At 52.0% G+C, this 281,794-nt stretch overlaps 6 protein-coding genes and 2 long non-coding RNA genes across 12 annotated transcripts; 4 read left to right on the forward strand and 4 right to left on the reverse strand.

Annotated features, from left to right (window-relative positions):
* The first annotated feature begins 2,072 nt into the window (after positions 1-2,072).
* On the forward strand, positions 2,073-9,411 carry LOC135305832 (prosaposin-like). The gene is made up of 15 exons (XM_064429467.1): positions 2,073-2,166; positions 5,090-5,214; positions 5,470-5,544; positions 5,631-5,756; positions 5,956-6,150; positions 6,609-6,752; positions 6,970-7,026; positions 7,260-7,268; positions 7,353-7,460; positions 7,660-7,746; positions 7,835-8,018; positions 8,088-8,257; positions 8,336-8,416; positions 8,562-8,669; positions 8,749-9,411. The coding sequence occupies exons 1-15, from the start codon at positions 2,106-2,108 to the stop codon at positions 8,782-8,784; spliced, it is 1,566 nt and encodes a 521-aa protein (XP_064285537.1). The 5' UTR covers positions 2,073-2,105; the 3' UTR covers positions 8,785-9,411.
* Positions 9,412-9,642: 231 nt separating this feature from the next.
* Positions 9,643-200,375, reverse strand: CDH23 (cadherin related 23). Of its 4 annotated transcripts, XM_064429790.1 has the most exons (69): positions 199,236-199,370; positions 189,960-190,028; positions 186,794-186,871; positions 155,677-155,819; positions 152,946-152,993; positions 152,665-152,757; positions 117,737-117,931; positions 114,313-114,441; positions 107,570-107,648; positions 98,005-98,117; positions 95,890-96,078; positions 87,446-87,595; positions 86,532-86,690; positions 70,991-71,055; positions 70,227-70,464; positions 69,576-69,681; positions 69,363-69,490; positions 66,341-66,413; positions 65,998-66,114; positions 65,536-65,648; positions 63,350-63,457; positions 61,572-61,761; positions 60,637-60,782; positions 60,111-60,330; positions 59,167-59,319; positions 58,059-58,172; positions 56,736-56,884; positions 49,653-49,713; positions 48,651-48,799; positions 47,540-47,675; positions 46,966-47,354; positions 46,772-46,873; positions 46,229-46,231; positions 45,280-45,429; positions 44,449-44,577; positions 44,201-44,329; positions 42,838-43,065; positions 27,088-27,309; positions 26,886-27,005; positions 24,858-25,038; positions 23,870-24,003; positions 23,445-23,654; positions 23,202-23,309; positions 22,742-22,844; positions 21,758-21,883; positions 21,470-21,673; positions 20,801-21,259; positions 19,864-19,980; positions 19,070-19,294; positions 18,825-18,994; positions 18,425-18,562; positions 18,150-18,269; positions 17,554-17,731; positions 16,726-16,937; positions 15,993-16,187; positions 15,579-15,689; positions 15,266-15,395; positions 14,844-15,107; positions 14,564-14,725; positions 14,191-14,447; positions 13,832-13,929; positions 13,634-13,754; positions 13,381-13,460; positions 13,036-13,076; positions 12,697-12,757; positions 12,175-12,304; positions 11,972-12,094; positions 11,692-11,805; positions 9,643-10,773 (listed from the first exon to the last, which is right to left on the reverse strand). In XM_064429790.1, the coding sequence occupies exons 2-69, from the start codon at positions 190,021-190,023 to the stop codon at positions 10,447-10,449; spliced, it is 10,077 nt and encodes a 3,358-aa protein (XP_064285860.1). In that variant the 5' UTR covers positions 190,024-190,028; positions 199,236-199,370; the 3' UTR covers positions 9,643-10,446. The 4 variants fall into 4 exon arrangements, with proteins under 4 accessions (XP_064285860.1, XP_064285857.1, XP_064285858.1 ...); XM_064429787.1 differs by lacking the exons at positions 11,692-11,805; positions 42,838-43,065; positions 44,201-44,329; ... (33 more) ...; positions 189,960-190,028; positions 199,236-199,370 and adding an exon at positions 29,585-29,683; XM_064429789.1 differs by lacking the exons at positions 9,643-10,773; positions 11,692-11,805; positions 11,972-12,094; ... (33 more) ...; positions 46,229-46,231; positions 199,236-199,370 and adding an exon at positions 200,357-200,375 and having other exon boundaries at positions 46,637-46,873.
* On the forward strand, positions 28,818-38,955 carry VSIR (V-set immunoregulatory receptor). The gene is made up of 7 exons (XM_064429791.1): positions 28,818-28,995; positions 33,487-33,945; positions 34,608-34,655; positions 35,927-36,034; positions 37,380-37,407; positions 37,827-38,008; positions 38,243-38,955. Exons 1-7 carry the CDS (start codon positions 28,932-28,934, stop codon positions 38,278-38,280), a joined length of 927 nt encoding a protein of 308 aa, XP_064285861.1. The 5' UTR covers positions 28,818-28,931; the 3' UTR covers positions 38,281-38,955.
* On the forward strand, positions 51,710-55,704 carry C8H10orf105 (chromosome 8 C10orf105 homolog). The gene is made up of 2 exons (XM_064429468.1): positions 51,710-51,970; positions 54,653-55,704. Exon 2 carries the CDS (start codon positions 54,658-54,660, stop codon positions 55,051-55,053), a length of 396 nt encoding a protein of 131 aa, XP_064285538.1. The 5' UTR covers positions 51,710-51,970; positions 54,653-54,657; the 3' UTR covers positions 55,054-55,704.
* A 1,273-nt stretch (positions 200,376-201,648) lies between the features above and the next one.
* Positions 201,649-203,775, reverse strand: LOC135305834 (uncharacterized). The gene is made up of 3 exons (XR_010366812.1): positions 203,723-203,775; positions 202,819-202,916; positions 201,649-202,548 (listed from the first exon to the last, which is right to left on the reverse strand). It is a non-coding gene; the product is annotated as an uncharacterized LOC135305834 (long non-coding RNA).
* A 3,829-nt stretch (positions 203,776-207,604) lies between these two features.
* SLC29A3 (solute carrier family 29 member 3) lies at positions 207,605-216,991 on the reverse strand. Its single transcript, XM_064429792.1, has 6 exons — positions 216,916-216,991; positions 215,822-216,074; positions 212,952-213,034; positions 211,689-211,915; positions 210,660-210,822; positions 207,605-210,129 (listed from the first exon to the last, which is right to left on the reverse strand). Exons 2-6 carry the CDS (start codon positions 216,068-216,070, stop codon positions 209,460-209,462), a joined length of 1,392 nt encoding a protein of 463 aa, XP_064285862.1. The 5' UTR covers positions 216,071-216,074; positions 216,916-216,991; the 3' UTR covers positions 207,605-209,459.
* Positions 216,992-222,562: 5,571 nt separating this feature from the next.
* On the reverse strand, positions 222,563-278,202 carry UNC5B (unc-5 netrin receptor B). 2 transcript variants are annotated; one of them, XM_064429794.1, is made up of 17 exons: positions 278,013-278,202; positions 239,868-240,089; positions 235,642-235,785; positions 234,021-234,124; positions 233,288-233,468; positions 232,585-232,752; positions 231,565-231,729; positions 230,844-230,876; positions 230,152-230,346; positions 229,485-229,877; positions 228,825-228,912; positions 228,574-228,742; positions 228,249-228,482; positions 227,310-227,459; positions 226,332-226,496; positions 226,065-226,252; positions 222,563-225,346 (listed from the first exon to the last, which is right to left on the reverse strand). In XM_064429794.1, the coding sequence occupies exons 1-17, from the start codon at positions 278,101-278,103 to the stop codon at positions 225,181-225,183; spliced, it is 2,856 nt and encodes a 951-aa protein (XP_064285864.1). In that variant the 5' UTR covers positions 278,104-278,202; the 3' UTR covers positions 222,563-225,180. The 2 variants fall into 2 exon arrangements, with proteins under 2 accessions (XP_064285864.1, XP_064285865.1); XM_064429795.1 differs by lacking the exon at positions 230,844-230,876.
* On the forward strand, positions 276,112-277,509 carry LOC135305835 (uncharacterized). The gene is made up of 2 exons (XR_010366813.1): positions 276,112-276,350; positions 276,921-277,509. It is a non-coding gene; the product is annotated as an uncharacterized LOC135305835 (long non-coding RNA).
* Positions 278,203-281,794: the final 3,592 nt, after the last annotated feature.

A 281,794-nucleotide genomic window follows, 5' to 3' on the forward strand; every position in this document is an offset into this window, starting at 1 on the left:
GCAGCCAGCTGGGTGCTGAGGAGGAAGCATGAGCTGTCACTGGAAGATGGAGGAGGATCAAGTCAGCAGGAGCTGGGAATATGTCAAAGGGAGTTCAGCACTGAGGGTGGAATTTGTGGGAAAACGGGTTTTATTGTAACCTGTTTGTTCCCTGATCTGCTTCTTCTCTCACAGCATATTTCAGTCATCTGAAACTTGAGAGGTGCTGTGAGGCCTGGGGGCACCTCCCACTGCTGCCCACCCACTCTCACTGACGCCCTTCTGAGTAACTGGAGGTAGGAATTGTTATCCTGAGTTCCCATTTCTCTTGGGAAATGCAGCAAGCAGAGATGGCAGGTGGTAGGAGCACTAAAGTGGCTGTTTAAAGCTCTGCTGGCACACTTGGCAGCTTGCCTTTCACACCTCTCTGAAATTCCACTTAAATGGCCTGAAATCCTCCCCAAAAAAAGCCTTCAAGGCAAGGTTGCTACCCTGGGAACATGGCAGGCCCTTGATGTGAAGGGTCCTTGGGGGTGAGAATCCCTTGCTTGGGACAGACCTTGCATTGGGTGTGCACTTCTGATCAAGTTAATCCCCAAAGCAGGGGCACTGGAGTAGCTCTGAGGAGACCTTTGGGAAGGAGCAGCTGGGCAGATGCAGAGCTTTGAAAATTCCAGTCCTGTTCAGAAGGATGCTGGTAACTCCTGCTGTTCTGTGGTGTGTGGGGCATGCAGGAGCTCCAGTAACAATGCTGTAGCAGCAAGTAGAGTATTTTTCATTGGAAAACCACTGGACTGCAGGTTTTTAGTTGATCTGTGTGCATACTAAAAGCCTGGCCAGTGCTGACAGATGGCAGCAGAGGTTGTTCTCCTCTGTTTGCTGAATACTGAAGCACTCATGACTTTATACAAGAGGAAAAGAAAGGAAAATTTCCCCATAAGACATAAAATACCTGCAGCTTTGTGTCCTGGCAGGCTTGTGCTGTGGCTTGGTGGTGTATCCCAGATGGAGCAGATGGGCTCTGTCCCTTGGGCAGTGCTGCCTGGAGGGACAGGCTGTGTGACACCACGGCACAGAGCATGGCATTTGGTGTTTTAAACTGGATGGGGTGGATCTTTCTTGGGGGCAGGTGGGGCTGCATTGACAGCTTGGCAGGTTTTATTTTCCTGGGGTTTTTAATAGGACTCATGCTGGGCAAGCTGAACCAGGGGAAGTCCTGTGCTGCTGCTGGGAGTCCCTTTAGTTTTCTCCCTTCCTGTGGACTGTGGCACCCAACCTGCTTGAGTCATGCTGGGGGGACACTGTGCAGTTGCTTTCTAAAGAACATTGTCTTGATTTTTTTTCTTTTTTTTTTTGTTTTTGTTTTTTTGCACAAAAGCTTCCTTAATGAACAATAAAAACTTCTGTAAACCCATAAATTCTCGTGTTCCATTTTCTCCATGGCAGAGGTTCTTGCTGAGGCTCCCCTTGGCTGCTTGGCCAGGAGAAGGCACATCCCAAAGTGTCCCTGGGAATGTGGGACTGAATGGATTCAGGTTCCCATTCCGCTGCGTGCCCCATCAAGCCTTTGTTCTGCTGAGCAGGGTTGCAGGTGGAAGAGGCTTGCCTGGGATTGCTGCCTCTGTCTTCCCTGGACAAACACGACGCCTGGTGTGAGGCAACAGCCCCGTGTTGCAATCGCTGCCTTGCGCAGGCCAGAGGGACTTCTTGATACCAGCCTTCCCTGCTGACTCGTACCTAACGCGGCTTCCCCTGTGTCCTCATTCCCTGCCTGATCCCAAATAAAGCATAAAAATGTCATTCAGAGGCAGAGAAAGCCCCTTTGAATGACACTTTTATGTTTTCTGTCACGTGGCTCCGGGACGGTTCTCCCTGTGCCCACCCTCTGCAGCCAGGTTAGCGCTGAGCAGCAGGTTCTGGGCTGCTTCTGACCTCCTGGGAATACCTGCCTGCCTCTGGTCCCTCCCTCCCTGGTGATGATTTTATAATCAAGGCATAAAGTGAGGGGTGTGGTAATTGCCCTGCGTAGGTGTGGATTCTCACTGCTTCTCCCAGCCCATCCAAGATTCCTCAGTCTGGGAGCAGCACAGGAGAGGAACCAGCCACTGAGGACTCTTAGGAACGGCATGGAGTGCAAATGGAGTGGCTTGGTGCTGATCATTTCTGTGTGCCTGGGCTCCTACCAAGGTAAGGCCAGGCCTGGAGGTAGGTAGGATGTGGACGGCCCAGAAAAACCTGCTCAATCCCAAAACTGTTCCCAGCTTTGGTGTCTAAGCTCCATAATGTGCTTCCTCTGGTGCTGGAGTTGGGCAGAGGAAAGCTGGGGAAGGTGGCACCGCTGTCTGTGCTACCCACCTGGAGCTGAGAGTTGGAACTTTTGCCTTTAAAGGTGATCTCAGGGCAAAAGGGGTTTGTTCCCTCCCTTCTCTGGGATTCAGGCACAGCTGGTGGTGTGCTGGGGTGTGGAAGGAGGGAAGCTGTGACAGAGTGGGGGAGAGGGGCTGCTCTCTCTGCTGCCCTTGGTTGTGGGGCCTGGCTGCTGCTGTGTGAGCTGGGGGAGGTGCTTGGTTGTCACAACAGAGTGACCATGAAGCTGCCCTTTTCTTCAGGGTCCTCCTAGGAGACACAGGAGGCAGGAAGTTGGCTTTGCTGGGGCGTGCTGAGCTCCTGGAAGGGTGATGGGGTGATGTTCTCTACTCACCTCAGGAGCCCTCTCAGCGCTGGCACTTGGGGATCTGCAGGTGAATCCTCCTGCAGGCAAACCTCTGCTGCTGTGCCTTAGTCATCCATCCCCTGCCCATCCCAGGAACCCAGCTGGGGAAGGCCTGCTTCCAACCCTGCTCCTGCTTGAGGGCAGATCGCTGCTTCCTGGGGAAATCTCCCCTGGAATAAGTTGAACTCTGCTGTTGCAAGCAACCCCCCTGTGTTTTAGAGTGAAGAGCCCCCCTTGCACCCCAGTTACCCCAGGCTTGGCCCACTGGGCATCTCCAGCGTGACGTGCCCATGTTTTGTGGGTGCACACGCGTGACCCAGGCTGGGGGGGACGTGTCCGGGTGTTCCAGCCAGCAACAGGCAGAGCAGGAAAGTTCACCTGTGCTCGGCACGTCCGAGCCCTGCGGTGCCACCTGCCCCGGGAGCCGGCGGGGACCCCGCGAGCCTTGCAGAGAAGGCTTTGCGAGCTGGGAAAAGTGTATTTATGGTTCTTGCTGTAACAGGGGCGTGCGCCAGGCCGGGAATTGGGGCGCTGGGGCCCACGCTGCCACCCCCGGGGTTTACATCACAACCGGCTCGCCAGGCTCTGCCGGCTCGGCCGGGGCGCTCTGGGGCTCCCTGGAACGCCAGCACAGCCCTGCCAGAGCCGGAGCTCGGTGCTGGATCCCCCCTGAGCGAAGCCCACCCCATCCCCCGGGCCTGGCAGACAGGAATAGGGTAGTTGTGGTTGGCCTGGAACCGCAGTGGCACGGGAGCATCCCTGCTTTGCTATTTGCCAGAAATGGCATCATTGAATAACGCTGCTGCCTGTGTGCCGGGCAGCATGAGGCGCTCCAGCGCGGCTTTGAGACGTGCAGGAGAGCTCACGGGACACCAGCTGCCCCAGTCGCTTACCCCGTGGTAGTGCTTTCCACTCGAGAAGCTTCCCCGGCTCTCAGCTGCTGGGTGTTATGATTAGTCCTAATTACTTTCTGGCCCAGAACTTGCTGCCTGACTTTCAGCTTGAGCAGGGTGAGGAGTAAGTGAGTAAGTGCTGGGCTGAGGATCTCTGTGAGCCGGGGAAGTGCAGGACCAAACCACCCGTGTCTTTTAGATCCTCCCGACCCCACCACGGGGTCCGGGCTCCAGCACAGCTCCGCGAGAGATGCTCAGAAAAAAACTGTGGGGTTGTTGTCTCCCGCCTCCTTGGTTTTGGTGCTGCCCCTTAATGCCTCCCCTGACTTGCCATTCCTGTTTGCCCTGATGCCGGGGCTGAAAAACATAAATATATCCCTCTCAGCTGATGCGGCGAGCGCGGCACGGCGCAGCTGGGAAGGTGTGTGGGAAGCCTGGGGGACTCGCCCTGCCCCGGGGCCCGCCTGCCCCGCGCTGCTGTCAGCCCGATGGGGAAATCGGGGCTGAACCATCACCCGGCACCCGCCGGCTGCGCCAGCTTCTGGGGCAGGCGGGGATGGTGTGGGGGGCCGGGAACCCCTCTCCCCACAACCCCCAGCCCCAGGGACCTTCCATCAGCTCCTCACGCTGCAGTTTCATGGATGAGCTGGAGCCGTTGCCAAAATCCAGCGCGCAGGGAAAGCGGCTTTGGGGAGAAACCCGATAAGGGCAGGGTCGGGTGGAAGGAGCAGTTCCTGCCTTTGACTTTATTCCTGCTCTGCAAAATCATAGACAGGGCTGGGGGATAAAAACTGGAGGGGGGAGGGTTGTGCTTGGCTTAGAAACGCCTCTTGCCTAAAGCTCTGCAGCGGGGTCTGTCTGTCCCTTTGCTCGGCTGCTGCCCCCAAATTTCCGGAGCAGCTCCCGGCCAAAGGCAGGCGGCCAAAGGCTTGGCTTGTGCCTTGTCGCCGGCTCCTCCCCAGCCGCATCCTGGGTGGGCACAGTTGCCGGTGCAAACAAACACTCCAGAATGAGTCCTGACACACCAAGGTGACAATTAAAGCGCTGCTCTTGCGCCACGCCGCCGCTGCCGCGCCGGGGGTTTACAGCCGGGAGAAAATGCTGTCGTGGGGAGGAAATAAAACCAAAAGAGCCCCACCAAAAGTGGCGTTGCTCAATCGTTGCCGGGAGCCGTGGCGTGATTATCTGGCTACCGTGCGGCCCCGGGTTTGTCCGTTTTGCAAGATTTATTGCTGCTTTTATAAGCAGCCGCCTCCGCAGCGTGTCAGAGGATGATGAGAGGCTGAGGATGAGCCCCAAATTCCCTTTGCTTCTGACCCTGTGACATCCCATTGGAAAAGCTGGCAGCCTGGCAAAACCGACCTTAAAAAATAATTTATTAACGAAACAGCCCCCTCCACGACTTTGGGACTGAGATGGAATCACAGCAGGAGGGTGAGGAGGATCACTCCTTCGGTGTCTCGGGGTGCCTTGAGGGCTGACAGTCTCCTCTCCCCTCCCACAGCCGGGGCCAGCCCCCTCCACGAGTGTGGCGAGCGGCCGGAGGACTGGTGCCGCGACGCGGCCACCGCGGCCAAGTGCGGGGCGCTGGAGCTCTGCCGGCTCACGGCGTGGGACCGGGCGCTGGGGGTAACCGAGCTGGGAATGCTGGGAGCAGGGAATGCGGGGGGCTGCGGGAGAGGTGCCCATCCGCCCCAGAGCACGGGGATGGCAGGAGAACTCCTGCCCACCCACCCCAGCATCCCGCAGCAGCGCGTCTGCAGAGCGAATGGCAGAAGCCAATGGGTGCCCCCATTGGGACGTTTTTGGGCTGGAGGTTTGGGATCTTCTGAGGGTCTGGGTGCCGTGACAGCACCCCGACGTGTCCCCCCACTCTCTCAGCAGAAGGGGATCCCCTGTCACCTGTGCCAGATGGCAGTCTCTGTGGTGGGCAAGATCCTGCAGGACAACCGCACTGAGGTGGGTCTCAGTGGGAAGGGGCAGTGGGGCTGGTGCTCCTCCCCGCCAGCCCCACTGAGGCCCTGAGCTCTCTCTCTGTCACCCAGGAGAAGCTGAGGCTCTTCTTGGATAAGAGATGCCAGTACCTGCCCTTCCAGGACTGGTCTGTCAAGTGCAAGAGGATGGTGGACACAGGCATCCTCGTCCTTGTCCAGCTGGGCAAGCAAGTGCTGGTAACGCAGGGGAAGCCCCGGGTTTGGGTTTTTCCACAGTTTGGGATGTCCTGGGTCTTGCGGAGCAAAGAATGGTCCTGGAGCCTGGGACAAATCTTCTGAAGGACAAGATGGAGAGGGAAATGACCCAGGGTGGGGGTCTGGGTGTGATGGGGGAGGTGCAGCCTCAAGCCCCCACCCCACCCCTCTGCTCCCCCAGTCGGAACCGAAGGTGGTGTGTGGGACCATCAGGTTGTGCCAGCCCCGGAACAGACCCACGGGGACCTTGAAGTATCAGCAGCCACCACCAGCTGCCACAGGCCCCACCCAGGACTTTGCTGACCTCATTGCCCCCTTCATGGCCAACGTGCCCCTCCTGCTCCACCCCCAGGATCTGCCTCACGGCGAGGCCCAGGTACCGTGGCACGGGCAAGGGTGGTGCTGGTCATGGAGCCGTGGAATGGTTTGGGTGGGAAGGGACCTTACAGATCATCTCGTTCCAAGCCCCATCCAAGCTGGCCTTGGACATTTCCAGGAATTGTGCAGCCACAGCTTCTCTGGACAATCTGTGCCAGCATCCTAATGCTGCTCAGGGGTGAGAATCCCCTAAAAAGTATCATCTATTTAACAACAATTAGAGAAAGCCCCTAAAATTTCTGCAGAGCTGAAATGACTTCTGGCTGTTGCCAGCATGACTTCAGTGTTGCCAGTTTGGGGGTATATTTCAGGATGCAGGAGGGAAATGAGAGATGCCAGTCAGAATGCTGCCCCAAACTGCAGCTAGTGTTTGGGAAATGCAAATGCAGGTTGGGAGTGGGGGGATTGGTTTTATTTTGTGGGTACCGACATGCCCCTGCCCTTGTTATCCTGCAGGAGATGGAGGAGGTGTGTGGGCACTGCCTGCAGCTGGTGACGGCCGTGCAGGAGGCGCTGGGGACCAACACTGCCTTCACCTGGGCGCTGGTGGGCCACGCCAAGAGGGTCTGCGAGACCCTGACACCCGACCTGGCACAGCTGGTGAGGGGCCAGCAGGGAACCACACAAGGGTTTGGGCTGAAAGGGGCTTAGGGACAATCTCACTCCACCATGGGCAGGGTCCCAGGCTGCTCCAAGCTCTTTCCAGCCTGGCCTTGGACACTTCCAGGGATGGGCTGCCCTCTCCTCCCCGATGGCAGCGCCTCTTGCAGGTGCCTGCCCGGGGAGGAGTGACCCTGACTCTGTTTCCCTCCCGCAGTGCAAGCGCTCCCTGGCCGAGTACACGGGCACGGCTGCCCAGCTGCTGCACTACCTGGTAAGAGGCTGAGGGCTCCCCAGGTAGCAGGGGTCACTGGGTGCCAGCTGGGGCCTGAGGGGCACAGCCAAGGGGCCTCATCAGCAAATGCTCCTCCTTTTTTTTTTAAATCTCACTGCCTAATATTCCTACAAAATATTAATTTGTTTTTTCCCTCCTCTCTGCCTTGCGTCTGCTGAAATTATGTTTTGTTTTCATTTTTTCTTGCCATTTTCTGGCCCCTCCACCGGTAGCAGGCTGAGGTAAGTGAGATCCATGCTCTGCTGTGCTGAAATTCCCCTCCCAGGGGTCAAAGCCTGCCTGATTTGGGATGTCTCTCTCCCCAGGACCCAACGGAGCTGTGTGGCCAGCTGGGACTCTGTGCCTCCAACTCGGCACTGCCCCTCCACACGCTGCTCACAGAGAGGGTGATGCAGCTCCTGAGCACGCTGGGGGTAAGTGGGGACCCCCTCAATTGCGCTGTGCTCCTTGAAATCCAAGCACTGTAAAGGGGGAGCTCCATTTTGTATTTTATTTCCACAAGCACCTCCATTTATGCAAGGTGGGGAATGCCTTACGTGGGGATGATGGTGGAATAGGATGAGGGTGGCTCTGGGGGGGCTCGGCATGCACCCCATCCCCTTGTCCTGACAGGACAGGGTGCGGAGCACTCCGCTGTGTGACATGTGCCAGTTCACCGTGAGGACAGTCGAGAGCCTCCTGGAGAACAACGTGACAGAGGTGAGCCCCACCGCTGCTGGGGGCTGGCACGGGGGGCCCAGGGGCAGCAGGGAGCCGGGGGTTTCCCTCTTCTGCCTTGTGCCCACAGGAGCAGCTGGTGAACGACATCGAGAAGGTGTGCTACATGCTGCCCCACGGCGTCATTGGGCAGTGCAAGGACTTCGTCAACTCCTACGGCAAGGCCGTGGTGATCATGCTGCTGGAGGCCACCGACCCCGCGGCCGTCTGCACCATGCTGCACTGCTGCCCCCGCAGCGGGGACGCCCGCCACGGTGAGCTGGCACCCCGACCCGGGCAGCGGGGCGTCCCCTCTGCTGGCTGCTGATGGCCGTGTCCTCCAGGGGCCGAATCCCTGGAGCAGCTGGCGGTGAGCTCCGGCGCCTTCTGCAATGTCTGCCAGATCGTCATCACCTACTTGGACAACGAGCTGCTGAAGAACGAGACGCTGGAGGAGCTGGGCGAGGTGCTGGAGAAGGGCTGCGCCATGCTGCCCATGCCGCTCACCAGCAAGGTGAGCTGAGGGGGCACGCCCAGGCCAGCAAAACCACCCCCAATGCCCCCGCCGGGCTCACCCCTCTCTCCCTCCCAGTGCCAGGCGCTGGTGTTGCAGTACGAGCCGGCGGCCGTGCGGCTCTTCGTGCAGATGATGGACCCCACCTTCGTCTGCACTGTGAGTGTCCTCATCCCTGGGGCGGCCCGGGCCAAGATGGGCCTCCTTTGTCCAAGCCTGCGGGCTGGGAATGGGTTGGGGTGATCAGACATCCCTCATGGAGGTTTTCTCTCTCTCCCTCCTACCCTTTCCCTTTGCAATGCAGAAAATCAAAGCCTGTGACTCAGGCAAGGAGGATCTCCTGGGCTCGGCCCCGTGTGTCTGGGGCCCTCAGTACTGGTGCAAGAACATGGCCACGGCGGTCGAGTGCAGCGTAAGTGCCGGCCGTGTCCCCTCCCCGGGTGCCGTGCCGGTGGTCCCTGCATCCCACGGCATCCCCGTCCCTCCCGCAGGCTGTCGCACACTGCCGGCGCCACGTGTGGAACTAGGAGCCGTCTCCCCAGCTCGCTGGACTTGCTCTGCCGTTTGGCTGGGGATCCTGGCTCCCTTCCCCGGGACGTGCCTGCACGCACAGACGGCAATGGCAGGAGCCGACCGGCCTCGGCGCGCCGGCGGGGCTGCGGGGAACCCCAGCGGCCTCGGCCGCTTCCTCTTCCACTCCTGGGGCTTGGATTTCCAAATCAGGTTAAGGGACTCGTTAATATTTTCAGGACTAGGGATTCGGCCTTGACATCTCTCAGGGCGACTGCAAAATCCCCAACCTCTATTCCCACCTCTGTCTCCATCCCCAATCCCTTCTCTACCTCTCCATCCCACCCTGAACCTCTCGTACGGCTCAGATCCTGCAACGTGGATCTGTCCCTGGGGGCTGGGCTGGGTTCTGCTGCCCAAACGCTGGCCCCCCACTGCTGGCTGGCGGCAGCCTCACCTGAACATGAAATGGATGAGTTTGGGTGCCAGGATTTCCTTTCGCACGCCCATCCCTGCCGGGGCTCCTGTGCTGACCCAGCCGTGGTGGTGAGGGCAGCAGGGTGGCTCGTCCCTCCCCGCCGTATCGGGGGATGCCTGCAGTGCCTGATCCTGGGCGTGCATGGGAGCATCCCACCACAAATAAACTCTTCCCATGAGCCTGGCTGGTTGTGTCCTTCCTCCTTGTGCTGGGCGCTGCAATGGGGGTGTGGGCCAACCTGGAGAACATTTAATGCTTCCCTCAAAATCCAAGGTGCAGCAACACCCAGGGTGGCATCTCGTGAAGATGACGGATTGAGGAGTGAGTTAAAAGAAGGTCTTCTCTTCCTAAGGGGGTTTGGGCCTGATGGATGTGGGCAGGAAGGACGACAGACAGGTTACCCAAAGCCATAGACAGTGTATTTCTGAGTCCCGTAACAGACCGTGCCCGAAACTCTCCACAAGGTTACGACTGGAAACAAACCCCCGAACAAACAAACCCAAATGCAAGAGAGAAGGGGAAAGAAAAGGGCAACAAAAGACACGCACGAGTACTCGACATCCAGAAGCCCCAGTTAGTCTCTCTCTTTTTCGACATCGCAACAAGTTTTGGTAAAGCCAGCAAAATGGAGGAATGTCTTTGGGTTGGGTTTTTTTTTCTTTTTAATTTTTTGGGTCTTTCCTTACTGGAAAGGTGACGTTAATGCCAAAAGGATTCGGTCTCTCCCCACACTTCCCTGGCCCTCCCCATGCTCGTGGTCGAGGTGTGACAGCTGCTTGTCCCCGGCCTGTGCCCGGGAATGCTGTGGCATCTGCATCCTCACTGCACCTTCCCCCCCTGTCCAGTCTGGACTCATCAGATTCATTTAGCTTTTCTTTTCCTTCTTCTTTTTTTTTTTTTTTAGAAAAAAAAGTTCTTTTTTTTTTTTTTTAATAAGAAAAATAAAAAAAATTTAATGGTTTCATGGATAAATGACAGGCGAGTAAAAGCATTCCGGTCCTGAGAGCCCTCTGCCGGGGCCAAGCTCTCCAAGGCTGCCGGAGCCATCTGCCCCGGCTAGCCTGGACTCCTGCAGAGGACGAGGGGGCCAAGCACCGGTCTGGGGCTGCCCCCGGCCCCCACCACGGCCCCCCTGCTCTGTGCTTCGTCCCCGCCGGCCCCGGCTCGCCTAGAGGAGCAGCAGCAGCGGCAGCACCGCTCGTCATAGCTCGGTGATCTCCAGAGGGCTCTCCATGATCACCTCCCGCATCTTGTGCAGGGGGGTGGACTTGGCCGACTCGGTGCGCGCGTTGTGGTCGCTGTAGCCCCCGCAGTCGGCGGTCAGAGTCTCCAGCGAGCGACCCAGCACCTTCTGGTCGTCCTCGGGCAGGCTGTTGAGGTCGGAGGCGAGCAGCGTGCCCGTGCTGCCGTGCACCACGTGGATGCCGTCGGGACCCTTCAGCTCCACGGGCTGCTTGTGGCGGAAGCGCAGGCTGCCCTGGCTGGGGCTGCGCTCCTCCTCGTCGTCCTCCAGCTCCTTCTGGATCAGCTGCAAGAGAGACACGGAGGAGGGACGGAGTCACCACCGTGGCTTCCCTGGAGTCCAGCCAGAGGGAAGGGCCCTCCTCTTCTGGAGCACCCTCAGAGCGTGGTGATGAGGATCACCAGGAGATGGCCTCCAGCTGGATCGCTCCATCCTTGGGCGGATGCCCCAGCTCAGCCACCACCTGCCAGATGGGTGGTGTGTCCTGCAGCTGTCCCCAGAGTGGCCTTCCCAAAGGAGGAGTTTGGACCCAGGTTGGAATTTGGGGTTGTATGAGGGTGGAGGGGCAGGAGGCAGGCAGGGAAAGAAGATGAAGGAAGACTGGATAGGGCTGAAGGGGAATAAGGGCATGGATAGATGGAGGGCAGAAGGGCTGAAAGGCATCTCCCATCTCACTGCTGTCCTCTGCCCTCGTTGCCCCTCATTTTGCACCTCTATGAAAGGTAGAAGGCCACAGGAGGAGTTTCTTCTCCCCAGACCAGCCCTTCTGCACCAACACTCTCCATCCCAGCATTTTTGCCTCAAAACCCTGTGTTTTTGAGGCAAAAATCAGAGAAGCAGAAGGAAGGGAAGATGATCCCCCACAGCTTTGGCTAGCCTTGGCAGAAATGGGAGCTGATGGACACAGCCCAGTTTGCAAAGAGGTGTCCTCTCCTGGGGTCAGAAAGACCAAGGGAGAAGGTGCTGTGTGCTGATCAGAGGAAGCACAGGAGTCACTGTGGGGAACCAGCAGCCTGGAAAACCAGTGACAAACAGCAGTGGGAAACTGATATCTGGCTTGTTTTGACCAGGCAGAGAGTGTGGGCACCACGGGGTGACAGGACCATGGCCACAGGGAGTGACCACAGCCTGTGGGGCCAGGAATACACACTGCACCCCAGAGGGCACGGCAAGCACCTCCCCAGAGCCATGCACACCCTCTACCTCCGAGACCGAGGAGCGGTCCCCCTGACTGGCGGTGGCCTTATGCACCATCCGCTGGGCAAAGAGCTTTTTCAGGCGCATGTAATCATCCAGGACCACCTTCAGGAGAGTGCCCTGGGTGGAGGGGGAGAGACTGGGTTATCCAGGGCACGTGGTTTGCTCAGAGGGAGGCTGGCCCCATCCCAGCGCTTTTTGGAGCGACATCACCCTCTGGCGCTGTGAACCTGGAAGGTGAGAGAAGAAGACTCCTGGGCGCAGGGCGCCTGCCCTCAGCGCTCACCTTGATGGGTCCCTCCCGCATGATCTGCCCTAGCTTGGCGATGTTGTCGTACTCCTGGATGGCTGCCCGCAGGTAGCGGTCATCCTCGGGCTTGGCGGCGGAGGGCTCTCTGCCGAAGGTGCCCTGCGGAGGGGACAGCGGCTCAGCGGCTGCCGGGGGTGGCAGCCGCGGGGACACGGCGGGGCGGCGGGGCCGTGTCTCACGTGGGTGCGGGCAGGGCTGTTCCAGAGGTCGGTGATCTCGCTCAGGTTCTCCGGCAGGTCGTCCTCGTGCTCCGCCTGCGCCGCCAGCTCCATGTTCCTGCAGAAGGGGTCCAGCCACACCGGGTTGGCCCTGCCCGGGGGGAGGAACAGCCGTCAGGGCAGGCAAAGAGCGGCGTTATCCCTAACCCCGTCCAGAGCCTGGATGCTGAGGCTGCACTGCCTCCTCCTGCCCTCTGCAGGTATGAATTTGGCTGCTCTGGATCCACATGGGTGTCACACCCTGCTCATTATCTCTGCTTAGCCCAAACCTGGCCAGGATTGTCAGAGATGGAGTCACAAAAGAAAGAATAATATTTTTTAGCTTAGAAAGCTCTCAGAGAGAGCATGTGTCCCAGGATCAGTAATGCTCCATGCAGAGCGGAGCAGAGCAGAGAGACATCATGTCTCCACCTCCTGGCTCTGAAACACAGGCAGCCCTCTCTTGGGAGCAGCCTCCAGCCCCAGGAGGAGGATGGCACTCACCCATCAAAGGAGTACTTGTTGGTGTTTGGCATGTCCATGATGTCCATGAAGCCTCTGTTCCCTGCAAAAGGCAGGGAGGAGAGTTACAGGGCAGCAAACCATGGGGTGACACTTCTTTATTAAGAAGAGGAACCAAAAAGGCAGTGAGAAACACGGTGGGGTGTGGCAGGTAACACAGAGCTTGAAGCTGAGAAAAGCCTCCCACCATCACACCTCGCTGGGCAGGATCACCTCTGATATACACCCCAGAATATCGCCCATGTCTCCCTGTGGCCCCCCTCCATGCTCTCCATGCACCCCACTCTCCCATGCAGCTGGGACACCCCAAACACTGCTCACCAGTGGAGCCAGCCACGATGGCTTTCAATTTCCTTTTGTGCCTGCAAAAGAAACACAGCCAACTGGGGTAGAAAATAAGGAACATGCTGGAAAGCAGAAGGACACACAGATTTGCAATGACTCTACATACAGAGGGTGCATTAAATGTCAAATATTAAATAAGGCCAGGGAGCTTTGAGGGGAGGTGTACTAATACCATGAGTATTAGAACCATGGAGGAAGAGACGTTGGGAAGCTGATGCCCTCCTTTGCTTGCTGGCATTTCCAGGGCCAGGAGAAGCCATGCTGGTCCCCCTGGTCTAAGGGGACATTGCAGGTGCAGGGCAGAGCCCAGGAGTTACTCACACTGTCCGGTAGTACCAGTTCATGAGGATGAAGAGCATGGCAGCCAGGAAGAGCAGGACGGCCAGCACGATGATTGCCATCTAGGAGAGACAGAGGCAGGGGGAACATCTGCCATGTGGCCAGCACCTGCTCTGGCCACATGCCCCAAGCTATAGGGGTGGAACATCTCTCCAGCACTGAGCAGTCCCCATGGGACGGGATACCACCCCCAGAGGGCTGTGAGCAGCTCCTCCAAGCCCAGCTGGACCCTCACCTGCAGAGCTGAGAGGTCGTCCGGCGCCCGGGCAGTAATGGCAGGCTGCACGTCCAGCACGTTGTAGTTCCTGAAGAGATTCCTCAGCTGCTCCTTGTTCTCGTCTATCATCTGAATGACCCTGGGAAGAGAAGGGTTGCTTGGGCACCTTGACACTGGTCAGGGTCCCCATGGCTGGTGGGGGGCCAGGGGACGTACCGCTCCACGTCCAGGATGCGGTTGGTCTCCCTGTTCACCACGTGGATCAGCAGCTCCGTCTGGGCAAAGTTCACCCGGCCTTTCTTGTCAACGTGGAACTGGGGAGAGACAGCAAGGTCTGCAGGGTGGGAGAGGAGTCTCCTCCTGAGCGTGCCTTGAGGTGTGCTTGTGTGGCAGGAGACCCTCAAGCATCAGTCTGGACCCCTTCAGTACACCCCAGCCTGGGGTGTTTCCATCACCTTCAGAGCCCAGGGGTGCCTATGGTTATCCAGGCAGGACTGCCTCGAAGGAGACCTCCCAAACAGCATGTGGAAGGCCATCTACCCCTCAAAGAAGCAAGCTCCAAGGCAGATGGTTACCTGCACATCATCTGTGTTGACGATGGCGCCCGTGATGTTGGAGAGCAGGCTGATGAACTCCTCCTCAAACTGCCTGACCTTGTCAGGGATCTCATTGATGATGATTTTGACCCTCTGGTCATCCCGCAGGATGTAAATGCCCACAATGGCCGTGTCATTGTGGCCCACCAGGTCAGAGGCCATAATGTCCACCACAAAGTAGCCGGGGTTGTAGGCCGTGAAGAGGTCAAAGGTTCGCAGGATGCCATCGAGGGTTCCTGTGGAATGGACGGTGACAAGCTCGGGATCAGTGACCCCAGCCAGGGGAACATCTTTGGCCACAGGGAGGTCTCTGCCCGAGGCCCCATGCTCCTGCAGGAGGCTGGGCACCCACCGATGCTGAAGATGTTGGCCACCTCCTCGGAGTCATTGGAGTGCTGCTTGATGTAGCGGATGCCCAGGATGTTGTACAGGACCAGGCTGTTGTTGCCCACGTCGGCATCCACCGCGAGCACTCTGATCAGCTCCGACCCCACCTTGGCATCGGTGGCAACCCCTTTGAGGGAGAGATGGGAAAGGGACCTGGGGCCAGGCTGGCTCTTGCTGCCCCTTTACCCTGCTGGATTTCCCTGGCAGTATCTCCAGGTGCCCCCCCAGCCCCTGGCACCTCTTACCCGCCGTGTACTCCGACTTGGTGAACTGGGGGGACTGGTCATTGATGTCGTCCAGGAAGATCCGCACCTCCTGCAGGGTCAGGTCCTCGCTGAGGTCCCAGAACTGGGCTCTTGCTGCCCGCTGGCCCCGGGGAGGAGTCCAGTTCCTCTGGCTGGATGCTTTGACGATGATGGAGTGGTACGGCTCCTTCTCCCGGTCCAGGTCTCGCAAGACCTTCAGCTTCCCTTCTCGGCTCAGCTGGAAGTTGCTCTCCTGGTTCCCAGCTGGGTGCAGAAAGGCATCCCCAGTCAGTCCTCTTTGGGCTTGGCACTTCCAAAATGCCACCTTGCCCGTTGAGCAGGGCAGAGAGGCAGCAAGGAGAGGAGGGGAATCCTGGGTGAGGGGTGTGTGGGGGACACAGAGCTGCCATCTCCAGGCCCACCTGCTATGAAGTAGTAGACGATGGCGTTGGAGCCCTCATCTGCATCCACCGCACCGGTGACGTTCCCCACCACGGTGCCTGGCCGTGAGTGCTCGGGGACAGAGAGTGCCTGGTACTGGGGATGATCCCTCTGCCAGAGACCCCAGGGAAAGGAACGTCATGAGCACTGCGGCTGCTTTAAACAAAAGCAGACAAATCCCACGGTGCTCCCCACCATGGTGACGCGCAGGCGTGCACACTCCATCGCACGTGCTCGCTGGCATCCCCACCCCTGCATGCCCTCCATCCCACCCCCTTCACCCCGGGGCCTTACAGGTGGCCTGAGGAAGACGGGTTCATTGTCATCGATGTCATCGAGCGCTACCTGGAGTGGCTGCATGGTCTCGTATGGGGGCTGGCCCTGGTCGCAGGCCACGATGATCAGCTGGGGAGAGAGGCAAAAGGGCTGTCCTGGGCAAAACCACACGCGCTGGGGGACATCACTGAGGCAGGGGCAGAGAGGACAGCTGGATGCTGGAGAATTTTGGGGGGATTTTACAGGGAATTGGGTGCTGGCCCAACAGGATGCAACCCCAACAAGACACTTGACAACCAGCCAGCTCCTGCTACAGTGTGATACTTCCACAACCGTGTCAGCTGATGCCATCCCCACCACATCACACGCATCCCACCAGCCCCATGCCGGCCCCACAGCCCCAAGGCCCACCCAGGCCCCTGGCTGGCTCACGTTGTACACGGCCTGCTTCTCCCGGTCCAGCCGCATGGCCGTCTGGATCAGCCCGCTGACCGAGTCGATGCTGAAATACTCCCAGTCCTTGTTCCCTGCCCCCGTTTTCAGCAGGTTGTAGAGCACCACTCCGTTGAGACCCTCGTCTTTGTCGGTGGCATAGACCTCGTAGACGTTGGATCTCAGGGGGATCTCCTGCTTGCACACACACAGCCCTTCAGCCTTGGCACCACACACAAACCCCCTGCTCCCCCTGCCCCTCCAGGCCCCCTTGGTCCAAAATCTCTTGGGTTTGGAGGTCAGCAAGGTCCCACCACCCGAAACCCAACAGGGAACCATGATCCCCTCTGGCCTGGTGGGTAGGGACTGGCTGGGACATGCACTAGGGACTGGCTGAGTCAAGCCCGGCTTCCCAGAAAGGAGAAGCATCTCAAGTGTCAGCATTTCCAGCCCATGTTTATAAACACGGTCTGCACGCACCCACTGTCTACTAATTCCCAGTGCTGCTGGGGTTTCTGTTCCCCAAATCTGCCCCAGCACCCTGCTCACACATATGGAGAGAGGCTGTTTTGGAACGTCCACCCCCATGACCCAAACCTTCTTGCCACATGCTAAATCAAGGTCTTGTTGCATCCCCAGCGGAGATGGATTTTGGATTTTGCTGTTATAAGCAGGAGTGCTCCTGAACACACTCCCAGCATGCCAGGACCCTGCTCCCTCCCAAGGGATTCACCTCCTTGATGTGCAGGATGGTGCCGTTGGGCGGGCGGACGAAGACGGGGCGGTTGTCATTGATGTCGATGACCTCGATGTGGAGCATGGTGGTGCCCCAGAGAGGGGGATGCCCCTTGTCTGTGGCCACCACAGTCAGGTTGAACCTCTCGTAGGACTGCAGGCGCCGCCGGGATGTGACAAGCCCAGAGTCCTTATTGATCTTGAAAGCCTCTGGGGACAGAGAAAAACCCCACATCTCTGGCTCAGGACACTTTGCACCAGATAAATAATGACTAGAAATTAGTATAACCAGCTGAAGTGCAGCCCCCACAGCAGGCTAGGGGTGTGGGTGGTCTCAGGGCTTTCAGAGCATGCCAGCCCATTGTCACATCCTTGTCTCTGGGACCTACTCCCTTGTCAGCCCTGTCTGTGCTTCACTCCTGCCCAGGCTGGAGCCTGATTTCTGCAATTTCTCAGTGTGCAGATATACTGGATTTCAGGCACTATCACTCTTCACCCACACCTCTTTGCCCTTCAAAGTCTTCATCTAAAGCAGGCAGTGAGTCTGCTCCAAGACACACTGGGTGTAACAGAGAGTCCTGCTGGGGTGGGGAAGACAAGAGCATAAGCCAAGGCTGGGCTGCAGGATGAGGGCAGGCAAAGCCCTAACATGCCCCACCACGAGGAACTGGAAACTGCAGAGAAATGGAGAAAGCTCCACGCTTTCAGCACCGCTCCCAGGAGTCCAAACCAGCCACAGCAGATGGGGTGTAGGCTTGGTGCCTACGCCTCCTTCCTCCTCCTAACTCTCCTCCCTGGGGAAGAGCCCCCTGTCCCCAGCACCTACCCGCTCCAGGACCCTCGATGCTGTAGGTCACCACGCCGTTGTCCCCTTCGTCCAGGTCGGTGGCACTCATGGTGATCACTGACGTCCCCGCCGGCTCATTCTCGTAGACACTGGTGCTGAACTGGCTCTTGCTGAACTGGGGCCTGACGTCGTTGATGTCCAGCACCGTGATCAGCACCTTTGACAAAGCACAGCCAGCGGGGTGATGTGAGGCTGGGGAAGGCTGGGCAGCCCCTGGGCCATACCCCTGCTGTGACCTGCAGCTCTGCTGCTGGAGAGAGGTGCCCTTCCTGCTATTTGTTTAACTCCACCAGCTGAATTCCTGCCTCCAACAATAGAGGCCACCGTGGCTGGGGCACCCATTCACGCCACAGCACTTGCAGACAATAGTGTCACCGTCCCCTGCCCCTCCTGCCGACGTGCTGTCCCCGCAGCACAAAGTGCCCTGCACCATCCACCCCACAGCTCCTGGCGTCACCCCCTCTTCCTTCTGCCCACCTTCCCCCAGTCCAGCCACTGGGGAGGAAAGGAGGGGCTTTAACACATTCTTGCAGGTGGCGAGCAGCCAAGGGGTGACGGGAGGAGGAGAGCCCTACCTGCACAGAGTTCTCCCGGCGGTTACTGGAGACATCCCCAGGGTTGTCCCTGGCCACGGCTGTCAGTGTGTAGTGATCCTTCTTTTCCCGGTCCAGGGCTGACAGGATGTAGATGTCACCCTGCAGCACACAGAGACCTTCAGGTGGACCTCGTCTGGCAGAGCTGGTACTCAAGAAGGGGCAGAAGGTGAGGTGTGGGGGCAAGGCACAAGCTGGGACCATTTCAGCCTCCCCTCCCTTTCCCTGCTCTGTTCCAGCCGTGGTTGGCTCCTTACCGTGTTGGGATTTATCCCAAACTTGCCCTCTCCGTCGCCCAGGCTGTACTGGATGAGAGCAAACTGCCCGGAATCTGCATCAGTGGCTGTGACACTCAGAATGACTGTCCCCAGTGGCACATCCTCAAAGACAGCTTTCTGCAACAGAGGGAGCAGCAGGACCGGCTCAGCCCGTGCTGGCTCAGCGGGCAGTGACCGAGGGCACAGCTGGCACCCACCACTGGGCACAGCCAGACAAGCTGCTGGCACAAAGCGTGTGCCAGGCTTGGCCATCTTCTCCAAATGGCTCAAGCACAGGCAGAGGGAAGAGAAGGTGTCCCTGGAGAGCCCCCAGCTCTGTGCCTGTCCTCACTGGGCAGGCAGGGCCCAGCCCCACACACAGTTTGACAGGGGTGCTCACCTGGTAGGATGGCTGGCTGAAAACAGGGTTGTTGTCATTGATGTCCACGATCTGGAGGTACACGGGGATCTCCGCGGATCTGCGGGGAGAGCCGTTGTCGGAGGCACGGACGGTGAAGTTCAGCCACTGCACCTCCTCATAGTCCACTGTCCTGTTGGCCACAACCTTCCCTAGAGGATGGCAGACCTTGAAATGAGAAACCTGACCCAGGTCACCCCGGAGTCCCAGCTCCCCAGACCACCAACCTGCCGAATGGTCTTCCAGACAGGCGTAACCTTCCGGAGAGAGGTTCAGCAGCTCATAGGTGATCTGCCCATTGGCACCTTTGTCTGGGTCCACTGCAGAGATGGAGATGAGCGTGGTGCCCTGCGTGGCTCCCTCCAGGATCCGCTCAGTGAAGTAGGTGACCCCGAAGGGGCGGAAGCGGGGTGTGTTGTCATTGACGTCCAAGACGTTGACTGTCAGCTTGGCTGTGGCCATGGTGAAGATCATAGGGGAAGAGAAGAACAAGTGAGAAAGAGAAGGGAAGGAAGGTGGGGAGGAAGAAGGGTTGTAAAGCCACAAGTCTGAAAGTCCAGGAGAGCCAGCAGGGGCTGGTTCATCAAGAAAAATTGCAATATGTTCCCAAGCCACTGTGCCCTGAACACGCTATGGGTGTTCTTATGCTGCAGGTGGACACCTGCTCCTGATCTTTGTGTGTCTTCTCACACATGAGCCTGAATTTACCCAAAGTGGGGTGGCAAGATATGATAGCAATGGTAATGAAGAGATGAGTGTCTCCCATGGTAAGGTTATGGGCACACAGTCCTTTCCACGCCCACTGCAGTCCTGGGATGTCCAGGACATTCTCTTAAGGAGTCCTCAGGGGAGAACCTGGACCTGATGGGAGCTTGTCCAGGACTGGTCCCGCTGGAAATTATTCTGGTCAGGATGGAGAGGAAGGTGGGAGAGCTGCTGGTTACCCAGAAGCTGCACTGGTGCCTGGGAAGGGCTGTGCCAGTCCCTGTCCCCACAGTGTCTGGGCAGAGCCCGCCCTTACCGTTGGGCACGCTGACCGAGCGGTCGATGACTTCGCTGGCGTTGTCATGGACAGAGATGGTGACCTCGTAGGTGGCCACTAGTTCACGGTTGAGGGGAGTTTTGATCTTCACAGCTCCTGGGAATCCCAAAAAGATGGATGTCACAGGCTGTGCCCATGCCCCTGTCTGGGCAGGGAGGTGTGTACCAGCCCACTGATGCATCCTGCACCACGCTTGTTCTCCTGCCTCTCCAAAGAGTGAATGAGGAAAACACTCCAGAGCTACAGGAAGAGACAACTGCTCTCCCCCTGCTCACCATGTCCTTCCTACCTGTTCCATACAGGTAGGAACCTGCCTGTTCCATACAGCCTCAGGTGCTTCTGGTTGTGCATCTAAAAGGGGTTTGGGAGCAGCTGTTGCTGATCCCCTGCATGACCCCATTCACCTGAGCTCAGCATCTTTAACAACCTTGTCCTGTATCTCTTCCAATGAGAGCTTTTTTCTGTCCTGGATGAGCTTTGTGCCTCCAAAAGAGATGTGAGGAGCTCCTGGCCCTTCTTCCCCACAGGAGCCCATCACCTGCCCTGGAGTGCCCCCTTGCTCCCCCAGGGAGGGAGCTGGGCTCCAGTCTGCCAAGGCTGAGCAGCCCCCGGCCCGCAACGGAGGCCATCTCTGCCAGTGGAGATGGGTGAGATGGAGGGAGGCCATGGGTGGCACAGAGACAGAAACGAGCACAGACACAGAGACAAACCTGGCAGGCTGAGAGCAAAAGAAAGCAAAGTTAAGTCAGTTAGACAGGAAAGAGAAGACAGGGCAGGTGGAGGACAGCGGGGAGGCAGGAGAGGAGCACCACCGCCCTGTACCTCGGACACCTACCTCCAGGCAGAGAAGAAGAAGTAGAAGCAGAAACGAGGAGAGGGGTCTACACTGCTCACTCCGCCCTTCCCGCTCTCCTACCTGTCCTAAAATCCACCGTGAACGCTCCCTGCTGTTCGGGCACCAGCGCGTCCGTGTCGTCGCGGGCCACGATGCCCAGCAGGTAGTACTCCAGGCGAGGGTGCAGGTCCCTGTCGATGGCGGTCACCTCGGCCACCACGGTGCCAGGGGGAGCTGACTCGGGGATGCTGACGGTCTGGATGGGGTTGATGAACTCGGGCCGGCAGTCGTTGATGTCGTCGATGACGATGCTGACAGTGGCGGTGCCCGACAGCGCCGGCGTGCCCTGGTCCACGGCCACCACCGTCAGCCGGTAGGCATCGCGCTCCTCCCGGTCAATGGTGATGTTGGCCACGCGGATCACCCCCGTGGTGGCATCGATCAGGAACCTGTCCTGGCCACCACCCTCAATACGGTAGTCCAGCTGTTGGTTGAGGCCACTGTCAGCGTCTGTGGCTGTCACCTGGAGGACGGAGAAGCCTGGAAAGGTGGGACACAGCCCTCTCAAGAGAGGGTTGGAGAGCAGCAGTAACAAGCCCTTGGTACCAAATAACATCAAGCAACATGGGCAGCCTCAGTTCCCAGATTTTCCCTTTGACCCTATCCTGGCCAACTGTGTCATTAGGAGCTGGATCTTCCCAAGGGGACACCCAGGTCACCCCACTTCCCACCCTCACATCCAGTCCTGACCTGGAGGGCTGTTCTCCAACAGCCGCGCCGTGATGGATGCCGGCTGGAAGACAGGGCGGTTGTCATTGTCATCCAGGATGGTCACTGCCAGGCTGGCTGTGCTGTTCAGCCCCCCCACATCACGAGCCACCAGCGTGAATTCCAGGTGAGGGTCCAGCAAAGCCTCTCGGTCTATCACACCACCGGGCTTCACCGAAACCACACCTGGAGAAGGGGAAAAGCCTGGTGGCAGACCACATGGGGACCTGGTGGCCCTGGGCGGGGGACAGACCAGCTGAGCCACCCCACCTGTCTTGTTGTTGATAACAAAGAGGTCCAGGGATGCCTTCAGGAGCTCGTAGGTCACCACAGCATTGCTGCCCTGGTCAGCATCCAGAGCTAGGATGGGTCCATTGAGCATTGTGACTGGAGTCCCTGGACGAGATGACAGAAGCATTAGGGAGGGTGGCAGTCCCCCACAGGGCCCCCTTGTCCCCCTCCCACCCTGGTGACACATGAGGGACAGCAATGAATGGATGGAGGAGGTGACAGAGCCAGGCCTCATGGGGTATGAGGCACTGGGGGGTGGCTGCTGCAGCCTTGCAGACCAACTCGCGAGGCCCAGGAGAGGTGGTGGGACATCCAGCTAAAAGCAAACAGACAGACACATCCATCAGAGGGGTGGCAGCAGCACCCTGCCACCGAGGGTGCCACCTGGAGGCACCCAAACCCTTTGCTTGAGATGTTGCTCAATGGTGGGACAGGATACCTGAGGTCTCGGAGCAGGGAGCAATTTAAATGGCAGGAAGGCAACACAAAATAATAAGAATAGTGTTTCTAGCTCTTTGTCTGGGAAACATCTATCTGGACAGGCTGGAGTCTTAAAAATCTCTAACCCCTGGAGCAAGGCAGTTCCAGGTGATGGAGAGATGGCAGCCCATCCTCTTCAGGGCGTTGGGCAGATGGGTGCCCTCCAGGCTGCCTCCATGGCTCCACTCAGCTCACGGGCACCTGCTGCAGCTGAGCAAATCCCGAATTTAGTGCCCATTTTTGACCTGTGCCAGGAAGGGTTTCCACAAGCAGCATGGACAAAAGCTATGGTCAAGGCCCATCAAGGCTCATCAAGGCTCATGAAGGCACAAGCTCCTCAAACTCAGTGTCCCTGTCCCAATGAACTCTAGCCCTCCCCTGCCCAACATCCTGTCTCCTGCACCACGGCCAGGAGACACCTCCCTTCATCCAGCCCTGAAGGGAGTCTCCAGGAGCCACATGAGGGAGTGAAGAGAGACCTACCAGGGGGCGAGTTCTCCATCACCTCAGCCTGGTAGGAGCTCTGGGTGAAGAGGGGGCGGTTGTCGTTCTCATCCGCTATGGAAATGACCAGCAGGTCAAAATCCTAAAGGAAAATTCAGACAAGAGAGCAATGACCATAATGTTCTTTCCTTGAGCTCACCTTCCCCCTCTGGGGCAGCCAAAGGATGTTCCACTATCATTGTGGTTGTCCAGCTCTCCAGCCCAACACTGTCCCACCTTCCATGACATCTACTGCTGCTGCATGGAGTCAACAAATGACTTTGGACTTGCCCTAGATCCTACTGGTCCTGTTCTCTGCTGGGAATGAGGCTGTAGCCCCCTCCCTGTGATCCCCAGGTGCTTTCTGGGGAGGGGGCTGCTATCAGAAACACCGTGGGCCATTTTCCCCACCTGCCCTCGTGTGTGCCCCGCTGGAGGCCCCGGCAGTGTCCGTAATTACCCGCCTGGCATTGCGGATGTTCTCGGGGTTGTCCTTCACCGTGACCGTCAGCCGGTACTCGGCCACCCGCTCCCTGTCCAGCGGGCGGTTCACGTACACAATGCCACTCTACCGGGAAAAACACGGGAGAAAACGCCACGTGGGATGTGAGGAATGCTTCCCCCAGGGGGTTTCCTGCCAGGACGGCACAGCCGGGTTCCCACCCCCCTTATCCCAGCATGCCAGCCCCCTCCCGGGCCGTACGGTGCTGTTGATGTAGAAGGCATTCTCCGTGTTCCCTGCTGTTATGTCGAAGGTCAGGAGGGCGTTGGGGCCCTGGTCGGCGTCCCGGGCGAGGACGCGGGTGACGAAGCTGGAGACGGCGGCGTTCTCGCTCAGGGTGAGGTTCATCGGGAGGTTCAGGAGCACGGGGTCGTTGTCGTTGATGTCCAGCACGCGGACACCCACCAGGATCTGCCAGGGAGAGAAGCAGGGCGGGCATGTGGCACACGTTTCCAGCCTCCCATCTTTTTCTTGCACTCCCCAGGTAAGAGGTGGGCTTCCCCAGCTCAACCCAGCCTAGGGACAAGGAGGAGGTGCAGGGGAGGAGAACGAAGCCAGAGGCCAAAAGGGAAGGAACTGAGCGTGGGGGACAGCTTGCAGCCCCCATGCCAGCCTGGGGGACTCACAGTGGAGCTGAGGGGAGGCACGCCCCGGTCCCGGGCGGCGATGGTGAGGTTATAGAAGGGGATGTTCTCGCGGTCCAGCTCGGCGTCCTTCCGCACCCGCAGCTCTCCTTCCACAGGGGAGATGACAAATTCCCCTGCCGGAGACAGAGAGCGGGGCCCTGGCTCTCACCGTGCTTTGGCTCCTCAAGGAAGTGCCTTGTCTGGGAGCTGGGCACTGAGGCAGGTTTGGGGACAAACCCATGCCCCGTTACTGCAGATACAGGAGGATTGACAGCTGGGGACTGTGCTGGATGCACTCCCAGCTAGCAGCAGGAGCAGGGGATGGGGTGAATGGCCAAACGAGAGGTGCCCGTCCCTGTTTTCTGGGCCTTTCTGAAGATGCCAACAGCCCCTCCATGACCTGGGATGGCCAGAGCAGGGTGAGCTACACAGCACAGGCTCCCCATGAGCCAAAGGGCCTCATCCTGCCTGTTTTGGAAAAGCTTTGCAGTGGGGTCAACTGGGAGATGGGACTGGGCTCCGCCTTCCAGATTCTCTGAACTGCAGACACCACTGCCTTCACCGAGGGACATCCAGATATCCCCATGGTTAGGAATGCCCCCAGCTCCTCTGCCATCTGCACCATGGTGCTGGTGGAGCTGTGAGTGCTGGAGAGCAACTCGGTCCCCTGACACCCTGCAAACCCTACAGGGACTCGGGGAAGAGGCTCAGTTTCTCTTTCTGTGCTTTGTTTTTTTTGCCTTTTCACCTTATTTTTGCCTTTATTCTTTAGCAGTTTCCCCCCCTTCCCTCCACAAGCCCCAGCCACCCCCTGTCCAGGCACGAACAGGTTAAGTTTCCTGTTGCTCAAAACAGGATTTCCTGGTGTCGACAGGCTGAGCAGGGAGGGAGGATGGCTTTTCTGAAGCACTTCCTCCCCGTGCTCCTGCAAGCCAGGCTCCTCCATGGGGCAGCCAGCAGGAGAGGGGATGCCCCTGTCCCCACTCACCGAGGGGGTCCCCGGCGATGATGCTGTATTCCACTTGTCCACTGGGTCCCGAGTCCCCGTCGTGGGCCAGGAAAGTCCAGACACGAGGGCCGGGCTGGCCCTCGGTGACATCGAAGGGACCCTCGTAGGGCCGCGGGAAGGTGGGACAGTTGTCGTTGATGTCATTGAGGTTCACCAGCACCTGCGGCCAGGGTGAGAAGCACGAGGGTTGTGAGAGGAGAGGGATGGAAGGGGAAGGGAAGACTGCCCCGCTGGCCATGACCATGGAAGCTGTGGATGGGTGAGATGGCAAAACACCTCCTGTATTTCTGGCTTTCCTGGGTTCACCAGACGTCCAGCTCACCGCTCAGAGCTATAAACTTGGTTATTCCTGATCATGCCTGTCCTACAAGCACACTACAGGATGCCAGCTGCACACTGCCAAACCTCTGGGGCACACACCACAGTGGGAATTCAACCCAAAAGCCCATTGTCCTCCACATCCGAGCAGGACAAAAGCACAGAAATGAGTTTGGAGATGTGCGATTTCTGCAGCCAGCTGCACACTGGCTCAGTCTTTTTCTTCCAACAAATACTTAATTCCTAATGCTGAGCAAACTTTAAAAAATTGACAGGTTTCATCCTTGTTCCAACAAAGCCACCATCACCACCACTAGTGGTACAGGTGGCTATGAGAAAGACACTGGAAATGAGGAGTTTTCTGACCTCCTGGGTTGAAGAAAGGTGGAACCCACCAGATGGGCATTTGTTGCTGGTTAAATCTTATCTTTACAGAGAGTACATCCAAGTTTCTGCTCTGTTTCCTAGCAGTGGAGAAAACAAACACTGGCATGCCTTATCAGGATGATGGACTTCCCATCACTGGGGATCTCAAATAATCCCTAAATGTCCTCCTAAAAGCTGTGTTTTTGTACACTGCTGGCACAACTCCTTGAGCAGTGGAGGGAGGGTGTTTCCATCTTTCCTGGCTTCGGTGCTTGTTGCTGAAGGGGTTTCCAAGTTCATGTCCCTGCTTGAGCCAAGTGCAGAGGAAGATCTGCCCTCGCCTGCAGTACATGGCAGCTGCTGCCTTCGCTGCCTGCAGTTAAACCCTGGCTCTGTCCGGGGCCAGGAATTCACCCCCAGCACTATCAGATGCCCAAATCTGAAGGCTTTCCCTTTGTCCAAGCATGGAGTCCCACTGCCAGGATTGTGTGGACAGATTTTATCCATAGAAATTTCCCACACTCCCTCCCCGTTAGGTTTTCTTTTTTCCCCCTTCCCACACAAGAACTTATCTGCTTTTGGGGATAAAACCTGTGGCTCCATATCAGGGTGAGGTACAATGATCCATGGCAATCGAGACAGAAGGTTTAACCCATCCCTGCCACCTGCAGACCACCAAGTCAATCTGGGCGTGCTGTACAATTTGTCAAATTTTGGTTTTGGTCACAAAAATAATTGGTGTACTCGATTCCTGCAAAATATTTGCTTTGGAGCTGCTCGCCTGCCCTCCCCAGTCTTTGAGCAGTGCATTATGTTCAGGTCACCACGGCCCAGGGAAAATAGAAAGAGTTACAGACAAAAGCAACATAAAAATGACTAGAAGCATTAAATAACCCCCTTACAAGAGAAAAGAGAATTTTAAAAGCATATAAATAGCAAGAAAAGATAAAGATGAAGGTGAAATTAACGCTATAGCAATGCTCCACTCCCTGCCATCCCTTCAAGTAGGAAGGACCAAGAGGAAGGACCATTGGAAGAACCAATCTTAAGAAAACATAATTCAACTTCAAAGGAGTTCCAGGAGTTTCTCTATGCCTCTTCAGGACCAAATAACTGGGCTAATTGACCCAGAAATGTCTCTTGTGCTTGACCCTGTTTTGAAACACCCTTGAGGGAGCAAGGCATCAGCAACTGGGCAAACCGGCCACATCTGGGAAAAGCAACTGGTGACCACTGGGAAGGAGATGTGAAACTGCTCACCAAGTGAGAACTCCATGACCCCAGAGAGGCCACAGTGTTGCAACCCCCCCGTCAGCTCCTCACCGTGGCGGTCGACGTCAGGCGGCGCGAGACGATGGGGCACTGGTCGGTGGCGGTGACGATCAAGGTGTAGCGCCCGTGGCTGATCTCGTAGTCCAGCTCCTTCACCGTGCGGATCTCCCCCTGCAAGGACAGCGGAGAGCAGCCGGGAGTGAAGGGAGCGAGACAGGGACACGTCTGGAGCGGGGCCGGCAGCCGTACTGACCGTGGCGCTGTCGATGTGGAAGGTGCCCAAGATGTTGCCTTCGGTGATGGCGTAGGCCACCGTGCCGTTGGGTCCCTCGTCCTGATCCAGGGCCTGCACGGTGACCAGGGTGGCGTTGAGTGTGGAGGGACCCTCATCGAGGGTCACCTCGTACAGCTGCTGCCGGAAGGCGGGAGCGTTGTCGTTCTCATCCAGGACGGTGACGTACACCGTGGTGGTGGCCTGTGGGACACGGGACACGGCGTTAAGTGCTGTGGAGGCATTTGCTGGGCAGGCTCTGGAGCTGGCTGGGAAAGGCTGGATCTGTCGAGGTCAGTGACCAGCAATGGCTCGACACTGCCAAGAGACACAAACAGCGTGCAGGGCTCCAAATGAAATGAGCCGTGGTTCAGACGCACTTCCAGGTGACAGCTGGGTACAGAGATAAATCAGATATTTAAGCAGAGATTAAATCACACCCTTGTTTCCAAGCAAATCATGTCTCTGTGGGATCCCTCCCCTTCTCACAGTTTACCATTGCTGGCAACACCACGGAGCAGCCCATGGCACAGGGAAAACCAGACACTGAACCCCACTGTTCCTGCCTCTGGAGGAGGCGTGTGTGAGTCCTTGCCTTGACTGTTACTACCAAATGTGGCAATATCGATGGAAAATACCCTGAGATGATGCTGCCATGGCTCAGGGGAGGAACAAAACCAAGCATCTGGGACAACTGGACCAACCTCCCGTGGTCCCACCGCCTCCCTGCTGACCACAACATCACTGCTGGTCAGGCTCAGCCGGATTGGAGCCTCTTCCAGTGGTCCCTGCCCTGCCCTGCTGTCCTGGCTGTCTCACCCACCTGGGGATGGGGAGGTGACAATGGCACACCTCTCTGCCTAAGGGCTCAGCACAGAGCTGGGCGCTTGGAACAATTTCCAAGCTTGGAACATTTTCCCATTTCCTTGGGGTGTCTGGGCTCCATGCCTACACCTTCCCCCAGTAACAAATTTCTCCCAGCCAGCCAAGGGTTACATTTTTTGGCAGGAGCATCACAGCCGTGTTTGCTGCAAAAACCACAATGCCACACCGTAATTAGGTACTTTTCTATTTCCCTGCACACTCCGGATTCAGAGCAGGCGGGCAGGAAAGTTTCCTGCAGTTTGCAAAACTCCACCTTCTCTGGGCTCCACTTTCCAGGAAAGGCTGACTGGAAATGAGGCAGCTCTCAGCTGCAGCCAGAGATGCCTTTGGAATTTGATGAGAAGCTCCAGGAGGAATTATGTGTCAGACCACGGGGCTGCTTTGCTATTTCAGGGCAAAGTGCAAATGGGCTGTAGGAGGGGGAAAATGGGGCTTTGCTCCCATTTTTTGGGGGAAAGCTCCGTTTCCTTTTCCAAGTCAGCCCAGCTCTGAGTAACTCTTCCCTCCCTGTACCTGCTGCCCGCTCATCCCAGGAGAGGTTCTGCCTCCTTAATCCTCACAAACAAGGGGAAAAACAGTAACTGCGAGCAAAGTTGCGAGCCGGCCCGAGAAACCAGCTCCTGCTGGGAAAAGGGATGGACACCAGCACCCGCGGGTCCCTTGGCACGGCGAGCACCCTCCTTAGCACCCCAAAAATGTACGCGGTGATGCTGTAAGGGAAGAAGCCCAGCCTGTGCTGGAGGAGGAGGGGTGGGGAGCGATCCCCACCCGCGGGCGCTCCCTGCAGCCTCTCACCTCCGGGGGGTGCTCGCCGTTCTCGGCAGCGCCGCGCCGATCGCAATGAAATTTCCTGTGTGCCCGAGTGCGGCTGCCGCTGCGGGGCTGCTCAGAGCAGCGCGGTGGCTCCGCAGAGGCCACCTCGCCCCGGCCACCCCGCCAGCATGGGGACAGCGTGCCCCCGCCCCGGGCTGCTCCTGGCTGCGCTCTGCCTGCTCGCTTCCCACGGTAAGCCCAGCTCGCCTCGCTCTCCTCCCTGCCCGGACAAACTCTCCTCTCCGGGGCACCGTGCTCGCCTGCCCGGGGCTGTGCTTCGGCACACGGGGTCCGGAGTGTTTGGGGCGTTATCCGCTCTCTTCCCCCGTGGTTTTGGGGTGTGTGGGGTCAAGGCAGCGTTTCGCACGGTGCTGGCTGCGCTGGGGTAAAGGGGCCACGGGGGAACTGCTGTTCCAAAACTCTGAGGCTGTTTGTTTCTTTCTTCCTCCGCTTTGATCTAACATGCGTGGAAGGGAAGCAGCCCCCGTCCCCGCCAGGCTCCCGCTGGAGACCCCGGGCTGGGAAAGCTGCTCCATCCTCGCACGGCACTTTTCCCTGGCACGGTGGGGCTCCCCGGCTGTGCCACGGTGAGAAGACCCCTCCAACAGCCCAGGGGGAGCGGAGAGGGGGGATTTGTGCCATGCCCTCTCTAAGGATGCTGCGCTCCGCCGGGACGCCCCGGGCATCTCCTCCGGGTGGGCAACCAGCCGTGGCCGGGGCCACCGAGCTGCCCTTCCCCGGAGTGAGCCTTCCCAGGGCTGGAAGAGCGCTGGCTGCTTACCAGCGGGATGCTTTGGGAGGGGGCTGCTCCCCGCCTGACTCGCTGCAGCCCCGGCAGGCAGCGTTTCCGTCCGGGGCTCCGGGGCCCGGCAGCGCAGCGGGGGCGGTGGCATTAAAACCGCGGTTCCACCCTGGACGGAGACTCAGAGGATGAAGCTGGGGAGGACCATGATCCCTCTCTGCCTGCGCGGGCGGAGGATGAGCATCGGGCTTGGCTTCGCCCTCTCTCCCGGGACAAAGTGACTGCCTCCACGATTTCTGCCAGCGGAGAAAAGATCCCCGAAGGTGCCCCACTGCAATGGGGCCAGAGGTGCTTCTCCTCTCCTCTGGGACAGCAAGGCTGGTGTGTGCATTGAACCACGTTTTGCTTCTCATCCGAGTCATCGGGGAGCAATTCCCAGCATCTCCACAGGGATTTGGATGATTTCATTGATGCATCTGGGGCGCTGGGACCGAACTTCAGACCTTCTGCAATGCAAGCAGCTTGGATGCTGGTGTTCAGTGTGAGGCTGGTGCCAGAGGAACTGAGCTTTGCGTAATCCCATGCCTGCCAAAACTTTCTGAGCCCCCGGCTAATTTTAGCAGGGATTGATGGAGAAGTAGCCCTTGGAGACATCCAGCTTGGGGATGCTGGCAGCAAGGTGGATGGGGAAGTGGCTCCTCTCCCCCTGAAGCATGGCAGCTGAGCTGGGCTTCCCAAATTCTCATCCCAAGTACTGTCCCCGAGCCAGGGCTGTGCTGGAAGAGGAGCAAGGCAGGACCCCCCGCGGCTGCTCCCTCCACTGCCTGGATGATGGGAACCCCACTGCTGGAAAGCCATTTGGCCCCTGGGGTGCAGGAGATGAGGGCTCTTAGCATGTCTCAGGCATCTGCAGCAAGTTTTCTCTCTCCTCTTTCCCTCGTGCTCGAGGTACTTGTGCAGAGCTAGGGATGGCCCTGCACGTCTCACCTGGCTGACAACTCTGAGGCAGAGTCACAGCACGGTGACGATGGGGCTCGGGGCACTTTGATGTCAGCCTGCTACAAGAACTCCCAGTAGAGGAAGCAAGCAGAGCTCCTTGCTCCACCTCTGTCTCCAGCAGCCCCTCCTCTGCAGCAGGTGAGCCCCTCCAAAGGCTCCATCCCCTGATCCCTGCAGATCTCCTTGGAGTGGAAGGAGTGGAAATCACTTCTGCCAAGCACAGGAGTGCAGATCAAACACCGGCTTGCCAGGGCCGGGGACCAAACATAGGAGAAGCAGCCAGGAGAGGCTTTTGATCACTGACCCAGAATTTGGTGTGAAATCCTGATTTATTTAAGCTGTTGGTCAGCCAAGCAGCACAGCTTTGTGCACTTTTTTGGGTTTCTTTGTCTGAAAGCAGCGTTCCCAGGTGTAGGAGAGTGATGCCAGCCAGCACTGGGAGGTACCAGCACTGCACCAGGCTCTGCACTGCACTCATACACCAGTGGTGGGAGACGAAGTTACTGAGGTGCCAAAGGGGAAAAGGGGCACTTCTGGCACCTGCTTGAGACCTCCTCGGCCTTTACCAGATGGTGACAAGACAACAGCTCTCAGCTCAGCCCTCAGCTGGTCCAACCAGCTGGAGAAGCGCAGAGATGGGCATCTGGCTTTATTCTGGCATTTGCCAGCAGCTCTGACTTCAAAGGGAATGGTTTGGCTGGGATGGGGAAGGAGCCAAGCCTGGGCTCTGGGCATGGAAGAAGCCCAGGAGATTAAAGATCCACGGGCTTTAGCATAAAGACACCACCAGAAGATGTCCCCTCTGGGCTCCATCTGGCATGCAGCGTGTGTTTGAAGCCTTGGTACACCTTGGGGAGGGAGCACCAGCTGCCCTGGCACTGCTCTGGGCTGTACCGTGCCTTGCCAGCTGCTTTCCCCTCCACGTCAAGGCATTTGAGAGCCTTCCCCCGCTGAGGAGAAGGAAGGGGAGCCTGTAATGCCGAAGGTTGCACACATGGTAACCTCTGCCCCTCCCTGAGAGCGTGGGCTGCGCTGACTTTCCATCCAGACGGTTCCCATCAAGCTCCGGAGGTGGAGGCTGGATGGTTTAGCAAGGCAGAGCTCCGCAAACTGCGCGGGGATGAGCCCTACTTCAGCTGAGGGGGCTGTGTGGGAAACAAAAGGCTCCTGCAGATACTTTTGGAAGGTGTTGGAAGTGTGGCTTCCTCCAATAGAGCCCCGGCTTCCCTTCCTCTGGCTCCCAGGAGAGCCCCGATGTGAATGGGGCACTTCCCCTTGCAGCAGGTATCAGAAGCACATCTGAAGTGCCTTTTGTGCTCAGTGCTTTGGCAAGGAGGTGGGGGACCCGCTCTGCTGCCTGCCAGAACCCCTCCAGCCTGGCCGTGCATCCTGGCCCCAGCAGCACCCCAGGAGGAGGAGTCAGGGCTTGGAAAGGAGACTGAACGAGGCAGTGCTGAGCTCAGGCCACAGAAACCTCTGCCCCAGAGCAGCTCCAGGACGTGCTCTGCACGTGCTGTGGGGAGCAGGAAGCAATTAGCCAGAGTGGTCAGGCAAAGGTCACGCCAGCCCTGCCCCAGGGGACTCCTTGGCACATTGGGCTCCAGAGCAGGGAGTGCAGTTGGGCTGATTCCTCCCCAAAGCCTCCCTCTGCCTGCAGAGCATCCTCGGCAGCAGCTCAGGGGCTGCTCTTGCACCGTCACCCAAGAGTCAGAGATAACCACCAGGGGTGGGAGGCACGTTTTTGGTTTCACTCTCTCCAGCAGAGCCCTGGGCCAGGCAGGTGACACAGTGGCTCTGCTCTCAGGAGGAGGATGCTGTCTGGGTGGCCCAGCAGTGGAGCCCCTGGCCTGGCTGGGTGTTTGCAGGCAGGCTCATCACGCCCTGCCTGGGACTGACGCCCTCTCGATATAGCAAGCGAGAAACCTCAAAGCAAAACGTGGCACAACAGGATGTTACCAAATTAAAAAAGAAACATCTTGTCCTCGTAACATCTTCTCTGCTGCAAACCAGCCCCAGAAATCTCATTTCCACAGTAATTTAAAGTAAATAAACCCAGAATCTGCTTTTTCTCCTGCTTTCAAAGTGACGTTGGCGCTTCTGCAAACATGAAGGAGTGGCAGGGCCAGAGCACCAAAACCTCTCCTGGCTTTGCACTTTTCCCTCCCCTCAAGCACAGCTCCCCTTACCCAGCAGTACCCCCCACCCTGTGCTGGGGAAAGACCAGCAGTGCCTCCTGCTCCCACTTCTGCCACGCCTCCTGCCTACATTCCAGAATTTCTTTCTGAAAATTGTTTTCATTTTCCAGCAGCTCCTCACTGTCAGCATCAGCCAGTTCCCCATTCTCCTCCCTGGGGGCTGAAAAACAAGGAGGGTGGGACCTGCTCCCCGCCTCATCTGGGGGAGAAGGCGGGGCACTGCTCCTCCTAGAACTTTTCTGTTTGTTTTCGCTCCTTTTATTTTTTTGCAGCTGGCCCAGCTGTTCTTGTGTTTCCTCCTTCACAAACCTTAACCCTGCCACCTTGTTTCCCCTCTCGTCCTCCTTTGCCTCCCTGCCCCACACCTCTGCTGGCCCCAGGGAGCTTCTGCCTCCCTGCTGCAGGTGCTTAACTGCATTGAAAGAGAGAAATCAGCTGCAGAGTTGATTTCTAGGGTGAAGCTGTGCTCCCAGCCCTGCTACAAAATCCTGGAAGATTTGGGCTAGAAGGGAGTTAAAGATCATGTGGTTTCAACATCTGCCACTATCCCAGGTTGCTCAGAGTACCATCCAGCCTGGCCTTGGAAACTTCCAAGGATGGGACAGCCACAGCTCCTCTGGGCAACCCGTGCCAGGGCCTGCCCACCCTTTGCCAGCATCGGTGGTGGGTTTGCAGTGCTTTCTTGGCCAGTTTTGCTACAAACTCAGGGTAGACCCAGGCTCTGAGTTGGTGCCCTGTCCCTGGCAGGAGGAGCAGCATCTTTCCTGATCACCACGCCGTACTCGCTGTGCGTGTGCCCCGAGGGCCAGAACGTCACCCTGAGCTGCCGCATCAGCGGCGCCCTGGCCGAGCGGCACGACCTGCTCTACAAGACCTGGTACTTCAGCAGCACGGGCGACCAGAGCTGCTCCGACAAGAGGCACATCCGCAACGTCACCGACAAGGAGCTGCACCACGACCTGGGCAGGCACCACCAGCTGCCGGCCAACGCCTCCCAAAAACCCGCCCCGGGGCGGCCGAGCAGCCACCACGGCGTGGAGTTTGTCCTTGACCACCACGGCGCCTTCCACATCGTGGTGATGAACCTGACGCTGCAGGACAGCGGGAATTACTGCTGCTACGCCGTGGAGGTGAGGAGGGAAGGTCACGGCAAGCCCCACACCATGCAGGTGGCTCACGGCTTCGTGGAGCTGCAGATCCAGAGAGGTGAGGCTGCCCTGCCAGCCCTGCAGCCCTGCCAGGGCACGGGGCCAGGGAAGGGGTGGTGGGGGATGCAGCTCTGGGGTGGGGAGGCAGCGTGTGCTGGTGTTGGAAGTGCAGGGCGCGTTCCAGAAGTCAGAGTTGAAGGTTTGAATTAGAGCTAGAGAGCAGTGAAACATTAAAAACAACAAAAAAGAAAAAATCTTAATAACTCGAGAGGCTGGAATGCAATAAAATCCATGGTACATAGTTTCACTGATCTTCTTCAACCTCCTTCTGGCAGGGAAGAAAACAAGCCCCAACTTAAAAGGAGCTGGCTGGTGGTGCAAGCCTGGGTGAGGGCTCACAGATAACCTTGGGACAGCAGCCCAGTGGGAGAGGCATGAGGGAGGGGAAGGCATCTCCTGGCCTTGATCTGCAGTGTTAGATAGCTTTTCTTTTAGACTAAAAAAAAAATAAAAAAATTGGCTGCATGGTCAGGGATGGGCCATGGACAAAGAGAGTCTTGCAGCAGGGATCTCACTGAACACTTGCCAGGATTAAACTCCTGCTTTGGGCTGCTCTGGGAGGATGTTCTCAACACCAGGGAGAAAAGGCAAGGACAGCCAGCAGGTCGGGAGTTCTGTGGGACCAGAGCAAATCCTGAGCTTTTCTGTTCTCTTCTGCAGGCAAAGGAGGGCTTCAGAACTGCACATTTCACACTGCCACCGGCAAAGGTAAAGGTGCTGCTCTTTCCAAAGTGCTGCTCGCCATCCTGGCCCATGCATTCCCTAGGGATCTCTGCCAACACACCAGTGCCCACACACAGCCTCACAGCCGGCTGCTGGGAGGTTTCCAGTGCTTTTCCAACAGGGTGTGCATGACAGGCACATCCCCAGGCTAAGGAGAGCCTTCTTCAGCCCATCACCTGGACATGGCTGTCCTGAAGCCCATGGGGACCATTCACCCTGCTGTTCTAAAGCACCTGAGCCCCCTCCCACAACAGGGATGTAGTGGCTGCTGCCACGAGCAAATGGGAAGGGACAGAAAGGTAAAGAGTTGCAGGATCCTCTTGCTACACCCCGAGCTTGGGCCACCTCTGCCTCGAGCAGGGGAAACCCAAATCTTGCTTGAGTGCTCAGACAAAGTGGGGCTCCCCCAGAGCTGTGTCTAGACATGGAGATGCCCACACTTCACTGTGCAGCTGGTTTCTCCCTGGGTCGCTCTGTCTGTCCTCCCCCTTTTCTGGCTCCTGAATGGGCAGACTTGGCTAAAATTATTTTGCACCATGCCCAGACAAGGCAAGCATCTCCTGGTCCCCATAAGCTGTGTTTACCTGTCCCTAACCTTCAGTCTCAAGTGCTGGGACACCTTGCCCTGTCTAGAAAAGAGAGAAAAATGTCCCCTCCTAAAACACGGACACACAGGGAAAGAAGCTGCTTCCTCAGCTGGATGGGCAGGAGAGGAGCTGAGCCTGCCCTTGATTTGAGCAGCCCTCAGCCTCACCACAAGCCATCCCACAAGGACCTTGATGGCCACAGATGTGCCTGCAGGCTGCCAGCCTTTCTGGGTGCCTCTGTGGGTGACATTCTCCAGGGGCACATTAATTAGCAGAGGCTGTGGCTAACAAGCCCTTAGATGCCCGAGCACTTTGAGCACGGTGGGTCAGAGTCAGCGCTCCAGAGCTGCTGGGAGCCTTTATCAGGGCTTTTCTCATACCTAGAAGACCAAAAACCTTGGGATGTCCTGCAGCAATGAAGGACTTTGGCTGGGGTTCTGACAGGACACCTCAGAGCTTATCTCCACAGCTGGCAACACATCCCGGTGTGAATCCTGTGTGTGTGGGAGCCACACTGCACCAGCTTTGAGGCAACACAGGCTTGCCATGTGCTGGACTTAGCGATCTTTAAGGTCTCTTCCATCCTAAACAATCCTGTGATTTTGGCTTGGGGAAGCCAAGGAGAGGGAAGGTGAATGGGGAGGGTTCATCTCTGCTCTTCTGTTGCAGACATCACGGCCGCCGCGCTCGCCACGGGCGCCTGCATCGTGGGCATCCTCTGCCTGCCCCTCATCCTGCTCCTCATTTACAAGCAGAGACAAGCTGCCAGCAGCAGACGTATGTACCAGGACCCCCATCCCACCTCCTGGGCTGCACCAGCCTGGCAAGGCTGGATGGGATGTGCTCCACTGGGAATCAGCTGCTCCGGCTGCCCCAGGTCCCATGGAGGTGGTGTGAGGTGGCCCAAAACCCTGCCAGGTGCCTCCCAAGCTGTCCTGGGAAGGACCAGGCATGCCTGCAGGCTGCTGGTGAGGAGTGTGGGAGAGGAGGGGACACTAGCAGCGTGCTGGAGGCTCTGAGACTGTGAGGATGCTCCCTGCTGAGCCCTTTTCTCCACATCCACTGTGAGAGCCATCTCACTGTCTCATCCCTCCACTGCACACCCAAAATAGAAGCTTTGCCTTCTAAGTGACTGGAAAGCATTACTTGCACTTTTTCTCACCCTCCTCTTTAAAAACACCCCTGGCACATCTGTGGCCACAGGACTGCAGCAAGCCAGGTCTCCTGCCCCAGCCCTGGCAGCCCAGGCTGTGCTGAGGCAGAGCTGGCTGCCAGCTCCTGCCCCTGCTTGGCTCCCCGAGATTTCGGTAATTAAGCGGAAAGGGGCACCACCTTAACTGGCAGAGCCATTTCATCAGCCCTTGGGCAAGCGGGGCCCTGTGGTTTTCCTCTCCCAGCTCGGTGAGGAGACCTTTGGAGAAGTGGTTTGTGCAGCAGCAGGAGGGCACAGTGCCAGCCACCAGAATGGGAACTGTGCTTTCCGCAGCCACGCCCTTCAGGCACCCCTTCAGCAGGGCCTGGCCTGCAGCTCCCACCTCCAGCAAAGCATCACCTGGATGCTACTTCACCTCAGATCCAGGGGGGTTTGCCTCTCGGCTATCATGGACCAGGTTATTTCCACCCAACACATTTCTTTGGCACAGTTTGGGCCAAAACTTGAGCAGCCAGCAGAGCCCAGTAACACAGGCTGTGAGATCTGGGGGTGAGGGAATGCCTAACCTGGTGCTGCCCAGCCAAACAGGGGCAGCCAGGTGCCAGGTGGGGTTTGCAGAGCCCCAGGGTGGTGGTGAGTGCATCTGGGCACGAGTGGGGCCGGGCTGCAGCTGCACCTTGCTTCACCCCACGCCTGCAGAAGTGTCTCTTCCCCTTCTTTGGAGCCTGTGGTCTCCATCTGGGAGGAAGCTGGGCTGGGGGGTGAACAAGTGGGAGAGGGCAGGGATGCAGAACAGGAGTTTGGGAGGAAAGCAGAGGGCTAAAAAAGCACTGAGGGAGGGAGGAATGCAAAGGGAGAGGAGGAATTGGAGGGGGGCAAGACAGCAGAACACAGCCCTGGCAGTGGGTCTGGGGCTGAAGCTGGGCCTTGTTCTGCCAGCACTCACCCCAAACATTTTGTCTTTGGCAGGTGCCCACGAGCTTGTCAGGATGGATAGGTAAGGAAGCCCATGAACTCCCAGCTCCTCACATGCCCTTGCAGCCTGCATCCCAGACCCTGCACAGGTCTTGTCCTTTCCTCCTTCCCCTTGAAGCTGGCAGATATCCCCAGCCCGGCAGAGTGAAAGGGGTGCTGAGTCCTTTCCCTTTCTGGGAAATCGCTGTTTCTCTTCCCTCTCTCCACATGGAAAGTGCCTCCTTCCCTTTTTCAAAGGCCTGCCTCTCCCTGCACCCCAGCAAGAGCCTGAAACCACTCTGCCTGAACTTTCCCCTCTGCACTGGGCTGCGATGCCTGAACCTGCTCCCTGCCCCGCCTGCCTGTTCCCAATGCTCAGCCAAAAAACCTGCTTTTTTGTTACCCCTGGGGATGAAAAGCCCGTCCTGAAACAGAGATGCAAACGCCTCTCCCGTCCCGCAGCAGCGCGCAGGGCATTGAGAACCCCGTGTTCGAGGCGGCGCCGTCGGCCAGCGCGGAGCCCCGGCCCCAGCTGTGCTACGTGGCCAGCAGGCTGCCCTCCGAGTCCGGCCGCCACCTGCTCTCGGAGCCCAGCACCCCCCTGTCCCCCCCCGGGCCCGGGGACTGCTTCTTCCCCACCCTGGGTGAGTGACCGGCAACACTGAGCCCCTCTGGGAGGTGGGAAGGAAAGGGGAAAAGTGCGGGGTTAAATATCAATGGGAAAATTGGTGTTGTGTGGGACGTTGAGTCCAGCGGCTTGAAAGATGGGAAGGACCTAAACCCTCTGTTTTCCATGCAGAAGCAGGGTTTGATCACTTCCTGGAATGGTATCCCTTCAGCTGTCAGCTGGACTAATATCCCTGGTATGCCTTTTCCAGATCCTGTTCCTGACTCACCAAATTCCTTGAAAGCCTGAAGACCCCAGAGGAAACCACATCCTGCAGAGCACGCCATGCTCACCAAGACAACAGCCCCGGGAGGGTGGCAGGGCCAGGGCAGCAGTGCCTTAAGAAACGAAGCTGTGTGCAGGATCCCTGCCCTCGTCTCCCATCCTGCCACTGCTCTGGGACTGGAAGTGAACCTCTCTTGCTGGGATTTCGATTTTTAACTACCTGTTTCCATGGAGAAGTGCGTGGCTCTGTATTGCTCACATTTTACAGACTGGCTGAAAATTGAGGATGTGGGGATGGAAGGATGTCACGCACCTGCAGACTTCCCTGAGGATTAACTTATTGCCAGGGTCTCAGCTCTGCACCATCAACACGTTTCTGGATCCCTGACTGAACATCCTCTCTGGGAGTGGATGGTAAAATACTTTATTCAGCATGGAACAAAACAGGATCACCAGCCAACCTTGTACTACCTTTTTCTTTGCAAAACAGGAAGGGGAGAGGCTCCCTGCTGCCACCAGAGCCCTCTTTCCTTACCAGCCTTTTGAAATGGCCGTGGACTTGTGATGCTGCTGCCTTTCAGCAGAACACATGTTGGGAGGAGCCTTATTTCTGCTGCAGTTTTATCCTTGGCTTGGGATCAGGGCAATTTATCTTTCTGTTTGTTTCATTATCAGTGCTGATTAAAAGGAAAAAAAGGATGTTTATGGTTTTCATTTGAGTTTTTTTCTTTTTTTTTTTTTAATGCCTGTCAGTTAGGAAGTTCATCTGGAGGGTGTTGCAGGATGTTCCTGTGAGGTGGCTGAGAGCCCCTGTGGAGAGGTGGAGGCATGGGGGGCACAGTGGGAAATGCTATGGAAGGCTTCCCTTGCCCTCCTGGGGCCAGCAGGGCCAGAGCAGCCAGAGCTGGGAGAGGACTCCGTGATGCCCTGGGGCACGTGGGTGCTCGTGCAGCATCTGAACAACAGCATCTGGCACTGCTTATCCAAAAGAAACTAGGGCTCCAGCGTGACTCAGCCCTGGTGATGATATCAAACCTTGTGGCAAACACTGTTACTCAGAGTGTGTTTGTTTTTGTTTGCTTTTTTTTTCCCTCTTGTTTCTCTTTTTGTTGTAAGGTGGGTAAAAAAATGGCCACGAGACAAACATAAACATTAGTCATAGCAAAACAGTCAGACCTGAGCAACCACCAGGCAGCGTGGCCAGGCAGAGCATCCCTGGCAGTGCACAAATTTCCACACTGCATGGCTGGAAGAAACAGTCTTTGCCTCTGGAATGGGCTGGGGAGCTGCAGGATTTGATTAATGCAGCTTTGGCTTCAGCAGGAGCACCCAGAGGGTGGTTCAGGGGTGAAGGAGAAGCCACAAGGTGGTTCAGGGATGAAGGAGAAGGCAGCACCCTCAAGGTAGTTCAGGGATGAAGGTGAAGCCACGAGGTTTTTCAAGGATGAAGGAGCACCCACAAGGTGGTTCAGGGATGAAGGAGCACCCACAAGGTGGTTCAGGGATGAAGGAGCACCCACAAGGTAGTTCAGGGGTGAAGGAGAAGCCACAAGGTAGTTCAGGGATGAAGGAGAAGGCAGCACCCACACCCCTGTGTACTAGAGATGGAACTTCCTGAGCATGGGACTTTATTGCCACTCACAGCCCAGCCCCTTCCCGGCTTTGCAGGGGAATCCAGCAGCTGCTGCCTCCAGCACTTCCTTCTCCCTGTCTCAGCAGCTCCAGCTGGAAAGGCACGCCGGGGTTTTGCCTGCCTGCAGGTCCCAACGGCTTTGAAAGCCTCTCCAAGTCGCTGTGTTCCCTAAAGAATGCACTGCCTGATGACAGAAGGAAGCTTTGTTGGAAACAGGTTTTGCTCTGGAACTCCATTTTTTGGGATAGCTGGTGCTGCAGGCAGAGCTAAGCTCTCTGCCAGAGGCTCTGCTGTGGCATGCTGGGGCACTGAGTGGCATCAGTTTCCCCTCCAGAAGGAAAACTAAAGACTTCTGGGAGGGAGAAGAAATGGCTTCCCAGGTTTCCACACGTTTTGGAGCAAGAGTCCTGGCACAGGGGGCTGGCCCTGCACCTTGGCCCCAAGTTCCACAGAGATGACACAGCTGTGTCATCAGCAAGACCAACATCTGGGCAGTGAGGATCCACCCTGCCTTGCTGCAGCCTCCAGTGCCTGGGGCTGTGGGTGCCAGCAGCATCCCTGTCCCAGTGCAAGTTCCTTGGCCAGAGACCTTCCTGCAGGAAGCTCCCAACCACTCTGGAGCAGCTCTTGGGGAGGTGCAGCTGCTGGCTTGCCCCAGGGTCAGACAGTGCCCAGGTGACTCCTGCAATTCCCACACACCTTCCAGCTGCAGCTCGCCAGCTTGTGAAAGTTTTTTATCCTACGATGCTTTTTAAAATGAAAATATTCTTATTTTATCAGCAGAATTTTATCCTTTTTCCCCCACATTTCCAGCTCCCAAGAGATTCCTCTTGGCCAGTCTTCCCTGCTCCCTTGCTATCCTGGGTATCCCAGATCACCACTCCAAGGGAGGACTTCCCAGTCCTCTCTCATCTCTGTCTCCTCTGTCTCTGTCTCCCACACAGAGAAGGCCAAACCTTGAAACCCACGGATGGGTGTACAAATTACAAACAATCACCCCCTTTTGTGCATTGTTGCATCAGCCTGCAGCTCCTTGTGAAAGCCCAGTTTCTGGCAGGCAGCAAGGCCCTGACAGACATCATTTCCCCAGGCAGGCATGAGGCCAGCGGGCACCCAGCAGCACGCCCCACAGCCTTTCCCAAGCCCTGAGTGTCTCCGAGCCCTGAGAAGGGCCAGAACTCCTCTCCCCACTCAGGAATCGGGTCACTGGGCACTTTGTGCCGCTGGGGCTCGGATTGTTGCTGCTGGCATAACGCGTGCTCGTGACACGGTGGGCACACAGCAGAGCCTGTGGGGACAGGCTGGGACACTGCCTGGGCAGCGTGGAGTGATGAGATGTGCCACTTGTCCCTGTTGGCACCAGGAAGGGAAGCGGGCATTGCCACGGCAACGGGATTTGCCAGCTCAGCACACGGCATTCCTCAGCACACCGGGATCAGTGTCCCACATCCACAGTGACAGGGACACGGAGGAGCTGGTGGCATCATGTGCTGCAGCCACAGCACAGCCTTCTCTCATTCTGGGGAAGTGATTTAGCTAGGTTTAAGCCTCGGTGACAGTGCAAATAATGGAAAAGACGGTGATGCAGAAGCTGGAGTGTGAACCAGCCGGGAGGGAGGAGCTGAGAGTGCAAAGCCTGAAGTGAGAATCACAGCCACAGTTTGCACTGCTGGCTGTGACCTGTTTCATCAAAATGCAGAGCAGGGCTTTGCAGGCAGAGCTCTGTGGGCAGGGCAGAGAGATGGTGAGAGATAGCAGGTGGAGGTGGGCGACAGGAAAGATGGCAGAGTGTCACACAAGGTGTCAGCTCATCTCACAATTTGTGCACGTGGGTGCTCGCTCACCTCTCTGCAGAGACATGGGGTTAGAAGGGACTCAGAGCTGGAAAATGGCCCATGTGGTATTGGCTCTTTTGACTTTTTGAGCCATCCTCAGAGGTACAAACAACATCCCAAGCAAAACAGTCACTTCCCCATGCCATGGGATGATGGGTGGGGTCTCATATCAACCCCCTCTCAGTTTGAAGCCATTCCCCCTTGTCCTGGCACTCCAGGCCCTCATCAAAATCACCAGAGCTCCTCTCACTCACAAGGCCCACAGCAGACATGCGTGACAGTGGTGAATGGAACTGTGGTTGAGCTGCTGCTCCCAGTGCTGAGATGGGTGGGCAATGCCTGGAGCCCTCCCAGACCCAGCACCCTGTGAGCAGGGCAGCAGCAGCCAGCACGCCTCCCCACAGGGATGTGTAGGAATGTGCCCCCTGTTGACGGAGTGACAAAATTATCCTTTGTCTCCTAAAAATGGAAAAAAAGACTAGAAAAGACATCTCATAGGACCTTGGGGACTTCACCTCAAAAAAAAAAAAAAAAAAAAAAAAAAAAAAAAAAAAAAAAAAAGAAAAGAAAAGAAAAAAAAAGGATAGCCAATTGGACAGAATTGGACAGGAGCCAAAAAGTCCGACCTGAGCAATTTACTAGAAAAAGAAGAGAACAAAGAAACTAATTGCTTTTGTGGTAACAGGAACCTGTTGCCCTGGCTCAATTTTTCTGCCTTTTATTAAAACTTTTCTGTTTCCAACACTGCCACAGAAGCCATCCTGCTGATTTTATGCCATCTGAGGTGGCTGAGCTATCTCAGGCGTGATATAAACCTCCAAGAGCTTATAAGACCTAGCTTGAGGAGACCCATATATCAGGGATGCTCATATTTTTTGCATTTGGAGGTGGGGGATGAGGCCTGCTGAACAGCTGTGAAGGAAGGTCCTGCATGATCACGCATCAAAGGAGACTGAACCAAATCTGTGCACAGCGGGTTTAGACCCCGAATCCCCAAAACACCACACCCTGTGCCTTTTCTCCCCTTTCACACCCCACACTCAATGCCAAGCTCACCCCCACAGCGCTGCCCAGCCCCGTCCTGCCCCCGAAAGGCCCATTTTGGTGGCTCACCGACAGCGAGGGGTTGCCCTCGTCCTCCACGGTGACCACGAGGCTGTAGAAGCTCTGGCGCTCGCGGTCAGGCGGGGAGGGCCGTGTGGCGATCTCGCCGGTGACGCGGTCCATGCGGAAGGTCAGGTCCTCGTTGCCACGGGTGATGTAGTAGGAGAGGACACTGTTGAGGCCGATGTCCCGGTCGGTGGCGCGCACCTGGGCCACCGCCGTGCCACCGCCGACGTTCTGCGGAGATACGTGACGTAAATCCCACCAGCCACGTATAGAATACCTAATTAATAACTCAATCCTAATATAGAGAGAGCACTGATGTGCTTGAGGCTCCAAACTCGCTGCCCCAACACCCGGCAGCTCAGCAGAAAGCTGCACATTAGGTCTCATCTAGTGTGGCACAGCCTGGAAGAGCATAAAACCCACAGTGTGTGCAAAGGTGAAGGCCGTGTAATGGACCCAGAGCTCGGCTAATTATTTTTGGATAGTCCCATTACGGGGAAAATCAAAACAGAAATTCTGTTCTTCAACCTGCTCTGAACATGTATTAAATAGATAAGAAAACCTTAACAGGGCAATATCCTTAATGCTAAGCTATAAATCACGAGCAGCAGTTCCTCACAGCTAAGTGGCACTGGCTATTACTCATATTTCATTTTTCATCACCAAATTGAGAATCCCCCCCTGCCTCAGTCCAGGAATTAAACTGTCAGGAAATAAGTTGTCTTTTCTCATGCCTGATTGTGTTTTATTGCTTAATTATCTAGCCCTTGCTAAGCTGCTTCCTGAAAGCCATTCTTATTCTGCACTGCACCGACTCTTGTGTCACTTTGGTGGCATTTCCATGGGTGTGTAGCCACTTCTCCTTCCGGCTGGTCCCTGCAGCCTCAGGGGCTTAAGTTGCTCATAGAGCTTTTTCCTAGCCCAAAATGAGGAGTACATCACCAGTGAGGGCTTTCAAGGGGTCACCAAGCCTCACACCAACCAAGGTGAGGATGGCAAGGAGGTCACCAATCCTTAAATGACCCAAGGTGAGGTTTGCAAGGGAATGCCAACCATCAAATGGCCAAAGATGAGGTTTGCATGGGGCCACTAATGCTTAAATGACCCAAGGTGAGGTTTGCAAGGGAATGCCAACCATCAAATGGCCAAAGATGAGGTTTGCATGGGGCCACTAATGCTTAAATGACCCAAGGTGAGGTTTGCAAGGGAATGCCAACCATCAAATGGCCAGAGATGAGGTTTGCATGGGGCCACTAATGCTTAAACGACCCAAGGTGATGTTTGCAAGGGACACTCTGCTGTCCCCACCTGCCTTGTGGTCAGACCTGACCCTGGGAGGATGGAAGGAGAGGAGCTGGGTGCTCACCTCGCTCACGCTCACGTTGTAGCCGAAGGGGCTGTCGATGACAGGGGGGTTGTCGTTGACATCCAGGATGTTCACTCGTAGAATGTGCTCCTTCCTCCGGGGTGGAACGCCGCCATCTGATGCTTGGATCTGCAGTCAGGGGTTGATTTCCAAGGAAAAAGGTGTTATTTTGAAGCTCACAGCTCCTAGCAAACAGCCTCGGTGCCCAAAGCAGAGGCCCAAGGGTGAGGGGGTGGTTTGGTGCTGACCCGTAAGGTGTAGTGATCCAGCAGCTCCCGGTCCAGCGGCCGTGCCACAAACACCTCGCCATAGGTGTTGTTGGTGGTACGGATCTCAAAAGCACGGCCGATATTCCCCGACGTCAGCGAGAAAGTCACCTGGAATCATCACAGGGAGAGAAAACCAGGGCAGGCAGGGTGATGCTGAGGAGGAAGAAGAGGAAGGAGATCCTACAAAAATTAATCCAGCATCCCCCCAACATGCCTCAGCTTTTGAAAAGGTCCAAAGTAGTGGGATCCACAGGTGTGCTGGCTTATTGCAGCCACCCCGAAGCAAACAGGGCCAACCCCCCTGGCAGCTCCCATGCTGCCAGCAATTTTTGTTATTAAGGGTGATGGGACCTCATTAATGCTGTCTGCAGGGTAATGAAAATAACAAATGTCAGAGAGCTTCCTGCTCAGCCTGCCAAGGACTTTGCTGCTGGCCCCCACGGCAGCAGAGGCCACAGCTGGTTTTCAGATTGCAGGGCTCCTTTTGACACTCGTCCCACAGAGCTCTTTGCCCCAGACAGCCCAAGGTCGATGCTTTACCTCTCCTGCTGCCTTGCTGAGGACTCTTGGTACTCACCACACAACACCCCCAAACCACCGGCATTAATGACCAGAGCTTGCTCTCACAGGGGTGCAGAGGGAAGGGGTTGGGAGGATGCTGGCAGGGGGATTTCTGTGTCAGTGAAACACCACACACAGCCTCACAGAAGCTGGAAAGGATCATTGAGTCCAACCCCTGGCCCTGCACAGGAAACCCCCAGGAATGACACCACATGCCTGAGAGCATCATCCAAATGCCTCCCTCCCTACCTGGCCGTTCCTGCCAGCATCTGGATCTCGGGCCAGCACCAGGGCCACCCTCTTGCCCACGGCGCTGTCCTCGGCCACGCTGACAGACGAGTCAGAGGTGATGTCAAACTGGGGGCTGTTGTCGTTCTCATCCAGGACTGTGATGGTCACCTGTGAGGGGGCACGGGGCTCAGGGCATGGACAGGAGCCAGACCCCTGCCCACCCTCTGGTGTTTATCCTCCAAATAGCTGGGCACAGAGCAACTCAGGCTGCTGCAGGGTGTCCCTTTTCTGCTAAACTTTTCACTAGCACTGATTTCATCCATGCCCACAGCAGCAGGGTCAGGCAGGATCTGCTCTAAAGCTCAACGGGCACAAAGAAGGCAGAGCTGAGTGTGTTTAACTCAACCAGGGCAAGCTGGGTGTGGAAGAGACCTGAGCTCCCTCCTGGAAAAGGCAAATGAGCATAAGATGCTCGAAGGGGACCTGGCTACCTTGGCCACAATTAGGCAGAGGAAATGCTGTCATCGAGTTTGTAATCAAAGTGCTGCAGGGCAACACAGAATTGAGAGAGGAAGAGCTTTTCTGTTCCCGGGGATTTATTTTGGGTGCCCCAAGCTCCCAGGTGCGGCCAGGCTGAATGTGACAACATCCCGGGAGGAAGCTGGGGAGCGAGCTGTGCGCCCTGGGGTGATTCAGTTATTGTTGCTGCTGGATTCAAAACAGAGAGCCAGGAGCAGGGAGAGCTCATTCAGCTACTGTGGCAGATCCGGCAGCTGCTGTCCCAAGCGCCGGATCAGGGAGCCGGGATTCTGCTCGCCAGCAGCAGGGGGGCTCACGGGGCAGCCCCACGTCCTGGGGGTGGCAGAGAGGCTGGTGCTGGTGCAACTGGGATGGAGACCTCCACCCCAGTCCCTCCTTGCAGCTCAGTGTGGACCCTGGGAGGAATTCTGGTCTCCAGCATGCTTACCTTCTGTTGGAGGAAAGCAGAGGGAGAAACAGAACACAAACAATGAGGAGTTAGCGAGGGATGAGGAAGTGTGGGTTAACCCTGCATCCTACCACAGCAGTGCCAGGGGTCATGGGCACCCCCCCTCTGCAGCGATTTGGAAGTGGCAATGTTGGGGCATCCCTTTGTTTTTTTCTAGTTGAGGTTGGCATATCTGCCCCTCACCCTGGGAGAGGTTCAGACAAGAGCACGGTGCTGTGTGGGGAGCAGAGCCATTGGCACCCATGGGCTGGCCCTGCACCCGGCAGAGAAATGCAAATCACCCCTGCCTGGCTGCCTGTGAAACTGCTAAATATAACTCTCTGAAACACAAACCACTGTGGAGTATTTCAAGGCCCCTAAATTTACCTCCTTCAAAACTATTTTAGCAGGTTTCCCGCCAAATCAGGGTTTCTGGACTCTGGAAGCTGAAGCAGAAAGCTCAGCTAGGACAGGCTGTCCTGGGAGAGGGAGGTGGTCTGAGGTTGACAGTGGATGGTGGGGAAGCTGGGAGAAGCTACTGACCACTGTGGAGTCAATCTTCGGTCCTCCATCATCAGCCACCACTGTCAGGGTGTAGAAATCCCCTTTCTCTCGGTCCACCTGGCCTTTCACCGTGATCACTCCCTGCCAAGCATGAGCAACAGCTGTGCTGGCCACCAAAACCACAGCTCACAGTGCCCAAACAGACCAGGAGGGACCACGCTGTGGCTCCTTACCGTGATCCCGTTGATTTTGAAGAGGGAGAGAGCTTGGGGGTTGGTGTTGGGGTCAAACTTGTAGGTGATCTGGTTGAGGTTGTCGATGGAGCGAGCCTGGACGCGGAGCACCTCGGAGCCCAGGGGGATGTTCTCCATGATCACGGCCTCGTAGCTGCTGTTGGAGAACTGCACAGCCTCGTCCAGCTCGTTCAGCAGGCTGACGTACACGCTGCAGAAGCCCTGGTTGTTGGGGGGCGCTTGGTCCGTGGCAGAGACATTCATCAGGTAGCTGGTTTTGGTCTCGTAGTCCAGGTACTCTATGGTCGTGATGAGGCCCGTGCTCTCGTCGATCTCAAACTTCCCTTCCGCGCCCGACACGATTTTGTAGCTCACCAGACCCCCGTTCCCTGAGGAAGGAGCAGGAACTGGAGGTGCTGGCTGGACCAAGCACCCCAAGGAGGCAGGCACCACTGACACCTCCCTCCAGCAGAGCCCATCCCACGGGATTTCAGCCCAACCAAGCCGGGATCCGTGCGGTGGCTGATCTCACCACCCTCCCCTACCCTGGGGGTTTCCCACCCGCCCTTCCCACCTGTGTCTCGGTCAGTGGCCCTGACCACTGCCACCGAGGTCCCAATTCCCGCCGTCTCGCGCAGCCCCAGCCGGTTGTACTGGCGCTGGGTGAACACCGGCACCTCGTCGTTGACGTCCTCCACGTACACGATCACCTGGGAAGCCCCGGAGAAACCACGCGTGAGCCAACTTGGGGAACCAACCCTTCATGGTGCTCATGGAGAAACATTTCAGTGATCAAACCAGGCTGGACAGGGCTCGGAGCAACCTGGGCTAGTGGAGGTGTCCCTGACAATGGCGGGGGGGTTGGAACTAGGGGAGATGTAAGATCCCTTCCAACTCAACCCATTCCATGATCCTGTGACAATCTCTTCTCCAAACACCACACAATGGAGAGTGAACACAAAGGGTTTAACATCACAGATTTAAACAAGCCCTGTGGGTCGGAGTGAGTCAGTCTTTCCCTGCTGGGGAGGAGGTACACTGGGTGTATCAATTCCTCCATCCTCTGGGATCCCCTGAACAAATCCCTGGAGACCTCACAACACAGAAACGCTGGAGACTCTCTGGGAAATTTTTGCTCCAAGTTCAGTGCTGTTTCCCCAGGGAACACGTTTCCTTCTCCTGGTTTTCTGCTTGCTGCTGGTGCTGGGGGCACTTCACACTCAGCCAGAGCCCACCCCACCACTGGGTCTAAGAATAGATGCAACTGGAGGTTTGTGGGAACCGTGGGAAGCAGCTGTGCCGCAGCTGAAGACTGTCACCACTGGGTCCTGGATTATTTAAATAGTGCCTGGCCAGGACACAGGGTTTTCAACAGGCTGAGGCTCAGCTTTTCTTCCCAGCAGCAGATCTGCCTCTCACCGAGCGAGCGAGCAGGACTCCCTCCGAGTGACTGCTGCACCACTCAGCAGCCTAACGGTACCAAAACACCACAGGGAAAAAGAAAAATCAAACAACCCCCCCCCACCAACAAGCTCTTCTCTACCCACGAGCAGCCCCCAGAGACTTTCCATGCCAGATCTTTCTAATTTCCTGTCTGACTGGAAGCGCTGGGAAGGACCAAGCGCGGTGAACGTTGGGCGCGCACGGCTCTGCGGTGCAGCCTGCGGGGGCTGCGAGGTCCTCACCCGCACGGAGCTCCTCATGGGCCCCTGCTCCGTGTTGTAGGCCTCCACCTCCAGCACGTGGGAGGAGTTCTGCTCCCTGTCCAGGTGCCGCACTCCTCGCATCACCAGCCCCGTGCTGGGATTGATGCGGAAGTGGTTGTGCTCGTTTCCTGGAAATGGGGAAAAAACGAGAGGGATGTTGCCCACTGCCTCCACACACATCCTGGTGGCACACTGAGCCTTCCCTGGGGGGCTCTTTTAGAGGGTGATTATAGAGCAAAACTTCAACCCCATCTCCTCTGGCTACATCAGATTCAGCTACATCAGCGTTTGGCCCTGGGTCAGGCCAGGAGGAGCTACAGAATTGGATCAAATAAGAAAAATGTGGATGTGTTGGAATGAGTCCATAGGAGGCCACAAAGATGCTCTGAGGGCTGGAGCAACTCTTCTCTGGATCCAGGCTGGGAGAGCTTTTCAGCCTGGAGAAGAGAGAAGGCTCTGGGGAGACCTTGGAATCTCTTCTAGTGCCTAAAGGGGCTCCAAGAGGCCTGGAGAGGGACCTGGGATGAGGGCTTGGAGTGACAGGACCAGTGGGAATGGCTTCAGACTGAAAGAGGGCAGGAAAAGATGGGATATTGGGATGATATCCTTCCCTGTGGGGGTGGTGAGGTCCTGGCACAGGCTGCCCAGAGGAACTGTGCCTGCTCCATCCCTGAAAGTGTTTAAGGCCATGGAGCATGCTGGGGTAGTGGAAGGTGTCCCTGCCCATGGCAGGGGGTTGGAATGAGGTGAACTTTAAGGTCCCTTCCCACCCAAACCATTCTGTGATTTTAGGATTCTCTCTAGCTGTCCATCCATGACAAATCATTCCCCAGCAATGAGCCCTAAAGCTGAATTTTGCTTAGAGCTGGGAGAAATGGTTCTGTGGGCTCCAAAATGCAAAAGGATGGCAAGTTCAACCTCCTGAGGCTGGGTAGAGCCTGGGACAAACTCCCTGATGTACAAAGGGGCACCTGGACTTACCCTTGACAATCCTGTACCACACTCTCCCGTTAATGCCTTCATCCGCATCCGTGGCTTTCACCTTCATGAGAAAAGCAGAGGAGTAGAGGTCAAGGGCAGAGAATTCCAGACCAGGATGAGTCCTCCTACCCTGCCAAAGCTGGACATCCTTCTCCTCCACCTGAGCTGGGGAGCTTACCAAATACAAAGCAAAATAAGTTACCCTGCCCTCATCATCAAACAGCAAGGACAATGGGCTCAGGAGCCCTTGGCTGCTGGAGTGAGGTGGGAGCTCAGCCTCAGGACCACACCACAAATCCCACGGAGGAGGTGCCTCCCTCAATCCCACCCTGCATTCCAGTGCTTGCCCCAGTGGCACTGCCGCCAGGGATGGAGCCTTGCCGGGATGATTTGAGCTGGGCAGGGGGAGCTGCTCCCGTGCCTGGTGGGCACGCAGCCCATGGCATCCTGGTGAGTCACCCAAGCAGCAGCACAGGGAAAAACTGCCAAAGGAAATGTGAATGCAACCAGCCCAGAGCGTCCTTGTGAGCCCTGAGCAGGGGTGGAAGCAGCCCTGGGCTCTGCTGCACTGCACAGTCCCGGCACGGAGCGAGTCTGCCATCCGCCCTGGGAAAACCAAGGCACGGGTCCCCTCTGGTGTCACTGAACAAGACTGCAGTGCTTTCCCTAAACCCCAGCCAGCAGTCAGCAGCTGGGAAGCGGGACCTGGCAGTGACCAGCAGGGCCAGGGCTTCCAGTCCAGCTGGCATCGAGCCCCTGCATCTTTTCTTGGCAAAACCCACTCCCCTCAAAGCACCCACAGCTCGACTGCAGTGTGGCCACTCACAAATCACCAGGGCGAGGATGCAGGGAATGCCTGAGCCTTTATTCTCTCCCTGCTTCCCTCTGCAAGGCATCTTCTGCCTCTTTCCACAGTACTACCCAGCAGTTTCTTTTCCCTGGGAAGGTTTGCACCCAGATTTATGCAGGGAAGAGGAAAGGTTGCTGCAAAGGGTGCATGTGCAGTGGGAACAGTGAGGGCTTTCACCCCCAGCCCCACACAACTTGCAGGAGTCAGAGATGCTCCTCTGAAATGTGGTTTTGAGGTACCTTGAACTGTTCTTGCTCCCTTCCCCCTGTGTCAGCAGAAAATTTGGAAAATACTGACCTCTGTCTGGATTTCTCACCCCTGTGCCCACACGCTCTTTCCCTCTGTCCCAGACCAATTTATACATTGCTCATGGATTATTCCACGTTCCACCAAGAACTTCCTTTCACAGGGGGGACTTCTCCCTCCCAAACCAGCTCTTTCACCTGCTGGGCTCCCTGAGGCAGAGCTGGGCTGTCTCCTCTCCCATGGGATGGGATGGGATTGATGGGCCCCACAACAGCAGGCAAGCGATGCCCAGGCAGACCAGCTGCCTTGGCATGGCACAGGGAAAAGCTATCATGTAGCCAGAGCAGGAAAAACAAAGGGATGGGAGGCAAAACTTCTCAGCTTTTTGTGCCGTTCCTTGCCCCACTGTGCCCAGGAGAGTGCATTTCAGGATGAGCCAACTGCACCTTGCAAACAGCCCCTCTTCCCAGCTCACCCTGAGCCTGAAGCTCTGCTACACAAACTAGGTGCTATGGGTCAGCCCAGGCACTTGTATTTTATTAAAAATCAGTAGTTTGCACTAAAGCAAGGTGTGCTCCTGCCAGCCTACAGCATGAGAAAAGCTTGGTTGCTGCTGGTTTGAGCTGCTGAGGTCCCAAAGGAATGGTGGTACTTGGACAAACTGTCCCAAACTTGGGAAAACAGTGGCACTGCAGGGCAAGCAGGGGGAGAAAAGCTCTTTGTGCTGCAGGTGGAAAGCACCTGAGCTCCAGCCACTTTTATCCCTCTGCCACAGGGTGGGCTGCAGGCACAGCCAGCCTGTCACAGCCCCCTCTGGGGGAAAGGTGTCAGAAAAGGATGAGGAGGCGCAATAAAAGAACGGGGAAAAAGTCGATTTTCTGGGAAAACTGGGAGCAGGCATGCGGAGGGCAGGTGCCAGCCCTCCCACTACGGGGGCTCAGCCCACGACTGTTCCATTCGTTCATCCTGCAGGGATAAATCCAGAGGAAACGCATCCCGGGGGCTCGACCCCAGCAGGGGACACGGCTCCGGCAGGACTCAGCACCGGGAAGGGGCTCAGGGCCCCTTGGCTTTGCTGGCTCAGGCTGTCCCCAGCCGGCTGCCACCTCTGTCCCACCCTCCCCAAAGGGAGGAGGGGGCTGGCAGCCGGCAGAGCGCGGTGGGAGAGGCGGCAAGGAGGGAGTGCGAGAGGCAGAGCCCGGGCTCGGCCAGCTGGCGAGAGGTAGGGAGCCCAAACCCCCGTGGCAAAGCCACTGCCAGCTCCTTAGGTCACCCCCAGGGCTGAGACAGACCCCCGGCTGCAGAGCTGCTGCCCTCAGCCTGGGGAAAGCGCTGAAAAATGGGTGGGGGTGCAAAGTTTGGGGTCAGGCATCCCCCCCTCCCTTCCCAGCCGAGCCTCTCCCGGTGATGGGAGAGGAAAAAGGTCCTGTGGGGCAGCTGTGCCGTGTAACAGCGAGGCTGCTGGGGAGCAGCATCACTCACAGCATCACTCACAGCCCTGGGGAGCCAGCAGGCGGGTCGGGCAGCCGCGGGCTTGGTCCTGCCCAGCATCACCTCCTCCTGCCAGCCCCTGGGAAGATTTAGTGCACTGGGAAATGTCGGGGAGCTCCGGGAAAAGTGTTGCTAAGCAAGCCGGGCAGGGGAATGAGAGCTGCTTTTCATGGGAGCTGTGGCACAGGCAGTGCCTGAAAACAGGCTTTTCTTTGCAGGAGTTTGAGGAAAGGGAGGGAGAGCAGATGGAAAAACTGCCGAACTAGGCAGCTGGGCCAGGCCAGGGAGCAGTGCCTGGTGCTGGGCAGGAGAACCCTCTCTGCTGCTCAGGCATGAGAATCATTCTTTTTTTCTACCTTTCCACCTTTCTCGGGGGCATTTTACCTTTTGCAATTTCTCTGTTTTCCCCTCTGATCCTCATCTGCCTCGTGGCCAGTGCTGGAGCCTGAGTGCTCACGGGGTTGTGTCAGATTTGGAGCTGATCAGGCAGGGATGAACCTCTGGGGAGGATTTCCAGGGCAGGAAAAGCTCTTTTAACCCAGCAGGGTGAAGAATATGGAGCCTGGGTGGGGCAGTGATGCTGGGAAGGGGCAATGCCATGAAAGCTCTGCCAGCTGAGCTGGGCGTGAGGAGAACCAGGGCATGGCTGAAAAAGCCTGGGAAAACATCAGTGTGATCCCTCCTGATGGGTTTCTATGCAACACTGTCAAGTGAATTTAAAAGACAAACTCATGAGCAAGGGAGCAAAACCAGCCTGAAGGAATTAAAGAGCCTGGAGGAATTGTCCACGCCTCCTGGCTGGCTCTTAAGGAACAATGTAAGGTCACCACATGCAGTCGGTAAATGCCAGCTTTAAGGTAGCCGTGGAAACCTTGATTTGCTGCCTGTGGTGTGGGACACACTGCAGCCCTGCCTGCTGGCTCTCCTGCCCTGGGCAGCACAGAGGAGCCTGTCCCTGGAACAGAGTCCTTGGGATTGCTGCTCTGCTCCCAAAGCTGAGGGGAAGGGATGGAGCTGCTTAAGGATAAAAAAATACAATTGGGGTGAAGAGAGGTGCAAACATCACTGTGGAGGAGGTGACAAGAGCTCCATCCCTGGGACTGCCTGCAACACACACAGGGATTCACCCTCTCAAACGCTGACCCATTGGTTTTTGCATTTTCCATTTTCCAGGCACAGACCTGGCTCTGACCCATGGAAACAGCACCATCTCCCCAAAGACCCCCAAGCTCTGAGCAGGCTGACACACCCTTAGTGAATAAAACCATGCCACTGATATCTTTGCACTTTTTGGAATGTTTTATGGTGAGTGTTTGGCTGCTGCCTTACACACACCTGTGTCACTTTGGGATGGTGGCTGCAAGAGCAGACCCAGAGACCCTGGCAACCCCTGCAGCCCTGCCTTTCCCCTCCTAAGATCTTGGCTTTAAATTGGCTCAATCCAAATCCCAGTTTACCAGGAGTCTGCCCAGCCCCAGACCAGTCAGACAGCTCTCTCACATCTCCACAGGGGAGTCAGCATAATAAAGCTTTACCTCTAGCACACAGGGCATTGCAGAGGCTTGGCACAAACAGGATTTCCCCAGCCCTCATCTCCTCGTCTCCATCTGGAGAGATGCCAGCCTCTGGCACAGCCTGTCTGGGGCTGGGGGTGTGCATGTGAGCAAAAAAGGGTGCAGAATGCTCTTGAGAGGATCTCACCTGCTGGGGAAAGGAGAGGACAGTCTCCACCAGGTGTTAGGCAAGAGCTAGAACTGCTAGCACTTTGGGAAGCTGGTTTGTACCACCTGTGACATGTCTGAGCCTGGAAGCAGGTCAGCAAAATGCCTGGCACGAGGATTTTTGGCATGAGTAAGGTGAGGGTGTTACTCTTCACCCTTGCAAAATAATAAAGACAGTGCTAGCACAATACCACAGCTTGATGGGGACTTATCAGGGCACAGGCCTAACCAACTGTCCAATTTCTTTGGGAGAATAATCACAAAACCCCCAAATGACAGCCAGTTCAACAAACCTGAATTCTGGGGAACAGAGGAGAACCAAACCTCAGCAGCTTGGAGGGAGGATTTTGAGCTCTCTGTAGTACATGGATATTTACCTCTTCCAGAAAATCTTCATGCAATGTGTGTGTGCTCCCTGAAAGTGTCCTCCCAGAGGCCACAAACAGAGGCAGATTTCTTGGCCAGGTGGTTTTGCACTTCAGCTCAGGGTGGTACTTTGCAAGTGTAAACCCTGCCTCTGTGCTTTGCCTCCTGGCAAAGCAGATGGACACCCCCTGTCCCCCTGTGCCACTGAAAACATGGCTGGGAGAATCCTGGGCATCAAGGCATGACAAGAACCCATCAGTTTAACCAAAGAGTGGCTGTCTGTCCACCTGTAATCACCTGTGCCACTTCTCTGTGTCACCTTGCAGGGAAGATGAGCTCTGGCAATGACACCTCTCCCACCACACCTCTCCTGGGGCTTCTGGAGCCGGTGCCACCCAGTGCCACATCCCCTGAGGTGACAGACTGGCTGCCCATCATCGCTGGGCTCATCTGCATCTTCCTGGTGCTGGCCACGCTCCTCACCTTTGTCACCCTCTGCAAGCCAGCAGCGCTGGGCCAGTCCCTCTGGGGCCCCCAGGAGTGCCTGCCCCACCACCCCGTGGATGCCAGCGAGCCCCAGCTGAGGCTCTGGAAGCGTCTGGGCTCCCTGAGGGGCTCCATCAGCAGCTTCAGGAGGAGCCAGCTGGTGTCCCAGAGACCGCTGGCCTGTCCCAGGAGCTTCTCCAGCAGCCAGGACTGGGACGTCATGGAGTCCACCAAAATGTGATCTTGCCCTGCTCCAAGCTTTTGGCTCCCTTCTCAAGCATCCCTTGGTATCCTGAGTAGAGACCCTTTGAGCAACTCATTTCCAGGCTCTGTGAGGTGGCAGGAGATTTTGCAATGTCAGGTTCCCAAATGCTTTCCAGGTTACTGCTTCCTGCCAGGGAAGGTGGAGGCATCCAAACTACACCCACACGCAGCTACCACCGGGCAGTCCAAAAAAAATTCCTGCTGCTTCATTTCTTTTGGAAAACATTGTGCAAGTTGTGCTCCACCTGAACAAACAGCCTGGAAGAGAGTGGGAGCAACCTGGCTACGTGAAGAGAGGCAGCCCAGGGCAGACCTGCTCCACAGAAAGCAATCCTCAGTGGAGGTTTCCCCCTGAGCTGTGCTCTGGGGCAGGTGGAGGGAGGCTCGTGCCCCCACGTGCTGCCTGGTCCCTGTCACCCCCCTCCATGCAGTGAGCTGTGGGTGGCTGTGGTCACTGCATTCCCATTCTGCTCTCTGGCCCTGGTCTGCCTGGTTTTGGGAGAAAGGGATGGGGAAACATTCAGACACTCTCCTGCTGCCCTGAGGTTGTGGGGATGCATTTGGGGGGAGAGACTTTCTGTACAAATGGTTCACACTGAAGGTGTAAATTAAACTAAAGCCGGGTGATGGCTCATCTCTGTTTCTCTTCCATGTTGTTCTGTGGAAAAACAACTTCCCCCAGTTACTTCCTCTCTTTTGCCATGGACTTCCAAGGGCATTCTTCTTGTCTGGGAAGTGGGTTCTAAGAAAAGGCACTTTGCTGCCAGTCAGACTCAAATTCCCTCCATTTCTCCAATTTGCCAAACTGGCTCAGTTTTAGGAGTCCTGTGCAGGGCACACCTCCATCCTGGGATTGCAGACTGATCCCAGAGACACCAGGTACACCGTGCCATGGCACTCCAGGTGATGAGGAACCCCAGGGTTCCCTGGGGATTGGCTGCCCAGGGCAGACACACGGCTCCCAGCAAACCTTTGTTGCAGGAGGCAAAAGGCTCCTTTCTTCTCTGCCGGTGACTCATCCTGCCTGCCACAGCCGGGGACAAAGCTGTCCCTTTCCCTGTGCCGGCAGAAGTATTGAAGGCAGGAGGAGCCTTCCCAGGGCCCTCTGCAAAGAGCCTTTGGTGCCTGCTCCAGAAGAGGCCTGGGTTTGAAGGGATGCTGGAAGCCTGTGTGAATGCCCGCATTCATCCCGTGCTCACTGAGCCATTCAGCTCTGCCCACCGCTCCCTCAAAGAGGAACAAAAATGAAAGCAAAGTCCAAATGCTTTCCTCCCTCTCCAAGGGTTTTCCCCCTCTCTGAGCATCTCTTTGCAGGCACTCTTCTCCCTCCCCATGGAGATCTCTGTTTGGAAGGAGGGAGAAAGCAGGGATGGAGCCAAAGTGGCCTCGCCAGCACAGGGCTTGGCTCTTCTCCTCTCACCCCCTGCAGAAATGGGGTGAGTTTCTTAATTTTCCCTTGTTCTTTGCTGCCTTCTCCCTGGTACTCACAGCCTGGGCTAGCAGAGGAGTGTATGAGCAAGAACACATCTCACCCTGCCCGAGGGAACAGGCAGGGAGAGAAAAATCCCTGCCCTGGGCTTCCAGCAGCTCATGGTCAGGGCACAGTCAGTGGGGGACTCCCACCTCCCACCCCCGGGTCCCAGGGGAAGAGCCACGTGCCTGCACTATGCTGCTGGCAGCTGGGATGTCCTCGGGGACACTGACTTCATAGCTGCTCTGCAGGAAGATGGGTCTGTTGTCGTTGACATCCAGGACGGTCACGTACACGGTGGCAGTCCCGGTGCGCCGGTTCCCGGTGGGGCCGTTGTCTGTAGGGACAGAAAGGGGACAGAGGGAGGTTCAGTCACCTCTTTGCACAGGGGGTGCTCAGCCCATGGCTGCTGAAATAACAGGATCAAGATTTCTAAACTAAAACATTTCAAATCCCACACTGAACCACGGGTTTTTCCCCCCCCTTTCTATTGTTGTGGTTCTTGCAAAACCACCATGCTATTTTGAAAGAAAAGGAAAAGTCAAACCACCCCCAAGCTCTGCCATGGAGCCCAGTGAGGCTAGAAATGCAACTGATCATTAGAGAGGATTTGCAGTTCCATACACCGAGTGAAGGGACTGCTGGAGGCCAGGGATTTGGGAGATGAAGGCAGCCTGATGGATTTTCCATAGCTGCAGCTCAGCCCACAGTCAAAGAGCACTATGATGGACTGATGTTCAGTAGACAAGGACATGGCAGCACAGCTCTTGGATTTGCCAGGAAGAATGAGGCATGGATTGGGGTTGGATTTTTCACCATGCCTGATCTGCAGGGAGCACTAAACCCACCCAGCTGGGAGCCTGTGGGATCTGGGAAAACACAGGCAGTGTGATCCCAATGGGAGGGGCACAACAGACCCTTTGCCCCTTGGGATGCAGTCCTGTGTGCCCAGGCAGAGCAGCATCCCTGCTGCAGCCCCTGGGGCACCTGCAATGCTGTGCCCCCAACATTTCTGTCCAGGCCACTCACCTCTCCTCTCAAAAGGGACATCCAAGTCATCTGTGAATCATTATAAAGCTCTGGGGGTGATAGCCAAGCTGAGTTTGGCACATGGACCCTCTGCCCGTGCCAGGTGGCTCAGGGTTAATCAGCAGCCACAGAGCCAAGGGCTGGCATGGCAGGAGGGCAACGATGCCGTGGCCTTGGCATTTTTGGGTAGAGGGCTGTCCTGAACAGTGTGGAGCCTCTCAGGAACAGGGGGCCTGCCTTCCCCAAGTGAAAGGGAGAGAGCCCTGGGGCTCCAAACCTGAGAGGAGAATACACCCTCTGCAAAAGTCATGATGGAAGTGGGACACATTAATCCACATGGGCTGTGTAATGTTAGCACCAGGCGCAGACTCTGGTTTGTAGACAGAGATTGCTGCCCCTCTGACATGCCTGCAAGGGAGCTTGACATGTGCATGGCCACCACATGTGGCTGTGTGGCAGGGAGATGCCCGGGAAATCCTTACCAATGGCCTCCAGGATCAGTGTGTAGGATGCCACGGTCTCCCTGTCCAGACTCACGACTGTCCTGACCACCCCGTCCCTGAAGCCGACGCTGAATTTGCCATCCTGGTTCCCTCCTGCAGCAAAGCACAAGCAGAACAGAGACTTGGAATGGATTGGGTTGGCAGGAACCTTAAAGGTCATCTTGTTCCAACACCTCACCGTGGGCAGGGACACCTACTAGACCAGGCTGCTCCAAGCCCTGTCCAGCCTGACCTTTAACACCTCCAGGGATGAAACATCCACTACTTCCCTGGACAGCCTGTCCCAACCCCTGGCTACCCTTTCAGTGAAGAAATTTCTCCCAGTATGTAATCTGAACCTTGCCAGGTGCGACTTGAGGCCATTTCCTTGGATTCTGTGGCCTGGGCACAGGGTCAGCCCAGCTGTGCAAGGATGGTTTTGTACCTTGTCCCTGGCAGAGCACCTTCCCTCTGCCTCACAGCACAGGAAAAATCCAATGGCTGTAGGAAAACCTGGATCATTTCCTGAATGCTTTGAAGCAAACTGGGGTAACTTTGCACGTGAGATGTGCTACCTGTGGGACAGCACACCCTGTCTCACCTGTGGAGAGGCTGGAGGGGCTGTGACATGGAACAGCAGGCTGCTATTGTGGGAAAAGCGACTCTCTGGTGGTGACACTTTTGTTTTTAGCCTCTTCCTGAGGGCTCGGTGTGCAGTTTGCAAGTCAAACCATGGCCAGGGGATTCCCCAGCCTCCTGCTGCAGGTGCTGCAGCTGTGGAGTGAGCCGGGCACTGCTGCCCACCAAATCCCAGCTGCCCAAAAATGCCCCAAATTTCCATTTATGCCTTCCAACCATAATCACTGATAGAAGCCACCCCAGCCCTTGCTCCCTAGCCGTGTTCTGCCCATCCTCATGCTTTTCTAGGGTCAGCAGAGTGGTCAGCGTGGCCGGGAGCCGAGCGGGGCCGTTCAGCAGAGGGCGATGCCGGACAAGGATTGGAGGGGCTGGGGAAGGCAGCGCTGAAGTGCAGAACACCCGGGCCGAGGTCTGGGGCATCCTGTGCCTTCCTGCAGCCCGCCTTGCCCTCCTGGCAGGGGGCTCACACCTGTGATGAAGTAGCTGAGCTCAGCGTTCAGCCCGATGTCGGCGTCCGTGCAGTTGAGCCGGACCACTTTGAAATCCCGGGCCACGTTCTCGGGAAGGGACACGTTGTAGACGGCGGGGAAGAAGGTGGGGCTCTCATCATTCACGTCCAGAACTGAAAAGGGAGAGCAGAGCTGAGTGTGCTGCCGGGGCTGCCCCTCCTGCAGATGCCAGTCTGGGCTCCCAGACCTCCTGCCTGCTGCTCTCAGCATTCCAGGGAATGCTCTGCCTGACCCTCCCTGCCATTTGTGCAGTGGGGGTGCCTGCAGAGTGGCTGTAGGCTGTATTTGTTTGCCTCTGATACACACAGCTCACCCCCATGACAGCCAAAAAAACCATTACATCACTGAAATTCAAGTTACTATTTTCACCAAGCCTGTTTCCACCCCCATTCAAAGGAAAATCTGAGGCTTATATTTAAGCTCAGTATTTCCTGGGGCATGGCAGAGACCAGGAACTTCTTTCCCAAACTCAGGCCTGAGGACAATCCAGGGTCAGTTTATTTCCAGATGACGTTTATCCTTTTTCAGCACCAGACTTGCACGAAGCCAGTAAACAGCAAGGCATTAAATTAAAGGCAGGCCTCTCAATAAGGCTCCAGCTCTGAACTGGGACTGCGTGGGCTGTCCAGGCACGCAGCTGATGGGAATCACATGCTGAAGCAAAAGAAAAAAGCAGCACTGGGGATGGGGGAATGGAGGAAAAGAAACAGAGAATTTGGGGGCCCTGCCAGAAACACCACATTTTCCCCATCTCTGCAGTGTGTTGATAGCAGACACGGAGCCCATGGTGTTGGAGACATCCCTATGCACAAAGCCAGACCTGACTCTGCTTCCAGTGAGTCTCCTACAGAAACTGCATTTCCCCCAGGGAGCTGGTGTCACCATGGGGTCCTGCTGCACCCACCTTTGACAGTGAGGGTGCTGGTGGAGCTCTTGGCAGGCGCGCCGGCGTCGCTGGCCACCACCCTCAGGAAGTACTCGGGGATCCTCTCCCTGTCCAGCACGGCCGTGGAGGTGACCAGCCCGCTGGTGCTGTTGATGAGGAAATCCATGCGGGGCATGCCCACCTGCATGCGGTACGACACCCGCCCGTTGGGGCCCTCGTCCAGGTCGATGGCCACCACCTGGTGGGGAGAGCACCCTGGTCATCATCTCCTGCCCGTGGAAGCCATGTACAGAAACCCAGAGTGCCCTTGGCCCCGGGGATGCAGGGATGAAATGGCCTTGGGGGACCCTCCCTACCCGGAGTGAGCCCATGGAGTGAAGATGCACAACCCCTTTGGCATCCCCCCTGCTCCACTGCTAGAGGATGACAAAGAGAAGGAGGTGGAGAGGATGGAGGAGCTGGAGAAGATGCAGAGAAGGGAGAAGATGTGAAGCCATGGCAGCAGCTCCCAGCGTGAGGAATGGCAGCAGTGGGACACGCTCACCTGGAAGACAGAGGAGCCCGCGGGAAGGCCCTCGGCGATCTCAGCAACAAAGGGCAGGTTTTGGAAAGTGGGGTCATTGTCGTTCAGGTCCAGCAGGTTGACAAAAACTGTGGCACTGCTGGTGGCTCTCAGGGGTGGCCTCCCACCTGCGGAGGACAGGAATGGGGTCTCAAGGTTAATGCTTGAGCTGCTTCCACCCCTTTCCCCTAAAAAGGAGCCCTCACCTGCTGTGCAGACAGCAGTGCAGGATGGGGGCATGGCCCTGATTTATCATGGATGATCTGCTACCAATGGACAATTAGAATTCCAGAATGGTTTGGGTTGGAAGGGGCCTTACAGATAATCTAATTCCAACCCTCTGCCACGGGAAAGGACACCTTCCACTAGACCAAGCCCCATCCAGTCTGTCCTGGGACAATTCCAGGGTTAGAGCAGGCACAGCTTCTCTGGGCATCCTGTTCCACCACCTTCTCAGTGAAGAATTTCCTCCCAACATCTAATCTCGATCTCTCATCTTTTGGTTTAAAACTATTCCCCTTTGTCCTGAAAGGTAAGAATTATCTCTGTATATATTTTTTCCTATGAAAAGTTTCCCTATGGCAATATTTCCAGAGAAAAACCCATCAGCTCTGTTTCCCTCACCTGCTCAATTGATTTTCTGGGATGCCAGTGGAGCAGGGCTGAGGGGGAGAGAGAGTTCCTGCCTCTCAGGCTCATTCTCAGGGCTGCTACATGAGTGACTGCACTCACATTCTGACTAGTTTCCAGTTTGTTTTAGCAGCAGATTTAAAGCTACTCCCATTTTTTCACCTCAGAAACACTCCCGCTCAAAACAGGAGAGAAGAAAACAGAAGAGACTTTGCCAGAAAGGCAAAATCAGGCTGGGGAAGGTTCAGCTCAGCAGTGAAAACAACGAGTGTGGGATGGAAGCTTACAGTCGGTGACGGACACCACGATCCTGCGCATGAGCTGGGCCTCCTGGGCGTTGGGATTCTCGCGGTCCAGCAGCACGCCCGAGGTGCGGATCTTGCCCGTGGTGCTGTTGAGGCTGTAGAACTTGTTGGGAGGCCGGATGCTGTACACCACCGTGCCGTTCTCCCCCAGATCCGGGTCCACAGCCACCACCTGCCGTGGGGGAGCAGCACCAAGTTACAGGAGTGTTGTGTTTGTGGGGTGCCCTCATGGCAGGGAGGAAGGGAGAATTTGAGTTCATGTTTTTTGGAAGGCTAATTTATTATTTATGATACTATACTATATTAAAGAATACTATACTATACTAAAGAATACAGAAGGATACTTACAGAAGGCTAAAAAGATAATAATAATAACAACTCGTGACTCTCTCCAGAGTCTGACACAACTTGGCCCTGAGTGGCCAATGAGTCAAAACAATTCACATGAAACCAATGAAAAAATCACCTGTGAGTAAACAATCTCCAACCACATTCCAAAGCAGCAAAACACAGGAGAAGCAAATGAGATAATATTGTTTTCCTTTTTCTCTGAGGCTTCTCAGCTTCCCAGGAGAAAAATCCTGGGCAAAGGGATTTTTCCAGAAAATATGAATGTGACACAGGAGAGTGTTGGGAATTCACTCCCGTGGGGAGTCCCTGCATAGATTTGCTGCTGTTGAGCTTGGCCTCCCTGAACCAGCAGCAGAAAGGAATTCTTCCTCCATCCAGCTCAGTGTTTTCATGACATTTGCAGGGATTTTGCACCCTCGAGACCTCTGCTGTGGTGTTAAATCTCCCCAAAATTGGCCTGTGAGCACAGGAGGTAATGGCGTGACAAGACACAAATGTGCAGCAATCAAACTGAATTTTCTTCCTTTTGAATAAAAAGAGCTAAAAAATGAGGACCCTTTGGAAAAATAAAATAAATGGGACAAAGAGGCACGCTGAGGAACTTGTGCTGCCACATCAGGAATGCTGGGAATAATTCCTTGGTGGAGTTCTCCTCCACGCCAAATATTTTGTGCTTTATTGCTCTCTCTGTGACCTTTTTAATTACAGGGGACATTTACATTTAAAAACACCCCAATTTCACTGCTCTCATAACTTCCCCAGCTCCCGCTGCTCGTCCCGCAGCTGAATTTACATCGGATCGGTGACAAAATAATTATTTTCCCAGCAACTAATTGGGTTGTCAAAGGCAAGATGACTTCAAGCTGGCACTGAGCAGCAGGGCTGAAGGAGAGAAAACCACTGGTGCTCTGGCTCAGGCAGCACTGACAGACCCTTCTCCCCCTTTAAAAAATCCCTTATTTTTTTTCTTTTTGCAGCCTTCCTCCTTATATGATTTTGTGGATTCTCTTCACTTTTCCCTCATTTATTTTCCATTTTGTTCCCGTCATTTTTCTCTCGCCGTGATGGAATAGAAGCCTCCCCCTCTTCTCCTCCTTTATTTCACCAGAGGGACTTGAAAGGCTGTAAATCAAAGTCTCTCAGAGAGGTCCTTGAAGGAGGTCGCGGGCGAGGCTAAGAAAAGGAGGATTTGGCCAAAATCCACACAATTTGGAGAGGAAAAAAAAAATCCCAGGGAGGGAGAAGAAACACGGGGGATGGTCAGCAACAGGGAGGCTCAGGAGTAAGATTTTAAATGGAATTCTGCAATATGGCGCTGGACTGAAGGTGACACTGGTGACACCTGTTCGGAGGTGACCCCCTGCTCCAGCCAGCCCTTGGGTACAGCCATCACCCTGCCTCACACATACCGTGGTGACGTCCGAGTTGGGGGGGGTCATTTCCACCAGGTTAATGAAGTAGGGCTCGTCCTTCCAGGTGGGGTAGTTGTCATTGATGTCCAGCAGCGTGATGTTCACCTGTGAGAGGGCAAGGAAGCAGAGCTGCTGCAGGAGGCACGGGTTCCTGAGGCGTGGAATGTCCCCTGGATGTACCCAACACGTGTTTCCAGGCTGTGGCAGAGTCACCATCCCTCAGGGGATTTAATAGTTGTGGCACTTGGGGACACGGTTTAGTGCAGTGCTGAGGGAATGGCTGGACCTGATCCTCATAGAGACCTTTTTCAACCTGAATTATTCTATGGTTTTGTCATGCTGTGTTCACCCTCTGGAGGGAAAACCTGCAAAAAAATCAACGTCCTGCAACTTTGCAGCCAAGGCTCCTTGGCATAGCTGAACTGAGTTTTGTTCCTGTGGATTTATCATGGCTAAGAACAACCACAGGGCACAAGGTGTGTCTTCAAACATCTCCTTCACTGGAAAGGGGATGAGAATCAGTGGGGGAAAGGATGCAGTGGGAATGTGGCGGGAAAGGAAGGAAAAATCCCAGTGGGTGGTAAAAAGCAACAAAAAACCCCCAATAATAAGTGGGAAATCATGAGAGGGTATGGTACACAGGGGGTGGGAGGTGTGAAGGCAAGAGCAGGAGTGAGGATGGTGCCCTGAAATGTCACCTGTCTTCATTTTCCATGTGACAAATTGCATCCCAGTGGCAGCAGCGAGCCTGTGGGATGCGTCTTGCTGCCTGGGAGTCTCTCAGCTCCCCCCAGCACCCATTTCTCCCCAGCCCGTGGGGCTCTACCGGTGTCTGAGGGAAAGGGCTGCAGCTCCAGGGGAGCCCCTGGCAGCCCCCTTCCCTCAGCAGTTCCTGTGGAGCTTTTCCTGGGATATGCTGTGCTGCCACTCCGCTGTGTCCCGCTGTCACTCCAGCTCCGTGAGCTGCTGGTGCCACCCCGTGGTAGACGAGGCCACTCTGGACACCACAGTCTCCAGGGACAAGCCAAGGCACCGCGGTGGTCCCTGGGGAAGGCTGCTGACCTACTCGGAGCAGCTCATGTGCTTTACATCACCTGGGGACCTTGCAAGGCCCCTGAATGGACCTTTACTCCTGATCAAAAATTATCATTTTGAGTGCCAGGTGCATATCCCAGCAGACAAACTTGCTTTGCTGCCCTAGTCTCACTGAGTTTTAATATTCTTTAACTTTTTAGCTATCAAGAGGCATCTTTTCCTCCCTTGTTTTGCCTTTTAACAAGGCTATTAGGAGAACACAATCCCATCTGGAGCCCCAGAGGAGATCTCAGCACTCACAGTCCATACTGGTGCCCAGCCAAGACCATCACATGTCTCTGGGAGATTCCATAGGGAGCTTCCAGTCTGCTGCCACAGACCTCCTGATGGCCCTCGGCAGGAGGGACAATTATTTTAGGGTTATTCCTCAGCACAACCACACATTTTTCTGCATCCCCCTGTGTTCTGTGGGACAACTCTCCTGCAACCCAACTGAGCATCCCAGGAGCAGGAGCATCCAAATGAATAAATGTCCAAAGGAATGTGATGCCATGAGCAGTGAGAGAGAGAATCATGGAATAGTTAAGGCTGGAAAAGACCTTTAAGATCATCAGGTCCATCAAGGATGGATCCTTGTCTTTTGATCTCCAGATATTTCCTGTTGGCTTTGACAACAATGGGGTTCCCTGAGGCCTGAAAAGGGCAAGGAAAAGTACAAGGCTTGAATGTGCAGCTCCACCAGAACCTGGCCAGGAGCACAGGCATTCCAGGCTGCTGGAAACCCTTGACCCAGGCAGCATGTGAGCAGCCTAAGAAACAATCACGTGTACCTGTGGGCTCTCCGAGTTCTCAAGAGGAACAAAGGGAGCCGAACAAAGGGAGCGTTCTGCAGGTGAAATAGGACTCATTACCACATCCACGGGTTCTGGGAAGTCAAGTGGCTCCTGTGTGAGTGGTTTTCCACAGAAGCAAGCTGATTTCAAGGTCTACACCACCTGGGCAGTCATTTTGGGAGCCACAGCAGGGATGGGGCGGAGGGCAGGAACCATTGTGTGCTTTTCACACAGTGAAAATGAAACACTACAGCTCTCCACAGTCCCAGGTGGGCACCAGTGGCTCAAGGAGATGGGAATTCTTCTCACACTCACCATAGCAATGCCTGTCTTCTGATGGTGCCCCACGCCCCCATCCACTGCCCGGACAATGAGGATGTACTCGGATTTGGCCTCCCGGTCCAGCAAAGATGTTGTGGTGATTTCTCCTGCAGCCACACGAGATGGCAAGGTTAAAAAATAAACAGTTAAAACCAAGGTCAGGACAGTCCACAAATGGGCTCTTTTTTTTGGATCCAAAAGCAGCTTTTTTGCATCAGGCAGCTCCTGAACTAACAGGAGCCTTCACAGCCAAGCCTTCCTCAGGCTGAGGAGCTGAGTTTCCACGGATGCCTCTGCTGAAGCTCTCAAGCTGACTGAGCAAATGGTGGTGACTGAAATCTGGGGAATGCCTTAAATTGTGGGACTCTTAAGCAGGCTGACTGTGGGAGAGGAGGGAAGGGTGGGGGTAAAAGAGGGAACTGAAAGGAAAAGGGCAGAGCACGTCCAGAGGCTCACCTGAGCGAGCATTGATCCGAAAATGCGAGGAGCCTTCCAGGGAGTAGATGATTGACTCCTGCCCGTACTCCCTGGACCGGTCCATGTCCGTGGCATTGAGAAACAGCACTGTGGCTCCTTGAGGCAGAGGCAGAAATGAGGACTGGCATGAGCCAGAACTGCCCTGTGCCCCCACACTGCTCCTGCAGGTCACCCACACAACGGGTCCCATGTCCTACACATCCACAAAGTGGCCAAACCCCCAGGCCCCACAGCTATGAGACTTCACCTCCCCAAAAGGGATCCCCCACCCCATTCAGGGCCCTCTGGGAGGCCAGAGAAGGAGCAGGGGTGTGCCCTGTACCTGCCATAATGTCCTCCATGATGGTTATCACGTAGGAGGGCTTGCTGAACGTGGGGGGATTGTCATTTTCATCCTGAAGCAAAGAGAAGGTCGAGAGGCTGGTTGGGGAAAAGGCAAAATGGTCAAGCAGCTGCAAAGGTCTGGTATGGGGCTGCTCCTGGGTGGCTGCATCTCAAGGTGTGACCAGTTTAGGATGACAGAGAGGGGAAGGTGGCCCTGGGGGGAGGCACTGTGGGGCTGAGCACAGGGTTTCACTGTGGAGGCAGCTGAGGCTGAGATGATTGCCAGTAACTCTGCTGACCCTGCACTGGGGATGGTACCGACCACCCCATCACCTCACCAGCCAGCACAGGGCTGAGGAACCACCACCACTGACCAAGGAGCACCCTCTGAGCTGCTTCTGGCTCCACCACGAGCCTGGGAAGCCTCGGGCACCACATGAAGCATCGTGTACAGACCTGATCCTCCCTCCCTGACCAGCACAGGCGTGGCTCAGAGTTCCACAAGGTCATGAGGCAAACTGGACTGGCCAGGGGAGCTGCTGAGCTTTGGATGCCTTCCTTCCACAGGAGGAATGTTGTGGGTGCTTGCACAGAGGGCAGCCATAGCATTTTTTTAGGGGGAAGCTGGTTAGCTGGTTTGCATCCTGATGTCTTCCCTCCAAGCCTGCCTTTGCCAGGGACTATGGCCATCCTGGAGAAACCAGGCAGGAGCAGTTGCTTGCAACACAACTCAAAACAGATTTTGGACTGGTTTAAAGCTCCCCCAGGGGGCTTTAAATGCTGTTTAAACATGGTTAAGGATCTGCCTTAAATGAACCAAACCCAACTGCCTATGGAGGGAAGGACAGAGCTGCCAGGACATCAAAACACTGTTATGGACCTCTCCATTTCCCCGGGCTGCCCTGGAGATGATTTCTACCTGGAGACCATGGATAGACCTGCAGGCTCAGCTGCTCTTGCTGCCACCCAGCCTGAGATTTGAATCAATTTCACGTGCCAACGATGCCCATCGTGCTGCAATTAAATTGCCAGCCCCTGCTTTAGTTTCTGTAAGCAGGTGGTCTTTAATCAGCCTTTCAGTCACTCAGATTTGCTGGCGCCTCCTCTGAGGACAATGAGGAACTTGTTGCCTGTCTCGGTGATGTCCTCACCATCCCTCCTCCTCCTCCTGCTCCTTCCAGGGATCAGTGAGGCTCATCCAGGAGGCCTGGCCAGGTTAAAGGCAATGGAGAGGCTGAGTGCAGCTGGACGGGGCTGAGCTGGGGCTCCAGCTGGGTGGACACGAGCCAGAGCAGATGCTGCGTGGTGTCATTAATGTTCCTGAGATCATCAGGCCATGCTCAGCAAGGCCACGGCCCGGCAAGCCTAGTCCCAAGGAGGCAGGGTTTGCTTCTGGCTGGCTCTCCATCTGGCCAGAGCTAGCCTGCACCTGCCTTCTACTTGAGAAGCACATTTCCCTCTTCAGCCACAGGAGCTCCAAAGCTCCCCAAGGCACCTGCAGCAACGCCAGACAGAACCTGTCACTTCCACTCCCACAGAGGACAGTATCCACCTAACCAGCTAAACCAGCTTCCTGTGCTCTCCTGACCTTCAGCCTTCCTCCCTACAACTTCACTCTCAGACAGCCACTGTATCATAGAATCTGAGATTGGATTGGATTGGATTGGAAGGGACACTGAAGCTCAGACAGTTCCCACCCCCTGCCATGGGCAGGGACACCTTCCACTGTCCCAGATCGCTCCCAGCCCCATCCAGCCTGGCCTTGGACACTGCCAAGGACCCAGGGGCAGCCACAGCTCCTCTCAGCAGCCTGTGCCAGGGCCTCACCACACTCACAGGGAAGAATTTCTTCCCAATATCCAACCTAAACATCCCCTTTCCTCCAATCTGAAGCTGATCCCCCTCGTTCTATCACTCCAGGCCATCTCCAAGGAGGCTGAGAGTGGCTGACACTCACACCAAGCACACAACCCCTCTCCTCCAGGCACAGGCACACTGTGAGCTGCCGGCTCATGGCCCTGAGCAGGGCGTCAGTGGCAGGGAGTGAGGCAGAAACTTATTAGCAGTGCTATTTCCTGGGATCCTGGCGCGGCGCGCACTATTAGTTCTGACTCGGCGGCTCCCTCTACAAAAGCGTATTGTCCCCTAATGGGAAATCTACAAGGCGAGTTTGACTTCTTTATTAAAAACCAACAACCAAAGGATGAAAAAAAATCACCTCCCTCCACACTCTGGTTCTGCCTTCTCACAGCTCTTGTTCCTCAAGTGCCGTCACAAAACACTTCCCCCTCATTTTCTTCCTAGTTTTTGGTTTTTATTTCTTTTCTTTTTCCAGCTGAGAGAAATTCCCTTTGGTTGAGAGTGGGAAAAGTGACAGCTACTTAAACCCTGCCAGCTACAGATCCAAGCCGGGGAGATGACCCACTGAAGTGTGGTGTTGAAAAAGAGATGTTTATGCTGTCGAAAGCCCAGTGTGGGAAGGATGTATTTAACCACCACTAACTCCCTGGGCACTGCCTTGTTCCCCCTCTCTCGAGCACGGTGAGGGATCTGAAGCAGAGACATGCTCATGGGACTTCATTCCCATCTTACAGCATCGCTGGCTTTATCTCCTTCACTTTCCCAGACTGACGCTGCCGCCAGCCTGGCAGAGATCCCACAGCTGCGAGACTGACACGTTATCAACCCAACTGTCTCCATCACTGACACCTCCCTGCAGACACCCTCGAACCACAATGTGCCTCAAAGTGACACGCCGATCTGATCTTCCCGAGGAACGCTGCGATGCTTTGAGTCTTCCAGCAGAAACCCCTCCTCCAGAGGGATTTCCACACTGCTCCTGCTCTGCTCCTCACCCCGTGGTTAGCTGCGGCACGAGACGTGTACAACACACACACGAGACACGTGTAATAGGAATCCACACATCCTCCACGGGGTGGGATAGTCTTGCTGGGTTATTGATGAATTAGTAGCACTGCTATGGAGCAATTGCAGGGGGGAATGCCAGGCACTGCACTTACAAACACCTCGATGGTGACGGGGACGGTGCTGTTGAGCGGCGGGTTGCCGGCGTCCTTGGCCATCACCGTCAGGTAGATGACCCCGTTGGCCACCTGCTCGTAGTCCAGGGGGTGGTTCACGCTGATCACTGGAAGGATGCACAGTGTGGGGGTCAGGGGAGCAGGATGTGGCAGGCTCAGGGGTGCCCCTGTGGTGCCAGGACCAGCACCTACCTCCGTACCCTTCTGACACCGTGATGTCGAAGTAGTCGCGGAAGGCAGAGGCCTGCACGATGCTGTAGGAGATCTGGTTGTTTGGAGGGGAGTCCTCATCAGATGCCTAGGGTGTGAGCAGAGGGAATACATGGGCATGGGAGCTGTGCTAGGGAGAGCTGAGGGGATGGGACGTGCAGGCTGGGCCAAAGGAGACTGGAAAAGTGATGGAGGGAGCTGTGCATGTCGGGGCCCTGAGGGGATCTGTAAACCAGCCTCCTCTCACCTGCTTCTCTCATGCAAGAAGGAAACTGATTGTTGGGACCTGCTTTGGAAGGTGTCTGTTAAACCCATCACAGTCACGGATCATTTTAAACTGACAGAGGGGGTTTTAGATCAGATATCAGGTAGAAATTCTACCCTGTGAGGGTGGTGAGGCCTTGGCACAGGTTGCCTAGGGATGCTGTGGCTTCCCATCCCTGGAAGTGTCCAAGGCCAGGCTGAATGGGGCTTGGAGCAACCTGGTCATGTGGAAGATGTTCCTGGCCATGGCAGGGGGTTGGAACTGTCTGAGCTCTAAGCTCCCTTGCTACCCCAACCATCCTGTGATTCCAACCCACTCCTGTCCCCCTCCTGCACATCCCAAGCAGAGGAGCCACGGCAGTGCCTCACCCGGAGCCTGACCACCTGGGTGACGGAGGGCTCGTTCTCCCGCAGGGCCCCCAGGTAGGCCTCCTTCTGGAAGGTGGGGACGTTGTCGTTGACATCCAGGACGTTGATCCTGACGCGCCCCGTGGTCTCCTCGCCGCCGCCGTCGCGGGCGATGACGGTCAGGGTGTAGCGCTGCGTGGTCTCAAAGTCCAGCCGAGCTGTCAGGATGATCACACCTGTGTCCTTGTCCAGGGAGAAACTGAGGGGACAGCAAAGGAAGGGGAAAAAGCCTTGGTGACCACACATTGGAGAGGCAGCAGCCTGACACATGAAGTTCATTACTTTTTTTTTGCAGGTTATTGCGTACCAGAGCACCTCCAAGAGCTCCACACAGCTGAGCAATGAGCAACCCTCAGTGCTGCTCCACAGGCAGAGAAAACGGATGCAGAGGCCCCCAGATCTGTTCTGCTGGCCAGCCCATGTATGTTCCCCAACTTTCCACCACAGGTGTTGCTCCAGGGCTGACAACTCGCTGTGAAACCATTTATTGGTCTCAAGCAGTGCTGGTGCCTGCAGCTCCCAACTTAGCAAAGCAATTAAACACGCTGATCGAACATGCATCAGGCATGTGCTGAGCTCACACCTCTGGGAGACAGCACAGACAGGGGATCACGGGGCATCTCACAGGTAGGACATAACCAGTGCCTTTAATCACCCTGCGACTGTTTACCGGGGATAGAAGAGGATTTTGGAGGATCAGACTCCTGCCAGTCAGTCACACTTACCGGTCAGGGTCATCGCTGAAGAAATAACTGACTTTCCCATATGTGCCTACATCATTGTCAGTTGCCTGGAAAACATAAAATTTCATTAATAAATGAAGACATTTATGGAAACATTGCATTGAACACACCTCTGCAGACCTGCTGTGCTGCCATTTATCCCTCAGTAGCCACAGGACAGAGGCTGTTTGCACTCCCCTGCTCATCCCTGACTCCCAGCCTGCCCTAGCTAACAGCCCTCCATCAACATTCCTAAGCATCTCTCCCAAAACCTTTGGCAGTGGGAAACCTTACACCTACTTACTTTCCCTGAGACACCAAGCCAACCTGGGAAGCACACCTGAAATAAAAATCCCCATGGGTGATTCCTGAGGGCCACCCTTCCTGTCCCTGTGAAGGCAGAAAGCTGGGACTCTGCACCCTGATGGCTCTGGAGATGGACATGCTGCTAAGGTCAAGTGGCCAAAGCCACTCAAAGATGATGGTAATGCCTCTGTGATGACAGGTTTTAGAAGAAAAGCAGCTGGAGGAGGATGTGCTCCAGTGGAAGACCTAGTGGAGAGAAGAGTCCAGCTCCAGGCTGGAGCAGCCTGTCCTTGGAGGACTGCAGCCCATGGAAGAGTGACCCAAGTCACAGCAGTTTTGGGATAATGGGTGCCTGTGGGAGGGACTCAGGTTGCAGCAGGTAAGGTAGGAGTGCTGCTCAAGAGATTTGGACCCATGCTGGAGAAGATCATAGAGAACTCCCATGGGAGGGACCCCATGGTCTCACAGGGGAAGGACTCCTTTCCCTGAGCCAAGAAGAAAACCTCGAGTGATGAACTGTCCCAAACCCCCACACCCTGTCCCCTGTGCTGTCAGTGGGAAGGAGGGAAGAAAAGGTGTTTTTTAAGGGCATATTTTACTTCTCATTATCCTCCTGTGATTTTGTTAGTAACAAACTCACTTTGTACCTGCCCTTGGAGTGTTTTCTCCCAGTCCTTAACTCATGAACCCTTTGTTAATTTTTTTTTCTCTCCTCTGCCCAGCTGTGTCAGGGGAAGGTAAGTGAGTGGCTTTTGTGGGTGCCAGTGTTAAACCACAACAAAAGTAGAGGAATAAAATCCTATTGCACTTCAGAATGGCCCCCCAGGTAAAAATACAGATCTGGAAAAGCAAGGAATAGTGATTTTGGTCTTGCTTTCCACAAGGACAGCCCTTCTGGGGGTGCAATCTGCTGCATTCCCACAGATGGAGTTGCTTGGGATGCTGTGGGATGCATCTACTCCTCTGGCAGCTGCCGGAGCTGGAGCAGGCTGGTCACGGCTAAATGACCAGCACCTTCTGGGGAAGGTGTTCACAACTCCCTGTGTCAGCTCTGGATGAGCAAAGCAAGATTTATTTGTGTTTCAAAGTCTTTGCTCTAATGAATATATAAAATATGCATGAGTGGCAGCAGGAAAAAGGAGCAGAAAATTTTATTTTTAGGTGAAGAAAGCAGAATGCAATCCCCAAAATATCCTTTTTCTCCCCAGTATATTTTCTAAATTGAGTCCTGTCTGGATTACTTAGAGACCAACAGGTCTGTGAAGAAGCAGGGTCAAAGACACATTTTATGTCCAGATACCAGGAAAAGGCTGTATTTTAGGAGTGGCATGGAATACAGCCTGTTCCTGAAACTTTCCTTATTTATTGGTGGCCTTGATTACCCTTGACAGCAGAGAGAGAGGAGCTTGAGCACAGCTTTACCCCCATGTGCTGCTCCCCTGCCACACCACGGGGTGACAGAGAGCAAAAAGCAGGATAACCAGACAGAATTATTTAAGTTTTCCTCCCCAAACACTTTCCCAGGCTGAGAAGTGAACTCCTGATGCCTGGTGCCAGCTGAAGGGTGCTCTGGAGGATTCAGCCTTCCAGACCTACTGATTTTGCTGATTTTCCTCTCCACCGCAAAAATGTGATTTCCTTTCTGTGGGCATTGGAATTGTGTTGGGTAAAATGCAAAAAATCTGTGGAAATCTGCCTGGAGAGATGCTCAGAGAGTGAGCAGTACCCACTCCTGGGGGACAAGTCCCTCTGGAGTCCATCTTCCCTCCCAGAGGACGTCCATGGAGGTGCTGCAACCCAGGCAGAACAACTTTTCCATATGGAAACACTTGGAGAGAAGGGGGGGTCACCCCATCATCTGCCCACACCAATCAGCCAACTCATTCTGGGGTTAATCCCCCCATCCTAACACCTGCCACCAGCCCTCTTTTGGGTCCTCTCTCCCCAGAATCCTTGCACGCTTCAAGCAGATTTAGCACTGCCAGCCCTCAACCTCCAGCCAGGATTTTTCCTATCCATTACTTCTGTGCCCACAACTGCTGTGAATCCCTCGGTTCCATTCATTCCTAAGTGGCTGGTGTGAGAGCAGAGCCCAGAAAAGCATTTTCCATGCACCTGGATGGGCTGGTGATGAGATAATGATTTACAGGGGGTCTGACAGTACCAGAAAGCACGGGCAAAACGAATTCCCTTCATTTGGCCCCATACAATTGCACTCGTAAGTGCTTATTGCAGTGACAGACAACACTGGGAAAGTGTAATTTTCTTCTGACGAGGGGAAAAAAAAAAAGATAGGGAAGGAGGAAGGTTAAAAGAAGGTTAGTGAGGAGGGAATGGGAGCCCTGGAGAGAGGGGAGCCAGGAGGGTGGCTGGACCACAAGCTGTGATGACATCAAAAGTGCCAGTGAGGCAAAAAGCCCCTCTCCTGAGGAGCCAGGAGGATGGGCAGCCTGACTCTGCCCCATCCACCACCTCGCCAGCCAGGCTAATTAATGTCCCTGATTTACACCAGGGAGGTGGAAGGTGAGGCCGGCTGGATGGCTTTCCTGGCAACTGAACATCATGGAGATAATGCTGGGCAATGGAGCAGGTTAGTTGAGCGTGACAGGGAACACGCTAAAAAAAAAGCCAAACCACGCACGCTCAGCATATTTAATTTGGGATCTTCACCTGTTTCTGCATTACCAAGCTTTTTCCCCTCTAAGGGTAAAAAAGGATGCTCAGCTGCTCAAGCCCCTGGGGAGGCAACACACACTCCCTTTGCAGAGCACTGCTGAGGGCTGTGAGAGAGCACACGCCTGCAGAACACCCCAAATCCCACCGAGCTGTCAGCAATCCCAGGGTACCAGCTGTTTTCCTGTGGCTTTTCCCGATCACTGACTCGTTTTCCCCCCCCAGCATGCAAGCAGCCATCCCCACAGCCCGGGGAGGAAAGGCATCTGGCTGGAAGTTTCTCGGGGTTCCACCTGGAGAAGCAATCAAATGGCTTTTACGGCTCTCCTCTCCTGCCCGGAATATTAAAGCGGGATTTGCCCACTGGAGCCTGCAAAAGGGCAGGAGGAAAACGCAGGTCCACATCTGTACTTTTATGAGCTGTCACCAGCACAGACCATTTCTAAAAAAATCCCACATTTGTGCGGCTAAACTCTGGGAGAGTGGCAAGAAGAGGGAGCCTGGATAACCCAAAGGATTAATTTACTGAGCTGCAGTGTGGTGTGAGCACCCAGCACACAAATCACACTAAAACACCCACGGCCTGCCTCTCTGTCCATCTGCATCCCCCGAGCACAAGTATTTGGGATGTCTCCTTTTGTCCCACCAAGGGCCATCACATCCACCCTTCCCCACCCGCAGGCCAGGCCAGCAGAGCAGGAGACAAAAGCGAGGAGCTGGCGAGCGGTTCTGCTCTCGTGGGCAAATCTGCAGGAAAGGGCATGTCGTCCAATTTGTTCAGGAAACAATAGCAATGTTTGACATGTCATCAGGATTGATGGAGCAGAAATTTACATGGGAGAATTCAGTTTTAAACAGCTCCACGGAGCTTCACCCGGTAATGGTTTAGACATTCATCATCCGCCAGACCCACTCAACGACTCCTTAAACTGCCGGAGATTAACTCCACTCGCAGCGGCTTCAGGGAGCACGGCAGGCAAGGGCTGAAAGAACCAAGAAGAGCCTTCGAGGTGGCTCAGATCCCCCACGGAGCCCCTGGGACGGCAGTCCTCCTCCCAAAACTGTCAAGACAGGGATGAGCAGCTGGAAGTTGGCTGCAGGGGTGAGCAGAGCACACTGGAATGATGATCAGGGCTGCCATGTCCTGCCTGGCTGAAGAGCCAAACCCTTCCCACCTTTCCCAGCTCTGTTTGTTCTCCTTCGCCCTTTTTGTTTTCCCTCCCTCACATGCACAAAGCAGGAAATAAAAATTGATGGGGAACAAATTGCTTTGGCCAGGAGCTCTCTGCTTAAAAGAGTTGTGGCAGGAAAGCAATTACAGGACGTCAAAAAGCTGTCAGGCTGCTGGAGTGACCGGGCAGAGCCTCTTCCCTGCCTGCTCCAGCAAGGTGCCTGTGCCTTGGGAAAGCAAACAGAAGGAGGATTCCCACCTGCTTTGTAGTTGTTTTTTTTTTTTTCTTCTCTAAGAAAGCGAGGCAGATCTAGTTGCTGCTTGGGGCTGACTGGGCAGCCACGGGCTGCTCAGACTGTGGTACAGGAATTCCAGGGTGGGAAGCCATGCCCTGGCATCCGACTGATTTTTGGAGCCACCAAAACCTGCATGTATTAAGTAGGCAGCCATCCAAACATCCCTTCCTCAAGGCAACCTCAGGTCCCAGGGGAATAACAGCTAACTGCTGGTAGCCACTGGGACTGGGATTTGATTTGTGATTTGGAGGAGACAAATGTGAAGGGCCAAGGGCTTCCATGGGATGCAATCACCGGGCTGTGAAAGCCGAATGGAAAACCAATGGAAAACCTACTTAAAGTTATTATGGAATGACTTCAGTCGGAAAACAGCTCTTTTGTCAGCGTTGCCTGGCCCGGCCGCGCTCTCTCCCAGGCTTTTACAGAGAGTTTGCCCGGTGGGAGGTGGCAATCAGAGCCGGTGGCTGGCTGGCACTGGAGCCCAGTGGCTCCAGTGATTAGCTGGGAAAGAGGGAGTGGGGAATCAAGGCAATGCTGGGCTGCCACCGCTTCCCCAGCAGCTCCAAGCCCTGCCCAGGGCCAGCCAGCTCAATCGGCGCTAATGACCCCGGAGGGCTGCGCTGAACCCGGCTAGGGGGGAAAAATAGTCAATCAACCCCCCTGGGAATGGCAGAGCTTTTCCCCACCTCTTCTGCCAGCCACCAGGGAAAACAAGAGCCTTCCTGATTGTGTTTTATAACAGCAGCCCCTGCAACATCAGCTCCACACAGGCGAGGTTAACACTTGCCTGGGCAGCCGTGATTTAGCGGGCAGTGATTTACTGTAGCCAGGCTGCTGGAATGGCTGGAGACCGGGCTTTAAAACACCAGGTGACAGAAGATGGCCCAAAAGTGAGATAAACAGGCTCTTCCAGTGTGGGTTTTCACTGGTGACACCCAAGACCATTTAAATGTCCACGGGTTTTACTGGAGCTGGGTGCGAGTCCTCCACTAATGAACCGCATTGATTTCATATTCTCCTGTTGTCCACCTAAATGGCAAGTGGCACATCTCAGCGATTAAATAACCCCACAACTGCCTGGCCTGACATCTCAATCACCTCGCTGTTGGGTCTCTAATGAATTTTACAGCCCAGCAAAATGGAAGAAATTAAGGTCAAAGTCTGGTGGAAGAAATATAAATTCTCAATGATCACTAAAGTGTTTGCAAGAGCTCTGGGAAGCCGATCACGCCACACACCATCTGCAACTGCACCTCACCCAGGTGAGAGGCCCAGCAGGCACTGGGGGGATAGAAACAAAGGAGGAGGGATGGACTGAACAGGTCCTTGCCATGAGGTGGATGTGAACAGGTTGCATCCCAGCCTGGAGAAAGGGAATGGCAAAACCCAATTGATTTGCACATCTAATGGCTCCCGAACGCCCAGTTCAGTCAAATTGCCCTCCTCTTCACACACCAACCTCAGCATGTCAGCAGCACCAGGGACAGCTCAAGGTCATCTGTCCAGGGGTGACACTGCCTGTGTCTCAGTGTCACTCAGCCAACAGCAGCCCCTGGGTGCTGATTCCCATGGGAGCCTTTTGCTCGAGGAAACAGCCTCGGCTGCTTTGGGAGAGGCTGAGGGCAGCTTTGAAAACAGATTAAAATCCCAGGAGTGCTGGCTCCATAGGAACTTTGTGGGTGCAAAAGCTTGAGGAGTCTGGGAGAGGACACATCAAGGTGAAGACAGTGATGGCCCTAAAGGGACTGCTGAGAAGGAGGTGTGAGGCCAGGGTGTTCACGTGGCAAAGAGCATCACCTTGGGAAAACTTCTCCCTTGAACTCTCAGCCACATCCCAAATCACCAGGCAAAGCCAGCAGCAAAGGAAAACCACCCAACCCCATCTCCTGCTGGGAATAGTGGGAGGCATGAGGGGGAATCCTGCTGCCTGGCTTGTGCAATTTGGACAGGAGCGGGGCTGCATTTGCTTCCTGATTTTCTTTTCCCTCTCACGGGCTGAATTGCTGGATTTTATTGTGTTTTTGTTTTTTTTTTTTTTTTTTTTTTGTTTTTTTTTGTTTTTTTTTGTTTTTGTTTTTGTTTTTGTTTTTGTTTTGGGCAGGGGGAAGGGGCCAGGCTGTGATTTTGTTTTGTTTTCCCACCTCTGCTCTAGCTGTGCATTTTTCCTGACAGCTCCATCAGGACAGGGAGAGGCTGCACAAGCTGCAATAAGTGTCTCTCTCTCTCTCTCTCTCTCTCTCCCCTCAGCTCTCGGGCTGTCATGATTCCTATTCCACCCCATTTTGGTCTCACGGATTGATATTTAGATTAAAGAGATAAACACAGCCAAAGAGCACTGGGCCCTGACAGAAAGACGAGGACTTCAGATCTGTCAATCACTCCTGGTAACTCCCTCCTCCCTTTCCCTTTATTTACAGAACTGGCTTGATAAGAATATTTGATGGGAACAAGGAGTGCAAGCATATTTTTATACTTGTAAAAACCCAAGGAGCATGCAGGAAGAAGCCAAGCCATTCATGTTTAACTTTCCAGGCAATTTGGAGTCATCTGCTTTGATTATTTAACTCTTTACTGTTTCTTGTGTTTGCAGTTTTCCTCTCCTCTTGCAGATAAAGGATTCAATTTTCTTTTAAGCGGCAGGGAAATTGGAAGAGATTTTGTTCTGTTTAAGCACAGCTGGAGATGGAGCACTGGGGAGGGGGGATTGAGAACAACAAGATCAATTAAGATGCTGACAGGGAGGGAGAGCTGTGTGGGCCACAGGTGGGGAGAAGGGCTGGAAGAAAGGACAAAACCCAGGCTTGGAGGACATCAGAAACATCCAGCTGAGAGTTCTCCAGCCTCCACGAGCTGCTGCTGAGCCATGCTTTCATATTCCCACCAGTGCCCTCTGGATGCCCTCCTGCTCTCTTAGATCCTCTCCGCACGTCTGAGCCTCTGCAACACCCAGACTGCCCCAGACATTTGGCTGGCAGTCCCCAGTTACCACCACCCTGTCCATTCCTCCTCTGCAGCAAGGACTTTCCAAGACATTTTCTGTAGGAATGTAGGAGAGTGCCCCCTAATGACAGAGTGGCAAAGCTAGCCTTTGTCCCCCAAAAAAGGAAAGAAGCCCAGAAGTTTCTCCCAACGATCAGGTAAAAAGCCACCTTATAGGACCCCAGAGGTTTCACTAAAACCTTGGGGTCACCTAATTGGATAGAAGCCAAAAAGTCCTGCCTGGCCCATAAGGTAGAAAAAGAGGAAGACAAAAGAACTAAACTGCTTTGTGAAGGTGTTTCTACCAGGGGCAAACTACTGTACCTGGCTCAGATTTTTCTGTTTGTTATTTTGCTTTTTATTAAACCTTTTTGTTTCTAACACTGCAGCAGAAGCCATCCTGCTCATTATTTGCCTCCAAAGGTAATAGCTAAGCTATCCTTGGGTGTATTAGGTTCCCTTTTGAAGGCTCATAAAACCCTGGCCCGACAAAACAGAACCTAATAATTTTCCATCCATATAAAGCAGAAGGAAAGGAGGAAGCTGGGCTGGGAGTCCTCCCAGTATTTTCCCACCCTGTACTTCCATAACCCATGCGAGAAGGTAGGGGAGGTGCAAGGTACTCCTAAGGTAGGTGGGGCAGGTGGCTCCCCGCAGAGCAGGACACAAACTCAACCCCCTGAGCAAGATGTGGAGGGTCAGTCAGTTGAAGAAGGTTGAGAAGCCCTGTGCTGCCCTCATGGTGGCAGCCCTGCTGACCACCATGAGATGATGGGCTGCACCAGTCTCTGGTCCTAATGCTGAGAGAGCACCCCAGGTGCCATGGAAGGGACAGGGGATGGTTTACCCCACACTGATTCCCCATGGAAGATCCCTGGATGCCTTTTTATCCATCCACTGATTTGCAAGGTATTTCCCCACCTCAGGTAGGGGAAATACCCCACCTGAAGGCAGGTATTTCCCTGTCTTCAACGGCTGTGTCCTGATTCCATGCAAGCTTCCCAAAATTAGGAGCAGTGTAAGTTTTCTCTTGAGGCTGGTCCACAAGTCACCATCACCATGTGAGAGAGAAACAGAGCTCAGGGTGAGCCCCTCACCCACCAGCACCTCAGAGCTGCAGCCTCTACTATTGCCTTCCATCCCCATCTGCTTCTGCCCCCCTGCACTCATTTGTTCTTCAAGGAAAAGGGGAAAGAAAAGCTTTGGAGATCACCAAGAAACGACAGACAGCAGCAGCTCCGCAGGTGCTGGGGGACAGAGAGGGAGGGCTGCAGGGTGGGGTGAGTCCTGAAGAGCCCCCAAAGGCTTGCAAAGCCTCATTCCACCCACATCAGGGCTTGGGATGGGACAAACCCAGAGGGATGCAACTCTCTGGTTATCCCACAGTGGCTCTGGGATGGCTGCAAAGAGCGTGATGGGACGTGGGAGCGCCGTGAGGGGATGCTGGAGCCCACAGACCATGGCACCATCCCTGCCAAACTCAAAGGCTGATGGCTGATTGGGAAGGTGATTTGCATCCTAAATAGCTGTTTATTGATGTCTGCAACTCTCCTTGCCAGGGTGGGAAAAGTACATTATTACTTTCTTGTTGACTGGCGTTTACAGCTGGCTGGAAAGAAGGGGAAAGAAAATCAGGCCGGGATTGATTTTCCCGTCCCCAACAGGAGGCCAAAGAGAGATGGAGGCAGCAGAAGAAAACTGACAGCTGGGTGGTAAAGGAGAGGAACTTTGCCAACCAAATTAAAGGTTGATTTAATGAGAAGAGTAATGGAAGGTTAATTAGCACATTTACTTCATTAGGTTCTTACTAACAAGGCTTCTCCAGAGGAAGTGCAGTGGCAAGGAGGGGGAAGATGAGAATCCAAGTGAATGGATGTGCTGGGGATGATGTTAAGGGAGGGAACAACCCATGGAGGGTAGGAGAAAGGGACTGCTCAGGAATGTGAACCCTTATGTGTGTGTATATATGTATATTGAATGCACACACATACATAAGAATACACAGGCTAATGCATTTACTAAAAACATAGGGACACCATCTCTTCACCTCCTCCCTCAAATAATCTGAAAATTTTAGTCCAGATTTCATTAAAAACCAGGGAAAGTAGTGGGGTTTTTTACACACAAGACTGCCTTAGAGATTCAGGTTATCAAGCCCCGAGGGAACACAGTGCTTATTTTACCTGCCTTGCCACATATCACAAGATACAGAGAATCATTCCTGTGCTCAAATCGATGCCTGCTGGTTGAATTGGGTACCAGAGTTTATTATCTGAGGTCTGCTGGAGATGCTCACACTGTTTTTGAGGGCCTCCAAAAGATAACTCTGGAAAGCCCACCAGCAGCTTGCCCAAAAGTATTTTTTTTAAATATGTGTGTGTCTGTATTTAAAGCTCTGGTAAGTCTTCACATCCATTTCAGACTTCCTTGAGGGTGGTTATCATCAGGAGAAACCCAGCCCCACCCCAGGCCAGAGGTGTTTCAGGGCAAGGAGGACACCAAGGCAAGGCAGAGCACATAACCTCACAGGGATTTGGGAGGAGGCTAACCCACAGAGAAGGAAGTCATGAACTCAGCAAGGATTTGGGACAAACAGCTACCCAGCCATCCCAGAGAGGTGCTGACGTGGTTTCCAAAGCATGGCTCATCGATTTCATCCATGCCTGACCTGGCTGGAGTCAGGAAGAGCCAGCAGGACAGGATCAGGAACAGAAGGGGCTAATGCTGCTGAGAGAAGGTTGTGTGGGGCTTGAAGGAGGGCAAGTGGGCAATTCATCCCCTGCAAGCCCCTCCATGCCTCCCTGTCCCACAATGAGGACTTTTCCGTCCTGTTACACAAAACCACCCAAACCCATGGAGAAGAAGGTGAAGAAGAAGGACCAGCCTCTGCCCCACAACTTCCATCTTGCTTTATATATATATTACTATATTCTAAAACCCTAAACTCTAAGTTTTCCACCCTGTTATATCACACACTTCTACTCAAACTCCACACCCACAATCCCAGTTCTATCATTCCATTTTGGAAGCTTTCTCCATGGCCTCAGGTCAATGCAGTGTTCACTTGGGGGTCAGTGCCTGTCAGCACAGAAAGTCTGAAATTCTCAGCATCAGGGTTCCAGCAGGAGAGCAGGAAGGGGGTCAGCAGCATCCCCCAGCTCTCTGCTGCTTGCCAGCCAGCTGATGGAGCCCACAGCCACTGATCCCAGCCTGTGCAGCCAAGCCAGACCGGGGCAAATAAAGCGGAGACGAGGGATCACGGAGCTAGGATTACTTTCCACACTTCCCTGGAGAACCATTTTTCTCCAGACACTTCAAGGCAAATCAAATGCATTGTTGTGTTAAAAACAAGTTACTCTTGGTTTGTTTGGGCTTTAATGATTTTGGTTATCGGAGCTTTTCAGGAGGACTTTGCTGTGCAGATCTGTGGAGTACGAGGAGCTTAAGGAGATCTCCCGCCCCTTAATTCCTGCCTCCTGCTGGGTCGTCTTAGCCCCCTTCCCCATTCTCCAGGCCTAGCAAATCCATCAGCTGCTGGAGCACAGCTCTGGGAGGCCCCTGGCAGCTGCTGGCAGAGCAGCAGTATCCAAAGGAAGGTTTGGAGGGGCACTGTGCTCCCTGCTGTCACAGCCTGCAGCTCTGCAGTGAGGCAGGACCCCAAGATGCCACGGGCACCTTCCCTGAGCCCCCAGCCAAGCACCACCCCAGGGACAGGAGGGGAGGCTGGGCTGAAGTGCCCCCTCCTCTCCCTGTTGGAGGGAGCTCACTGGAAGCTGCACTGGGTGTTGGTGACCTCAGAAGCAAGGCCACGTTTATGTAGCTTCTTCCAGCCAAAAAAACTTGGCAGCTGAAAGCTCCCTCCTGCTCTCCCCCTGGCCAGGTTGCAGAAGAGCTCCTCAGGGGAGCCCCACCAGAACGAGCCCAGGGGACTGCTTCCAAACCCTCCACTGCTTCCAAACCCTCCATGCCTGGCAGAGGAAGGAGCAGAGACCTGGACAACTGTCTGATGCCAGAGCAGCACCAGTGCCCTTCACAGCCATTGGGCACGGAGCCCTCAGGCTGCCCTTTCTTCTCCTGTCCCAGCTGAGGTGCTAAAGGAGGGTTGTGAAGCAGTGGCACTGCTCCCAGCTGCTGGCAATGAGCCTGGAGCAGGATGGAGAGCAACAGGCTTCTCCTGCCTCTGCACTCAAGCACCTAAGGATTAGCAGGAGCTGTGCCCTGCCCACAGCAGTGGAGCTGGAATTAAATGAGCTTTAAAGGCCCCTGCCAGCCTAAAGCATTCTATCACTCTGATCATGGCTCCAGCTGGGCACAGCCATCCATACCCCAGCATGTCCTTCCCCAGAGCTTCCTATCCCAGACCCCACACCTCTGCCCTGAGCCAGAGCAGGCACCACACCCCACCACACCTCTCCAGGGTCCATCCTTCCAGCTTGCTCCTATTAGGAAAACCAGCACCCATCAAAGGCAGGACCTGCTGGGGGTGTCAGAGCCCAGTTAATTCAAGGTGCAGTGTATGTTCTCTCTGCCTTGTTCCTGGAAGGCATGAAGTTATACTGGCTGCCTGCTTGCTCAAGAAGTGTGAAATTCTTTCCCTGACCTTTTCTGTTATGTTATTAAAAGGCTTCATGGCCAGTTGTTTCAGAAAAAAATAAAATTGTATTTCAATATCTGCTGGTACTGGGGCAGAACTGGCCCATCTCTTCAGGATGAGCTCTGCTCACCTCCCTGCTTTGCTCCTGCTTCACAGAAGGTGTTTGCTGCTGTGTGGGACCTCCAAGCCTTTCCAGCCTGCCTTTTCCTGGCACAGCAGGGTAGGGAAAAAACAAAGTTTGCATTGAGAGAGGTCTCTAAAAACTGAAGAGCCCTGCACAGGCTGCTTGTCCTTCAGTCATCACGGATGTGCAATGGACATGTAACTCCAAACAGCCATGATTTATGTGGCCTGGAAGCTTTGGCTGGAGTAAGGAGCCCTTCACACTACAAAACCAGGAGTCTCTGGCCTAAGTGGTTTATCACATGTGTAAACACTCACGGAATCATTAAGGCTGGAAATGGCCTCTGAGATCGTTGAGTCCAGCCATGAACCCAGCACTGCCAAGCTCACCACACACCCACAACCCATATTTCATGTTCTTTGTGTTCTTTGAACACTTCCAAGGATGGTGACTCTACCACTTCCCTGGGCAGCCTGTTCCAATGCCTGACCTTTTTCCTGAAAGAAACTTCTTTTCACTGAAGAAACTTCTCCTAATATGCCATGTAAACCTCCCTTGGAACAACTTGAGTCTGTTTCCTCTTGTCTTGTCACTGGTTAACTGGGAAGAGAGCCCGACCCCACCTGGCTGCACCCTCCTGTCAGGGAGCTGTGGAGAGCCAGAAGGGCTCCCCTGAGCCTCCTTTTCTCCAGGCTGGGCCCCCTTCCCAGGTCCAAGAGCATGGAGGCAGGAGAGAAGGCTGCCTTTGGGCACACTCTGGGCTCCCTGTACAGGGCAGGAGCTGTTCCCATGGAGCCTGGCCTCTCCAGATGTGCTTGTGCAAGCAAATGACCACCTGAGCCTAAACAATAAATGCCATTCAGGCACAGAATTAAACAGATGGATGGATGGACAGGGAGATGGAGGGAATGCTAAGCAGAGAGCAAACAAAGTCTTAGAGGGTGGACAAGGTTGTGCTGTGCCAGGGAAGCTGAGGTTTGACCAGGAATCCAAGGATCTGAGCCCACTCCTGCCTGGGCAAAGGGAACGAGGCAGGGAGCAGAGAGCAGGCAGCAGCTCTGGGTCCCTGCTGGCTGTCTGCACTTGGGGTTGTTTTACAGTTGATTTATACGTGTAACAGGCAATGTTTCTCTGCTGTCACTGCCATGAGGAGCTGAAGTGCTGTAGAAACAAACGGCCATTTGTCACAGCAAATGAAGTCTACTTGTTCTTTGCTTTTGCCTTTCCCTTTCAGCTGGCCATGCTGAGGGCAGCCTGGAGAGGGTGGCATTGAGGAGAGCCTTTTCCCTCCTTTCCCCCACACAGCCCACCAGCCACATCAAGGTGGGATAGCCAGGATGCACTCACTGGAAGATGGACAAAGAGCCCCAGGGGTTTTTGGGCCACTGGGAGCAACTTATTCTCCTTCTCCAGAATGCTGGGCTGGGCAGAAGATCAGCAAGCTCCCCTTGCCTCAGCTCCTGTGGTTTTAGCTGCTTGTCTCCCTGCCAGGAAGGTGCTGCAGGCACTGCTCTGTCCTGCCAGCTGTGCCTGGCCATCTCCAGCAGCAGCTGGCACAAAGCCTCCTGCCACCCTTCAGCAACCACTCACCCAGCCCACGCACTCCTCTGTTCACCCCTGCTCATCAATTTCCTTGACCCCACAAGCCAGCTGATTTACCCTTAGCACCCTGAGCTCCACCGTCTCTCCAAACTCAGACTTCTTTGCACAAAGAAGCACAAAAAGAGAGGAGCCAACTCCTTTCATGAGGATGTCATCCAGCAGCCACCAAAGAAGTGGGCATGCCATGTGCCAGGCTTTCTCCAAAATGCCATCTCTAACCCCTATGTGTGAATATCCAGGAATATTCCTGAGCAAGGGGAAAAGAAGGAAGAAAAGGAGAGGAGGCATTTATTAGCAAGGAAAGCAGGCTTTTTGTCTGCAGCACGTGGGACAGGTGGAGAGACATGGCACAGAGCGGCAGCGACCAGAGGGCTGCAGCTCAAAGGCCACAGCAGGAGGAGCTGGTACTTTATGAGGGTTGTTAAAAGTTTGGGATCAGCTGGGAGGGCAATTTGGATTTCAGCACTAATTGCCTCCATTCTGATTTACCATAGAAGATTCAACTCCTGGCATTTTGTGCTCACTCTGAAATGCTGGCATAGCTGGAAGTTGGGGAAAGAGGAGACGCAGTAACAATCTCATTGTTTAGTGTCTGACGGCCTGACTAGCTAAACATCTGCTTGAAATATTAATAACTGTCAGATGGGAACAGCTCGGGGGCTCTATACACTTTCACACCATCTGTTTGTAAAGTAAACACACTTACACACAGGCACATGCACCCCACTCTTTTGTCTGGGCTTTTATCCTTTGAGTGGGCATTCCTGCATGGATGGGACACCAGGGGATGTGCCTGGGGAGAGCAGGGGGACAAGGAGGGGGGCAGGAGGGCAGCTGGAGCAAATGCATTGGAGAGGGAGCCAAAGCAAACTCATTCACAACTAATGGTAGTGGCAGTAACACACCCGAAGTGTAGCAGGGGGTTTGGTGCTCCCTGCTGTGATATTCCCCATCCCAGAGGAGCTTTGATGCCTTTGCCAATGGTATTTCAGCACAGGGTTTTGTTGTGGTCCTTGCTGTGCCCCACAGAGGTGCTGACATCACTCTCATGCACCAAGAAATGTGTCTTCTCCATGAGGATGAAGGTCTTCTCCAACCCACAGAAGAGGAAACGAGCACTATGGAAATGCTCCCTGCCATCACCACACCTCTGCCTGTCTCTGTTCTGCTGCCAGCCATGTAATACCACTGCTAAACAGAGCCATTCCCCTCCTTTTCCATCCTTCACCCTTTTAATGGCATGACCAACCTCAGTTTGGTTGAGGAAGATGATGCTTCCAAAGAGGGCAGTGAGAAAAGCCACACCAGGGGCACCGTGACCACTGGGATTGGTGTCTGCAGATGAAATGCAGTGCATTTCTCTCTTTGAATTCCTGGTGTGGCAGGAAACACACACACATCTTCCAGAGAACAGGAAAGGTCAAGACATCTGCTCCAAAATCCTGTGAGAAGTCTACACCCCGCCAACCTTCCAACTTCTGGGGCAAATAAAGCGGAGAGGAGGGATCACGGAGCTAGGATTACTTTCCACACTTCCCTGGAGAACCATTTTTCTCCAGATGCTTCAAAGCAAATCAAACGCACTGTTGTGTTGAAATCAAGTTACTCTTGGTTTGTTTGGGCTTTAATGATTTTGGTTATCAGAGCTTTTCAAGGGGGCTTCAGGTTTCCCACCAGGTAAACCCCACCACCAACATCTCCTAATGCTCCCTTCCTGGGCTAGCGCTTGGTGAGGGACACCATAAAGCCAACACACATGCCAGGGACTCGGCGAAGGGAGCTGGGATGCTCCTACTCACGTGGACCTGGAGGACGGTGGTGCCCACGGTGGTGTTCTCGAAGAGGCTGACGTTGTAGAGGGCCTTGCTGAACACGGGCCGGTTGTCGTTCTCGTTGATCAGGTTGATTTTCACCCGCGCGAAGCCGACGTGGTCCGGGACGCTCTCGTTCGCGAAGAGCTGGGAAAAATGGGAGGCAAGGGGAGGGTTGGAGACACTGGGAGAGTTACCCATCCTTCTTTAGTGGAGTAAACAAGGCACTCCTCCACTCCCTTGCCAGCTGAGCCAGCTCAAGGCAAAACACCAACAGAGCTGCACCAGGAGAACAGAGAGGGTTTTGGCGCCTGATAGGTGGTCTTAAAACAAAGTTTTATGCTCTATAAAGCTTTTATGGTCCTGCTCTGCTTAAGCTCTTGCAGCTGAGCCTTTGCATGTTGGAAAGAGAAAGTGCAGAGCAAATAGCTTCTCCACCTCCTTCTTTATTATAATTTCTGATTTTTTGGCTGTTTTGTAGTGCTCCACTGTTTCAGAGTGGGGATTATGATAGAATGGTTTGGGTTGGGAGGAACCTTTAAAGGCCACCTAGCCCACCCTCCTGCCATGGGCAGGAACATCTTCCCTAGATCAGGTTGCTCAGAGCCTCATCCAGCTTGACCCTGAGTTTCCAGCAATGGGACATCCACCTCTCTGGGCATCCTGTTCCAGTGTTTCACCACCCCCATGGAAAAAACCCTTCCTGACATCTAATTTAAATCAACCATCAAAATCCATCCCTTTTTGTCCTTATTGCAACAGGCTCTGTTGAAATGTTTGTTTCATCTTTCTCCAAGGCCCTCTTCAACTACTGGACAAGAGAGAGGAAGATGTTGAATGGTCATTTTTAGGTCATGCTGAAAACTGTGCCTGTCCCAGAGAGCCCAGGGATGCAGCCTTACCGAAAATTCATAGCGGGGAATGGTCTCGAAGTCCAGTGGCACTGCCACGCGGACACGGATGTCCGCCTTCCCCTGGATGGAGGTGGGTGAGATGATGAAGTGGTTGGAGTTGTTGCCCACCAGGTAAACCTCAAAAACGCTGTTAGGTCCCTGGGAAAGGAAAAAGCAAAGTTGGTGTTTTATTTACAAAATCCACGTGCACATGAGAGAAGTGGGAATGCACCCCTGGGATGACCCCGCACAGCTCACAGAGGGAAAGTCCCTTCTGCTGGTTGAAGGTGCACACAGGGGGTCAGGCACTGGGATTTCACTGCCCCAGGCTGGGTGCCTCTCCCATGGAGAAGGCTTTTCCCAGTAAGGCAGCTCAAACTGGGAACTGGGAAACTCCTCCTCTCCCAAGACCCTGCCAGCAAAGCAGCGAGGCCATCAACATATGGATGCTTTTGGAGCCTTGCTCTGAGAACGGCCCCTTCCCAGCAGAAGCACATGAAAAGCAAGCTCAGAAGCTGCCAGAGATGAATTTCCAATTTTCCCTGAATGACCTCCCTCCTATCAGAAAAAGTGGCCAATTAAATGCACGAAGGGGCACTAATAGCAAAAGCTGCCTAAGTGTGACCGCTGAGAGCGGGTGACATGAGCAGAATCTCTGCCTTGCCCTGCTCCTTGCACACCTCCATGCAATCCATGGAGCTGAGGGCACACTGGGCATCTCCCAGTGGAGCCCCACAGCAGGAGCAAGCCCCGAGGACACCCACAGAACCACACAAGGGCACCCAGTGCCTCAGGGGCCCAGCAGTGCCCTGCTGGGGGACAGTGGGAATATCTCAGGGTAGACTGGCACCTTCCATGAGCTGTTTTAGGGCTGAACAAGGAAGTGAGGGATGCTCCCAACACCCCAGACACACCCCTGGGAGGGAGGGAGCAGAAGATACAGAGAACAGCAGGAGGAAGCATTGCTTCCCAAGCTATTTTGTGTCCTACCTGCAGGATGTCTGTTTACAACAAATAGCCATTTCCCACTTCCCACCAGTGACAAAGAGCTACTCCACTGAGGAATTTCTGCCCTGGCCATTTCCCACTTCCCACCAGTGACAAAGAGCTACTCCATTGAGGAATTTCTGCCCATCTCTGCTGTTGAGCCCTCAGGATCCCACCCAGGGCCTGCACCCTCCCTGCAGTACACGAGAGCACCTTTTGTGGCAGCGAGATGTGAGTGATTTTCTTGGAAGCCAGAGAAGAGTGAGTTTGTTGGAGGCACGAGATAAAAGTTGAAACATCAAAAGAAATGCAAGTATTTGCAGGAAGAGAGCCAGGTGGATTAATCCCCCTCTAGCTGGGGAAGGAGATCAGCTCCAGATACCCACTATCCCTAATTAGCAGCCCCTCGAGTGCCTCAGTCTCCCCATGTGAGGTCTGGAGAAGGGGGATACAGCTGCCTCTGGGGAGGGCTGCTGCAAGTTGCCATTTATATATTTATTCAGCTATTTATTTTTTTGCCTCGGCCCCCATGCTGTTTTCCTTGCTCCTGGTTCCCAGAGCTTGCGAGCCCCCTGCAGATGCCTGAAAGCACATCTGAATATTCAAATTGTTATCAGCTGCCCAGCAGAAGGGCCTGGCTAAGCCCGGCTCACAGCAAGGACCCCCCACTCCAGAGGAAGCCACAGGGAGCTGCTTACATTTCCCTCACCCCTTCCTACCTGCTCCTGCCACCCAGAGCAAACAACGGATTTGAAACATGCTTGGGAGGAGGGAAAACAAGCGCTGCATCCCCTGGCTCTCAAAGGTCCTGGTGTGCAGTGATCACAGCCCAGCACCATCATCTCCTTGTAGCACCGAGGATGAGGATGAGGATGTTATCAGCGACCTGCTTTACGTGCTCATTCCCCTCTCCATCCCCTGACCTCCCAGCTCCTGCTCGAGTTTTTCCCCACCACTGCAAACAAACCGAGCCCCTTGCCTTCCTTTAGAGCCACAAATTAAGGAGCAGCCTGCCAAAGCTCAGCAACCCTACCACAATAAACCTGTCTCCCTCTGAAACAAATTGACCCATAAAAAGCAGGTTTTGGAAGGAGGGAAGTTTGCTATCACCCAACGCCGGGATGCAGCCACACGTTTTCCAGCTCCTCTCATCCCATGCCAGCACTTGGGGCTTGCCCTCACCGTGGCTCAAGGCTGCTGCCCACTGCCTCCTTCCTGGCAATCAAATCTCTCAGGCAGCACCACAAGTGAGGGAAATTTCGTGTTGATGCAGCTCAGAGGCAACTGGAGTCAGGTGTAATTACGGCTTTGTTCTCCTCGGAGCGCGCAACCGGAGCTGCGCCGTGGCTGCCACATCAGCCTCACACCCAAACCCTGCTTCCAAAAAGCCACCCCTGGCTGATCACACAGCATTTTTGGACAATTCGTGACAGGCCTGGTTGCCAGCCTGAAATCCCCTCTGAAATTCCAGAGGGAGAACCCAGGGCACAGGTAGGAGTGTGGCAGGCAAGGGCGGGAGCTCAGGTGTGAGGGTGTGAGATGCCAGCAGGTGGGTACAGCTGTCACCCCAGAGCTCTGAAACTTCAGGTGGGACCTGTTCATGCACCTGCTGTGAATCACGGACAAAAATCTGCTCTCCCAGCTTGCAATCCCCACTCACATGGTAGAGTTCAGCACGAAGCAGGAAACCCCTGCTCCCACCAGGAAGCTGTTTCAGCTGGGACTGAGGATGGATCATCATTTTTATTTTATTTTTATTCCAACCACTGTCACCTGCTGGCTTCATCCGTCACTAATGCTCCCACTCAGCCCCTTCCTCGTGGCAGCACACCCAGAAATGCTTCAGGAATGATTCCACCTTCCAGCAGTCACAGCAAATATTTAGCATCACTTACCAATCGCTACACAAGAAAACAAAGTAAAAAATAAAATAAGCCAAATCCCTAGACAAGCAGACAACCCTTCCTCAACCACACCATTCCCTGAGGTACATGGGTAGGTTGATTTCCTGTAATAATTTTCAGCACAAAGTGAACTAGACTTGGGAAAGGCAGCCTGGGAATTCTCAGTTTTGTCCTTTTCACGCTGCCTCAGTACAGATCTGCCTTTGGGTCCCTCAGTGCAATTTGCTTTTCCAAAATGGAGAGCCCTGCCTTCCTGAAGCACAAAATCCATTGCAACTCCAGCTTTCCTCCCAGTCACTTTCTAGGCACTTTCTGGGCTATTACCTACAACAAGCTAAGGAGGATTTAATATCCTTCATTCTGAATTCATTCAAATTCTGTTTGTATTCTAATACAAAAAAAGGAAAGAGCTGAGAGTTCTGGAGCAGAGGTGAAGGAAGGGGAAAGAAGAAATTGGGTTTTTTTTGAAAGCAATTAGTGCCTTTTTGTAGGGCTTGGATAACTTAGGCCTGGCTCTAGTGGGTCAGACACAAATGGTACTTAATCCCTCCTCTGAAAACACAAGGCATGAAGCGGGTTACTCCCTGCACCCATTTCAAAGCATTTAACTCAGAACAGCCTCTCTGGGTGTTGCCTGCCTCTCTCCCACTGCCCAGCCAGCTTGGGATCCCAGCACCCCTCTCCCACTTGGTGCCAATAACCCTTCTGAGGGCTCGCTGGGCACTGGCACTTGTCCCCTGCATCCCTAAGGGACCTAAGGCAGGCAATGCAGGATGCCTGGAGCAAAATGCTCCCCAACCCTTCTGATCCTCCTCTCCACGCTAGCAGCCCTCTTCTCCCATCTTTTTGTCCCTCCTGAGTGTCAGCCCTTGCCCGCTCCCTCCCTCCTGGAGGAGTTTTCTCCTTCCTTGCTCTCCCCAGGTTATCTGCTGAATTCCACACACGCCTGCACAGACGGGGATCAATCCGAGGCTGCCTCGCCTTCAGCTTATCTCTGCTCCAAATGATTGATTTTCCCTCTTTAAGGGTAATTTGCTGGTGAATTCCATGTATTGCAAAAACCCCTGTGAAATCTAATTCAGCCCGACTGGCAGCTGGCACTTTTGGGAGAGAATACTCGTGTGCCGTCAATTCCCCTTTACAGTTTCTTGCCATGTAGATCATATTTATAGTGCTTGTGCCTGTCATATGCATATATATGCTGTGGATGAATCATATATTGCCACCTGCACACGCATGGGCACACAGGATATCCTGGTGGGGGTCTCTGGTGGAGTTCTGCACAACAAAGAGAGCGTATTCCCAGATTTCCCTTATTTGAAATTCCCCATTTACCTTCCTCAATATGCTTATTTTAGAAAATTGTTTCAAAATTATTTTAAAATGTCAGGCCATGATGGTGGTGCTTCAGACAGCTTCTGCCCTTTTCTTCCTCTTCACTCAGCCGTGTAGAGGAAAATCAAGTGGAAGCCACCGTGGGAGAGCTGGTTTCCTTGGCATGGCCTGGCAGAGCAGGCTGCTGCTTCCCTTAACAGGAATCTATGGATCTCGGAGCCATAGGAAATGGGGGATACCCCAAAGGATGCCCTGCTCCTTTTCCTGGGTGGCCAAACCCTTGCCTTCTCCCTGTGATATTGCATCAAGCCACCAGGTATGGAACACCAGCATATCCAAAAAGGACATCCTTGTCTCCCAAATCAGCATCCATGTCACCCAAATTCCAGCCCAGCAGCACATGAGCCCTCTGAATTAGCTGAACCTGCCCCAGAGCTCAGGGCTCTTGTTCTCAACCTGGAAACAAACCTTGCTGTAAAAGCAGGTGAGTCAATACTTTAATCTTCTGCCTCGCACACAGGATTTATTCCCCCCTGCTGAACACCACAATGTGAATGAGGAGAACCCAGCCACAGCCTGGGGGTGTCCACTTGAGCACAGGCTCAGTCTGAACACTGGGAAACCTCAATGGATTTTCCTAAACAGCTCTTGAATGGCTTGGGAAAGCTGCTCAAGGGTCTGCTCTCTATCTGGCAGGCAGAGAAACTCAGCTGCACAGCAGTTAATGCTTTTTTCTTGGCTCATAGAACCCCGGAATGGTTTGGGTTGGAAGGGATTGTAAAGCTCAGCTCATTCCAACCCCACACCCTGATCAGGGACACCTTCCACGAGACAGGTTGCTCAAGGAGGCTGAATCAAAAACCCTGTGCAAACCCATGTACTGATTTCCCTTCCAGTAAGTCCTAGAGAATGCAGAAAGGCAAAGCAGCACACCTGGTTGAAGACCTCTTGGCTGCACCCCAAATCCATGTGTGGGGCCACCTCAGCTCAGCTCGGTTGCCTCCCTCTTGAGGAGCTCCCCATTCCATCTTGCAGCCCCAGCCAGCTCCTCCTGTAGCAAGACCATGGCCACGTTTGGGGGGTGAAAGCTGGGAGTTTGCAGGGGCTGGGCTCTGAGGAAGGGCTTCTCCTTGGAGACACTCATTTGGGAACCTTGTCTGAGAGGTTAATGCCAGCTGAGCTGCAGAAAGGCACTTACAGCACAGAGGGAAAGCCAAGCATAGGCTTTCAAGTGTGGTCTTGTGTGCCTCAGAAATGCATTTTTAAGTGCTTTGCTGAATCGTTTAATCTGACTCCTTCCAAAAGCCATCATTTCAGTTTGTGCAAAACACACCAGAAGAAAGAAAGGCCAAAAACCCCACAGTTAAAAAAGGCTGTGTGGGCCTGGTTTTGAAAAGCCTTGTTTAACAGCCTTGGCAGCCCACACGGTGTGTGTTAAAGGCCAGACCCATGTGACAGCCCTTTCCCCAGCTCTACAAAGGCACAATGGCAGAAAGGTTCCCCAAAAGCACCCAGACCCACGGGGCAGAGCCCAGGCTGCTCCCTCAACAAGCTGGAGGGCTAAAGGAGCAGTGCCTGGATTTTCCAGAGGGCCCAGACCCAGGCTCAGGAAATAAACCAATCTGCCAAGGGATTCTCCCAGGACTTCTTGACATAAGCTGGGAGCAGGAGACAAACTCGAGCAAAGCGATCCTCCCAAAGACTCCGGTTTTGATTTCCCGTGTCTCAACCCATCTGCTCTCATTTATTTCTCTCTGTGCCTTCCCTGGAGATGTGTATAACTCTCTTCTGGTTTCCCTCTGCCCCTCACACAAACGAGTCGTGTCATCTCCAGCATGAAGCCAGTGCTGCCAGAACAGCTTCTGTCAGCCACGTCCTCAGCCACATCCCTGCCTGAAGACCTCGGTCCTTGCCAGCACATCCCTCCATCCCTGCATCCACAGAGAGAAGAGAGAGCCCAGTGCCACCTCAGCTACCTCCAATCCAGATGGTTTGTAAAACCCTCACAGCTCTCCCAGGGCACTTGAGCATCCAAAATATCGCTGCCAGGCAACTACCTAACCTTTCTGTAGGTTTTTCACTAAAACTTGGTGGGTCTTCAGGGCTCCACAAATACTTCTCTGGGAAGCAGTGCTGGCTGCAGGTGCAGTCCTACTTCTATCTCATACAGATCTTTTTCATAAGCTGGGCATCTTCTCCCTTTTTTTCCCCGCAAAGTGCTACCTTGACAGTTAACCCAGTTGCAAGCATCCATGAGAGGAAATAAGGAAGATCCATCACAGGATAATGCAGAAAAAAAAAGTAACCAATTGCTTATAACTTTCCTCCCTCCAGATAGTCTGAGAATCAGCTCTCCTCTGCTTCTTATCAGTGAAAATAATGCCACGGTCAAAGCAATCTGTGTTAATATGATGGTCTCTGAAGACGTGTACAGTAAAACTCCTCCAGACTCCCTTAGCACAAGAGATCCTCTCTCAGCAGTTTTAAAAATCTCAGCTAATTCTTTTGGGGAAATCTCAGGAAGTTAAAGAAAAACATCAAAAGAACAGCGTGTATTTTTTGCTGGTGCAATGGGGAAGGCAAGGCTATTTTTTATTCTCCCATTTTAAAATTAGCAAGGCTGAAAAGTGAATTCTTGAATGGGAGTCACTCCAGTAAAATGAGCTTTTAACCAGAAATAATGACAGATCCTTCATCCTGGTGGCACAAACAGAAGTGTTACAATGCCCTTCAAGAATGGATCTGCTGACATCTCTCAGCAAGTACGACAGCAGCTCTATTCAGAAACTATCCAAAGCATCTGTCATATCCATATCTTCTTTATTAGCAATTGACATTTTCAAGAAAAAACAGTCTCTTTATCTGCTTAATAGCTCATCTGCACCTCTTCAGGCTGAACTCATAACTCCTGGATGGTGACATCATGTCACCAGTAAGTTATTAGTTCTGTGTCATAATCACTTCAGATGGAAAAAAATGGGATTTCTGGGTGGCTTGATGAGACGGGGTGAACTCCACCCAGGGCTGGGGAATAGCAAATCCATCTTCTCAGCCAGAAAAGGCAACTTGAAGGAGGCACATTTAACTGACCCACCAGGACTTTGGGGGTTGGGGAGGGATGTTTGGTTTCCCATTACCTGAAGCAGCAGGAAAACATCCTGGTGATGCTTTGCCACAATGCTGGATGGAGCTCTGAGCCACCTGGTCTAGTGGGAGCTGTCCCTGCTTGTGGCAGGGGGGTTGGAACGAGCTGATCTTTCAAATCCCTTCAGTCCAACCCATTCTATGATGGCATTTATTCTGACAAACCCTCTCCCCTCATCTCCTGCTCAGCCTGAAGAGGAATGGGAACAGCAGGAGCTTGCGGGCAGAGCCTTTCCAAGCGGTTTTGGACAGCTCACCATGAGGTGTCAGCACTGGTTTGGAGCAGGCACCCAGCAGCGTGGCAGGGCTGGGGGGGGACCAGCACAAAGAGCAGCCAGACGTGAACTGCACAAGTCAAATAATCAGAGTAATTGAAGGCTGGGAGCCCAAGGCTGGAACTGAGGCTGCAATCCCAAACGCAGCACGGATTGGCGCGTGACAAATAGAAGCTCCGTTGACACGTGGGAGGAACAAGCCTCCAAAGCTTGTTTGCAGTGATGAACTGGTATCCCAGTCCTCCCTGCTCCGAGGGGCATCTCCTACATCCTCCCTGACTTAGCTTGGGGCTCCTGTCTTCCCTGTCCCTGGCAGGTCCCCACTGGGAGCCCAGAAGGAAAATTCCTCCTTTGCTAAACCAGACTGGCAAAGCAGTGCCTGAGCAGAGCCCTCAGAAGCAGGCGGCGATCAGCCTCCCAGACAATCCTCTTTTCTGGCTCTCAGGGGCCCTGCAATCCTGACTGCATTAGTGCCTGCACACTGGAGAGGGAAACTGGACTCGGGGTACACAGCAAACAGAGCAGTGGCAGCAGTGAGAGCTGGAAAAGGAGATGTTGGGTCAGAACCATGCACTGCAGGCACCTCAGTGACTCCTCCCCTGCCCACCCTGAAACCAAAGCAGTGCCTGCACACTGGAGAGGGAAACTGGACTCGGGGTACACAGCAAACAGAGCAATGGCAGCAGTGCAAGCTGGAAAAGGGGATGTTGAGACAGAACCATGCACTGCAGGCACCTCAGGGACTCCTCCCCTGCCCACCCTGAAACCAAAGCAGTGCTACCCCCAAAGGAGGGAGAGGATACCTCACCTCATCCTTGTCCTGCACCTGGATGAAGAGGGGAAGGGCAAAGCCCACCTGGGCCAGCTCTGGGATGGCCACGCTGTACTCGGAGCTGTTGAACTCGGGGGCGTTGTCGTTGATGTCGATGACCAGGATGTTGAAGGTGGTGGTGACGCTGGCGTTGGAGGGAGTGCGGTCATCATTCAGCTCTGTTCCCTGCCAGGACAGAAAACAGGGCAGCCTTTGTTCTCCAGGAGGAATGAATGTAAAGAAAGTGTGCACGGTGTGGTGAGACATTCTTGTAGCTTTCTTTTCCTCCACTTTGCCACAGAGGATTCTCAATTGGCTCTGCCATTGTTTCATTAACACACAGAGATGTCAGCCCAGTTCTCCCATCCCTCATGCTTTGGTCTGACAACATTCTCAAAATCTTTCCCAGGGGTTTAACATTTCCCTTAGGATGGCTGTGGCCAAGTTCTTCCTTGCCTCTGTCATGCAACAGGTTGGCAGGATCCGGAATCACACAAGAACAAGTAGGAGATTTCCCTGCCTCAATCATTTAAACAACAACAAAAAAATCCTTTGTGAGATGTAGGGGACAGTCCAGAAAATAAGGGAAGGCTCAACGGGGCAAAGAGCACTCCTGCTCTCTCCTCTGCCATCCCTGATTGGGACTGGGAGCTGACAGTGAGCCACTCAGTAAGCTGAAAAACATAGGGACAGAAAACTAGGGCACCAGAGGAAAAGAAGACTGAGACCTTAAAATAGGTTTGGCAACATGTGTCTAAATACAGAGCTGAGTCATGAGTCCACATCACACCTCTGTCTCAAGAAGGACTTTAATTCTGCTTTCCCAAAAGGAGGGAGTGCAGATTTTAATGCCAGAGAAGCAAGACTCGTGAAACAGCCTTTTCAAGCCGAGTCCCTCCTCCTGTCCTTTGGATAATCTTGCTTTGCTGTGGGCATGGAAAAGCAACGCTATCACGACCCACACGGCTCATTGCTATTCACTGCTTCTGCACACAACAGCAGAACAGGCTGATCCCAGCGAGGAGCAATCCAGCTGTATTTTCACTGTGTGCTCCAGGATGAGAGCAGCAGGGAACATTTTGGGTCCTGGGGATGCGGGACGCACAGAGCTGGCGTTCGCGGGAGGATGCGAAGTTTGTGGGGAGAGGACATGGAAATCTGTCAGACCAACAGAATGTGGTTGGAACTCCATTGTCATGCAGGGAGGAACACAGGCAAGTTTTCAGGCTCACAAACCTTTCCAAGATGAAACAGATATTTTTGTCCCTATTAAAACCAGGCAATCCTCCCTCTCTTGATTTTTTAGACTATAAAAGCCTGAATGAAACGATACCGGGGTGGGTGAGGATCTCCTCCTCACACACAAAGCCCCATGGTATGAACTGTGTCTGGGACCTAGAGGGGTGATTCCTTGTCCCTCTGCCCCCCTCCAAGGAAGCATCACACTTGCCAAAACAAGAAGGCAATGTGCTGCCTGCCTCCCTCCCAATCAATGGCCCTTCCTACGCTGCTGATTTTTCCCCACCCCAGCCCAGCAGAATCCATACTTCTAAATGTGTTTCCAACCAGCTGCCCAGCTTGGTATTGATTTTAATTACAGGGCTGTGAGCAGAGCCAGGGAGTCACTCTCAGGTGGGGCTGGTGGGGCTGGAAAGCCACGCTCCAGTGCCTTTTCTTGACAAGGCAACTTCCAGCATCACTCCCTCCCCATGCCAGGAAGGCACAGATGATGCCCTGTTACACCACTGCCTGCTGACAAGACAAAATGTCATGTTTATCCAGGGCGTTGGTGGGGAGAAAGAGAGAAAACAGGCAAAAGTAGGCACAATTCAGGTGCCTGAGTATGTGTCTGGTGCTGTATGCAAGCCTGGGGTATCTGCATGCTGCCAGCAGGCACAGCCACAGGCAGGACAGCAAAAATGCCCTCACACATCAGGTTTTGGACCACTAGACAAGAGATCTGTGTTTAACATCTCACTTGGTCAGCACATCGTGGCTCTGGATGCCCAAGAGAATAGCCCAGGTTTGCAGCACTATCTGGAAGGGGTGTCCCCAGGCAGGATATCCTCCCCATCCTGCTCTGTCAATGTTCCCAGCTGGAGCAGGTCTCACCTTCACTGTGAGGATGAATCCAGCGCTGTAGAAGGGATTTTCCCTGTCCAGGGGCCCATTCAGGGTTAAGGCTCCACTGATGTAGTCCAGTGCAAAGATGCTGTTGGTGTTACCTGAGAAAAATAACAGGAATGTGAGCACAAGCGGCTGGCACAGCTGATCCCAGGAAGTGCTGGAGGCAAGAGGGAGAGAAGCAAGAGGACACAAACTCCAAGCTGTGGGCTCTAGGAACCTGGGACACCACTCCAACATGCTTTGAAATGTCATGGTGTAACACCTCTCACTTGTCCCAGTTCAGGGCTCAAAATGGGGCTCTCCTTCCACATCCAAAAGCTGCCAGTGCTGGAGACAGCTGAAGAATTTCAAAGGGTTTTAGTTATTAAAATCTGCAGCAGCAAAGATGAAAGCAGGACCAAATCCAGCTGCTCCCCTCTGAGTGACCACTTGTATTTGCAGGGTTCCTGGGGTGGGCATGGCCTCCCCCCTTAAATACAAAGGGTTAAGGGACATCAGTCCAGGATAACCACAGGAAGATAGAGATGGACCAAGCTCATGAGGAATTCTCCACATAACAGGCTATGTTTTATATGTGGGGCCTCTTGCCAGAGGGAGCTGAGGGGGATACAAGTCCACACGTATTCAAGGAGAGGCTGCAGAGCTTAAAGAAAGAAAAAATTCTATCAAGTAATAGAGAAGCCTCACACAGCTCAAGAATTTCTTAGCTGGATGTGTTAGAAGCCAGTGAAAAAGTATCAGCAAAATAGTGTAGGAACTTGCCCTGCTTTTATGCTCTTACCATATGTGTTGACCCCGTGCAGCTGCCTGGTTTTCCTCTATTGGAGCCAAATTTGGCCCCTGTGCCTGTCCCTCTATGCAAGCAAGCAGCCAGAATGCCACTGAGCACTGCCTCCACATCCCATCCCATCCCATCCCATCCCATCCCATCCCATCCCATCCCATCCCATCCCATCCCATCCCATCCCATCCCATCCCATCCCATCCCATCCCCAGCTTGAATCCTCCTCTGGAATCAGACACCCAGAGGGGATTAAGACAACATGCTCGAGTGTCATGGCCAGCAGACACCAAAAGGACAATGTCCTGCTTGGGAATGTGTCTGTGGCAGCTCCAGGTGCTCTCCCTGTGAGCCAGACAAAAGCAAGCAGTTGGTGTGTGGAGCCTGGGACACCTGACACCAGCCTGACACAAAAGCAGAGCACGCTGCTGAATTAGTGATGACCAAGGAGGTTATATCCAGGCATATGGTCACCCACACAGCTCCTCTCAGCATCTTGAGGCATGCAGAAACCCCTGAACCAGACGCAGACGGGAGCCAGGAAACCCTGCAGGTAAATTCCAGTCATCCCAGTCAAAAGGAAGTAAAAAATAAATCCTGTCTTCTCAATACGTGTCAGCATGAACCAAACACACACAGCATTTGTCATTTCCCTGGAAGGGAGCTGCAAGACAGATCTGCTGCCACGGAAAGTTGTTTCCCATCACTCAGCATCCACCTTGCTCCCTTCCAACCTCTGCTGGATCACAGCTGCAGCTTCCTCGGGATGACCAAGGCCTCTGGCTCTGGCCATCCCCTCCCTGCCACCCCAGGATCCACCTGGCCTCTCCTCTCTCTCCCAGAGCCCTAAGTGCCTTGGCACCTTTCTCCGCATTACTGAGCCACTCTACCTTCCTCCTGGACTGAATTCCTCCCATTCCTGTCCTTGCTGCTCTCTTCTCTCCATCCCAAATGCCCCACTGATCACTCACCAGCTTATTGAGCTCACCAGGCTACTTAAAATATTAGCAACAGCCTTGTGGTTTTTTTTCCCTGATTTTTTACTGCTGTACATGAAGATCTGCAGTCTCCTCCCTTGGACAATTCCCCTCTTTCCAGCCTGACTTCCCACTTTCATGCTGTAATTTATGGCTGACTCCTTAGGAAGCTTCTTCTGCTCCCAGCTTTGAAGGACACTCCACGAGATGGATGGGGCTGTGCTGCCAGGCATTTAAATGCTCCAGGACACCAGGTTGCCATGGTAAAGTTTATGCCTCAGGGTCACCTCCCCCTAAGATGAAGTGTAATAAAATGCAGAAACAATGGAATTTAGTGGAATTAGGTCAGTAGGGGAGGAATTTGGCTAAACACAGTGCTGTGTTCCGTGTCCTAGAAAGGGTTATCCATTTCATATTTGACCAGGGTGACTTTTTGAAGGATGGGCAACCAAACTGGGGGCCCAAAGGCCTCCCAGGCTGCTCATAAGAGGCTGTTCTCTAGCTCAGCCTCCCCAACACCATCAGATACTCATCCTATGCCCACCGGGGCTTCCTTCCTACAATCACAGACTTTTTGGCTTTGCAAATTAGCAAATTTAGGGACAGAGGTGTCTCCAATACCTCTCAAACCACCACTTCCTCACTGCTCTGACCAGTGATCCCTGCTGAAGCACTCACACTGCTGAACAATGCCCATTTCCCGAGACATTATCCTTGCCAAAATCTCTCTGATCATCTCCATGTGCCTTCACTTTCCAGAGAACAAGGGAAAAAAAAAATAAGGTGGGGAGAAATTAGCCAATTTTCTCTTTCTTCTCTCTGGAGAGACCAGAGGTACACGCAGGAATGTGGCAGAAATTAAAGCATGGGAAAGGAAAGGCTGAACAGCAAAATGGGGGGCAGAGAGAAGGAAAACAAGACAATAAATATTTTAAATATCTGATGACAATGAGAAAAAATTGAGAACTTTGGGACTGCAGAGTGAATCCACTTCTGGCAGACTTGTTGCTCCCACCTGGCAAGAAACAGGCTTGCTCAGGATCTACAAACCCAGCCTTTTGTTACTACATGGGTCAAGAAGGAAGAGAAGTTTTTCATCCTTGTGTCTGTGTGCAGGTACAGGGGCAGCAGCAGCTCCTGCACACACTGCAGCCAGACAGGGGCCGGGGAAGGCAGGCACTGAGGGGATGCTGGGTTGGGAGCACTGGGATGGATCACAGGAGCCCATTCAGAATGTTTTTCCAAGCTCATTGAGGAACGGATGGTGGCATAGGCATCATTTTGGAGAAACACTGCTATAACGAGGGGTTTTATAGATGAGAGCCATAATGTTTAATTGCCCTCAGCCAAGCTCTCAGTTTAAAAAGGCTGTTAAAAGTACTGGCTCAAACCCAGAGAAAGGAGGGGGAGAAAAAGGGGAAAAAAAAGAGGGAAAAACCCCACCATGAATATCTCCTCCTTCCTCCCTACCCCTTTAGGCTTGAACACCATTCAAATCCCTTGGAGGGAGAGATGCAGCTACTGCCCTGCTCTAGGGCAGAGCCACCTGTCAGTCAGGGCAAGCTATTTTCCCAGGGCAGGATAATTTTCCCACCCCCCTCTGCAGGAAGGGCCGCTCGGGTTGGGAGCCACGGCTGCACTTGGAGCGGGTGACTTTCACGAGATGTGAAAGGGGAACCCATCACACACCTTGCTCCGGATAATTTATTAATCAAAATGTGCTCCGTCAGGGCTCCTCGGGCACTGAAATAGATGCTGTTGGATGTGGTTCATGGAGTCAGCAACAGACACAGTTATTAGCGTATAAATAGTCCATCAGCTGCCGTGAGCACCTCGCTGCTCCTCACCTTGAGTTTCTGCCCCCGGGCCGCCAGCAGGGAAGCACTGCCAGGGCAGGGACCTTGCCCCGTGCTTAAATTCAAAGGCAACAAGTCATTTCCAAAGGAAAACTGGCTGTTACAACATGAGTTTCACAGGAAATCGAGGTGCCGTATAAAAGCAGTGTTCCCTTCTCCTCTTGGTTTGCTGCTCTTCTGGGGAGATGCAGCTCTCTGGGATAACAGATCTGAGCCCAAAGCTGTGTACTAGCGCTCCTTCTCACATGCCTGCTCTGCAAACAGGCCTTTTTAGTGTCTTTCCCCAAGGATTTGTCCATTCTAGCACAACCAGCAGGACTTGTGATCTCGCAGAGCCACAAAAGGAGCTCACATCAAATGCTCGCACAGTTCCCTTTTTAGAACAGAATGTACAGTACAAGGAAATAAAAGGAGGTATTTATCACCCAAAGTGCAATCCCCCTCCCAGATTTCCAGGGAGCTGTGGCTGATACCAGAGAGGAGAACAGAGCTCGCAGAGTTTCTGCTCTGAGTGTAATTCCTCACACAAAAGGATTCTGAGTCTTGGACCACAACCATCATTCCCCCATGTCATCTAAAATGGGCTTTTTGACATAAACCCCACATCTCCAGAATCCACATCTTTCTGAAATTCCTCCATGAAAAACCATCTCAGAACCAGTTGTTTTTGCTAGCCACGACATGAACAGAGGTGGTCCGGGTTCATCGTTCTCCACTGGTGGTCAACATTGAATCCCAGACCGATTTGGGTTGGAAAGGACCTCAGAGACCATCTCATTCCAAATACCTGCCACTACACCAAGTTGCTCAGCCTTGAACACACACTAAATCCCAACAAGCTAAACAGGAAGTCCCAGAAATCAAACAGAAAAGATGCTTTTGTTTCCTACTTCCACATAAAAGGGAATGTATAGTTTTAATTACAGCGGGCCGTTTGCTGGGGGACCACCTGCCACGCAAACCATTATCCCAATCATATCTCTTTCCAATGACTCCTGGATTGCCAGGGAGCCAAAGCCAGATGCCAACACGACGACAAAAAACAGCCTGCAGGAAGATGGGGAGCAACTGAGCCAAGGGAAGAGGGGCTGTGACCGCAGCCACCATCTTTGCTTTGTGCTGTCTCGTCCCCTTGCATTGGCAGGGTGGGAAAAAACAGCTTTTGATGGATAACTCGGCGCCAGGCACTTTTCCACCCATCAGCGTGTCCTCCTACAGAAATGTTCTGCTGTGATGGCTGCCTTTAAATCACACAGGAAGGCCCTCCCAGCAGCTGTAATTTATGAGGGCTTCAACACCCCAGCAGTTCACCGAGCGAGGCGAATGTGGGAAAAACTGGAGCGATGTAGGGAATAGCAAAATGAGCAGATCCCCCCTTCCAAGGGTTCTCCCCACTGTCTGGTTTAAGGGTTTTAGGGAAGTGCTTTGCTCTGCCTTCTTTATTAACTCAGGTCAAGTTACAGAGGGGGATGTCAGCAGCTGAGGGCTTGGAGACCTCTTTGGCCACTCGACCTTTCCTCAAGGATTCATGCTGCACTTTCACAAGGAAGGCAGTGGGCTCTCTTAAGAGCACAGGAAACATGTTCTGAGAATGCTACTGCACTGATTAATTACTCATATATACATATTATATATATAAAAAATATACCTATGACATTTTATTTCTTAGCAGAAAATCCAGAAGATGGAGAACAATTATTTTCAGCTTCCCTCACACTTTTGTAACTCACACTTCTGTTGCATTGTGCAAATAATGGTTTTTAATTCATGTTTCCCTCAGGATGCACCAGCTTAAGAAAGAGAGGTTTTGCTAGAAACTGCATCAGTCTCATAAAACAATCCAGTTGGGGTGGGGGGGAAAGAACCCCACCCTAAGGGTTTGTGAATAGCCCTAAGGACCACCTCTGACTGAAAGCTCACTCCCCTCTCTCCTGAAGGACTTTCCAAGCCCCAGGAAGGACGTATAGATTGCCCTTGTGCAATCTCCCACTGCCCATCCATCACTACACCTGAAATGTGTCAGGCAGGCAGAGACTGACATGTGGGACCCTTTCCCCGGGGTTAACCCCTCAGTGCCTGCCCAAGCAGCACAGGCCACCTTCACATCCTCCTGCCACAAGGCTCCAAGTCTCCTGACTCTCCTGGAAATAAAGCCCAAAGTTTACTGCTAGCAAGCAACACGTGAGTCAATACGTTTCCTTAAGAAGAGCTTGCAGGCTGAAGTCTCCTCCCGCCTATTAATTAAATTGCTGTTTAACTCACGCTGAAAATCCTTCCCTTAAAGAGCCGGAGGATTCCCCGTGCCCCAGGCAGCGTGCAGAGGCAGCAAATGTGAAAACACACTGCCGTCTGCAGGGCTGATCCTGCCCAAAACTGCCAGGGCCCTCCCGATTCCCGCCGGGAAAATCAATCTCTGTTAGCCCGGAGAGTTCCCCTAAATGAAAAGCCTTATCTAGAACAGGTCGTGTTATACAACAAGTCACTCGCTTTGCCTGGGAAATGAAAGATGATGAGGCAGAGTCCCCGGTACAGAGGCTATCTCCATAAATCTGCCAAAAAGGAGCTGTGGATTACTTTGCTGGATTAATTATCTGTCCTTCAAACAGAGTCCTGACCTCAGTGGCTGAGCATCTCCAACCTGTCACTGCAGCTGGGGAGGGAGGGCTAACACAGGGCTCTGGCCACAGGAAAAGCAGCAGGAACACCCTCAGGAGCAATGGGAGCCCTGGCACTGACCCTGTTGGCACAAGGGGCTTGAATTGTGAGGTCTCAATTTGGATTTCTTTTTCAATAGAGCAGTGAGCCCGCTCCTTGCAAAGTGTGAAGTGAAATAGTACTTTTTCCTGGAGTTAAAACACTCTGATGGGAAGGAAGGGGCAGAAACAACTGAATGGCTTTTCCCTATTAGATATGGAAATGACTCCCAATGCAGGCAGGACGAGCAGCCAAAGCCATGGCACAGCTACACCAGTGCTCCTCCATCATCTCAGCCTTAACAGCTTTGTAAGCTGGCGGCATAAAGCTAGATCTCAAGTCTTATTTTATGTGGTTATGGTTAATCTTTTAGTTTTATTGTGTTCCTGTCACGGGAGGACCTTGTGCTGGAGATAGCTGTATAAATAAGAGCTGCTGCAGTACATCCCCAGACGTGGCTGCCCGAGGGATGGAGCTGAATGGGACAGCAGCAATTCCAAACTCATTTTTAAACCCCACCTCCAAATCACACCAAAGCTTTAGGCGTTAACACCAAAGGTATGATGAACAGCCAGGCTGCTTCTCAGCTCTCTACTGCTGTATATGCCAGCCCAAAAGGCAAAAGCAGACCAGCCACATGCTAACCCTGTGCCCAAAAAACTCTGAGAGCTGGGAAAAGGCATCATGCATCCCTGCAGGGGAATGGGAACAGCATCACTGCTACCTCCCCTCTGGAAAGGAGCTGAAGAGCCAGGTTTAATTACTACTATTACTACTTCCACCATCCACTTTCACTTTTGCTTACGGTCGGTTTCTAATTTAATTTGCTTCCCCATTCCCATATGTTAGCCTTTTTTCTTCTTCTTTTTTTTTTTCTTTCTTTTTTTTTTTTTTTTTTCCAAAATTGCCATAAAAAATTTCCAGCTCGGGTGCAAAAATCTGCTCGCTGACCTTTACCATCATGATTGAGGATAATGAGAAATTAATTAGGCTTTACCTGCCTGCCAAAAGAAAATGGCTTGCCTTGGCTGAGCACGATTTTGGAAGCGCATTAGATGCCAGTCCTGTGTCTGGACTCTCACACATCAGAAAGTAACGTCAGCTCTGTCCACAGAGCTGGAATTATGTTGGATCATTCCCATCCAACCCCTTCTCCATGAGACCCTGGTGATGACTGGAGGAAGACTCTTGGCCAGTTAGGAAAACACTTTGTAATTCTCATGTTTGGGAAAAACAATAACAGTGCAAAGTAGTTTAATCACTTTTTTGATCTGCTCTGCTGGATCCTCTGGTAGGAGAGCTGCCTCCACCAGGCAGGACTGCGGGCAAGGGTTAAGCTCTTGGCATACACAAGCAGATGCAAGGCTGTGTGCAGTGACCTGTCTGCATGTCTCTCCATATTCCACCTGGATCCCAGAGCGTCCTGATTCCCTCTCCACCATCCCACTGCCCATCCAGGATGGCCAGTGGCCATCCAGGCTGACAGCTATTTTACCATCCTCACCGCAATTCAGCAACCTCTGCAAAATTAGATCAATGTTTCAGTCCAGTCTCCAGTGAAAAAGAACCTGTATCAGCCAGAAGATAGTCCCTGCTCCACCATACCCACAATCTGGGACAATCTCTTGAATAAATTGCAGAGGGAATTAGAGGAATAAATAATCCTTGCATCTTCAAAGGCTGGATACTTGCAGTCAGGATCAGTGGACTTGAAAGTCAGGGTGAAATCACCTTGACCCTTGAGGCTGATTAAAAGAGGGTTTGAAATGGCTGGGCTTTAAAGAAAAGAAACTGGGAAATTATTCCTGCACGTGGGGTCAGCACCTGGAGCATGTGGCACAGAAGGGAGGGGAGGCACTGCTGCTGTTTCTTGCTGGGAAAGAGCCCTCCCAAAAAAGTGATGCCAGGAAGAGGGTAAGAGGGTTACAACACACACCCACCAAGCTGGTCCCTCACTCCTGGGTCACCCCGAGCAGTCTGTCTGTCCTCACCAAAGCAACATCTGAGTGCAGCCCTGGGAGCATCAAAGTCAGCTGGGCTGTGGCAGATTGCTGAGCCAAAGGCATCTTAAATGATACAAGCCCCCAAAACTGGCCTTCCCATAAGGGAGATGGGTTTTATCTGGAAACACCTTCCCAGCCTGCCCTGACCCTGCTGCCATTGGAAGGGATGCTCAGGCTATGGTGCCAAAGGGGCCAAGTGTTGCCCAGCAATGATCCACTCATCCACACCAAGAAGGGCTCCCAGGCTTCAAAGCCAGACTGCAAAGGCAGGCTCAATCCATGTGCCTGTCAGAAGGCAGAAAGCCACCACCACTTTAATTAACCTTCCTCCTCTATCTCTGCACCCTCACGGGCCCAGTCCTTGCATCACATCTTCTGAAACACCACAGAAACCACCAGGGGCCGTTCAGTCCATACTCAGTCCTGTTCCCTCCTGGAACAGAACATCCCCTCCGTGGGGTTGTGTAAAGCTGAGCTGTTTGTGGCTCGTCATTTCAACGTGAAAAATTTGCTTGGAGCTACCTGGTCTAGTGGAAGGTGTCCCTACCCCTGTCAGGGGGGTTGAAACAATCATCTTCAAGGTCCCTTCCATGCTAAATCATTTTATCTATTCTACTGCATAATTTCCTAGGAATGGGATGTACAAAGACTTATTGCAGGGTTATCCATCCATCCATCCATCCATCCATCCATCCATCCATCCATCCATTATCCATCCATCCATCCATCCATCCATCCATCCATCCATCCATCCATCCATCATCCTCCCTCCCTCCCTCCCTCCCTCCCTCCCTCCCTCCCTCCCTCCCTCCCTCCCTCCCTCATCCATCCATCATCCATCCATCCATCCATCCATCCATCCATCCATCCATCCATCCATCCATCATCCATCCATTACTCCATCCATCCATCCATCCATCCATTCATCCATCATCCATCCATCCATCCATCCATCCATCCATCCATCCATCCATCATCCATCCATCATCCATCCCTCCATCCATCATCCATCCATCCATCCATCCATCCATCCATCCATCCATCCATCATCCATCCATCCATCCATCCATCCATCCATCCATCCATCCATCCATCATCCATCCATCATCCATCCATCCATCCATCCATCCATCATCCATCATCCATCCATCATCCATCCATCCATCCATCATCCATCCATCCATCCATTATCCCTCCCTCCCTCCCTGCTGGGGTCCCCTCTGTGCCCCCCAGACTCACCCGAGACGATGGTGTAGCCGATGCCCCGGGGACGTCCCTTGTCCTGGTCGACGGCTGTTATCATCCGCACGGTGGTACCCTGGGGAGGGACAGGGGACAGGGGACAGGTGTCACAGCACTGCTGGGGCTCCCACAACGACCTGCACCTCTCACCCTGGGCCAGCTGCTGAGGGACAACCTGTCCTAGGACATGGCAGGTCATGGAGAAGTCCTACTGCCTGCCCTTGAAGCAGTTCAGGCTCACTACTCATCACTCTGGTGGGAGCTGCAGAACTCTGCTAACCCACCCCAGGATGTAGCTGGGAATGCTGAGGGCATGACCAGCAGGAAACAATTCCCTTTCACCATCACCTTCAGTTTGATCTGGCATTGGCTTCCCAGTTTCAACCTGTTCTCCCATTGTGTTCCTCAGATGAGGCACCCCAGGCAATAGGGGCTGCTCACGCTGACCATTGGCAGTCAGCTGCACAACTGAGTGAGCTGAAGAGATTTTAATTGAAACCCTTGAGGAGGAGGGCTGGAGAGATGCTGAGAACCAGGGACTGACCGCAGGCAGGAGTTTCTGCAACTGCAAGCTCACCCACCTCATCCTCTGTCCTGCACTGTTCTTAAAACCCAGCAGAAAAATCCAAGAATCCCCCAAAACTGACAAAGAACAACATAAGAGGGACCCAAAATTCTTGTTTAGCTCTTGAAATAAAAATATCCTGCTCCATAAGTCAACTTCCCCCGCCGCAGTGCAGTAAGCCCCTGTGAATACCAACACATGCACATGCCCGTAATTAATGTAGTGTGAAAAAATTTACAACTCAGCTGTTCTTGTTTTCATTGGCTTATTAACAGTGGGGAAAGCAGCAAATTTTTTACTATTTTTTTCTTTCCCCTCGAAGGAAATGTCAGCAGAGGCGTTTGCATATCTAACGAGGGAGCAGAGTGGGTCGGCAGCCTCGTGCTTGCCCTGCAATCCATCATTTGAAGGCCAAAGGGAAAGCTGAAACATCACTGCTGGAAAGAAGGGACTCGCAGGACTTGCAGATCCCTGTCCCTGGGGGCTCGATGCCGCTGCTGGCCATAAAGAAGGCTCCCAGGGCCAGGCAGGCTGCCCGTTCCCTGATCTCCGAGGGCATTTCAACAGACTCCTTAAGTAAATCCATGTTATTAACCGAGAACACTAGCCATAAATCCCAGGTCACTGGCCTCTGAGCAGCACTCGGCTGGTGAGGCTCAGCAGCCACCCGGAGAGCCTCTAAATTACTGACAATAACTGTGCTTTCCCAAGAGCACAGAGAGAGGAAAAACACTGCCAAAGTGGGGAAGGAGCAGGTGGGAAAGCAGAACAGGGGACATGGAAAGGAGGGCAGGGCAAAGTGGAGGAAAAAGAAGGGTGATGTATTTCAGTGTGCCCTGTCCCAGCATAGCTTTGCTTAAATTATAATGTAAAATGACAATGCAAAATTTTAATGTAAAATTATAATGTATAAATTATAATGTATTATACTTTATACTATATATACATAGAGGGAGAATTGAGAGAATATATATATGTACACACTATATATATATATAATAAATATTCTATATATATACTTTATATGTAGTATATATAAAAATATAAAATATTTTTATATACTTATTATATACTATAATAGTATATACTATTATATAGTATTGCTATATAATAGTATATATATTTACTATATACTATATAATAGTATATAATATATAGTATATATAGTATATAGTATATAATATATAGTATATAATAAATATACTATACATTATATACTGTATACTATATATAGTATATATTATATGTATACTTAATTCTATATTTTATACAGAATTTTATATATATACTTAATTCTATATATAATATATATACTATATACTATATATAGTATATAGTATATGTATACTTAATTCAATATATTATATATAATTTTATAGATATACTTTATATATATATATACTATATATTATATACAATATATAGTATATAATACTATTTTTATATATATATTTAAATAAAAATAGTCTTATATACTACATATTGTATTTTATGTGCTATTATATATTCTGTATTGTGTTGTACATTACCCTCACATGCAGCAGAATCAAACTCGATGCAATCTTTAATCTCCCACCCCCACGGGGCAGGTAAGAGCCCCTCCTCTCCCTGCACAGCAGGAGCTCCCCGTGGGAGGGGCGGTGGGTGCAGGCACCGGGGCTGTGTGACAGCTCTCCTGTCGCCTGTCACACGGCTGGGGAGCGGCACGGAATGGGAATTGCCTCCTGCAGAGAGAAGGCAGGGCGCTGCGATGGCTGGGGAATAGCAATGGGCCGCTTTGTCTGCGGGAGAGGCCCCTCCTGGAGGAGCCAAGGGGAAGGGATGGAGGCACAGATAAAAGGATGTGGCAGCAGGGGAAGTTTGGGAGGGGTGGAGGGAAAATCCATTTGGAAATCTCAGTGGAGCGTGCCACAGACATGCCCACGGGAAAGAAATTATCCAGACATTTGATCACAGGAATGAGGGCTGTGAGGGACCATGCCGAGGTTGACCCTTGGCAGGCCCGTGATGATGATGATGATGATGATGATGATGATGATGATGATGATGATGATGATGATGATGATGATGATATCCTGCTGCTGGGTTTTGGTATTGGGGCTCATCCCCCATTCTCCTTGCAGCCTCCCGTGTGTCTCCTGCTCCACAAGCACCTCCTGTGGATGAGCCATGTTTCACCAGCATCCAAGAAACACATGTTGGAGTGGTGCTGGCTTCCCTACCATCCATGGATGCCAGTCCTGGAACCACAGCAAGATCCTTCACATCCCGCCTGGTTTCCATCCAGACTCTTCCAACACCCTCAAGTCTGGCACCCATGCCACCTCTTGGGGATGAACAATCCCTTCCTGAGCAACCACAGTGTTTGGGAGCAGCTTTGAACCTCCCAGGAAAGGGGCTGAAGAAGTGGCACAGGGCACAACCTGTGGCATGACCCTGGAGCTCTTAGAAACTCCCAAATATCCCTGACTTTCCTTTTCAAACAAGTCACACCTCACCTGCCCACTGCAGACAGCAGTGGCTGCAAGGAGAGGGCTTGGCTGGTGGGTACAGAGAGAAGAGAATAACTCTTCCTCTCTGGGGGAGGAGGAAGAAGGTTTAGAAAAGTAATAATCTGGGAAAGCCTATGCTTAAAAAAAGACAAAGAAAATAAAGAATGGCACATTATCCAAACAAAATCTGAGGGTTTTTTGAAGAGGGGCAGGGGTAAATCAATCCTTTTTTAATAAAACCCTGAGCTTTTAATAAAGTGTTCACACTGATGGGCTGGAAATGTTGTAAGAGAGAATTAACTCGGAGCTATTGAGACTCTAGGGCAAAACCAGCACTGATTCTACATTATTTCTTCAACTCAAGGAGTTTCTGAGGAGGAGGGGGATGGTGCTGAAGAATTAAAACTGTTTTAATGATGTTTGACATGTATCTGTACCACTCTACTGCAAGGGAATACAAGTGCTGGTCTCGGACCCGTGTGCCAGCAGGGTTTGGTGCCACTCTTGCCCTCACGTGGCTCCCTGTGGGATGAAGCACACGTTCACAGCCCTCAGCTTGTCTCCTGGAGAGCAGAATCCTCCTCTTGCAGCCACAAAGCGAAGCTGCAGCACTGCCTGCACCGTGCACCAGCTGAGGCTCAGAAAAGCAGGGGCTCATCAGAACCACAGCAGCTCTGCAGGGGGAAATTGCCCCTCTCCTCCAGCCCCTACCACAGTATCACGGAATTCCAGAACTATTTAGGTTGGAAAAGCCTTCTGAGATCATCCAGTCCAACCATTCCCCCAGCACAGCCAAGGCCACCACTACTCGAGTCCCCAAGTGCCACATCCACGTCTTTTCAATCCCTGCAGGGATGGTGATCCCACTACTACCCTGGCAGCCCTTGGCAATGCTTGCACAGCCCTTCCCTTCCAGGACATTCAACACCAACCATGCCACTCAGCCTCCAGCTGCTGCCAGGACAGACACCCAAAAACCCTCTTGAGGATGTAAAACACGCCTCAGAGCTTTGCCACAGCTGCAGGCGCACTTGGGTGCCCTAGGAGAGATGCCTGAGCCACGCTGGGATGATAAACAACATCAAGAAAGAAGATACAACACCTCCAGGGACAGCAGAGTCTCTCCCTGCTGCGTCCTCTTCCTCTGCCCGATAAGAAATTGCTTTCTTCTCAGCGCCACAATAAGCACCTGCCCAAAATGCTTCTCAATTATGCTCCCAGATCCCGGCCTGAGAGAAATAAGAACTACAACTGCACTCCTCTCTCCTCTCATGCCCCTCCACCCCTTTTTCTTCTTCTTCTCTTACAGGATTAGGGACTTGAAAGGCGAAGCGCAGCCCAGCATTGCAGCAGGAGGAGGAGGGGGGTGTGAGCGCTTCAGAAAGCTGCCACGGCAAAAAAAATCCCATTTCTCACTTCTTAATTCCAGTCAATTCCAGTCAAAGGGCTGATAGAGATCTGTTTGTGGTAATTTGCTGCAGTTTATCCACTCTTTTCACCTTCTATCGGCTCTCCGCTGACGGGCTGGCTGACATGCTGTTACTCGAGTGAGGAAATTAAAATTTGATGCAATAATCCCAAATAAGAAGGATTTTATTAGGTAATGTATACACTTTAGATGAGGTATTCTTGCCTGATACATTGATAGGGGAACACAGACATGCTGTGCACCACAGATAAAAAGAGGGAAGAGAGACGGGGAGCAGCGGCTCCGTGGATTTAGGGCTGGGATGAGATGCCTTGAGCACATTTTGACCTGCTGAGTCACATGTCAGGGTAAACATCACCTAAAAATACACCACAGCCTCTTGGTTTGACCTGCAAGCCTGCTTTTGGGTGGGAGCTGGCCAAGCCCAGACTCCCCACCTAAACTGGTGGTGATCATTTTGATAACCAGGACATTCACTCTACACCCCCTGGCTGTACTCAGGGGGTAGGGCAGAGCTGATGAGAAGATTTACACTGGGAGACAAAAAATGTGCATAATTAATGGCTGGACTTGAACTTTGAGGTCTTTTCCAACCAAATGACTCTGTGTTAAATGCCAGGCTTGCCAAAGCAAATCACACCCTTGTTTCTGCGGTGGAATTTCTCCCAGGAAGGCTGGGAATTTGGGTCCAAACCAGAGGGTGACACCCCTCAAAGCAGTCCCCAACTCCAGCAATCTTCCTCTTCACCATGCCTCTGGTGGCACCTATCCATCCCAGATACCTCAGTGCCTTCGGAGATGTTGCACGTGGCCAAGAGAAATTAAAACCTCTAAACCTAATTCCTGGTGGGAATTCCTTCCTCCTTTTCCTGTAGCATGTTACACAGTGGTTATTTGCTGCTTTCCTTACTGCAAACAGTGAATATTCCAGGAATAATTGTGGTGTATGTTAGTATATTGACACAAAGGGATCCTTCAGCCTTAACATATATCATTATTTGGAAGACATTCCCTTTCCTGGATACCAGATCACTCCATGGAGGTGATGCAGGCTATGATTTTTTAATACTTATGGCACTTTCATTCCTCTAATTTCATTTAAAGCTTTTTTCCTCCTAGTTAAGTGTGATCTAATTTGTGGGGGTTTATTTCCCTGCAGCTCACTCCGTCCATCCCAGAGATACTCCTTAATATCAGAAAACTTTTACCTTGTGAGTAATTCATGAATAAGCTGGTTTTTGGGCCACTTCTGGGCCAGCAGACAAGTAATGTGTTGTGTCACCACAGGATTTGGGGCAGTAAAACTCAGCCCTATTGATCCAGCACTCTCCATGTCCACTTTTGCCCCAAAGTGAATAAAAAGGCAAAAATTAAAGCACACTGGAGCTCCCTCTCCCTCTGAACAGAGCCACCAGGCATTTGGGATCCAGAGCACCACACAAGTTATGAGGTGCACATGTGGTGTGGGTGCCCACCATGCCATGATTTTATGGCAGGTTTTCCCTTCCACACACACAAATGTTTCCCTGTGGACAAAGTGATGGGATGCACAGCTGTGGATGCTGTGGAGGAGGGCTGGTGCTTGGATTAGAGCCCTTGGTGGGTCTCCAAAATGGTCTCCAGTCCCTGGGTGGATTGCAAGGGCTCTACTGCATTTCAGGGTGTACTTTTAATCCTGATTGGAAAGTGCCAAAAATAAAAGAGACAAATTTCTCATTGAAAGTCCTAGATGAGATTCCCTCTAGAAACAGCTCCCAAAGCCCAAGCTGCCCTTCACGCTCCCTGACATCTGTGGGGGGGGGGAAAAAACCCCTCATCCCTGCTGTATTCAGAGACTGGGAGACGTTTTTCCACAAACAGCGAGTTTGCTGACAAACCGAGTTTCAGAAGAACTAAAATGATTGGACCAATTTGGCAAAACCTGGGGGAAAAGACTCAAAGTGCTGAAATGGCTGATGATTCTGGCATTTTCAAAACTGCCTCATTTCAGGAACGTTTAGATTTTTCCTTCAAGTTCTCTATTGGAAATGGCACGCAGATAGACCGTGGGGAGGAGACGGGGTGACTGTCTGCTCCCAACAACACAAAGCCTTTGTAGAATTTAAGAAAAAACCCTCAAGAAAATATTTTATTTGGGGTCCAGGTTTCCTGAGCCCCTGTGCTTCGGCTGCCTGTTTTAAAAAGGGCTGAATATTTTGGATCTGGCTGGAATTGTGCTGTTTCAGAAGGAAACCCCACGAAGCTCAGCCCTTACCGGAGGCGAGTTCTCGTAGATGTTCGTGCTGTAGGGCAGGTTGATGAAGATGGGGTCCATGTCCTGCACGTCTGTGATGATGACTGCCAGGTTGGCCAGGGTAGACAGAGGCTTGTTTTTATCTTGGTCCTTGAAAAAAGAAGGGGCAGGGATGGGAGAGAAAGGGTTTCTATCAGAAAAACAGAATTATTCAGCAGCATTAAGTCTCATGTGGTTGTAGCTGGGACAGGATTTCTGAATAGTGGAGGTAATCATCTCTTTTTCAAGCTACCTGCTGGAATTATTGTCCACTGCACCTCCCTCTAAGCTGAAATACAATATGCATTTCATTGCAGCATCAGCCCTTTCAAATGAAGCAAACACCGATTTAGTTTTCATCACATTTTGAGTGAAAATGCAGCAATGCTGTTCAACATCTACTTCAAAATGCAAATTCCTTCCTAATGCAGACACAGCCTAAGCTACCTCTGCATGGTCAGACACAATGGTGGGTGCTAGCAGCCTCTCTCCCACCCACAGTGCTGGTGCCTTAACACAGCTGAAGAGGGAGACCTCTGGGAGACCTCAGAGCCCCTTCCAGTGCCTAAAGGGGCTCAAAGAGAGCTGGAGAGAGACTGGGGACAAGGGCATGGAGGGACAGGACAAGGGGAAATGGCTTTAAACTGAAAGAATACAGGGTTAGATCATGTATTAGGAAGAAATTCTGGGCTGTCAGGGTGGTAAGTTCACCCAGAGAAGCTGTGGCTGCCCCTGGATCCCTGGAAGTGTCCAAGACCAGGATGGATGGGGCTTGGAACACCCTGGGATTGTGGAAGGTGTCCCTGCCCATGGCAGGGGGCTGGACTAAATGGTCTTTAAATGTCCCTTCCCACCTGAACCATTCCATGATTCCACGATCACCTCCCTTTCACTCCATCACATCCCACCAGGACAGAGCCTCGGGCTCTTTTCCAAGCATGACCCTCCTCCAGCAGCCAGTGCCACAGCAGTAGGCACTGCCACCAGCTTCTCCTGCTGCTGCCACTGCTTTTATCACTGAAGCCTTGTCCCATGGGTGCTCAAAAGTGACCCCAAAGCCCCCAGCCCTTTGCTAAGGGCAGGAGCAAAGAGAGCACACGGAGGGAAGGGAATCAGTGTCTCCTCAGTGCCTCTTTACCCCCAGTCAGGCACTGTGCTGGAAGGTGACCATCAGAGGTTACCACACACTCCTCCAAAGCAGCTCTGAGCACAGGCAAAGACTGATTGCCAGAAGATTAATGTTAATTTAAACTCTATTCAACAACTCAGCTTGTACATTATCCTCTTAACCTGCAGGGCTCAGTGTCTGTGGCCTGGGTGGATGCTTATTCTGACTCTGCTGTTACTGCCATCAGGTTCAAGTCCTTTGTTTTTTCAGATAATGTTCCTTCCCCTCCCCTTCACCTCTTAAATTTTGTTTCAGGCATCACAGATAGCACTGAAAAAAACAAGCATGCTTCCAATTTCCTCACTGGACTGTCTCTCTTGATGTCCTTTCCAGCCTCTTTCTGTGCTTGCTGCCTTCATCCCTGGGATGGAACCACTCCTGCCCTGCACCCATGTTCCTCAGCAATCCCTGCAGCCACCCTGAACCCACATCACCCCATTTCCCACTCTGGAAACTGTTCATCAGGCAGACAAAAATCTGCAGTTGCTCTTCCAGCTCCTGCTGGGCTCCTGCAACTCTCACATTTCTTTCCTGGCACAGCTTTGCCCTGGGGTTTCTCACCACTCTTCTTCTAGGAATTACTAGCACTGACCAAGGCAAGGAGATATTTCCACAGCTGCCACCCAGCCCAGTCCAGACACAACATTTAAGTCCTTGGATTCCCTAAGCTGGAAATCACTGGATGCCAGGAGTGTATTGAGCAAGTAACAGGTTGCCCAGAAAACCTATGGCTGCTCCATCCCTGGAAGTGCCCAAGGCCAGGCTGGACAGGGCTTGGAGCAATCTGGGATAGTGGAAGGTGTCCCTGCCCATGGCAGGGGGTTGGGATGAACTGGGCTTTACAACCCCTTCCAGCCCAAACCATTGTGGGATTCCCTGAAGTACCAGTTACACCCCCATTTTATCTTTGCTGGGATACAGGACCAGACAGAGCTGGATGGGCCAAGCTGACACCATTGCATCCTTAAGGAAATCAGAATCCTGCAGAAAGTTACATTTCCATCAGGGACTGTGTCTGGTCCCACCTTTTCCAACCTGCTAGACAGTTCACTAACACATCCCAGGAAAGCGTGTCAGTGACAGACACTGGCAAGGAAGCGAAAAACAGAGAGGTCCTCTTTGCACTGGAGTATTAAAATAAAAGAGGTATGTTTCAAAGTCAAAAAACAAACAAAAAAAAAACAAAACAAGAAAAATCAAGTTTCTGGAGCAAATTCCACAGCCTGGAACATGCAGGGCTTGGGCTGAAAGGTTGTGATGTTTGCCCTACAGTCAGTGAGTGTCCAGGCCCGCTGCTGTGAAGAGAGAAGCACAGCCCTCCGTGTCCTCCTGACATTTGTAGTTCTGCATCAAGACAATGATCTTGATCAAATCACATGCTTCAAGAGCTCTAGCCAGATGCCTGGAGGGGGCAGAGAGGGTTTCCCCCCCCTCTCCTGAGCAGGGCAGATGTATTGTAGGGCTGAATCTCACCTTCCTCTGTTGCGTGCGAGGTGGGGAAGGAGCCGGCACCCAGAGCTCCAGCCTGTGTGCTCCTTGACATTCTCCAGCTCTCTCCAGACTAACACCAGGGACTAAACACCCACCCACCCACACGGGGCATGAATTTACCATTTCCCATCCCAAAGGTCCTCTCCCAGCATTGACTGTAATTAAGACCCTGTTTTTCTCTGCCCACCAAAATTTTAACTCTTGATGTCTGAACTGAACACAGATGAATCCATTTGTAATAAACCACAGTGTACAAGGAATGAGTCTGGAAGATACCAAAGATATTTTTCACTTAGAAGGTGGTGAGACACTGGCACAGCTTGCCCAGGGAAGTTGTGGATGTAGCTCCATCCCTGGAAGTGTTTCAGGCCTGGCTGGATGGCCTTGGGGCAACCTGGTCTAGCAGAAGGTGCTCCTACGTGTGGCAGGAGGTTTGAATGGGATGGTCTTTAAGGAGCCTGACCCAAACCCTCTGTGATTCTGTGAATGGTCTGTATGCCCTGTACTGGATTTCACCACCCAGGAGCTGGTTCCCTTCCTGCAGAAGCCCCTGGCACATGTGAGATGCTGTTGCAGAGGTGCAGCCGTTGCCCACAATGACGTAAAACCACCCAGAGACTGCGTGGCTGCAATGCCTTGCTAAGCAGAAACCACTGGATGTGCCCAAAAGCAGATCTACCAGAGCAGGGCAACAAAATAAACCCCAGACAACGCCTCCAGGCCTGCAGCTGCCAGGGTAAGACTCACCGTGGCGTTCACCTGGAGCTGGTAGGCCTGAGTGACTTCGTAGTCCAGCTCCCGGATCACCGTCACGATGCCGCGGCCGCTGTCGATGGCAAAGAAGTTGGAAGGGGGCTGGAAGGAGTAAAGCACGCTGCCTCCTGCCCCCTGGTCCGGGTCTGTGGCGTTCACGATGAAAATTGGAGTGCCCACGGGGGTGTTCTGGAGATAAGAAATAAATATCAGTAACACTGAGCACTCTTTTCACATGAAACGCACACCAGCAATTTCCTTTTCCCACCAGGAGAGATATCCAGAGACCCAGCAACTTCAGCCCTGTATTTCCAGGACATTTATAAGTTACATTGCTGTATTCTTTATTACAGTATTGCAGGGCCTATAATAGTTGTTACACACTTATAATAATAGTTATAGAGCTGTGGTCAAGGTGGCACTCTATCACAAACCCTTATTTTTCCCAGACATCCCAACTTTCCAGAAAAATTGCTCTCTTTGCTGAAACTTGTTTTTTGCCCAAAGGCGCTTTTATTTTTGACGCTGACTCCCTCACTGTTTTCACCACAAAGTATTAAATATAGGAGAGCTTTAAAAAAATAAGGGAAATTAAAAAAAAAGCATTAAATGCAACACAGAACTTCACATAAAAGTCAGTTGTAGTTTCCACAGCAACTACAACCTGGCCCGATTAACGCAGGCATGAACAGTTCCATCGTCATAAATCTGGAACTAATCTACATGCATAAAATATGCAGCTGAGTGCACAAAATCAGCAATGGCAAGTGCAGTTTGGCACTTCTTATTGTTTAACTTCACAGCGGGGAGAACAATTATCCATTTTTGGTGGAACAGCTGCATGTTCCTATGCAAATCTTAAAATGCATATTCTTGTCTGTCCCTAAAGGCACGAGCGCAGACTGCCAGCTAAAAGGCTCTGCTGGGGCTCCAGGTACACATGGATCACAACACTTTGGGCACGTCCCCCTGCCTGTGACACCATCAAAAGGGTTGACATGGAGCTAAACCTCAAAAGGAGACACAGCAAAGGTCACAAGTGAGACCTGGCAGTGGCTGGTTATGGCCAGCTGGGATAATACGGATTATTCCTGAAAAGCTCTCACCAAGTCTCTGAGTTTTATTGTAACTCCTTTCCTGTTGAGTTATTCGCCCTCAGCTTAGAGAGAAGTATCCTGAAGTGCTGAGAAGATGGAAAGGAGGCTTGAGGAGAGGCAGAGCTTAGAAGATGGGGCACTGCTTCCAAGAAAATCCTTGGCCAAAGCTGCGAAACAAACTGAGCCATTTTCAGGTGCTTTTTGCAGTAAACCAAAGGTTGTCCCAGTCAACACTTTTACTAGAAAATATAGGAAAACAGGGCTCCACACTTGGGAATTCTATTTAACCAGCTTAATACTGGGTGATGGCACCAGCAAAGAACCAGAGAATCCAAATTTTCCCAGTTAAGGCTCAGGCCAGCAGAAGTTTGTCCCCAGGGCAGGTGGCAGGATTTGGTACACCAGAACAGGGAACCCAGAGCACATTCTGCAGCTCACACTGATGATTCCAGCCTCAGGACACTCATCCCATGCACATCCCTCATGCCCCTGCCCTTGTATCCAGGCATGTGGCATTGCAGGGACCCAAGCTCAGCTCAGTCTCCAGCAAAATTCCACTTCCCTTATGCCAGTGCCATTTCTGCCAAGGGCTGAGAGGTTGCAGCTCCCACTTAGGTTTTCCATTTATTTTCCTTTTTTTCCTTCCTCTAAATCAAGCTGCTCTATAAAGCCTCACAGGGCACGGCCCGAGGATTATTTTTTAAAGCGCCTTCAAGTTTTTTGGTGATCAGCAGTCACAAAAGCATAAAAGATATAGCTGGAAGGGACCTCAGAAGAGAAACCTGTCCCCTGTGCTCCACCTAAATCATTCTCATCCTGAAAGCCTTCTAGCAATGGAGACACCACATCCTCCCCAGCCCATCTGCCCTGGAATTCTGCTGTCCTTTGCCTTACAGCTGCTCATTTTCTGGGAGCTTAACCCAGCCCTGCCCTGCTGCTGTGTAAACCCTTGACTTTGTGCCACACACTCAGCACCTTAATCCTGGCTTGGGCCTTTAAACTGCTCAGAAACCAGGGTTTTGTCAGCTGGGGGGTGTGCTGGGTGAAGAAGCCCTGCATGGGTGGCTGTGGTGGATGTTTGCTTTCCAAGCACTCCTAAAACACCTTCTCGGACAAGACCAGAGCATCTCCCCAGCCTCTCTTTTGGGCTACCTGCCTGCCCCAACCATCACCACCAGGAGCAGTTCCAGAGCATCCCACAGCCCTCCTATTGCTGCTGCCAGGGCCCTGATTCTATCACCTCACTCCAACAACTCAGCTTTCTTCCCAGAGCCACTGGGGTACCAGTGTCACAACACACAGCACTACAAATTAACCATTCACAGGGAGAAGCACAGCAAGAGCACTTTCAGGGTTGCACTGAAGGGTCTGGGCTATATTGCCCTGGGAATAATAATATTCATAAGGATAAAGCTGGCCTTGATGAATATGTTTCCTCTCCTTTTTAAGTGCCCCCAGCCACTGCTTTTAACATGCAAATCCTCTCTGGTCACCCGTGATTACGGGGCTGCTCTCGGCTGGCTGTGAGAGAGGAGAGCTTGATTTCCCCTGCATTGTACTCCATACAATAGCCCCAAAGCAGGCTTTGAAGGGAGTTCATCTCCCTGTCCTTCCAAAGGAGAAGCTGCCTGGAGGGGACACGGAGGTCACCAGCTTTGGTGCTGTCAGCTCCAGGCCCTGCAGACACCAGCGGGTGACTTCCATGGCTTTATCCTTGCTTTACAGCTTCTCTCACCTGCTCCCTTCCTTGGCCAGGAGCTGTACAAGCAGGGGATCGGTTCTGGATAAAGATCTGGCCCTGGGACATCATGGACATGAACACCAAAGCATCTGAGGGGTTCAGAGGGACCCCAGGGATGGATCACGAGCGTGGGCATGGGAGCAAAGCACAGCCCCAGTGAATTTAAGAGGAGAGTAGAAGGGCTTCCAGGCAGTAGGAGGAGGGTTACAGGAAGCAAAGCAGCATGGATGCATAGAGGGAAATCACTGATTCTGCCCAAAATGCACAGGCCAGTGAGAATATTTCACTACCAAACACATGCCCTTATTCCCAACAGTGCACAGGAGAGAGAATTCAGACCCATAAGGAGTGCTCTGGGTAATGCATCTTTTATTCCACAGCTCAAGTTCAAGCAAAAAAATAAAAATTAAAAATTCCCCTAAAACAACAAAACCAGCTGTAGGGTGCAGACATCCCATGCCAACAGTCCTGCAGGGAAAAAGGTCTCATCAATGCTCATGCCCAGGCAGGCAGTCAGGACTCAGAGGAATTTCAGGCCATCTGCCTTAAAAGGCATAAAAAGTATGTCTTTAAAATCCTCTTGCCATTTCTGGGTCAAACAAACTCGAGATATTCCTCAGCAGGAAGCTGGCATCTTTATTTCTCAGAAGCCGTGGCCCATCATCTAAACAATGAAGCAAAACATCTGGATAAACAGAAGAGCCTGGGGCTTATGTTTGATGGTAAATACCGAGCAGAGGACACAAGCCAGGGAGATGCCTTTGGAAAGCCCCGTGCTGGACCATGTTTCTGCTTTTTCAGCATTTACAGGTCCATTTATGGGACTGTTCTGCATATCCTTAATGGTTTTTCTTCATTAACAAAGACTAATTGTGGTTATGCTTATCTCACCAACAGGCAAAAACAACAAAATCTATCATTTTTTTTTGTCCAGGCAGACAACAGCCTACAGGTGCTAGTGGCAAACAGGTGAGCTTTCTACACGAGTCGCCAAATTCTGTCATTTTTTAAAGCTTTCAGCTCTCTGCAGCAGCCTGCAATGGAAGCTTCATTCACTACAGAAAAAAGAACTGGTGACAAAACTGTGTCATGTCATTAAATCTTTGTTATGATGCCAGCAGATGTGAGATTAAAAATAAACATGCAGACAGATGCAGCCTGTTGGGGGGAGGAGGAGGGCAAACGGGAGTGGGACCTGCTCCCGACCTGTCTCCAGCACCCCATCCTCCACCTGGCACCTCAGCAGGAGCAGCTCCAGCACCCAGGTCCCCCAGAGCAGCTCCAGAAATTAAAGGGCTCTGGGGTGCTATGTGGTGATGCCCTTTGTGCCTTCCTTATTTTGCAATAAATGAGTAAGAGAAGTTTAAAAAAAAAAAGTATTGGAAGAAGTTTGGGGGTCCAAAAAGAAATACTGAACAGTAATGCAAGAGACCCTAACTCTTAATCATAAGGAGACTGTTCTGTTCCAGTGGATCCCCAGCAGCCAGGACAGGTTTGTGTTAAAATAAGGAATGAACAGCCCCAAAATCCATGTTCAAACATGGAAGGATGGGGCTGCACATGGGGGAGACAGAGGAGAGACCAAGACCTTGTGTCTCTGAGCAGTGCAGAGGTGAGGAACCACAAATAATCACAGGATCACAGAATCAGTCTGGCCTCACTGTTCTGCTCCCACCTTCCTGCTCAAGCAGGAAATCCCAGAACACACAGGATTGTGTCCAGAGGGTTCTGGGACATCCCTAGGGAGGGACACTCCACACCCTTTCTGGACAATCTGTTCCAGTGCTCGGTGACTGCCCAGGGTAGTTCTTCCTCGTGTTCAGGTGGATCTTCCTGTGCTTCAGTTTTTGCCTGTTCCCTCCTGTCCCGTTGCTGGGCCCCTCAGCTCCCTCCTACTGACATCCTCCCAGGAAGTTGTGTTTCCATCCCAAAGCTGTCGTGGGTTGGCCCAAGCACAGCCCACCACAACAAACAGCTGCCCTGGGCTGTCCCCTGCCGTGTGACCTCAGCATGAGCTAGCAGACACAGATGTGCCCTGGTAACCCCGGCAGCTGGGACACCACAGCCTCATGCAACACTCTCTGCAGAAGGGCAATTAAGGCTGAAGAGGAGGTTACCAAAAAGGGACTTTTTAAAATATTTACACCTCACTCTCCGGCCACACCGGTAGTCTTTAATATCTTATTATGAACCCTATTATAATATGCATGATATTATTACCCATATTATAATATACATCAGTAATAAAATTTTGGGTAGATGCTGCTCCACCACAACGCACCAATAAAGGGAGATGACAATCCAGAGGAGATGCCCTCTCTGGGGTCACAATGTGAGCAACCTGGGATAGTGGAGAGTGTCCCTACCCATAGCAGGGGGTTGGAATTAGGTGGCCTTTAAGGTCCCTTCCAACCCAAACCATTCCATGATACATCCAACCAGGCAGGTTACATGGCCATAGCTGAGTACGAGTGGCACCTGAAAAAAAGTCACCTCCTCTTGTCTGCCACAAATGGTTCCTCTCAAGTTGTGCCAGGGGAGGTTTAGATTGAATAGTAGGAAAGTTTTTTTCATGGAAAGGTGGTGTGGCTCAACACCAGGCACCCATGAAAGCCACTCACTCACCCTCCTCTGCCACAGCTGGGCAGAGAAGAGAGAAATTCAAACAAAGGGTTCATGAGTTAAGCACTGGGAGAAAACACTCCAAGGGCAAAACAGGCTCAACTTAGAAGTAGAAAGTGAGTTTATTACAAGCAAAATCAGAGGAGGTTAATGAGAAGTAAAGTAAGTCCTTAGAAAAAACACCTTTTCTTTCCCCAACCCCTCCCTCCCACTGACAGCACAGGGAGTCAGTGTAGGGGGGTTTGGGTCAGTTTTTCTTCCACTGCTCAGGGAGAGGAGTCCCTGTGAGGCTGTGGGGACCCTCCCATGGGACACAGTTCTCCGTGAACTTTGCCAGTGTGGATCCACTCTTACGAGCAGCAGTCATCCCAAAACTGCTGCAACCTGAGCGCCTCCCATGGGCACACAGTCCTCCCAAAACTGCTGTGCAGTCCTCCAAGCACAGGCTGCTCCAGCCTGCAAGCAGGGCTCTTCTCTCCACTGGATCTCCCACTGGGTCACAGCCTCCTCCAGGGATCCACTGCCCTGGTGTGGGCACCTCCCCCAGGGGCTGGGGGTGGATCTCTGCATCCCCTGTGGATCCCCAGGGGCTGTGGGTGGATCTCTGCATCCCCCTGGATCCCCATGGGCTGTGGGTGGATCTCTGCATCCCCCTGGATCCCCATGGGCTGTGGGTGGATCTCTGCATCCCCCTGGATCCCCATGGGCTGTGGGTGGATCTCTGCATCCCCCTGGATCCCCATGGGCTGTGGGGGATCTCTGCATCCCCTGTGGATCCCCAGGGGCTGTGGGTGGATCTCTGCATCCCCCTGGATCCCCATGGGCTGTGGGTGGATCTCTGCATCCCCCTGGATCCCCATGGGCTGTGGGTGGATCTCTGCATCCCCCTGGATCCCCATGGGCTGTGGGTGGATCTCTGCATCCCCCATGGATCCCCAGGGGCTGTGGGTAGATCTCTGCATCCCCTGTGGATCCCCATGGGCTGCAGGGGCACAGCTGGTTCACCGTGGTTTCACCACAGGCTGTAGAGGAATCTGCTCCAGTGCCTGGAGAATCTTCTCCCCCTCCTTCTCCACTGGCCTCGGTGTCCCCACATTGTTTCCCTCACATGTTCTCACCTCCTCCTCTTCTCTGGCTGGAATTAACAGTGCACCCCAAACTTTGTTTTGATTTCTTCTTAAATCTGTTATCATCATCTCTAAGTGGTCCGGCCTCAGGCCGCAGCATGTCCATCCTCAGAGCCATCAGGGATTGACTCTGCTGGACATGGTGGAAGCTTCCAGCAGCTTCTCACAGAAGCCACCTCCATGGCCCCCTGCTACCAAAAACCAGAACCTGCAAACCCAACACAAAAAGTTTGTCCAGCACTGGCACAGGTGCCCAGGGAGGGGTGGAGTCACTGCCTCTGGAGAGATTTAAAAGATGGTGGCTGTGGCACTTGGGGACATGGCTGTGTGACTTGGCACTGGTGGGTTAGTGCTTCAAGTTGATGATCTTAAAGGTCCTTTCCAACCCAAGTGATTCTTGTGAAAAAGCTTTCCTTTCCTACAGGACTAACCAAAAGAAGAAAAAAAGCTTCCATCCTCTTTCCTGAGGCCCATGGCACCTGCTCCCACAGCATAAGTCCCTCTGGCTGTCAGAGCACTCGCCCTGCTCAGATTTGCACAGTGCCTTGGAGAGTTTCTCACCACAGCAAAACCATTTCACGGGCCATGGGCCACCAGCACCCCAGACGTGCTTTGATCCATCAGTCTTGTCCAACTGGCCTGACATCAGGAGCCCCGTGGGCAAGGAGCTGAGAGGGGGAATATGGAGAGCTGACTTTTTTACAGCAGGGTCAGAGTGGGACAGAAGCAAAGGTGGGAGATGAAGCAGAGGAGATCTGGGAGTTCATTCTCCAGATACTCTCTTCAGTGCATCCACTTTCCCCTCACCCAGAGCGAGCAGCTGCCTGGCTCTGAGCTGCTGCCTGGGGTTAAACCACAACAACCTTCTGACAAGAAGGCTGGGCACCAGAAATGCCTATTTTGGTGTATTTGGGGCTCATCCCTCCACACCAGCCGCCCCTCTCCAGTGGCTGGCCATGTAGAGGACCTCCATCTGACCTCCCAGGGCAAAGTCACCCGGCAGAGGCTGGTGGGCATGATTAGGATGCCGATGCATGCTGTAGCCATGCAAATAAATGTGGAGAAACGGCAGGCAATCTGGCCGAGCAGCTGTCGGAAGGTCGGTGAGATGAGGCGACACAAACGGGCCGGGGGGCACACACGGGGCTGGAGCAGCAGGCAGCTCCCATCTCCTCCCTGGCACAGCCTCGCCAGCCCCATCCCTGCTCCCCTGCCCCCGCAGCGAGGCGGGAGTGACCGCTCCCATCAGGAGATGCTCCGCTGCTCCGCGCACCTCTTACAGCTCAGGTCAACCTATTACTCTTAAATAATTCCCTGCTGCCCCTCCTGGCGGCTCTTTCCCCTCTCTCTCCCTGTCTCCGCACCGCGCAGTGGGGCGGATGAAAGGAGCTTTGCGCTCTGCTGAAAGCCGGCTCGCACATCCCTGCGCTCCCGCCGATCCCGAATCACTGCAGGCGGGAAGGAGGGCTCGGTGCCTCCTGCTGAAGGCAGGGGTGCTGTGCCACAGAGCTGACATGGATTCCAAGTACGCTCCTGGTACACCTGGGACCCTGCCTGCCTCATCCTGGGCTGATTTAAGTCACCTGTTCCTGCCCAGGTGTGGTTTGCTGCAGGAAAAAGCTGCAGAAGCAGAGCCACAGAGAGTGCCAGCCCCTCTTCCAGCCCCTGCCGAGAGGAAAAAGCCAGCCCCGTGGTTTGGGTTCTGTCCCCATTCTCCATCCCGGGTTGCCAGACTGGGTCCCTCGCTCGCGTGCCAGCTCAGAACGCTCACGCGGATGCGAGCAGACTTCCAATTCCTGTGTTCTTAATTGCACTTTTAATTACATTTATTAATTGCATTACTGCTCGTCCGAGCCAGGCAATTTCCAATTTCTAAGTTTGATTTTAAAACCTGATAATTTCCCTTTTCACAATTTTTATTTTTTTGGTGGAAATCCACCCCACCTTTCAATCATCTCTCATTAATATGTACCTCTTGTTGCTATCTCTATTAAGTGACCTCCCTCATTATCGGGTGACACTGGCAAACAGCCACCGCAGAGCTATAATTCAATTGAGGGGCTTTTGAAAACACCATAAACACAGCTGGAATGGATGCTTTATAAGAGCTGGAGAGGAATTAGCTGCTGGATAACCACACTCGGAGCCGAGAGCGCTCGTTCACGGCAGCCACGGCCTGACCCAGAGTAAAAGAAAGGGACATCACAACCACCCAGCCCACAGGGGAGCTCGCCATGCTGGCAGGACAATGCCACTCAGCAGGCAGAGGACAAACAGCCACACAGAGCAGAAGATGCTCTGATATCCCGTGGGATAAACCTGCTTGCTTTTTCCAGCCCAGAGATCCCCTGTTGCCCACCAAATATAACCCTGCCCTTGCCAACGTGGCAGCCAATCCATGGCACAGCACCCCCAAGAGCTGGGGGCTCCTGGTGGAGCCAGTCACTGCTGCAGCACAAAGGGGAGAGACCAAGAGAGGAATCATGGAATCCTAAAATGGTTTGGGGGTTGGGTAGGGAAGGACCTTAAAGATCACCCAGTTCCAGCTCACAAAATCCAGCAGCTTCCCACTGCTCTGGGAGGGCGCAGAAGAAAAGGGTGGTGACGCAATCACTTCACTAACTCGGAATCCACAGCCAAATTTCATCACAAAAGACACATTTCTCTCCCATTCTGCTTCTCCAGCCTTCAAGGAGCAGGCAGGGCCAGGGCAAGGGCTGGGAGGCAGTCTGTGCTTCCCTCCTTGGCTGCTGGTAGGTCAGTCCCAGTTTTGGAGACAGCAGATGGGAAGCCAAGATGGTCTAACGAGACATTTGAAAGTCAGACACAAGCGCCAAGAATGCGAAAACCTGTCAGTCAGAGAGCCCCCGGCTTCAGCAGCATCACATTTCTCCTGCTGGTGTGATTTTCCTGCTGGAAAAGGGCGTTTGGAGCAATCTCCAAACTCTCTGCAAGGGCATCCACGGCAGATGGCCCGGCACCCCTTTGGCTCTCATCTTCCTGGAGATGGTGGGCATGGAGCAGGTGGATCCAGGTGGCCACAGTCAAGGTCTGCACTCCTGCAGTGGCTGCTTTTGGTTAGGGAAGCAAAGTCAGGGGGAATTACAGAATCCAGGAGGATTTTCCACTGTGCCTCTCCTCAACATCAAAATCCAGTAGCAAAGTCAAACCACCAGAGTGATTTACCACTGCCAGCCAGCATTCAGTGTGGGGTGAGACAAGAAATCAGTTTTCCAATTCCTGCTTGAGGGCTATGCCATAAACCCAACAGATCCTCCTGTTTTTTTAATATCCTTTTTTTTTTCATTTTTATTTGCAGTTGCCACTAACTTTCACTTTTTGGCACCCCATGGCAGCCCACTGGGTGATGCTTGGGATGGCAAATGACTTCCATTAAGGCAGAGCGTTCACACAATGCATTACAAATGAAACCCTAATGACAGGACACCGGCAGCACCGCTCCCACTTGATATTAATTGGGTGCCACTTCCTTTTAATGGTACATTAATTAATGCGGGATATCAACGGAAGTCCACGACACCCCCATTAATACAAATGAATTCATTATCATCGGTGTTACTACGAGAAATGACAAATAAATCTGTAACAGTGGGACACTTCAAATAATAGCCACGAGTCATTAGGTATTGTCTTCATTTATACAACAGACTGCAAATATATACATGAAATCTATGGATGCTTATCTAGCCACATGTCCCTCTCCGTGCCTCCTCCCTGGCTCTCAAGCTGTCCTGAGCCACCTTGGAGGGCCACCAAGCTGGCCAAGAAGAACTGGGACTTGCTTTGTCACTTCACTGCCTTCTTGCTATCTCTTCTTATCCCAGCACTTCTCACTATCCCCTTCTCTTGAATCTTCAGAAGACCCTCTGATCTAGCAGGTGTAATCCTGGAAAGAGGATCACCTTTCCTTGCTCTGTCTCTTGCCTTCCCATTTTAGCCAGGCCTGCTTTTCTACCTTATTTATTTATTTTACTACTTATTTATCTGCTGTTCTGGCAGAGAAGCTAAAATCATCTTCCCAGCACAGAGCAGCCCACCTCTGACCATGGGAGGAGCGAGTAACGTGTCCTCAGAAAACAAAGGAAAAAACCCCACAACTCCCTTGAAATCGGGGATTTGTAAGTCCCAAAGATCCATCAAAAAGAAACTCTGCAGCAGCCTGAGAGCAGGTACCCACCCTCAACACCACAAAATCAGCTGTGCTGATTCCAAACAATTCTGCCCTGTCTTCCCGTGGATGGCTTCATTACCATCGAGGGATCGATACGGGTTCAGCTGGGGTCGTGCTGAGGCAGCAAACTCCAGCAGCAAGAGCTCCTGCCAGAGCCATGGCACAGGCACCACCCTCCCCGGGGAGGTAACACCCCAATTCCCCGTGTCCCGCTGCCCCTGGGTGCTCAGAGACAGAGCCTTTTAAAATACAACATATGGAGACTGTCTCAGCCTTGAACTGCAGGAAAACCCACTCAGGAGCTAGGCCCAGCAAATCAGACACTTCATAAAGACATGGAAGCCAGCAATCCTAAGGAGGGTTTTTTTCCCAAATGGGGGAAAAAAACATGATTCTCATCTTTAAACTGAAAGAGGTGAGGTTTAGGTTAGATGTGAGAAAGAGATTGTTTTTCTCAGAGGGAGGTGAGGCCCTGGCACAGGGTGCCCAGAGCAGCTGTGGCTGCCCCTGGATCCCTGGCAGTGTCCAAAGCCAGGTTGGAACACCCTGGGATAGTGGAATGAGTCCCTGCCCATGGCAGGAGGCAGGAATTAGATAAGCTTTAACCCAGCTCAAACCGTGTGAAGATTCCTGGTGTTTCTGGGTGTCTTGCGTTGCACTCGGGGATGAGACATTTAGGAAATAAGAGAGAAAAGGGAAAAGTTATCTTTAACGTGACGATGCAGCTAAGCCACGTCCAACCTGATTTATTTTGTGGCTCTACTCCATAAGCTGTGCTTTTGATAAGTGTCATTAAAAATGGTGTGTTTGTGCTGTGATTTAAACCCCTGAGGGGAGCAGCCCTGGGCCTGCCCCTGGCTGAGCCGGGCCCTACCCTCTGCACCTCACACTGTCTCCACTGCCCGGCAGCTTGAGAGGTCTCCTCACCTCCTGCTCAGGCTGTTTCTTGGGGATTTAGGGGCACAGGGAAGAATTTCTTCCTAATATCTAACCCAAACCTGCTCTCTGTCAGTGTGAAGCCAGTCCTCGACATTAACTTGATAACTCCCTCTGAAAACCTGACCTCTCCTTCCAACTCCCCCCTAATAATGATTTGGGGAAGGATGGCAGCAAAAACTTCTAGAAACCATTTTTTTCCTGCAATTGCACGCGTCTGCCTGAAGTCTCATTACCTCTGTGTTGAGGCAAACAATCTTTCCCTCTAATTTCTCCTCGTGTTGCCAAAGGAACCAGCCTTTACAATCCAGCCCAAAGAATTGCCCAAGCACACTGGGAAGTCACATCAGAAGAAGGGTCAAAGCAATCTACTGGTGACACCAGTTATGTCAAGCAGATTTTAAAAATACCTTAAGTGGTTTTTAAAAGACCTGGTGTTTTATGGCAATAGCGCTCGGCTGGTGTGTTGGGGTTTGTTTTAACTGGGAACATCACAAGGTCCAAGGCAATGCGGCCCTAAAAGCTCACCACAACATCTCCTGCAGGGATAATACAGCAGGAAAAGGCTTAGAAAGCACATTCCAGCATGGGACACCTGTGTTAAAGAGCAAGAACAGGGTGGGAAAGGAGAAGGAGAAAGAAAGAAAAAACCTGCACTTTTGTCCTTTTCTAGAAACAGAGACATGACTCCACCCTTCCCTCCCCCCTTCACAACATCTTGCAAGCAGCAGAGGAGATCCCAGCCCTGCCAGCATCCTTGCCAGGTCCAAGGAATTAACATGGCATTACCTGAGTGGGGGGAAAAACCCCAAACCCAGACAGACCCAAACCCACATAACCCTGGCAAAACCTTCCTTGCTGAAACCATTCCCTTTGAGGCACTGTCTTCAGTCCCAGCCTTTTCCTGAGTGCTGACACCCCCCACCAGGATCAGACCAAGCCTTATCACCTGCGGTGTGGCTGAGGAGCAGGAGAGAGTCAGGATCACTTGCCAGGGCAGGGAAAAGCTAACCCTGCATCCCCCTCCCAGCCCTCCTGCCAGGCTCCTGCTCCCCTTCCCGTGCTGATTGGAGCAGCTCATCCTTCTGCTGATTGCAGCTGATGGTCCTGCCTGGGTTTTGCCCTTCCAGACCAGACCCTCAATTATCAAGGGTCTGGTTTTTATAAAAGGTTTGGGTTTTTAACTGTTTTTTTTTTGTTTGGGTTTTTTTTTTTTTTTTTTTCTCCCAGTTCATCTAGCGAGTTTATTTTTGCTTGGGCTCTTTCCTGCCCTGTCTGGATGTGCTGATGGATTTTGGGGCTTGCCAGAATCCAGCAAAACCAGGCTCTCTGGGTAGTATTAACTTCTAACCCCCGTGTAAAAATAGCTGCAATAAAGCAGAGTGAATAATATCAGCTTCACCTAATGTAACTTTGATTAAAAAGTGCTGCCCTCTTCATCACTCCTGGGTGGTAACTCCAGAGAAATGTCCTTCCTGAGGGATGGAAAGCCAGCAAGATCTGGGGAGAGAACAGCCAGTACCACACAGAGACATTCCAAGGCTGCTGCTGAGCTTCACAGGGAAGGTGGAGGCACCAAACTCAGAGGAAAAGCCAACAAAACAGGGGAAAAAAGGCAGATTCCTGCCCATCTGCGAAGCAAGGCAGCCCAGATTGGTATTCCACAGTCTGTGTTAGCCCGTGGAAATCGCTGTGCTGTCATTTTCACGCAGCAATTACCTGCTCCTGATTCCTTTCATCCCCAGTCCCTTCCCAGAGATCTGAACTCTGTGTTGACAAAGCACCCTGGAAGAAAGACGGGGTCAAGGTGTGGGAAGAAGGCTCACACAACAACAACTTTGGGGAGAGTTTCCCCGTGGTGTGATTGTCTCAAAGGTGCTCAGCTGTTTTTTGGGGGTTTTGACCCTTCCATCTTAAGTCCAGCTGCAGAACCAAACCACTGAGGTCCCTGGCACAAAAGCCTGATCCCTTCCCTTGGATGCAAAAACTCCCAGGTATTTAATTATTCTCCTCTTCACTCCTGGTGCTGGCAGACTGTGTCAGGAGCTGTTTTGTTCCAGCGTGCAGGAGGAGGCAGGAGAGGTTTTAATTTCACGCCATGCACCAGGCGCTGCAATTTTGGACACTGGTTGTTATCTGACTTCTGGCCCTATCTCGGGGCCCGGCGCTCCTCAGGCTGCCGTGGCCAGTTGGCTTTTTAATTTATTCTCTGCTAGAATGGGGATTCTGTTCAAGTGAGAGCCCTCACTGCCCAGGCATGCTGCTTTAATAACAAAATGCCTTCGAGTTTAGAGGTGCGACTTGGTGCCAAGCTTGGTGCCACTCCTGGGGGGCTGCAGTTCCTGTGCCACAGCAGGCAGGGCTGGAGGAAACCCCACTGCTGCAAATCATCCTGTCCTTCAACCTCTGTTCACCCAGGAAGAAAAAAAATATCACCTAAAATGGGATTGAAACCAATTCCCAAATCTGACCCTCCTCAGATGGGTGAACCATAACCCCAAATCAAAGGATGACCTTCTGGAGAGTGAGAGGAGTCCCAGGATGGTTTGGGTTGGAAAGGACCTTAAAGGCCACCTCATTCCAAGCCCCTGCCATGGGCAGGGACACTTCCACTAGACCAGATTGCTCCAATCCCTGTTTAACCTGGCCTTGGACACTTCCAGGGATCCAGGGGCAGCCACAGCTTCTCTGGGCACCCTGTGCCAGGGCCTCACCTCCCTCACAGGGAGCAATTTTTTCCCAATATCCCATCTCATCTAGCCCTGCGTGAAGCCATTCCCCCTTGCCCCTGCCAAAAGCCCCTCCAGGCACTGGAAGGAGCCCATTCCCCAGCAGAGGATTGAGGATGACTTGGAAAACAGCTGCCCTCATCTCTCCAGGCTAATCCTTTACCCAGAAGCCAGGTGAAGAATTTCCTACGTTTTTGGCATAAGCAAAAAAGCAAGGCATGAAGTCACATTTGCAGGCTGGGGAGCCATGGCATCCCTCTTGTGTTGGATGTCCAAAAAACACCCTCAAAAACCGGCTGAGCACCTTTGAGTCAATCACACCACAGGGAAACCCTCCCCAAAGTTTTTGTTGTGTGAGCTTTCTTCCCACACCCTGACCCCATTTTTTCTTCCAGGGTGGAATTTGTCAATACAGAGTTTAGATCTCAGGAAGGGACTGGGGATGAAAGGAATCAGGAGCAGGTAATTGCTGCGTGAAAATGACAGCACAGCGATTTCCACGGGCTAACACAGACTGTGGAATACCAAGAGGCAGCCGACAGAGGAGAATCAATACCTCCCAAGAGGTGGGATTATTAGGGAGAGAAAGGTGCTTGAAAGATCCATAAGTGCCTGATGAGTGACTATTTCCAAACCACTGCTGGCTGAATGAGAATTGCCTTCAGAAGGATGCCAGGGTGTGCCTTCAGCCTGGGGATGCTCGGGCAGGGATGGGGAAGTCTGGCAGCAAAACATGGCTGTGCCATCATCCCCCAGCTGCCTGAGGCCCTCCTCTTGCAAAAGGGAGCTCTCCTCTTCCCCTGGTGTCCCCTGGAAGGTGCCAGGTAACATCCTGACAGGGATTTTAGGGAAAGCAGGCTCTGGCATTTTGGCCTCTGCAAAATGTATCTTCCTACAATGCATCTTGCACAGTTCCATTTCTCCAAAGTATCTGGTCTTATTTACAAGACCATCATTTAAAACTTGTTTCTAGTTCTATTTCTCTCTCAACAATGTCTGTCTTATTCTATAACATTCCTAAGTCAACATTTCTTATCTTAAGGTTTACATACAAATACATACTATGTGAACCTTCTATCGAGCTTTAATAATTTTCTACAAATTCATTTCCCACAGCATTTCCTTCAGAAAGGCAGCAAAAAGAGGCTGCAGGAAAAAGTGTGGGGTTGCAATTCTTCTTACCCAAAGCACCTCTGCAGCCATTAACAAACCACATCTGTCAGTTCCCTGTGTTCCACAAGCACTTTTTAAACCCCAATTTCCATGCTTTGCTCAACCCCTCCACACTGCAGCCACACACGAGGCCCCTCCTATAGAACCATCAACATCGCCCCAAAATGATGAGTGTATCTGTTTTACACCTCTCCATAAAGCCATAGTGTTGGGAGGGATGGAAGTTTGACAAGAAAGTTTCACAGATATGTGTGCTTGGTGGAAAGCTCTCTGAATGTAGAACCTGAGAACAAAATAGAGATGGAAGCAAGTGTTGATATAGAAGAATAATGCATGTGTAAATTGAGGATTGATGAGCCAGTCTTAGTGGACAACTAAGAAAGCAAAGATTAAGGCAATTTGGAAGGAGGTTTTATGACTAGAGCAAAGGATATGTTGACCACAAACAAAAAGATGTTTTCACCAAAAAGAAATAGGTCTTAGAAAAAAACAGAAAGATACCATAGGCAAACAAATAGAAAAAAGATCTAAGAATTTTCCACTGCAAGAAATCTGAAAAACAGCTTTAAGCTTAAACTGCAGCATACTAACTGATGTGATTGGATAGTAGTAACCATAATATAGTAATGATAGTTATGGTAGGCTATAGGTAGCAGTAAAGGTATAGATTGGTTCTCATGTATTAAGATGCTCAGCAAGGTATATAATGCAGTGTAACCAAAACCAAAGGGTCTTCAGGCTTGCCTGAAGCTGGAGCTGACAGCGGGAGCTGTGGCTCTGTCACGCAGGACCCATGGCTGCTGTAACATCATGGATCCAATAAAATGCTTTTTGAGGAGCTTCCTGGAGCCTGGTATCTCTCATTCAGGCTCTTATTCCATGGGAAGCCACCAGGATCTCCTCCAGCCCTCCCAAGTGACAATGACTTCATTTCTCAGCCCCAGGAGAGTTGGTTACCCACAGCAGCCACCCTGCCCCCCGGGGACAGCCGAGCAGCCAAGACAACACAAGACAGCAGCATCGCTTTGCTTCTCCCTGACACGTCAAGCGTGCACCTGCCAAACCATCCTGAGGCTCAGCCTCTTGGAAAAAACAAATCCAGGCACCTCCAGATGAAGATCTGCCCTCTGGACATGAACAGGGAGCTCATTTTAAACAAGGATGCCTCTGGGCATTCCAGCTTTCCACAAGTTTCACACACCCAGCAGCTCTCTCTGCCAAGAGCAGGCTGCTGAAAACGCAGCTTGGAAGCTGCTTTTGGTGGCTTGGGGGAAATTCATGTTCAGCTTAGTGCTAAGCATGTTTAAATACAAAGGTTTCTCCTGGATGAGAGCAGCCAGGAGGCCAGGGAGTCTCATTTTCCCAGGGGAGAACCAATTGCTCACAACATATCTGGCTAGGGAAAATGAGTGAAAAGCAGAGAAGCTCTCTCCTCTCTGACCCCCATGCAGCTCCAGCCTGTGCACAGTTATTTATTTATTTTAAACCCTTTTTTTTTTTCCTAAGGTAAAAACATAAACAGGATTTTATTTTAGGAGGAGAAAGAAGCACGAGGAAGGAAGAACCTTAAAGAGCAATTTTTGAAATGTCAGCAGGCAAGAGTTTGCCCAAGGACAGCTCAGATGTACCATTTATTTTTCAAAGGAAGTTAAAAAGGCACTACATGCCTCGGTTTGCAGCAGGAAAAAAGCAAGACATGCTCTCCAAAACCTTCATCCAGCGGAATTTCTTCTATTGATTTTTATTTTCTATTCAGTGTATGAAGAATGAAAACCTTTTTTTTTGTTTAATTGGAGGAGTTATTTGCTGGCACTTGGCTCGGGCCAGGGAAGGAGGGTCAAAAACTCAGGATGCATGGCACCAGCAGTGCCACAGGCAGCCCTTGGAGCTCCTCTGGGGTCTGGAAGGATGGGGAAGCCCAGGGATAGGGGCAGAGGACAGCAAGAGCTGAGAAATGGAGGCAGCTGGGGTAAACTCCTTCCGCTCTGCTCCTGTCACCTTACAGAGCTTTTTGCACTATTAAATCTCACCTCCTCCAGCATCCCACCCCTGACTGTGATGGGAAGGTGTGTGTTGGGTCCACACACCTTTGCTGTGATTCTGAAAGCACAAAAATCAACAAAAGGAATCCTCTAATTGAGAAAACAATTAACGAGACCTGTAAGGGAGCCCAACAGCCCAAATAAACCACCAGATAGGAGCTGTTACCAAAATCCTATCCCTCCCCCAATGCCTGGATCAGAGGCAGTGAATAAACATCCAGCAGCAACAAATGTGGGATATTTTGGGCACTGCCAAGCCCACATGCCCAGGTGCCACATCCACACAGCCAGTGAACCCCTCCTGCCATGGTGACTCCAGCACTGCCCTGGGCAGCCTATTCCAGAACCTGACAACCTTTTCAGTGAAGATTTTTTCCCTAATATCCAATCTAGATGCCCACTGGAGCAAAACACTGAAGTCAAAGAAAAATTCACCTGGCCGAGGATAACCCAGAAGTGAGTGCTAAGGCTGCAGCCCAAAGTGCACAGCCAGCTATAAATAAAAGCTAAAAAAGAGCACTTTTGGTACCTGGATGAAGTTCTTGCTCTCAACACATTCCCTGTGCTCAGTTCAAGACTTAACCAGGAAATTTAAACAAAAGCACCTTGACAAAGCTGTGATAAGGATTTTTTTGGAGGGGGGGAAGAAAGGTGCCTGTTAATCACCCATTGCAACCAGCCCCGAGGGGTGAGAGCAGCGATGCCAGCTTGGCACGGGTGCAGCACCCACCCCAAGCACAGCAAAACCCCATTAAAATGCAACATGTTAAAATAATGTTTTAAGAACTCATCTCCTTCAGAACATCTGCACATTCCGTGGCCTAAGACTCAAATGCTGCTCTTCTTCCCATCCGTCAGGCTCGGTGAAGGATTTGCTGTGTGGGTTTTGTTTTGTTTATTACTTCTAATGACTTTCTCATTATCATTTTGCTGTGAAACATAAACGATGGTTATGGGAGAAATCATATTATTTGGATGGCTTTATTAAATTAGAGAGCAAATCTGTGTATATTTCTGGCTCAGGATAAATGTTTGAACTTTGAGAGGCCAAAATTCATTTTCAGACAAAGCCATTTTCGGAAGCTTTGGAATCAGTGGTTAAATTTGCCCTCAGCTGCAAGAGAGATGTATGGGGGTATTTCTCAATTTAATCCCTCCCAGAGATTTAACCAAATCACCAACCCAAAACCCTGCTTCTAGTTTTGCTTATGAGAAACTTGAGACTTGTGGAACATAATGGAAAAATAAAGGGAAAATAGCACTGAAAAGAAATACAATAAAATAATAAAATCATCCCGTCTCCATGTGCCCATTCCCCTAGTTCTCACAGGGGGACTTCAACCAGCTCATGCATTTTCTGTGAATAAAATCACTGTCTTCACACCTTCACAACAAGAAAAAGTGCTTATTCCTACAGGTACTGCTACAACTGAGAACACCAGCACAGCTCCACCAAGAACAGTAACCTCAGCCAGCACTGTGCAGGTGGAAAACTGTGCCAGCATGGGCCACCTGCAAGGATTAGGGATGTGCCACTTAAAATACACAAGGAGAAGTCTGGCACCTTCTCTGCATCAGGTTCCTGCAAGACTCAACCTTTGGTGACAGAGGAAGACAAGCAAATGTGACACAAACACACAGGATGAGAAAGCTGCTGCTAAACAGGCAGAAGTTTCAGTTTCCTCCTCTTTTCCATCCCTCCCAGTTCAAGGAAGGGAACAGAAGCCAAATGCATTTTCCATGCAACAAATCAAAGCCCCCCCACCTCCCCCCAGCCTTTTAGAACCAATACCTGACACTGGAATAAACCTGTTAAAAAGAATAAATTCCCCCAAGCACACCCAAAGGGAAAAAGCAATAGAAAATCAACCCTGATAAAAGAAGTATTAAATGAAAGCACTTTCAGTGTGCCAACTCAAAATGTATGGCCCACAACAAGCCTGGTGAGAGAAATCCCTCCTGGAAAAACACAGCAAGGAAGAAGGGGGTAAATATTTGGTGTTTTCCACTCACCATTAGGGCAGAGAATGTGACAGGACCTACAAGGAACAGGCTCTGAGGCAGTGGGTATTGTATTGGCAGGGTGCTTTCATAGCAGGAAGGAATGATGAATCTGACTCCATGTTCTCTGAAAGCTAATTTATTGTTTTATGATACTATATTATATTAAAGAATGCTATACTAAACTATACTAAAGAATGCAGAAAGGATACTTACAGAAGGTTAAAAAGATAATGAAAAACTTGTGACTCTTTCCAGAGCCCCGACACAGCTTGGCACTGGTGCACTGGTTGGTGAATAAGTCAAAATAATTCACAGCAGCAACCAATGAAACAATAAATAAATAATCTCCAACTACATTCCAAAGGCGCAAAACACAGGAGAAGCAAATGAGATAATATTTGTTTTCCTTTTTCTCTGAGGCTTCTCATCTTCCTAGGAGAAAAATCCTGGGCAAAGGGATTTTTCCAGAGAATGTGAATGCCACAAGGGGGGACAGGTCTGTGGTCTACAGGATTCCTGAGGGTCTCAGCAGCCTGACCATTGTGGGAGCACAGCACTGGAAGGGACACACAGCAGGAATATGTCAAGCTGGAAACAACAAGCAAGACCTACTCTGCTAGTAATTCAGCAATCAGCATCAAAGGAACTTGGGGAAAAAGCAGGGAAAGTGGCAGTTTCTGAAGCAGGGACAGCTCCATGGTGTTGGGCATGAGCAGCTGTACTCAGCCTCTGGAGGATGGAAACCAGGAGTCAGTGCTGCCTCTGCAGAACACACCAGGCCATCCTTCCTGCACCTCCAAAAGCTGCAGCTGAGCAGAAGTGCTGCCTGGGGACCCCAGCAGTGCTAAACCCTCCCTGCCCTGGTGGCACGTGGTGGGTAGGCACCAGGAGCAGCTCCCCCAGCTCCAGAGCCAAGGGATGACCACCCCTTGCCCAAGGAAAAAGGAGGGGGAAAAGCAGATGTCTAAGTAAACTGAAATAAATGAACTTTAGATGTGAGAAGAATGAGTTAATTAAAACCTCCTTGTCCCAGACTGTCTGGGAGCTCCAGGCAACCACCATGTGTCAGCAGTACCACTTCCCCTCCAAGGAAAAACCCACTGGATTGCTAAAATTCCCCCAAACACTCAGGAGCATGTTTCTCCTCCTTCTCTGTAAGGGAGGTCCTTTGGTCCTTGCAAGCAGATTTATTTTCACAAAAGCCATGCAGCTCCTTCTGTTTGCTCCTCTCCTCCCTGCTCCTCTTCCTCAGCCCCTGGGAAACAGACAGAAACCCTCTTTGGGTTTCTGACACCAGCCACCACAAAGGCCATGAGTGGTCACCAACCACCACTGGTGCCATGTAGGCACCACCTGTGCCTACAAACGGGAGGAAAATCCTTGTGAATCCTCCCCACAAGGCTGCTGCAGAAGGACCTGAAGCAGAGGAGACCTCTCTGCATCAAGCTGATACCTGCCAGCCCATTTCCTGGCATCCCCCATCCTCCTGGATGGACAGGGGAGAGCTGACATTCCTGAGCTTACACAGAAACACTGCTTGTGACAAGTGCTTACCCTCCCCACAAATGCTTTAAGACAACTCTTGAGCTGGGCCTGGAGGGAGGCAGAAAACCCCACAATGCCATCAGCTCTGACAACCCTTTTTTATTCTGCACGTGTCCACTCATATCACATTTCCAAACCCACTGCCAGGCAGATGTTTCAGATGCTCAGATGGGAGTATCTGGGAGCACAAAAAAACAGGGATGGTGACTGAAACCAGCTTCCCAGTGCCTGTCAAGAGCCTGCACTGAGTAAGAGGCTGAGTTGCAGCAGACAGCAAGGAGCAGCAGCGTGTTTCACACAGCACCTGCACCTCGGAACGGGGCTGCAACACCCCACACATTGATGAAGAACTGATGTGACACTCCTTCGGCAAGCTCCTGTGTCCAGGGATGGCGTGCTGCTTCTTACAACAAAAGGACAGAAATCCTATAAACACATTTATCCTTTGCAGAACATCTCTTGACACCAAATCGATGGGAATAACCTGTGCCCTCTGCCCACAAGAAGCACACGGAGGGCTTCATGTCCCATTCCCCCTCTCCCCCAGTGTTGCCATCCCCTTCATTCCTGGCCACACCATTTTCCAGAAGCAAGAACACCCCAGAGGATCCAACAATCCACCAAACTGATGGGGAAGCAAAACGAAAAAGAGAAGAGCAACTTTTGCCAACCATCTTTTTCCAAACTCATAGAAAGGGAGAGAGAGAAGAGCTAAGCCTGCTTGGGAGGCAAAGCCTTCAAAAGTTAAATGTATCATGAAAAAGAAAACTTCTGTCGCTGCCTAAAAAGGTTTTTGACAGGTCTTCATTTGTAACCCACAAACAAATGCAGTTTCTCATGCTCCATGGACTCTAATATCACTTCAGAGCAGAGCCTGAACCCAATTCTCCATTGAAAAGCTGGAGAAGCAACCACATTAAAACAGCTCTCTTCACTGCCTTTGGGCACACCAGAAATCTTTCATTTCGGGAGCTGCACCTAAAGTGCCTGGGAGCACAACCTGAGCAGGCAGAAACTGCTGCTCAGAATCATTTCAATGGCTTTGGGTGGGCCAGTCGCAGCTAAGTCAAGCCTAACAAACAAGGCATCATTATACAAGGCAGAAAGAAAAAGTGCTTTGCCCTATTTAAGCAAGTCTCAGAAATCTCTCTCATCATGTCTGAGTCGATGAGAAAAACTGGTCATAGCCCAACAATTCAGGCCCATGTGGCCATTGTGTGCTGCCTGGGAAAAAGGGACAGAAAGTAAAGGGAGAGTCAGCCACCCACAGCGGGGTTAGGCACAGAGAAGAGAAATAACACACACCACCTCGAAAGGCAGAGGCAGTGGAACAGCCTGCCCAGAGCAGCTGTGGCTGCCCCTGGATCTCTGGAAGTGTCCAAGGCCAGGCTGGATGGGGCTTGGAGCACCCTGGGATAGTGGGAGGTGTCCCTGTCCATGCCAGGGGAGTGAACAAGATGAGCTTTAAGGTCCCTTCCAACCCAAACAATGAACACGTGCACTTCCACAGCCTCTGCTCTCAATCTGAAACCTCAAAACCAGAGCAGTGATGAGCAGCAGTGCCTGGCTGCCTGCTCCACATCCCAACATTCCTCCTTGCTCATCCATTTCAAAGTTCAGACAGCACAATCTACTTGCCCAAAGAGTCCCTTGTAAGACATTTACAAACATAAGTGAGGCTGGAATTCCATATTTCATCTGGACAACATGAGCAGAGCGTTTTTACATCTTAATTTTGTGTTAATTTTGCCTCCTTGCTTGCTTTCTGCAGAGTTCCCAAGATTTTGTGGCAGCCACCAACTCATCCCTCTTCCTGAGGGCTACAGAGCCCAGGTTTGTCACCAGCCAGAGGAATCCTCTAGAAAGAAAACCTGCAGGAGAGAGATAAGCAGCATCTCCTCCACTCATCAGAATTCAGGGAAAAGACCAAAACAAATATTAATGAGAGGCACTTAACTGTGCCTGTTCAGCAATCAATAACAGAGGACAGGGTGCACAACTGGGCTGAGCGTCTCACACCATTGATGTGCTGGGGTCCAAACTGGGGGGGGTCTTCTCTAATCCCCTCCTTGGGGCTGCACCAGCAGCTCTCCAAGCCCCTGTCCCCTTCCACAAACTCCCAGGACTAGAGAGACAAGGGACAGTGACTAAAACCTCTCTTTTGTGTTTAATGATTACATCCGCTCTGACTAGCCACACTCCTCTTTTTGTTAAGGTTTTTATTAATCTGCTTCTCCAGATTATTCCAAATTACCATTTGGAATTAGCCATTGGGCCAAGCCAAGTGCTCTGGAGCATCTCTGTGTGTGGGGGGTGGCATTTTCTTAATGGGTACCACAGGGAGAAAGCACAGGGCTGCTTGGTGGGGAAAGGGGACAGCCAAAGCGTGTGACCACAGAAGGACACAGGGGGATGGCACCTGAGCTGCAGGGACAAATTGGAGAGCAGACCAAAGAATTTCCAAGGAAGGAGATTTGCAGCTCAGGAACCTCTTTACCTCTCTGTAAGAAAGGAAAACCTTCCTCTGCATCTCTTGCTAGTGTGGCTTCTCCTGTGCACCTCTGGTGCAGCTGGGTGTTTAGTGACCCAGCCCAGGGGTGCAGCCCCACCTCCTGCTCTTCCAGCAGGATTCCAGGCTGGCATTTGGGGGCGCTGGAGCGGGTCCCGCCGCGCGGGCTGCGGGAGGAGAATGGCTTTCAGCTCAATTACCCTTCACATTCCGATTCCATAACGCTCCAGTGAGGCTTTTTAAGCAGATCCCCCCCCCCCCAAACAAAGCCTGCCTGCCGCAGCCCAGCCTCAAGCTCGAACGTGCAGAATGGAGGTGAGGCTCTGCTCTCCCCTCCCTGTGTCCTGCCTTTCCCAAACATCTCCCTGAGCTTGCCTTCTCCTCTTCTCACCATCTACCATTTGTGTGGCTCCTCCGTGCTCTTCCTCCAGCCTTTGCTTGCCTCTCCCAAGCCCAAAGTACCAGATATGTGGGTATCAGGCTCCTTGGTGTTAGGTCTGTGCCACCAAACAGCCCATCCACCCCGCAGACACGGGGCCAGCACAGTGCAGACACCCACACTCCGTTTCAGAGGTGCTACCGTGAGAGAAGGAGGTGGTGAAGCTCTCACTGCTTCCCACAGCCAGGTGAGAAACAGGTTAGTGCCTGCCAGAGGAGAGCTGACCTCCTCCCGACACGGCCTGGGCACAGCAGCGGTGACACGCGAGCACGCAGTGGGACACGGAGGTGGCAATGAGGGACAGATGATGGAGCACACACTCTGGAGGTGCAAACTTGCTAAAAAAACTGCCCTCCACACAGGGCAGGTCTTGTGTTCCGGGCCCTCAGAACAGAGGTCACCAAGGGAAAGCCTTGCAAGGGAAGCTCTGTGGGACACCAGGCTGGTGGGGATCCCTGTCACTGGAGGAGGATACAGGCTTTTCCCAGCGCTCCCCAGCCTCAGCAGGACCTTCCAGGAGTGCTCAGAGGCAATGCCATGGCTGTGTCCCACAGGGCAGAGGTGTCCCCAGCTGCACAGCTCCTGGCCTTTCTCCCCAGCACCCATTTTCCTGCTGACTGCAAGGACTGGGGTGAAGTTTCCCCGCTGGCTGCCTTGCAGTGCCACCATCCTCGTGGGGCTCACACCAGCAGCCACAGCCTCTGCAAAATTCCTTTCCCCACAGGCATGAGTTACACACAGCAGAACAAACCATCCACCTGTCCTGCCATTTCCCTCTCAGCCCCCTCAAAGGCCAGGCAGGGGCAGCACATCCCGGAGCGTTTTCTCCTGGGGGGCTGAGGAATCTGCAAACACACATCTGGCTGCACATTTAATAAAGTGTTTTTCCAAGCGCTGGTGCAGCAGATTCAGGGAGATTCAGCATTTCAGTTCGGGGTCATCTCGATCACATAGGCTGTAAAAATTGTTTCCCTCCCAGGGTTTTTGCCCAGCTCTGGCTATGGGATGGAGCATGGGTAGATCCCCCTTTTTCCACAGCTCGGAAAACCATTCTCTCAACTTACCTTTAAATAAAGATTTACTAATTAGGGAAAGATCATCTTCCACTGATGTGAATGAATGGAGAAGTGCTAAAAAAGCACCCCTTGGATACCAGCATACAGCCTATCAGTACAAACTCCTTTTTTTTCCTCCTTAAACACCAGGTTGAAGATAGTGTTTGTGGTCATCCTGGCACAAGCAGCCAGGCTCCAGGTCAGGAGGTGCCTCCAAACATGTGGGAGTGACTGAGGTTAATCACACACAGGCTGGGCAGGAGCTGGCTGACTTCACTCACACCTCCTCTTCTCCCTTCCCTCCTTCTCACCACCCTTTCCAGTTTGATTTACAATTGCAGGACAAGCCTAAGGAAGTAACATCACCAGGATGAAAGCCAAGGCAAGGTCTGGAAAACAAGGGACGTGTTGGTATAACCATCACCTGAGCTCAGAGCTGCAGCCAAACACACCTCCCTGGCACCCCAGCAAAACCCCTTGACTACACAGAATGAGCTCAATTTCCTGGAAAAAGAGGGACAAGCAACCATCATCCTACACAAAGTGACAGCTGTGAGCACCTCTCCTTTTTCACCTACCGGGTTTGCATCCTGTCTCAGAAAAGCAAATAAATATGTTTCACACATCTCCCATAAAGCAAATCTCCAAAACTAAAAGCTCCCCATTTTTTTCCTCCTTGAACCAAAATTGCCTTGAACCCTCTATTCACTTTCCCTGATCTCTCCATTATTTGCACTAACAAAATAAATCACCCACATTTTAAGTTCCCACAGCAATTAATGTTTGAAATTAAGTAATGGCCCCTAATTTTGATTGAAACTTCTACTTAGATCAAATTCCCTCCATTTGTAATAAAAATAGTTTGAAACCGATACAAACAGTTCAGTTCACACATAAATATTTAAAAAACTTATAGAGAGGCTGATTTAGTCTATTATTTTACCACAAAGTTTGACCAGCAGTAGAAAGCTTATTATACATGACTGTCACTGACACATTACAAACTAATAAAACACAAAATGCAATTCTCAAGAAGAAATTGGAATGAATCTATTGCAAGAGCGATTTTTATGGTTCTTTTGAAATGCTATTTCTCCCCAGCTTTGCTGTCAAAATGGCACCATTTTCCCTAAATATTTCCATCTTAATTAAAAATGGTGTTTTTATCGAAAAAAGAGCCTCTTGTGCCAGCTGCAGCTTCACATTCCCATGCTGCACGGAGTGAGGATGCTAATGTGTGCCCACCTCATGGATCTGCTGCTGGTCTTGGTTACTGCAGGTAGAAAAGGGCCTGGACCCTAAAATTCCAGACTCCCTCACACAACGCCTTTCAGCAAGACCTTAAACATCCCTTAATTTATGTGCTGTGATTAAAAAATGAGTGTAAACCAACAAACTGCATGATTATGTGAGTGAAAAAAAAAGTTAAATACATTTTCACTGATGGGTTTTTTGCTTCCTGGCACGCAGCAGTTGCCAATCATCACCTGAATGAGTTAAAAACCATTCCTAAACACCATTCCTAAAAGCCATTCCTAAAAACCATTCCCAAAAACCATTCCTACATCCAGGCATGGTCCTGCTGCTGACTCCAAAGGTGAGACACGGAGAGGGAGGTAGACAGAACAGGGATGTGAGGGGAGAGGATGCAGCTTTTGCTGGCTGGCATGAGATAAGTTACATCCCAGGCTTCTGGGAGGAGATGGTAACCAGAGGAGAGGGAGATAAAACAAAACTAATTGCCAGTAGGTCACATTCATTCCATCCTCACCCCTCTGCAGCACAGAGACAGGGAAGAGACCTTGAAGCCATCTGCTGCTCAGATGTGTCAGTGTGATTACACTGCAAGGGCTGGGCTGGAATGTCCCCTGGAAAAGAGACCTTCCAGCCCAGGCCTGAGCTGCTCCTGCAGCAGGGAGTACTGTGGCACCACGAGCCACTGTTTGTGCTCCAGAGGAACGTGCCTGGTCTGAGGAACCCGCTGCCAGCAGGATCCTGAGGAGCCACCATCAGCTGGCATTGGCCATCCTCAGCTCAGACACTGTCCTGACCTCAAGGGTGACATGGGGCAGACCCAGCAGAGCTCTGGAATCAGCAGATATGTGCCCTCAGCACCCACAGGAAGGAGCTGGGGGAGTGAGGATGTTTTTCCTTCTCCCCATTTCTCCCATGAGGAATGATAACTGATTTACCCAAGTTACCTCTCCCCTCTTTGCCTGTGTTCTCCTCACTCAGAGGATGTTGCTGTACACTTTTTCTTCCTCTCCCTCAAGATAATTTCCAAATTTCCCAGCATGACACCTCCTCCATGGAGACACCAAATTACCTGCTGCCCCACACTGGCGTCCCTTTCTGGTCAAAACCTTCTTCTTTCCCCGTCCCCCTCGTCCTGCCCAGCACTCCACTGGCCAGAACCACATGACTATTTCTAATTTTCAGGCTGCCCCCCCTCTCTGCTGCAGTACCCTTCCAGAAAGAGCCCAAGTTGTGCCTGGTGGAAATGACTGTTATCTCCAGGACACTTTACACATTACTTCCACGCCATTTGGAGTTTTCCGCCCCAGTAGTTTCTGTTGCATCTCTCATTTCACTCCTTGGTCACGTGTATTAAAGGACCAGGGTCTGCTGCTCACTGGTGAATCCACACAAGGGACAAGGGACACTTTCTTTTTCCCTAGGACGTCACTCAAGACCCTCTGGCGTCACAGCAGACGTGCCAGCAGTGACAACAAAAACTCGCAGGCAGATGACCTTCAGAGTGAAGGATGCTCCAGGTCTGAGCACCTACCTGGTCACAGTTTCAAAGGAGAAACTTATTTAAAATCAGGGTGAGGAGGCACAGGGTGCCCAGAGCAGCTGTGGCTGCCCCTGGATCCCTGGCAGTGCCCAAGGCCAGGCTGGACAAGGCTTGGAGCAGCCTGGGATAGTGGAAGGTGTCCTTGCCCATGATGGGGAATGGACTAAATGACCTTTAAATATCCCTTCCAACCCGAACCATTTTAGGATTCTGACATCTACAACATCAGCTGTGCAAACTCCTTTGCCAGTACAACACCCCTTCAGCCCCAACCCGTGTTTTACTCAATGCACTGCAGTCTGTCTCATTTAAATTCTTTTCTCCAGTCCTGGTGGAAAAAAGCAGGGAGAAGATGACAGCTGGTGCCTGCTGTGCTTCCAAGCTCTTGCCTGAAGACACTGCCAGCATCCCAAAGCCAGAAGGAAAGCCCAAGACAGGGCCTGCACTTCCCAGCCCATTTATGTTTTGCTTGCACGTGGACAGCAACAATAAAGACAATTAAAACTGAGGCTGTCTGGGAAGTTCGGGAAGTGCTTCACCTGTGCAACAGAGACCCTCTTGCTACAGCAAACACCACTCAAATCCCCACTTCCTATTTGTCCAAGAGGTTCTGGAGGTGGGAGATCACCAGCACTGGGCATGCCAATGGGATGCCAGGATGGAGGGGAGATGGAAGTGCTTGATGTAGCCAGGAAGGAGAACCAGCTTTTCTATCCAGCAGTGCTTACTGAATACAGCTTCAATAACTCACTAAACTGCTTGCTGCCTTTCCAGGAAGTTTTTAAAACAAACAAAAAACCCCCAAACAACTCATAACAAATAAATAAATAAATAAGTTTTAAAAACTGCTTCCAATTTTCTGAGGAGAAGTTCAAGACACTTGCAAATTTTTGCACGCTCAAAGGTAGCGGAAGGAAGGGATGACTGGATTTGGGGGATAAGTTATTCACTGTAAATTATTTGTTCAGCTCTAATCTTCACATGGAAACACAAGGATAAGGAGAGAAGGAAAACAATGGGTGAATGGAAGAAAAAAAAAAAAAAGAAATGAGGAAGGAAAGCAGCCAGCAATGATTACAGACCATTTTTGCAACGTGGTCTATCTCCCTTATCAGCCCTATTATCATCACCTCCACTATAAAGGCTCTTTATTTAAAGGAGGGGAGGAAAGAAAGCCCCAGAAGGTGTCTGGGAGCGTGCAAGGGACTGGCTAATGCAGCTGAGGGGGAGCTCAGCTCGTGGCAGCTGCTTCGTATGCACAGCACCAGGCCTCGAGCCATGGCAATAGAATTATATGAGCCCCCGAAGACTCGGGCAGGATGGCAGGGAAACTGATGTAATTACTGACATTATTACCCTTAAAGCAAAATAATAATTTTAATTACAGCAAGGGCTTTTGGGCCTTTCTCTGCTCCTCCCTGCCCCTGCTCACTGTGGAGCAGGGTCTGGCTCCAGGCCGTGTGATGGGACGGGGCAGTGACGCTCCTCTCCTTCCTCTCCTCCTTCCCCGCCAAATACTTTTCTGCACAATTAAGAAAAAGACATCATAAAAGCCACGATTTCGGCTACACCCCCATATTAAGGATGGAAATGGTGGCCAGCAGCTTGTGAAGGCTCAGTCCCAAAGGCTGCTCCCCGAGCAGAAGGGACTGCTGCTGATGGCGAGCACCCGCCTGCCTCCCAATTAAAATAAATTGGCAAATCAGGGCTAAGCTCAGGAGATAAGACACCTGCAAGCTGGACCGTGGCCACCTCAACACTGCTGTGTGCAGACCAGAAACTTTCCTTTCCATTTTTAAACTCCTTCCCCACAGCCCTGCCTGCTTGGATTCAGGAGGAGATGAGCACACTCCCAAGGCAGGGCTGCGGTTACAAATCTGAAAGCAGAGCTCTAATTCCCGTGTCCTTGTGAAGTTACAGGTGCTTCTCTTGTGGTGCAGCTGTGATTTCATGAATGACTGAGGTGCTCAATTGCAATCCCTGGCCCAGTGCCAAGCTTTTTGCTGGAAGATCATAGGATCAGGGAATGGTTTGTGTTGGAGGGTACATTAAAGACCATCTAGCTCCAACCCCCTGCCACAGACATCTTCCACTAGACCAGGTTGCTCAGAGCCCCATCCAAACCTGTCCCTGAACACTTCCAGGGGTGGGGGTGAGTAACCTCAAGATGTAACACACATCACTTCATAAATCACTCAGTGTGTTATAAATATAACACAAGGAATGAGGTGGGGGAGAACACAAAAGGAGAGAAAACTCCAATGGAAACCTCCTGAGGGAACATTCAGCAAAGAAACCAACAATTAAATGACCTTTCTGCCAGCATGTCACAGCTGCTGAGGCTCCAAGGCCATGAGAAGGCCGGGGTGGCTTGAACTTGATCGGCAAGCTCAGGATCTTGGGGGCTTACAGGAGAAAAGAGCTTTTCCCAAAGAGGTACTAGACCTGAAGTTAGTGCAATTTAGGCTGGAATCAAACAACCATTGCCCCAGCACTGCTAAGGCCACTACTAACCATGTCCCCAGGTGCCACATCCTCTCCAGGCATGGTGACTGCACCACTGCCCCAGGAGTTAAAGGCAAAGGGACAGTTGTGTGGAAGCCCCAGGAGGTTTCCTGCTTGGGACTGGGACAAAAAGCCCAGCAGGCACCCAGGGGGGTACAGTCCACCCCGATGTCCCCACCACACCAGGTAGCACAAACAGGGGCTTGTCTCCACTCCACTTGCTTCTTCACCTAAAAGCATTGAACCGTGACAATCCAAGAACTCTGTGTTCCCTACAGATCCAGCCAAACGGAAAAAAGATTAGATAAAACAGATTGGACTTGCCAGAAACTGAGGCATGGCCACAACAGCCTGCCACAGGCTTGGCAATAGATCTCTCCTCGTTTAAAAGCCAAAACCTTGAGACTCCCAGAAAACGTGGTACCTTGGGGTTGGGTGAGGGGGGTGGAAAAGAGGCCGTGAGCAGGAGATGAAGTGCAAGGGATGCATCCAAGAGGAGAACAAACCCTGAAGGTCAGAGTAGCAAGCACATGAGCAGCTAACTAATGTACTACAGCAGCACCACGGGGCACAGCCACGAGCGCGCACGTCCTCGCAAACTGGAAAGCCATAAAAGTCTATTACAGCGAATCAAACAGCAGCCAGCATGACAGCCATTAGCCTGAAATGAATACACGGGAACTTAATGAGCTCTGTCGAGGCCAGCTTGGTGAATTAAGTTGCCAATTCTAGCAGGATTCCCCTTCTCTTTGCAGACGTGGGAGCGCCCGCCCCGCCTGGCTGCCTCGTGACAAGCAGAGCACGGGGCGCCCTTGCCCAGACGGGACGGACGATTAGGCTGGAGCAATATCCCCCTATCCCTCTCCTGGCCCCTGGCAGCTATTCTAGGGATGAGATCAGCACACAGCAAGCACAGAGGAGCAGTGCCACTCCAGCAGTCGGGCTGCTGTGGTGCATCCTCTCCATCCCTCCCCACAGCACAACCCGCAGCCTGTGCCCAAATAAATCCCCATTCGCACACCAAGCGGACCACGTAAAACACCAGGATGGGTATTTAGAGGCAGTATTGTTTTTAAAGGTCAGTTTACTTCGTGTTCCATTTATTTATGCACACTCTTCTTTTTGACTTTCCAAGTGCCACACAATAGCAGCGAGGTTTAAATAGCCTTTCTGTCGCTGCTCCATTAGCTACGACAACTGCAAATCGATACATCCATTTATCTCAAAATTAAAAAGAGAAAAACCCTCATTAGCTGCCAAACCTGCACAGAGCCAGTCTATTGAAAACCACACTAGCCTCTCCTCTTTCTCCAAGCTCCAGCCCTCTTCATTCATCATCCACAGGCCCTTCAATTTGGGCTGGGTGCTCTCTGAGGTGGATTTTGGTACCTGTGCCCTCGCTGCTCACCCTCAAGCTGTCTGGAGCATGGGGTGACCTCCATCCCTCACCATGGCTGGGTCCCCTGCCACCTTTCCATGCCACATCACCTCCAGCTTCAAGTAGTCATGGGCAAGCAGCAAGGAAAACTCATGGCTCAGCACAGGTCTCAAAGCCACATGCCCATCTCCTCCTTGAGAGCTGTGCCACCACACTCAGGAGAAGTTTATTGCTGACACCCCTCATGGCCTGCAGCCCTTGGTGTGGCCTCTGCAGGTGGTGAGACCCCATTCCCTACTCCCACAGCCAGGCTCTCTCTCCCTGGCATGAGAACAGGAGTGCTTCCAGGATGCTGGCGGAGCAAGGCGTTTGTGGCTCATTACCTCTGATCAGTGCCCTTGGTTAAAGATCACGGGCAGAAACTGGAAGCTGGCACATGCTGCCTCGTAATTAGATTAGGCCAACCTCCAGGAGAGCACAGCTCCCCAGGCCAAGTGCTGGGTGGCTGCACGGGGGGAACACCAGTCTTGCTGTACCACAAACAGCCAGGCAGTGCTGGAAATCCTTCCCAGCAGACCCACAACTCACGTGCACAGCATGTGATATGGCACAGAGGGGCTCTAAGGTTCAGCCTCTTCTTCTGTTATATTTTTTTTTTTGTCCAGATCACCTGTGTGCAGTTCCCTCTCCTCAGCCAGCCCTAATTTTCTACACATGAGGGCATGGAGTGATAGGACACAGGGGATGGCCTTCAGCTGAAAGAGAGGAGGTTTAAATTAGATATTGGGAAGAAATTCTTCCCTGAGAGGATGGGGAGGCACAGGGTGCACAGGGTGCTCAGAGAAGCTCTGGCTGACCCTGGATCCCTGTAAGTGTCCAAGGCCAGGCTGGAGCAACCAGTGGAAGGTGTCCCTGCCCATGGCAGGGAGGAGCTTTAAGGTCCCTTACAGTCCAAACCATCCTGTGACTCTAAGATTCCATGAGTCCAAGCCAGGACCATTGCTCTCCCCTGCTCCCCAGGCTGGGCACAGGTTAATACTGGAAATGGGGAAAACTCAAGCTTTGCAATATTGGCTCTTAAGATGGTGCCTTGGGAAGGCTGGCCTAGAGCAGAGGCCAGACAGAGCTAAAGAATAAAGTAGGGATTTATTAAAAGGCCTCCATGGATCCACCTTGGGCAGCACAAGAGCCCAGGCAGGGCTGCACCGGGATGAACCAAAATGGTCACAAAATGGACACCCAGTCACAGGGTCTCTCACTTTTATAAGTTCTGCTCCATTTGCATATTGGAGTTCATTGTCCAATTCCAGCTTTAGCCCATGCAGTCCCATCCTTGTTTTTCTCTCTCCAGCCCACGGTGTTTGTGCTCCTGGGCCTGAGATTTGGATCATTTGTCCTTGGTCCCCAGCTAGAGCAGGAATTGTTTTGTCTCCCTGCTCTGTGCAGAGAGCTCACCATCCCCTAATATGACCCACACACTAAAGCAGCACAGAATCTGAAAAATAGAAAAGCTAAAACCTGAGGCATCAAGGACAGAAGCCATCAGCACGAAGAGATGTGGCACAGATACTCAGGTATATAAAAAACTGGTGCTTAACACAGCCCTGATTCCCAGGGGAGTCACAGAAACCCATTTCCATCTCTTCACAGAGCAGGTAACAGCAAAACCAGGGGTCAATCTGAGGGCAGGGGAGAGGAGCCTGCTCCCCTCCCATGCCACTGCCATTCCTTTTGCTTTGCAGACCTCTGCAGGCAGAGCACGACCCGGAGGAGCAGCAGCAAGGCACGACAGCCACCCGCTAGCTCCAGAGCCCCGAGCATGGGCAGGAGCAGGGGGCACCTGGTGGGGGTTTTGCCAAGTCATTTCTCCAGCCCTCGTGCTCTGAAGAGCAGCAGAAATGCCTCTGACCCAGTGTCACTCTCACGGGGAGGTTTCAGGTGACTTGGTGCAAAGATGAGACTCCAGCTCATACATCACGAGCAGCTCTAATGAAGAAACCTCATCCTCACAACAGAGGGGTGGGGAGGGATCACAGCCCAGTATGGCAGGGCAGCAGCAGCAGGAATATTAAATACACCCTGGTAACACAATAGTTTGCACCTCTCAGTTACCAGAGCTGCTCCATTTCACACACACACAATGCACATGGGACCTCACCCACACCCCGAGGAAGAGTCTGGGAACTCTGGCACTGTGGTGCAAAGAGAGGTTTCCTCCACTGGAGGATGTCAAATGCTCTACTAACCCCCTGTTTCAAATGGAATATCCTCACCTTCTCCACCTGGCACCAGAAGCCACAGCTTAAAGCCTAAATTCACATCAGACCTGTAAATTCCTGACCACGTCAGGCTGCAGGTGCAGAAGCTGTCCCTGATGGATGAGCAGATGTCACCTCCCTTGCAGTGGCCAGCACAGAGAGCAGCAGAAGGTTGTGGAAACTCTGTCCTAGGGATATTCAACACTTGGCTGGATAAAGCCCTGAGCAATCTGACCTAACATGAAAATTCTCACTGGATCAGTGGGAGCTTGGGCCAGATGATCTCCTGTGGCCCCTCCCCACCTATTTTATCCCAGGGACAACATGGGACCAGTCCTGCTATGGAGCTGTGGAAGGAAATCACCAGCCAGGGCAGAAGCCTTTGGGCAGCACTCTGCCAGAATTCAGGCATTTGGAGAAACACTTGGTCCTGCCTCAGGTCACCTCTGTGATGAGAGCTGTGCATGCCCTCAGCTCCAAGGAAGACAACAAGACACAGATCCTCATTGGCACTCATTTGCAAACTTCCCATTTGTCATGGGAAAGATGTCACCAAAGCACCACATCTCCTCTTCCACCTCCTTCCCCCAACACCCCAAACACTTTGCTCATTTTCAGGCAGTAACTTCCAGAAGTTTCATCCTCCCGCAACTTCGCGAGGCTCCAGGGCAAGAGGACAGCCCTGTGCACTGGTGGCCAGCTCTGTGGTGGCAACCAGAGAGCACGAGTGGCCACTGAGGGGAGAGGCAGAGGCCAGGCAGAGAGGGTCCTACCTCAGGGATGCGGACGCTGTAGGGCTGGTTGTGGAACTGTGGGGCGTTGTCGTTCACGTCTCCGACCTGGATGTTGACTGTCCCTTTGATCACCTGTGGGCCCAAGGACAACAGCAGGGCGTCAGCTTCAGGTGTGGATTTAGAGCCTAAAAACCAGCTTGTGGCTGTGGCTTTGGGCTTTGGGCCAAGGGGCGACCCCTCTCCCCTGGTGCAGAAGTGACCCACACCCCCTGCTCCCCTCCCTCCGTGCCGCAGACCATGAAATGAGAAGTCACACTCACCCCTTGGCTGTCACTGACAGAAAATTCAACTGTGAATTCTGACTTAGTCTGAAAGGGAAAGAGAAGAAAAAAACCCTATAATTAAAGATACTGTAGCGTTTATCTGCAGGTGGCAGGCTGGGGACTTTCAGCCAATGTTATTACACGCAAAATGCTTCCAGGACCTTCCAGAAGGGGAGAGGTGCTGGAGTGCCATTGCCTGCACTGGGCAGAAAATGCTGGGGAATCTGAGTGCCAGCAGGGCTCCTGTGTATCCCACAGGCACAGGAGATGCCCTGCTCCAGGGCTAAGGAACCCCCTCCCTGATTGGCAGCTGGGCACTTAAAACATGGCAAGATTTAGGGCTCTGCAACACAGTCTCAGTGAGGACCTCTCAATCCTGCTGCTGCTTTCCCAACTTTCCTATCACACAGCTGGGAATCCTGGGACAAGCCTGTCTCAAAATACCATGAAATTCCCACACAATTCCCTCTGTTCCTTATTGTTTAACTGAATTAACAGCTTGCAGCAGGGACCTATCCAAGCCACTGATGCTGGGGTGAGAAACAAGTGGGAAAGAGCAAATTTTTTTGGGATCAGGGCAGAGGGATATTGCTCGTGGAGGCAGACCTTCTCTTCCCGACCCTTTTCTTCCCACCAGCAATCATTTTGCTCCTATTTTACCAAAGAATTGTGCAAAGATTGTGCACATCTATCTAGTGCCTGCCCACCAGCTGGAGCACAGCACCTCGATGCTTCCACAGCATCAGGCAGGAAAGGCTGGAAAAGGCAGCCTGAAGTGGCTCTCCACGCTGCAGCTCTGGTTGATTTGTTCCTAATGAGATGGGCTCAGGCACAGGCAGCAGCCAGCAGGAGCTCTGCTTGCACCAGGGTCGAAGTTCATCTCGGAGAAGGGATTGGGGAGCAGCTCCCCAAGGTGTGCACCCACTCCTGCTCCCACATTTCCATCCAGACAGCCAGGGAAAGCCCTTTCCAACTCCTGCCTCGGGGCAATGCTGGTAGGCAGAAGGAGGAGCTGAAATCCCCAGGGAGAGAAGACTCTCTGCTCCCTGTGCCATCATCCCACCCTGCTTCATCCCTGCCTTTCAGCCCTCTTTTCCCCCTCCTCATCCACCAGGGACAACGCAATAGGGAAGAAAGGAAAAACAGGAGATAAGAAACAACCTGTTGAGCATTTAAATTTTAAAAACTCAATAAAATAATCAGAGGAAGCTTCCACATACCGACTGCTGTCACTAAAATTATTTTAACACAATTCTTTAGCCTCAGGGTCTGCCATTTTTCTAGAAATCCGTTTTCCTTCTAATCTTCATAGGAGTACAAAAAAAAATCTTTTAAAATTCATTTTGCCTCTATACATTTGCTCTTTCCCCTTTTTCTGTAGTTCATCTTTTCCTGCATCATTTACCTTGCTATGACTCTTTCCCCCTTCTTTCTCCTCCACAGTACAAGAATTCACCTCTTCCTTTTCCCTTCCCACCACTTCTCCTGAGTGGCTTTCTCCCCCCTGACTTTTTGAACACGTGCACCCAGGCCAGTGCTCTCTGCTCCCAGATTTGTGCCCACCTCCATCCCTTCCCTCTGACTGCCTCCTCCACCATAAATTGTCACTCACACCTCTCTCACATCCCTTACCCTTTCCCTGTATCCATTCTATCTCCCACGTACTTTGAGCCCTTGGGATCAGCTGAGCCCATCCACTCACCCAAGCTCTGCCCAGCTCCTTCCCTTCCCACCCTCCACACCACAAGACACCAAAAATCTATTGATCACCCTCCTGGGCTTCAGGCTGGCATGGGAAGTATGGGGAAGCAGGAGGCATTTGGATGAGGGAAGATTTATGACTCACGCCAGCAGCTGTTGGCACGGCGAGGCGGAGGGGAGAGGGGTGAAGAAAAGCACTTTATTTTCCTAAAGTCTCGCTCTTAACACTGTGAAATTGGGTTTGGCCTTCCCCCCAGCCCCAGCCTGAGAGCACCCAGCACCCTGCTCCTCTGCATGCCAATGCCTGGCTGGCTCTGACTGGGAACACGGGAGGTGTGTTAATGGGTTTGATCTTCCCAAGGCTGCTGCTGGCCAAGGCAGCACTAAACACAGGCAGCACAAGCACAGGGGAAATGAAGCACCTTGCCCAAATCACATCATATTTTCCCAGTCTTCCTGCTATCGCTTCCTCCTTGCTCCAGGAATGCAGAAAGGGCCAAGGTTTTAGCAAAGCAGGCACCTGGATGGGATTCCAGCCTCGCACACCAAAGCTGCCATTGAAAATAGGGGTGGTGAAATAGCTTTGAGGCAAGAATCTTGCCAAATTTAGCATCCAGCAGCCTGAATCCACAAGAGGATGAAAAGTCTTGATGAGATTGAATAAGCAGGGATACCTCACATCTCTTGACACGCTGTTCTAAATAGTAAAGGATTTAATTGGCACAGAGATTTAAAGAGGAAGCCTGCACATTTCCAGGCTGTGTGAGCAGCCTGGCTCCTTGGTAGATCACCTCCACTTATTAATTCCTTTACTTCCAGACCCACAGGTGCTATTCTAGCACCCAGGAAAACCCACAAGTCAGAAGAAACCAGAGCAGGCTGTTCATTGCTCATGTCCCCACTGACCAGGAGAACATGGACACAAACAGATTCCCAACTCCACCAGAGAGCAACACCCACCTCAGCTCTCACAGAGCATGGAGAGCCACCATTTCTCTGAGCAGAGGTGATTTTTGCCCAGCCTTACCTCTCTGTCCAGGGGCTGCCTGAGCCACACCACTCCGGTGACGCTCTCCACGGCGAAGAAGCGACTGGCCTCCTCCCCGACCACCCCGAAGACCAGAGGGTCATTGTCCAGGTCCCGGGCCAGCAGCTGAGTCACTGAGGAACCTGGGAGACACAGAGAGCAAAGAAATCCTGAGCAAAACGAGGCAGAGAAGAAGAAATGCTGAAAACATGCAGCTTGTCAGAGAACAGAGGTCTGGGATCTGGGATCACACCCATGGTGCTCCAGTGCCCCAAGGGGAGCCAGGCTGAGCATGGTCTGACTGTTCTGCCTGCACTGGTGGACTGAACCACAGATCCTCTCCTTCCTTGCCTTTTTTAGAAGAGAAAGACAGCCTGGTTCAGCCCTGGCACCAGAGATGGAGGATCCTCACTGGGTGAGCTCTGACCAGCCTCCCTCACACTCTTCTTACAACACCAAAAGCAGGGGACAGCCACCACCCCTGGAGCCTCATTTCAGTCCCACAAGAACCTCCTTGGATCATTCTGGGCCACCCCGTGACAGCTCTGGGCACTCTCCAGCCTGCCTGTTGTCCCACCCAACTGCTCTCCGTGCCTTGCCCAGCAGGATGGGGGAAAAACCAGGAGGAAAAAAAGCTGCTGGATGGAGATAAGGATGGGACATTCCCTAGGCTGCCTGGCCTTGAGGATGGGGGGATGAGGATGAGATTTCTCCTTGGCCACATGGATTTGAGGATGGGGGGGACAGTCTGTGTGAGGCACCATGCCCCCAGATCTCCTGGCCAAGAAGAGATGCCCAAATTTCATCCCTCTGGGAAGGTGAGGGAAGCTCCAGCAGAGCAGAGGGCAAAAGCAGCAGCACAGTTTGGAGAGCAGAGCGAGCCGGGCAATTCCCAATCGATTGGTGAGACATCAATCATGGCTGAAATAATGGAAAAAGCCAATATGAGATTCCATTAATAAAGAATTAAATGATAGGAACATAATTAATGCCAGTCAACACGATTTTATGGAAAATAGAGCTTGTCAAACAAACCTGATTTTATTCTTTGATGAGAGTACAACTTTGGCAGATAAAGAAGAAATAATAGATTTCTGTAAGGCATTTGCTTTCGCCCTGAGTGACTTTGTGATTAAAAATTTAGTGCCCTAGGACACGGGGAAGAACACTTTGAGGGAGAACCCAGCTGGCCTGGCAGGTCTCAAGGCCACCAACCTCACTGGGGACATAACAGTGGGATGTAAAATTGCTGCTGGCACAAGCTCAGGTGACAGCATGGCCCATAACAGGGAGGACCCAGCAGCCAGGTGAAGCCCTTGGAAATTTGAACTCTTTTGGGAAAAATTTATTTTTTGGCCCTGCTCCAAGCATGCAAGGAGCCATTCCACACCCTGCCTGGGGAGCCACAGGGCTCTTGGGGAACTCAGGAGTGGCTTTTAGGCTAAAAAGCTGCTTATGCCAAGGCTGCAAAGCTACAAGCTGCTTGCCTGGCTGCATCACCTTCAGGACTGGACACAAGAGGAAGCCACAAAATTTCAAGAGCTGGCAGAAATGCTTTCCCTTTCAAAAAAGAAAGGCTCTAAAAGCTTGAACTGCCTCATCTATGACTAAGAAGAGCGAGATGACTCAGGCCATCTTGAGCACATCCACGGAGAGGACAAAATGTGATACTGAGCAATGAGCAAGAAAGCACAGCAAGACTCAGTGCCCAAACCCAGACAAATTCCTGTTGGAGGAGGAATTGCAGTTGTTTTAAAAGGAGCAGCTAGAATTAACCACTGGGGGGAAAAAAAACATTCCTTCCACCAACAGGAGCAAGTGAGTGATGGGTCACAACCAAAGGCATTTTTGGATAAAGACAAAAACAAGTGGCTTTATCCCAGCCTGTGATCAGAGTGCTCATCTGCCACGTTCTCACCTCTCCAGGGCAGCCAGCCCCAAGGATACCAAGCCCCTACATTTTCTCAGACCTTGTACTCCTGATACAAAACAAGGCAGCAGCTTGGTTTTAGGCTGGAGGATGTTCAAAGCCATCCTTAGCAAAGGTTTCTGTGCCCCATGGGAAAAAGAAGACAGACTCCATGGCTGGGAAAGCCAGTAACAAGGACAAAATAAACCCAGATCATGCCTCTTTATTCTGCCCAGTTTTTTTCTAATAGGAGAACAGGTTTCCACCCTTTATATCCCATTCAAAAACCCCACATCAACAGGTCATCACTTCCCTCCAGAACAGCAAATACTTCAAAAGGTCTTGGTTGCACATCTTTGGAAGGAAAAGGATCTTAAAATTCCTGCTGAATAGGAAAACCATGTCCCACCCAGTTTTAATCATATTCGTGGCTTGTGTGTTGCTAACCCAGTTGTAGCAATAAATAAATAACTAAATCAACAAGCATTTAATATTTAACTCTTCTCTCTCTGCACTGCAACTGCCTCCAGCTGTCAGGGAATTGAGTTCCTAAATTCAGGACAACCTGGAGAAGGAGGCAGGGCATTCCTGGGCAGAGCACATCATCACAGCTCCATGTTCCTCCCGCCAGTCTTTGGAGTAGGATCCATGGAAAACAGCACTCTGAGCTCAACCACCTCCTCCCCAAAAGGAGCAAAACTGACAGATTCCTCATCTTCTCTGTGCTCTGATTTGTTAGAAACAAGAATCTCCATTAGAGCTTAGACAGGGACAGCTCAGAAGCAGTGTGAGCAGAGAAAAATCCCATCTTAAATAAACCCTCCCAAATGAGGCACCAAAACACAGAAGCTCTTTCCCCCTTCCCCTTATCTCCCAGTCAGGCAGATATCACCATCCTACTTTCCTAACACCTTGTTCCGGAAAAAAAGAAAAAGTATTACCCATGCATAAAATACAAAAATAAATAAATAGAAGATAAGAAGAAACACAGCCCTGAAATGAGACTTCACAATTGCTTTGTTTCAAGTTTTTTCCAAGTTTTACCCCTAAGTTTAGGAGTGTGGTATTAAAGCTTCACCACTTTAACCACCACGCCAAAAGTTTGTTCAGGTTCCTTTCCACTGATTTCTTCAGCACCAATTTATTGCATTTATTGATTTTCTCCTATCTGTTCTCCCATCATCAGGAAGCCTGGACAGGGCATGCAGAGCCAGAGCTGCAGCACATCTGTCAGAAGCCCCTCTCAGGGCTCTCCCAAAGGAAAACACCTTCCATCTCTCCCCGGGTCGTGCTGGAGATGCTGCTCAAGCCTCCTCCAGCTCCAGCACCCACCTGGCCCCAGCAAAGGCTGAGGGAGCAGGCACAAATTATCTCCCTGCAGTACAAAGTTATGCGCTCCATTTGTTTCCTCTCAGGAATCAGACAGGGCAGTTAAGTGTCTTGATTCCACCAGATAATCAGAATTTATCTTGTCTCCCTTTGCCTCCTTTCTCTCAATCACAGCTACTTCTCCCTCTTTCTCACACATACACAGATTTTCTTCTTTCTCCAAGAGTTGAACTTTGATTGACCTCAGGAGCTTTTTTTTTTTCCTTTTTGCTGTTGTTTCCTTCCTGATCAGATTTTATTATATGTTTTTTGTAGGTTTGGCTGATTTAGGGGGGCACTTTTGCATCCCATTGAGGAACCCTGGTCTCAGCACCTCGCTTGCAGCTGTAAACATCTGCATTTTCCTTGCCCTTCCACTTTGCCAGGAGGAAAGTGGAAAAAGGGGCTGCACGGGGAGGATGAAAAGGGAGAAAAAACAAATTCAGTCTCTGGAAGGATCCTGGAGCTCCTGGGAGGTTTTGGAAAGTGCAGAGCCCCAGGGGCAGGGAAAGAGCCAGATGCTGACCCAGGCCAGCAGGAAGGGGCTGGGCTGGGATGGAGGGCACAGAAGGGGCAGGTTTCTAATTAATTGCCTAATAAGCTTCACTTTTAAGAGGTCTGATTCATAAATATGTGGAGTTAATAGGAATTTCTGCAATGGCTTTTGGGCTCAAGACTTGAGGCATCAACTCTGCTTTAATATGAAAAGCATTTTAATCCTGATTCTAACACTTAATCCTGATTTTAACAGCCAGTTTCTCCTCAGCTCACTGTCCTCACCCCTCCTGAGCTCTGGGTTATTTGTGTGGGCACAGCCACCACATTTTGGCTTCTCCACCAAGGCCACAAGCTGGCACAGGGAGCCAACCCCTCAGCCACTCTTCAACTCCTTCAACCAGCAGAAAATCAATTAAAAATCATTTCAGTACCCCCACCTTACACCAAGGCCACCACCACACTTAACTTCCAAAAGTAAAACTTCCACCACATTTCCCTGGCTCCCCTTCTTCCCTGTGAGGGAGATGGGACATCCCAGCCCCATTCCATTCCCCAGCAGTCCTTCCTGCCCCAGTCACCCCAGCACAGCCTCTCCAGCTAGCCCAGTTCACCACAGCAGGCTGGCCCCTCTCACAGGATTTGATGGATTTGATCTTGAAATTCCAGCCCTGTTCTTCTCATTTGTCACCTGCTCCCTTTTCTTTGCCTCTAATTCATTTTCTCTTTCACCTCTCAGAAAATAAAAAATAAATAAATAAAAAAGGAGGAATAGAAAGCTCTTCTGGAGATGCTTTCCCCAAGATTTTGAAAAGAAAAGATGAAATGCCAATATTTCTGTGCTGCACAGCAATCTCTGAGCAATGAGGGTGAAAGAAAAGGATGGTGACTCCCTGGCCAAGGAAGCAAAGTAAAATCCAGTTTCAAGCAGGAGGTCACAGGACGTGGGAGCTGCTCCCACATTTGGAATGAGGCTTCCTCAGCTTCCTGCAGGGGACAAACCCAGAGCTGGGGACAGAGTGTGCACAGAAAACCCCTGATGTGGAGGGGACAACCAAAGTACAGGAGGGCTCAGCACATCTCTTGCAGGCTCCAGGGTGTGATGGATGAGCAATGCCATGGCTGACTCTCACAATTAAAAGGCAAATATCCTGTGTATCTGTTAAGAGAAGTTTTATAGGTTTATAGTTATGTTTTACCCCCTTGTGCTGTCATCAGGGGGTGGCCTGGGTTCGGGATATTTGGGAGGGTGGGATTGTTCCTATGGCAACAGTTGACTTCCAATCAAGATTTAAGGAAGTAAAACTCCATCACTGGGCAGAACTTTGGGAGGGGCTAAAAGGTTAAAAAGTGAAACCTCCATTGTGTGGACGAGCACATGGTGGGGAAAACCTCTGCTCCCAGCACTGTAATATTTTCTCTATTCAGTATCCTCTTGTATTTTTGACAACATTTTAATAAACCTTAAAAAATTTTTGGAAGTGAGGGTCATTTCTCACTGGGGTCTCTCCACCTCTATCCCTGCATTCCCTGGGTGAACCAGAACAGCAAATCTCCTGCCATGCTGAGCTTAAAGCCTTGGGAGTTACACTCAGGGGCACCTAAAGGCACATCCCAGCTCCAGGGGTGAGCCGCTCATCCCCTGATCCCAAGTGTGATATATGAGTAATGCAAGGGTTGGCTCTCACCATTAAAAGGCAAATATCCTGTATATCTGTTAAGTTTCATAGATTTATAGTTCTGTTTTACCCCCCCTTGTGTTGTGATCAGGCGCTGGCCTAGGTTTGGGACATTTGGGAGGACATTTGGTTTGTTATTATGGCAGCCCCTGACCTCCAATCAAGACTGAAGGAAGTAAAACCATCACTGGACAGTGAAGAAGGAGTTGATTGACAGAACTCTGGGAGGGGCTAAAGGGTTAAAAGGTGAAATCTCCCTTGTGTGCATGAGCACATGGTGGCAAAAATCCTCTGCTCCCAGCACTGTAATATTTTCTCTATTCAGTATCCTGTTGTATTTTTTTATAAGGTTTTAATAAACCTTTAAATTTTTTTTAAGCGAGGATCATTTCTCACTGGGGTCTCTCCACCTCGATCCCTGCATTCCCTGGGTGAACCAGAACAGCAAATCTCCTGCCATGCTGAGCTTAAAGCCTTGGGAGTTACACTCAGGGGCACCTAAAGGCACATCCCAGCTCCAGGGGTGAGCCGCTCATCCCCTGATCCCAAGCCTCTCTCCCAAAGCAGGTGTCTGGTAGCTCATTCCATAAGCACAACCTCAACAGATCCTCCCTGACCTCCTTCTCAGAATGGGCTCGACCACTTGAGCCAAAACTTTCCAGAAGGACTTGGCCAGGGAAGTTTCCACTCCTGAAATTCAACCAAGCTCAGTGTTACACATTTCCCTTTCCAGGTGCCGGTGGGGAGCACCAAGGCTGCCTCCACTCCAACTCCTGCACTGCAGAGCCAGCCAAAAGGGCAGGCAGACACCAGCGCCTCTTAAAAAAGGCTCTCACAATAAATAAATGAGAAAATAACCATTTCTGCCATCAGAAAAAGGAGGGTTTTTTCACCAATGGTGTGAGGAAAAAGCCTTGGACCAGCTGGTCCAGGAGCCACAAGCTGCTGTCATGTATGGGAGGGAAAGGAGCCAAACACAGAGGTGACAGGAAAGAGGGAAAACAAATCTGTGCAGTCAAAACCATTTCTGAGGGAGTTTGTCAAGCTGGGAAGTGAAAAGCACAGCAGAAGAGTTTCTCCTGGCTCCTCAGATGCTGCGAGACAGAGCCTGTAATTTCTCTGCTGCGTTTGGTTATTGGAGTGGGGAGGCAGAATCCATAAGCAGAGCTGACAGCCAGTAGGTAAACCTCAGAGAGAGGCACTGCCCGCCCCGCCCCCAGCTCTCAGAGTGTGCAAAAGGGTGTTCAAAGCTGTTTAAAAGGGATTTAAAGCTGTTTAAGACAGACACAGCAGCAGCAAAGAAGAGCTGGGCATTCCCATTTACAGAGGGCTCCTCTGGTTTGCTCAGAACTGATCACTTTGGTTAGCTCTACAACACAAATGAGGAGAGGAAAAACACAAAAATATCAATGGCATATTGAAATTTCTTCACATTATCATTAAAATAAACAGAACTCCTGAGGCTCTCCTGTGCATGCAGCCCCTGGCTGCTGCCATCCTCCCCATTAAAGTCAACATCTGCACTGACATGGGTAAGACAGACTAAGTGCCCTCCATCGGCCTTTAGCAGGTCTCAGAGCAGCACAAATCTCCAAACCCACTTTTAAACACTTTGTGCTGGTCCTGTGTCTCTGCAGGGAACGGAAAAGCTGAGGGAGTTGGGGCTGTTCAGCCTGGAGAAGAGAAGCTTCAGGAAGACTTCAGAGACCCTTCCAGGGCCTGGAGAGGGATTTGGGACATGGGATGGAGGGAGAGGACAGTGGGGAATGGCTTCCCACTCACAGAGGGTGGTTTAGATGGGATATAGGGAAGAGATTCTTCCCTGTGAAGGTGGGCAGGCCCTGGCACAGGGTGCCCAGAGCAGCTGTGGCTGCCCCTGGATCCCTGGCAGTGCCCAAGGCCAGGCTGGATGGGGCTTGGAGCAAACTGGGATAGTGGAAGTTGTCCCTGCCATGGCAGGAGGTGGAACTGGGTGATCTTTGAGGTCTCTTCTAACCCAAACCATTCCAGGATTCCAGGGATGGAGATGACATCCTTTGCTCACTCACTGGCACCTCCTTGGGCTGCAGGCAGGGGTTTATGTACCAAAACTCTCCAGCCAGGCTGGGCTATTGCCAAAATCACTGATGCACCTTAGCATTGCTGTGGTATCTCCAAACTTACCTGGAAAAAAGGAATCAAAAATTGCCCATCCCTGGGCACCCCCTGACCAGCAGCACCCCAGGAATTTCTCCCTGCCTGCTCCAGCTGGGAACCAGCAATTCCTGCCTTCCCCTCACTAAAACCCCTGGGATCATGAAGAACATGGAGAATTTCTGAAAACTGAAAGCGCTTTTGTCTCCTTTTGTCTGGGAAGGAATAGGCTGCTCCAGCATGAAAGAGGGAAGTAAATAAAACCAAATAAAACACCAAAACACCCAGGAGATAAGAAAAGAAGTGTGTGTAAAAGGAGGGGTTTGGGTCTGTTAAGATATTTCTGGTGAAAAAAGGGTTCCAGCACTTGAGAAAAAAACCCTTAAAAATAATTTCCTCTCCAAACTGCCTGGGTGCCTCATAATTACCAAGAATGATCACAGACCCATTCATTTGATCCTAAAATTAATACATCATGTTCAGAACGATATAGCATTAATTTATCACAAGATTTATGAAACTTGTACTTTTTTTCTAATGAGTTTTATGCAAATTCTGCTCCATCCATTGTTTGCACCCTTTAAAAAAAAAAAAAAAGTTCCCTTGCAGAAGCTGCTCTGTCAGAAAGTCTCATTCACTTTTATTGATATCTGTCCTTCTCTCCTCATCCCCACCACAGGAGGGGGAAGGAGAGGAGCTGGCTCCATCCTGGATGGGATCCTGTTCCCACCAGGTGAACCAACCATTCAAGGCACTAATTTTAAAGGAAATTAACTGGTGGTTCACTCACACCTTTGTCTGAGAAGGGTCAGAGAACAAGAAGAGCAGTGGGGAATTGGGAAATTAAAGTATTTAGACTTCCCAGAGTAGAAAGTCCGTGTTTGGTAAACTTGGAGAATAAATACCAAAGGGAGGGAAGCATTAGCACTGAGCATCATGGGGTCATAAAGGGGAAAATTCCACAAGATTTATTTAATTTTTTATGACAGAGCTGTGAATGCACAAGATGTCCCGCCAACTCAGGAAAGCACTCGGTCTGGCACCTTACAAATCCTGAATTTTCCTGGAGACAGAGCAATCCTTAGGAGCACAGTCAAGATGGTCCAAAAGAGGCAGGACCATTTCCAATTCAAGCAGGAATGTGTATTTCATTCCTGAGCTGGAAATCAGACTGAGATCTCCAGCAGCACCCATACCCCTCCCAGCAGGCTGGGGAGAGGGAATCCTGGAAAAACCCTAAATATCAGGGGCAGCCTCACTCCTCAGAGCTGCCTTCCTGTGACTACTAACAACTATTTGTGAGTCATCTAGAGGGGTGGGAGGAGGCAGGATGAAGTGGAAGAGCAAAGGAAAACATAAATCTGGGGTTAGCAGAAACATCCCAGCATCACCTGGGGGCTTTTAGAACTGGCCTAGAAAAGCTGAGAGCAAACCAATCCTGGCACGGCCCCAGCAGCACTGGCTGCATGAGACCCAAACCCCAATTTTGGCAGCTCTGAAGGCAAGATCCATCCCTTCTGTGTGGCCAAGACTTCCATGAGCACTGCTCCACGTCCATGCCTGTCTCCAAACAAGCCAAACACTCGGTACACCCTCCCCACTGACTCCTCCAGGAAAGCCTGGCTAATGCAGCCTTGATTAACACATCTGACACAAAGTTGAAACCCTAAATCCATACAATATCCTTTTCTAATTAACTTTTGAAATCATGAACAGCCCAGAAAGAACAGAGAGTGTTTCCTTTGTTCCTTCCTGCCTTCTTCCCAACTCCCTTCAAAAATGTTCATTTTTTTAAACTAACTTAGATCAAAGGAAACCCTGTCACAGGTCTCAGCTTGGGAAAACAGAGGCACACACCCACTGCCAGCTCCCCCTCAGTACAGAAATCAGGAGGGCAGAGACCAGAGGATGCAGCCCTTGAGCTCAGTGCTTCTCTTTGGCCTTCTCTCACTTTCTAGAAAAAACGCCAGGGCAAACAGGAGAAGAGCAGAACCCCAGAAATCGATTTAATGAGGTGCTTTGCTACTTGGTGTAAATAAATGATTTATGAGTAAGGCGACACGTGCGGTGTTTTGCATTTTAGCCAGGCAAGGTAATGTAGCTTTGTGTTAATTAGAAAAGAGAAGCTGTTCTGCAATTAATATGAGGTGGGAGATAAAGCTCGTTAGGTTGCAATGCCCATGGGGCAGGTCTCCCAGGACTGCTGGACACCTCTGGGCTGTCAGACACCCCAGAGCTGTAAGGCAGGCCCTTTAGCAATGCTAATGGAGAACTCACAGGATGCTGTGGGTTCCCAGGGACTTCCAAAGGCCTTCTAATCCAAACCTCCTGCCAAGGGACATCTTCAACTAGACCAGGTTCCTCAGAGCCCTGTGCAACCTGACCTAGGGATAAAGCACTAAAACAAGATGCCGTGCCACACTCACTGCAAAAAAATCCTTGCTTATACTTAATCTAAATTAACTCTCTTCCAGTGTAAAGCCATTACCCCTTTTCCCATTGCAACAGGCCCTGCTGAAAGCCCCTCTGCTGATCTGCTTCCTCCACCAGCAGCCCTGTCAGGCTGAGGAGCTGATCAATATGAATGGAGAAGGGAGGGAAAAAAAGCCAACAACAAAACAAACCCGTCAGCAAATTACACTCCTGCGAGTGAAGGGGATTCATTCACGTCTCGTTTGAAATCTCATCTGCGCCTCACAAAAGCTGAACCATCCCCGAGGCTCTCAGCCTCACAGGGAATACAAACCCTTCTCGTGCCACAGCTTTTGCCCAGCTGCTCTGCTCTCTGAATGGCTCAGGGGAACAAAAATACAGCCATCCTCAGCCCAAATAGCACAGGGTGCTGTCACTGTGATATTTTATGAAAATCCTTTCACTAGGATTTTCTCCTGAGAAGCTGAGAAGCCTCAGAAAATAAATGTGGACAATAACTATCTGATGGCTGTGGAATGTGGTCTGGAGATGGTTCACCAACAGGTGCATGTCTGACTGGTCTCATGTGAATTGTCTTTACTTGATGACCAGTCATGGTCCAGCTGTGTCAAGGCTCTGAGTCTGTTACGAGTTATTATTATTCACTCCTTTCCTAGCCTTCCAATATATTCCTTTCTCTCTATAGTTTAGTACAGCTTTAGTATAGAACTTTTAAATATAATATAATATAATATAATATAATATAATATAATATAATATAATATAATATAATATAATATAATATAATATAATATAATATAATATAATATAATATAATATAATATAATATAATGTAATGTAATGTAATGTAATGTAATGTAATGTAATGTAATGTAATGTAATGTAATGTAATGTAATGTAATGTAATGTAATATAATATAATATAATATAATATAATATAATATAATATAATATAATATAATATAATATCACAATATAATAAATCAGCCTTCTAAGGAATATGGAGTCAGATTCATCTCTTCCCTCATTCTGGGACCCACAAACACATTGAGAGGGTGTTTTGCTCCCAAGCAGGATTGGGGACGAGCATCCAAGCCCCAAAGGCAGAGGAAGTGGTGCCAGCGGTCAGGTTTTGTCTGCAGATCTCAGATCCATGAGTAAACCGGCCTTGGGCTGTCACCATAACTCTCTGAGGTTTCAAAACATGTGCTGGGTGATGAATTCTGCCTCGTTGTAATGGAGATGCAGTGAAATCCCTTCCTGATTTATCTCTCCCAGGTTGAGTTAGTAGCTCCTGATCTCCAAGATATGGCTGCAGTAAAAGCAGGACTTGAGCAACGGGGCAGGAATCAGAAACACAAGGCAGCCAGTTTTGGAGAGGTGACATTTCCTGCTCCTCTTCCTCCTTGCTTCATAGAGTTGTGGCAGGATTTGAGTTGCAAGGGACCTTACAGACCACTTTGTTCCAACCTCCCTGCCACGAGTGGGTTCACCTTCCACTATCCCAAATTGCTCCAAGCCCTGTCCAGCCTGGCCTTGGACACTTCCAGTGATAGGGCAGATACAATGAAAGCAGCAAAACCTTTGAGAGAACCAAGATAAACAACCTCGAGATGACAAACACTCATCTCAAGGAAAACACTCAAAAATCCCATTTAGGGTTAGAGAAAGGGAACAGGATTTGCCTAGATCTCTCTCCTATGTTTGGACGGAGAAGAGACATTGGGCAGCACCAGTCTAACGACCCCAGGATTGAATTGTCTGAACTGTACTTCCAGGGTTAAACAGCAGAACAAGTCCAGGTCTTTGTCCTGAGTCATGCTCAGGGCCAGGCCATAGTGCTGGACATCGATTCTTCCATTCCCTGTACCTCTGAATGGTATCCAGGGCTTTTGAAGTCTCTCCTCAAAGGTGACAAACGCATGCAGACCATCAACCCAACTCGGGGCTGGCGACAGCTCCGACGGAGAATTTCCTCCCGTGCCTCCCTCTCTGTCCCTCTGAAATGCCAAAGAGGAGGTGGGGGGACAGTTGGCAGGTGGTGCCTGGGTGTGTGAGGCAGGAGCTTATCTGCAGCCCCGCCAGGGCACGCAGTAAATTGCTTGTTGATAAATGAGGCTATTTAGGAGCCGCTGGTTATTAATGACGCCGACGTGCAGAGACATTTATGAGCGGCCCCACGTCCCATTGTCCCCTCCCTGTGAGTAATGGGGCACCTCAGCTACAGGGCTTCACAACCAGCTTGGCCTGTTCAACAACGGGAACAAAACAAGGCCCAGGGAAATGGATGGAGAGCGCTGCACTGATGACTCCAGTGTGCTGATAAAGCCAAGCTCCTCCGGGAGAAGTCAGGCAAAGCTCCAGTCTTTAGATGGAATTAAACCTAACCCAGCGAGCAAGGCTCTCCCACTCATCCCTGTGAGCTCCCACCAGCCACATACTGCTCCCAGTCTATGGTCCTGTGCAGAAAACCCAAAAAGCCAAACCACAGCAGCCTGAGCTGCGAGCAGCAGCGGTGCAGCTGTACTGCAACACGTGGCACACCCTGGAGCACAGCAAGGCTGATCTCTGCCGAAGCCCAGGAGGCTCTCACAGGGCCACTGCCTCACTTTGGACGTCACAGATGTCTAAACATGGCCAAGAGGACAATGAGTGAGAAATAAAGAGGCTGTTTATTGCATGAGGAAGCCTTGGAACAGAGCTCCACAGTGGCTGGTGGGAGAGCGAGGCAGAGCGTGCAAGCACACAGCTGTAAACTTGTTTCTGAGTTAATATACCCACGAGTGTTTTTCTTTTCCTATGAAAGCACACTCTTCTGCAAACAAACATCTGGAGAGCTCTGTTACAGCTGGACCATTATCCCCAGTGACTGGAGCATTCAATTAATTTAGCCTTTCTCATTTGCGAGTTGTCTGCAAATAGACTCGGGTTTGCAGGAATCTATTTGTTATTTGAATATATCCAGTGAATGGTTTATTAAAAACATATTTCAGGCACAGGATTTCTCACTAATTGCTCCTACAACTGTCGCTCTGAGTGCTGGCAACTGGCAGCTCACCCCACAAAAATGGTCACCGTGGTCAGGTGGGAATGCCTTTGCATTTTGATGGAATGCAATCTACCTCTGGAAAGAGCTTTCCGAGAGGTTGTGGAGGCACCTGCACAAAAACACATCCTCACACAAACACACAGCATCCAGCCTGCCTCGGCTTCCCAAAAAAGCACACAACAGCTGGTCCAGTGCTGTGATAGAGATGGACAAAGGCTTGTTACTTCATGTGCTATAGCTGAATCTTTATTTAATTCTATATAGTATTTTTATTTTTATATGTTTATTTTTATATGGTATTTTTTATTGTTATATGGTTATAGTTTATTTTTATGTGGTATTAGAAGGTACTGTGTTTGAATTTAATAAGTCAGCAAATTATTGAAACGCATTTTATTGGTTGGTAATGGTTAGTGTACATCTTTATTAAATTTTTTTCTTTCTAGATAAGTTTACCTTTTTTTCCCCACTGTTTCTCATGGGATAGACTTTTTTATGAATATAAGTGCAAACTGTTTCCTCACAAGAATACACTGTTATGCAAACTGATTTTTATTCTTATTCATCTGTACTCACAGGAACTTCTTAGGCTAGTTGCTAACTTAGCTGAAATAGCAAGGTCTGATTTTATAAGGCTTTTCTAAGGTTTTACTTGTACGTACCAGTCCAGAAATTGTCACAAAGAGAACAAGAGCAGAACACCAGAATTAACTGACTTTAGGCAGAACACCCCCAAAAGCATCTCTCAGTCACTTCCACAGCACCTTGTAGGAAATCCACGGGGTCCTGATTCAGGATGCTCCCTGCCCAGGTGTCCCCTTTGTCTCAGAGCTCCAGGAAACTCTTGCTGCAGGAGTTTTACCACAGCACCAAGGGAGAGCAGGGTGAAAGGGAGGCACTGAAGGGTTATTTCCAAGACTGATGCAATCCCCTGGGCGTGCAACGAGCCCAGACTCCTGGACAGGGTACTGCAGATTGTAGGTTATGCAGTACCTGTGACATGTCTGAAATCATAAATCCTCCCACCGGAGCAGCTCTCACCTTCTACTAGACAGGACAAGGGGAAATGGCTTTAAACTGCCAGAGGGCAGGGTTAGAGGGGATACTGGGAAGAAATTCTTCCCTGGGAGGGTGTTGTGTTTGCAGGGTGCCCTGATGAAGGAAGGAATGATGAATCTGACTCCATGTTCTCAGAAGGATAATTTGTTATTTCATTATACTGTATTACATTAAAGAATACTACGCTATACTAAAGAATACAAAAAGGATACTTATAGAAGGCTAAAAAGATAATAATGAAAACTCATGACTCTTTCAGAAACCTGACACAGCTTGGCACTGGTTGGCCAAAGAGTGAAAACAACTCACAGCAGAATCCAATGAAACAATCACCTGTGGGTAAACAATCTCCAAAAACATGCCAAAGCAGCAAAACACAGGAGAAGCAAATGAGATAAGAATTGTTTTCCTTTATCTTTGAGGCTTCTCAGTTTCCCAGGAGAAGAATCCTGGGCATAGGGATTTTCAGAGAATGTGAATGCCTCAGGAGGGTGGGCAGGCCCTGGCACAGGGTGCCCAGAGCAGCTGTGGCCGCCCCTGGATCCCTGGAAGTGCCCAAGGACACTGGGGGCTTGGAGCAGCCTGGGACAGTGGATTCCTGGTTGGAATGAGATACCCCAACCCAAACCATTTTAGGATTTTATGATTCCCCATGCCAAGGTGACCTGTGAGAGCCTGGCTGCTCTTTCTGCAGGCTGGGTCAGAGCTGCAAGGGGTGGCTGAGCCTGCACACCCCTCCTCACCCGATGTCCACATCAGCCAGTGCTCAAAAAAACCTCCCTCAGTCAGACGTAAAACCAAATCACATTTAAAAATCCAAACTGAACACAAAACTCCATGCTAAATCCCAGCTGCTGGCTTGTTTGAAAGCAAAAAGAAAGCAATCACTGAGGTTTCACAGACTGTTCTAAAAGTGGAAATTTATGAAAAGTGATCCAACAAGTCCCAGTTTTAGTCTTTTTTTTTCTTTCAATTGCTCAGAGTGAAGAGTTTCAGAGCTTCTCTTTCCCCTGAAGCCCTGATTGAGGGAGAAATGGGTTCTGACCACCAAACTCAGCATCTCCCTGCTACATGTACACACCAGAATCTCCTGTGACCCAATAGATGTCACACACATCCATTTTTTCCAGCCCCTTTGGAGCAGCAGCCTCCAGCTCCCATGCAAACCCAGCCTCCTCTAGAGCTGAGCCCTTCCAGTGCTATTGGACCATTTTTTGGATGAAGAGAACCCATCCTACTCTTTCCACCCAAAACTGATTTCCAGACTGGATCCACATCAGGACTTGGCCCCCTGGCTCCACTGCAGGACCTTATGGATCTCCCTAAATGAGTCCTGGTGCATCACAGCTGAGAGGTGAGAGACCCTACAGCCCTGGAGACACTGACCCAGAGGCTGCCAATCCCCATGGGATGAGACACAGCTAAAAACCTCAAAGGAAACCTCAAAATAAATTCAGTCCACCAATCCAACCACACAGGCACTTCCATGCAGTGCTGTTTTGTGAGCTGCCATCAGCAAGAAATGCACCTCTTTTCTTCCTTTCCATTAAAAGAGCCATTCTTCTTCTTCTTTTTTATTTTTTTTAAATCTTTTTTAAAGGTTGTCCTTTATTCTAACCCTTGTCCTTGGCAGGATGCAGATACCCTGGCCTAGTAACTCCCATAAATTCCTCAAATTTGGGCTGAGATTGTATCTGTGGTTATTAAAGAGTGATAATAAACCTTATCAATCAAGAGTGAATGCAAAAGGAATAAGGGAAGGATTTTCCAAGAGTGAAAGTGCAAGAAATTCATAACCAACTTAATACCTGTACCAACAAGAGATACTCATGAAGAATCTACTTTAAAACCAGTTTGACTCTTTCCATAAGAAAAAAAAGAGGAGAAAAGAGAGACCCTGGGGGTCCTCCATCTCCTCACCCCAGGTATTTCTCATGCAAAACCCTCTTCCCTTTCAACTCCAGCTCTTGCCTGAGACACAATCCCTCAGGTTTTGGGACACCTGTGTGTGCCCTCAGATGAGTTTGTTGTCCCATCTGTCCCCGGTGTCCCCTCACAGGCATGGCCACAGGCTCCCAAATGACTGATGAGCCTGCATGCTGTTTTTGAGCAGCTCACGTGCCAGGCAGGATGGCAGACCTTGGGAACGTGGGCATTCATCTGGAGATTTACAGCCAGATCTGTCACGCCTGGGGGAGCTTCTTCCCCCCAAGAACTCTGCCTGAAGGTCGCTTTTCCCTGGGCAGGGAGCTCCAAGAAACTTTCTCAGCCACCTTGGCTGCCACCAAAGGGAAAGCAGGGGATGGGGATGGCCACCAGATAATGTGACCAGCCTCAGGGCACAAATTTCTCCTGTATATTTTATTTATATATATAAATATATATATTTGTTTATTTATTTATTTATATTAATATATATTTTTATATATTTTATATATGTGTGTGTATATATATGTACATAATTTCTCCTGTATATTTTATTTTTATATATACATATTTATTTATTTATATATATATTTTATATATTTATATATATATGTGCGTATATATGTACATATGTATATAAAATATATATAATAAAACATATAATAATGTAAAATAACATATTCATATTCTATAATATATATTTATATTACATAATAATTTTAATATATATTTATTTATATGTATAGTTATATCTAATTTTAAATATTTATAAATATATATACTTATATATTCTATATTGTATTTCTATACATATATTTATACTAATACATATTTGTTATGCTATATAATACATTTATATATATTTATTATATAATGATATATTCTATAATAAATATTTATTAATAATAGTTATTAATGTTTATATATTCTCCCCTCCCCACTGAGGCTGATGACAGACACAGGAGGAGCTGCTGAAGAATAACAAGTCCAGACATTTAAGGGTGCAGAAAGTCTTGGAGCAGACAGAGGGAAAACATCTTCCAGGAGTTGCCATGGGCTGGATGGCAATTCCAGGCCAACAGCTAAAGAAAAAAAAAAATCCAATAAATCTGCCCAACCCAGGACCAGCTGGGCAGCTGGACAACAAAACTGGAGGCAAAGCCCACCATGGACATGGATGAGAGCCAGGACCACGAGCAGCTCCCACCTGGACCCACGGGATGCCCCAAGAGGATGCTCTGGGATCAGCTGCTTTCCAGGAGAGGCTCTTCTCTGCCAAGCCCTTTCCTCAAGGCACCAGACACCCCAAAAAGGAGGGTGTGTGTTGGGGAAGATTCCCCTGGACGAGGCAAGAGCTCTTCTGTCCTCCTGCAAGGTGTAGGGATGGGCTGGTGGTGCACGTGCTGCTCACAGAACAGATCAATTCCGACAGGGAAGGCTCCTGAGGTTTGCACTCAGGGCAACACGAATAAAACCAGTGAATCATTTATTCAGTCAATTCTAGCCATCCCTAACCACGAGCTGTCTGACAGCAGCCCACAGATTTCTCCAGTGTATTCTTATTTAAGGCAATAATCCCTGTGGATAATTCTGAGACTCTGGCTTGTTTAGAAAGCGCAGACTATAAAGATGTTTCAGAGATGTTTCACATGTTCACTCTGCCCTTTCTCCCCTTGTCTGAGCCATCAGACCAAGTTTACAAGCCAAACAGGGATAATTCCAAATCGGGAATTTGCTTTCTCTTGGCACTCTTGGCAGCATCCACAGAATGCTGGACCTGTGTGGTAAGATGACCTGCACAGCACCAAAGATATCTGCACACAAAAACTCTCTCACCACAAACATTTGCAACACTTGTCCAGCTTGTCCCAGATGAAAGACGAGAGAAAGACCCCCTAGAGCGAGTCACAAGACTATGGATGGTGACAGACTCACTGCTTCACTCTTTGGTGCCTTCCAGGCTGATTTGAGTGGGTAAAAGGTATGAAAGGGAACAGGGATAATAAAACACACAATAAAGGTGTCTGAAATTAAAGTTTCAAGAGAAAACACTCCACTCCAACTTCCCCTTCAGGACAACAGGCATCCTTTTCTCTCCCAAAGACTTGCACATCCTTCCCAGCTCTTTTTCTCTCCCCTCACTGGAGCAGCCAAGACCTGCTGCACAGTGCATCTCCCATCCAGCTCCTTCCCTGCCTTCCCAAAGCATTCCCATGCTCCAGGGCAGGCAGCAGAGGACCACACACACATTCCCACGTCCCTGAAGACAGAAGCCACCCAGGTGACAAACACATGTTGGGCCAGGAAGGAAGGGGGAGCAGAGAGGAGGCAGATTTGCAGGCTCTGATCCCAAGCGCCTGACCCCCTCCTCTCCCTCGTTATGGATGAGGTAAATTAGCTGTGACACTCATTAGCTGCAGCTCCTAATTAGTGAAAATTAATATTGGTTTTGATAGAAGTGTTGGCTGAAGCTCTCCCAGGCAAAGGCATTATTGACCTTGTTATCCTGTTCAATAGCAAGTTACATCACTGAAACTGCTTCTCGTGGAGTCGACAGATTGCAGCTGCCTCCCACCCTCCACAGCTCCCTCTCCCTTCCCTACCAGCACCAAGGGACACATCCATCCCCTGCCAGAGCACACTCAGCCCCAGGGGCACCTGCACCCATGCCTGGCAGCATCCCAAGCCTCCCCATCTCTGTCTGCACCCCAAAATCCCAATCCCCATCTGACTGATGGTCCCAAGTCCTCCATGTCCCATTCCAACACCCACTGTCCCAACAAACTTCAGACCCAGCAGAGGAATTGCTCTACTCACAGAAGAAATAAAGGGGAAGAGCTGCAGGGCAATGGCAGTGACCATTTAATAAGGAAAGGAATAGGAGCAGCATTCCTTGACCTCTGGGATTCCCCACCCTTGGAGCCTGGGAATCCCACGGTGGCGAAGTACCAGACACCAGTAAACAAAAGGGAAATACTTGCTACCAAAGTTATGCATAAAAACCCCAGCACAGTGCATTATTCACACATTAATAACAATAAAGATGTCAGGCTGCCAGATAAGAAGTTAATCTCCTTCAGAGCACAATTAAGGATGCCATTATCCAACCACCTGGGGCCACTTGCACACACCAGTGGATTTCATGGAAAACAGGGATCAGCCCCTGCCTGGCAAAGCAGCTGGCCCTGTCACCCCCTCAGCCAGGGCACCCCAAATACTGAACTTGCACCTTGTTCAGAAGAGGCTGTGTGCAGATCCATGACAGGAAAGTTCTTTTAAAGAGCATTCTCCACTCCTGGGAGCGGCATCTCAGTGAGAGCTGTCCCTCTGCCTGCCTGGATAACAGCACTGGGTGCAGGATGCACCAAGAGCAAACCCAGCATTTGCTGGTCCTGGGATGAACTTCTACTTCTGGGGGCTGCAGGGGGGATTACCACCACTGGAAAACACATTCCAGCTGATTTTACAATGGAATTGTGCTTACACCAAGCACAGAAAATTTGCCTTTTGAAATGAACTGGCCAGCAAAATAAAAATTAAAAACTACACCCCCAGTTTACAATCTGGAATGCAAAATCAAGCTCCTGGTTTAAAATCCATGGAGGCCTCCCCTCTCTCCTAGGAGACACCTTTCCCACCTATATCTATCTGCCAGAAACTGTCTGTGGAGCATCCCAGCCCCAGTGAAACTCATTCTCCTGCCACTGTTCTGTCAACTTCCAGGATGCTGCCAATTTCCATGGCTCCACCAGATCACCCTGTTGCAGTGTGATGAAACCAGCTTGGAATTTTTTTCCCCCCATACAGAGCCTCAGTTTCTGACTCTTTCCCCCACCTCACCAAAGCAGGTGGGCAACAACTTCTGGCTGATGCTCTCTGCAAGCCCTCACTCCTCACTCTGTACCTGATGGGAGCACAGACAATTTTTCCAAGGCAAAGAACAACTCGCAAATCCTGGCTTCTTTTTTTTTTCCCCACCCTTCACGCCCTTAGGAAAGCTGCTGGGAGAGATGTGGAGGCAGGATGGTGCTTTCTGTGTGGTCCCCTCACTTCTTGCCTCACCAGACAGCAGTGCTCCTTGGCAGGGAAATGCTGCTTTATCCGGCAGGATGTGTTTAATTTGAGGCTGCTGTCATGTGGGGAAAGGTGCATTTCCAGAGTCAGGGTTTTCTGCAGTGCTGCTACTTATTTTACAGTCTTCTGCCACATCTTATTCCTTCCCCTCTATTTCCCAAAATCATTAGTAACAACCATTAATCTCTGCCTGGGAGGATGCTCCTCGCTTCTCTCCATACCCCAAATTGTTCATCTCCCTTGGACTTTCTGTATTTCAAAATCTTTCCCCCCCACTCTTCTTTTCAAATTAACTGCTTGAAACCAAAACAGCAGAGCGAGTAAAGCCACCACATCACTGTTTATGAAAGGATATTATGTTCCACGACACCAGTTCTCACCTCAAAGCTAATAATCAATTAGAAAGGAAAAATAAAAAGGTTTCTCCAGATCCAGGTACCAAATCACCCTCCTAATTGCTCACAGGCAGCAAGACAACCTCCATGATACAATACCAGAGCAGGCACCTGACAAAGCCATGCAGATGAATGGAATAAAATTGAGTTACTAACCATTAAATGTCAAGTGTTTGAAATCTTTCCCCCTCGTGTACCCAGCAATATTAATAAATCTTTAAGAGAGGGAGCGCACAGAGCTTTTTTCACTGCCCTGACCAGCGCTGCAAACAGAGCAGATGTTTCCACAGAGGTGTCCAACAAGGCTTCCTTCCCCCCCTCCCCAAGTGGCTACAGTTAATTCAAAAGCCATCAATGCATCTGTGAAAAATGCCTATTTTATGATTGGCTTTTCGCAAATATTAAAATGAATGTTATATGTGTTACATTAGAAAATTATGCTGTATAAATTTTCTTAAGTAGTGTGTTAAATATAGTTTTAGGTTATAACATAATGTTAAAATAGAAACTATGCTATGTAAGATACTTTTCTTAAAGAGAGGACTTGCACCAAGATAGCATCCACAGGACACCTAAATCTTTCAGAGAAAAAGAATTTATTGCTCTCTTATCAGAAGAAACTAAGTTCTTCCCAGCTTGCTCAGCCCTGAAGATGCCGTTAGGATTCAGAGGACAAAGTTGACACTGATCAGACAGAATCCTTTGTTTGAATGGAATTTATGCATCACGTATGACATGTATGAAAAGCAATCGGCTATTGCATTTAAGGGTTAATCCTCTGTTAACGTGTGTCCTTTTTTGGGATTATTTTGCCCAGAAAGAGGTACCCGGACCATCCATAACTCTTTGTTTTTATCGTCTCGTAGTGTCCTAAATCCTAATTGTCCAAATTTTTATTACTCCAATTATATTACTATTTTTATACCCATTTTATTACTATTAGACTTTTAAAATTTTAAAAACAAGTGATTGGCGTTTCTCACACACCCCAGCAGCCTGACAGGAGGAAGCAATGTTTAACTCCCCTGCCAATCAAGCACATTAAGCCATGCAAAGGCAGGAGCTGTGTTAGTGCACACCTGAGATAAATCAGTTTAAAAGCCAGGGGATGAGGAGGGGATGGAGCCGTGCAGCAACACTGAGGCAACCCACACTCCCCAAAAACATGGAAAACGAGGTGAAACAGGCTGCCCGAGAGGTGGCCCTGCCACCCAGGCAGTGTACACGGTGTGCCATTGTCCTGGTTGCCAAGCAGATTGTATTCTATTTGCCATCTGTAGGGAAGTTATCTTCTGTTAAGTGAGCAGTTTTCCTGATCTCTTCCACACCCACTCCTCCATCCAGGGGGACATCTGCTGATAACAGGCCATGGAATGTCACTGCATGGCTGATAAGAACTACAGCATCCCTGGGAGATGTGAGCCCAGAGGGAGGAGCCAAGCATTCCTGCCTGGATATAATCTGGAATCTCTGAACACCAGCACGGCTTCTCCACTGGATTCCCAGAGGAACAGCTGCCCCTTCCACTGGATCTTCAGAGGCAGACTACACTCTTCTACAGGATCCCTGCTCCAGCAGAACCACACCTGACACTCCAGGAGAAGTGCAGCCATAATTCCAATTGGACTGTACCAACACCCTGACCAACAGGGTGTCAGGTTGTGTTCTGACTCTGTCAGTGTTATAATTTACTACATTATTTATTTTCTTTTTTATATTCTTCCCTAATAAAGAACTGCTATTACTTCTCCCATAATTTCAAATTTATAATAATTCAGAGGGAGGGGTGGGGTTTACATTTTCCACTTCAGGAAAGGCAGGATCCTGCCTTCCTTAGCAGATACCTGTCTTTCCAAACTAAGACAGCCATGGACCAACATCCCAGCCCCACACAGGGGATGCTCAGCGGGACAGCAGCAGATTCCCAACAGCTGCACTCCGCAATTCCTCAATTGTGGATTCATTTCCAGAAGAGCTCTCTTCTGCCTGCCTGTTTTCATTCTTTTTCCCATAATGGGCACTCAGTAAATTCTCCGTGTTTTAATTGCTCTGATGACTTTGAGGCATGTGAGAAGGAGCTGGACCTTCCTTAATTCCTTGTTTTTGTTAATTTTTTCCCCTTGGCAATTTTTTTATTGTTTCACACCAGCAAGCAACAACCACCAACTGGTGGTGGTGGTGGCAGATAGTTTGAAATTTTTTTCTTAAAGAAAAGGTCTTCCACAGTGCCCAAATATAGAAAGTTTTAACTGAAACTTTTCTTCACTAGCCTGAAAATTTTATAAAAAGAGTCATTGTCATGGAAAGGTTTGGGTTAAAAAGAAGCTCCAAGACTCTCTTGTTCCACCCTCTGGCATGGGCAGGCACACCTTCCACCATCCCAGGTTGCTCCAAGCCCCATCCAACCTAGCCTTGGACACTTCCAGGGATGGGGCAGATCCAGACTGCAGCGATCTCAGATGTGCCAACATTAGAAGCAGAGGGTAAAGGAGTTAGGGTTTTATCTTTTCTTTTTTAAGCTCACACCACCCAAATACATCAAGTTCCTGATTTGGCAAAACACACAATGATGTTCATCAGTTTGCAACCAAAGCTTTTTTTTTCCTGATAGTGAAATCACAGCTCACATTCCCCACCAAAAATAAAATTATGAGTGTGTGCAAATGCAAGCATTTCCCTCCAGCACAGGGAATGACCCTTGGCTAATAATATTCCCCTAGAACATTAATACCTCACAAAGGTACACACACACACATTAATCCCAAATTTTAAATGTGTGTGTATATATATGTCTCCTAACTTGAATATATACACACATATCCATACATATGTGATTTCCCCCCCTCCTGTGGCTTGTTTTTTTTTTTTTTTCTTTATCAGTTTTGCCACCCATGTTAATGCTCAATCAGCCTGGAAGGCCCAATTTTCCTGAGCTGGGGCAGTGCTGACATCCAGGCCCAGGCATTCCAGAGTAACAAGGACCAGGGTACAGCCAGTGAGAAGCCAGCCCTGTACAGATAATTAATGCTGCTAAAGCCATCCCAGACATAAAAAATCACCCCAGCCCTCATTACCCGACTCCCACATCTTTCTCCCTCTCCCTGGAAAGGGCTTGGCTCCCGTGCCAGGGCTCAAAAGGTGGCGAGATCAAACCTCTGGGTGGTTTGATGAGGAGCAAGGTTACCCTGGCATGTTAATGAGTCCATATTGCAAATATACTTTCTTCCTTCTCCCTCTTCCCCTTCTTAAACATGAGCATTAATGTTACTGCCTATTAGCAAAGCAGATATGAAAGTTTAAGTGATTGATGAAGTGATTAATTTAATGATGCAGGGTTAAGGGTTTGGGTGGGAGTGGGGCTTTTTCTTTTTTAAACCTTAAGTTTCCTGATGTTGGGAATAACTAATTTTCTAGCCTTAAGTTTTCATTAAAGATGCTGTACTTTCTGCAGCTCAACAAGTAATTTCATCAATGGGCCTTCAAATGACAGAAAAAGGGCTTGAGTTGGGAGAGCTGCAATCCCCTTCTCGAGCTCTCCTCAAATATTGCTGTTCATTAGGGTCCTCAGCACACTTAGAAACGATGCTGCTCCTCTGAAGGGCACTCAAGAACCATGAAAATTCATTTTTAGGCAGTAAATAGCCATTGGATGATAGATAAACACCGAAGAGGAACAGCCACAGCCTCCCCTAGTGAAGGAGAATCTCAGCAATGGCCACAAGGAAGCTTGTGAGGCAGGTTCAAAACCAGGCAACCTCCCCCACAGCCAGAGCCTGGAATTCCTCTGGAATTACCCTTCCTAAAAGGCCAAATCAATCCTGCCTGCTGCACACAGGCACCCCACAGGTGTTTGCTCCCTGGGGAGCCCACCCAGCAAGCAAACCAAGCAGTGTAGGGTCCTCCAGAGCCTGCCAGCTCACCTTATTTCTGTCAGATAATCAACAAAAGCAGCTTTGTGGCATTTTTTACCACTTTGAACCACAAGCTCCTGTGTCAGTGCCAACACACCTGGTCCCCAAGTTCTGTGACCAGCCACACACCAAGTGCCACCAGGCACTTGGCCCTTGTTTCACCCCGTGTTCGCCCTCCCAGCTAGGGATTATTTACATGCAGCAGCCTGCTTTCACCAGCGGCTGAAGCTCAGCAGAGACAATCCCACAGCAGAGGGATGGGCAGCCTCCCTTGTGCTCTCACAGAATGGTTTGGGTGGGAGGGGACCCTTGGAACCATCTCTTTCCAGCCCCCTTCAACGGCCAGGGCACCTTCCACCAGCCCAGGCTGCTCCAAGCCCTGTCCAGCCTGGCCTTGGACACTTCCAGGGATTCAGGGACATCACCATCCTGACTCCTATAAATCCACCTCATCTTGCAAGCCTTCAGCTAGGCCTAAATGCTGGTCTAGCTGAAACCCAGCTTTGCAGAGAAGGAAAACCCTGAACAAACAGATCTAAACACATGGCACTGCTGTCCTTGGCATGGTGAAAGGTCTCCTGGCTTTGAGCTCCCACCTTTCTCCCATCTGCACACCCTTGGTCCTCCTGGCCAGGCAGGGGCTTTCCTGTGGAGCATTTCTGGAGTTGTGTCAGCAAACACACACAAATACAGGGATGGTTCTCCCTCCTGGCTGGAATTCCTGCACTGTCCCAAGCTCCCGGTGTTCCTCCTACAGCCTGGCTCCCCTGAGGCATTAATCCCAAATTTTAAATCACCCTGAGCCCCACCCCCTTGCTGACCAATTAGCACCTCATTAACAGTTTGCCTCTAGGGGACTTTCTGCTCTTGCCACTGCGACTTTATGATTTTTTTCAGATTTATGATTTTCTCTTTAACATCTAATTTTGAGCAAGAGGGACACAAGGGCAGGTACATCCCCTCTCCAGGAACATGAGCACCCCCCTGCAAGTGAAGGGGACACCCAGAGACACCAAAGGGAAAAGGGTCTGGTGGCCCTGCCGTGCTCAGATGACCACAGTCCTCCACCCAAAGCTAGCCCCACGACTCTACATAGATGTGAAAAATGTGTATTTTTCACAACAATTAAAATGAATATTGTATGTGTTATGTTAGAAAGTTATGCTGTGTTAATTCTCTTAAGTAGTGTTAAATATAGTTTTAGATTATAAGATAATGTTACAACAGAAACTGTACTATTATATAATGTCAAAATAGGAACTATACTAAGATACTTTTTTTAAGAGAGGACTCGCACCAAAACAGCAGCCACAAAACCTAAATCTTTCAGAAAAAAAGAATTTATTGCTCTTATCAAATTCTTCCCGCCTCGCTCAGCCCTGATGACATCATTAAGATTAAAAAAAAAATTGACGCTGAACAAACAAAATTCTTTGTTTGAATAAAATTTATACATCATATATGAAGTATATGAAAATGCAATAGGCTATTGCTTTTAAGGGTTAATCCTCTGTTAATGTATGTCCTTTTTTGGGCTTATTTTGCCCAGAAAAAGGTACTCAGATCGTCTGTCTTTGTTTTTATTATCTCTTATTGTCCTAAATTCTAATTGTCCAAATTTTTATTACTCTAATTATATTACTATTTTTATAACCATTTTATTACTATTAAACTTTTAAAATTTAAAAACCAAATAATTAGCGTTTTGCACAATGAATCTCCGAGCTCTGAAACGATTTAATCAGCCCAGAAGCAGGCAGGGATCAGCGAGCCAGCATCTTTATTTTGTCTTTTTTCCTTCCAGTGATGCATCTGGAGGAGCCTGGGCCCAGCTGTGGGATCAAACAGCCCCTGCTCAGTCCCACACTGATAACCATATCTGCAGCAGCAGCTTGAGTGGCCCAGCACCCCCAGGGACCCGTCCTGGGTGCCAGAGCATCTCCCTGTGCAAAAGGCAGTGTTGGAAGGGATGATTGCCTTGGAAAGGACAGACACAGTGTGGAGGATGGAAGCCTTCCCTGCCTGCAGAAGAAAAGCCTTCTGGGCCAGTCCTTGCCTAGGACAGAGAATTAAATCAAATCATCCACAAATACCAGAGGGATGTGCTGCCTCAGATCCACGTGAGGAGTCACCACAGAACACCCTGCCTGTGAAACACCACGCTCCTCTTTGGTTTTCTTGTGAAATAATTGTGTCCCAGCAGGCACGAGGTGTCACACACCAACCTAAACCCTTTAGTGGCCACTGGCCAGCAAAGTGCAGCCACTCCTCAGTGGCACTCCACCACCCCTGGCTCCTCTTGGGCTGCAGTGAGAGCCACAACTGCAGGGGCAGCACCTGCTCCAGCCCATTCTGAAGCAGGTCTCACAAAGAGCAAGGTTCAGCTCTGCCTATTCAAATTTAGTGCAGAAATATCCCTGGCCACAGCGTTTGCCAGCTCAGCAAAAGCTGCACAGAGCAGAAGGAGGGCAGAGCAACCATGAAATTCCCTGTCAGCCATCCATCCATCCATCCATCTGCCTTGCTCTCTGAGCATGGTGCACCCCAGGAGGGAGAGCACAGCCCAGGCCTCCTGGGAGAGCCAGAGGGAAGGAAAAGGGGGCTCTGAGCAGCCAGCACAGCCCAGGTCACTGCTGAGGCTGTCCCTCCTCACTGCTCCTGACCTGGGACTTGCTGACTTGGGGCTTCTCCGTGGTCCCAGGGTAATATGTGGTGCTGAGGCAGCTCTTGGAACCCTGGATGCTGAAAATTTCAGAGTTTCAGTGCTGAAAGGCACAGACCCTCAAGAGAACACTGCATTTGACCTGAGGCCATGGAGACTGCTTCCAAAATTGACAGAACTGAAATTATAGGTGTGTAGTTTGACTAGAAGTGTGGTAGAAAACTTAAGAGTTTAAAGTTTTAGGATATAGTAATAAATACAAAGCTAACATAGAGATTTTAAGGTGGTAGCTAGTCCTTCTTCTTCACCACCTTCTTAATGAGTTTGAGTAGTAGTTTTTTGAGTACTAGTTTTTTGAGTAGTATTTTGTAATTAGACAGAAAAATCCGCATTGTGAGACGTAAGAGATTAGTTGCTAGGTTAAAAACAAAAATAATTTAAGTGTAATTTCTTAATTAAATAGTTTTCCCTTTACAAAAGCCTCGTAAAATTAGGTAAGGAACCATTTTGTAGCTTGTCAGTAAAATACTGTGAAGTTCCCAGCTTGTAAGACTGGGAACATCTAAACAATAAATATCTAAATCTAAACACAAAATGCCATCTCAAACACTTGCAATCCCAACCCTAACAAAAAAGAAAATAAAGAAAAAAGAAGGGAGGGGAGGGGAGGAGAAAAGAGAAGGGAAGGGGAAGGGGAAGGGGAAGGGGAAGGGGAAGGGGAAGGGGAAGGGGAAGGGGAAGGGGAAGAGGAAGAGGAAGAGGAAGAGGAAGAGGAAGAGGGCCAACACTGAGTGGTGCCCCATGTGAGGAAGGAACTCCTGACCTTCAGAGGCAGCCAAATTTGGGGGACACAGGGCTCACCAGTCACAGAAGGCATCCCAGTGAGCTGCTGGGGTGGAGAGCTGAGAGCCTCAGCTGCAGACATTCCCATCCAGGAGTAAGTAATGGAATCAAACAGGAGCCTAGCAGGATTCCTGTGGGAGCCCAGCCTCCCCACCTGCCAGCTGTCCCAGGTGCTTCACCAGCAGGTCCTCACACTCCCACTGCCCAGGGAATGGCCATCCCAGCGGGTTTCCCTGTGCCCTGCTCAGCCCCAGCAGGCCTGACAGGGGACACCCGTCCTTCATGGAACCATGGAACGGTTTGGGTGGGAAGGGACCTCAAAGATCACCTTGGTACAACGCCCTGCCATACCCAGGGGCACCTCCCAGCACACAGCCCCATGCAGCCTGGGCTAAAACCCAGACTAAATCCCCCTGCTGGTTTTAAGCAAGGCACAAGTCACCAAGGCCTGAGAGGCAGGAGGGGACACGTTGTCCCCACCTGTGTGACTGTGCCCCTGACACGACACGGCCTGAGGGCAAGGCCAAGTGCATGTTATCACCTCAAGAGCAGCGGGTGAAGCGTTTCCCACTCTTTTAAGACAACATTATTCCAGTGACGCCCGAAATGTTCGCGCTAGGATGGAGGGAAGTGGAATTACACTCGTCTGAACGGCCTCTTTTGTCACGCATTTTGCAAGGCGTTGAGGCATGAAAGCTTTCAGAGAAACCTGGGTGAATCCAAGCTAGGTGGTTATAAGGCTACTTACAGAGCTGACATGATGGATCATCTTCATTTCCCCACTCCTGTCCTGCTCACAGCAAATCCATTTGCTGGGCAATTAGACTCCAGTCATTACATTATGCTAAGAAGACACTCCTTTGGCAGCAGCAGGGACCCTGACCAGGAGGAGCCTGGAGTGCTGCCTGCCCATTCCCAGCTACTGAAAATGCAGGGCCACCAACAAAGGCAGGAATGATGGATCTGATTCCATGATCTCAGAAGGCTAATTTATTATTTTAAGATACTATATTAAAGAATACTATATGATACTAAACTAAAGAATACAGAAAGGATACTTACTGAATGCTCAAAAGATAACAATGAAAACTTGTGACTCACTCCAGAGTCCTGACACTACTTGGCCCCAACTGGCCAAAGAGTGAAAAAAACTCACAGCAGAATCCAATGAAACAATCCCCTGTGGGTAAACAATCTCCAAACGTATTCCACATGAGCACAACACAGGAGAAGCAAATGAGATAAGAATTGTTTTCCTTTTCTCTGAGGCCTCTTGCTGCCTTTCAGCTTCCCAGGAGAAAAATCCTGGGTGTAGGAATCTTGTTCAGAGAATGTGAACGCCACACCCAGCTGCTGGCACATCCAGGGCTGCAGTAACCCTCGTGGCAGCAGTGCCACCTTCCCAGCTCACATCACATCCTGCCAGGGCCCTCCAGCCTGGCATGTTCAGCACCCCCTGCCCCTCCAAAAGATCTGGGATTAAGCAGAACGGCCCCGGGATGATTTTGTTTGAGGCAAAGAGCAGCAGGATGGAGATAGACACTCCGTCTCCTGCACACTCTTCTCCCAAGGGGTTTTAGACAGTCAGTACTCCTATTTTCCAAGTAAAACACAGGGTGACAGAGCTGCTGGCAGCTGGCATGGAGTCTCCATGTCTTGCCCATGCCACCACAACCCAATCCCCATCCCTCCTCCTCCAGCCATCTCCCTCCTTCTCCTACAATTCCCTCCCCAGCACCTTCCCGGAGCTCCCACCTCCAGCTCCCTCTGCCCGTGTGTGTGTGTGTTCGTGTGTGTTCCCATTACTTCTGGGTGAAATAACTGACTACAGGGTCAGTCCACCTGAAAATTGCTCTCCCCAGACCTAAATGAAACAGATGGGCATTGATGATGTTTTGGGAGAAATTAATCAGCCTGGACCGGCGGCAGCGCCAGCAGCTCCCTTGGCCCAATCTTGCCTAATGAATTCCGAGCTCTCTGTCTTAATAGCTCCTGACAAGACTAATTTACTCTTGTAAGTGATTAGAGGGGGAATGATCTCTTAATTGTTGCTTAAGATCCCTTTTGGCACGGCAGGCAGCAGGCAGGGAGCTGCTGGCTTTGGAGGGAGGGGATGCTGTAGGGAGGGATGGGCGCTCAGACAGACCTCAAAAAAATGTCTTTTTTTTTTTTTCCAGGAAACAGGCGCCACACACAGTTCTGCTCCTCACACTCAGGATCTCTGAAAGGTGTTTCCAGATGCTACCTTTTTTTTAAAGTTAATAAACCTTAACTCAGAAAACACCTACCAACAGCAGGAAATACAGAAACAACTGTGTGTGTCAACACTTCCCAGGCCGACATTTCCCTCCGGTGCATCTGGAAACAAAATCTCAAGGTGCCAATATTCTTAAGAGTTAATTATATACATACACACACAGTGCAATACAAAGTTTAAAGAAAAAATTAAATTCAACTGCCAAAGTAATTCCAAGAATGACTTGACTGGAAAGCAGGCTGTAGGAAATCTCCCTATTTTCTGACAAAACAGGAGTTCAGTCCAATTCCCATGAGGTATTTCAGGCTCGAGTACTTGGAGAGCAAGGTGAGGAAGCATTTCCATTAAGCTGTTCCCAGCCAGCTCTGGCTCCTGCTCCCCTCCCAGGGCTTCTCCTGAGGGTGAGCTCTGTGCAGAGCTCAGCCACCACGCTCACCATCCACCCCAACCAAGACTCCACATCCTGCCTGCCTGCTCAGACACCACCCCAAATCCCACAGGGGCCACCAGGACCTGACCAGCGGGACCCTAGGAGGGACAGAAGGCTCAGCTGAGCAGCCCCTGGAGATCTCTGCAGGCCCTCAGCAGCTGTGATGGGGATGTGGCTGCAGTAAGAGCCCTTCCTTCAGGAAGGTGCTGCTCGGGCTGGAGGTGGCAGAAGGGACCTCCACAGGCTCCATCCCAGCCTCGCAATCGATTCCTCCCCCATTAAAGGCCAGTCAGGAGCCCTGATTGAAGACCACAAGTTTAATGGAGTGAGAGCCCGGGAAGGCGCCGAGAGCGGCCGGGTCGATTTCTGCATTTACGAAAAACCGATCCCCAGCTAAATAAAGAAAGAAAAGCTCCATCTGTCAATCAAAAGAAAAACATTCCTCCTCCATACTTCTCCACGGTGTGGGTGCAGCCAGTGCCCATCCCACTTACCCACAGGTGTGTCCTCATTGATCAGCAGGTAGGTGTCAAAGAAGTAGTTGATGAAGTATGGCAGGCGATTGCCCTGACCTGGGAAGAGGACAAACACAAGGAGTTATTTCCCAAGGCTGGGAAGGGCTTGGGAATGCTCACAGGGCACCATAAAAGCTGCCACTTCCCTCCACCAGCCTTTCTGGATTTGGTATTTTCCAAAAGGCAGAGGGGAGGGGGAAAGCCGACAGCACAGGGAGCAGGAGCATCAATTACTGGTTTAGCCCACGATTAATACCTTTGCTTTGTTCCCACAGCCGAGAGCCTTTCGCCTTGTCAGCCACCCCAGCAAAGCCCCGTCCTCCTTCCCTCTGCCATCACCGGGCTGCCTTTCCCTCTAATTGCCTCCTTTCACCTCTAATCACCAGGCTCACTCCTCTCCACTCCCGTGGCTCTGGGAGCTCCGAGCCTGCCCCTGGCCCGCAGCCTCATTAGGGGACAGAGCCAAGTGCAGAGCACGTAGGAGAGTGACAAAGGCAGCCTGAGCCAGGGAAAGAGTCAGCCTGGAAGGATCTGCTGCGGGGAGAGAGCACACAATGATTTCCCAGGAAGGTTTCAAGGAGCGTGTTCAGCATCCCGCCTCAGGAAACCAGAACAGACCAAGCCTCAGCAGCCTCTTTGCCTGCCAAGCTCCCAAAGGAAGGAGATGCTCCTGAGACCTTGCAAACACAGGTCCCAGGCGTGCACGCCACCAAACCAGCTCCTGGGGACAGGGGCACGGGATGGGGGAGCAGCCCAAGCTCCCCCAGGGCTCCCTGCATAAGAGGACAGGGATTTCTCAGCACTGCCCTCTTTCCTGAGGCACCAGGTTGGTTAAACACCTTGAGAAATGGGAAAGCACTGGAGGCAGCACCGTTGCAAAGGCACATTTAAATCCCAGCCTCTGGAGCTAAGCACCTGGAAAAAAAATAAAAAGGAACCTGACAAAATGGGTTATTGGAGAGCTAAGGGCATCTCCAGAGGCTTGGCAGCGCACTTGTCACTGGCTGCCACTGGGGCCAGCAGGCTCCTGGAGGGGCAAATGGGGCTGAAACACCCCCAGCAGCCCTTGGCACACAGGACTCGCTTCTGCAAAACCTTTCTGTCTCAAAATACATTTCTTAATATCACCAGCACGCTAAAAATAAGTTGCACTTTCCAAATGCAGCTGCAGCAGGTGCTGGGAGGCTCCAAACCAGGCAGCACACAGGATCTGTGTGCTCTGGAGGAGGGAGACCTGCACCTGGGAGCTGCTGAGGGAGGGTCTGGAGGCAGGACACTGCTTTGGGCTGCAAATCCCAGGATAAAGCTGGAGTTTCCTCCTCAGGGATTGCCACAGCCACCAAGTTCCACCCTGGGACGTGCCATCCCTGGAACCCCCAACACAAGGTGGGGTTCCCCAGCACAGGAAGGACATGGACCTGCTGGAGAGACCCCAGAGGAGGCCATGACGATCTGAGGGGCTCCTCTGAGCTGGGAAAGCTGGAGAAGAGAATGCTCCAGGGAGACCTTGGCTGGTGGAGGTCTCTGCTCATCTCCTGCAGTGGCCAGGCAGGAGCAGGGTGACTCCACTGCCACTCCAGAGCTGAACCATCCTCTTCCAAACACTCCAAGCCTACTCAGGCCCCACCTGCCCATCACATCCCGGCTCATGGCTCCACCAGGAGCTCTGCAAACCCTCTGGGAAGAGCTGCTCCATCACCTGCAGTGCCCAGGATGCGTGGCAGGATCCATCCCTTATCCCCATCCCAGCTGTGCCAGCACTTGCTTATCACAGAGATGGCAGCCCGAGCCCTGGGCAGGGTTTAGGAGAGAAGGGCTGGAATTCTGCTGAGCTGCAGAGCCTCCAAATCCCTGTCCCCACATGCTGCCTGTCCAGGGCTTTGCAGTTTGTCACTGCAAGGAGGGAGCAAGTCCCCAGCTGGGCAGGCAGAGCCCCCTTCCAATGGGACAGAGTGGCAAGTGACCTCTCAGGGAGGTAAAGGACTTGCTGGATTGTCTTTTCCCCTGATTTGCTCCCTTTTCCAGAGGAGCTGCAGCTCCAGTGAGGCTCTCCTTGATCCAACACGACACCAGAGGGAGATTGACTGCGCCTGTCACTCACAGCTAATGTCATCCACTGACTGCTTAATCAGGCTGCCAATCTGGGCAAGCCATCTCCAGCCTTCAGGAGGGGAAAAAAGGGGAAAAAAGCCTCTATTCCAAAGGGCACAGTGCTATCAAATGGACACACACTGGCTATTGTTTATCAGCAAGAGCCACACAGGCACCCTCTCCCCACACCAGCACCTAGGGGGGTTAGGCCAGTCCTGTAACAATCCCAATTTTCACGGGGCTTTGCTGTACATTTACAGCTCCTGTGCACCCTGTGATGTGCCAAAACCCGTCCCAAAACTCCCATTTTCTACACCAAAAGGCCATTGTCCCACCAGCTCCCTGCCAGAAGCCCCAGTGCCAGGAACAACCCAGAGCATCAGTGGAAAGAGCTTCTTGTGGAGGCTCTTCTGGCCCACAGCCCTGCCTCTCCCTCCATCTGGAATTAGAAAAGAGGTTTTGCAGCTTGGACAGGAATTATTTCCTCCCCCCAGCACATATTTAAGCACAGTTCAGGTCATGGTTTTGCTGCTGAAAGCAGGGGGAGAGCCTTGCTAGCAATATTCTGCTGCACACAGCTAACAAGCTTCTGCTTTACATCCCTGCCCATGATCCCTCCCTCTCTCCCTCCAGTTTTCTTTGGGTTTTATTGATGTAGATTGACCTCATGCCAGCTCCAGCACCAGCTCTGCCTTGGTAAATCCACATCTGGAAGTTTCCAAGGGCAACTTTTCATCGAGATAGCCCAGGAGCATCTCTCCCTGCTGGGCTCACCAGCACATCCAGCCTTCTCCAGGGCTCTTGGAGTCCCACCCGCCCTCTCCCAAGAGGGGACACGTGTGCAGCCAGTAAGGGCTGCAAGAAAAGTGGGAGCACGATGCACAGGTCCCCACGATTTCCTGGGATGGAGACATGGAAGGTCTGATGAAGGCAGGAGATCTGCTCAGCCACAGCCCGCCCCAGCAGTGCAGCTCTGCATATTCACCAGGAGACCACAAATAGTAATTCCACCTTTGTACCCTGCAAACACAGCCCCGAGCAGACACACACCTACCTGGAGAGACCAGGAGCAGGAGGAGAGGCAGGAGGCCGGCAGCAGCAGCCACGGGATGCTTCATGGTTCCTGTCAAGCAAGAGAGGCAGCGTCAAGTCCAGCAGTGACAGTGACCCGGTGTCCCTAAATCAGGCTCGGGGTGCAGCCCTGCCCCAGGCTGTGCCACAGGGGAGCCCTCAGGACATCAATGCTGTGCTTCAAACATCTTCTTGGTGATGGAAACCCGGGTTCAAGTGCTGGAGGTGCTCCATTTTTTCCTTCCTGCTTCCCCAAGCTGCTCTCCAGTGAAGGAAGGAGCCACAGTGAGCTCCGTGGCCAGGAGAGGAGCAGCCCCAGGAGCAGAGGAAGAGCTGCTGTGACCCAGCAGCGACACAGCAGCGAGCTGTCAGCACCCAGACCTGAGCTGGTTTGGCAGCAGCTTGACCCAGAATCACTGCAGAGGCGCCAGGATTTGGGAGCAGAGCCCCTGGAATCTCTCACCCCACCTGGGCACCCACAAAGCAGGAGCACAGGAGGCAGGGAGGCTGCCAAGCCTGCCCCCATCCCAAATTTTCAACACAGCACACAGCTCCCCATGCTAAGGACACAGTAAAACAGCAGCAGGGAGCTGCCAGCACAGCCACATCCCCACTTGGTGGTGTTCAGACCATCAGACCCAAAGCTTTTTCCAAAGCAACCCCAGAAAACTTCAGCCAGGTGCCTCTCTGCAAGGAAATTGGCACAGGTGGATTTTAAAACATTCCATCCCTCAGGCAAACACGACCCTCATGTATTACACAGAGCACAAAGGCACAAGGAAACCCCCAGAGGTTTCCTGAGTGACCTCAGTGACCTGTCTGAAACTCTCCACGTTTCCCTGGCTGCTCTGCTGAGCTGTGGGGCAGTGGAAAGAATTCCCACCAGGGACAGGAGGTGACAGCCAGCTGAACTTCCCTTCACAGCACCCTGTGGGTAGCGTTATCCCAGCCCAGCTGAGGGTGAAGGGCTCTGCCCCCCTCTCAGAGATTCATGGGAACCCTCCTGCAGGAGCTCCAGAGCAATAGCTACACCTATTTTATTTTTACTGATGGATGTGTCACAGAAGACAGCTCGTAACAGCTCTGTCACCGCAGAAAGGGCCTGAAATTCTAATTTCTCCTGCTATTTTGCTACGGAGAGTCTCTCTGGGATGAAGAGGTCTGTGCCTAGACAAGAAAAATGGTGCTGTGGTGTGTTTTGTGCATCTTCAGGTATTTCAGTGCAAGCCTGAGAAAGCATTCGGGTGCCCATCACCCCAGAAAACACAGTCAGGGCAGAAGAGTTTAAACCTCCACCCCACAACAAGTTTCTGACTTCTGCTCAGTGTCAGCAGAGCACCCAAAAGCCCAGTTTCTAAAAATGGCCACTTGCCCCAGAGCCAGGCATCCTGACAAGCCCTTTAAATCCTTACACAAAAGCAGAATAGACTCTTGTGATTAAGAAAAACCACCAAACATCTCTATTTTCCCCCTGCTTTAATAGGTTTTGGGGAGGAGGGAATCTCAGCATCGTTGTTCCAGACCCCTGCACCCAGCAGAGAATGCAGAGCCCAAGCTCTTGATGCTGTAGCCAGAGAGGATGAGATGGAAATGAGCTCCTCTGCTTTCTGCAGTGCCAAAATGCCAGAGGAAAACACTAACTTTCTTCTCAAACAGCACCACTATCAGCCCAAGTGAGCGTGAACATTATTTCCCAGCTTCACAGCCCGTGTTTAAAAAGCACCAGGGCAGTGGAGAAACAATTTATGTGATGTAGGAATAAAGGGAGCTGACAGCATCCCCTTTCGAGTGTCATGATAAATCTAAATATTGGATATTCCAAGTCAGTCACTTCATTATGTCAGTAATTGCCTGAAATGTCATTTTGATTTTCTCTGTCTTCATTAATATTGCAGCTCTTCACTGGTTCTTTGAGATGGTTCACTCGAATACTGCACATTTACAGAACAGGATCTAGAAGTCTCTGGGGAGAACTTAAAAAATTGTGACTAAGAGCAGATTAAATTGCACCTTGTGCCTGAAAGAGGCTCTTTGGAGGAAGCACTCAGTGCAGTTCCCAGCATGATAATGTCCCTGGGAGCTCAGGTGCAGTCTCCTGCTGGCTGCCAAAGCACTGATGTTAAACCAGAGGTTTCCCCATCCGCTGGCAGCTGCTCCCAAGGAGCTGCAGGCAGAGCCTCCAGAAATGGGAAGCTGAGGAAACACCACAGTGCAAACAAATCCAGGGCTTCAAAGTTCAGCAATCAGCTCAAGCAGAGGTCTTTCAGCCTGCTTGCTCCAAACACCTCCTCCTTCCCAGGCCTGGGAAGTGGCTTCTTGTCACTGTGATATTTTCTAAAAAATCCCTTCACCAGGATTTCTTCTCCTGGGAAGCTGAGAAGCTTCAGCTTCTCCCCGTTTTGCTACTTGAGAATGTGATTTGGAGATTGTTTTCCAACATGCGAATTGTTTTAATTTAATGACCAATCATGGTCCAGCTGTGTCGAGGCTCCGAGGAGTCACGAGTTTTTATTATCCATTCTTGTTAAGCCTTCTGATGTATCTTTTCTCTATAGTTTAGTATAGTTTTAGTAGAGCATTCTTTAATATAAAATAAAATAATAAATCAGCCTTCTGAGAACATGGAATCAGATCCATCTCTTCCCTCACAAACACCACAGCTTCTCCCCTGCCTCAAAGCACTGCTGCATCCCTAAACATGGCAAATCCCACCTGCTGCATCCTGGCCATGCTCCAGGAGCCTCCTGGCACCTCACCTCACTGCTCCAGCTCTCGGGGTGCCTCAACAGCACTGCCGGGCTCTGCACCTGGGCTGGTTTATTTTAAAATAAACTTTACTGGGGTGCTGCTCTGCACGCACACGGAACACGGCATCATCTCTGCCTGAGCTGCCCTCCCGCTGCTCAGCTGGCAGAGCTGCTCCACGCTGGCACCTTCAGCCACCCCTAAACCCCTTGTGCCTTAACCCCAAACCTGGCTTTCCCTTCCCCAAACAGCAGTGAGATGCTCGAGCCACAGAATTTCCAGCTCCAGCCTCTCTGCTCACTCCGCGCTGTGAAGAAGAAACGGAAGCGCAAATCAAAGCTCCCAAACGGCTGCCACGGCAGGAACTGGGTGTGCCTTCCCAAAAACACCACTTTTCCTGCAATGCAGTGTCCCAAAGAGGGACAGCAGTGGCCCCCCAGAGGATTTGATGTGGAGGTGGGGTGGAAGTACCCGAGGTGTCACCGGGATGTCCCCGCAGCCACCCGGCTGCTGGAGGACCCCCTCTCTCAGGATGCCTCCATCACTGGGGCCACCTTGGAAGAGCCAACAAGGACCACTGTCACAGTCACATCTTCTGGAAAAATCCCTTGGCCCAGGATTTCTCTCCTGGGAAGCTGAGAAGCCTCAGAGAAAAAGGAAAACAATATTGTCTCATTTGCTTCTCCTGTGTTTTGCTGCTTTGGAATGTGGCTGGAGATTGTTTATCCAGCAGGTGATTGTTTCATTGGTTTCATGTGAATTGTTCTGACTCAATGGCCAATCAGGGTCAAGCTCTCTGGAAAGAGTAATGAGTGTTCATTATTATCTTTTTTAGCCTTCTGTAAGTATCCTTTCTGTATTCTTTAGTATAGTTTAGTATTCTTAAATATAATACAGTATCATAAAATAATAAATTAACCTTCTGAGAACATGGAGTCAGATGCCTTCCTTCCTTCATCTGGGAATCCCAATACAATGGACCACCACCAAACACACATCCCAAAAACCACTCCTGGGATCCCCTTTGGCCAAGCACGTGGCTCAACAGCACCCCTCACACCAAAAAATCCAGCGTCTCCTGCTTCCCCAGCCTCCTTTCTGCTCCGTAAAAAAAGCACTGCTAGAAATGCACCTTTCCTCCTCATTATTGCCTCTTGGCCAGGGCTTTACAATAAGTAGGATTCAAAAGGAAAAAATTACAAGTTAATCCTGATTTTTTTTTTTTATTTTATTCCCACCCCCATATTGGCGTGAGCCATACCCAAATCATAATTCCCAAAAATAACAAATTGCAGAACAGGGTAATCAGAAGTAAATTGATATTGATAAATAAGCTTTTCTCCCGTGCGGTAGGTGGTTTATTTTAATCTAATGAGTTTTATATTTTCTGAGCTTTCAGATTCCATGATGAAGAGCCATCCGCGCTAGAATTACAAAGCACTTTGAAATATTGTAATTTTATGGCTCATTTTGTCAGGACTCTTGAAAATGAGATTTGTTCCCAGTGAAAAAATTTGCCCCCTTCTTTTTTTTTTTTAATTTTTTTTGCTCTCTATTCCCTGCAGCGAAAGGAAATAAAATTTCCCTGTTAAATAAATACAGGCCAGGATATTGGTTTGCACAGGGGAGGGGGAATATGGATGCCCACAGGGAGTAAGGGGCCCAGCTGCTGGCACCTGCCACGACACCTGAGACAGTGTCTGCGGGAGAAAAGAGCATGGAAACTCCTCACTCTTCTTCCTTCACCCCAAAACCAAAGCTGAGGCTGGAGACAGGGGTGTTTGCTCCCCACAAAGATCTGCACTTCCCAGCTGGGGCACTCAAACCTTTCTTCCTCCAGGGAAAAACATCCAAAATTCCCCTCACTTCCAGCAGTTTATTTCCATTTTAAACCAAGGACAGGAGTGGAAGCATTTTGCTTGGTGCTTCCACACATTTGCTTTCCCACAGGAAGCAACCATTAGGTGCAGAATGACACTAAACCATCATTTCACCAAAAACCCAGGAGGAAATGTCACCTTTAAACTTCCCAGTCCTTGCAGGAAGGGTGGACCTGGGTTGGGAATAACATGGGTTGGGGAATGAATGACATGGGTTTAGAAATGAATGGTGTGGATTTGGGAATTACATGGGTTTTCCCATGAAATGGGAATGACACAGGTTTTCCAAGCCCTTGACACAAGACAATCCCAATAACCCCCCCTCTCTGCATAAGCAACACACAAATCTTTCACCACATCTCCAAAGAAAAGCCAAATAATTCATCCAACTCAACTTCTGCATCCATGGGGTACCAAAACAACACCCTGGGAACTTTGGGAAGAGAGTCCCCCACTCCCTGCTGCATCAGTCACTGCCACCCACCCCTCCAAGGTGAGGGCAGCTTCATTTTTGGGGAGAGAGAAGCAGGAATTCCCAACTTCTTCCTTTTTGAGTGGGGCAGCACTGGCTCAAGGGAGCCTCCAGCACTGGTTGCTAGTCACCCATAGGCATCACAGCAACCATTTTCCATCACAAAACCTCTCTTCAGCTGGAGCAGCAGCTCCTGAGCGAGGAGAAAGGCTGGGATGGGGCATGGAGACCAAGCCAAGAGGCTCCTGGGCTGCTCCAAAACACAGCAAAGCTGAGGAGCAGATGATGCTAATGTGGGATGAAAAGGTGGAAAAGCAGCCAACAGCAACAGAGCTTGGCTTAAAGGAGGAAGAGAGGGAAGAAAAAATGGAGGAGGGGGAGGAAGGGTGGGAATTCTTGCTCCAGGAGGAAGTGGAAGGCTGAATGCAGTGAAGTGACACACACAGTCTGGTCTCAGGAGACAGGAGCCTCTCTCCAGGCTCTTGGAAAACGTACAGGGAGGGACAAAGTGGCAAATGGAAGGTGCTGAAGGCCTGACTGCAGGGCTGCTCAGGGATGGGATGCCAGACACTTTCTTCTCGTGCCCTGCCTGGAAGGAGGCAGCAGCCTGGCTGGGCTTCCAAGCACTGCCATCCAAGGGTGCAGGAGAAGTGCCCAACATCCTCAGGCTCCCACGCAGGACCCCCAAGTGTGGCTGTGCTGCTGCCACCCAGCCCCTGCCCACGCATCCTGCGGGCTCCACCTCTGGGCTCTGCTTGGTTCAGGGGGGTTTCAAGGGAAAGAAAAGGACAAGATGTGTCTGAAGTGGGATTAAAGGGGAGGAAAAAAGTGTGTGCTGGAAGGGGCTGCCTCAGCACCTCCCTCCTTGCCACATCCAGCTGCAGCTTTCAGGGCAAGGAGCCCCTTTTTGCAGCAGGAGGGAGGCTTTGCCCCAGGGTGTCCCCCCAAAACAGCAATAAAGGAGTCAGCATCAGCCTCAAGAGCAAGGCAGCAGCCTCAGAACCACCAGCTCTTCCCAATAAGCCACCAAGCCGCATTTTGAAGCCCTGCTAAAGGAAATGGTGAGTTATTGGAGTCCATCTCCCTTGGTGAAGGCTCAGCAGACACTGCTGCAAGCCCGGGGTGCTGTGTGTGCACCTGGGATTTTATCCCAGCTCCCTGCCTCCAGCTGCCCCTAAGCTCCAGGCAGGGAGTTTGCAACACTAAAAAAAGGCAGCAGGGCCATTTTGTTCAGGCCTGTGGTAACTGGAATTTTAGATCTTAAAAACAGAGGGGAAAAAGGGATGCTTCAGAAAAAAGGCAAAAAAAATACAACAACCCCAGGAAAACCCACAAAAAACCTTCACACTGATGAACCAGAGCTGCAAAGGCTCTCAGGCCATTTCTTGCCTTGTCCAAATCAAGCAGTCCTTGCTTCTTTCACACAAAGCTCACTTAACTTCCAGCAAGAGGCACTTTGCTGCTCCAGACCTCTCCAAGGCCCGCTGGCTGCTCCAGCTGACAGAGGGAGCAGCACTGTGGGCACCCTGGGGATTGTAGGAGCAGGGAAAAAACACGGGCAGCACAGGGAAAGGAGGATGGGATCCTCGGGAGAAACCCCCTCAATCCCAAAGAGCAGCCCCGGAGAGCAGGGATGGAAGGGGAAGGCAAAGGCAGGGGTGAAGTTATTGGGATTAATGACAGCAGTTCATCACCAGTGACAGGCTTGTTCATGCGAGCCCTGCGAGACCCAGATGTGGCTGAGGGCCCTTGAAGCTGTCCAGTCCCTCTCCTACATGCCCTTTCCAAAGGTGCAGCATGCTCATTTCCATCAGGAATTTGCCCCCAGTGCCTCCTGAGCAGGACCTCTCCACTCCTGGGAGAGCAGCAGTTTTATCAAACAATTCAGGGTGATCCATGAGGCTCTGCCAGAGGTTCCAAGGCACAGCACAGCCCTCCCACACCCTGAGCAGTTCCCATGGCCAGGCAGGTCCTTGGACAGGGCTTCCAGTGGATGGTGCAGAAGTGTCACTGTGTGCCAGGAGTGCCTGGCAGGGACACCTCCCACTGTCCCAGGCTGCTCCAGCCTGGCCTTGGGCACTGCCAGGGATCCAGGGGCAGCCCCAGCTGCTCTGGGCACCCTGTGCCAGGGCCTGCCCACCCTGCCAGGGAACAATTCCTTCCCAAAATCCCATCTAATCTTCACCTTCACGGACTGAACCTCACCAGGACCCACACTGAAATGTCAAGCTGAGCACAGCTCATGGGTAAATGCTGCCCCAACCCCTGGCAAGATCCAGGATATCTGCAAGATTTGGGTCCTAACCATTGGAATTCCCAGTTTCTCCCCGTTTCAGATGCAGAATCTACACCCTGAAATGGAGTCAGATAACAACATCAGCACAAAGGCAGGAATTTTGTAGGTTCTGGGCTACAAAACCCCCCAAAAATTCCCTATTTCTCCTGCAACATTATTAGAAGTCTTACTGGAGGAAGCAGGGAAAAAACACAGAAGTTTTAGGGTGCTCATGGAACTGTTCATGCTCCAGCTCAATTAGCCTGGCTGTGAGCAGCTGGGATATTTTACACCCTAACAAGAGGCCACAGGCCAGCCCCCTCACCAAACCAATCCCATATCCTAAAGCTTCTTAAATTCAAAAATAATCTGTGCTCCAGACCATCTGCACAGAGCATCTAAGAAACTTCATCCACAGAATCCTTTTTCAGAGGTCCTTTCACCCCCAGCTGCTGAGGGCAGGATTGCAGGGTGATTGCCCTTTTTCCTTGCAGGATTGCCCTTTTTCCTTTCACAGAGGAGCTGCCATGCCCTGGGCATCCCTCTGGAGATGATTGCAGCTGGGCAGCAGGAATGGCTCTGGTGCTGCATCCAGGTGATGTCCCTGAGAAAAGGGACAGAGGCTGGGGGCCCTCCCCAGCCTCTTCCAAACACTGTTACTCCCACTTATCACAAAAAAATATATAAATAAATAATAATAAAAAAAGAAAATAAAAGAAGGGACAACATCAATTTTTACAGTTTCCCACAAAGGCAGTGTTTTACAACTTGGTCTTTAAACATTGTATTTTTCGTGACTCCTTCTGAAACAAGAAAGCTTTGTGCTGGGGATGGAGGGAGGGAGTGGGGTGGTGAAGGAAAATGGAACTGCACAGCGATTTTCTCCTCCCCTCCTTCCCCAGGACAGGGGGGAAGGAGAGACAAAGGTAAAACTCGCTCTGCCGAAACAACCACCTGGATTTTCACAAACGCCAGCATCCCACGGGAATACTTTATCCCAGGCTCCCAGCCCCAGAAAACAAACCCCAAAAAATTAAAATTCAAACATCTCAATGCACCAGCTCTATCCCACACGCACGAAGCACGCCGGGCTCCCGCAGGATGCGCCGGGAGATCCCGGGAAGGAGCCGGGCTCGGTGCTCTGCCAGCCCCTCTGCTGCTTTTCCCCCTGCACAGGGGAAAAACCCAAACCTACAACAAAGAAAACACACCTCGGCATAGGAAACGTCCCGTTCCTGCATCCCTCTCCTCCAGCCGATGGGGAGGAGAGGCGATCTGGGGAGAGGAGAGTGGCCGGCAAGGTGAAATTTAAAGAAAATAAGGACTGCAGGTTTTGAGGGAGACCAGGAAAAGCAGCAGCGAGTAAAGAACCACAGGGGAAGAAAATAATCTAAACCCAAGTGTTTTCTCCAAAGGCTCGGGGCAAGTTTGGCGTTGGGAAAGGCTTTCCCTGCCGTTCCCGTAATGTGCGGAGGGGATTTAAAAATCCCACCGCTCGCACTGCGGCTCAGCCCCCACGGCCGGGACGAAGTTCAAACCCGGCTCATCCCAGAAACTTTGCAGCTTCCCAGCAGCCCGAACTCCAGATCCGAGCCGGGGATGGGGGCAGGACAGCGGGCACCAGCGCGCGTTCACAGCGCTCTTTTTGGGGAAAAAAAGGGGACAAAGGTTGGGCTCCCCCTCTCCGGCTGAGCGAGTCCCCCCGCCCGAAATACCAACAAGCACAGGGCTAGCCCCCAGAAAAGGACGTTTTTGGCCGAAAGCACACCGAGAAGGTGGGGAAGGGGGCCCCCGGGAAGCCCCCCGGGAAGGGCAGGGGTGATGCCCGCATCCCGCCCCTCCCGGTGGATGAACCCCGAGGAGCGGGGGAACGCGGCGGGGCATTACCTGCGGTGGATGTCTCGGAGCCCGGTGTCAGCGGCGACCCCCCATGCCCCCCCTGCGCCCTGCGTGAGCCGCGGGAGGAGGAGGAGGAGGAGGAGGAGGAAGGGGAGGGAGCGCGGGAGCCGCTGACGCGGGCGGCGCAGCGCCCCTCGCCCAGGTACCCGGGATTTCAGCGCCGGCTCCACCTCCCGACCCCTCCCTGGGCACTGCCAGCCCCCCAAAACCCCCGGCTGGCCCCCCAAACCCCGGGCTGCCCCCGCAGACAGCAGCCGCCTGCTCAAAGCCAACTTCAGCCCGAGCGGGCGCCGGGTACCGAAAGTTTAACTCCGCCTCGGTGCCTTTAATTCTCCTTTTTTTTCCCTTTTTTTTTTTTTTTGTTGCTAATATTGTTGTTTCTCTGACCTGTGCGCGGGAGCAGCTGGCAGGGCTCAGAGCACGTAAATAAATCATAGATGAGCGGGGGGAAAGCGATCCGGGCACGGCTGCCAGGAGAGCCGCACGGACCGACAGACGGACGGATAGATGGATGGAGGTTCCTGCCCAGCTGCTGCTCCCCCACTGGAATTCCCAGTTCCTGCCCCTTTTAGACGCAGAATCTACACCCTGAAGTGGAGTCAGAGGCTGCCCCGCAGCCTCGCCGCTGCCACCGAGCCCTTCTGTGTCCCCAAAGCCTGGCAGGACATTCCTGCCCCCAGCCCCAGACCTCCCTACGAGCAGCTTTTGGGAAAATGGCCAAATGCCTCTGCTTGGCCCCATTTCGTGCCGCCTTGGAAGCGACAAAGCCACCAAAAGCCACCTGCGGTGACCCCGAGCCTGACAGCCAGGGGGTGACTCTGCATTCCTGGATCCCAGGAAGGAGCAGGGCTTTGGGGCTGCGGGAGCTTCACCACCCGGCCCCATCACCACCAGCTTTGATTAAAATGCCAAATAAGCTCAGTCTATGTTGTCAAAGCCCACCCTGGAGCCTTGCCTGGGGATCATTGAGTCCCAGAATGGTTTGGGTTGGATGGGAGATCAAAAATCCTCTCATGCCATGGCCTGGGACACCTTGCACAGGACCAGGGTGCTCCAAGCCCTGTCCAGCCTGGCCTCCAGGGATGTGAGGACCCTTCCCCTCCACTCACCTCCACAGCCCTCCTGGAGCAGCAGTAGGCAAATGCCCCTGCAGCAGCAGGAGGGGGTAATTAAGCCTTTACCTCTCTTGAGCAGCTTCTTCTAATTATGCCATTAGCACAGCTCCAGAGCTGACTGGCTGGAATTGGGCTCAGCTCTGCTCCTGGTCCTCCCTGGGCTGGGGGCATTCCCCCACCAAACCTGGCCCAGCTGCAGGCACTTGGCAGCCCAGAGCCAGCCCTGGCACTCCTGCAGCTGCTTTGGGGCTGAAACCCAAAATCCCAGGCAAAGAGCTGAATGCAATGAGCTCTGTGCAGCTCATTGAGGTGCTGGCAGGTAATTTCCTCCCATCACACCTGGGCTGCCTCAGGTCCCTTCAGGAACTGGCCTTGGGGTCACCAGGAGTGCAGGTGGTACCTGGCTGGGGCTCTGAGCACCCAGCTGGGCTGAGCCACCTGCTCTGGGGAGTTTCTGTCTCCTGGGGTCTTCATCCCTTCCTTGCCCTCTTCATCCTCCCGCCGTGCTCATCCCCAAAGTCAGGGAGCTGATGAGGGGGAGAAATGCCAAAAAAGGGGAGGAACCAAAGCAAAACCACAGGTGCAGACACATCTCAGGCCCGGGTTTCTGCAGCTGCTGTGACTCTGCCCAGGTGATGTCTCACTCAGGGCCTCTCCTGATCAGCTCAGGTCAGGATTTTTATTTAGACAGGGGCACACCTCTCCTCTGCCAGCTCCCCGTGCCTTGGCTTCAAACCATGGATTTCTGCTCACATCCTGGCTGGCCTGAGGATGTTTTACATAAGCCAGTTCTAACAAAGCTGAGTTTCTCCTGGCCTGGGATTCCCAGTCCCATTCCTGATGGAATACAGGCTGCAGCCTTTCCCATCGAGGGGGAGAGGGAGGGCTGGGGGATTTCAGTTCACAAAGCACACAGGAATTCAGTATCCTGTGCTCTGCACCTCCCTGTCAGGGTTGGTTTAAATCAGGCAGGGACAGCAGTGGCTGTGTGCAGGCTGGACCTCACTGAGCTGATGTTCCCCAGCTCCTGGCTGGAGAAATCCATGGTGCTCTGAGACCCAGCCTGAGGGAGATGTGCCTTTCCACAGGCTCAGAGCTGGGAAAAAAGGGCAGCAGAAGAAAGTGATGCTTCGTGAGCAGGGAGATGCTCCTGGTTGCTCCTGGGATGACAATTAACAGCAGCCCCAAAGCAGGGAGCTGCAGGGCTGGGATAACCTCCCTGCTATCCTCCCCTAGCCTTCCTCCACAGACTCATTACAGGGAAAACTGATTTTTTTGGAGGCAGATCCCGTGACCTCCCTTCTCCATCCTGCCTGTGAGCACAGAGCAGCTCAGCAGAGCCTTTCACAGCCTCCTGGCACCACTCACTCAACCTTGAAATTGTACTGCAGGGCTTCTCCCCCTCTCATTTTCCACCCAGCCACAGAACATTCCCACATCCAGCTCTCCCCACGGTGCCTCCCTCCTCTGCCTGTGAGAGCTGGGATCACCATTTGGCTCTGAACAGATGAAACATCACACGGAAAGCAGGTGAAACATGGATATGTGCAAAATCCTGCCCTGCTAAGGCACTGAATTAACTCTGCTTGCCATGGAACCATGTTCTGCCACAGCCTCAGGGGTCTGCATGGACAACCAGCCCATGCAGTATTGTGCCATCAGTCATTTCTTCACACAGGAGTCTCCCACAAGGGTCCCTGCAAGTGCTTTCCCAAACTACCATCCTTTTTTTATTATTATTATTTTTAAATTAGACCTGTGTAAAAGTGCAGGGCCGCTTTTGTGCTCAGGAAAAAAGCATCCCCATGCCCCCTGCTCCCACTTTTTTGGGCGATTTTGTCCCCCATGACCACAAGCCCCAGGGGAATGGTGGCATCCTCCCTCTCCCACAGCTTTCCAGCAGCCCGTGGTGCAGTGTGGGTTGGGATGGTGGCAGCTCCCCACCTGCTAGCCTCTCATCCAAGCCACACAATTAATTTGTAGAGCCATCTTGGAGTTTTCTTTTCAACCACCTGTGCTGTGGCTGACAGTGAGCTGGCTTTTCCGGTGTGAAATTAATTTCCAGGTCCATTTCACACAGAATTTTAGGGCCAATATTAGGATCACGCTGTTTGTTTAGGAATTGATGAGTGAAGGAGGCTGGTGAGAAAGCCAAGCAAAGTTGAGGGATTGCTGGAATTCTCTCTCTGAAGAAGAAAAGAAGAAAAGAAGAAAAGCACTGAAAGAGCAGCTGGGTTTGTTCTTGTTTTTTTTGGTTTTTTTTTTTGGTTTTTTTTTTTTTGGTTTTTTTTTGTTTTGTTTTTGTTTTTTGTTGTTTGGGGTTTGGTTTTGGGGTTTTTTTTTGTTTTTTGGTTTGTTTTTTTTTCCCTTTAGAAATACAGAAGTACAGTGTTTTAAATTGCATCTCTGTAAGGTGATCTTATGGAGACAGCAGGAGGGGCAGAAACTGGGCTCACCTTTTCAGCACAGACCCAATTCTGTGGGGATTCCTCAGGGATCTTCCAGCTTGTGCTTCCAGCTGGCTCCAGGTGAGCTGCCCCTGGGCCAAGCATTCCTGTGGTGATACCACATGGCAGGAGGGATCAAGGCGATTTTGGTGAGCCCCAAAAAGCCTTGCAGGACCTGGCTGGAGCTCTGCACTCTGCAGAGCCCAAAGCAGCCTGCTTGCAGAATTGTCCCTGTGCAGCCCCAGGTGGGACCAGAAGGAGCTGTCCCCTCTTAGGGGCACTGAGAGCACCCTGCAGCCCCAGGCTGGGCTTGTTGGGGCCACAATGGGTTAATGAGGGTAAAAACACCCCTTTGGAGCAGCTCCCTGTGCAGCTGGAAGCACCTTTCACTCAGCCCTTGTGATTTCCTATAAACCTGGAGAGGGTCAGTGATGGTCCAGGTGAGGGGACAGCTGTGGGACCACCCTGAGTCCCTCCGTGCCACACACCTGAGGCACCTTTCCCCTCCTAGCTCTGAGCCCTGCTTGGGATTTTTCCCTCCCCTCTTGAGGTTTATTCTTTCTTCCTCAGCAGAGGAAAAGGTGCCATCTACAGGCACAGAGAATCCATGAACGCACAGCACAGCCTTGCCCGTGTCCCCTGTCCCCATTCCCTGGTGGGCCACCTTCCCTGCAGCGTGCCCTTCGAGCTGCTTGGTCCCTGTTTGGGGTCAGGGAGCAGCAGAGGGCTGTGCCAGGTGGAGGATGAGCTCCCTGCTGGCCAGCCCTGGGCTTAGACCTGTGTTTAACCTTGCTGCTAAAGCAGTGGAATACAAGAGAAAAACCCGAGGGAAGGTGACCACCCCTCTGCACAGCCTGGGGGGGACAGCAAAAGGGGACACAAAGGAGCTTTGGGGGGCTCCTGTGCTGCTCACCTTCCAGGGTCACAGCTTCCAGCCCCGTGGGTCTCACACTGACACCGTGCTCCTCTTCTGCCTTGCTCTGCTCTCATTTTAACCCATTTTAAAGTCGCCTCTCGTTTAACCCATTTTGCTCAGATGATTTTCCTGTAACCCATTTTGGCCTTTGTGATTTCAGGAGGCAGGCCAGGAAAATAAGAAGCTGCAGGAAGGCAAATAATACAGGATAAATTGTCCCTCGTGTGAGTGGGGGACAGGGGTGACAGTAGCAAGGGGGACTCCTGAACTGCTGGAAGGATGGCGAGTGCTTGAGAAGGCTGACCTAGAACAGAGGCTGGACAGAACTAAAGAATAAAGCAGGGATTTATTAAAGGGATCTCCTCAATGGATCCACCTTGGGCAGCACCAGAGCCCAGCCAGGGCTGCACCCAACGTGAACCAAAATGGTCACAAAATGGACACCCAGTCACGGGGTCTGTCACTTTGATCAGTTCTGCTCCATTTGCATATTGCAGTTCATTGTCCAATTCCAGCTTTAGCCCATGCAGTCCCATCCTGCTTGTTTTTTTCTCTCCAGCCCACGTTGTTTGTGCTCTTGGGCTGGGATTTGGATCATTTGTCCTTGGTCCCCAGCTAGAGCAGGAATTGTTTTGTCTCCCTGCTCTGTGCAGAGAGCTCACCATCCCCTAATGTGAAGTCCAGACCCACACACCAAAGCAGCACAGAATCTGAAAAATAGAAAAGCTAAACCTGAGGCATCAGGAGGAACCAGTGGAACCACCACCAGCCCGTGGTGCTGTTGAAGACTCAAGGTTGCCCCCAGGAAAAGAGGAAAGCTCTGCCCAGGCCAGGCAGGTGGGATCACTCCTCTGACAGAGCCACAGAGCCACTCCTGCTTTAAAAACCCTCCTCAGCTCCCAAATGCTTCATTCCTGAGGCATTTGTCACAGCAGCTCCATCCCACCCTGCTGGCGGGGTCACAAAATCCGGGATGGAAGAAGAGCTGGGAAAGGGGTCCGGGTGCCCCATCCATCAGCAGGGGGATGGCACAGGGATGGCTGGCACAGCTCTGCCCAGCCTGCTCCAGGAATTCACACCCAGCTCCTGCACTCCCCCGCCCTGGCGTGATGAATTAGGAGGAAAAGTTTCTCATCTCAGTTTGTTCTCGCAGCGCCGTCCAACAGAGCACAAGGCTGTCTAATCAGGAGCTACAGTCCTTCACCATCTGTTTGGAGCCTAATTACAAATGCAGAAAAATAATGTGCTTTACAATTGCACCAGTAAATGCTGTAAATGATTTAAATGCATGCATATGTTCCCTGCAGAATTCAGCATGCATCTGCGACTTCTTCTGCTCACATTAGGCACACAAATCAAGGGAAAAAATACCCAGATCTGATGAACAGCATGTCCCTAGGATGGTGATTTTTATCCCTTTTTTTTTTCCCCCTGCTGGAATGGCAAACAGGGCTTTTTTGTAACAATTCATCCAGCAGCGTTTTCTTTGCTTCCATTTTAAAAACTGTTTATCACTGCTGTGTAAATATAGTACAAATTACTCCATAAAACACGGAAAAGGAGAACAGCAGCCGGGCAAGCCTGCAGCTGGCTGGCGAGGTTTCAAAGGCAGGCTTTGTGGTTTTCCTCTGGGGCACCCGTGGAGGGGCAGGATCAGCTCGGCTCCTCTGCTGAGGCTGGTGGCCCTTCCCCAGCCCCCAGTGGCCACTCGTGTTTCATGGAAGCACAGGATGGTTTGGGTTGGAAGGGGCCTCAGAGATGGAACCCCATCGTGCTCCTGCTGCTCTTTGGCCACCACCAAGGTGCTGCTGAGGTGGTCTCAGGGGTGCTTCCACCTCGCAGGGGTCACAGCACTGCAGCAAAGCCTCTGCCAGCAAAGGCAGAGAGAGGGGACAGCATTCCTACCTGGGGGCACTGCACTGAGGGAGGGCAGCCCAGGCCAGGCTTTGGAGAAAGCCACTCGCAACTGATGTGAGTATAGCTCACGTGACAAAATAACCAAAATTCCCTTTTCTCCTCCAGCACGTTTGTTTGCTTCAAAGCCCCCAACACTGAACCTGCTCCAGCTCTGCAGCAGGGAGGGGGGGCTGGCACCACAGAGGTGACAGGGACAAAACCAGGCTCAGTCGGTCTCCTTTGAGCAGAAGCTGCAGCAGATGCGCCTCCTCCACTCTGTGCCCTTTCATCCCTTCCTGCTCCCTTGCACCCTGCTGCCTTTGCTGCTGTGCTTTGCCAGCTCCCAGCTCCCTTTTTCCCTCAGCCAGCTGGGCTGGACTCCAAAGGCTGCTGGAAAAGGCGTGGTGGGGCAGGCACAGCATCCCCTCTGTGCTGGGCTGCCAGGCCCGGGGCTCTGCAAACCCTGGTGCTGGGCACCACCCAGGGATTTGTGGACTCGGTTTCACATCCTGGGCTCACCCTCGGGAATTCTGCAATGCCTGCATGGCTCCTTTCACACCCCCAGAGGAGAGGGAGATACTTCCCTGGGAAAAGCACGTGGTCCTTCCCATGCCAGCCAGATCAGCACCCACCCTCCTGAGCTGGGAGATGGGCAAACAGCCCTGCTGGCTGAGTGTTGCTTTGCTCTTTTAAGTTTTTTAAAATTTTCTGATGTTTACATTCTTGTAACTAATTTTCTTATGCAGGTTTTTGTAAATAATTATTGTTTTACATTCTTTTTGGGAAGAAGGAAAATTCAATGAACTGTTGGTTTGTCTAGTGTTATTGGAGTAGTACTGTTATCCTCCAATGTACTGTCATTTTTGAAAATCTATAGATGTTGAAATAAAAAATTAAACTTCCCTTCTTTTTACCTTCAAAGTCTGCATCATTTTATTTTGTGTCCTGTAGCAACAGCTGAGGGGATGGTGGTGGGCACAGAAACAACATCTGGGAGTGCATTTTTAGGGAGGTGAGGGACACAGACAGACCCAGCTCAGCTCCAGCCCTGGGTGTCTCTCTGGAACTCAGGAGCCCCAGCTCTGGGGAGCAGCTCCCTCTCCTGAAGCTCTTGGAGAACTGGAAGGCAGTGCAAGCTCCCAGCTAAATGTCAGGAAGCAGCTTTGGATCCCTGCAGTGCTCCTCCTGCTAGAGCATCATTCCAAGCCTTGGAACTGGGGGCCATGGCTAATTTTGCTGTCAGAGACACATTTATCCCAGGATCATGGAATAAGTTTGGCTTGGAAGGGACTGTGATGATCACCCAGCTCCAAAGCCCTGCTGCCATGGCAGGGACACCAACTCAACCCACCCAGGCACAAGAGCAGCTGCACTTTTATCTCATCCTGGATCCAGCAGCCTCATTCCACCATTTCCCTCCTCATCCCACGTTTCCTTACCTTGAGCTCCTTGGCACGGCCCACGCTGAGCAGCAGATGTGGCTTCTCCCAGGCACTGTGATTGCTGCCCTGCTGCTCTCTGCAGCTCCCTATAAATTATCCCTCCCCTTTAGCAGGGGATCACCCACAGCTCATGGCTCAGAGGCCTGGCAGCCTCCACCCCCACATCATGGCATTCCCACCAGCATTCCCTGCTTTATGCCCAGACCTGGTTCTTGCCCAATTTGCATCTCTATTGAATTTTCTCCTCGTTTATTAACCTTCCTTAGCTGCATGCCACCAAAGCCAAAGGATAAATCCTCTTTTTGCTCACTCCCTGCTGCCACAGGAATGCTCTCCACACCTCCCTGGGTGTCAGCTGGGGATGTTCCACTGGAAAAGCTCTCCAAGCAGTGATCCCAGGGCTCCTTCACTCAGCCCTTGCCAGGGATTTCTCTGAGTCTATAATCCCAGCTGGGGGAGAAGGATGGCCAGAAGGAAAAATGCAAGCTGAAACTGCATGCATCAGTGCACCTCCAAGAGAAATCATTCCAGACACCAGCAGTTGCACAGGATCAGGAATTCTCTTTATTAACAACAGCACCAGAAGTTCTCCCTCCAGAGGAATTTGGTCTGTAACAAGGAGAGGAGGAGCAGAGATGCAAAGCAGTAAAAAATCAAGCCAAATCTCATAACTCCTTGGATTGAGGGGGAAATGCACAGGTTGAAGACAGTCCCACTGAAGGCCACAAAGGGAATTTCTGGTTGCCAGCACCAGGTTGGGTTGGGCTTTTTGAGCAACTGCTGCATTATTCCAGCACCAAGGAGGGGATGGGAGCACTGACCCCCAGGAGGGGCTCCCAGCACCCCAACCTCAGCCCCTGGGTGGGCTTCACCTGGGTCAAGGCAGTCCCTGGCCAAGTGCTGGAGGCCAAAGGGCTCCAAACCCACCAAAGGAACAGGATTAAGAGCCCACATTCCATAAAGCTGCTCCTCACTGCTGCACACCCCACTTGTGTCTGGATTTCACATTGAAATAAAAATCAGCCATCAAGCAAAGCTCTGCATGTGTGCATTGCCCAGGGGCCCAAACTAAACACTGCTCTAGGGAAGGATTTATGTAAAAACCCAGTGTCCACATGGCACCCTGGGGCAGGAGCCAGCATGGATCCTGTGCTCTCCCCACATCCAGCAGCTCCACCACCACGTGGGCAAGCAGGAGGTGCTGAGAGAGCACCCCAGGAATGGAGCATCTGCTCCTCAGCCAGCCTTAAAGGAATCCATTTCCACAGACAGCACCTCTGAGGCATCACTGCACTGCCAAGCTCTGCCTCTGCACCCTTGCTGATCAGTTCACCTCCTCTAGACCATAAATCCAGCCAATTTGAGAAAATAAATACAATAATCGGATTTAGTCCAGGCTGTGCTGGCATATGGGAGTTTAAATGACTTTAAAAGCCAGTTGTCTCTGGGTGGGCCATATTTTTGGGTGTCACAGTAGCTCACCCCTCTGAAAACATCTGGAGGCCATATGGTGCCTGTCTACAAGAATTAACCAGATTTCTGCTGTGCACCTCACACCAGGGCCTCTCTCACACCCCTCCTTGGCTTTCACAGAGCTCTCTGAACACAGACTGAAGAAAAACCTCTGGTTAGGCTCACTCAGCATTTCACTTGCCTTGGGTGTCACAACACAGTCACAGCAGGAAAAATGTTCCTCTCAGCTTGGCCAGGGAATAGTCCCCAACACTGGTAGCACCATGCTAGGAGTAGATGATCCCTCAGTTCAATTTTACATGGAAAAATTAAAGCAAGCAAAATTCCAAGTGGAGCATTTTCCCTTAAATATACTATTTTTTTTGTGCAATGATTATATGAAATCTGTGCAAAACTGTACCCCAATCCCTGGGGCAGCTGCTACTCATTCCCTAAGTTGTGAGAAGGTGCTCCAGGGCTCAAATCCCTTTTTAGTTCAACACCACCATCAGAGCTGAGTGAGGGGTGAACCCTCCCTGAGACCACCCAACCCCTGAAGGGCTGAACTCGTAACAGTGCAGCAGCAAAACCCAAGGTGGCCCCAAAAGTCCTGGGTTCAGCATAAAACCACTGGCACATGGGTGAGGGATGGTATCCCTGTGTCCCTGAGCTCCCTGAGGAGGATGAGGCTGTTTTGGTCCCTGCTCCATTAAACTGGGGAGTGACAATGCCTGACAGAACCTTCCCAAGCACAGGGGATGCCCCTTCCCAGAAGGGAAACTTTCCCTCTGCATCCCTCCTGGATGCAGCTACCCCCCTGCCCAGACAGGCAGGCTGCCTCAAAACCACAGGATACCTGACTTTTTTGGGAAAAAAACCCCAACCCTAAACACCCAACAGCAGCACCACAAACTGAGGCCATCCTCCTCCTGCAGCTGCCCCCTCTACACGAGGTGCACCACGAAGACAGCACAGGCAGAGCCCAGAGCCAGCCCCAGCACGAGGTAAAACGACATCACCACCCCTGCTGCCTCAGCCAGCTCCTTGGGCACGATTTTGGGGCCGTAGACCATGACCAGCGTGCCCAGGTAGCCGTTGCTGAGCCCCAGCAGTGCTGTGAACACCACGGGGTAGATGTCCCTGTTGAACACCACGGTTCGGATGTGAGCCCGGGGCTGGTAGTTGCTGAGGATGAAGAGAGGGAGGAAGATGGTTCTGAGGAGGACAAGGGCAGGCAGCAGTTTGCTCTTGGGGCCAGGCACCTGGATCCAGGCAGTGACCTGCCTCCCACACCAGTCAGCAAAGTTGTACAGGAGGAAACAGGTGAGTGGTGTGAAGTACTTGGTGCTCCACGGGCTTCCCGAGGACTTGCTGACAGACTCGATGTTGGAGGAGAGGGAAGGGAAGATGATGATGGAGATGAAGAAGACGTAGAAGAGGCAGAAGCCGAGGAGGGCAGTCTTCTGCAGGATGGGGCGCAGCGGGGGGATGCCAGCACTTCTTGTGAGGATGGAGGAGCTCACGGTGCCTCCTGGATCTGTCTCATCCTCCATAGAGCTGTCGGGGGGCACGGTGACCAGAGAGGGGATCTCCTTCTGCCTGCTCAGGTAATACCTGGACAAAGACACAGAGGGAAGCATGAGGGGAATGCAACTGAGGTTTGGAGAGGGCAGGAAAGAAGTTGGAAAGGCACAGGTATGCCTGCTGGACCCAGCAACTGCACCACCAACCTCATAGAGAGAGGTGACCCCTGCACACCCACCGCCCCCTCAGAGTTCACAGAGGGGACCCTCCTGCATGCAGGCCCTTGGGGGCTCTGGGGGTACAAGCACCAACCAGACCAGTGGGTCACACACATCCAAGTGGCAGACAGCACACGGGGACACTCCTGGCTGCCTGCCTCCGGGTGAGGGCTCTCTGCTGACTCCACACATTTTGGGAGCACCAGCACTGGGGGCCCTGGGAAAGCTTGGCAGAAACTCAGCTCTGGGCTGAAACTCAGTTTCAGCCTGTGGTTTCGGTGAAAGGGGAAGCGCGGCTGGCGGCTGTGACAGGGCAGGGAGCAGCACGGCCAATGTCCCATGGATCCCCCAGCAATCCCACTGCCAACCCCCTGTGGGACGGCCCGGCAGGCTGGCACACACCTGGAGTACTCCAGCCTGGGCAGGAGCAGGTACACCACGATGCAGATGACGATGAAGATGTCAGCAGTGAGGAAGTAGGCCAGGGCGCTGTCAGTGACATCGGCCGCCGCTGCCAGGTCGATCACAGAGGCCACGGCGCTGATGGTGCCACCCATGGCCTGGCCTAACACAGGTGGGCACAGTGAGGGACAGAGAACAAGAGGGGCAGCACAGCAGCTCCTCTTCTGACATGCCCAGCTCCCTAGGGAACACTGCCCCACGCCCGGCTCGGGGTGCAGCTGCACAAACAACCTCCTCTGCATCTCCCCAGCTCAGGTCCCTGTGGGGCTGCCCCACGGCCCAGGTGCCACCCTGCACCCCCTTCCACACAGCACACAGGGCTTGCAGGTCCCCACTCCTGCAGGAAAAGCCCAAACTCTTCCCCAAAGCCTAAACTTGGCTTTCCACCAGCACACATAATCAGCCTGTCTTCTGCACTCCCCCAGATGGGAATTCAAGGCAGCAGCAGCAGGAATGCCACTTCAGGGATGTGGTGCTTTCCTTGTCTGAGATAAACTCATTAAAAACACTCCTGTCTCGGCCCCAGGAAAAACGTCACCATCCTGATTTTTCCCCCCTTCTCCTCTTAGTTTGTCAAGCATTCCACAGCACATTTATAATGTTAGCAGTGCTCCAGGGAGCTCATCACTCACGGCTCCCAACCTGCCCCTCATCACTCATGGAAATGCTGATCAGAAAGGAGCAGGCAAGGCAGAGCTGCAGATCCCTCTGCTGGAAATGGCAGGGCAGGGGATGTCATCTCCTTCCCTCCTTGCTCCCTGCACCCAGCAACGCTCCAGGGTCACTTCATGGCTATTTACAGAAACCAAAGCTCATGTGACCCAGCAAGTTTCTCCTTCAGCAACTTCCCTTTATCATTAGGGCAAAGTGAAGCTTCCACAACAACCCCCACACGACCAAACCCCCAGAGAAAACCACGGAGCCGAGCAGGGAAAGTCCAAGAGCACGATCCCAGTGGGATGAGCCAACCTGAGAGCAGAGCCTGCAGGTTCCTCATGGGGAAGCAGCTGCTGAGGCCGAAGATGCTGCTGGAGAAGACGGTGGAGGCACTGCTGACCACGGCCACGCAGCCCACTGTGAGGGTGAAGAAGGGCGTGGTCCAGGTGGAGGTGTCCACCTTCACCAGCACCGTGATCACCAGGAACACAGCCAGCATGACAAAGAGGGAGGACAGGATCCTCACGCTGGCAGCAACCCTGGGGACAAGGGGAAGAAGTCACTGCTGTGCTTCAAACCACAACGTGGAGGTTCAGCACAGGAGGAGGGCAACTCCTGTTCTGGCAGGAGGGGCAAAGAAAATAAAGAGAGGTGGGAGGAGATGTGTCACCATGATATTTTTATGAAAATCCTTTGCTAGGATTTTTCTCTTATTCTAGCTGAGAAGCCTCAGACATGTAAACAATAACTATCTGATGGCTGTGGAATGTGGTCTGGAGGTTGTTTACCAACAGGTGCATCTTTCATTGGTCCATGTGAATTGTTTTTACTTCATGACCAACCATGGTCCAGCTGTGTCGACTCTCTGAGCAGTCACAGGTTTTTGTTATTCATTCCATTTCATTCCTTTCTAGCTTTCTGATGGATCCTTTATTATTTTTAGTACAGTTTTAGTATAGCATTTTAACATAATATAATATCATAATATAATAATTCAGCCTTCTGAAACACGGAGTCAAGATTCTCATCTCTTCCCTCGTCTGGGACCCTCGAACACAACCACAGAGATGAGGAAGCAGTGGGGCAGGGAGCTGGAATCTGGAGATTAGCCATGCAAACCCACGCCTGCAAGCATGCAGGAGTTTGTGGTGGGTCAGGAAGGGTACAAATGAACGCAGGAGGCTGTCTGAGATTTAAGGCAAGCTTGCAACAAGGTGCAGCTGGCCCATTTGTATCCCAGTTCAAGGGCTGGTAAGGCCAGGGCAAGGTGTTGGATGAGCCTAACTTTTGTCAACCCCGATGACAACAAAGGTATTTTTAAGAGGGAAGACTGTTTCCAAGCAATTAACCAAGGAATTCATTAGGAATTTATTTACTCAAGCCAACTGCACCTCTGGGGCAAGGTGCTTCTCCCACTTCATCTCAGCCAGGGTCAAGGAGGGGAATTTTAGCTGCACAGGGAGGCTGAGCTCAGGACGCCCTGTGGTCTCCCCTGAGCTGGGAAGCTGCAAAGGAGACAGGAGCAAAGCCAGGGAGAAACACCGCTCGGGCACTTGGGATCAGAGCAACACTTACTTGTTGACAAGCAAGAAGTTTCCAATCAGGCACAGCACTGAGGGTATGGTGGAAGCAATGGAGATGTAACTCTCAAAATAGTCCTGCCAGGAAAAAAAAAAAAAAAAAAAAAAAAAAAAAAAAAAAAAGTAAAAAACATTTGTAGGGGGAACAACACTTGAATTTCAGGTCTGGACTATGACCCAACAGGGAGTTATGGTGTCTGCCTTGTTGCTTTGTAGCCCATGTTGCAAATTGCTCAGGGCAATGGGAATTCTGGGATTTGCCCTCCACAGCCCTGGGCTATTTCAGGAAATCAGGGACATAAATACAGAAGGAAAATATAAGCAGTGAAAAAAATAGCTGCCATGGTGCTGTGCACCATCAAAGTGTGTCTGCACCCTCTCCTCCCCTCGAGGGGCTTAATCCCATTTTTTTGCTGCAGGATTCTCAGCCAGCAGGCAGGATGATGCACACAAAGAAGAGGATGACCTACATGTCCACCCCTATCACAACAGGTTTTCATTTTCTGCACTTATCCAGCTCCAGAGATAGGGTCTCATCACATCCAACCAGGAGAAGGCACTTGGCAGGTTTTCTCTGCACAGTTTATTATTTTTTTACAGCTTTGCATCATTTTTAATCAGTTTACAAGCACGTTCATCTCCTCTTCCCTATCAGGAGCTTCACTGGAAGCAACAGGAAATCTAATAATCACTCCTAGAGGGTCCAGATAGGCAGAGACTTAAATGCCTGTGCTTATGGCATCAGCTCAGCCAAGCAGGAGGCTCAGAGCTCTGTGGCCACAAGATGAATCAGGAGAAAAGACAAAGCAAAACAAAAAGCTGGCTGCTAAAACTGCAGCTTATTTACCCACCTACTTAAAACAAACCTCCAAACCATCCTGGGGATACTCAGTAAACTTGCTTAAAAAGTTAATTTGCTTCTGGGGAGGAAAAATGACTTTCTAATGCTTTGCACCAAGCAGAAGTGTACTCAAAGTACATCCCAGGGAAATATTCATCCATTCCAAGCAAACGGGCTCACAGCAGCAGTGAGGAGAGAATTGGGCAAGTACTTAAGAGCCCCTGCACCACATTTTTAATGCAGCAGCAGGATGGTGGGTGGCAAATTTAATCCATGTCTGGGCCAGTGGAAAAGATCAGGTTCCATACCCCTCTCTCCTGCTTGCTAGGTTTTAATCCATGTCCAATGGCACCTTGTCTCCCTCCTGGGGTTTTCCCACCCTTCACAGATAAGCTTTCATTTTTGGCACTGCAGGATATACCTAAGTTCTTCTCCCTTTCTGCTGAGCCCTTAAAACAAACCCCAAAGCAAACCTGACATCCTCCTCCCACATCCAGGTCTGATGGGGGAAAGTGTCAAGTGTCATCCCACAGCCACAGAGCTGAGGCACATAATGGAAGTGTTTAACCCCACATTAACTTCAAACACGCTGCCACCACGCCTTAGAAAGCCCCAAACCAGAACAAAGCACTGTGGTGGCAAACCCAACACCAGATGCTTTTGCAAAGGAGTTCCTATTCTGCTCCTGCCAGGCTGGGAAAGGAATCCAGGTCTGTGAAGGTGCTGGAGTGCTCCTGAGCACAGGGCACGACATGAGGAGCAGTGGAAAGGCTGGAGCCAGGAGGTGCATCCTTCCAGAGCCCAGCTCTGTGCTCAGGTGAACCCTCCTGCTGCAGCAGCAGGGCACAAACTGGGCTGACTGGTCTGAGGCTGCTCACACTGGACTGCCACAGAACAGCTTTTCCCTGGAGAGAGGAAAAGGCGTCGCTCCGTGGCCACACAGAAGAGCAGAAACACCTTTTCAGCAAAGAAATGGCTGATGCAGCCAGGAGCACAGCTGTGCCAGCAAACACCTACCTTAACACACTTTACTTAAACCCAGCTCTTCTCAAGAGGATCAGCACGATGTAGAGGCAGTGAGGAACATGTGGGATGCAGGGAATATGAGAGAACACCACACCATGTGGTGACAAAACACCTTTCACCCCTCTCTGAGCACCCTCACAGGCACAGACACAGATAATTTTGGTCTTCAGGCAGTGCAGCAGCTTGGGCACCTCAGTTTAATTCAGTTTCTTGCTTTACAGCAGCACACCTGTAGCACCCTGCTCTAAGCACTTCCCTTCCTCCCCATCAAAAAAGCAGCTGACACTTAACAGCTATGAAAATTAAAAGAGTAGAGTGAGAAATTGGAGGTGAAACACAGGCATCACACGTGGCCCTGTGTTTATATAAAAACAAAAAGTGCCCAAACCACCTGAACAAGCTCTGCCATGAGAGCAGGATGTGACACAGCCTCATGGCTCCAAAACTTTTTCAACAAAGCCACAAAGAAACAAACCCACAGTTCAGTCAGGGAGGCCCAGGGAAATAATGCTGCTGTGGCAGGAGGAGCAGGAGAAAGCAGCCTTTCTGGGGACAGAAAGAGGCCATTAACCTGCCAGCCCAAGGCTGCCACATCCATCACCCCATGACAAGCTCCTTGCTCCATATGCCAAAGCCAGATGTTGATCACTGCAGGGAGATATTCGTGGCACACCTGCCACATCACAAAGGACACAAAAAAGACAACCACAAAGACACCTTGCACTGTAGAAACTGCCCTATGAAAGGCTAAGCCCTATTTTTTTTTAGGTTCACCTTAACACTTAGCAGTTCAAATACAGGTAAAAGGCCACAAAATGATTCGAAGCATCTTCCCTGCAACGATTTGTAAATAAATACCATATAAACATTTGCAGCAGGGGAGACCCTAAAGGATGTTCACATACCTTCTGGGGAAGTGGAGGGGGAAAATGAAGGAAAGGAAGGAAAGGAAAGGAAGGAGACCAGGTTATTTTTTCTGCCTCCAAAGCAGCACTCACCCGCAGGTCTGAGGCCGCCTGCCCCGCCGGGCCGGGCTCATCCGAGCAGTTCTGCAGCTTGTACCTCCAGTAGTGCTTGGCCGTGATGAAGAAATTCCAGGGCAGGAGGGAGCCGATGCCCAGGAGGAAAAATATCAGGTAGGCCCCATGGCAGCGGTCCCTCGGCTTCTGGCGGCTGTATGCACTCCCCACGGCGTCCTCCAGCAGGGGCTCCTGCTCCGGGGCAGGGCTGCCGGCTGCCGGGAGCATCGTGCTGGGGAAAACAACCAGGACAGTGTCACAGGCTGTGCCTCCAGCAAACCATGGAATCTCAGAGTGGCTTGGGTCGGAAGGCACCTCGAAGCCTGCAAGCCTGCTGCCATGGGCAGGGCCACTAGCCCAGGTGGCTCCAAGCCCTGTCCAGGGACATTGGGGAGTAATCCCAACCTCCCTGTCCATGGGCAGGGACACCCAGGCTGCTCCAAGCCCTGTCCAGGGACACCGAGGAGTCATTCCAACCTCCCTGTCCAGGGACACCTTCCACTATCCCAGGCTGCTCCAAGCCCTGTCCAGGTCAACCTTGGACATTTCCAGGGATCCAGGGCAGCCCCGGCTCCTCTGGGTGCCAGGGCCTCAGCAGCCAAACACCGGAGGAGTGAGCCAGGGATGGGAAGGGACCGAGACTCAGCAGGTGCCACCCACAATTAATAATTAACCTGTGCCCTGGGACTTGCAGGAGCAGCAAATCTCGTGTCACGCTCCAAAGCGCACCCAAAGCAGCAGCGCCGCGGGGCCCGGCAGAGCACGGCGCCAACCCGCAGGAACGCGGCCGGGCTTTGGGACAGCGCCTGGAAACCGCTCCAGCACCAGGAGTGCTCCCAGCCCGGCCGAACGCTCACGGACACACACGGCATCGCTGGGAGCAGGAAAACCACCCGCACCGGCACCCACCCGCGGCCGGCGGAAATGGCGGAAACCGCGGGTTTTGTAAACAAACGGGGGATTTCGGCAGCGGGGAGCGCCGCTCCTTCCCTCCCACACTCCCTCCCTCCCTCCCCACAGCTCCCGCTCCACCCGCGCGGCCCCGCTCCGGCCCCGCACACCGCGGCACTCACGGGGATCGATCCCGCCCGGCCCGGCCGCCGCCGCCTCAGGGCTGCGGCCCCGCCCCGCCCCGCCCTTCAGGGCAAGGCCACGCCCACCCGCCGCGGAGCCACGCCCCCGCCGCTATTGACCACGCCCCCACAGGGATTGGCCACGCCCCAAAGGATAGACCACACCTCCACCGGGATTGGCCACGCCCCACCGGGATTGATCACGCCCCCCACAATCTGTAGTGGGTGGGTCATGCTTGGCCACGCCCACATCGTGTTGGCCACGCCCCTCAGCCACGCCCCTCCGTCCCAAATTCTGCCCCGCTCAGGTGAGAGCTCACCTGTGCCGGATCTGGCATCCCCAGCACGGGAACGAGCTCCAGAGGAGCCCAAGGAGCTGCTCCAGGGATGGAGAGCCCTGTGTGCAGCCAGGCTGGGAGAGCTGGGGGGCACCTGGAGAAGGGAGAGCTCCGGGAGAGCTCAGAGCCTTTTCCAGGGCTTAAAGGGGCTCCAGGAGAGCTCAGAGCCCTTCTCGGTGCCTGAAGGGGCTCCAGGAGAGCTCAGAGCCCTTTTCTGTGCCTAAAGGGGCTCCAGGAGAGCTCAGAGCCTTCTCCAGTTCCTAAAGGGGCTCCAGGGAGAGCTCAGAGCCCTTTTATGTGCCTAGAGGGGCTCCAGGAGAGCTGGAAGAGGACTTGGGATAAGGGATTCCAGGACAGGACACAGGGAATGGCTCCCACAGCCAGAGAGCGGGGATGGATGGGATATTGGGAAGGAGTTGTTCCCTGGGAGGCTCTGGCACAGGGTGCCCAGAGAAGCTGTGGTTGCTCCATCCCAGGAAGTGCCCAAACCCAAGCTGGAAAAGGCTCTGAGCACCCTGGAAGGTGTCCCTGCCCCTGGCAAGGGGAAGCAACAAGGTGATCCTAAAGGCCTCTCCTTCTAACCCAAATTATTTCATTATTCTGTGGAAATCAGTGCTAATCACAGCCCTGCTCACCACACAGCAGTAAGAAAAGCTTTTGCCCGGGCTTGATTTTTGTCAGAAGTCACCAAAACACCACCTTGGGGGATGGGCAGGATGAGCTCCTCCTTTACTCCCTGTGCTTCCCCACCAGCACAAATTCCACTGCAAAGTCCTCGATTCCCCCAAACTCCACTTTGACACCACCTTGAGGGCGTGGTGTGACTGAGAAGGAACACATCATCACCTCTTTTTTCCCTGTTTCTTTCCCCAAAGCTGTGTCTGGCCCCTCAGCGCCACACAGGGACATGCCCACGCATCCAACCCTTCAGCAAAGGGTTTTAATTTTTTGCAGAAAGCCCCAAAATGGTCCTGTTAAGATTTTTTTTTCACCTATAGGGGAAACACAGAGGAACCCAGATACTTCCCAGTAGCCACCACCCACCTCCAGCCTCTGAGCCATGCAGCAGAGCAGGTTAGATGGCCTCACAAATGTTACAAAAAACCCAGTTTGAGTGTTTTTTTCCCTCTTTTTTGAGCAAAACAAGCAGCAGCAGGCAGCCAGTGTGCAGGTGATGTGCTGGAATGGAAAGGCCTGAGAGGAGCACATGGGTTCCTCCTCAGAGGTTCCTCCTCAGAGGTTCCTCCTCAGAGGTTTCTCCTTGGGATTTTCATCCATGCTGACATGCCAGGCTGGCAAAGCACCTGTTATAGATGAATACTCCAATTTAATAATTCAGGAAATTTATTAAATAATCAAAGTATACATTTGGAAAAAGCCATTTGACTCTGAGCCAGGATTTCACCTCTATGGCACCAAAGTCCCCATGGGTCTCCAAATGTAATTTATAAGAAATTAATTTTATACAGTCTTTTGGGCTCTGGAAGGGGCCCTTCTTTAGCATACCATCATAGTTTTTTTGTTTTTTTTTTCTTTTTTGCTGCCATGTTTCTCAGAACTGGTGAATAATTGCTGAAATCCTGTCAGGTGAAAATCTTCTGGGATAAACTTCTGGTGTTGAGTGTTATCTTACTGCTGATGTCTGTCAAATGCCTCCTGCTGGGGTCTTGTCAGACGAAGAAAATCCCTTGAAATATGCATCTCTGGAGACAGTCATCCTCCTGGTGTTTGAATCTCCATCCTTATCATTTAGCCTGTTACTTCTTGTTGCCCGACAGTGGCTTTAGTACACAAAATGCTGTGGTTTTTAATTCCCTTTAGCGTGAATTATTTTATAACATATATTACACACCTGAGAAGATGGCACGGCCTCTCTGAGTCAGTAACTGGGCAGCTCTGAGGGATTGCACTGATATTTCTGACCTGCTGCCATCCGTCATGTCAAAAAAGCCCCTGCTGGAGAAAAGCCTCCCTGAAATAGGGAACTCCTCAAGCCAGGTCTCATAAGATCTTGGAGAACTATTTCTCACCCAAGATAGCTCAGCTACCTTAGAAGGCATAAAATCAGCAGGATGGCTTCTGTGGTAGTGTTGGAAATTAAAAAAAAAAAAAATTAATAAAAGGCAAAATAACAAAACTCTTTACAGAGAAACAACGAGCCAGGTGCAAGAGGTTTTTGCTCCTGGTAAAACACCTCACAAAAACGATTAGTTTCTTTGTTCTCTTTTTTTTCTAGTAAATTGCTCAGGCCAGATTTTTTGGCTCCTGTCCAACTGGCTATCCTTAAATTCGAGGTGAAATCCTGGGTCCTATGAGATGCCTTTTCACCTGTTTGAGGAGAGAAACTTCTGGGCTGATTTCCTTTTTAAGGGGACAAAGGATAATTTTGTCACTCCATCAACAGGGGGGCACATTCCCACACCTCCCATCACACAGCACAGGGGACAGTGACAGCCTGGCAGGGGGGACAGAGCCCCTGTGCCACAGCACAGCCCCCACGGGGGCTGGGGGCAGATTTAGGGACACCCCTGTGCTGCTCTGCTGCAGAACAAACCTGCTGGGACAGCTGCCGCTTCTGAGCCCGAGTTCAACATGCCACTGCAGGGATTTGGGGTGCTTGAATTGTAAGGGGAGTTAGCAAACTGGGTGCTTCAACAGGAGAAGAAAAGGGAAATTGGGCAGCAGCTGGTCAAAGTTATCCACGGGTGACCATCCATGGATGCTGGCCCTTGGAAAGATGGTTTGGTGCAAAAAGTGCCCAGAGAAAGCAGCGTGGGAGGTGGAGGTTAAAGGAATTCAGGTGTCAGGAAAGGGACAAGTGGGAATGGCTTTAAGCTGATAAGAGGACAGGTTTGTATGGGATATTTGGTAGAAATTCTTCCCTGGGAGGGAGGTGAGGCCCTGGCATAGGGTGCCCAGAGAAGCTGTGGCTGCCCCATCCCTGGAAGTGTTCCAGGCCAGGTTGGACCACCCTGGTCTGATGTTCCATGGCAGGGGGTGGAACAGGACTGGAACATCCCTTCCAAAGCAAACCATTCTGGGACTCTGTGAAAACCTTCTCCCTCCTGAGGAGAAATCTGCCTCAGCATCCTGTCCTGGCTGCAAAGCCCAGCTGGGAAGGTTGGGCTTCCAACCCAGTATTCCTGTGGCTACGTTATGATCACTGTGGCGGCAGGGCTGCAATTCCATCCCCGTTTCTCCTCACTGGTTGCAGAAGTCCCACTCCTGCCCGGAGCACGGCCAATGTTGCCATCTCCTGGTGGCAACTGGTCCCACTGAGCTGGATGAGGTGAGGGGCCAGGCAGGGACAGTGGGCTCCTGGAGCCTCCCTGCAAACCCTTCTGGCTTCGTTCCCTTGCTGGGACTTTATCAAGACAAAAGATCTCTCACCCCCAGCCAGTGTGGATGGTTAGTTTGCACATTTTTTCTATTTGTTTTAGTGTATGGAACTACTTGAAATGCAGATATTAGTTCAAATCACATATTGCTTCTAGTACAAAAATGAAAATGTTTATGCTGCCATTAATATGAAACATGCAATCTGTGAACTGTCATGGCATGTCATGGACTAATTTTTCTTTGTTGCAGCCTCAAACAGGTAAGGTTTTGACCGGATGTGTCACCTTGGAATCTGGGCAAAAGCCATTAAGTGAAAACTTAATCTTATCCAAAATGTCATCTTTACTCTTCTCTGGGCAGCAGTCTGGCTGGGCTGTGGGGTGACCTGAGCAGAGCTTCCACTTGTCAGAGTCTCCTGTCACCACCCAGGGGTAACTTCATGGTCCATCTCAGATGGGGAAACAGCAAGAACCCCCAGGTGGGGTGCTGGAGGACAGGGATGCCCCACTTGCAGCTGCAGCTCCATGCTCCATTCCTGTCGCCCTGATTTTGTAAGTTTTTCTAAGCCTTCTGATGTTTACATTCTTGTAACGAGCTTTCTCACACACGTTATGTAAATAACTTATTGTTTTGTATTCTTTTATGGAGGAGGAGAAATTCGATGGGCTGTTGGTTTGTCCAGTGGCATTTATAGATTTCCAAAAGTAAATCCAGTTACTTTTGGAAATCTATAAATGCTGGAGTCAGAAATTAAAAGTGCTTTTTTACCTTGAGAGAGCTGCGTGTCCACGTCGTGTTATTTTGTGTCCTACGGTGACACCATTCCTAGAGTAGATATTTTCACCCCTGATGAGGGGGAGAGAATGATGCATCTGACTCCATGGGTACCAGAAGGCTAATTAATTGCCTTATTATACTATATTATTCTATACTATATTGCATTACATCTAAACTGAATCTGCCAAGCACTCAACTGCACAGAATCTCGTGACAGTCCTGACTCACACTCACACTTGGCCCTGACAGGCCAAGGAAACAAAGCACCATCACTTTGGGCAAACAATCTCCATATTGCATTCTACTTTTGCACAAACACAGGCACAGCAAATTATACGAATTGTTTCTTCTTTCTCTGAGGTTCCTCACTGCGATTCCCAGAAAATATCCTTGGGAAGTTGTGCCTTGCTTTTCTCTGTGAAGAGAAATGCGGCCACGCGTTCCTCCCTCCCAAATTATCCCCCCAGTCCTGGAAGAGGCATTGCTTTTTGTAGGATACCCTCGGGGATGGCAATGAACTGCTTGAGTGTGTCTCAGCCCGCGAGCCACAGCTGTAGCCCTCATCTCCTGCCCTGGAAGCACCCAAAACAAACCATCAATCAACCTCCACTCACTTCCAGAAGGGACCCCCACAGCAACACCCTCCTGCTGGCATGCAGGAGCAGTGGAGCCCAAAGCAGGTTGGAGGGATGTGGCAGTCATATTGTCTGGAAAAATTCCTTTGTCAAGATTTCTCTCCTGGGAGGCTGAGAAGCCTCAGAGAAAAAGGAAAACAATATTATCTCATTTGCTTCTCCTGTGTTTTGCTGCTTTGGAATGTGGTTGCAGATTGTTTACCCACAGGTGATTGTTTCATTGGTTTCATGTGAATTGTTTTGACTTTTTGGCCAATCAGTGCCAAGCTGTGTCAGACTCTGGAGAGAGTCATGAGTTTTCATTATTATCTTTTTAGCCTTCTGCAAGTATCCTTTCTGTATTCATTAGTACAGTATTCTTTAAAATAATATAGTATTTTAAAATAATAAATTAGCCTTCTAAGAACATGGAGTCAGATGCATCATTCCTTCCTTCATCCGGGAACCCTGCACATACAAGAGAGGGATCTCACAGGGCTCCCCAATCCCTGCAGATGCCAAACACAGCAGGAATGGTGAGTGATGAACAGGAGACTGGCAAGCAGATAAAGCAGAATATTTCCTTTTTTTTTTTTTTTTCTATTTTTTTATTATTAGACTAGGAAATATAATTTATTGCATAAAAATTAATTTGTTACAATAGGAATGCTAAACTTTATTTACAGTTCTTTAGTTTACAGAATAAACAGACGAGGGTTTAGAGGACGCCACCGGGCCCATCCCCTGGACATATAAATATGGAAACACATTTTGGGGCAAGAGATGGACACTGCCAGGCCACGGGGCTGCCTTGGCCAAAATGCCTGGCTGGAGAAACCCCTGGGAGGTGTGGAGGGCACCCACGGGAGAGGGAGGCACACCCTGCATCCCCCCTGCCCTGCTCCTGCTGCAGGTTCCCTGGCCAGAAAAACGGGGAGCAGCTCCCCAAAGATGCACTTCAGCCAAGCCAGGTGGCTGCTGCCTGCCCAAGGGGAGGTGAACAGAGATGGAGGGGGATGGAGAGAGGCACCCGTGGGCAGGATGGACGGATGGACGGACAGACAGACACACATCCCAGCACAGTGATCCATAAACCAGAGAATGGGAGCGAGAGAGATTCCCAGGTGACCTGAAAGAGCATCTCATCCCTCAGAGAACCCCGTGGAACTGAGAAAGGAGCCCTCGAGACCATGGGCAGCTGGATTGATCCACAGACTCTTTATTGCTCTCCAAATCTGCCTTTTCTTCCTTAGCTCAGAGGGTCTCAGAAATGCTCAAATGCAACCCAAAGGACAGATAAATCCTTTCCCATGTGACACAGGAGCTCTCCCAGCAGCAGTTTTCCCATCCAGCACAAGGGGAAAAGATCCCTCCTCTCCCACAGCCTTGAAAACCCAGCCAGAAGTGAGCCCCAGGGACCCTGAGACACAGCAGGGAGCAGCTCAGTGCTTTCCAGCAGTGCCTCAGGAGCTGCCCAGGGGAATGCTGTCATGCCCAGCAATACTGAAAGCTCCTCCCGAGCTGCCCTGTGCAGGTGATGCTCTCCAGGCTCCCTGAGTGTGCTCCTGTGCCCAGCACTTTGTGGGATGGCACAGGCACTCCAGGACACTGATCCAGGGCTCTGCAGCCAGAGCAGGACATGCTCCTAATACTTCCACTGGTGGAGAATCCACAGCCTGGCCGTGTGACCTAGTCTAATCCTGAGCTTACCACCCCCTTCTGATTTTTTTTTTTTTTTCAAACAGACAAATTTCTAAGATACAGCACTCAGTGAGTAACTATTTCTACCTGCAGGCAACCTAAATTTTTTACCTTCATCAAGACACCGTATCCTGTGTGAGGAACCTCGTTCCTGCCTACCACTTGATTACTTTCCACTCACCCCACAGCTTCTCCATCGTTATAAAAAGCCTATTCCAGGGGAAAAACAGGAGCTGCAGTGAGGGATGGAAACCTGAGCACTGCTCATGATGCTGTCCCTCATGTGACAATGCTCAGCCTGGTTGGCAGCTTGGGAATACCAGAGTATCCCTCCCTGAATCCGTGCTGAAATCCTGCATCAAAATCCAGGCAGGAGTGCAGGGACCTGAAGTGGAGGCAGTTTGAAGTGGCCACATGCAGCCCACCAGCCCCTGCTCTCCCCTGACCCCTCCACACCCGCTCGTCACCTCCCTCTGAGCCCCAAGCCCAGGTTTGGGGTGCTCACTGCAAAATCCTGCTGAGTTTACAACATCCCCTCCTTTAGCCCCGAGTCCGGAGGTCGGTGCAGGACTGAAATCTTTGGTTTGTACTGAAGTTACGTAAGTGAAGGCGTAGTCATCCTAAAAAGCTCCCCCAAACCATGCCAGGGAAGAATTAATTAAAAATACCCACATCTGGATGCACTCTCCCCACCGTGAACCCTAAATACAGGGCAGCATCCCTCATCCCTCCTTGCAGGTGGAGTGGGACCCATCATTCCCACTGCCAGGGAAAAGGGACAAGGACAAAAGCCTTGGGAAGGGTCTGAGCTGGCCCTGAAGCAGAGGGGTGGAGAGGCACTTCAACCTCTGGACTCCCTGGGGGTCCCAGGACATGTAAACATGTTTTTCTCAACTTGGATCACACGCTTTTCCCGACAAAAGTGTGTCCATTGAAATCTCTCTGTCTGCCACCCTGACCACAGCGCTGCTCTTGCCCTCACACACCAAAAAAACCAAAAGATTTATAAATCTGTCTTTTTTTTCTTTTTTTTTTTTTTTTTTTTAAAAAGGACACATCCAAAGATCTGGATAATAAATTATTTGCGTTTCCTAAGAAACTTTTTTTTTTCCTTTTTTTTCTTTCCTATTTGCCTCGTTAAGCTGCCTGAAGCCTTTGACAGAAGTTAAGCCTGGATTGTATTCATCTCTTCAACGCAAGAAATGCTATTAAAGGAGGAGGAAGGGAACCCAAAAAGAAGAAGGAAAAGGAAAGCCCCCATCCCGACTCGAGAAGCCCTAATTCCTCCCCGTGCCACGAGGAGGAGGAGGAGGAGGAATGCTGTGTAACACTTGGATTGCTTGTAAACGCTGAGGATGGGTCTCTAAGGCTGACAGTGGTGCAGGAGAAGCAGCTCCTCCCCGCTCAGCACGGATGTGCCTCCCCCTGCCATCGGGGGAGGACCCTTCCTCACCCCCTGCTTGGTCCTCCTGGCGCCCCAGGCGTGGGGAGCAGCATCAGCAGTCCCCCTCTGTGGCCATGACCACCAGCATCTCGCTCTTGCCCATCTCCTCTAAGGCACTGGCCAGGGTGTTGAGATCGCCGTCGTCCTGGTGCTCGGCTTCCCACAAGTCCAGGAGCACCCCGGTGGGGCTGGCTTTGGTGGCAAAGTAGTTCAGATACCTGAAAGGGAGAAGCAGGAGAGGGTTGGGCTGCTGTGGTGCCCTTTGTGGATGGCAGAAGGGAGGATGCTGGGCCTGTTTGGAACATGAACTTGGATGGGAATGCTGTAACGCAAACGCCAAAGCCCTCAGAGACCATCTGCAGTTTATTCATGCAAAAGCAATGTAAGGTTTGCTTTGCTGAAATTACCCTTTCTCCCTTTGGTCCTGGGGTGAAACCAGGTGGGAATGGCACAGCCATTGTCCCAGATAAACAAGGGCCATTCATAGTGACAGGAGACACAGGACTGTGGCACAATTGGATGGCAGAATTGTTTGGGTTGGAAGGGACCTTCAAGATCATCCAGTTCCAACCCCCCTGCCATGGGCAGGGACACCTTCCATTATCCCAGGGTGCTCCAAGCCCTCTCCAACCTGGATTTGAACACTTCCAGGGATAGGGCAGCCACAGCTTCTCTGGGCACCCCATGCCAGGGCCTCACCACCCCCAGGGGAAGAACAACTTCCCAATATCTCGTCTAAACCTCTCCTCTTATAAAATTTAAAACCATATCCAAGGATAGAGATGGATATAACTATGCAGAGCAATATCCTCATTTATGGATGGACCTATACAGCTGGACACAACCCCCCTGGATGGCTACAGCTGACAGGGAGCACAGAGTGGAGCCTCACTGCTGGGGGCACAGGAAGGGAAAGCAAAGCCTGGGGAGACCCACCGGTCCATGGAAAGCTTCTGGGCGAGAAGTCTCCAGTCGTTCCCCCTGGAATTGGGAGCATCCAGGCTGTTGCAGATCTTCTGCCGGATGGAGAGGGGGATTTTGAAGGCGTAGGGTCCCACCTGGGTGGTGCTGGTGGTGGTGGCACCGCTGTGGTGGGAGCGCAGGGTGTCGGAGGAGCTGCCGTGCTGGAAGAGGAAGAGACGTTGCTGAAATGTCCCAGACGTGTCCCCAGCTGTCCCCACACCTCCCCTCCCCTCTGCTCACCTCTCCCAGCGTGACGTGGAGCTGGAAGATCTGCCCTTCCCCTTCCACCTGGCGGACGCAGATCTTGCAGGTGAGCTCGGTGGAGGCCTGGCTGTACCTCTCCAGCGTGAAGGTGCAGTGCAGAGCTCGCTGGCTGCCACTCCAGATGTGGTAGAAAGGGATTTCCTGTGGGCCACCAAAGCACGGGCTCAGCCAAGGCTCCAGCTCCCACCTCCTCCAGCCACCCCGTGAGGGATGAGGTGGGACAGCAGGACCTTGTGGGAATCCATAAAATCAGAGGGTTTTGGAAAGGTGCAAAAGGCAGGCCTCAGAGACAGCAGAGGTGTGATTAGAGCTAAGCTAAGCCATAAAATAAGTCAGCAGAAAAATTATGTAAAAAGTAGAAAAGTAAGGACAAATGGGACAATGGTCTGTGCATTAATGCTTGGCTAGAATAACTCCCTAAGCTGCAGAAAAGTATATCTGAAGAGATATTAGGAAGTTCTAAGCTTAATAATGGAGTTCTGTGCAATGTGTTTGAAGGCTTACAAACAGGTATTGTATTCGAAATAAGCAAACATTTTTTTAACCAAAGGTAAGTGTGCTTATAGTGGTTGGATGGAACTGCTGTCAGTATGCTTTTGCTTTGTGTGATTGGTCAAAAAACTTATAAAGTAAGTTGCAACATTAAGTTCTTGGTCTGCTGCCTGGGATGTGAGCTGCTGGCACTTTCCCATTGTCATAACCATGTAATGAGACTGATGCTGGAAAATAAAACAGCTCAAGACACGTTCCTAGCAGTCCCATCCCATTTGTGATTTGTACATAGACCCCAGCAGGGATAGACCTCACAGAGAGCATCCATCCAGAAAGACCAGGAAACTGATCCCCTTCCTCCTCCGTCCTTTTGGGAGACAACACAGCCCTGTGGTGCCTGGCTGGAGATGAGCTCCCAGTCTGGAAGACCAGCTGGTCAGGGTCATCAGGTCAGCCCCTCACCTGGTACTTGGCCAGCAGTTTGCTCCTCCACAGCGCGTGGGGGATGTCGTGGATGGAGAGGCGCAGGTTGTGGTAGCTGTCCTTGAAGGGCAGGGGCTTGGGCTCCTCCAGCAGGTACCCTCCCAGTGTCCTCTCCAGCTCCAGCACCTCCTGTGGGCAGCAGGACAGGCAGGGTGAGGCGCAGGATAAGGGCAGGGGCTGCTCCTCTGCCCAGCTCCACGCCCAAAGCCAGGACGGGGAGAGGAGTTGCCAAGAAGAGCATGGAGAACAGCTTTTGCCACCCCAAAAGAACTTGCCAGCTCATCTCATATACCAGCCCCACCTAAAACTTGAATTTCCTAATGGGAGCATCCATAAATGTCTCCTTGGAAAACACAAAGCTCCAACACAAGGAGCTATCTATCTGCTTTTAACACCATCCCTTCATCACACCAGCAGCTTTTAGGAGAAAAAGACAAGCCAGGAGCCAGAGCCCTGCCTGCATCCCCACCTAGAGGCACCACATCAATCCCAACAGGATCCACTGGACCAGTCACAGGGAACCAAACAGCCACAGCACTGGTGGGTCCAGGCAGCCAAAGCATCATAACTCCAGCTTCCCGTGATGCACTGAATGTTATCTATGCCACAAAACCCTTCCAGGGCAGGGACAGGCATGGATCCCTGCAGGATCTATAAAAAACCTGCCCATCAGCAGCCAAACCTCTCGTGTAACGCCTGCAGGAGGGGTCCCAGCAGAGGAGCTGCACAACACCCTCCCTGTTTCCTTGGCAGAGGACGAGGAAGGACAGGCAAAGCAGTAAACACCTCATTATTTCACTGTGGTCACTTTGCAGGCAGTTGCATCAGGTTGTCTGCTCCCCAGGGCCAGGCCATCCTGAGAGGCACCAGGCAGCATCCTGCTGCCAGCACAAACAGCTTTGGGAAGGGGATGTTTACCTTCAGAGCATCTGGCGTGTCCTCCAAGCAGTAGACCTTGAGGCTGTACTCCAGGGAGGTGCAGACAGTGGGGGCAAAGATGGCCAGCTGGAGCCTCTTGATGGCTGATCTGGAGTAGGACTCCCCCACAAAGACATAGGTGCCAAGCTGGTCCAGCAAAATGTGGCAGGACTTGGCCTCCAGCTGGCAGTAGCAGGGAGTGTTGAGGGTCTCCTCATCCAGGGTCACAACTTCCTACAGAGACATCAACACTGAGGCTCAGCCCATCATCCAAGGGGTCGTGCCTGCCTCCCAGGGTCTCTCTGGCTGCAGGTTGCCCCCTTACCTCCCAGTTTCCCTGGTGGGACTGTGTTTTCAGCTGGTAGATCCAGTCCGAGGAGCTGACGTCGGCGCAGTGGGGAATGCTCAGGACCACGGGGCGGCACAGGAGCAGGCCCGTGGGCCCGCAGGTCACTGCAGGGCTCAGCACTGTCTGTGTGCCCTCAGAGGGCAGCCTGGGGAGGGACAGGGGACACACGTTGGACAGGGAACTCCCTGGTGGCCAGCGAGGAGTGGGTGGCCAGCGGGGTGACTTACAGGGCGGTCTCAGCCTTGTTGAGCACCAGGTACATCTCGTAGAACTTCCCCTGGGGGATGGCCCCGTGGGGCACCAGCAGGCTCACCCCTGGAACAGCACACACAGGGGTCAGTCACAGGCAACGAGGGAGAAACCACCCTCCACCCCAGCCAGAGAGCACAAGGAGAGCAGGGAGCCAGGGCAGCACAGAGAGGAACATCTCCAGGTCACAGAATCATGGAATGCTTTGGGTTGGAAGAGACCTTAAAGATCACCCAGTTCCAGCACCCCGGCCTTGGGCAGGGACACCTTCCACTGTGCCAGGCTGCTCCAAGCCTTGTCCACCTTGACCTTTCAGACTTCTGGGGATGGGGCAGCCACAGCTCCTCTGGGCTGTCCCATGGCTGCACTGCTTGCAGGGATGAGCCAGGCCAATTCTTTTCCTTCACTAGGAAGGAAAATCCTAATATCTGGGATTTTTTGCAAAGTGCTGGCCCTGGATCAATGGCAGGGAAAGACCAAGGCAAGCCCAAGGAGGCTGTAACCTCTAGCCTGAGATGCCTGCCTTGGGAATGGCTTTCTGCCTTCCTTCCCTGAGCCACGTTTGAGATAGCAAAGGGGTGCTCACGCAGGGACAAAATGATGGTTCAGCAGCCACACAATCCCAGCCTGCAGCTTACCTGTGCCTGGCACAGTCAACCTTCCCCCCAGGTAGCCAAATGTGCCGCTGGCACTGTAGCCATGCTCGCGGGGCAGGCTGAGGAGGTGCTGGGAGCCCAGGCCTTTGCTCCTCACGTTGGCAAAGTGGCCGTCCCTGCCGGTGTCCCCCGGGTAGGTGCCAGTGGCGGGGACCCCCCCCAGCAGGTCCGTGCTGTCGTGCAGCCCCGGCGAGGAGGAGGCCGTGGAGGAGTTGTAGACCTTGATCTTGAGGCTGGGCAGGGGGTCCAGCAGCGGGGAGTTGGTCATGGGGATCTTGTCGGAGGAGTCCTGCAGGGCGTACATGGGGCCGCGGTACACGCCCGCACTGGCCGTCAGGTCCGGCTGCATGGACGGGTGCAGCAGCTGAGGGTTGTCTGTGAGACAGGAAACACAGCTGGGATGAAGGCAGCAGTGGAAACAAGGGCATGGAGAAGTACTGCTTGAGTGGGAGACATCCCAGAATGGTTTGGGTTGGATGGGACTTTCTCATCACATTCCAAACCCCTGCCATGGGGCACCAGACCAAGCCTTCAAAAATCAGTATATTCCCTCAGGAAGATGGGACTGGGAGCCCAGTGAGGACCCACCCTCTCCTGTAACTTTCCTTCTGCTAGACCTAAGGCTGGTGAGGACCTCCATGGCTCTTACCATGCCGGGACGTCTTGAAGTTGACCGGGTGGAACCCTCCGGTCAGAGCGGCCGAGGAGTCCGTGATGTCCGTGTCGAAATCCCGGCGTCTCCTCCGGTACACCACCACCCCCACAGCCATGAGGATCACGATGAAGACAAAAATGGCCACCACCAGCCCGGCGTACAGGGCCACATCGCCCGTGGCCTCCAGCACTGAGAGGGATTAAAGACACGGAGGTGAAAAAAGGGGCAGCAGAAAAGCACGGCAAGACCCACCGTCACTCCCCAGTCCCACCACCGACTCAGGCATGGGTGGAAGGACACACCCTGGGCCTGCTGGAAAGGCTGGCAAGAGGATGGAAAGTGTTTTCTAAGAGCAGGAAGTCAAGAGCAATGCTAGAGAATGAGATGGAGGTGAAGCCCTCAGACCTTTGGAGGACACCTGGCCACAGCTCGTGGAAACTTCACCTGAGCACCAAGGGTCCCAGAAACGTTGGGTTTGTGCAGCTCAGGTTCATGAAGCTGTGAGCAACCCTCACATCCTGACAAAGACAACCCTGAGGAGCCCACAGGAGTTTTGGAGTGGGCTTTAGTTGTTCCATCTTCCCACCCTTTCCTCGCCCAGCTGCCAGGGAATCCCTACCATGGGTTCAACAGAACAAAACCACAGGAACAAACAAAAAAAAAATGGCCATGAAATGAGCACTTACGGTGGCTTTTGGGCTCGTTTAGAATTCTTTTATCTGTTAGGAAAAACAAAGTTAGAAAAGAAAAAGGTGAAGGTGATGATGGGGATGAGGTGAAACAGAAAGTGGGAGGTAAGCCAGCTCAGGGTGAGGGGTGTGGGAGATCAACATCATTCCCTGGTGCATTCCAAAACCCAGGTAGAAGCATGGTGACAACATCCCCATGCCTGGGCAGTAAAGGGGACAGTGGTGTCACACAGCAGCAGGTGGCAGCATTGGCTGCCTTCAGCATGCCCACTCACAGGCAGCAGCACCATTACCATCATTATGGGTTTATTTCTCAAAAAAACACCTCCAGGACTCCCAGCAGTGACCCAGGGGAGGTGTTTTCATGGTGTGGCTGAGAAACCCCTTCCTGTTGCCCTCCTTACCCACAACCAGCTTTATTCCAGCAGAGACCCCAAACCTACAGGGGTGGGACAGAGGCCTCTCAATGCCAGCAGCACATTTAGATCCCCCAAAATCCCCAATATCTCTTCCTCCAGGTAAGAAATAACTCTGGAAGGGGAGAATCTGCTTGAAAACACCTTTTTAAAGGCACCACTTAAAACTCAGGTGGCAGCGGCTGCTCCATCAGCTTGGAGGCACAGCCAACAAAGCGCAGCCAAATGCCAGAGCGCCACAGCCAGAGTGGCATCTCCTGAGGCACGTCCCCATGCCCGTGGCCACCCTCCTGGGTACTCACTGTGCAGGCAGAGGCCGTCGGTGCAGTTTTTGGAGTCCAGCAGCACCCCGCTGCAGTCCTTGCCGCCGTTGCGGGGCGCGGGGGCCGCGCACTCGCGGCTGCGCCAGTGGGTGCACTCGGTGCTGCACGCCGACCACTTGCTCCACTCCGTCCACGCGCCGTCCACTGCGGGCACCGGACACGGCGGCGTCAGGAAAACCTGCCCACTTTGGGCAGTGTTATCCCAGCGCTCCTTAAAACCAGCTTGTTCCAACCCCCTGCCATTGGCGGCGGCACCTTCCACTGTCCCAGGGTGCTCCAAGCCCCATCCAACCTGGCCTTGGGCACTGCCAGGGATCCAGGACCTGCCCACCCTCCCAGGGAAGAATTTCTTCCCAATATCCCATCTAATCCTGCCCTCTGTCTGTGTGAAGCCATTCTCTGTTCTGCTGCCACTCCAGACCCTTGTAGATAATCTCTCTCCATGTTTATTTAGGCTCCATTGAGGTACTGGAAGGCTCCATTTAGGTCACCTCAGAGCCTTCTCTGGTCCAGGCTAACAATCCCAACAATCCCAACCACAGCCTGGTGTCACATTCACATTTTCTGAAAAATCCCTTGGCCCAGGATTTTTCTCCTGGGAAGCTGAGAAGCCTCAGAGAAAAAGGAAAATAATTTCATCTCATTTGCTTCTCTAGTGTTTTACTTCTTTGGAATGTGTTTGGAGATTGTTTATCCAAGAGGTGATTATTTCATTGGTTTCTGCTGTGAATTATTTTGACTTATTGGCCAATCAGGGTCAAGCTATGTCAGGGCTCTAGAAAGTCACAAGTTTTTATATTATCCTTGTATCCTTTCTGTATTCTTTAGTATAGTTTAGTACAGTATTCTTTCATATTATATAGTATCATAAAATAAATAAATGAACCTTCTGAGAACATGGAGTCAGATTCATCATTCCTCCCTGCCACAAGGGTCCCCACAAATACAATACCCGGGGCACAGGCAGCGTGGGCATGGCAGTTTTTGAACCCTGCTCACCTGGGCAGAGGGTGGTGCAGGTGATTTTCTGGAAGGGCTGCCCATCGCAGAAGGAGCCGCCGTTGAGGGGCGCGGGGTTGGTGCAGGTGCGGGTGCGCTTCTGCCAGCCCCGGCCACAGCGGTTGTTGCACGGAGACCACTCGGACCAGGTGGACCAGCCACCATTCACTGCAGAGGAGATGGGCACAGTCAGCTCTGGAGCCCAATCCATCAGCTAAGCCTCGGGCTGGTGCTAAGCCTTGAGTTCTTACAGCTTCTGTGACCCCCTGTTACAGCTCAGCCTCATGAGCAGCAAACCACAAAATTTCCTCTTGTATCACCACCCCGTGCCCCAGATGCTCAAGTCTGCTTTGGTCCTTTCTCCACTTGGCAAATATTTTTGTGTCTGGCCCTGAGGAGATCTTTGATTTCATAGCAAAGTTCAGCCAAATACAGCTTTCCAGCTGCTTTGAGAGTCAGAGCGATCCATCTGGATCCAGCCTCCATCTACCCTCCTACCCAGCCGAGAACGCTCGGAAATACCTCCACCCCTCCACCTCAAACCTCTCCTTACTGCCTGTGGAAGCCATTAGAGGCTCCTGTTCTGCAGGTCATCACCTAACACCATGCACTAATTCACTCCTACCACTCCCAGGAAGTGCCCATAATCCCCCTTGGCTTGGGGACAGAGCCAGCACCACAGGTCCCCTTCCCGGGCCGGTACCATAGACGATGACAGCAGCCGTGGTGCTCCGGCGCTTGGCCACGATGTTCTTGGCCATGCAGGTGTAATTGGCAGTGTCCAGCAGCCGGGCCTGCTTGATGATGAGGTTGTGATCAATGGTGATCAGGAAGTTGGTGTCCTGGCTGGGATCGATGACATCCTCGTTCCTCAGCCACTCCACCTGGCAGGAAAGGAAGGGATGGGGGTCAAGCCATCATCAAGACCAAAGATGTCCTCAGCACTTTAACCACTGACTGGACAACCTTGCCTCTGACTGGATTTATTTCTCCTGAAAACTGGGACGTTACTGGTGTTTTGGCCAAGGATGAGACACTGTGGCTCCCTCCAACACACAGCTCCCAGCAGCTGACGGAGCTGTGGTCAAGGAAAGCTGCACTACCATGGCAGGAAAACCCATCCGGACTGATTTTCCCAGCCCTCAGCTCCCACTGGTGACTGCTCCCATCCAGACAACTCCCTGGGTGCCTCCTTGTCAGATCTTCCCTCTGAGGCACCTCAGGAAGCGTGGGAGAAGTGTGCTGAGGGTTTCTTTTGGGCTGCTGCCCAAAATAAACCATTCTGCTGAATGAGAGCTGACAGGAGATCATCTGGGATGGGATGGGATGGGATGGGATGGGATGGGATGGGATGGGATGGGATGGGATGGGATGGGATGGGGTGGGGTGGGATGGGATGGAACACCCCCCTACATATTCTTTCAGGACCCACTCACCTCAGCCTGTGGGACCCCCTCGGGTGGGCGGCACTGCAGCAGCACCTCCTGCTCCAGCGGGACCTCCTTGCCCAGCGGCTCCTGATCAAAGTTCTTCCGTAGGTCTGGGAGGGGAAGGAGAAGCCAGGGGTCAGCAGCCTGCAGCAGGAACAGGGCAGCCTCCAAAACTTTGGTGAGCACCTCAGCACCAAGCACCTTCAAGTCAGGAAGTCCCTCTGGCACAGACATGCCCTGGGAGGAAGGAGCTGAAGAATCATATTTTCCAGGATGGGTTTGGGGCAGCACATGGTGGATGATACATTTCCTCCTTCATGTGCTTGTACCCTATCCTGTCTTTTCCTTTTGAGGCTAAGCTCAGCTTATCCACTGTTTCTTCATCCATCCCAGCAGAGCCCCTCAGGATATGGGGCACACAGCAGTGTCCTGCTCCAGAGCCTGGGAAGGAGCAGCAGCATCACTAGATGGTGCTGCAATCCTCTGCTTCAGCTCCTACACCTCTCCATGTGGCTCCTGAACCCTCTGCTCCAAAAAACACCACGGAAGTGTTCAAGGCCAGGCTCGAGGGGGTTTGGAGCAAGCTGGTCTAGAGGAGGGTGTCACTCCCCACGGCATGGGGTTGGAATGAGGTCAGTTTTAAGCTCCCTTCCAACCCAAAACTTTCTATGATTCTATGGTTCTCTGAGTCTGTGGTTTTCCCAGCATAACCCTTCAGCAGCATAGCTGATGTACCACTCTGTTTTGAATAACATGTTGGATTATTACCCCTCTAATAGCCAAATCCATTTGGGACCGGGCAAACCCTGCAGCTCCACCATCTCATCTGCTAATTGAGCAAATTCAGGCAGGCCCAGCTTGACTAACTCGCCTTTGATCAGGCTGACACCCCCAAGAGCAGCTCAGGGCAGTGACATGTGACAGCAGGGACTCAGAGGACAGAGTCGCTGAGCGTGCAAGGTGCCATCCGCTGGGTCATTAAGGATAATAAAACCCTGGGAAGCGCTGAAGCACGCTGCTGGGCACTGCGGTGTTAACCCTGGCAGTGCCACTGCCCCTCAGAAACAAAGCTACAGCTGGGGTGGGGAGAGAAAATCACGGTCATCCCACAGGGATGGGTCATCCCAAACTCATCAGAAAGTGGAGAAGGACATTTGGAGATGGGAGTGATGCCTTGGGAAGGCTGAGCTAGACAGAGTTAAAGAAACAAGTAGAGATTTATTAAAGGGTTTCCATGGATCCTCCATGGGCAGCACAAGAGCCCAGCCAGGGCTGCACCCAAGATGAACCCAAATGGTCACAAAAATGGATGCCTGGTCACAAGGTCTCTCACTTTTATAAGTTTTGGTCTATTTGCATATTGGGGTTAATTATCCAATTACAGTTTTAGCCCATGCAGTCCCATCCTGCCTGTTTTTCTCTCTTCAGCCCACGTTGTTTGTGCTCTTGGGCTGAGATCTGGATCATTTGTCCTTGGTCCCCAGCTAGAGCAGGAATTGTTTTGTTTCCCTGCTCTGTGCAGAGAGCTCACCATCCCCTAATATGAAGCCCAGCCCCACACACTAAAGCAGCACAGAACCTGAAAAACATAGAAGCCAAACCCCGAGGCGTCAGTGCCAGCACTCACAGGCGATGCGGACGTAGGCCCGGCGGCTCTTGGTGGTGCCTGCCGAGCTCCAGGCCACACACTGGCACCAGTAATCCTCCAGGCCAAACAGCTCCTCCACCTGCTGCCGGGACACCTCGATCTGCACCTCCCGCACCAGCAGCCCTGCAGGGGGACACAGGCACGGCATCGATGGGCAGGAGCAGCCAGGAGCAGGGAAACTGAGGCAGCACCCAAGAGGGTGCATGCGCAAAGCTGGAGGACAGAGGGTTGGAGGCTTCTCCTCTGGGGTTGGCACCTCGCGAGTCAGGGAGACTGTTCCCCCCGAAGGATGGTTTGGGCATGAAGCCAGGGCTATGGAAATGCCTCCTTTTCCCCCTCATCCAGCTGAGCAGAACCAGAATCTCTTCATCAATTCTCAAGGCAGCACCCTCTCCCACATCTTCCCAACATCCCAACATCCAACATCCTTGTCCAGACCCCTTCCCACCCACCAGGGTTTGAAGGACGCTTCCCCCAGGCTTTGTTGTGGGGAGAAACCATCTCCGTCTGTGCCACTCAAGTACAAATATAACAAGACAAACAAAATCTTAAAGAAATCAGCCTGGCCGGCCATGACAAAGGTGACACCACCACAACCAGGACACGGTCCCCTGGACTGCAGGAGCATCAACAATCATCACCAAGGGCAGGAGGGACTTGGGCCTTACTTTTCCTTATTTTAAGCAATACCTGCCCTTTTTTTTTTCAGTTACTATTTTAAAAAGGCCTCAATTTCACAGTGATCGAGAGCCACACACTCCCCAGCTGTAATTTTGTTACAGCTCACTCCCAGTGCTGTGAGGAGCAATTACTGTCTCCCTGCCACCTTCCTGCAGAAGAGCTGACAAGGAAATACAATTTATTTTGTCACTATTCGGGGGGAGGAAAAAGAAAGAACCACAAGAAGAAAACCCCAAAAGCAAAGGTATTTGGGCCAAGCACTTTTGGGATTTCAAAAGGACTCAGAATGCAGATATGGCTCCAGTCCATACTGTCTATCTGGGAAGCTCTGGTGGGATGATGGAAGGTGGAAAGCATCCTGCAAACACCATACCTCTGTCCCCAAAACTGAAGACTGAGCTCGTGGCACACAGGAATCACTTCCTAAGGGCTTCTGGGCACCCAAACAGAGCTGCTCTCCCCGCCCAGCCCTCCTCACCCAGCTGAATTATCCTCTCTGACTTGGCCTATTTTTGCTTTCTTCCGCATGAAATGTTTTGGATCAGACGCAGTCAGAGCATTACTGAGCCAGGCTCATTCAAGACACGTCATCTTAAAAGTTCCTTTCTTTTTTTCCCCCCTTCTTCTTAAAGGTCCCTTTTTCCAAGCTTTTAACCAAGGACACTTAAAAACTAACCATGTTAACCCGTGTCTTTGTGCCCAGCTCTCCTCCGTGCCCTTTCTGGCAGTTTTCCCGAACAACACCAGGTGCTGCAAAAGCAGATTTTTTTACCACCTTAAACCACTTTGGTTCCAGCTCCCTTTTCCTTAGGGAGGCTGCCAGGCAGAGATGCCCACAGCAGCAGCTTTAGCATGCACCACATCACCTGCAGGCACTGTTGGTTCACTCCCTGACAGCAGCAATGCCATCTTTGAAGCCTGGATGGAGGAGGAGTGTGTTGCTTCCTCCCCAGACTGCAGGCACGCAGCAGACTGGAATCTGAGAGGGAGATGCTGGACCAAAGCAAGTGAACTCCCACAGCAACAGGTTGCCCAGATGAATGCCCAATCCCTGGAAGTGTTCCAGGCCAGGCTGGACAGGGCTTGGAACGACCTAGGCTAGTGGAAAGTGTCCTTGCCCATGGCAGGGGATGGGACTAGATCATCTTTAAGGTCCCTTCCAACCCAAACCATTCCATGAGTCTATGAAATAAAGCGTTTCTTTCCACCTGCACATCACTAAGGCATGAGACCCCCTCCTAGAGGATGCTCCAGAGAAATGAGTCCTAACAGCAATTAGACAAATTAACAAGGGGGGATTCCACCCCGGGCTGTACCACACTGCTCAGATGCTGCCACCAGAGCTGGGAGTCCCTGATGTGAGTGGTGGAAAGCTGGGAGGGTGACAGGGCAGCTCCATTGCTCCCTCCTTGTCCTGGTTCATGATCTTCCCCTAAGCATCCTCCACTGCTGTGTGCAGGGCACACAGACCTTTGGCTCCACCCAGTGTGGCCAGATGTTATAAATAAATTAAAAACCCCTTGGCAAAGGCTCCTCGGTCACTGACCAGCACTGACTCTGCCTCACAGTGGTGAGGGTTTCAAATCTGGCCTCTGCAAGAGCTGGGAGGTAGAGATGTACCCAGAAAGAGAGAAACAGAGTGTCCCCTGCTCCTGTCAGCCTCCAGAGAAGCAAAGGGACAGCCTGCCTGGGCATCTCTGACTATTTTTCCTCTAGAGGAAAAACACCCCATGAATGGCTAAAGCAGCTTTAGCAGAAAAGGCTCAAAAAGCTGCAAGGAAAGAAAGGATCTTCCCTTTCCAGAGCAGGTTCAGGGATGCAACCAAGCACAGACTGGCTCATGGCTACTGCAGGGTGGAGAGCAAGAGATAGCAGGGAAGGGCAAGGGGTGGAAATATCACAGGGACAAGAGGAGATCCTGTCAAAATACTGGTGGCTCCTCCAGGCTGGTGAAGTCTCTCCTCTAAGCCCAGCCTGCCTTCCAAGGCCAGCACCACTGCAGTTCAAAAGGCTGCCTTGGTTTAAAACCCTCAGGATGCCACATGTGCAGGGATTAGCAGAGGGCAGATCTTACAGGGGAAAGGGGACTGTTTTCCTCCACTCCTGATCAGCCACAGGTACCAAAACTGGTGCAGAAAAGGTGGGTGCTGAGCTAAAGCATCCAATTTTAGCAAATCTACTTGATTACATGATCTATCCAACCCCACATATCTTGTTCTTGTGCCAGGATGTTTCAAGGCATGGACTGAGCAGCTCTGCAGAGCCCAATCCCATGGAGTAAGACCCCCCCTAAAATGCCTAAGCCACCTTCTCACCCCGTTGCAGGCAGCCAGAGGCTGATTTATCCTCTGAGGCAGAAAAGAGCTCATTTGCCATCAACAGGCATTTCAAATCCTACCTGCAATTGCTCTCATTACCCATTAAACACTTAATCCCTCTGCGAACCTGCATAAGCTGCCAGCCTTTGCCACCCCTCCTGGCAATGACTCCTACATGTTGATTAGGCATTTTGTAGAAAAGCAGTCCCTTTTTTTTTTTTATCGGATTTAAACATGCTGCCTTCAAAATCCCTTGTAAGAACCCCGAGTCCTGCACAGGGGTAAGAGTGAAACCAGGCAGGGTGACTTCCCCAAGCCTCTGGGGGGTGTGGTGACCACAGCACCATCATGGTGTGTGGTAGTAGGTTCCCAGTCAGGTAATGATTAGTATTGACTTGATTATCCAGAAGGCATGAAAAGACACTTTATCATTAGAAATCTACAGTTCTTATAGAAACAATGGTGGATCTAAGACCTGATTGGTCTTAAAGTCAAAACCTCTCACACGCTATTGGCAAACTATCAATAGCACACTCTAGCAAACCCTATCTGTAAACAATGGTCACAGAAAGAGAGATAATAATTGTTTCCATTCTTTTCCTCTAAGTTTCCCACAGTGTGGCAGTCATATTTTCTGAAAAATCCCTTGGCCCTGGATTTTCTCCTGGGAAGTCGAGAAGCCTCAAAGAAAAAGGAAGACAAATTCTTATCTCATTTGCTTCTCCTGTGTTTTGCTCACATGTGGAATGTGTTTGGAGATTGTTTACCCACAGGTGATTGTTTCATTGGATTCTGCTGTGAGTTGTTTTGACTTATTGACCAATCGGGGTCAAGCTGTGTTGAGGCTCTGGAAAGAGTCATGAGTTTTCATTATTACCTTTTTAGCCTTCTGTAAGTATCCTTTGTGATTCTCTAGTATAGTATAGTATTCTTTAATATAATATAGTATCATAAAATAATAAATTAGCCTTCTGAGAACGTGGAGTCAGATTCACCATTCCTGCCTGCCATGGGGATCCCTGCCAATACAACACCACAGCTTCTCCACAGCATCCCAGGATTTTTCCGGGAAAGTCTGTGCCTGCTCTCTGCTGCCACAACGGTGCTTTCACCAATGGCCTGCCTGGAGGAGAACCACCAACAGCCTGGATGCGGCGAGAGGGAAAAGGGCTTGGAGAGCAGCGCGGGAAGGCGGGCTGTGCTCACCGGTGACCTCGTCCAGGCTCTCCTTGGTGACGTGGTCGTTCTGGTTGACCCACTCGCCGTTGCACTTGAAGTAGATCTGCGTGGCGGGGTTGGCGCGGCACACCAGCTCCACGGGCTTGTTCTTGACGATGTAGGCGTCCTGCGGCTCCAGCAGGAAGTGCGGCAGCGTCTCGGCCGGCGCCGACGGGAACGAGTCGGGCAGCACGTCGCTGTACTCCAGCCCTGCCAGGACACCCACAGGCTCAGCAGCTGCCCCACGTCCCCCTGCTCCCTCCCTGGGCAACAGCAGCTGAGGATGGGTGGAAAAGCAAAACCAGGCAAAACCAGCAAAGGAGTTGACAGAACCACGGGACACAGTCTCAAGCTGCGCCAATGGAAATACAGGTTGGATATTAGGAAAAAGTTTTATACAGAAAGGGTGATAAAGTTCTGGAATGGTCTGCCCAGGGAGGTGGTGGAGTCACCATCCCTGGATGTGTTTAAAACAGACTGGATGTGGCACTGGGTGCCAGGGTTTAGGTGAGGTGTTGGGGCTGGGTTGGACTCGATGGTCTTGGAGGTCTCTTCCAACCCGGCCATTCTGTGATAGCAAACCAGAGCTGTGGGATCAATCCTCTTTCACCTGGGTACTGGGCCCCCATCCACACCCCGAGCCCAAACCTGGGTGATCTCACTAGAGGACACTGCAGGGGGAAAAGCAGAACAAACCCAGGTCTATGGATAGTGATGGGGACACAGAGAGGCTCCAACAGGGCTGGTTCTCCCACCCCACACCTCCTCCTCACAGCCCTGAGGAATGCATGGGCATGTTCCAAGCAAAATACTGGCAGGGCATTTTGGGAATGCTGACCATATCCCCAGGACAAATCTCAGCCATCCACACCTTCACTGGAGCTGCATTTAGGATCTCACCCCCTGCCAGCACTTGGGTTTCAGCATCACCGAACAGGTGAGCGATGGCTTCCAGCCCAGGCACCTCCAGAGAACATCACCCAAAGGTGCCACCAGCATCCCAGAAAACGGGGGGCTGTGCCCTGGGGAGCTCCATATTCCTGCTTATTTGCTTTCAAAAGCCATCTAAATGCAAAAACAACTGGAGGTTGTGTCTGCTGAGGCCAGGCCAAGAAAAATCTTGGAAAGGGGTGAGCAGCTCAGTGCTCACACAGGAATGTTATCCCTTAGGAGTGGGAGCTCCAGGGTGCCTCATTCCCAGCAGCAGCTTGGGAAGATGCTCTGACTGAAGCTGAGCATCATCTGCAGGAGACCTGTTTCCAGCCCATTAAGATCAACCCCAAATATCACAGGAGTAATAAAAACCCCCACACAGGTGCACAGGGATGCTGCTGCTTAACCTGCTGTTCCTGGGAATCTCACTAGCAGTCAGGTCACATCTCGAGGCTTTTCTTTACACTCAAAGCAGTTATGAGCTTTTCCTCCTCCTCTCTTCCCCCAGCCAGAGCTGTGATTCTCAACTCCAGGCACTGCAGCGTGCAGGAAAACAGTAAATATCCCCAGCCCCACGATAACATCTCCAGAGCTGGCAGGGAGAAGAAAGGAGCCCACTCCCTTCATCACCCTTGGCAAGGAGCGGCGCTGCACGGAGAGAATCAGAATCCCAAGCTGTGAGGAGGAGGAGGAAGAGAAAAAAATATAATCAGATGCATCAAGAAAACAAGATGACCAGGCTTCTTCCTGAGCAAAAATCAGTGAGGGAAAAAAAAAAAAAGCACGAGGTCAGTCGTTTAAAATCCATTTAGGAAAATTGACTTTCCATTTCCATTTAACACAGCACTAAGGGAGAGCGGTAGGACATTTGTCATAATCCATTAACTGCTCTTTTGGAAACAATGAATTAAACTCCAGGCTAATTTCTCTCTCTCTCTGCCTGGCTCTTCCCTACCTCTCTGCTGCTGGTTATTTCCTTCCCCATCTCATTTGCAGACCTGTAATTTTCCCAGGCCCCGTGGCAGGCAGGGAGACAGGGAATGCCAAGGTGTGTGACCTCCACCCTGAACAATCCCACACTGCTCCCTGTGACCACCTCAGGCCACTGCTGCTGCTCCCCTCTCCTGCTGAGCAGCCTTTCACCTGTCACAGCAGCAAATATCCCTTTTTTAATTTGCTAACCCATTTTTTCATCCACTGGGTTGTTGTTCTGTTGGTTATGTGTGTTGTTTTTTTTGGTTAATTTCAAAAACTGCTTTGATGCCATGGCTCTAAATTCCCTGGCAAAGGGGGCTGGCAGGAGATAATCGAACTGGCAGCAGAGGCAGCCAACAAAACTTCACTCACGGGCCATGTGCAAACCTCCCTGATATGATGCTCCCTACATCCCTGTGGCAAAGTCAGACCCGGGCTTGGCAGCTGGGAATGGGCACAGGTATCCTCAAGAGGCAGCTTTTGGAAGGATCTTCCCCTGGGGAGGTGACACCCCAAAGTGCGCATGGCCCTGATCCAAATCCACGGGCCAGGAGGAGAGATCCTTGTCCAACAGCCAATTCCAAGGATATGTTTTCTCCCACCTCATCACCACTTTGGTGATGCTGAACAAGACTTTAGGTCATCCAAGAGGAGCTGGGAGCTGGGAGGGGATGAGTCACGGCGGATGGGGATGGAAATGCCGGATTTGTGACTCACCGGGATCATCTGCACGGCAAGGGTGAAGGCTGCAGCGGAGCCACTTGGGCCCACAGAACAATGTTTGGGGCTGAGACACCCCTGGTGGTACCAAAAATCCCAGCCAGACCCTGCTCCAAGAGGGGCTCTGCCCAAATAAGAACTTTAAGGTTCTTCTCCATGTGATTCTTCTCCATGTGGACACAGTGACTTTGGGACAAGGATGGGGGAATAGGATGGTGTCACCAGCCAAATCCAACCTCTGCTTTTGGTGGCTACAAAAACCTTCCAGGTTTAAGGTTTGAACCCAAAACACCTGAATCTTTTAAGCCAGAAGCATGTGGAGAAACTTAAAATCCTGCAAACTCATGACAGCTAAGAGATCTTTTGTTTCTGGCCAGGAATGATCTGGGGCCAAAAAAGCAGTTCTAACAGGAGACAGGAGAAAAGGATGATGGTTTCTTCATGGCAGACTCACAACTGGGGCCATGCCATGGAGCCCCAACCCCACAGATTCCCCAGACTCATGGATGGGAGCAAATCAAGGGGGAGGGTGATTTTTCCATTCAGAAATTAGCTGGGAAAAAAGCATTTGCAGCTGGGCAGGGCGTTTTCCTCCAGCATGAAATGCTCACTGCTATTTAAACACACTGGGGAAGAATTAAGGCATAGGAACAACGGGGACTTTGGATGAGAAAAGGGAGGAGAACCATGCTGGGCACATTTATCACAAGCCATCAAGCCAGCCTTTCATCCCCGCTGCTGACGCCCGGCCACCCGCCGCATGGGAAACCTCTCGACACTCATGGGGGCCCCCCCAAAAATCCACACACAGTCACTGGGGGGAGGAACGCGCTGCTTGTGAGCAGCAACTGCTGCTGCTGCGTGCCCTGACTGCCCAGCAACAACTGCAAAACACCTCTCCAGATAAAGGCACTTTCCCAGCGGTGCAACTCCATCACCTCCAGAGGCCACCGCGGCTCCGGTGCCACCCCAGGTGACACTGTGGCCCAGTGACCGCAGGAGCAGCAGGCACGGGACATGCTTTTGCATGGGAAAGCAGGAAAGGAGCCCTGCACAGCCGGGATTTCCAGTCCTGCAATCACACCAGCAATAAAACTCCCAGCAGTGACAAACTAATAAATATTTGAGCGCGCGCTCCGCTGCCTGTAATCATCTCCCTGGCAGACGTCTGCAGGGGGTTCCCATCTGCCGGCTTCCCTCCTTCCTGCTGGAGGTGGGTGCCTGCTTCCCAGATCTCTTCTGGGGTTTTTTTTTGGAAGTCCCAGGCTGTCGCCATCCCACAATCTCACACGACTTGGGGCACGGCGTGCCGGAGTGTCTGGAGCTCTCTGTGGGCAGGGAGAGACAAAGAGGGGGCAGCTCCCAGCTCAACCCACGGCACCAAATCCTGGAGCCTTGGGGATGAGTGTAGTAGGAGCAACGAGAGGAAAAGGGAGGAGGGGAACAGGCACTTCTTTTCCTCTCGCCATCCTTCATCACACATTTTAATCTGCTGGGGCTGAGCTGGATTATCCGCAGCATCTGTTCCCTGGGGGGTGATTTGCAGATGTTTGCTGCCAGCCTTTGCAACTTTGTCAAGACCCACGACCCCAAACCCACCTCACCCCGCAAAGGGAGCAGCACCGGGGCAGGATCCAGCCTTAACCCCCCCTCCATCACCCCAAACACGTGGCACTGGGGATGGCAAACCCGGGAAGCAACTCCCCCTGCAGCAATGGCCAAGCAAACCTCCCCAGGAAAGCGTTAAAATCCTCTCTCCTGCAATTGTTATCCCTCCAAATATTTGGAAGATTACAGGAGCATTAGTGGCTGCCCATCACCCACGGCCACCTCCGGTCCCAGGCAGGCAGGGATGCGATGTAAGGATGCAGGGATTAGGCTGGGATGCCTGGGTTTCTCCAGCTAAATCTCGGTGGCTGTGGATGCTTAACCCCTTCAGCCTCCACCTCCCCACGTCCCTGCCTGCCTCAGGGCAGGCGCTGCCTCCTGGGAAGGCCTGGCAGGGAAGAGTTAAACCTGCCAGGTGGGTTAAAATCTTCCTGGAGAAACGAAAAAATATATGACAGCTTATCTGCAGCACCACAGGAGGAGTCATCTGCCTTCCCAATCCCCCTTCCCAATCCCCCAGCAGGGATGGGAATGGCTCTGGCTCCTGAGACAGAGATGGAGGAGATGCTCCAGCCACTGTCTTGGCTCCAGGAGGTGTCTGGAAGGCTGGAGCAGGGCTGTCCCCCACCCCAAATCCCCCCTCCTACTGCCTCCAGGGAGAATGTATGAACAGGCTCATTTAGAGATTAGTGCTGTTGCCATTTCAACTCCAGCAAATTTTGACACTGGAGCCATGGCATGGCTCCCTGCCATTCCAGAATCCCTGTCTCACTGAGGGCATCCCTGCTGCCAGCCCTGGAGGGACACAAAGGCATCCCACCACATTCCAGCCCATCCCTGAGCTCAGGGTGAACTGGCACCACCAGTCCAGACCTGTCCTATTCCCATGGGCTTCCCATCACAGGCTGCCACTGGGACAACTTTGTGTCCAGTGGTAACACACCCCCAAACTTTCCCTCCTAAAATCACCCTGAGTGCCCTTCCTCCCCCAAACATCATCCTCTCTTCCCCAGGCATCCCCTCCTCACCCTTTTTCAGCCCCCCACACACCCACGTGGGCCCCCAACATGCAGCTCCATCTCTGAGGAGGTGACAGCAGCAGGTGGCACCTTCAAAGACAAAGTCGCCATGAGGTGGAGCAGTGCCCCACCAAGCCACAGCCTTCTCAGGGGTTACATCCCACTGGAGACACAGCAGGGAGAAAAGAAAAGAGGACAGCCCAAGATACAGGGTGGAACTGAGGGTTTGGGAGGTCTGTCCCTGTCCCTGTCACTACAGGACACAAAATAATATGACGTGGACACGCTGCTCTTTTCAAGGTAAAAAAGGCATTTTTAATTTCTGACTCCAGCATTTCTAGATTTCCAAAAGTGACAGTGGATTGGAGGGTGACAGTGCCACATCTCCAATGACACTGGACAAACCAGTCCATTAAATTTCTCTTCCTCCATAAAAGAATGCAAAATAAGTTATTTAGATAAAGTGTGTAAGAAAGTTTGTTACAAGAATGTAAAAATCAGAAGGCTTAGAAAAACTTAAAAAATGAGGGTGACATCTCCCTGCTGCCTCCTCACACAGAGCCCACAAACCCCTGTGCCTTCAAAAGGCTGGGATTGCTCAGACACAGGCTGGGAAGCGCTGAGAGTGCGAGCTGCAGGGAATGTAACAGGTCCCCAGGGCTGCAGCTGGCTGATGTAACCCCCAGCCTCATTAACTCAGTGTGGCTCATTAACCTCTCCCTCCCGGGAAGGGACAGCCCCAAGCTGCCTGCAGAAGCCACAAAGCTGAGTGTGGAACCTTCAGGATAACCAGTGGTACCCAGAGCCGGGGTTCACTTGGGTTCACGGTGAAAGGGGAAATTTCTGGAAGAATTTCTTCCTCGTGAGGGTGGTGAGAGCCTGGAATAGGTTGCCTGGAGAAGCTGTGGCTGCCCCATCCCTGGAAGTGTCAGGCCAGGCTGGATGGAGCTTGGAGCCCCCTGGTCTGGTGGAAGGTGTCCCTGCCACGGTGGGGGTTGGAAGCCCACAATCTCTAAAGGTCCCTTCCAAGCCAAAACATTCCATGAGTCTACCCCAGCTCCAGTCTGGAGCAGGGCTGGATTTGGAGCTGAAAATCCCATGGGGATGCCGTGCTCGTGGGGTGACCACCCTCGTGCCCCCAGAACTGGTAATTCTGCAGGGGCTGGACCACAGAGACCCAGCCCCCAGAGTGCTGCTGTGTCCAGGGGTGTGCAGAAGGTGTTGTCCTACCTCTGTGCCCCCCCAGAAACTGGAGCCCATCCCCTCCTGCTCCCACCAGCCAGGAAAAGCAGCTGGAATCTGCATCTGGCCTCTCCATTCTCACCACTCTTGTTAATAACTAAACCTGGAAAGAACCACTTAACCTTTCCCCCAAGCAACTCTGCCTGACAACTAGCTCCTTTTCCTCCACTGGCTGCCCTCTTCCAGCAGCTTCACAGTCCCTTCCTGCCAAACCTGGCATCATCCAGCCCCATCCCTCCATCCCAGGGCCTCCAGCTCCTCCCAGAGCCCACCCAGCCCGAGAGGGACGGACAGACAGGCATTTCCCAGCGGGTTACAAGTCCCTCCTGCCCGGCGACAGGCAAACTTTATAATTAGAGAGCATTCCTCCCCAGCCTGGGTAATGAGGGGGTGCACCCAGCCAGCCCTAATTACACCCTTGGAAAAAAAAAAAAAAGCAGATTCCTCCTCTTCCAGCTCAAGGAAGAGCCTGCAGCTGGCCTCCCTGGCTGCATACCTTTATTGAACCAGGACTGGATGGGGACAGGGAAAGGAATAAAGAAAGCAAAGTCTGTGCTGAGAAAAGGGTGGGAAGGAGGAGCTGGGCAGCCCCACAGATATTTCTATATACAACAGCCTTGTTGATCAAGACCCACCTCACTTATATAAATAAATATAAAAATTAATCAACATCCCTGGGCATCCCACCACAGCATCCCTGTGCCCCTGTCAGCCCCAGCTAAGAGTCCAACCCAAATTCCAGCCATCCCCAATCCCCAGAGGAGAAACAGGCAGGCTCTGGCAGCACCTCCCATCCTGGGAGCTGGAAAGAGAGAGATTTATCTTGTTGGCTGTGCATTACGCTGGAGTATTTATGGAGCCACTACTCTTTTGTTTATCTTTATGATTATGATAATCAAAGGCGAAGCCTCCTGAGAAGTGTAAACAGCTGAGATCCCTTATGGTAAAAATCTCTTCATTTTTCATTAAATGGATTTACAGCACGACACAGGCAGATTGGAGTAAATTGTTCCTTATTTCTGGTTTTAGCGGCGCCATGAGCTGCGCGGATCCCCGTAAATACCCACAGAAAAGAGAGTGAATTAAAATCAAAAAAAAAGAAAGAAAGAAAGAAAGAAAAAAAGGAGAAGGAATTATGCAGCAAATCCCTGTTACACTCTATTGTGCTGGCTTCTTTTGTGCTGTTTTATACATTCCCTTCAGGGAAGCAGTTTTGTTGGAAAACTATCTCCAAATTTCATCTAGCGCTGGTTCTTGTTACGGGCACAGACACTTCCCTTTGTGCTATTTTAATTCCATTGTCACGGTCCTCTTGTCGAGTTTGTTCTGTTTACTGAGCTACAACGTTGTTTTTAATGGATATAATAATTATATGAACTTTTTATTTATTTGCTTTGGCCCATGAAAGAAAAGCCCCAGCAGCGGAGAAGGCGGTAACACGCTGTTTATTCACATGTACGGCGTGTGCTGGGCTCCTGTTGTGAAAAGAATAATCATTTCAACAAGAAAAGAGAGAAGGGAGAAGAAAACAAGGAACAAACAGGGACTTGTTGCCCTGGTTAACGCCAGAAAGTCCAAGGAATTATTAATTATCCTTCAAACTGCAGCAAACTCCAATTGGAAGCTGCGAGCTCTCCTTGGAAAACACAGAGAAGGAAAAAACAAAATAAAAAGGGTCTCCCGTTCAACTGAGCACTGCAGTTTGGAAAATGCTAACTCTGGGAGAAAGAAAGTCGACAGTTTTGCAGACAGAGAGCGATTTCCCTTTCACCCAAATTACATACATATTTCAAAATGTAAATTCCCCAGCGTTCCCCTTGAGAGTGCAACTTTCAGGAGGCTGTTTTGCAATAGGTGGGTTTTCTTTTTTCCCCTGAACGTGCAAATCTGGAGGCGACTTTGGGCACAAAAAGTGACTTTAAAGCAGCAGCAGCAGCAGCAGTGAGCAGGGCTGTGAACCTCCCAGTGCTCCTTGGGAAGAGAGGGATGCTCTGCTGCCCACCGGGCACCCCTCCCTGGGATCCATCCCACAGGACCACGGGAAGGAGGGGAGCAGCTTTCACCCTCTGAGCACCCCATTGAGGTGGGGACAGCTCAGCCAGGCGCTTTAAAAGCGGCTCACAAGGTTTGGTAGTCCTGGGTGGTGGCACTTTAGTCCCAAAATCCAGAGGTGGCCGTGCACGTCCCACCCCAAGGAAGCCGAGGCGCTGGCACGGTAAAGCAAAAACCTGAGGCAGCTGGCTGCAAAGAAGGGAACAGCAGTACAAAAAGAACAGAAAGCTGGGGGGGAGAGTTGTGTTTGGTTTTGGGGTTTTTTTTTTCCCCCACTCATCCTTTTTGTCCTTCTCTCACCCACTCTCTCCTCCCGGGAAGCCAAAGCCGGCTGGAAGGACGCTCCCCGCCTGGAAGGATGCTCCCACCGCCTCCAGCCAGCCTCTCTCCAGCCCCTCGCCAGCTGCTGCCCTACTTTTCCCGACGCTTTTCCCACTTTTCTCCCGCAGCTCGCTCGGTGGCAGGCGTGGGCTGGGAGCAGCATCCCGGTCCTGCAGCTCCCGGGGCTCCCTGTGCCACCGGAGCCACCCCAGCATCACCTCCCGCCCCCCAGCCGAGGGAGGCGCTGCGAGCCACGCTGCCCTGCTTTGAAATCGTTTTAATCATGGTGTTATTGTTATTTAATCATTAAAAAAGAACAGCGAGAGAAAAGGTCCACTCCGTGCCTCAAATTCCCCATTAATTCAGCTGGGGGAGGAACATCACAGGAGAGGCTGATTAAGGTCCCTTTATTAAACAGTCTTTAAAGTTGCCCTTAATCTTTCAGATTTGTTGCTATGATTAAAAAAAAAAAAAATCAAAAACCCGACAACAACAAAATAGCCACCACAAATGGAGGCTGGAAACATTTTGCTTTTTGTTGTCCTTTCTCTGCCCTTTTCTTCCCTTCTCATTTTACTGTGGGGAAAATAGAAGGAAAAAATGGGGGGAGGGGGAGAAACTGGGATAGAAAAAGATTTAAGGAAAAAAAATAATCCCTGCTGATGCTGAATGTCAAATATTAAGATTTTTCTCTCTCCCCCCCCTCTTTCAGCAATATCCTTATTAAAGAATAAGCCCCCAAACCACCAGTGAGACTAGCTTAGATGACAAGGCTTCCCCATCCCCTTTTCTGTGCTAGGATTTGATCCCTGAAGCCAGGAGCAGGTGGGATGGAGGGCAGGTACCTCAAGCCCATCGTGGCTTCCCCTCTGTGGCACAAAGAGAGGTGTCCAGCCAGTGGCAAAAGGATTTTAGCAATTACCTTGATTAGTTTTATTCCTTTCCCTCTAAACCCCGCAGCCAGCTGGGCTCCCAGCACCTCACACCTGCTATAACACAGAGAAACAAAGCTGTGGTTTGATAAAAACCATGAGGTCTGGGTTTTTTTCTGGGGAGCATGGAAGGAAACCCCCACAAAAAACAAAGCCTTTTCCCCTCAGGCTCCATTTCCAGGGAGGTGGGGACCCTTCAGGAGCTTCCTAGAGTTGTTTGGTGCCCTCCTCCCCTCTCTGGCATTTCAATTCCACTGGACCCTGTGTCGCCACAGGTTTCTTCCTTTCTCACCACTGGGAATTTCCACCTTTTCTTCTCTGGACAGAGCCTGTGCTCCCACACCACCGAGCTTCTCTTTCCTCCTTTTGTCCTCTGGCACACACATTCCTGCTGGTGTGCAGCACCAAACTAAACTCCTAGGTGGCCCAAACTCCCACAAGCATCCTTTTTGTCTCAGCATGGGTACTCCCTGCTGCTGGAGGTGCCTGGGCTGGAAATGCCCCTGTTTTGGGGGTCTGTGCCACCCTGTCTAGGTGGGACTCCACCTGGAAGCATCCCTGCTGATGCTGCAACAAGCCAACGCTTCCTCCCACACCTTCCTCTCCCTTTGCTGCTGCTACAAGACCCCAAGGTATTGATAAAAAATGACCTTCAAAATACACAATGCTGACAAGTAAAACGAAGTTGGGCATGTTGAATTCAGTGACAAACACACTGAGCATCTCCAAAAGCCGAGCATGGCACTGGTGGGTGCAGAACATGCCAGGCACAGCAGTGGAATGGCTCCTGCAGGGCTCAGAGGCACCTTTGAGGGCAGAGACACTGAGAATTCCTCTGCAGCATCCTGGGCATCCCTCTGCAGCATCCTGGGCATCCCCTGCCCAGCATTGTGGGCATCCCTCTGCAGCATCCTGGATATCTCCCCACAGCATCCTGGGCATCCCTCTGCAGCATCCTGGGCATCCCCTGCCCAGCATTGTGGGCATCCCTCTGCACCATCCTGGGCATCCCCTGCCCAGCATCCTGGGCATCCCTCTGCACCATCCTGGGCATCCCCTGCCCAGCATCCTGGGCATCCCTCTGCAGCATCCTGGGCATCCCCTGCCCAGCATCCTGGGCATCCCTCTGCAGCATCCTGGACATCCCCTGCCCAGCATCCTGGGCATCCCTCTGCAGCATCCTGGACATCCCCTGCCCAGCATCCTGGGCATCCCTCTGCACCATCCTGGGCTTCCAGGTGCTCCACAAAGCTCCCAAGGGAGCAAGGGCACAGGGTCACCCACACCGAACGTCATGGAAAAAGCAGGAAACAATCCCGCTGCCCACCAGCCACGTACTTTTCCCCTGGCCGTCCCGCAGCGGCTGCATTTCCATAAACGATTCGCACTAATTGCTTTAACCAGGGCCGTGCTGCGGCTGATCGGAGTCGCTGAGCGACCTCTGCTCCGGGCGAGCTCCGGGAGCTGCGGGCGAGCGGGGCACAGCGGGGCGGGCACGGCCCCGCAGCCCGGGCACACACGGGCACGCAGCCCGGGCACACACGGGCACGCAGCTCGGCTCCCATCTACTCCGAGCCGGGAACGGCCTCGTGAAAAACGCCGATCGCTTGTGTTTAACATTTTAAAAGTTTAACAGTAATAAAATGGGTGTAAAAGTAGTAATAGAATTAGAGTAATAAAAAGTTGGACAGCTGAGATTAGGACAATACGAGACAATAAGAACAAAGTGTTATGGACGGTCCGGGTACCTCTTTCTGGGCAAAATAAACCCGAAATTAACAGAGGATTAACCCTTAAAAACAATCGCCTGTTGCATATTCATACACCTCACACATGATGCATAAATTCCATTCAAACAAAGGATTCTGTCTGGTCAGTGTCAACTTCTTCCTCTTAATCCTGATGGGCACCTTCATGGCTGAGCAGGGCAGGAAGAAGTTAGTTTCTTCTGATAAGGGAGCAATAAATTCTCTTTCTCTGAAAGATTTAGGTGTCCTGTGGCTGCTATCTCGGTGCGAGTCCTCTCTTTTAAAAAAGTATCTTACAAAGCATAGTTTCTATTTTAACATTATGTTATAACCTAAAACTATATTTAACACAGTACTTAAAAAAATTAATACAGCATAACTTTCTAACATAACCCATATAATATTCATTTTAATATTTGCGAAAAGGCAAGCCTAAAATATGCATTTTTCACAGCCTCTCAGCCCTGCCCTATAGTCTGGATGCTGCCTGATTCCTGAGTCCATCAGGGATGGATCATGAGAATTCCCGCTTGGATTGGCAATGCCATGGCACTGTGACTTGTCACCAGGACTGCCAGCTAGCCCAGCGCTGGTGGGGGTTGGGTTGGGCTCAAACCAAACATGTAAAAGCACTTGGAAAGCCCCAAATCCTCCCCTAGACAATTTCTGAACACAGGCGTTGCCCCATCCCAGTCCTGGGGCAGCGGACAGGAGGGAAGAGTCAGCTGTCACTGGCCAGGGGACACTGGGCTCCAAGGCTAAGCCCAGGCCTGGATCTGCTTCCCAGCATTCCCAAAGCACCCACAGCACCCCCAAAGCACCCACGGAGAGCTGTGCCAGGGGCTTAGCCTCAGGAAGCCCCCAAAGCCCTGTGCTGCACCTCCCAAATTAACCCAGGGAGATTCTTTTGTTCAGCCAGGCTGGGAGAGCTGGGGATGTTCAGCCTGGAGAAGGAAAGGCTCCAGGGAGAACTCAGAGCCCTTTCCAGTGCCTGAAAGGGCTCCAAGAGGGCTGGAGAGGGACTCTGGAGAAGGGCATGGAGTGCCAGCACACTGCCAGAGGGCACGGTTGTGTGGGATATTGGGAAGGAATTCTTCCCTGTAAGAGTAGAGGACACCCTGGCACAGGTTGCCCAGAGAAGCTGTGGCTGTCCCATCCCTGAAAGTGTCCCAGGCCAGGTTGGACAGGGCTTGGAGCAGCCTGGGATAGTGGCAGGGGTGCTGGAAAATCCCTTGAAGGCCCCTTCCAATCCAAACCATTCCATGCTTCCACGATGTCCACCAACACACAACACATCCAGCCCCCTGCAGGCACAGTTAAAACTGAAAAAATCCACAAATGCTCCTTTACAACCAAACACCTCCATCCCAAGGAGATGAGACCCCAGACCCCAGAGCAGGGGTCCCTCTCACATGCTTGACATCCAGGCTGGGAGGTGTAAGGAAACATCCATGCTGCCAGGAAAATGCACTGCAGCCCCCTTCCTGCCAGCCCACAGGGACCCATTACACTAACAGTGTGTCCATTCAGCCTGATATATAAATTACTAATGTAAATTAATGGATAATTGAAGCCCTTTAGTCCTAAATATTTAAATTATTTAACAGGCAATTAAGAGCGAAGGAGAAAGAAAAAAGGAAAAGGGGCCTTAACCCCAACAGGCAGAAAAAAAAAATTAAATGAAGTGTGAGGAGAGCAGAAAGAGCTGAACATACACATTTTGAAGCAGAGCTGCCAGGTTCATTTTGTTTGAGCCAGGCTGGTGTTACAATGGATGCCCCCAGACCCAGGGGGACAGGGAGAGGAGCATCCACCACACAGCCCCAGAGAACAGGACAGTTTCTGATCCACAGCTTTTCCAGAGAGAAAAACCCCATGGCTTCGTTTGTAACAGCTCTTGGTTATAGTGATTACCAGAACTTCCTGGCATGCCAAAACAATACTTTTAGATCTTTTTTTTTTGTCCTCCCTACCTCTAAGCTGACAGCATTCTCTTTTGTAATACCATTCCTGAATCCTTTTTTAACTTGATTCAAGCACAGACATATTTATTTCACCTGTTTTCACTTTCTTTTTTCTTTCTCAGGTGTTCTACACTGCTGTTTGCACCCTCTGCATCCCACGCCCCTCCCTCTCCAAACATCCTCAGTGAGGCACAGTGGTTACAATTCCTCACAAAGGCAATCCAGCAGGATGCTGGGTGTCATCAGTGTGTGGTAGTTTTGGGGTCCCTGGGCGGAGGAGGAAGGAATGCATCTGACTCCATGTTCTTAGAAGACTAATTTATTATTAGATTAGATTAGATTAGATTATGCTATACTAAAACTATACTAAAGAACAGAGAAAGGATACAGACAGAAGGCTAGAAAGAATGATAATGAAAACCTGTGACTCCTTCCAGAATCCCAACACAACCTAACCATGATTGGTCATTAAGTCAAAATAATTCACGTGAAACCAATCAAACATGCACCTGTTGGATAAATAATCTCCAAACCACATTCCAAAGCAGCAAAACACAAGAGAAGCAACTCAGATAATATTGTTTTCCTTTTTCTCTGAGGCTTCTCAGCTTGCCAGGAGAAGAAATCCTGGCGAAGGGATTTTTCAGAAAATGTGACTGTGACAATCAGTGCAATGAGCTTCCCACCTCCACCTCGGGTGTTCTGGAGAGCCCTCCTAACAATACAGTGACAGGCTGGGGCTCAGAAACGTGGTGTTTCCTCCTCCAGCCTCCATGCCAAACTGCCCAGCGATATTCCCAGCACTCCCCTGGGAGCTGGAAGGGGTCATAAGGAAAAATGGTCTGTGGGGGGGAAGACGTCATGTGGGAAAAGCAGGATTTTAACAAAAGCAGCGCGTGAGGCTGTGTGAGGCTGTGCGTGCCCAGGGACGGCACCGAGGGCAAGGGGGGATCGAGACAATAGTGAATAGACTCCAGATTATATCCTGAACTCGCAGCCCCACGGGAACAGGGTTATAAAAACCCTTTTTATTTTGTTTGTAGTCCAAAACAAACAAGTACATAAAGAGCTAAATGCGGAGAAGCCAGACAGGAAGTGAGTAACATCTGGGAAACATCTGGCCCCGGCTGCGCCGCCAGCCCGGCCGCCGGCACAGCTCTGGGTACCTGCTCCCACAGCTCCCAGCCAGGGCAGGTCCCCAAAACCTCGCCCCCAAAAGGGGCAAATGGGTGCCCCAAGCAGCACAGGCACCCTGGTACAGGGCTCTGAGCATCCCCTGAGCACCACAGGAACCTCCGAGAAGGGCTCTGAGCATCCCTAAACAGTGCAAGGCTCTGAATTTTGCAGGGCACCCTCCCAAAAAGGGCTCTGAGCATCTCAGGACACCCCCTGAGTGTTGCAGAACATCCCCTGAACAGGGCTTTGAGCATAAAGGATGCCCTGAGCAGTGCAGGATACCCTGGCCCAGGGCTCTGAGCACCACAGGCCAGCCTGAGAAAGGTTCTGGGCAATAAAGGATGCCCTGAGAATTTCAGGACTCTCTGTGCAGGGCTCTGAGCAGTGCAGGAGGAAGGCAGGCTGGCCAGCAGGCACCAGAGCACTCTTCCCCAGCCCTAGGAGATGCTCCACATCTTCTCCACAGGAGAGAGGAGGTGCTGCCGAGCAGTCAGAGGGGCTGGAGGTATTTTCTTCCTTCTGGTTCTCATCTCCTGCTCTTCCTCCTCCAAAATCCCTGTGAAAGAGCCTCCCAGCACTGCCCCATGCACAGAGCTGGGAAGCCTGGGGAGGCTGCAGGGCCTGGTGCTTGGGAAGGCTCCAGCCGGGCTGCGAGGGAGGAGAGCTGGCTTGGCAGGATCACCGCCCGGCTCTCCTCACCGGGAATTCCCCCGTGGCAGCCAGCCCGAGCTGCCAGCCCACAGCTTCCCTCTGCGCCCGCCCACGGCCAGCAGGGTGCTCTGGGGGCAAGGAAAGGGGGCTGCAAGAGACCCCACAGAGCCCTTGGGCAGCCAGGGAAGGGGTAGTGGAAAGAGCAGCGATGCGCAGGAGCGGGCTGGATCACAACAGGAATCGCTTCTGTCTCCCCCGTGCAACTCCAGCTGCATTTCCAGCCAGGAAATGCAAACAGCCACGCTCAGACACCTGGAGCAACACCACTGATCCTTCACTGCTGCACCAAACTCCTGGCAAGCCACCTTCCCTCAGCTCCTCGGACAGGCTGGGACCCCCCAGCTCACCTGACAACCCCAGAGCACCCTCAGCTCTCCCCAGAACATCTCCTCAGCATTCCCTCTGCCATTCCCTCTGGCAGAGCCCAGGATTAGCACCTGGGGTATTCCAGTGGGGAGGATTAAAACTGGTCCAAGGCTGGGCCACGCTGCAGAGGGAGCAGCAGCTGGCTGCACAACATCTGGCACTGCTGCTCATTTATTCCCCATGGGCAGCAGCACGTGGGACTGCTGAGGGCCACCGATGACACTGCTGGTGGCCCAGGTGTCCCACAAGGACAGGAAGGACAAGGACATGTCCTTTGGGGTGTGCTGCTACAGCCGAGCTGGCAGCTGGCCTGAGTGTGGAGCATCTCCCCTTGGAAGAGCCCAGACACGATGTAGGGGATCTGGGGATGAGGATGGGAGAAAAACAGGAAGGAAAGAAAATAATAACAGGACAGTTTGGCTTGGAAGGGACCTTAAAGATCACCTCATTCCAGCGCCCTGCCAAGGGCAGGGACACCTTCCACTGAAATACCAGAGGAGGAAGCACACTGTTTGGAAAGGGAAACAAGCAAGGCACATTAAAGGAAAAAATTATCCAGCAGGCTGGCAAGGTTAAAAAAGCAAAAACACTGGGACACGGAAGGAGAGGGAGACCTAATTAAAGAAACCTCACCCAGAACACGCCACCAGCAAAAAGCATCTGATGTGTCAGGGACAGAGACTCGGACGCTGCGTGTCCCATCCCGTGTCACTGCACACCCTGCAGCAAAGGGCACAGCTCCCAAACCCCTGAGCCACTGCAGCACCAGGGTGAGCAGTTTGCCTCCTCTTTTCTGCTCATTTCTGCACCAGCTGATGCCCACCTGTAGCCTTTTTTTGTGCTGTTACTTAAAACCAGCTACACTAGAAAGTTCCAGGAGCTGCCCAGAAGAGTCAGACCCCACTGCAGGATGAACCTATCCCCATCTTTGCAGCTAAATTTGGCCCAGCCCAGGGGCAGACAGGATCCTGGAGGTGTCTGAACACATCCAGGCTGCCAGGGAGAGCAGGGTGATGCACAGGAACCCACCAGAGCCAGGCAGCCTGTTCCCACCATCCCTCACACGTGCTTTTTCTCTGATTCCCAGCCTAAATAAGGCTTTGGGGAGGAAATTAATGAACAGCAAAGCTGATTACAAAGAACAATACAATGACTCAATCTGTTTCTTTTACCTCAATTGTATAAAGCTTTTACATTTATGAAGGTTTCTCTCAGTACACAATGAAACAGCCCTCTGAGGGAAGCGGTAATGGCCCTGGAGACTTTTTGAACAAGACTGGACAAAACACCGCAGGAACAATCCCAAAGGAAGGACCAGATGATCTAACAGGTCTTTTGCATCTTTAATTCCTCACCCTTTTCTTTCTCCTTCCGGTTCAGGCGTGGGGGTTTTTTAGCTGCTGCTAATTAGATGTTAATGCGGGAGCGGCTGCATGTAGGAGAAACATCAGGGCCCTAAATGACAACCAGATCACAGGGCTGAGGGTCCTTATTCTCAGCACGGAAAATCTCCCTCTGGAAGCAAAACAGACTGTAAAATGCTGGTATCCTTTCCACAGCGGGATGGATTGCTCCTGCAGCCACCAGCTGTCACTCTGGGTGACATCGGTGCCAGCTCTGCATCTCCTCCCTCTCTGTCCCCACATCCAGCCTCTTCACCAGTGCATGACAAGGATCCCCAAAGTTGTTTTGCCTATCCAGGGACAAAGGGAAAACCCCACCAGCACAAGACACACCGAAACAACCTGAGTTTGGTTCAGTCCTAATAGCAACCAGCTCTCCTGGCTGCCCCTTTGCAGAGCATCTCCCAGGAGAAGGCAACGGGATGCTGTCCCCATCACCTCCTCCTGCTCCTCCCTGCTGTTTGTGGGCTGTTTGGGTCATCTCTAGCACCTGCAAGGAGCTGAGACGAGCTGTTTGTGCTGAAATCAATGAGGTGACACAGAGGCAGAAGTCTGAGCCCCTGCCCCTGGCGCCCAGCCCTGCCAGGGGACAATCGCTGCGGCTGTCACTGCCAGCACAACCCTGAACAGACTGGCAGAATCATTTCAGTCACAAAAAACCTCCAAAACCATCGAGTCCAACCTGTGACACATCCTCACCTCATCACCCAGAGCAGAGCACCGAGTGCCATGTCCTTGGACACCTGCAGGGATGGGGGCTCCACCACCCAACAGTGCTGAGAGATTTCTCCTGGCCCCATGCTGCCTCCTCCTTTCCCTGCTGCCTGAGGTACGAGGAAGGAACAGCCTGCCCGAGCAGCCTACCACACATTTTCCCCTCCAACATGTCCTTTTTCCCCCAAATTTCAGAAGTTCAGCCTGTCTGGGTTCTGCAATAGCCTTTGCAGACCCATTTGCCTATTACCCTACAGTTCAGGAGTTCAAACTGCCCGAGTTCTGCAAGGTACAAACATAAAACCTATTTCGTAGACATTAGCACCCATTTCTCCTGAAGACCCTCACCCATCGAGTTGTTTGTAGAGACATCAGCACCCATCTTTCCATTCCCTCTCCACTGGAGCATATTCATACCTCGAGGTCCATATGGAAGACCAAGAACGGATGGGGAGCCTCAAATCAGCGGCAGTGGGATGTCAGTGGGGTCAGAGCCCCACCACCAGCACCCCTGTGGGCAGTGACCTCCTCCCTCCAGCCCCAGTTCCTAAGCCCAGCCATGACAGGAACAAAAGCCACTGCTCAGAGACACATTTACGACCCTCCAAGAGGGAGCCCGCTGACAGCTTAACGAGCTTTTTGTTTTTCAAGTAGTGGTTTTATATTTACGACCTGAAAGGGAAAGATGCAAGTAGGCAGGGAGGATCGGGGGCTATCTGCTCCTTCTGCTCCTGACCCGATGCTGTCCAAGCCACATCCAAGCCGTTCCGGAAAGCCATAAAAAACGATTGCGTTTCAGCTTTTTCCCCCCTCCTTCTTTCTCTCTCCCCTCCACTAAAACCCAAAAAAGGCACCTTTTTTTGGTGGTGCTCACTTCTTGTTAATGTTCACCCCAAGGAAAAGCATCAAATATTAATGCAGGAAGCTTCAGAGAGCTCACACCGGAAACCAGAGGCCCCATATGTTGTGGAGTATCCCAGTGGATGTGAGATCCCACCAGTTCAATCCCCAAGGCCTGGCTCTTTAATGCCTGGGAAGGAAGGAGGAGGCCAGAAGCTGAGTTTTTACGAGCACCAGGGATCACATTCCTGGGATATCAGCCCAGAGTTACACTTAGAGGAGGAAAAAAACTTTAGGGAAAAAAAATCCAAACCCCACCACCCTTCCCCAGGATGCTGCACTGTTATTTATAAGCTTAAGAGTGAAAAGAGAGGGCAAAACTCCCTGGGTTTGTTGGGTTGGTTTTTTTTGTTTTTTGGGTTTTTTTTTATCCCTATCATTAGCACAGCAGAGAAATGCCTTTGGGCTGCAAGAGCATTCCAGCCACCAGCAGGAAGATAAGGCTCTTCCTTCGCCTCCAGATTCCTTGGCAGAGAGGAGCCACATGGGGTTTAATTGCACACAGACAGAGATGCCACAGCCCTGACACCAACACGATAAGAGCTTTTGTCCCGTGGAGGGCTCACCCAGCTGATAAAGACCCTGCCCTGAGCCCCTAAAATGCAGAAGGGACCTTGCCTGAAGAGCTGGGAACTTGGGAGGCCCAGATGTGTGATACAACATCTGGAAGGGGAAGGGAGCCGTGTGCCATGGCAGTGTGCCATGGACACAGTGCCTGCTGCAGGTGACGTTGGACACACACGTCCCCCCTCCCAGGGAGGAAAGCACCCCCGTGTGCCTGGTGGTGACATCTCTGTGTCCAAATGCTGGGACTCAGTGACCTCTGATGGCTTTCCAAACCTGCAGAGCTGTGTCCAGCTCTGGGCCTCCAGGACAAGGAGGACTCGGAGCTGCTGGAGCTGGTCCAGAGGAGGCCAAGGAGATGCTCCAAGGGTAGGAGAGCCTCTGCAAGGAGCCAGGCTGGGAGAGCTGGGGGGTCACCTGGAGAGGAGAAGGCTCCAGGGAGAGCTCAGAGCCCCTTCCAGTGTCTAAAGGGGCTCCAGGAGAGCTGGAGAGAGATTTTGGACAAGGGTCTGGAGGAACAGGACAATGGGGAATGGCTTCCCACTGCCAGAGAGCAGGGTTAGATTGGGTATTAGGGAGAAATGTTTCCCCGTAGAGCAGGGAGACCCTGGCACAGGGTGCCCAGAGAAGCTGAGGCTGCCCCTGGATCTCTGGAAGTGCCCAAGACCGGGCTGGATGGGGCTTGGAGCAACCTGGGATAGGGGAAGGTGTCCCTGCCCGTGGTCTTTAAGCTTTAAGATTCCTCAAGATCCCTTCTGACCAAACCATTCAGCGATTCTGTGAACCCAGCTGCTGAGCTAGGGACATCTTTCCCTCAGCCCCGCTCCATCCCCACACAAACCCAGCGCGTGAGGCCCCAGCAGCCCTGGGCGCACAGCCAAAAAAAAAAAAAATTAAAAAAATTAAAAGAAAGGAAAAGAAAGCAAAAAGCCTTTTAAGTGGGCTTGAGCCAGAGCAGGGCAGCCCCCTCCCCGCTCCCCTTCCCCACTTATCGCTGCCCGGGGCTCTGCCCGGCGCCTGCCGATAATCAGGGAGCGCATTGAAACCCCGGCGCCAGACTGGATCCTTATCTCCTCCCGAGCAGGAATGCGGGCTGGGGGCTGCCCCTGGAGGAGGAGGAGGAGGAGGGGGAGGAGGGGGAGGAAGAGCCCCCTCCCCTGGCCCTGCCGGCAGCCGGCAGGAGCCGGGCGGGCCGGGGGGACCCCGCGGGCGCGCAGGCCTCGGTGCCCAGCCCCGGCTCCCGGCCCGGCCGCGGGTGTCGGAAGCGGCCCCGCCTTGCGCAAGGGCCGGTAATTATCCCCGGGGATAATGACTCCGCTTCATTTCCCCAGAAAGGCGAAGCTGGGTGCGGGGAATGCCCCCGGCATGAGCCGGGGGGACGCCAGGCGACAGCCGGGACAGCCCCAGAAGATGCCGGGTGAGCGCTGTGAGCCGTTCCCAAACCAGCCCAAGCCCTCAGGGCTGAGCCTGGGGACCCTCGCGGTCCCTCCCGTGGGACGGGACCCCCGAGCCTTCCTCGCTGGCGAGGAGGGCTCTGTCCAGCCCCCGGCTCTGGAGCTGCTGATCCCCATGGCCAACAGGACCGACAGGAACTTCCAGCCAGCCGACACCAGCGGCGAGGAGCGGAGCAGGGAGAGAGCCAAGCCCCGGCTCCCTCCAGGTGGGACAGCAGCCACGGCTCCAGCCTGGCGCTCCTCAGCTGCCCCCGGCATCAGGGCTGCGTGCTTTAACACCCAAAGAGAGCTCGCAGTGCTCGTTTTCACTGTTAGGAGCCCCGAAGTTCGCCCTCGGTGGCTGGAAAGCATCGCAGCGGGTACCCCGTGCCGTGGGTGCACGGACAGCAGCCCCCAGCTTCATCCCTGCCAGGGCCAGCCGCTCGGGGAAGGGCTCCTGATGCCATCAGAGCCCCAGGGAATTCGCAGCCAATTAAGGGGATATTTTAAAAAATCATAATGAAGGGCTAATGAAGTTTAGAAGCTGCCGACAGCAGCCATATGCCTCAAATATGCTGGGTACAGTCGGTGCCTAGGTAATGCAACTGCAGGTATCAGCTCGCCTAATTAGCTACCAGAAGAAAGTCTAATTTAAAACAAAGCTCTTATTTTATTTATTTGCTGACAGCAGCAGAGCAATTCCCTCCAGCATGAAGTGAAAGCAAACACACTGCCCTCAAAATAAACCACCACGGGCTTTTTAATTTTATCCTCCAACAAGTGTTCCCTGGTTAGTCCTTGGCAAGGGAGGGGCGGGGGGGAGGAAAAAAACCCCAAACAACAACAACAACAAAAACCCAACCTGCACTTCCATTAGCATTACAGAGGGCTTGCAAAGACAGCTCCCCACTTGTCACCACCCTGCCACAGAAAACAGCAACCCCTTGGGACTCCTCTGCTGTGCATGGAAATCTGCCTTTAATAAAATACCCCTGAGGAAATGTGTGTGCCACCTCTCCCACCCTCGTTTGGGTCCTGATCTGGGGTGATGCCCCCTCATTTGGGTGGTACAATCTCCCTGATTTGTCCAGGTTGGTGTCTGGCTCCAGACCCACTGTTGAGAGGGGTAGGGCACCCACAAAAGCCAAGACTCCTGACCCTTCCCTTCCCATCCCTTCCCTTCCTTCACCTCCGGATGCATCCAGAAGCAAACGTGGGGAGGGGAAAGGGAAATCCTAGAAGCACAGAGAGAGAGTGCAGGGCCACTGTGATTTTATTTAGTATCTTTATTTATTGAAGTGCTTTAAATAGATATGGATTGACTCTCCCGGCTCTGGCTATTACAGCTTGAAAGGGGAGCTGCAGGCAGCTCCTGGATTAATGCACATGCGGCTGCTTCCACGGATGCTCAGCATCCCACTCCATGTGGGACCTCCTCCTGTCTTCCAGACTTCACCCGGGGCCTCTGCATCCCCCTCCACAACGTCCTGGTGCCTCCACTGCTCCACATCCACCTCAAACCCTCTTCACCACCACCCTCAATCACCTCCACAGCCAAGATGGAGCCACCAGCTCCACCTTCCTCACGGGGTCCGAGCCCATCCGAGCAATCAGGGACTCATTCTTTCCTATCAGCACGTCCTGCCAACCATTTTTGGGTTTATGAATGCACAGAAAAGGCATGGCAAGACTTTATGGACAACACTGGCTGGGCCCTGCATTTTTCTTCCCGCTGATTAAAGTAATAATGATCAGTTAAGGAGTAAGTAAAAAAAATCACACCATTTTTAGGCAGCTGAGAAAGAAGAGGAAAATCTATTGCAGTGGCCCTGAACAAGCATTTCCCCAGGGCTTCGAGGCAGAAAACTTATCAGACACTGCTCTGATAACGTATTCAGGCTGAACCATTAGTCTTGGGCATAAAAAAAAGTGTAATAAAAGGTGCCCCTAACTCAAAACTGAGTGAGGAGGGGGAAATGGGGTTAAAACCCCCCAGAGGCTGAGGAGCAGCAGCAGCTCCGGGGCTCGGTGGCATCCCCAGCACACACTCGTGATGCTGGCAGTGGGTACCCACCTCCTGCCACTCAGGTGTCCAGGGACAGCTTGGCTCCTGCATGTTTAAAGCTGCAGAGAAGTGGGAAAATCAGCATCCACAGCACCAGGAGGCTGGTGAAAGATTTCCCCAAGGATCCTCAATCATCCTCAACAATGTATTTTCTCATTCTGGCCTCATCTGGCTCCCCTGCTACGTCCCAGTCCCAATACCCATCTTACAACACCTTGCCCTCCACAAACACAGCTCCTTTTCTCCTCTGTAACTCCAAACCAGCCCTTTGTCCCAGGCACAAAGAGCTGTGAGGTTTCTGCTGTGGGTTTTTCCCTGCACTGCTTTCCCATCCGGCTTTTTTGGGAATGCCAGAGCACAAAGCAAGGCCAGCTGTGAGCTGTAGCTACTTTAAAAAAATTATCTCCACTGGAATTTTCTCCACATCTCCTGCCACGATGGGGATGACAACACAGCCTCAGACGGGTCCTCTTTCTGCTTAGCAACCACCCACTCACCTCTTAAATCCCATACAGATCACCCAACCTGGGGAAGCCAAGCAACACAAAATAAGCTGGGAACATCCCCCATCCTGCTTCCAAACCGCCTTAAAATTGTCAAATTAGTTATCCTTGAGGGAAAAAGAATTTAAATCCATGTTTTTGTTGCCTCAGCTCCCCTCATACATGGATAGAAAGCTCATGGCACGAACAAGAGGCAAGCACAAAGCTGATTTTGTGAGTTCCTATTCCAGCGCCTCAGGCTCAGCCTCCCAAGCACACCCCAGGCTCCAGCCAAACCACCCCCCATTCCTAGGGCTGGTGACCCAAAAACCAACAGCCCACCAGCTCCACTGCTGTCCCCACAGATGCTGAAGGCCACCACCTCCCCCAAAGGTGGCCAGGGACAAGGTCCACCCACAGCTTGGCACTCAATCCCAGCATCACCCAGCCCAATCCACTGCTTCCTCCCTCCTTTCTTCCCTCCAAGGCTGGTTTTCCAGGCAAAACAAGGATGGGAGTTACTCAGGCAGCATGTGACATGACCACCAGAAGGAGGGCATTGCATTACTGGAGCTAAAACTGGATCCTGGTTTCTATTGTCTATTCTTTTGTAGTGATGGGAAGAAAGAGCTGCTGCTCTGTAATCAGGCCTCTTCTGGCTGCTTCCCTGCTTTTAGGGCCAAGCAGGATAATGCCACGTTGCTTTCATGTGGCAAGAGAAGCTTATAAACAACACTATTACACTGCTACACCGCCGAAATTAAAGCCCTGCTCTGAGCCCCAGTCCCTCCCACAGGCAGAGCCTGCTTTGCCTCTGACTTAATTCCTTCTCCCAAAGTCTGCAGTCCAGGGAACAGACTGAATCTGGGCCTGAATAAGCACTTCTGAAATTCAGTGTCTCCCAAAATGATGTGCATTACCTATTTCTGAAAAAAGGAGTAATTCCTTCCAGCTTTTGCTAATGTACTCTCAGCAAACACTCGTTTCTTATTTTCCCTCAGAGCAGGGCAGCTCCAGCTCACAGTTCACCCCAAAAATGGATCAAAGTCTTCTCTTCGCTGATGCATCTTCACAGCTTTATTGTGTCTTTTGGTCCAAAGTGATTGAGATTTACCCCCACCCCACACCCCATAAAAATTCAGATTCTGAGCTCACCCATACACATGGAGCCTAAAACCTCCAGAGTGGATTCACTCAGCCAGAAATGATCTCAGCTGTGAAAAATCACAAGGGGCAGTCGCTTTCTCAGCAGTCTCAAAATAGAGGTTGTTTTTCTTTTTTTTTTTTTTTAAATCAAAAGAGATGCCATCTCTCTGCATTATCTGCAGTAAACACCCTGGTGCTGGAAGAAAGCACACTTCAGCTTTCCCGGCTCCAGGTTCTCATTTCCACCAGCTCCTTGAGAACCTCTTCCTGGTTTTCCAAGCCTTCTCCTGCACCGCATTAAGAGCCTGTCTCTGCATAGAACATGCTTTAAAACCCAGGGGACTCTGCAATAGGACAAGGACTCCTTTCATTACCCAGTCCTCCCTCAGGTTCAGCTCCTGTTCGATTACAGCATCTCCTGGGCAGCTGGAGTGTCCCAAACCCAGTGAGGCAAGAGCCAGGTTTATTGTGGCACTGCCCAAGGGACAAACACCAGCCAGATCAAACCCTGGGGACACCCTGAGGGCCTGCAGAAGCTGCTGAAACCATGCCAGTGGAGGATGCTCTCCCCTCCACCATCCTGGCGCTCCATTTTCGGAGGGGCCAGGAACTGCTGCTCCCCAAAAACATGGGAAGCCAAAGCTGCAGGGCAATCCTGGCCCAGAAGTCTGTGACACCCCAACATTTGGGTCCCATGGTTGACATCAGAGCCCCACATCCAACGTGCCAAGTGATTCCTCCCAGAGCTGGAAGGAAGCTTCCCGACCTCTCCCCGCTGACCCAGGCGTGGGATGCTCCTCTCCTGCTTCCCCTTCCATCTCAAACATCATTAGCAAAGGATCACTTCCTTCAAATTAAGGTCACCTGCTAACAAGTGCCTTTTGCATGCCCTGAGAGCAGCCTCCAGCGCTTCCTTCACCTTGCCTAAGGTTTTTCCAGCATTTTCCTCAATTCTTCCTTGATTTCCAGGTGTCCCATCTCTGCTCATACACCGTGGTCCCCTAAGCAGCAGAGCAAAGCCTGTTTTCCCATGGATCTGCTGCTCCAAATACTCCCTCCCACATGGCATTTGTGATCCCCAATAGTAGGTGGCAAGTGTTATGCTGTTGATGTTTGGGGTTGGTTTGTTTTGGGTTTTTTTTTAGTGGGATATTAATAGAGCACTCTCACTGGCCGACCAGCCTAGATAAAAACTTTATTGCTAATTTCCTAATCAGACAGGCACTTAATTACGAGACATCTGAGTCAGAGGGAGAGGGATGCAGACATACAAACAGCAAGGCAGCTAAGGAAAAAAAGAAGTCTGGGTTTGGTTTTTTTTTTAGGAAATGAAGCTAAAAAAAGAAACACCCCCCCCTTCCCAAACAAACAAGCAACAAAAAATAATCCAGCAAGCCCAAAGATAAATCCATGGGGATTTTTGGTGTTTTAGGCACAGGAGCTGCTCTTGGGGCAGGGGACAAGGTGGTCCAGAGGGGCTGGATCCCACGGGGATCACGGCAGTGCCTCCCTCCCCCTGTGTCCCACATACAGCACAGTCCCCACGGGCTGTGAGCAGATGGTTTCCAAGCTGACAGGTTGCAAACAGCTCCGTGGAGCCGGCTGGGGAATCAGATATTGTCTCCATGCCTTTAGTCTGGGAAACAAAAGAGCTCTCCCAGCTCAAAAAGTTTGCTGGGAGACCTTGGTGCTTCTCCTGCTTTGGGGTTTCTTTTCCAAAGCACTTTTGCCCAGCTCAGAGTGCTCAGGTCTGATGCCTGTATGACTCTACAAGCTGCCTGCACATAACTTTTTCCACTTTTCCTCTGACTCTCCTCTCTGTAGCTGGAAAGAGACCACAAGGACAGCCTTGGTGCAGGGCACAGCACCCTTGCTTTTCCAGCGAGCTGCAGGCACTTCCTTTCTGGCAGAAATTTCTTCCTGCCACTTCCCATCAAACTTGCAAACACCATGAACTCAGGACAACCCAGCCAATCTTCTTCCCAGCATCCCGGTTGTTTATTTAGAGGAACCCCAAGGCTTGGAAACAGCCCTGGAGACCCCAGTCCTAAACACACAGCACGGCAGCGTGCCAGGCACAGGACCCAAATCATCTTTTAGGGAGGGTTTATTTTATAAAACCATCCTTGAGCAGGCCACACTGGATCCCCCCCACACCTACAGGGATGCAAAGCCCAGCCAAACTGCAGGATTCCGGCTCCTTTGGCTTCCCTGCTGCTTTTAGCTCTGCAACTCGACCCTGGGCGGAACATATGGTTTGCATTCTCCCCCCTAAACTTTCCACAGGCTCCTTCCCCCGCCTCCCCGTGGCACACAAACCCGAGCCCTTGTTCTCTACGAGGAGGAATGGTGAGGCAGCCCTTCCCATCCTGCGAGGGAAGGAGAGGCTGCAGTAAAACCCCTCGGCCGAGACTGCTAAGTGGGCTTTGCTGTTCCGTGCAGGGGTCATTAACAACCCGGCTGGAGCGTCCCCGTCCTGCCAGCCAGGCCATAAATACTGAGGAAAACACAGCCAGTGGAGATGGAAAGGCAGGGGAGAGCAGCACAGCAAGAACTCGCTCTGCAAGGGAAGATTCCCCTTCCCCAGCCAGCCCAGGACCACTGGGGTCCTGTTGGTTTTCCCAGCTTTTACAGAGATGGGGCAACTGAGAGGTGTTTTAAAAGATTTTATTTAAGATTTTATTTTACCACACAATATTACTATTACTTCTAACATCAATCACCTATATTTTTACCCCACGTCATCCTACTACAATACATCTTTCACAATTTTAATTCTCTAAAATATCTAATTGTCCTGGCTTAGTATTTAGTTTAATACTTGAGCTTAGTATTTAGTTTAAGAATTTTAAAAAGCTGTATTTTAAAACTTATTAAAACTTACTTCTAATTCAATCTCTCACTCAACAATATAATCTCTATTCCATAACCTTCCTAAGTCAACACACTTTATCTCAATGTTTACACACAAATATACAAGACTGTGTAAGCTTTCTATCAAATTTTAACAATTCTTCACAAATCCATTTCTCATCCAACCTCATCCCTCTGCACAAGTCAGAAACAGCATCCTTTAGGATGCAGGAATGGTGAATAGGTCCAGCAGTGCTCAGAGGATGTTCAGGGTAAAGCAGCAACTTCACCTCCTCTTTTCCCTCTTTTATTTTCCTGTTAGGCAGTTTTCATCTAATTTTCTGCTTCATCCAGCAGCCAGTCTTTTCCCCCTGAAAATGACTACAGCAGCTTAAGCTGGTCTTTGTTGAGCCAGAAGCCTGATCCAGCAGGAAGCAGCAAGTGGGATTCTTATGGAGCATTCCTCTGCCTCACCAAAAAGCCAGGCATCACCTTCTCCCAGCCCAAAAGTGGAGTTCAAAATCAACCCAAAGGCCCCTCCTTGCTCCCATTGTCCTCAAAGCACCGTGCTGGAGAGGAGCCCTTCGAGGGCTGTGGGATGGATGGATGGATGGACAGACGGACGGATGGATGGATGCCCCTGGCCAAAACAGCGGCGGCTGTGATGGAAACCAGAAGCTTTGTGGTCTGTGAGCCTGACAGCCTTCCCAAGGCATGCCGAGCATTGCTGGCACGCCTGCGTGTCCCACTCTGGCCTCCGGGCCACGTCTGAGGCAAAAACAACCAAAAATGCTCTGAATTGGTGAATTTCAGCAGCACAGGACCAGCAAGCCCGACAGCTTCTTGGAGCCGAGCACAGCACGGGTTCCTCTTAGCAGGTATTAAAAACCACACTTCAAAAAGGAAGAAAAGCCATCTATTTTTGACCTGCTCTGTGTTTAGGATCGGTGTTACTCAAGGTTTTAGCTGAACAGAGGAGGCCCTGCAGTAACCTCTGGTTTCCCCTGCTCCTTATCACTCAGGATCCCTCCCTGTCGGCTGCGACCCCATCTGCAAAGCCGGCGTGTGGGTTTTTCCATCCCCGGCAGGACCGGCCCCAACACGCCCCAGACTCCCGGGGTTTTGCTATAAACTACAAAGGAACCTGCCCAATTCGCCCCAGTTTGCATAACCAGTTTATCCCAAGCATTTGTTTTAAAAGCTCAGCTCTGGTTAGTCACTCCTCAGCCCAAGCAAAACCCAACCCTCTTCCCGGCTTTTGGATCTTGCTTTTCCAGCTCTGGGCACAGCCAGCATTTTTTATCTTAGTGTATAAATTTTAGAAATATGAACTAAGTGCCTCGATGCCTTGTTTTATATATACACACACATATATATCATATGTATTTTATATATATTGGGGTATCCAAAGGATCCACAAGCCAGGATAGGGATTAGCCACGAGGCTCTAAGTCCTTAAATCCAAACCGAGTCATTCACCAGTAGCAAACCATTAAGCAGAGACACATGGGGAAAAAAAGAAAAAAAAGGAATGAAAAGGGGGAGGAGAACAGTTTTATAGCCCTTGGCAGCCCACACCCCACTTCATCACACTCAGGATCCCAGTCACCCGAGCAGCTCCCCAGCCAAATCCCCTCTCCTGTAACAAATCCCGTTAGTGCCGACGCCGGAGCGCGGAAGGAGGCGCTTGCAAGGCTCTGGCTGCAGAAAAGCAGCCAAAATGATGTGCAAGGGGAATCAGACATGCTGCAGGAAAACCTGCTTCCACAACTGAGTCAGCATCTCCTCCTAAAGACCGAGGGAGGACAGCAGGAGCTGCAGGCCTGGGGGATCCGCTTGGATGGACCTGGCAGGGGAGCCCTGAGTGCCACCTCCTCTTCCTCTTTGCCCAGAGTGGCCCCAGGAATGACAACGTGCACCCAGCAGTGACAGCACATCTACAAATCCCAAAACACAGACTGATGGAACTCAGGGGAGACCCCAGGGAGCAGGTAGGGATGCCACAGCCCCAGCAAGGAGCTGGGAGCACTGGGAACAGCCTAATTCAGATTTCCAGCAACGCTCGACCCACTCTGTGAAGATGCCCCCCAGCCAGGGCCCAGACAGCAGAAGAGACAGGACATTTAAGCTTCTCCAAGATAAGCTGGCAGAGAAAACCCTTCCATGAACCCCTTCTCCAGCTCAGCGACCCAGACCGCTGATTACTTTTAATTGCTGTGTAATTGGACTCTGGGAGCCATGCTTTCATTTTAAGCCTGTCTCTACATTTCACATCTATCAAAGGGGGAAAGAAAAACCTTCAAAAGTAATATTGCAGTGCAAGGAACACCGTAGCACCCTCCAGCAACTGCCAAACCAGCCGTGGCAGCGGGGAGGCAAAGGCTGCACCCCTTGTTTGGGATAAACAGGGGTGGAGGGAGGTGCTGGGATCCCACACCTGGGCAGTGGCCACCCCAAAGGCAGCAGTGGCCCCAGGCCAGGCAGCAGGGCCACATTGCAGGATCCTCCCTGACGACCAGCACTAATTACTACCTTGGCTTGCAGGGCCCTGCAAAGCCCTCAGAGATGCCCCTCCAGGTGAGGGTGGGGATGCTTGTTCGGCTCCACGGACGAAAAGCAAGCAGCAGACCGCAATTTTTTTCCTCTTTTCTTTTTTTTTTTTTTTGGTTGTTTTAAATAGCAACCACGTTCTGGCTGCTGGAAAACACCCTCCCTTCTGTTCCCCAAGCCAGCCCAAACAGATGGAGCCAATAACGCAGCCGGGCAATGGCGTAGGATGGTGACGGCCCGTGGGGGAGAGCACCCCCTGCTCACACACCCCAAGAGGGACAACCAGACCCCCTGAAGATGGCAGGGAGGCACAGCCCATCAACCCAGTGGAAGAATTTCACTTCACCCATCTCCATAAAACCCTCCAAAGCCCTGGCAGGATTCATGGAAGTGAAAAAACACCTCCAGGATCACCGAGTCCAACCTTTGACCAAACACCACCTTGTCAGCCATGGGATTGTCCTCCATCCCAATTGCTCCCAGTCCTCCAGCTAGCAGTCAGGAGGAATTACAGCTTCCCAGACACCATGGGAGACCACTGGAGGGTCAGTGAAAAGTCTTCACCTCAGTGCCTTCAGCCACTGCTGTGGATGCCCTCACGTGTACCCTTAACCTCACACCTGGAAAGCTCTGAGGACACTGCTGACAGTCCCAGGCGTGTCCCTCCTCCCAGGAATCTGTCCTGAGGAATTCCTGGGCTCTGCAACCTCCTGCCTGAGGAGAACTCCCACGCTGCACAGTGCAGCAAACCCTTTTAATAGCCTCCTGCCCCCGCAAGCCACTGGGCAGGGAAGCCTGGATTTGTCTGGAAATGTCCTGTCCCTGCATCCTGCCACCGCCCCAGGAGGGCAGGTACACCCAGGAGCCCACCCAAAGGTGGGCAGCCCAAACTGCCCCGTTTTAGTGGCTAAATGGGACCTGTAGAGGCATTTAAATGCTGTTGATGTGAAGAGAAGGGGGCAAGCAGGGGTCACTTCCATGTCAGTGGCACCTCCCAGGGAGGACAGGAGCCCCACAAAAGGAAAGACTCACAAAGCAACAGGTGGACAAAGTCTGGGTGCAGAGAACCTTGCTCTCACCTCAGCTGTGCCCTCACCTCCCATCACTGAAGAGCCACCACGCCTGTCTCCATACAGCTCCAACAGGGAGGGATGCCTGGCAGGGAGGAGCATCATGGTGCCTTCCAGGAAGGAGCATTCCCCATCTCCCACCCTGCACTCCAACCCTCTCAGCCACGTTTACCTGCACAGCCTTTGGTTCCACACATCAAGGTGTGCTGCACCTCATCCCTAGCACAAGACAAAGCACCAAAAAATGATGTCACATGCAGCAACATCAGCCCCAAGAGCATTTCCCCACCTCCAGGGAAGCTTTTTTTCACGGCCCACACCTCTTCCCAGCATTCTGTACCATCCTGTACCTGCAGGGATCCTCAGCTGATGCCCCCAGCATCATTCCCACAGAGCTCCCAAGCCCACCCATCTCGGATGTCCTGGGCTCTCCTCCTGCGGCGGCCCCCACTCGAGATGGAGGCAGATGGATCTAATAGGCATTAAACGTCTCAAAATGAGATTTTCCACGCTCTTTCAAAGGGAAACAATCCCTCAGCTCTCACACTGGGTGCAGGCTTGTGAAAGAGGGGAGCAAAGGTTATTCACGGGGTCTTGAAGGAAACCACAGCAGCAGGACCCCCCGGAAGCAGGAGAGATTCTGGGATGTGACTTTTGTGTCTGGCTCCACCACAACTGGGCTGACAGCCTGTGCTCACAGCCCTGGGTATTCCAGCTGGGAAGGGATCACTCATGGTACAAACCAGCCCTCTTCCTCCTCCTGTTTTTCCCAAAAGATGTGGGAAAAAACTGGGGAGAGAAGCGAGGGCAGCTGTACTGTACATGTGTGTGTGCACAGGTATTACACAAAATGCTCCCCAAATCCCCAAAACCCTTCCTCTTCTGAAGGGACTTGCTTCCCTGGAGAAAGGGACAGCCCAGACCTTGAATTCCAGGACAGAAAAGCTCTGCTCACTTTTCCTCTTGTATAACCAGGTATGTTATTACTCTTAAGTAATAATATAAGTAATGAGTGTCTCAACTCGCACCCTTCACCTCCCAGGGTATAAAAAACAACAAACAACACAACACACCATCACTGCCTTAAGATCACACAGCAAGCAAGGCCAAAGGGGAAAAATAGCTCTAAACCATTTGATTTTTAAATGCTGGGGGACTCTGTCAGCTACGTCCACCCAGACCAAGCTGTGCACGGCAGACAGTGGGATGCAGCTCTTGATTTATATTTCACTTGGATAAACACAAGTGCCATGGTCACAGGCCCTATTTTGGGCCTCCAGTGCCACTGCCATGTCTGCAATCCCCGTGCTCGTACCCCACGTGGCTTCACAACCATTCCCAAGGCTTGGGATTTGGTAATTCCTCCTCGTTGCAGCAAGGAATTAGCTGAAAAGGGGATGTTTCACCAAACAAGTGAGAGCTTGGCCATCAATCCCCAGCAGACAGGGGCTGAAACACAAGGAGAGAACACACCAATGCCTCCATGGATGCTCCAGCCAGGCAGACAAGGGAAGGGGCCTGCAAAGCCCATGGGAAGGTGAGAAGCAGAGCTCACACACCAGACAAACACTTTTTTTTTGCCTCTCAGGCTGTAGGATGTGGGAAACAGGGTCACTTCTTACATAGGACACCCTGCCTGTGCTGAGCATGGTGGTGACACAGGGCTTGCTTTGCTTCCTTGCTTCTTCCCTTTCTCCATGGAGAAAGACTGGGCTGCCTGTAGAAACACAAACTTGTCACTGCTATCCCTTGACCAGGATACTTCCCCCAGCCATCAGGAGTTTTTAAAGCTTCCAGCTCCAACCCCCCCAGTTACACCAGTCAGGGAGGAGGCCCAGGCATTCCACTGCAAACCTGACCCAGCTACACCACACCTGTGTGGGTCTGGGGGAGCCCTCTGGAACTGGGAACAGCCTCCCTAAAAGTGGGAGAAGCCACCCAAGGCAGGAGGGAGCAGAGGAGACCCAGGCTGCAGCAGGGAGGGACTCGCAGGAGATTAAAGGCAGAGTGCAGGACACGCTGGAGCAAGCCCCGTGCTAAATAATTCCTGCTTCCCTTCCCTTTCCTCGTTTTCCAGCGTGGCTTCACCCAGCTTTTCCCAGCCTGGCTGGTGTTTGATCTCTGCCTTTCCCTCAGCAGAGGTGCTGAGCCCAATAAAAATTTAAGAAAAAAAAACCCAAAAAATGGGGGTTGAGCCCCTTTAAAAAAAAAAAAAAAAGGCAAATAGGAGAGGGATGGAAAAAAAAAAATCCCCTAAAAATCCAAGCTCAGCAAACACGTGGCTGCTACCAGCCCAGCCCAGCGGTTTGGGATGGGGAACAGGCTCCGGAGGAGGAGGAGGAGGAGGAGAAGGCAGCAGCTCTTCCCCTCGCAGAGGAGCAGGTCTGGGGCTGCCAGCCCAGCGCATTCCTGTGCCATGAGTCAGGCCTCCGAAAAACCAGGAGGCTTCAAAAATAATTCTCGATGCAGCCTTTGGGATGCTTTGCTCTGCGGGCTGCCCCGTCCGAGGGCTTTGCTCCCCAAGGGGGGCAGAAATGCTTTAATGCTTTATCCCAGCTGGCACCCTGAGGAACAGCATCGCCCTCTGTGCAGGGAGCCCAGGAGGGCACAGCGAGCCCACACTCCAGAAGTGAGATTTTTACTGAGAGTAAAAATGCCAGCGGCAGGCAGGCAGGGCTGCAGGGAAGAGAGGGAGGATTCATGGAGTGTTCGGGAGGTGCAGCAGCCAGCCAGGGGCCTCCAGGCTGCCACCGAGAGAGTCCAGGGAGGGAGGGTGGGTGTGAAACCAGACATCAGAGCAGCTTTCCAGGCTTTTCTCTGGGCTTTCTCTGCCTCTTCCAAGCCAGAGCTGCTCAATTCCCAGCCCCGATGCAGCCCCACTGCAGGTCACACAGGATTTGCTCCGGCCTAACATGAGGGCAGACATCACTCAGAAGCTGCTGGCTCACCACAAAGGCTCTGCTTTTTGGAGAAACAACACACACAACATTTCCTTAAGGTCCTGAGCTCTGGCAGAGTCAGGGCAGGATCACCAGGCTTCCTCAGCCCAAGGTGAATTCCCAGCCCCACTGCAGGTCATACAGGATTTGCTCCGGCCTAACATGAGGGGAGACATCACTCGGAAGCTGCTGGGTCACCACAAAGGCTCTGCTTTTTGGAGACACAGCACACACAACATTTCCTTAAGGTCCTGAGCTCTGGCAGAGTCAGGGCAGGATCACCAGGCTTCCTCAGCCCAAGGTGAATTCCCAGCCCCACTGCAGCTCATACTGGATTTTCTCCGGTCTAGTGTGAGAGGAGACATCAGTCGGAAGCTGCTGGCTCACCACAAAGGCTCTGCTTTTTGGAGATACAACACACACAACACTTCCTTAAGGTCCTGAGCTCTGGCAGAGCCAGGGCAGGATCACCCAGGCTCCCTCAGCCCAAGGTGAGCAGAAGGGAGTCACAGACTGGTTTGGCATGGAAGGACCTTAAAGTTCATCTCATTCCAGCCCCACTGCCACAGGCAGGGACACCTTGCACTGGACCAGGACCCAATCCCACCTGGTCCCGACCAGTTCCAGGAGGGATAAGAAGACTCCGTTGTCAGCAGACCCAGATCCCCTGCACAGAGCCCAGCATCCCAAGGGCCAGGGCTGTGTCAGCTCGGTGCCACCGTGCTCTGACTCACAGGCAGGGGTGGCTTGCACAATACAACTGATTACAGCAAATTACAGCTTTGCAGACTATGGAAAACCAAAATTGGAGCCAGTGGGCCTCCAACTGCCACAGAGGGGCTGATGGCAGCCACTGAGCGGCTCAGGCTTCCCTTGCACCCCTGTTAATCCCCCCTTCCCATGGGTGGGATGGCAGGAAGGGGGCAGAGGGAATGGGCTGATGATGTATCTCCCCCCCAGCCCCCCAGGAAATGTTTTCACTCACATTAGCATTGCTAAAGCCAGGCAGATATAAATGAATACAAAACAGCAGGAACCTGTGGCTTTATGGCACCAACATCTGCTATAATGAACTCCTCAGACTCCACACAGCCCCCTCTGTCCTCACCTCACAGCATTCCTGGCCTGGCACTGGCCTGGCAGCCTGGCTTTGCCCAGCAAAGCCCAGCTCAGGACTCTACCAAAACCCCACAGGGCTGCCAGGATTATCCCCATGGGAGGGAGAAAGCCATAGGGATGCCACTGCTGCAAATGGAAGGGAAACAGAGCTCCCTGCAACATCTTGGCTCTCTTAACTGACCCAAAATACAGATCTGGTTTTTACATATGTTTATGTATATAATTCCTGTTGGACTAGGACAGGGATGGAAAGGGAACCAGCATCTACAGCACCCCAGGGACCCAGGGGACCCTACAGAGATGAAGGACACAGCTGAACCCTCCAAGCTCCTTACAGGGTCAGCTTTTGCTTTCTAAGCAGAGTAAATGCAAGCTGGATTTCCTCCCTGCCCCCCACAACTACAATTTCCAAGTGATTCTGCCCGCTCTAAAGTAGTCTTTTTTCCATTTCTCTCCTTTTTTTGTTGTTGTTTCAGTATTTCCCTCTGCTGCTACCACAGAGAGCACCAGCTTCTGAGGGAGAAGAGAGAGGGCTCCACAACAAAGCAGGTGAAGGAGATAAAAAAACCCCGAGCAGATCCTTCCCCACACCCCTGTCCTCAAGCCTCCACTTCCAAAGGGCAGGATTTGATAGGCAACAGGTCCTGGAGCATTTCTTCCCCAGCCATCTGCTCACGCTGGCAGCAGGCAGGCAGCCTCCTGCCACCCGTGTCCTCATGCTGCTTGGGGACAGCAGTGCTGCTGTCCCCGCTCCAGCCCCTGTCCCTGGGTGTTTTCCTGCTGCTGGCAGGGCAGAAGGATGGAAGGATGCTCCTTCAGCAGGATGACAGCTGTCCAAAAACACCTTTGTCAGCCGAGTCCCCGCTCCCAGAGTCACCCTCTGGATTTCAGCCGCCCTCCTACAGCCTCTGTGCAGCCCCACAGGGAAAGACCCTCCAGCAAGCTCCAAATCCTCACCCCAAATTGTTTTCCTAGCCAGAGGAGCAGGGTGAAGCCTGGAGAGCAGGCTGGCAGGTAAAGCCCCAGGCTCAGGGACACGCTGGGAGCTGGCTTCCCCCAGCAGTGCTCCTGGGGATGGATGAGCAGACCAGATGCTTTCTGGGTTTCAAACCCCCATCCAAAACCACACTTCTACCCCCATACTGCAAAACCCGGCACAAACAACATGTGCCTTCTTTGTTATTGAAAGAGAAAATTGTTTTCTGGGTGAAAACAATTCTGGGTGAAAACAATTCTGCCTCTCCCTAAAAACCAGGCAAGGATGGGGAAGGGAATGGATGATCACCCGGGCTGAGCACCCATCTCAGCTCCCTCCTCTGCACCATCACATGCCACCACTACACAGCTCTCCTGGAGAAACACTAATTATAGCTCTCCAGCTAAAAACTTTATTATACACACACGTACATATGCCAGATTAGCAGCACAGTGCCTTGAGAGAGCTCCCCAGACTCAAACTGAGCCAGGTGGGTCAGGTTTAACTTGTTTTTTTCCTTCTTCATTCCCTCCCTCCCTTCCTCCTGCCCAGTTTTATTTCAACCCCTGCATGAACTTGGCGCACACAAAAACAAGAGGACAGAGCCAGGCTCGAACACGGTGATATCCCCAACTCCCCTGAGCATCCAGGAAAGCTTGGCTAAACCCTAACCCACAGCAGCCTGGCTAATCCAGCCTGGCTAATCCAGCCTGGCTGATCCAGCCTTCCCAAACCCCCGGTGCTGTGCAGAGCCTCCCAGCCCCTCGCTGCCCATCCCCAGGGCACCACTGCCAGCCAAGCAGGAGCACACCAGTTGCCAGCTCTCAAACCTCTCCCTTCCCACCGAGGGAGAGTTCCTTCTGCCTGGAGGACGCTGCTGCAGCAAGGTCCAGGCCCCTGGATAAGTCAATAGTGCCATTCCTGTTCCCCATTTGCCGAAATACACTGGATCTTTGTGCGGCGGGGGCGGAAAAAATATTAATCTAATCAGGCTCCCTCCCTAAAATTCCTCGTCACCTTAATTACGCTTCAGAAAAGAAGGCTTGGTTCATTTTCCTAGAAAATCAGCTCGTCAGGAGACGCTTTCAACTCCTTAACAAGAGCGATCTGTGCTTCGCGACGCGTCCTCAAACCCTCGCCGGGAGCTGCGGGGAGCGACAGATCCCGAATTCCCGCCGGGATAACGACCTTGCCCAACACGGCTACGGTCTCTGCCAGCCTCCAAAAAAAATCCAACTTTACAGGGCTGCCCTTCTGAGCTCTACACTCGAGCACATCTTTTTACAGGCGGAGAACAAACGCGGGCGGCTGTGCTCTGCCACCGCCGGAGGATGACAAAAGACGAAGTGCCGAGGATGTCCAGGAGTTGTGGAGTGCGTGTGGGGGGGGAATACACGGAGGAAAGGCTGAGTTTGATCACAGGAGTCCTAACGAGAGAGGGCAGCAGGAGAGACGTGCCTCTGTTTCTTGTCCGCGGCAGGGATTGCTAACGGAAGGGCTGGATTTAAGTGCATCTCAATCACAAGATTGGGCTGCGCACAGGAAACTTTGAACAGCCATAGGAAAAGACCACTCGGCTGCCCGGCCATCAATCGCTCAGCTTATAAAAATGCAGATTTAATAACCGATTAAAAGAATATTAAAAAATCCAGGCTGAATAGTTACTTATTTTACCTGCCGGGGAATCACAGCCGGCGCTACTACAAACAGGGCTGGGTTTGTTTTGCTTTTGCCAAGAAAAATAAATATATATAGAGAGAGAGGGAGAGAGAGAAATATAAGGAAGCGGCACGGCGAGGCGGGCAGGGAGCGGCGCTGGCAGCTCGCATCCCCCGGAGCATCCCCCCCGGAGCGGGGAGCGCTGCCAGCCCCTATCCCCGCGGAGCATCGGCGCGGGGAGCGCTGCCAGCCCGCACCCACCCAGAACATCATCCCCCCGGACCGGAGCATCATCCTCCCCGGGAGCATCCCCCCGCAACGGCGCCGAGGGCGCCCGGCTCCCGCCCCCCGCCAACCCCTCCACCTTTATATTAAAGAAAAAAGAAATAAAAACACCAACTCGGCGTCCCAAGGCCGGGCACCTCAACCGCGGCGAACTTTTTTTGGGGGATGCTGCCCACCTCAGAGCCCCCCAAACTTGTGCCCCCCTTACCTGCGGCGGCCAGCGCCCGGCGGAGCAGCAGCGCGGGGAGGAAGAAGGAGAGGAGGAGGAGGGAGAGGCGGCGGGGGCCGGGCGGCGGCATGGCGGCGGCGGCAGCGGGATCGGCAGCGGCACCGGGAGCGGAGCGCTGCCCGCCCGCCTCGCCACACTGCCGGGCTGCCCGGCGCCGGGCGGGGCGGGCCGGGGCGGGCTCTGCCAGCAGCCCCGCCCGGGCTCGGCCCCGCCCCGCCCGGCACAGCCCGGGATGCGCGGGGCCAGCGCAGGCATCCCGGGGGATGGAGGGATGCATGGATGGATGGATGCGCGGGGAGCCGCTGTGCAGCGGGGCCGGCGGGCAGCAGGGGGAGCCAGCGGAGCTGGGCCCCCCGAGCCCCCCGCGGAAATTCTGAAAGCAGCGTCCTGCCGCGCTCTTGGCACACTGGGGTGGAAGGGACTGCGAGATCATCTCCTTCCTCCGAGCTCCGTGCAAACCGGCCTTGGGTACTCCCAGGGATGGGGCAGGCACAGCTGCTCTGCACTACCTGTGCCAGGGCCTCACCTCCCTCACATAGAACAACTCCTTTGTAATATCCCCACCTGACCCTGCCCTGTTTCGGTGTGAAGCCATCCCCCTTTGTCATGCTCTTTTAAAAAGTCTCTCTCCATCTTTCTCATACCCCTCCTCTCACCTCCCCCCCAAAAAATGGGCATTAAAATCCAGGCTCCAGGATGTACCTGCAGGAGAATAAAAATAACAGATGCAGAGGCACACGAGTAATAAAAGATGAAATTCACACACTGAGGGAGGTATCCTGCAACTGCTTCTTGATATGTGGTCTTTTGGGTTTAAGGGGGGCTAATAAAAAGGATGGAGAGTGACTTTTTATTGGGGCAGATAGTACAAGGACAGGGGAATGGTGTTCAGCTGAAAGAGGGGAGATTTAGAGGAGACGTGAGAAGGAATTTTTTCCCTGTGAAGGTGGGCAGGCCCTGGCACAGGGTGTCCAGAGAAGCTGTGGCTGCCCCTGGATCCCTGGCAGTGTCCAAAGCCAGGCTGAACAGGGCTTGGAGCCATCTGGGACAGTGGAAGTTGTCCCTGCCCATGGCAGAAGGTTGCAACTAAACGATCTTTAAGGTCCTTTCCAACCCAAACCGTTCCATGATATGCTCATATCTCTGTCTTTTAAAGAATTGTAAACAACCTCACAGCTCTGAGAGCTTTGGTGGGACTGCATTTTTCCAGCCACTGAGTCCCTCCTCAGAATGGGTTTAAACCCCACACTGGCTCAGTGGAGGAAGAGGGGGAGGCCAAAAGGACTCAGCAATGCTTTTCTGGGGGAAGAGAGACCCCCAAACTCAGCAAAGCCCCATGCTGCAGCAGTGTCTGTGCCATCAGCGTGCCAACAAATCTGGGGTTTTTTCCCGCTGAGGAAGGAGGGGCTGCCACGGCTGCCTAGAAATGGTTAAAACATCATGGGAACTGCTAACTAGTTTTAATTGCTGGCAGCTGCTCAGCTCCTCGGGCCGGGGCAGTGGGGGAAGGCGCCCTGGCAGTAATTACAGCCTGTGCCTCGCCAGCCCGGTGCAGCCGGGCCGTGGGTTTGGCACCGGAGCTCCCCGGTCTCGGTGAGCTGCTCCAGCCACGGGCTTGCTCCGAGGGCTCAGCCTGCTCCCAGCCTTCAGAGGGAGTGCAAACCCTGGCAGGACGCAGAGGCTGTTCCATCGGGGTGCTGCATGCAAGCTGTCACCCAAAAATGAAAATCCACCTTGCAGTGCAAACCCCGGTGGGATGCAGAGGCTGTTCCATCGGGGTGTTGCAGGCAAGCTGCCACCCAAAAAAATGAAAATCCACCTTGGAGAACCTTCTGGAGCGGTCAGGAGCCCTTGCTAGTTAGCCAACCTAAAAGAAATGTTTGGGTGACTTTAGTTAATGCTTCAGGTTTAGATACTATATGTTTGTCCAACACGATCCCCAAGAAACCATTTTCCTCCTGTTTCATTGGTGTGCCAGCGGATGTTTGGCCAGTCCCAAAAAATATTCAAAAAGCTATGCTAGGCACATTTATGGGATCATCCCCAAATAATCTTTGGATTCCGATGTATGCACGGGAACAGTGGGTTCCTCACCTTCCCAAGGCATCTTCTGAGCCTCAAGAATTAGAGATCCCTGGCTGTATGTAGATGACTTATTGTGTCAAGTTTAATTACACAAGGAAAGATCGATCTGTAGTTAAGGGTGTTGCTCCCTTTCACAGTATATTTTAAAAATAGACCTCCTGTCGGAACCCAGGACATCTCTCTGGATGCCCTGGATGTCTCAAAGCCCTGGCTGCTTCTCCCACCCTCTCCCAAAAACCAGGAGAGACTCGTGGCATGCTGCTTGGGCCACCTGCACATCAGTGGTGGTGCAGCTGCCTTGAGTGCTACCCCGAGCATCCCACACTCGGCTGCACTTCAGCCGGTGTTTACAGAGCAGTGGGACGTGCCAGAAAAGGCTGAAGAGCAGGAAAAGGGGAAAAAAAAAAATCTCATTTCCAGTTGCTGTGGAGGGAGTGAAGCTGTAAGGGAAGAGCCTGGAGAAGGGATGCACCTGATGCACACCCAGCAGTGTTGGCACCGCGGGTAAGAGCTCTGGGAAAATAAAGCAGGACAAAAAGGTGTTTTCCAGCTGGATCAGGACAGATGAGTGCAATTTCCAAGTGCCTGCTTTGGGAAGCAGAGTGTGGAAAACGAGCGAGAGCGGGTGGGTTAAACCGGGCAGCGTTTAAGGCGGTCTGGTATTCAAAATACGAATTAAAGCCATGCAAATGAAGGGTTCACTTACCCCCATTGCGCCACTGGAGAAAAATATGACATGACAAACTATCATTAAGGCAAAGGGCTGTTTTTCCTCCCAGGTGTTTACGTACTAGCCCTCGTTTTCCCTCTAATGGCCAGGCGTGAGCGTGTCAATCAAATTCCCGGCGCGGCAGGACCGCTCCCAACAGCGACCCGAGGTGTGAGGAGTTACCCCGGGCAGGCTCCAGCCCTTGCCATCAGCCCCAGAGGGGCTGGGTACAGCCAGGGGGAAGGGGATGGCACACGGGAAAGGCTTCCTGGCATTCTGCACCAGGCACTGCTCCCAGCTCAGGGTGCAGCAGGTCCCTGGTGACAGCACATCCCGCTGGTGACACACCTGAGAGGGACCTCGCCGGGCTGGACATTCGGCTCTCAGGCACAGCCAGGAGGAAGGGGGTGCATGAAAGCGTTAAAAAAGATGGCAATCAGATGAATAATAAACAGAGGGAACTCCCAGCGCTTAATCAGGAGGTGAGACAAAGACTCACTTGTTTGGGATTCAAGGTCACGGCGCCCTTCAGCTCTGACCGCACCGTCATGGGAGGGGTGGGTTTCTTTTCCCACCCAAACTTCGGAGGCAGAGCAGACCTGAGGTGGGCTGAAACATCCTCTGTTGATTCCTTTCAGACCTTGCTCCTCACTAAATATCTCAGTGATCTGATATAAGGCTGGGCTTGCTAGCACCAACTTATCAAGACATCTTTATGGTACGAAGAAAATTTCAATCAGTGAGAAGAAGGATAAAACATTTTCTTTACTTTTTTTTTTTTAAGAGCTTGTTCTTTTAATCCCTCAGATGTTATTTGCAGCTGTGGGCAGCTGGAAAGGCTGCACCCAGGGGTAGCCAGAGGTGCTTTTTTATTTGGGGGTTCAGAGGTCTTGGAGGCAATTTGCATGGCATTATCCATAGCTGTGCTATCGGGACAAACAGCCCTGCCAACCTAATTAGGCATTAG

This window comes from Passer domesticus, chromosome 8, assembly GCF_036417665.1.
Source record: "Passer domesticus isolate bPasDom1 chromosome 8, bPasDom1.hap1, whole genome shotgun sequence".
NCBI lineage: Eukaryota > Metazoa > Chordata > Aves > Passeriformes > Passeridae > Passer > Passer domesticus.

Bases quoted from the DNA above. Each gene is read 5' to 3' on its own strand.
- CDH23 (XM_064429790.1), bottom strand. From the start codon at position 190,023: ATGAAGCATCCCGTGGCTGCTGCTGCCGGCCTCCTGCCTCTCCTCCTG. The intron at 60,783-61,571 runs GTAAGCTTCCAT...TGTCCTCCGCAG, and splicing joins CGTGGTGTCCGTCACCGACT to GTGGGAGGCCACCCCTGAGA. The intron at 10,774-11,691 runs GTAGAGGGTGTG...TCTCTCTTGCAG, and splicing joins ACCGCTCCTCGGTCTCGGAG to CTGATCCAGAAGGAGCTGGA.
- SLC29A3 (XM_064429792.1), bottom strand. From the start codon at position 216,070: ATGCTCCCGGCAGCCGGCAGCCCTGCCCCGGAGCAGGAGCCCCTGCTG. The intron at 213,035-215,821 runs GTGAGTGCTGCT...TTTTCCTGGCAG, and splicing joins AGGCGGCCTCAGACCTGCGG to GACTATTTTGAGAGTTACAT. The intron at 210,823-211,688 runs GTTGGCTCATCC...CACCTGTGTTAG, and splicing joins CCTGCAGGCTCTGCTCTCAG to GCCAGGCCATGGGTGGCACC.
- LOC135305832 (XM_064429467.1), top strand. From the start codon at position 2,106: ATGGAGTGCAAATGGAGTGGCTTGGTGCTGATCATTTCTGTGTGCCTG. The intron at 5,757-5,955 runs GTAACGCAGGGG...CTGCTCCCCCAG, and splicing joins AGCTGGGCAAGCAAGTGCTG to TCGGAACCGAAGGTGGTGTG. The intron at 7,747-7,834 runs GTGAGCCCCACC...TTGTGCCCACAG, and splicing joins TGGAGAACAACGTGACAGAG to GAGCAGCTGGTGAACGACAT.
- C8H10orf105 (XM_064429468.1), top strand. From the start codon at position 54,658: ATGAGCTCTGGCAATGACACCTCTCCCACCACACCTCTCCTGGGGCTT.
- UNC5B (XM_064429794.1), bottom strand. From the start codon at position 278,103: ATGCCGCCGCCCGGCCCCCGCCGCCTCTCCCTCCTCCTCCTCTCCTTC. The intron at 240,090-278,012 runs GTAAGGGGGGCA...GTGTCCTGGCAG, and splicing joins CCGGGCGCTGGCCGCCGCAG to GGCTGGAGTACAGCGACGTG. The intron at 226,253-226,331 runs GTGAGCAGAGGG...TTCCTCTTCCAG, and splicing joins TCCACGTCACGCTGGGAGAG to CACGGCAGCTCCTCCGACAC.
- VSIR (XM_064429791.1), top strand. From the start codon at position 28,932: ATGGGGACAGCGTGCCCCCGCCCCGGGCTGCTCCTGGCTGCGCTCTGC. The intron at 28,996-33,486 runs GTAAGCCCAGCT...TGTCCCTGGCAG, and splicing joins CTGCCTGCTCGCTTCCCACG to GAGGAGCAGCATCTTTCCTG. The intron at 36,035-37,379 runs GTATGTACCAGG...TGTCTTTGGCAG, and splicing joins ACAAGCTGCCAGCAGCAGAC to GTGCCCACGAGCTTGTCAGG.